Genomic DNA, 288,358 nt, shown 5'->3' on the forward strand with positions numbered 1-288,358 from the left:
TAAAAATGTTGAGGAGGTCCCAAATACCTGTTTTTTCTTTTGTTGCTTGTGCTTTGGGAGTAAGTTTTAAGAAACTATCACCTACCACAAGATCTTAAAGATGTTTTCCTACATTTTTTTTTCCTAGGAATTTTATGGTTGTTTTAATAATTAAGTAATTGATCCATTTTGACTTAATTTTTGTATAAGGTGTGAGATATAGGAGTCCTCTTTCTTTCTTTTGGGTGTGGCTACTCAGTTCTCCAGAACCATTTGTTGAATAGACTGTTCTGGCCCAGCTTGGTGGGCTTAGCAGCCTTGTCAAAAATCTCTTGACACTAGATGTGAGGGTCAATTTCTGAGTTCTTGATTTGGTTCCATTGATCAATCTGTCTGTCCTTATGTTGTTTTTACCACTGAAACTAAGTAATGGTTAATATCAGGAAGTGAGAGTCCTCCAAATTTGTTCTTTTTTAAAGACAATTTTTGCTATTCGGGGTCCCTTACTCTTCCAAATAATTTTGATTATTGGCTTTTTATTTCTGCAAAAAAGGCTGTTTGGATTTTCATTAGGATTGCACTGAATCTGAAAATCAGTTTTGGCAGAATTGGCATCGTAATGATATTTAGTTTTCAATCCATGAACATGGAATGTCCTTCTATTTATTTAATTCTTTTTTTTTTTTTTTAAGAAAGTAAGCTTTTTTTTTAAACAGGTTTAGATTTCTCCAAGTTTTAGAAAGGTGGTGGAGAGACTTCGGATGTAGAAACATGCCATTCCGGTGAAGCTGGTCTCATAAGTCAGAGAGGTGCCTGCCGCACTGCTGAATCTACCCTGTCTGTGGCTTTGCTCAGTTGCCTCATTTCCTTCTGTCCCAGGGGCCCCAGGGCTCCTTGTGACTGTCATCAGCTTCTGGAGGCGTCTGGGCCATTCTCAGGCTGTCCTTGGGTGGGAGGCCCAGCAGTTTCAGGAAAGTCAGTCAGCTTTTGGCAGCGTGCTCTCTGCAGAATGTGTTGGTGTTCCCATGTCAGCCGGGGTTCTGGGTGCGGAGGATGCAACCACCTCCCACCAGGGCCACTCCATGCTTGTGACACACCACCTCTGATATGGATGCCGGCCACTGGGCTGAGCTGCTAGCCATGGCTGCACTGTGGAGCGACACCTTGTGTTTCCTTTCTCAGCTTGCCTAAAGCGGGGTGATGTCCCCCACCATTGAGGGCAGAGGACCAAATGAGTTATTTGAAAACATCTTCTTCAGTTTCTTTTAGCAATGTTCTATAGTTTTCTAAATACCGGTCCTTTATGTCCTTGCTTAGTTTATTTCTAAATATTTGATAATGGTTATTGCTATTATAAATGGAAAATTTTCCCCCTGATTACTTGCACAGATTGCACATCAGTAGTGTATAGAAACGCTATTGATTTTTGCGAATTAGCCTTGTATCCCACCACTTTGCTGAACTCTTTTACTAATTCTAGTGGCTTTGTTGTGGGTTTTTTAGGATTTTCTAGATATCGGACCATGTCATCATTGAATAGTGGAAGTTTGACTTTTTTCTTTCCTATTTGTAAAGGAAATATTCCTTTTATTTCTTTGTCTAGCCTAATTGCTCGAGCTAGAACTTCTAGCACAATATTGAATAATAATTGTGACAGTAGGGATCTTATCTTGTTCCTGATCTCAGTGGGTAAACTTTCAGTCTTTCACCGTTGATTAAAATACTGGCTGTAAACTTTTCATATATGCATTTTATCATATTGAGAAAGCACTCCTTCTATTCTTATCTTTTGGAGTGTTTTTTATCATGAAAGGATGCTGTGTTTTGTAAAATGCCTTTTCTGAATCAAGGATCATGTGATTTTTCTTCTTCAATTTATTCTCCTGGATTATTATGGTAATTGCTTTTCTAGTGTTGAACCACCCTTGCATACCTGGGATAAAATCCATTTGATCATGGTGTGTAATTCTTTTAATGTGCTTTTGGATTCTGTTTGCAAGTATTTTGTTGAGGATTTTTGCATCTATATTCATTAGAAATATTGGCCTGTAGTTTTTTTTGGTAGTATTTTTATCTGGTTTTGGTATAGGGTATAGCAGTTTGGCATTGTTTATGAATTCCAAAAATAGTTACTGGATTATGTTTTTAATCTCATCTGTCAGAGGTATCACCTTTAATTGATTAAATTATAATTAGGACTTTGATTGGGCCATCTCAGTAGGGCATTGAATCCCAAACCTTTGGCAAACGACAGAGTTGGGAGTTTTGATGCTGGAGCCTGGGAAGTAAGCCCACAGAGGAGCAGAGAGAAGGCTCAATTGGGCACAGCAGAGGCACTACGAAGAGAGACAAGCTGTTTTCCTGATAGTCTATAGCTGCACTTGTGGAGCAAGCAGAGGAACTGAGCCAAGAGAGAAATGAGCACTGGGAAGAGAGGAACCCAAGATGCATGAACCATTGGCAGACGTTAGCAGCAATCTTGCTCCAACATGTGGCAACAGACTTTGATGAGGGAAGTAACTTAAGTTTTATGGCCTGGTAACTGTAAGCTTCTCCCCCAAATAAATACCTTTTATAAAAAGCAACAGATTTCTGGTATTTTGCCTCAGCACCCATGTGGCTGACTAACAAAGAATTTGGTACCAAGGACTGGGGAAATGCTTTGGCAATTACCAACATGCTGGAACAGTTTTATACATGTTTAAGGCATATTTTTTGAAGTAATTGTGAGATGTTTGATAGAAAAGGCCGAGATTGCTTTGCAGAGACGTTTGGTAGAGATATGGCCACTAAAGAGACTTTATGTGATACCTTAGAAATAAAAAATGAAACTATTATTGGAAACTGGAGGAAAGGCAAAGCATGTTTTAAAGTCAGAGAGAACTTAGCAAGATTAACTTCTGTTGTTTATGGGAGGCAGAATTTGAAAATGTTGAGCCTGGGCATTTAGATGAAGACCTTTCCAAAGTAAACCCAGAAAATGCAGTTTGGCTTCTCCTTGCAGCTTATAGCAAAATGCTCAAAGAGTGAGATATGCTGAGGACTGAATTGTTGGGCACAAAGAAACTTGAAACTGATTCTGTAAAATCCAAGATTCTGTAAATCAAGCTCCTATACAGTAGTGCCCAATTTGAGGATTTGCCTAAACTTGGAACTTGGAAATCAGGATTGGAAATGCAGGTATCTATGAAAGACTTGCAGAAAGTCTTACTGTCTGATGGCTTGGGTCCCTGTTTCCTGCATGCTAAACCAACAAACCTTTTAGAGAGCTGTATGACCAAAAAACCTGTCAGTTTGGACAAAAAAAAAAAAAGGATGTTGATGGGAGAGATGAAAGAGGAAGCAGCTTTAAGAGAAAAACCATGGAAGCTGGAATTAAGATATTGCTTTGGGGCAAAAATAGGAACCACATTCCCGTGAACAGAGAGGGTGAGTTTGCCCCAGAATTTGAAGAGGATGGATGTTCCCACCTGATGTTCAGGGAGAGTTTTTCCATTTCAGAGTACAGAGAGGGTGGAGCACATTCCCCAAGGACTATGGAGGTTAAGGTCACCACCCCCTAGGTCTGAATCGGATATACCTGACCCCATGGATTAGGGTTATCCAGGTGGTCAACTCATTTCTCTGAGAAGGTTGACCCTGTATGCCAAAAGATAGGGAGGATGTTGTCTTCACCTCACTGTACTAGGGGGGTTAAAACTCTAAGCCAAAGTTTGGGTAAAGTGTAGCAAATACCCCTACACTCTTGAAGGGTGAAATCTGCAGATTGGTCACCACCCAAATGCTTGAAGAGGGTGTAACCAAGAAAACAGCCATTGAGCAAGCCAGTGTAGAAGGTGGGTTCTCATAAGCCCCAGGAAGAAAAACCATCATCTTAAGAGTGACTCTCAGACTTTGACATCTCATGAAGTGTGTCTTGCAGGTTTACTTAGCTGTAGAGGGCCATGACTCATGTTTCCCTCCCAGGTTATCTTTACGGTAATGAAAATGTCTATCCCTTGTCCATTTGTGTATTGGAAGGAGATAAACTGTTTTGCAAGTTTCAGAGGTCTACAGCAGATGGAAATTTGCCCCAGGACGATAGTTCTTTAAACTGATTATAATATGATTTTGTACTTAGTATTTTTACTGATTAAAGGTTTTCTGAATATTGTAACATCTTTGGAATTCAGAGGTGGAGTGGCAGTTTGACACTGTTTATGAATTCCAAAAATAGTTATTGGATCATGCTTTTAAACTCATCTGTCAGAGGTATCACTTTTCATTGATTAAATTATGATTAAGACTATGATTGGGGCATGTCAGTAGGCACTGAATCCCTGCCCCGTAGTGGATGGAGTTTCACAGAGAAAAGACTTAGACTTGTGAGCAAGAGGAGGCAATGAGCCCAGAGAGAAATGAGCCTCAGGAAACCTGAACCCTTGGCAGACATTGACAGCCATCTTGCTCCAACATATGGCAACAGACATTGGTGAGGGAAGTAACTTATGCCTTATGGCCTGATAACTGTAAGCTTCTACCCCAAATAAATACTCTTTATAAAAACCAACAGATTTCTGGTATTTTGCATCAGCACCCCATTGGCTGACTAATACATAGAGTAATGTTGGCTTCATAGAATGAGTTTGGTAGCGTTCTTTCCTGTTCAATTTTGAGAGAGCTTTTGCAAGATTGGTATTAGTTCCTTTTTGATTGATTGGTAGAATTCACCTGTGAAGCCATCTGGTCGCAAGCTTTTCATCTTTGGGAGATTTTTGATGAGTATATGATCTCTTCACTTGTGATTGGATTGTTGAGGCCTGCTATTTCTTCTATTTTGTGTAGTTGGTTCATGTGTTTCCAGGAATTTGTCCATCTCATCTACATTTCTAGTTTTTTTGGTGTACAGTTGTTCATACTATCCTCTTATAATCTCTTATTTCTGAAGGGTCAGTGGTAACATCTCCTCTCTCATTTCTGATTTTATTTATTTGTGTCTTTTTTCTTTGTCAGTTTAACTAAAAGTTTGCCAATTTTGTTGAAGAATTCAACAAAAGAAATTTGCTGACAAAAAGCCCCTAGTTTCCCCTTCCTTTTCCCCTGTAACAACTGGCAGGGAAGAAAATACCTGGTCTCCTCTCAATCAGCTTCTGTGCACCTTGGGTTTGACCACTGCTGAATATCTCAGGGGTGGGAGAGGAAGGACTTCCTGGTAGCTGGGAGGTTCAGCAGCTCATGATTTGCTGCTATACCTTTTTTGTCTCTCTGTCCCTCAAACTCCTGGGAGCTGTGTAGCATTGTTCTGGTCTTCTGATCCCCAAAGAAGGTCCCTCTGGCAGCTTCACACTTCTACTCTGCTGTTTTTGTAACACTGCTGAGCCTTATCTGCTCACTGATGCCATGTTCCCACAAACCGCTTACATATCCGTTTTTAATATGACACATAGTACAGCATAACATTCTCAAACTTTTACTTTATTACCTTGTCAGACTGTAGCATGCCATCATGAAGAAAAGAAGCTTCATCAGGAAAGGGGAAGGAAAGAAGAACAAAACCATCTAGACGTAGTGCTACCTCAACTGCTGAAGAAATGCAATATTTTTGGTCAAATATTGAGCAGGTAAAATTCTGAAATTTTCATGGGATGGTAAAAATCATAGACTGTCTCCAAACTGGGAAAACTGACTTTTGAACATTATCCTGGGTAAATTTTCTTTTTGACAGAGCACATGCATGCTGTATTCTTTAGAAATGTGAAAGGATCTCCTCAGATTGAGCCTCTTTTGTCCCCTTTCTGGACTGATGGCTCATTGGAAGTGTTAAGTCTGGAAGGAAGCTGAGTAAAGGAGGTACTTCAGAAATCAGACCTGGAGTCAGAGTTCATATAAATAAAGCCTTTAGTGAGCTATAGTGGGTGGGCTCTTTAGACAGCAGCAGCAAAGGGAGGGGGGAATGAGTTTTTCTAACTTGTTCTGGAGCTAGACTACAAAGGGGCTATGGTTGTGATGATTTATGCTAGCTTTGAAGTTTTACAGTAAGGGTATGTAACTCATATCAACACTATGGTCCCATTCATATTCCTCAGGTGCCAGTTGCTAATTCCCTAACCATGGGAATGTTTAGGGAGGGAACTGAGCAAAGGCTGGAGCTCTGGGTTTCTACAAATTAGTAAGAGGGAAGAGGGGGATGGAATGGGGAATGAAAAGAGGAGCAGGATCAGAGCCCTGATCCTAACATCCCAGACTCTTTCTTTTGCCAGGGAAAGAGATGATGATCTGTCTTCTATAGCTATTTCCTAGGGGCTGGGGCTTAGAACTGTCCCTAACAGTCATCTTGTGCCAGGGTTTGGCAGTGGTGAGTTTGCTGTATGAAAAACATGTCACTGATGGCTCAATTGGTCATAGCATGAACAGTTCTGTGGATGAAACTTATTAAGAGCTGTATATTGTATATGAATTACTGTGATCTAAAACTTTTGTGAAGATAAGCTTAATAATTAGGAAAAAAAAGAAAAAGATACAACGTAGAAACTGAGGAAAAGACGAAAGTAGTAGCCTTGCCAATTTGCATACAGTGATGGAAGGCAAAACATCAAAAACAAAGCTTTTGCATTTTTAAATTTTTTGATACTACAATTAATTTTTACCTTCGTTTTTCTAAATTAATATGGATTCTATATCTAGCCATTAAACTCATCGCTAAATTCCATGTTACTATTAATGGAACTTGGCAATATATTGGGCTTCCCTTTTGAAGAAGTTTTGGATTACAGAGAGGTTCAACAATGGCAGGGGAGGAATACTGGTTTGGGATGTTATTGACAGGGGACACATGGTTGGCAGGGAGTTCTCCAGGGCATATATCCAGGGTACATAAAAATGGTTGGATATTTTCAAAGTAGTTACAATTAAAAACAACTGAGGGAGTGCTGAGTTCCTAGCCAGGGGAGCTCTGTCACAGTCCCTAGTGGAACAGCAATAATCCCCCAAGTGCAATGGCAAGGACCAAAAAAGAAGGAAGGTCCAACAATGAGCCCTTGATACTAATAACTATGCTTGTAAGCCAGTGCACCTGAAATAAGAACAAGGCCTAGAGCTGCAGGGTGCCTAAGAGTTACCTCCTGAGAGCCTCCATGTTGCTCAAATGTGGCCAGTCTCAAAGCCAAACTCAGCATGTAAATGTGTTGCCTTCCCCCCCAGTGTGGGACATGACTCCTGGGGATGAGCCTTCCTGGCATCGAGGGATTACTACCAAGTACCAGCTGATAATGTAACAAGAAAATGACCTTGAATAAAAGGGTCAACTCAGACCAGCAGAATATCTCAGTCTACATATAATACCAGGAGTTAAAAATGTTTTTTGACCTGAATAAAAGGGGGAAATGGAAAGGACAAATGAGTTTATATGGCTAAGAGTCTCCAAAAAGAGCCAGGTGGTTATCAGAGAGGTCGCCCTTATGCACACCTGAGCACAGTCCCAGAGACAGATAAAGTAGATACAACCCCAGATATTGGTTCTTCTGAAGGCTACAGAGACCCACAGTTTCTATGGTCATGGCAGATGGAGTTCAGTGCCATGTCAGTTGGCCCTACTTTGGTGTTTGTGTTTCTGTGTGATGGAACTGGACTCAGATGTGATCTTTGTCCACAAGTCTCTCCTGTTACTTTTACTGGAACTGTAGTTGGTGCTGGGGTTTTGTGTATACTCACGGGACCAGAATCTCTGGACTGACCATGTGATAGTCAGGCCCTCAGCCTCAACAGACTTGCAAGTCCTACACTCTGGTTTATTGGACTTACCCCGCTCAGCTAACATGGAGGTGGAGAAGGTCAACCACCACACCAGGGAGCCAAGAGTGCCTAAAACTGAAAGTAGGAGAATTGCATCCAGCATTCATGTGGAATCTAAGCCCCCTCTTGATATAGATGTGGACACGGCCATTCTAGAGTCCACAGGATGGAGGAATAGAGTATGGATTAGAGTGGACTTACTGATATTCTCTTCATGAAGTATTGTGATTAGTAATTGAAGAAAATGTGGCATTGGTGTGGAGAAAGTGGCCATGGTGGCTGCTGGGGGTAGGGAATGGGAGGAGGAGATATGATGTAGGGGCATTTTCGGGACTTGGAGTTGTCCTGGGTGGTGCTGCAGGGACAGTTACTGTACATTGAATGTCCTCCCATGGCCCACTGGGTGGACTGTGGGAGAGTGTGGGCTATGGTGTGGACCATTGACCATGAGGTGCAGCGGTGCTCAGATGTATTCACCAAATGCAATGAATGTCTTATGATGATGGAGGACATTGTTATGGGGGTAGGAGTGGGGTGAGGGGGTGGTATATGGGGACCTCATATTTTTTTAATGTAACATTAAAAACATAAATAAAGACAAAAGAGAAAAAGAACTGTGTGCAAGGCAGGGTCCTGAGGAAAAGGAATAAGAAGATTAATATGAGAATGGTTAGGAGAGATATGAGGAGTGCTTTTAAGTCAGGAGGTGTTGAGTGCATTTTTTCCTGGCTCGTTTGGTGATCTTCTGTTTATGGGGGGATCACGTGGGTTTTCAGAATAGTAAATTAAGGGTTTGGACACTTAACTTTTTTTTTTTTTTTGAAGTAGACTAATTGTTTTCTTGGTGCTAATTTTTCCCCTGATGAGGAAGAGTGGGCTTTGCCAGCCTTTTTGCCTGTAGATTAGGGAAAGGGCGTTTTTCTATATTCTCTACAGAGGGTAAGGGGAAGGGAGCATTTCATATTCTTAATTTCTACACAGGTGTCTCTTTGGCCTTACATTTTATGTGTAGATGTTTTGAGATATCACCTGAGTATAGGACATTGAAATATTGCATGTAGATTATGCAACAATAATATAAAAGACAGAATATAAGGGGTAATATATGCAGAACACTGAAAATTATTGCTTGACAGTGAAATTGCTTAATTTAGTGGCTATTTCTTATTACAGATTTCTTTTTGTTGTTTTATACAGACAGGCAGATTATGTTGGTTCAACAGTATACAAGCAATAGTTTCATTAGTAGATATCATTTTAGGCACAAGAAGTGTTTACATAAATATACATAGCGTTTCAGTGGGAATAGGAGACTTCAGATTATTAACTGTGGTTTCATAAAAATATTTTGGGTGATTTTTTTTTCATGGACTTAAGATTCCCAACCCCAGAGGCTGCATAGTGCCATTAACATTATCCCCCCCCCCCCTCCCGCGTTTGTATAGTTTGACTCAAAGGCAACAACAATTTTTTTTTTTTTCATTTTGGGCTATAGGGTAGCCAGCATTTTAAATTACAACTTCAGTGCTTGCATTGGTTTTGCTGTTAGCATATTAACTGGAACACTGATTTTAAATTTAGTTTATTGTTGTAAAGATTATTTATTGCATTTTAGCTCTTTCTTTAAAAGGTGATTCATTTTTCTAATGAAAGTCCAATTAATATTTTGGTTTACAGTTGAAAACTGCATGAGGTGCCTGGTAGTTTCTTGGTCACTGTTAAATTCAGCTGGCATTCCATTTAGGGCACTTACACATTTTAGGCAGCAAATAGTAGCTGGCTGGTTACAAGATTCCTTTTGCAGTGCTTGCAGTAGTGAAAGCATACTTTGCCTCTTCCAAGAGCAGGAAGGGACTGAGGTACATTCATTGGAGTAAGCATGATGCATACTCATGGATAGGAAGTAAAGGAAGATTTCTCAGTATGGCAAAGTGCATGTATGAAAAATCTACAGGTAGCATTGTACTGAAGGGTAAAAGATGCAAAGCTTTCCTGCTGAGATCAGAAACAATGCCCATTGTCATGATTGCTATTCAGCATTGTACTAGAGGTTCTAGTTAAAGCATTTAGGCTAGATAAATAAAATGCACCACAATAGGAAAGGAAGAAGTAAAATTTTCACTACTCACTAATTATATGACCCTTTATCTAGAATCTCCTGAAAAATCCACAACAAAGCTAATAGACGAGTCTAGCAAAGTGGTGAGATACAAGATTAATATGCAAAAATCAGTTGTGATCCTCTACACTACTGATGTGCAAACTGAGGAAGAATTAAGTAAACAAATTCCATTTATAATAGCAGCTAAAACAATCAAATATTTAGGAATTGACTAAACCAAAGACATTAAGACACTGTGTTCAGAGATCTACAAAATATTGCTAAAAGAAACCAAAGAAGAAGAATTAAATAAATGGAAGGACACTTTGTGTTCATGGATTGGAAGACTAAATATTGTTATGATGCCAATTCTACCCAAACTGATTTATAGATTTAATGCAATCCCAATAAAAATCCCAACAGCCTTTTTTGCAGAAGTGGAAGAACCAATTATCAAATTTATTTGCAAGGAAAAGGGGCCCACATAGCCAAAAGATCTTAAAAAAAAAAAAAGAATGACATTGGAGGACCCTACTTTTGGACATTAAAGCATATTACTTAGCTACAGTGGTTAAAACAACATGGTACTGGCATAAAGACAGACACATTGACCAATGAAACTGAATTGAGAACCCAGAAATAGAACCTCGCATCTACAGTCAAGTGATTTTTGACGAGGCAGTCAAGCCCTTGCAACTAGGCCAGAAAGTCTATTAAAAAAATTATGTTGGGAGAAATGGATATCCAAATCCAAAAGAAAGAAAGAAGAACCATATCTCACACCTTATTCAAATATTAAATCAAAATGTATCAAGGACATAAATATAAAAATCACTACAAGGACTTCTTCCTGGAAGAAAATTTAGGAAAACATTTTCAAGATCTTGTGGTATGCAGTACTTTTTTAAACCTTGCTGGTCACACATCTGGTGGAGACATACTCTGAGAGTGGGTGGGTTCTGGTGAAGGGTGGAGAGGAGTGCTATGAGTGCAGTTTCAATTGTCTGGACCTTCTTTTTTTGAGCTTTGAGGAGCATACCAGCTGGCTTCAGGAGAAACCAAGAAGCCCGAGAGGCAAATGTGCTGAGGCAGCCTGATTTACCTAAACTCCCTGGGATTGGGAAAATCAGTCTGGGACAAAGTGGAATCAAGCAATTAACTAGTCCTGTGCAGCACAAATAAGGGAGGGGGGGACATTAAGAAGTGCTTAATAAGCTTTCAAGAGCATATTTAGGGTTCCTGGAAAGGTGTGGATACTCTCTCTGAAAGAGGCTGAGAGTCATTGTTTTCTGTAGTGAGTTAATATACCAGGGTCTCATTTGAATTCCAAATGGGAACCCAAACACAGGCTTCCTGTTGGCCTGGGAGAGAAAGCAGTTAGGAAAAAAGGGGTGAGGGGAGGACATATTCCTAATTAGCAGTTTATCCAATTGCAAAGAGTTGATCCTGTGTGGAGAAAGGAACTCTCTTTGAAGAGCAAATCAACTCAGAAGGAAAGTTTAGCTCATAGTTGGAGTTTTAGTTTTGAATGTGTAAGATCTCTAGTTTGATTCCCAGCTCATCTTGGAGTAGTGCCCCAGCGGGATAGTACACATTTAGCAGATACTTTAGGACATGGAAAACATAGACATTATCCCTGTATTAACTTCCCTTGGGTTTTTTATTCTTCCTGAAAAAAAAAAGTTAACTTTTGTTTAGTTTACTCACTAAAACCCACTTCAAAATCTGTAGCAAGAAACACCAGTAGCTTGATAAAAACCAGTAGCAGATACTGAAAAAATAATTTGATAAATCAAAAATATATATACTAAAATAGATTAAAAAATACTCCTGGAAAATTAGAAAGAGAAAGGAGCATTCCTAAATCTGGCACAGTTATCTTCAAAATATCTTCAGCAAACTCACTACTTAACCATGAAATAGTGAAAGCTTTTGACCTGAAGGTGGGCAAAAGAAAATTCTACCTCTGTTATCACTTCTGTACATTCTTGCCCTAGAGATCCTGGCCAATGCAATAAGAAAAGATAAAGAACAAGTAAAGCATTAGTAAGGAAAAAGTAAAACTCTCATTACTTGCAGATAATTTAATTATATAAGAAAATCCCAAAGCATTTAGCAATTTACTGTACAGAAAGTTAAAGAATCAATTGTAGGGCAGCAGACTTGACCCAGTGGTTAGGGCATCCGTCTACCACATGGGAGGTCCTTGGTTCAAACCCTGGGCCTCCTTGACCCATGTGCAGCTGGCCCATGCGCAGTGCTGTTGTGCACAAGGAGTGCCGTGCCACACAGGGGTATCCCCCATGTAGGGGAGCCCCACCCGCAAGGAGTGTGTCCCATAAGGAGAGCCGCCCAGCGCGAAGGAAAGTGCAGTCTGCCCAGGAATGGCGCCGCACACACAGAGAGCTGACACAACAAGATGACACAACAAAAAAAGAAAACACAGATTCCTGTGTCACTGACAACAACAGAAGCAGACAAAGAAGACACAGCAAATATACACAGAGAACAGACAACTGGGGTGGGGGGGAGAGGGGAGAGAAATAAATAAATAAATCTTAAAAAAAAAGAATCATTCATATATCTATATACCAGTAATAATCAGAAAAACAATTTTTAAATGATATTTACAGTAATGTTAAAAATCCAGTAATCAAGATAAAGATCCGATCAAAGATGTTCATAATCTTTCACAAAAATCAACACAGTATTATTCAGAAAAAGAGTCCTGAAATATAGATACACTCTGTACATGGATTTGATGCCTCATATTTAAAGTTATTTCTTTCCAACGTCATTTATCATATCAGTGTAATCTGAATCACAACCTCAGCAGATTTTGTGTGTACATGGATATGGAGAAACTATGGCTAAAATTTGTATTTGAATGCAAAGCACCAACAATAGACAATACAATATAGAGGAAGAATAAAGTAGGCGCACTATCACTATTGGATATCAAGTCTTCCTTTAAAGCTATAGCGAATAGTGTAATGGGGGACTTAAAATAAAATGGGCCAATGGGACTGAGAGTGTGAAAACAATCTCACACATACAGGCACTGGATTCAAGAAAAATTAAGAATGTCTGCTTCACACCAACATTTTTAATACAAAAAGGTCAGGAATCTCTGGGGTGGCACAAGTGTAGGAAAGAGGCTAGCAGTTCTGCTCCGAGGCACACACTGGAGTAAATATCTATGTATATTTACCAAAAGATGTGAGCATACATGTACATAGCAGCCCCGAACTGGAGACAACCAAGATGCTCATTAATAACAGAATGGAGAAATTGTGGTATATTATAACAGAAGACACGACATAAAGGCAAGGAGATGAATAAGGTACAGTTTCATGCCCATCCTGGACAACCGCATTTTACAGACCTCAAGGATAAGCAAAGCTGCTTGATGGTGATCGTTGCAGGGTCAGGACAGGCTGAGGGAAGGTGTTCCAGTTCTCATTTTGTTGTGAGTTCTGGCTCCATAGATGTGTTCACAAAATTTAGCTGTGCACATGTGATATTCATACATCAAAAAAGTTTGCTTTAAAACACAGTGCTGTTATGAGAACAGTTCCACTTAAAATCACTACTGCCACCTAATTAGCCATTTTAAAACCAACTGTTATTTAAAAGTCAGTGTACATTTATAGAAATGTAAAGGGAAATCTGTCAATCAACCACATTGTTTGCTGAGCTTTGAATCAATATTTTCTCTCAGCTTGGAAAACTCCACACATGGTCCAAAGGAATGGGAGTTTAATGAGACTGCATTTAGCAAGGCATTCATGCACACCCCTGACCATGCTTGCTTAGCCCCACACCCATGCCTTGGGGTAGGAGAGAAGTTGAGAGAGATGGCAGAACAGTCTCCCCACCTGCACAGGTGCCCACCTGCACAGCCAGAGCAGCCTTGGGGACTTTGGATAATGTCACTGTCTTTTCCTACAGAAAGCCAAATCACCCAGAGATCCTCAGAAAACAGGTGTCAGTGGTATTAATTTCCAAGCTATCCTCTCCTTTCTCCAAATAGGGGCTTCTACCCAAACTCAGCTTTGATAGATTTGTGATTGGGGCCAGTTGAAGACTGAGTAATGACTCAGGTCACTGCAGTGCTGGGGCAGAATGGGTGAGGGTGCAAATTATACAAGTAGAGCATCCCCTGGTTTTCTGTCCTCCAAGTGTGACTAGACATGCAAGGCTGAGAACACAATGAAACTGTGCATGTTTGTGAGTGCAGGGTCCATTAGCCCCTGACAGGAGGCACTGAGAGCATCCTTTTAGCCTCCCCGGTGGGCAGACAAAGAGCATAGCTTGGGTTTAAGGCATATGCCTGTGAAATGATGAAGCATGTAACAAACAGGAAGAACATCCACTTGCTTGCTTCTTTGAGTTAGAAAGTACAAAAGTACATCTCCAGAAGTCTTCCTGAGGTTGGGTCAGGAGCTAAAATCAGTGGATGCATTTGAGTCAGAGAATTGTGTGATGTCCCTGTTGATGGTTGAATCAGCTCCCCCACAAAATGCAGCTCCTTGGTCCTGTGGTTGGAACCCCTCTGAAAATAGGACCTTGGAAGATGCTATTAGGTAATGTGCCCAAACCAAATGATATTGGCCTCACCAGTGTGCCTGAAGTCCTTCCTTACCAGCAGAGGAAATTGAGCAGAAAAGCCACAGGGAGCAGCCAGAAGCCAAAGGACAGCAGAGCTGGAAAAATTCCACCAGATGTGTTGCTGCATGATGGAAAATCCATGGACCAAGGATCATGTGCAGCCAGCTCCACAGTCTGGGGAAAATGCTTCACCTTGCTGACACCTTGATGTTCCAATTTTGACCTCAAAATCTTGAGCCAGTAATCCCTGATATTTGAGCCAATCATTGTGTGGAACTTTTCAGAGCAGACAGGAAACCAGAACAACTCATTCTACCATACTGTAGAGGGAGTGAGTGGAGCAACCCCCAAGCTTCTGTGGGTCCTCACAGGCCTTAGATCTGACCCTTGGATTTAAAGCATCAGGAGTTTGATTTTGTCACATCCTTCTGGGTGACACACCCAGACTCTGTGTTTCTCAGACTTAAGTCACATGTGCTTTCTTTGCCATATTCTATTAGTTATATTTTTAAAAATTACTTTGCTTTGATGCAGGCTTCTGATCTGGCCTTATGCTAAACACTGGTATCTGTAAAGTCATGGATTTGATTACCTTGATTTTTGGTAATTTTTAAAGCAAATACATCATATAAAAACAGAGCACAAATCTGTGCACTATGTAGAAGCATCTTGTGAATAAGTGGCAAGTGTGTCCCACTTCAGGAAAGACACATTCTTGCCTGATCTAGAAGCTGGAATTCCTTTCATTGATGGGCAAAAGGGAAAATGCTGTGGATGGGGGAAACAGATGTGGCTCAACCAGTTGGGCTCCCATCTACCATACAGGAGGTCCAGGGTTCGATACACAGGGCCTCCTGGTGAATGAAACTGGCCTGTGTGGTGAGCTGGCCCATGCAGAGTGCTGGCCTGTGTGGAGTGCTGCCCCATGCAGGTGTGCTTCCCTGCTGCAGTAGTACCACCCCAAGCAGGAGTGCTGTCCCACCTGGAATGCTGGTGCAGAAAGATGACACCAAAAAAAGAGACACAGGGGAGATAATAAGAGACATGGCAGGTCAGAGAGCTGAGGTGGTGCAAGAGAATGATTGCCTCCCAGGATTGGTTCCCAGAGCTGCCTAATGAGAATGCAAGCAGACACATAAGACACACAGCAAATGGACAGAGAGCAGACAATGGAGGGAAGGGGGAAAAAATAACTAAATAAATCTTTTAAAAAATGCTTTGGATGGGTGAACCCTTGGGTTGGCAGTGGAGGGGAGCCCATACCCCACCTGAGCCAGTGAAGTTGGTGCCTCACACAGAGGTGGGTGTGGCACAAATGTGATGAGTTGAGGGTCTTGAGATTGAGGAGATTCTGGAATATCCCCCCAGTGTGTCCAGGCAGAAAGCAGCCCTGTTGACACAGGATCTCAGCCCAGGGTGAGCCATGCTGCATTCCTCACCTGATAAGGCTTGGAGTTTGTGAAAATTTCTTACTGCAGCTGTGGAATCAACTGCTGGTTTCACATGGATTTTAGTCTGACAGCAAGATTCTTGAGCCACCTTCATAAAGAGGGAGTGCTAACCTGTGGTTAAAAGGGGACATCTGGGTGTGTGGGGAATGTTCCAACAAACTGTTAGGGGTCACTTGATGGCCACCACTTTGGGGCATTTTGTCACTGCAGGTCCACATTTTAAGTACCATGGCCCCTGACTCTGCAGGTCTTTAGTACCTCATTGGACATGGATTCTCAAAGCAGTGGTGGAAGGACACATAGAGGCTGACACAGCCTGTTTGCAAAGCCCAAAGCAGGTCAGGGGGCCTGCCATGTGGATGGGCTCAGAGCAGAGCACAGGGCCAGTGGGTGCGCTGTAGAGGAGGGAGGACCAGTGTGGGAATGAGGACTGGTGCAGGGTCGCTGCCATCACCACTGAAGTAACCTTTCTTGGCAAGATGCTGGGTCTCCTCTAGGTCTCTGAGTCTGTGACTGGAGGGCTCCTGCCTCCACCCAGGGGAGTGGGCCTCAGGTGGTGACCTTCCTGAGAGCAACAGCTGTGGGCACTATCATGATGCAATAGCAGTTGACACTGGCTCTGCACAGGACGACAGCCTGAAGAGTGGCACTCTGAAGCATCCATTGATATAGAAAATACAGAGTTGTCCTGACTTGAAAAACACCCTGCAACCCAGAACCCAGGTGGGGGGTGTGACTGGGTGGTTGCAGCTTGCAAGGACCAATGTTGGGGCACAGACGATGGCTCCATGTCCATAAGGAAGTGGGGACTCCAGCACTCAGAGATGTTTTCTTAGGGTTTCCTATTTTCTACAGAGAGGGAATGCTGATGTCCATTTGTCCACCCTGTTCCAGGTGGATGGTGATGAGGGAACCCTCTGCCATGAAGGATTCCACCATGGCAACAGGCATCCCTCCAAGGTGGACACAGGCCAGCATGTGGCCCAGCAAAGCTGTCTTACCCCCATGGAGCCTCTCCACAACCTGCAGCCCCTGAAGCATCTCTCACCAAAGAATCACTCTGAGTGAGCTCAGAGGTGGCCAGACCTGAGCAGCCCCAGATCACTGAGCCACTCATTCCCGGTGATGACCTGATTAGGGCCATGATTCAGGCTGCAAGCTTGTTGGCAAAGCCAGCACTGGGATGCATTTTAGCACTAACCTTGGGCTGGATTGGCATTTCACCCTGAAGAGCCTCGAGAGCCCAGCCATGCTGGGAGGGCTCCAGCACCAGTCACCTGGCCCTAAGAGGGGATGATGCCTGCAACCGTAGGGTGTGTGGCCATGGTGACCAGCAGCCCCATGGACTTCCTCCACGGCCATCACTGCCAACCATGTGGTGTCTTCTGCCCACCTCTAGGAGACTGAGCTCCTGTTCAGGGGTGACCCTGCACATCCCTGAAGGGTTTTAGGTCAGTTTTAGATCTTAGTTTGAGCACATGCCCTTGGGTGGGGACACCAAGACAGGCAGAGACAGCTACCAATTACTGACAAGGTGCTGCCAACAGGGGATCCAGCCAAGCAATTCCCAGCTTCCTGATGAGAAGAACATGAAATAACAGGTGTTGTTTTAAGGTTCAGATTTTGTGGGAATTTCACAGACACACAGAAGCATATATTGTAGACAATTATCTTAAACATGTCCTTCAAATATATGTTTCCTCTGCCACTTGCATTTGAATAAATTTCCTCACATCATGCATCTTCTTGGTACACAGAGCTCACTCACCCTCAAATACTTATTCCACTCAGCCTTATTTGGAGAGGAGTTAAAGAGATTTCATATTGGACAAGGTGGCCCAAGGCATCATGGGAACCCCCTGAGAGATGCAACCTCTAAGATATGAACTAGTACCTACAGGATGACCAACAGGTGGTGCCTGGGCTCACTGTTCCCTCAACGATGAGCAGGAGGAGGCATAAGGCTGCCACCTCCATGGAGCAGAAGTGATGACTTCCTCTATGTTCAGCCACCCACTTAAGGATTCCAGGGATGGAGATGGAGATTCTGAGTTGGCCCCAAGCTTGAATACAGTACCAGGTTGAGGGAATACTTTGGGTGCTGTGGAGGGGCTTCTAACTTCACAACCCACAGCCCCTTCTTGTCCCCATCAGGCTCTCACCAGCAGCACACTCAGCAGAGATCTCTTGTCTGCCCTGGGAAGTTCTCACAGTTGGAGCAGATACCCATTTTAGAGCAGGGCATGAGGCTTTACTGTCTAGGATGGAAGTCCAGAAGTAGCCTGAGAACCTGGACCAGAAGTTGCAGGAGAACAGTGAGGAGAACTGGAGGGAGAAAGGATAGCTTGTCTGTGTGATGTGCAGCGTGGTAGGTGCACATCTTTTGTTAGTGTGGTACCTTTGTTAAAATTGTTGAACACATACATAGTGAAGCATTGCTACTAATTGTGGACTATAGTTTACACTCTGCTCTGCACAACTTTATAGGTTTTGACAAAATGTATAATAGTCTGTATCGCTCATTGCAATGTCATACAATTTCAAAATCCAGAAAATGCCCTGATGTTACACCTATTCTTCCCTCTCCCTTCCCTTAGAAACTCTGGTGGCTCTTGCCTTTATTTTTTTCTTTATTTATTTTTTTAAAGTTACACTCAAAAAACATGAGGTCTCCATATATCCTCCACCCCCCTCACCCCACTTATCCCCCCATAACAACAACCTCCTCCATCATCATGAGACGTTCATTGCATTTGGTGAATACATCTCTGAGCATCGCTGCACCTCATGGCCAGTGGTCCACACCATAGCCCACACTCTCCCACAGTCCACCCAGTGGGCCATTGGAGGACATACAATGTCCAGTAATTGTCCCCGCAGCACCACCCAGAGAAACTCGAAGTCCCAAAAATGCCCCCACACCTCATCTCTTCCTCCCACTCCCTACCCCCAGCAGCCACCATGGCCACTTTCTCCACACCAATGCCACATTTTCTTCAATTACTAATCACAATACTTCATGAAGAGAATATCAGTAAGTCCACTCTAATCCATACTCTATTCCTCCATCCTGTGGACTCTAGAATGGCCGTGTCCACATCTATATCAAGAGGGGGCTTAGATTCCACATGGATGCTGGATGCAATTCTCCTACTTTCAGTTGTAGGCACTCTTGGCTCCCTGGTGTGGTGGTTGACCTTCTCCACCTCCATGTTAGCTGAGTGGGGTAAGTCCAATAAACCAGAGTGTAGGACTTGCAAGTCTGTTGAGGCTGAGGGCCTGACTATCACATGGTCAGTCCAGAGATTCAGGTCCCCTGGGTATATACTAAATCCCAGCACCAACTACAGATTTGGTGAAAGTAACAGGAGAGGCTTGTGGACAAAGATCACATCTGAGTCCAGCTCCATCACACAGAAACACAAACGCCAAATTAGGGCCAACTGACATGGCACTGAATTCCATCTGCCATAACCATAGAAACTGTGGGTCTCTGTAGCCCTCAGAAGAACCAATAGTGAGTTGTATCTACTTGATCTGTCTCTGAGACTCTGCTCAGGTGTGCATAAGGGCGAACTCTGTCCCGGCTCTTTTTGGAGACTCCTAAACATATAAACTCATTTGTCCTTTCCATTTCCCCCTTTTATTCAGGTCAAAAAGCATTTTTAACTCCTGGTATTATATGTAGACTGAGATATTCTACTGAACTGAGCTGACCCTTTTATTCGAGGTCATTTTCTAATTACATCATCACCTGGTACTTGGTAGTAATCCCTTGGCACCAGGGAAGCTCATCCCCGGGAATCATGTCCCACACTGGGGGGAAGGCAACACACTTACATGCTGAGTTTGGCTTTGAGACTGGCCACATTTGAGCAACATGAAGGCTCTCAGGAGGTAACTCTTAGGCACCCTGCAGCTCTAGGCCTTGTTCTTATTTCAGGTGCACTGGCTTACAAGCATAGTCATTAGTATCAAGGGCTCATTGTTGGACCTTCCTTCTTTTTTGGTCTTTGCCGTTGCACTTGGGGGAATGTTGCTGTTCCACTAGGGACTGTGATAGAACTCCCCTGGCTAGGAACTCAGCACTCCCTCAGTTGTTTTTCATTGTAACCACTATGAAAATATCCAACCATTGTTATGTACCCTGGATATATGCCCTGGAGAACTCCCTGCCAACCATGTGTCCCCTGTCAATACCATCCCATACCAGTATTCCTCCCCTGCCATTGTTGAGCCTCTCTGTGATCCAATACTTTTTCAAAAATGAAGCCCAATATATTGCCAGGTTCCATTACTAGTAAAATGGAATACAGTGATGAGTTTAAAGGTTAGATATAGAATACATATTAATTTAGAAAAATTAAAGTAAAAATAAATTGGACCACTGCCTTTATATCAATATTAAAAGTTCCCCCATTGCTAGAAAAATAATGTCTATAATAGAATAGTAATGTCTATTTTAGTTCATTGTTCATTCTGAATCTTGAGGTTTTTTAGGCGGTGATGCCCACTCACTTTTTAATTGAGAAGGGGCTTAGATCCCATGCAGCAGATGGATGGAACTATCTTGCTTGCAGTTGCAGACTGTTCCATGGGATAGGCATTGTTCATCATTACCTCCTTGTTAGTTTGTCCTGGATGAGTCCAATGAACTGGAGAGTTTGTGTTGCAACTCTGCTGAGATTCAGGGCTCAAATATCCCATTAACAGACCAAAGATTTAAGACTCTGGGACATATATTTAACAAGTATAGTGTTAATTTTAGGTTCAAATAAAAGGGGCAGAAGAACGATGTGTAGGGAAACTATAAATGAGTCTAACTCTGTTAAGCTGGGGAGCATAAATTCCAAAGTTAGGCCCACTGTCAGGATATCAAATTCCTGAACTTATCTGCCCTACTTATAGTGTCTAGATGTCTGAATACTGTGGTTGTGCAATAAGCTTTAAGATGAGAAAGTGTGAATCTTCCAAGTTCATTCTTCTTTTTCAAGAGGACTATAGCTATTCAGAGCCTGTTACACTTCCAAATAAAGTTGATGTTAAACTTTTCTATTATTACACCATTTAGGCTGTGGGAATTTTGATTAGAATGGTTTGAATCTCTAAATTGCTTTGGCAGGTCTATTTTATCAATATTTAGTCATACAGTCCATGTACATAGAATGTCTTTCGATTTATTTAGTTCTTCTTTGATTACTGTTGGAAATGTTTTTTAGTTTTCTCTTTTTTTAGATTTATTTATTAATTTAATCCCCCCCCCCCCCCCCCGCCACAGACACACTGTCTGCTCTCTGTGTCCATCCACTGTGTGTTCTTCTGTCTGCTTACATTCTTGTCAGGTGGCACTGGGAATCTGTGTCTCTTTTTTGTTGTGTCATCTTGCTGCACCAGCTCTCCCATGTGTCTGGTGCCACTCCTGGGCAGGCTATACTTTTTTTGCATGGGGCAGCTCTCCTTGTGGGGTATACTCCTTGCATGTGGGGCACCCCTACATGGAGGGCACCCCAGCATGGCACAGCACTCCTTGCATGCAGCAGCACTGCATGAGGGTCACCTCACTACATTGGACAGGAGGCCCTGGGTATCAAACTCTGGACCTCCTATATGGTAGGTGGATGCTCTATCAGTTGAGCAACATCTGCTTCCCTAGTTTTCTATGTATAATTCCTTTAAATACTTAGCTAGATAAGTATATAGTATATAAGTTGATTCTTATATACTTTATTCTTGTTGCTTGTATGAATGGAATGCTTTTTTTTTTTTATTTGATCTTCTGATTGTTCATTGCTTGCGGGTAATCACTACTATTGTTGAGTGTTGAGCCTATATCCTGCCACTATGATGAATTACTAACTCTAGGAACTTTGTTGTTGATTTTTCAGGATTTTCCGTATATAGGATCATGTCTTCTGAAAATAGTGATAGGTTTACTTCTCTGTTTTCAATTTGGATTTTTAAAATTTCTTTTACTTGACTGATTGCTCTGGCAAGAACTTACAGAAAAATGTTGAATTACAGTAAAAATGGTCATTTTCTTTTTCCTTATCTTAGAAGGAAAGCTTTCAGTCTTTCACCGTTAAGTAGGATATTAGCTGTGGGCTTTTATTATGTAATTTTTGTCATATTGTGGAAATTTCCTTCAATTCCTAGTGTTCTAATTTTCTTTTTTTAATTAAGTAGGAGTGCTGGTTTTGTCAAATGCCTTTTCTTTATCAATTGCAATGCTCATGTGGTTTTTCTCACTGTGTTTTAACACTCTTACCGGAGTCCTTTATGAATGAATTGGCATAGTGCAGAGACAGAGAAAAACTCCCAGAAGTTTGAGACAGAAGGCCTTTGAAGCCATAAGCTGAAATAATCTTAAAATAGAATGTGAGGTGGAACCAGTAATGCCAGAGTTTGACAGCAATGGAGCCCAGAGAAGAAGACAGGGACTGGCAGACATTACCTTGTGCATGATCACCCATAGCTGCAGCTAAAAGAGAAAATAGCTTCTGATGATGGCTTAATCTGAACTATTTTACAGCCTCAGAACTGTTTGCTTATGAGTTAATACATCCCCATTGTAGAAGTCAACACATTTCACATCTATAACATTGGCAGTCTTTAGCAAACTAAAACAGGAATTGGTAAAAAGAGTGGTGTACTGCTATGCAAATACCCACAATGTTAAAAGGGCATGACAGTGGTGCACTGATACTATTGGGTTAGGTAATGCAGGTATGTCATGGGATAATGTGTGGAGGAGTTTTGGACTGTCCATGGAACTGGAGGTAGGGTTGGGAAAGAGCAGGTGAACACTGGGGATTGGTGGATATGTGGATGAAACTACAATGTTGGGAATGCTCTTTTGGCAATAGGGCAAGGTAGGGTTACTGGTTTATGGTGTTGGATGTGGGAGGCATTTGCGATAGGGTGCACCTGGGGCAGGCTTCTAGGGAGTATGTGAGTATTCATCTTGACATAGTGTGTTATATCAGTGGGTGGAGACCAATATATTGAGTGGGAAGTTGTTGGACTCCCATCCTGGGAGAAGTGCTATATTCTCAAATAGAGGAGTGGGAGTCCCTCATGAACATGGGCCATGCCCAATAGGAGAGGGCAGACCAGTGTTTCAAGCCCTCAGTATTGTTGCAAGTAACTATGAATCTGGTCCTGCAAAGAGAGAAGTGTGGTGGTTGCCATGGGCCCCAAGTGGAGGGGAAGGGAGGAATAGAATAGTTGGAATAGGTGGCATTTTGAGAGCAATGGAAGTGTTTTACATGATCTTGCAATGAAAGATTCAGGCCATGTTAAGTTTCATCAAAATTTATTAACTGTATGGTCCAAAATGTAAACTATTGACCATGTTTGGTAACTATGTTTCAATATTTGTATGTCAGTTGCAACAAATGTACCATCCACATATAAAATGTTATTAATAGGGGAAGGGGGAAAAGGGGGAGAATTTTGGATATATAGGATTCCCATACATTCTGTACATGACTTTGCTGTGACCAAAAACTTCTTTGAAGACAAAATATAAAAAGTAAGACACTGGGGTAATAAGTGGAAGAAAATGTTACTGTACATACAGGACAATAGATCTTAGAGTGATGAAAGGTAAAATGTCAAAAAAAATTATGTTTTTTCATTATTTTTATTATCCCAATTCTTTTATTTTATAATTTTAAAAATTATTTTGTATTTTATTTCTTATTTTTAAAACTACCATTAATTCATTTTCTTGTTACTTGTATTTGGCTATTTTATTGGCTTCATTTTTGAAGAAGTTTGGATCACAGAAGGGTTACAAAAGTGGCAGGGGAGAGCCATTTGTGTGGGTTGTCAGTGATGGGGGATACAAGGGAGGAGGTTCACCTAGACATACATATAAAGCATATAAATGTGTTCATATATTCATGGTGTATTGTCTTGGTGGGTGGATATTCATACAATTACTGAAAGAATATTGACTTCCCATCCTTGGGAGCTCTGCCACATCCTCTAATGGAACAGTAATGGATGCTGTTCAATATCTCTTACTTTGTGGTGAAAGTAATGGATGCTAGTCCATTGATGGGTTTTTGATATTTATGACTGTGCTTATGAACCTTTACTTTTAAAATTGAAACTTAGCCTAATATTATAGGATGCCTAAGTATTACCTCCTGAGAGCCTTCTTATTGCTCAAATGTGGACTCTCTCTAAGCTGAACTCAGCATATAAATGCAATAACTTCCCCCTCTGTGGGCCCTGACTCCCAGGGACGAGCCTCCCAGGCACTGACAGGCTACTATCAAGCATCAACCAGCAATGCAAGTGGAAAAAGACCTTGATCAAAAGACAAAGACAATTTAATTTATATGGCTAAGAAACTTTAAAGTTTGTCCAGACTTTATGCTTATGCACATCTCAGCAAAATCTCACTGACTGCCAAAGTAGACACTACACCAAACAATGGGGCTCCTAGGACTCTGGAGTCACCCAGGCACTATGGTCAGGGCAGATAGCTCATGAGTTTGGTGCCTGGTGAGGAGGCCAAACTTTGGTGTTTGTGCTCCCCAGTGTGACAGAATTGAACTCAGTCGTGGTTTCCCTACACATGACTCTTCTGTTCCTTCTATTTGAACCTGTAGTTGGTGCTGGAGTTGATAGGTATACATCCAAAATCTTGAATCTTTTGGCAGACCACATGCCAGCTGGCTCCCTGAGCCTCAACAGAGTTGCAACATCTACTCTCCACTTATTGGACTTACCCAACAACTAATAAGGAGGTGAAGGTGGACAACCACCATATCAGGGAAATGAGAGAGTCTACAACTGCAGGCAAGAGAATCCCATCCATTGACTGGATTTAAGTCCTCTCTCATTAGAGGTGGACTGGGCATCACCATCCCAGAATCCTCAGGATTGGGGAATGAACTATGGGCTAAAGTGGACTTACTGGTATTCTACTATATACTTACCGTGATTCTAGTAATGGAAGGATTTGTATTACTGAGGTTGAGGCAGTGGCTATTGGAGATTCTAAGGTCAGAGAGAGGGAAAACAGATATAATATGAGGGCATTTTGGGGACTTGTGACTTGTCCTGAATGACATTGCAATGACAAAATACAGGCCATTATATACCTTGCCATAACCTATAGAATTGTGTGGGAGAAAGTGTAAGCTACAGTGTAAACTATAATCCATGCTTAGTGGCAATGCTTTAGAATGTGTTCATCAATGGCAATGAATGTAGTACACTAATGAAGGTGGTTGTTAATGTGGTTAAATGTGGGTAGTGTTGGAAGCAGGACATATGGGAAGACCCTATATTTTTTATGTAACATTTATGTAATCTAAATATATATATTTTTTAAAATGCATGCTCATGAAAATTTCTAATAGAGAGCAGAAACCTATTTTTAGTGCTCCTCCTGCAATAATGTGATTTTAGCTCAATAAACTTCCTCTGCACTCCTTTTTAAAAAGATATATAGAATAAAACACGTGAACATTTTCTCTGTGGGAAACAAAGGCATGTTGTTTCCATGGAAGCAAGTTACTTTCTGACCACTGGGTCATGCTGTCCCTAGAGATATACGTGCAGGTGGCTAATCTCTCTGGGAAACATAACATTCCAGCAGAACCCAGACTTGATATTTCAACTAACCTGGGCAACAAGATTAATGAGTATATTTGTTTCAATAATATAATAGAACATTATGAGTTTTGGTAACTATCTTATCCACTTTGCACTGTGTTATTTAGAATGAGGTAATGGGAATAGTTAGCTAGAATAGTTGCTGGTTCTCACCATTGCTTGGGGTATATAAAGAAGCCCCTGAGATTAATAAACTTGTCTGATGAGCTTGAGAAATCAATGCTCTCAGAACCCCTTATCCCAATCTCTCTTTGTCTTTCATTCCCGATACCCTTTGGGTCCGTGACTCTGACATTTCTCCTTCAAACCCATCCCAATTCCACATTATTTTCAGAAGTAACCACTATTAATAGTTAGATGTATATCCTTCCATACTTTATTTTGGTGCATTATTGGGCATGCTAAAGATAAATTTAATCATTTGGGAACTTGCCTTTTTCAATTAACAATATATCTTAGAGATTTTTCTGTTTAAAATAAAATAAAATGGGTAAGAGGAACATTCTGTATGAATTGTACAATGCTTGATAGAAAAGGCTAAAATTGCTGTGAAGAGTTCATTGGTACAAATATGAGCAGTAAATATACAGTGAGGTCTTAGTAATGGTGTATGTGTCATTGCAAACTGGAAGAAAACCAATCCCTGTTTTAAAGTGACAGAGAACTTGACAAAATTATCTCAATATTGGATGGCATTATTTGAAAGTGAAAATCTTATAAGTTTAGCTGTGGAGATTTCCTAATTAATTGTGGAAAGTACATCCTGGCTTCTCCTTGCAGCTGATACAAAAACGTGAAAGGAAAATGATATGCTAAGAATTCAACTTCTGGACACAGATGACCCAGTAATTGATGGTTTGGAAAATTATGAGCTTCCACAAAGTAACTCCCCAGGGAATAGTACCCTGTTTTATTGCCCCAAGGGAGGTCTTAAATGAACATGGAACTAATCACCCATTTCTCCATCATGTCAGGATTGGGAAAGCAGCTATCTGGATAGGATTTCTGGAAAGCCCTATTACCTAATGGTTGGGACCCTGTGAACTGCATGCAAAACTGACAAGTTTTTGGGAAGATCTGTATGAATGGACCATTGCCAGCATGGAATAAAAGGGACAGAAAAGGGACATACTGAAGGAAAAATGAGTCAGAAGTAGTACCATGGAATTTGAGGTCTGGACTTAAGACTTCTCAGTCCAGGAGAGTGAGCCTACCCATGTGCTTGTAGAGGGTTATCGTGCCATGGCAACTGAAGCAGGCAGGCCTTCCACCCTGGTTTTCAGAGAGATCTTACCAGGCTTCAGAGAGGGTGAAGCACAATTGGGGTGATATTGGTCACTATCCATTGTTCTGTCGGGGTTTGCCCTGTGCCCCAGACATTGGTGGGGTCTGGACAGCACCCCAATGTTCTCACAGGGTTGGGCCTACAATTCATCTGTTACCCAGATGCTGATGAGGGTGAAGCTGAAAACATGTCCTCCGGGTAAGCCTTTTTAAAGGGTGGGGCTGCTGCTCCTACAGGACCCAGGGACTAGAAGCCATGGTTCTATAGGTAGAGGACACTCAGTCTCAGAAATCTAAGGGAGTATGCCCTGCAGGTTTTTGGAATTGTTTGGGACCTGTGAAACTGTTTTCCTTCTAATTTCTCTGTATAGAAAATGGAATGTTTATTCAGCAATTGTCCCTCCTTTGTACATAGAAAGGAGATAACTAGTTCTAAGTTCCACAGATTCACAACCAGAGGGAAAATTTGTCCCAGGATAGACTGACTAGGCTACATGCTTCTTACTGATTATGATGAGATTTTGAAACTGATTTTGTTTTTGAAGTTATTTAAGTCTCCTTCTGAATATTGTGATGTAATGGATATCTTTTATGTATAGTTAGAACATGTATTTTGATATCTATAATGTGGAGTGTTTTAGTTTGAGTCTTTTATGGACCCCAGAAACTTATGTTCCTAAATGAGCTATTTCTGTGGGAGTGATCCTATATTGTAATTGGAACCCTTAGAATATATGAGATTCAGTTAAGAGCAGTTTGATTAGATTACTTCAATACGGTGTATTCTAGGATGGTTCTCAATCCTCCTACTGGTGTCTTTTGTACATGAATCAACAGAGAAGAGAGACACAGAAGAAGGCCATGGGAGTGAGGACCTGAAATCAACAGGTCACAAAAGCTGAGATGAAGCCACTGAAACTAGCGCCGGAAAGCAATGGAACCCAGAGGAGAAGCTAGAGACCAGCAAATGCTGGCATGTGCCTGAACATGCACAGCTGTAACTCAGGGAGAAAGCATCTCTAGATTAATTGATCTGCACCTTTCACAGCCTCAGAATTATATGCTTGTAAATTAATACATCCCCATGGTAAAAGTAAACCCATTTTTCAAATAACGGGATCCTCTCTTTTTTCTTGAGTTAATTTATGTAGTTTGTTTATTTCTAAGAATTTGTCCATTTCATAGAGGTTATCTAATTTAATTTTGTGCAGGTATTCTAATTGCTAGTCTTTTTATTTCAGTGAGGTCAGTATTAATGCCCTCTTTTCATTTCTTATGTTGGTTATTTGTATCATCTCTTTTCTTTACCATTCTTGCTAAATATTTGTCACTATCATTGAATTTTTCAAAGATTCAAGTTTTGTTTTGGTTGATTCTATTTTTTCTGGTTCTTTACTTCATTTCCATCCATTTTAATCTTTGTTTTTCCTTCCATCTGCTTGTTTTAGGTACAGTTTGTTCTTTATTACTTCAATTCTGAGGTCAGGTCTTTCTTTTTATGTCTTTCTTTTATAATATAAGCATTTAGTGCTACAAATTTCCCTCTAAGCACTTCCTTCCATAATTATTGGTATGTTGTATTTTCATTTTCATTCACCTCTAGTATTTTCCTTATTTCCCTTGGAATTTCCTCTTTAACCCATTGGTCTTTTAAGAGGATATTTTTAAATTTCCGCATTTTGGTTTATTTTCCATTTCTACCACTCTTATTTCTAGTTTTATTCATTTGGGATTCAAGAATATGGATAGTGTATGAGTTCAATATTTTTAAATTTATTTATAATTTTTTGTGATCTAACATATGATCTGTCCTGAAAAATGATCCCTATGCACTCATGAAGAACATATATTCTACTTTTGTTGGGTGAAATGTTCAATATTTTTCTGTTAGGCCTAGTTGGTTTAGGGCACCATTCCTGTCCTGTTCTTCCTTACTGATCTTCTGACTAGATGTTCTATCCATTATTGAATGTGATGTATTAGTGTCTCCTGCTGTTAATGTCTTACAATCAATTGCTCCCTTCAAATCGGTCAGTATTTGCTTTATATATTTTGTGGCTCTGCTATTAGGACATATATATTTATAATTTTTACATCTTCCTGTTGTATAAACATCTGTCCCTTGCAATTGTTTTTGATTTAATGTTTATTTAATCTGATATTAATGTAACAAAACCCAGATTTCTTGTGGTTACTACTTTATGGTATTTATTTTCATTCTTTCATTTTCAACCTTCTTGTGTCTTTGAATTTAAGGTGAGTCTCTTCCAGGCAGCATACTGTTGTGTCATGATTCTTTATTGATTCTTCCAATCTCTGCTTTTTGACTGGAGAGTTCGATCCAACGATCCAATTTTTTTTTTTTATTTCCCCCCTTGCAGCTTGCTTGTTGTCTGCTCTCTGTGTCCATTTGCTGCGTGCTCTTCTGTGTTTTTCCTTGTCTCCCTTTTTGTTGTGTCACCTTGCTGAGTCACCTCTCCATGTGCTTGTGGACCAGCAGCTCTCCTCAGAGTGTGAGCAAGCCTGCCTTCACAAAGAGGCCCTGGGACATTAACCCAGGGCCTCCTGTATGGTAGACGGGAGCCCAACTGATTGAGCCACAGCTGCTTCCCTTGATCCAATTTTTATCTTTTTTTTTAAAGATACATAGGTCACAAAAAATGTTACATTAAAAAATATAAGAGGTTCCCATATACCCCCACTCCCCATTCCACCCCCTCCTCCCACATCAAGAACCTTTTTCATCAGTGTGGCACATTCATTGCATTTGATGAATACATTTTGGAGCACTGCTATACAGTATGGATTACAGTTTGCATTAAGTCTACTGATAATATGAGGCTTTCTTATGCAGTTTTGCTATTATCTTTTGTATGTCTTATAACTTTTATCTCTCAATTCTCCCATTAATGCCCACTTTTATATTTATTTGATTCTTTTGCCATATTCTTATACCATATTGAGTGCCTTCTCTTTTCTATCTGGAAGGATATATATTTTTTAAAGATTTATTTTTAAATATTCCCCCCACACACACACCCTGTTGTTTGTGCTCAGTGTCTGCTCTCTGTGTCTGTTCATTGTGTGCTCATCTTCTTTTTAGGTTGCACTGGTAACTGAACCTGGGACCTCCCATGTGGGGGTGAGGCACCCAGTGGCTTGAGCCACCTCTACCCCATTTTTGTGTTTCTCATTGTGTTTCTTTGTTATGTCTCTTCGTTTCATCATCTCACTGCATCATCCTGTTGCCCTACCTTGTTGCACCTGCTCACCATGCCAGCCTATCATGTCAGACTGCTCTCTTGCTCATCTTATTAGGAGGCACCAGGAACTGAGCTGGGACCTCCCATGTTATAGGCTGGCCACAACTTCTTGAGGCACATCTGCTTCCTGGATATATTTTTCATCTATTTTGCTTCTGCTTACCAATAGGAAAAACTAAACATCCTATACATATAACAATTGTATTTGCTTTGATAACAATTTAACTTCATTAGCATACACATTTACTTTTCTTGTACACCTCTGTCCAACCACTTTTTAAACTTTTTACCATATATTTAAGCCATAGAATAATCATGAAATTTTATGCATTTGCATTTAGAAACTACTTGAAGTAGGAAGTAGATTTACATACCAAACAATGTACTTCAATACTGGCATTTATAATTATTCAAATGGTTACCTTTACTGTATGTCTGTATTTCTTTTTCCACAGTCTAGTATTGTTTCTTTTCATTATGCTGTATCCCCCTTGTCAATGCTTGTAGAGTATGCCTCAATCTGAGGAAGTCCCTCAGCTTTTGTTTATCTGAGACTATCTTATACACTTTCTCACTTGTGAGAGAAAATCTCATAGGATACAAAATTATTGATTGACAGCTGTTTTCTTTCATCATTTTAAATATTCCAAAGCATTCTCTTCTTGTATCCATGTTTTTTGATGAGAAATTGGCATGGAGTCTTATGGGGACACCCTGCTATGTAACATATTGCTTTCTCTTGTTGCTTTTAGAAATCTCTCCTTGTACTTTGCAATTGATAATTTGATCAGTATTTCACAGGGTGAATTTGTATTCATGTTTATCATGTACATAAGTGGAATTCCCATACAGCAAGCCTTTGCCAATACCACACCATTGTGGAACATTTGAATACTATGATTTTCTAAATTGTATTATTACTTTGAGAATAAATATATAATTTATTATCTAATCTGTACTGTGGTTTGTTTTTTTTTTATTATTTTCAATGAGAAATAGCACACTGGACTACCAGTAGGCAACACATTTAAAGCAGATCTGTCCATGCTGCTTTGGCATAATTCTTTACTATGACACATGTTGATAAATTTGCATCTTTCAGAGTAAGAAGTTCAATAAAAATGATCATTTATGTGTAATTTCTAAATTTCACATAAAGGTTAAATTCCACTGAGTCTTTATGTTCTCACTTTTTTTGGCAAATTATAAAAAAAATAGACTGAATTCCTCTGTGTGTAGGACAAGTCTGAACTCCAGACTGTAAAGACCAAGCAGGACCTGGTTCAGTGAAAAGTGGTGATGGAATAAGAGTGGATGACCAGGGAGGGATGCTGCATGCACTGGTTATAACCAGTCTCCTTCTCCCCGTACAGTTTTCTGTATTTTTGTCCTTTGTTTTCATGAGGATTACAAGTATAAGAACATGTTGTGTAAGAGGCCAGCAAAGAGGAAACCATTTTTCTATTTCGTTCTAGATGTCTGAGTCTTCTTTCTCTCAGCAAAAGCTATCCTGGTGAAATCCATGGATTTCATTAGAGTTGGGAGAATTTACAAACATGATATTGCAATGAGTGTAGTTTTCCTATGTCATGAACCCCACCTGAGAGTTGAACTTACTATGAAGCAAGCTTCTTACATTTCTCAGATCTGTGTTGTGTTGGGACATGGTACATTACCTTCTTGGTGACATTTGCATCATTTAGGTACTATTGGAATTAACATAATTCCAATAATTGATATTTGGCTTGAAAATCTGCCATTGATTTATAAATGCTACTCAATTTTCTAATGAAAAATATGAAGAATATAAAACCATAAGTAAATTAATACTGAATAATAGAGAAAAATGCAAGATGCTGTGTCAAAAGAGATGCAATAATGTGGAACCTGGATTGGTAGTAGCTAATGTTTACTTCATCTGCCACAACAGTAGGTAATAAGTTTGTCTCTGGACATGGTATCCTCCAGTGAAGTCCTTTTAACTTATTTTCCCAGTCATAGTTTGTGTGAAGTTTCTGTTCTTAAGGTACCTCCTGGGGAATGCTTTTTTAATGGGTTTAGATTATTTGGATTCTGGGGAGCACACAATGTTACACTTTGAAACTTCAGCATAGGAGGGTTCCTAAATTAGCAGAAAGACACAACTGGAAATTTCAGCGATGGGAATTAGATTCATCTATCTTTACCAGTATAGCAGTTTGATATGGTTATGAATTCCAAAAATAGATTTTGGATTATGATTGTAATCTGATCTGTACTTGGGCCTGATTGAGTTATGATTAGGGCTTTAATTGGGTCACATAATTAGGGCATTGTGTCCCCGCCCCTTGGTGGGTGGGATTTCACAGATAAAAGGCATGGCAAAGGACAGAGTTGTGAGTTTTCTGATGTGGGAGTTTTCTGTTGTTGTTGTTGTTCTTACTTTTTTTCTGTCTTTAATTTTTTAATATTACATTAAAAAAATATAAGGTCCCCACATACCCCCCACCCCCCTCATCCCACTCCTCCCTCATAACAACAATCTCCTCCATCATCATGAGGCATTCATTGCGTTTGGTAAATACATCTCTGAGCACCACTGCACTTCATGGTCAATAGTCCACATCATAGCCCACACTGTCCCACATTCCACCCAGTGGGCCATGGGAGGACATACAATGTCCGGTAACTGTCCCTGCAGCATCACCCAGGACAACTCCAAGTCCCAAAAATGCCCCCATGATGTGAGAGTTTTGATGTTGCAATTTGATGCTGAAGTCCCGGGGAAAGAGACAGAGACATTCGCCTGATAGTCTACAACTGACCTTGTGGAGAGAGGCAAAGCCTAGAGAGCCTTATAATCTAGAGCTGACCTTGTGGAGGAAACAGAGGAGCTGAGCCCAGAGGAACCCAGAAAGCCTCCCTGTCACAGACATCAGCAACCATCTTGCTCCAACATGTGGAAATAGACTTTGGTGAGGGAAGTAACTTATTTATGCTTTCTGACCTGGTAACCATAAGGTCCTACCCCAAATAAATACCCTTTATAATGCCCAGCAAATTTCTGGTATTTTGCATCAGCACTCCTTTGACTGACTAATACAGAATTTGGTACCAAGGAGTGGGAAAGTGCTTTCATAATTACCAAAATGCTGGAACACTTTTATAAATGGGTAAGAGGTCTTTTTTTTGAGAGATTGTGAGATACTTGATGGAAAAGGCCTAGATCACTTTGAAGAGACTGTTGATAGCAATATGAATGCTAAAGAGACTTGTTATGATGTCTTAAAAGTAAATGATGAAACTATTATTGGAAACTGGAGGAAAGGTGATATGTGTTTAAAGTTGCAGATAACTTAGCAGGATTAACTTCTGGTGTTTTATGGAAGGCAGAATTTGAAAATTGGCAAGCCTGGGCATTTAGCTGAAGTAAACCCAAAGTAAACACAGAGAATGCAGCTTGGCTTCTGCTTGCAGCTTGTAGCAAAATGCTGGATGAGAAAGAGATTCTGAGGATGGAACTGTCGGCCACAAAGAAAACAGAAACTGATTCTGGAAATTCCAAGCCTCTGGAGATCAAGCTCCCAAATGAAAGTGCCCCATTGGAGGACTTAACTAAACTTGGAACTTCTAAATCAGGATTGAAGATGCAGTTTGGTAGGGAAGACTTGCAGAAAGTCTTACTGTCTGATGGCTTAGATCCCTGCTTCCTGCATGTTAAACCAATAAACTTTTTGAGAGAGATGTATGAACAAAACCACTGTCAGCCTGGAATAAAAGGGACATGGAAAGGAGAGATTGAAGAGAAAGAGCTTTAAGAGGAAAACCATGGAAGCTGAGATCTGGAATTAGGACATTACGTTGGGTCAAGAGGGGAGCCCCACCCATGTGTACAGAGAGGGTGAGTTTGCCCCAGCAGTTGAAGAGGGTGGATGTTCCCACCTGATGTTCTGGGAGAGTTTTGCTGCCCCAGGGTACAGAGAGGGTGGAGCACATTTCCCAAGGTTTAGGGCAGTTAAGGTCGACACCCCACACGTCTGAGAGGGGTGAACCTGTCCCCCAAAGGTTAGGGAAGGCCAGATGGTCAACTCATTACTCTGAGAGGGTTGAGCCAAAGGTTAGGGGGAATGTTGTCTTCACATCATTGTGCTGGGGGAGTTAAGACTCTAACCCAAAGATTAGGTAAGGTGTGGCAATAACCCCAACACTCTTGGAGGGAGAGGTCTGGAGCTTGGTGGACACCCAAATGCTTGATAAGGGTGGAACTAAGAAAATGGCCATTGGGCAAGATGTATTAAGGGTGGGTCCCCATACGACCCCAAGGAGAAGAAACCATTTTTAAGAATGACTCTCAGACTTTGAAATTGAACAGAGAATTTCTTGCAGGTCTAATGAACTGTAGAGAAATCATGACTCATGTTTCCCTCCCAATTTCTCCTTATTGTAAGGAGAATGTTCATCCTTTGTCTGCCCATTTGTGTATTGGAAGCAGATGAATTGTTTTGTAAGTTTCAGAGGTCTATAGAAGAAAGGACTTTGCCCCAAGACAACCTGTATTTCCTTAAATTGATTGTGATATATTAGTACTTGCATTGTTACTGATTTAGGTTTTTTCAAATATTGTAACCTCTTTTTGAAATTCAGAGGGTGGAGAATAGGAGTTTGATATGGTTATGAATTCCCAAAATAGATTTTGGATTATGTTTGTAATCTGATCTGTACTTGGGCCTGACTGAGTTATGATTAGGACTTTAATTGGGCCACATCATTAGGGCATTGTGTCTCCGACCCTTGGTGGGTGGGGTTTCACAGATAAAAGGCATGGCAAGGACAGAGTTGTAAGTTTTCTGATGTGGGAGTTTTGATGTTGCGTTTGATGTTGAAGTCTTAAGCTGGAGTCCCAGGGGAAGAGAAAGAGCCATTTGCCTGATAGTCCACAGCTGACCTTGTGGAGGAAACAGAGGAGCTGAGCCCAGAGGAACCCAGAAAGCTTGAACACCCACAGACATCAGCAGCCATCGTGCTCCAACATGCAGAAATAGACTTTGGTGAGGGAAGTAACTTATGCTTTATGGCCTGGTAACTGCAAGGTCCTACCCCAAATAAATATCGTTTATAAAGCCCAGCAGATTTCTGATATTTTGCATTAGTACCCCTTTGGCTGACTAATACAGCCAGTGTGAAATGTTGCTAAGTGATTATTTCCACCAGAGAGTCAGCTAGTAATTCAACTGTTACTTTGCCCCTGGCTGCTCTGTTCATTCATAGTGAAGGGAAGTGATTACCTGGAAAGCAAATTGACATTTTACCAGGCCAAGGCAGAGACAAGACTGAACTGATTGCCAGTGAGCATGTGTGGCTTCTTCTAAGGTTTCTGACATTGATCTCTTTCCAATGGGTAATTGGCCTGGCCATACATACATGTTTCCCAAGTCCCAGTGGCAAAAATGCAACCCAAGTTTAAGTGTTTTCCAGATCATGTAATCCTATAATTATTGTGCATCATAGCACATATTATTATCTGTGATTACAGTGCTTCAACCTGGAAGAATTTTGGTCTGTATTAGGATACACCTTCTTTTCCTTGGCAGTAAGAACCACCTGTATTATATACAGATACACTTCATTAACATATGTATTCAACAACTCTGCCTTTATGCATATGGAACATATAAGTCTAAATCAAGTCTGATGCATATTTGAACTTGCTTCAGATAATTTTAATTAAATGCTAATAAGGGATCACGTTGGAGAGGATGTCCTGGAAGAATGTGAACAACATGTTTGTGCCTCTTAATCAGTGTTATAGCAGTGCGTGCCAAAAAATAACTAAAGATGCTGGGGAGTTCTTTCAATAAGGGGGATTGCAGTACAAACTGCACAGACTCCCCAGCTGAGAATATCTGCAGGCCTATTGAAAATACATATTATCCTGCACAGTCCAGGACTGGAGACACCTTTAGATGTGTTTCAGATTTTGATATGCAAGAATGAGGAAGGGCACTGCTATAGATGCAAGTATTCTGCCTGAACCATGCAGGGAAATCTTTGGAAAAATGTTCTAAATACTGATGGTACTTATAAATGTGAAAGGCAATCAATTTGGACACTGAAGTAGAATTCATAGAATTTAACATTTTCAGATATGTGTGACAGCAGATGCTATTTGTAGAAGGCTGCAGTGTGTCAATATCACATAATGTTCCCAGTTACCGTAAAATGTTGCAATGCATCTCTTGGTGGTTTGAAGCTGTATGTTGGATGAAAAATAATGTTCTTATATTTAATCCATTCCTGTGGGTTTGCACACTTTTTCAGTAGAATCTTTGATGAGGTTACTTCAGTTAATGTATGTCCCACCTCAGTCAGGATAGGTCTTTATTCTATTAATGGATTCAGTTATAAGATAATGAAATTCACACAGAGAATGAGAAAAGCCACAAGAAGCAAGTGGGTGGATATCAACAGAAACCACAAATAGAGACAGAGCCCAGGAAATGCTGCCCTGTGTCTTGCCATATGACAGAGAGTCATGAATTTATGGCAGCCAGCCCCAGAAAACACATATCTTGGAAAGGAAAGCAACACTTTTATTTGAAAATTTCCCAGCCTCAAACATGAGTGAATAAATTCTCAATGTTTATATTGAACTATTGCATTTGTGTTTGCTTGAGCAACCCAAGAAATTAAAACATCATGAGTATTTCATCTCCAAGATCTGGTGGTTTTGGTTGGATGAACTCCATTCAACATGGATGGCTCATGTTAGGTAGGTGAGAAGCAGTACCCATGTCCATCCTTCTATGAACAAGCTCTTTGCAGTGTAACAATTTCTCTGAAAAAAATAGAGTAATAGGGGAACTTGAAACAATTGAAGAGACCATCATTGCCATGAAAGTTGTTTAAGCCTAAATTTTGGTGGAAGTATAAAGGCATATAAAGGAATTATGAAGTATAATGGGCACTTGAGTAGTAACACAGAGCCAAGAATGAGTAACATATTTGAGAGTGGTTGTTCATTACATTTAGTCCTTGATATTTGCATAATTCTTTGGGATGGCCACAAATGTACGATTTATCAAAACTATCAAAATCACAAAAGTGGAAGAAATTCCAGGGGAAGATAAGAATGAAAATAAAAAGGAATAGAAAAAAGTCAACCTCCCAATTCCTGTGTCAAAAATAGGAAATACCTAAGAGTATCAGAAAAAAACAAAACAAAACAAAAAAACAGTCAAAAACACAGTAAAATAATTTTTTAGAAGTGAATGTAAGAAATACATGAATCCTACCACACTACATGAGTGGAGCTGGGAGTCATTGCCTGTTCTAAAACTAGTTCCCTTTGAAAGAACCATGACTTTCACTTTGAAATAAAAGTGTAAAAATCTCATGTTCCTGTGCTCTACGTATTTTCATAAGATTAAAATGAACTTGTGCTTCTGAAAGGTAGAGATGGCTTAAACCAGCATCTGGGGCATTACCTGAGATTGCTGGGCCCAGAACAAATGGGAGTGACCAGAGACTCCTTTTGGTACATATTCATGGTATCTCTACAAGACAGGATTCTTGAGCATGGAGGTTTTCTTTATTCTAAAAATAACCTTTGCTTCTCTAAATGCATGGTGGGCTCAGGGTAACAGAGGGCTAGTTACAATCCATACTGCCTACCTCCTGAATGGTTTTGGACTTTGCTGTGAAAGTGATGAGGATCCAAATCACCCACCCAGGACATAGCTGTGCTGACTCTGGGTCTACATTCCCCAGGGCAGAGTAGAAGAGCTCAGGGCTACAAGGTAGAATGATGCATTCAGTGACATTCTGTAAGACAATTAGCCTCACCGTGGCTCTGGAAACAGTGCTAGCTGTAGGAATGTTAGTTCCTCCCATCTTGCCTCTGTGTGTCATGAACTGAGTCATTGATGTAAGCTAAGTAAGTCATGATAAATATTAGAAACTGGTCATGTAAAAGGATAGGACTTGGGGTGTGAAAAATCAGAGCTTCTCACTTTCAAAGTAAAATTCATTGATTGTTTATCATGGCAACACAATGTCTTAAAGAAATTAAAAGATGAAAGTTCCCAAGAATAACCTAAGAAATTACATAAAGGTATTATCCATAGAAAAGTCACTTTTAGAAAGTTTTTATGTTTACTACCAGTTTTTCTCTAAATGCACACATAAATATTACATGCCTCTCTTTATATTGCTATAAACATCCCTTGCCTGCAAACACATCTTGATACAATATCTTTGAACCTTCTTCCAGATGAACAGTTTATTCTATATTCTAGATATTTTTGGGCATTTCTGTGTCTCTCTCAGTATAATCCATTATTATATAAGTGAGTATAAAAGAAAAAAATTAATGTGAATTCAGAAGAATTAATATGTTCACTACCACATCCTTGAAATTTTGTTTGTATTAATTATATTTCCATCTATGAAGGAAGGAAGGAATAAAGGAGGGAGGAAGGGAGAATAATAGGAAGAATAAGATAGATAATTTCAACAGAGAGATGGAAATATAAAAATACTCAAATGGAATGTAAGAAGGTTTGCAAGGGAACAAGTGAACACAGCAGGTTGTTGGGTATGTGGTTCAAATAATAATGTTGAGAAAACTCTTTAGAAAATATAATAAGGAAGGGTTACTGGTGTAAGGTATTTGACAGGGGGCATATGGCACAGGGCATGCCTAGGGCAAGCTTCTAGGGAGTGTGAGTGCTCATCATGTCATAGTGTGTTATACCAGAGGGTGGAGGCCCATACAATGAATGGGAAGGTGTTATGCCCCCATCCTGTGGAGGCTTCTTGTTCTCAGAGGAGTGAGTGTCTTCAAGAGCATGGGTGGTTCCCAATGTTGGAGGACAAACTAGTTTGTCAAGTCCTCAGCATTGTTGCAAGTATCTATGAATCTTGTCCTTCATAAAGTGAGGCTTGGTTGTCACTGGGGGCCCTGAGGGGAGAGGGAGAGAGAAATAGAAAAGATGGAAGAGGAGTAAATGGGGGGCAATAGAAGTGTTCTGCTTGACCCTGAAATGATAGATACATGCCATGTTAAAGATCAACAATTTATAAAAGTGAACAGTCTAAAATGTAAACCATAATGTAAACCATAATGGAACCCCAGATAGTAGCTATGTTTCAATATCTTTACATAAGTTGCAGGAAATGTAACATCCACATGCAAAAAGAATCACTGCTGCGGAAGGGGGAAAAGGGTTTGATGTTGGGTATATGGGAGTTTCCTATATTCTATAGTGACTTTACTGTGACCTAAAACTATTTTGAAAACATACAGATAAAAGGCATAGCAAAGAACAGAGTTGAGGTTTTCTGATGCTGGAGTTTGATGCTGAAGACTTAATCTGGAGCCCTGGGAAGTAAGCTCACAGAGGAAAGAGAAGCCAGCCCCAGGAAGAAAGGAACCTTGAACATAGAGAAAAGCAAGCCCCAGGAACGTAGGAACTCAGGAAGCCTGAACCCTTGCAGAAGTCGGCAATCATCTTGCTCCAAATAAACTGGTGAGGGAAGTAACTTAAACTTTATGGCCTGGTATCTGTAAGCTCCTACCCCGAATAAATACACTTTATAAAAACCAACCAATTTTTGTTATTTTGCATCAGCACCCCTTTGGCTGACTAATACACAAAGTATATGAAAAAGTTTGAGGAAATAAGAAAAACAAAATATGGATACCAAAACAATGGTAAAAAAAAAATTTGCTTGAAGAGGGGATAAACTAGGAGTACAGAAATGCATGAAATAAATACCTTATAAAAATTAATATAAAAATTAAATTTTAATATGTTGTGAATAAAGCAATATTAAAGAATAATCAAAGCAAAGATCTCAACACATAGAGCAGAATTCTGTAAAGGGAAGTTGGAGATATGAAAGAGAATGCACCTACATATTTCAAATAAAATTGAAAATTTGAGTGAAAACTTCAGAAGATGAGATAATTTCAGACAATAAAGAGCAAAAAAATGATAGTCTTAAAAAGAAAGGAAAGAATTAGAATAATATTCCTTCATATGACTGTTCCACATGTTTTTTATACATGCTGATCATTGATCCTGACAGAGGTTAGTGCCTGTCAGTAACAGACCAATGCAACTCCCTCTCCCAGGTACTGGGGATCATGGGTTAAACCTGCACCTAGAGCCTTGGACATTTGGTAACCGGTTGCAGAAGAAAGTCCATTAATTTCTGATAAAGCAGTGCCCAGCAATATCCAAAGATGGGACTACTTGAGCTTAGATGGTTTAATAAGACCCACCTACTTCTATTTTGAAAGTCTTGATGTTTGTGCATGTGTGTATGTATCTCTAGGAATCAATTTTCTTATGCTATCTAGAATTAATCTCTCTTATTTGGATTCAAATCCATTTCTTTAGATAGAGATTTGCATTTGAGAGAGATATGAGTAGCAGACATTCAGGGGAATTTTTGAGATAGTGAGCAGGTCAAGGTAGAACAGCACATAATGCACATCCTTGATTCATTCCAGGAAGGCACATTAATATTTGAGGTTAGTGCTTCAGAACAGGTTTTAGAGGTACTTAATCCTTTGGTATCACCTGAGATAACAAGATGGTTGCCTACATTCAATATTTAAAGTGCAAGGGGAGAAGTTATTTATAGAGAGTTCACCTAGGATCATGCTTTCCTTTCTCTGGTGGCATATTCAGACAATACAAGTGAGGCCTGTGTTACCTTTTACTACAAGATCATATGTGCTTCTGCACCCTATGATGACTTTTAAAGTATTCAGTCTTATAGACCTCTTTGATCAGCGCAACTTACTCTCCTCAAAGTCCCTGTACACATGACTTGTATTCAACACTCTGAGTCCTGTGACCTTCATTGGTGAGTGGGATTCTCATTAGAAGATTCTCCCATGTAGGACAAGGGAGAGCAGATGACCAGCCACTCCTGGCCCTGTCCTTTGCTGACCTGACCTGCTTCCATTGGGTTTTTGCTTCTCTCACCTCTTGGTGACAAGAGGGAGCTGTGCTCCAGGTGGTTCCTCAGGGTAACTTGGGATCATCTCCACAGATATCTTCAGTCATCTGCTCTTGCTGACACTGTTCCTCAAACTCCATAACTCAAAGGCATGGAGGTGTATGTGCAGGGATGCTGTGTATATAGGTGGTGTACTTTATATCAATTTGTACATAGACAATTCAACTTCTTTCCTTTGTAATCCAAACAATTCACTTGTCTTTCTATTAGTATCAAAGAAGGTGAATTCCCTAAACATACTTGTTTGGAGGACCCTGTACTAGGTATGGAACAGTGGTGGTGGTAGCTGGTTGGGGAGCTCATTTGGATGAGGGTGATTCTCCAGAGAAAGGGGCAGCTCTGAACCTTCAGCATCTAAACCTCTCAACAGTGGGTGATGGGGGCACCAACCAAGAAAAACACCTGTAGTTTATCAGGTTCAAAGGTAAAGCGCTAACATATGATGATAAAATCTAAAATGTTATATAAATATATATATAATATATATAAATATATATAAATATAATCTAAAATTTTATATAAATATATGTGTATGTGTTTGTATTAATAGTTTACATTAACATATATGTGGACAACAAAATGCACATATTCACATACACATATTCACATTTACATACATATCTGCATGACCATATATGTATCTTTACTTACACATGTGAACACAGACACACACACATTCCATGAATTCCTCAAATTAGTAACCCAGGAAGGAAATTAGAAATTTTTTTTTTCTATTTCAGAATAATATGGGACAAGAAGGCAGGAAGGGGTAGAGAGTCCCAAGGGGAAACCACTGGCTCATAGAGAAGAAAAACAAGATCAGAGAGGGAAATTTTTACAAAAAGGAAAGCTCTCAACAAATTTCAAAGAAAAAAATTATTTTCCTTTCTTCAAAAACTCTTTTCTTCTCCCTGGAAAAGCCCCCATCTTAGCATGACCTGTCAACGTCCTGAGTGCCCCCTGCTGCCCAGCCCCCTCCTGCACTCTCTGGAGGAGAGTGAGCAGTGCTCACCGTGACTTCCTCTCATTGTGTCATTTGCACAGTAATACATTGCCATGTCCTCAGCAGTCACAGATCTCAGCTACAGAAAGAACAGGTTCTTGGTTGTGTCTCTAGTGATGGAGCTGCAGCTCCTGAGGAATGGCCTGTAGTTCGTGCTCCCATCATAACATATCACCCCCATCCACTGCAATCCTTTCCCTGGGGGTTGGTGGATCCAATCCCAGCAGCAACCAGTGGTTGTGATGGAAAATCCAGACATAGAGAAGGCGAGAGTCAGGATCTGCAAAGGCTTCACCAGTTTTGGGTCTGACTCCTTTAGCTGCACCTGGGAGAGGACACCTGAGACAAGGAAACCATGGTGAGCCAAAACCAGTCACCACAGCCCATGGCCCCATTTCTGAAATCCTGGAAATCTCAAGAAGCAAAGCAAGAGACACAGCAGTTTCATTGTTTTCACCTTTAGGGTCTTGTCTTCCTAAGAACTCAATCCTTAGTGAGAAGTCACACTGAGTAACCCTAGTTAAGGCTCCTCCTTTCCTACATGTCTGCAAGAGAGATTTGCATGTGGGTGACCCTGTAGCTAACAGAGGGAAGCAGGTCAGGCAGGACTCCCAGTGCACAGGATGTCTCAATGAAGTTCTCCCCATTTCTATGACCCTGGTAGAGAGTAAATTGAATTCAGTAATAAAAGAGAATTTTCAGGACTAGCATAGATTTAATTAATTTGGAATAGGGAGAGTGATTATTTAGATGCAGGAATTGAGTAGATGATTTAGATGTGTAAAGTTTACCAGGTTTACTGTGCCTTTTTGTATATATTCAGAAAAATCCAAAGTTTCCTAAACTCACCAGGAAAGAACTGGGTAAAGAATTATAAACATTATAGCATGCAGGCTACCAAGATACGGTTGTTGGATTTGAGGCACAAATGATTCTTTGATTGTCTAAATCTTCTGAAATTAAGATTAATTTAAATTCAAGGAAAATCCCCTGGGAGCAGCACTCCTGAGGCTTGTGTCACTCAATCTGGGATCATGCTGAGATCCTAGAAGCCAGTAGAATTCTAAGAGCCCAGCACAGCTCAATCCCCTCTTGACCTATGGTCTTTAGTATGTGACCTCTCCCTTATGGGACTCAGTCTGAAAAGGTGCAAATTGGGGATCACAGCATAAATGTTATTTGTGATTTTAGAGAAGGAATGCAGAGCTATTTACTGTTACTAACATTGTTCTTAGTGTTATCACCCCAGGAACCAGAATACAGGAACCGATGTGAGCCTCACCTATGACTACCACAAATGCACAAAGGACACCTGCTCTGGTCCTACACTTGACATGTCACACCTGTGTGACTGGGGCAGGTGAACCCCCTCAGCCTCAGTGTCCCCACTAGTACATTGATGTAGTTCCAATTTTTTTCTGAGAATCTTTTTTTTTTTTACTTTATCATTTCAGGAACATTGTTTTAAAAGCAGCCTACTGCAACCTGGCTCTTCCATATTAGTCAAGTGAATTTCATAACAAATAACCTCAATGCTTGAATGTGGGTAATAGGAAAGTTAACAGAAGTAGGATGAGCCAAATTAACAGGGCATATTGGAACCTTACATTTAAGAGCTGAAATATTGGCTGATCTAATGTGAGAAAGGGGAGGGGAAGAGATAGCAGACAACATCCAGAACCATGCATGCCCACTACTCACCGGGTGTTCCCAGAAGTTTGCACTGAAGCAGAATTGAGTATTCTGACTTTTGGAGCTGTTGTTGGAGGGAGACTGGTATAAATTCTTGCTCATGGAGAAGAAATTTGAAAAGTCATGCATACGATTCTGTAGGTATGGATGCATTGTTAAGTTCTGCTCACCCCATGAAAGGGAAAAACATAAAAGGACAAATAACTTATGGCATTTAAAGAGATTATTAAATAAAACCACGACTGGACTTCAACACTAGATTTTTTAAATGCTATCATGAAAAACCAACTGAAATGACTTATTGGAAATAGAAAGCAAAAAAAAAACGATAAGTACTGAGGTGAGATACCATCAGAGGTTCCCAGTGATGAAGATGCTGGAATAAGTAAGTCTCGTGACCAGAGTGAGAAGGACAAAAAGTTGGTGGGGCTCATGTTGAGGAAAAAATGAAGGTCCATTTGATAATGGATTTTTATTTTCACTATAAAATGTAGAGAGTATGAATTAAGAATGGCATATGAACTTAAAGTTGAGTACAGATAATTGAGGATAATGGAGAATCATTACTAAAGTCAGTGTGGAAAATGAAGAATAAACTGTAAAGAGAAACACAGAAATTATAAGATTAGTGTGTTTCTGAAAATTCTGTGCCTGCTGAATTAATAAATCTACCCTTTCCTTTAGGTCCTCACTATGCAAATGAAAGACCTAGAAATGCCCCTTTAAAATGTGCTTCCCATTGCCTTAACAAGTTAGACAAAGGCTCCCAAAGAAGTAGAATATTATTAGACACATCAATATTTCTAGTTAAATTCTTATTTTCGATTGTGTTTTGAAAAGAAAATTCCAGATCCTGGGAGGAGAGGAAGAAACCACTCACATTTATCCCCTGCCCCTGCCCTGGGGCTTGGCCCTGTGCTAGGTCTGTTATCTCAGGGAATTTTCCTCACAGCAATTCTGCCCTGTGTTTCTTGGTTCTGCACTTGATATTAGAAAATATTTAGAGATATGAAGCACTGTAGATACCATCTCTTGATGTATTGAATTGTTACCATGTGTCTCACCTGTAAGATATGGTCATGTTCTCATCAGTCTCCAACTTGAGCTTCTGATTAGCAGAAACCTATGACATGAAATTTCAACAGCAGGAATTAGAATCATCTGTCTTTACTGGTGCTAAACATTGCTGAGTGATCATTTCCACCAGAGATTCATCTAGTAGGTCAACAGTCACTTTGCCCCTGGCAGCTCTGTTCATAGGAAAGGAAGTGATCATGTGACAAGCAAATTGATATTTTACCAGGACGAGGCAGAGAGAAATGTTTGACTCAGTGAGCATGTGTGGCTTCTACTAAGATGTCTGATATGGACCTCTGTCCCACAGGTAATTAGCCTGGTCATAGGTACATGTTTCCAAAATCCCTGTTATTGTAATTATGCAATCCTATAATTATTGTCCATCATGGCACATAGTATTATCTGTGGTTACAGTGCTTCAACTTGGAAGAATTTTTCGTCTATATTATGATACATCTTCTTGTACTTGCCAGGGAAGAACCACCTGTATTACGTACAGATACACTTCATTGACAGATACATTCAGCAAATCTGCCTTTATGCATGGGGACATATTAGTCCAAATCAACCAAACTTGCTTTAAAGAAAGTTAATAAAATGGTAACATGGAATCATTTTGGACATGGTATACTGGAAGAATTTTTTTCTCTTTATTTTTTTTTTTGATGTTACATTAAAAAAATATGAGGTCCCCATATAACCCCCACCCCCCTCACCCTACTCCTCCCACATCAACAACCTCTTTCATCATCGTGTGACATTCACTGCATTTGGTGAATTCATTTTGGAGCACTGCTGCACCACATGGATAATGGTTTACATTGTAGTTTACACTCTCTCCCAGTCTACCCAGTGGGCCATGGCAGGACATAGAATGTCCAGCATCTGTCCCTGAAGTACCACCCAGGACAACTCCAAGTACTGAAAATGCCCCCACATATCTCTTCTTCACTCTCCCTACCCTAAGCAGCTACCAAGGCTACTCTCTTACTGGAAGAATTTGAGCAATGTGATTGTATCTTTTTAATTTAGACTATAGAGGTTCAGGCCACACAAATAGCTATCTAATGATACCTGGGAGATCTTTCAATAGTGGAGATTGCTGTACAAACTGCACAGCATCCTTGCTGGGAATATCTGCACACCTATTGTAAAGATATATTAACTTACAGAGTCCTAGACTGGAGACATATTTAGGTGTCCTGTGTTATTTATATGCAAGATTTTGAGGATGAGTTCTGCTATTAAGAGAATTGGACTGCTTGCGTTATGTACTGTAGGGAAAGCTTTGGAAAAATGTTTTAAATTCTTATAGTACTTGTTATAAATATGAAAGGCAATCAATTTGGACATTGAAGTAGAATTCACAGAAAATAGTATTTTCTAAAGATATGTGACAGTTGATGTTATTTGTAGAAGACTGCAGAGTGTCAATACCACATAATGTTCCTGGTTGCAGGAAAACGTTGCAGTCTATCTGTTGGTGGTTTGAAGCTTTATGTTGGACAGAAACCATGTCCTAAAATTAATTCATATTTGTGGGTGTGAAACCATTTCAAGTAGGACCTATTATGAGGTTACTGCAGTTATGTACCTCTCATCTCTATCAAGATGGGTCTTAATCCTATTAATGGATTCAGTTACAAGAGAATGAAATTCAGACAGAGAAAGAAAACCAACAGGAAGCAAATGGGTGAATATCAACAGAAACCATAAGAGACATGAGAGGCCAGGAGATGCTGCCTTGAGTCTTAACATATGCCAGAGGAACCAAGGATCTCCAGCAGCCAATGCTAAAAAATACATAGTCTTGGAGAGGAAAGAAACACCTTGATTTGAAATTTTTCTCTGCCTCAAATGGTGAATGAGTAAATGTCCATTGTTTAAGCTGAATGTTTGCATTTGTGTTTCCTTGAGCAACCCAGGAAAATAAAGCATCATAAGTATTTCATCTCAGAGGTCTGGTGGTTTTGACTGGATGATCCCCATTCAACTGGGATGTCTGATGTTAGACAGGTGAGAAATGGTACCCATGTCCTCCTGTGAAAAAACCCTTTACAGTATAATGGTTTCCCTGAAAAATAGACCATTAGGGGAACTTGCATCAGTTGAAGAGATGGTCATTGCCATGTAGTTTGTGACCCTCAACTATGCTTAAGCCCAACGTTTGGTGGAAGTATAAAAGCATAAAAAGGAATTATAAAGTATAAAGGAGAATCCAATAGTGGAACAAAGCCAAGAATGAATAGTATATTTGAGAGTGGTGATTCATTACATTTAGGCCTTGATATTTGAATAACTCATTTGGATGACCACAAAATATATAATTTATAACAACTACCAAAACTAAAAAAATGCAAGAAATTCCAGTAGAAGATAAGATGATTGAAAATAAAAAGAAATTTTAAAAAGTCAACCTCCCAGTTCCTATGTGAAAAATAGTCAAAACCTAGGAGTATCTGAAAAAGTAAAAAAATAAAACAGTAAAAGAGATGGCAAATACAAATTTAGACACAAACATAAAAAATACAGGAATCCTATCACACCACATGAGTGGAGCTGGGAATCATTGACTATTCTAAAATCAGTTTCCTTTGAAAGAATCATGACCCTCACTCTGAAATAAAATTGTAAAAATCTCATGTCCCTGTGATTTTTACATTTTTATAAACTAAACTAAACTTCTCCTTCTGAATGTCAGAGAAGGCCTGAGCCAGCATCTGGGTCATGACCTGAGCTTACTGGGCCCAGAATTAATGGGAGTTGGCCAGAGACTCCTTTTGGGGAATATTTGTGATATTTCTGCAAAACAGGCTACTTGAGCATGGAGGTTTTCCTTATCCTAAAGGTAACCTCTGCTTCTTTAAAGGCATGGTAGGCTCAGGGCAACTGAAGGCTACTCATAATCCACACGGCCTATACCCTTCATGGTCTGGGTTTTGCAGTGAAAGTGCTGGGGGTACAACTCCCCCAATCAGGAAATGGCTGTGCTGCCTGTGGGTATACATTCCCTAGAGGAGAGTTGGAGAGTCCAGGGCCACAAGGTAGAATGTTACATTCAGGGATATTCTGTGAGCAAATTAACTTCACAGTGGTTCTGGAAACAGTGGGAGCTGCAGGAATGTTAGTTCCTCCCTTCTTGTCCCTGGGTGTCATGAACTGAGGCATTACTATAAATTAAGTCAGTCATGGTCAATAATAGAAACTGGTCATATAAAAGGATAGGACTTGGGATATGGAAAATCAGAGCATCTCACTCTCAAAATAAAATTCATTGATTATTTATCATTGCAACAGGTATCTTAGAGAATTTAAAAGATAAAAGAGTTACTAGAATAATCTAAGAAATTCATGATATTATCCACAGAAAATCACCTTTAGCAAGTTATAGTATTTATTACCAGTTTTTCTTTAAATGCATATATACACATTAATGTCCCTATATGCATTCCTTTAAAAATCTCTTCGATTTTTGCAAATACATCTTGATTACATATCTTTGAACTGTCTTCTCAATGTCCAATTTTTGCTATATTTTAGATTTTTCTTGGGCATTTCTGTGCCTCTCTCAGTATAATCCATCATTATGTAAGTGAATATAAATGTGAAAATTTAGTATGTGTTCAGAAGAATTAAAATGTTCACTACTATACTGTTTGAAATTTTGTTTTTTATTAATTATATTTCCATCTCAGAAGGAAGGAAGGGAGGGAGGGGAGAGAGGGAGGGAGGAGGAGAAAAGGAAGAAAGGATAAGATAGGTAAATTCAGCAGAAAGATGGAAAATATAAGAAAGACTCAAATGGATGCAAGGAAAAAAGCAAATTATAAAATAATTGATCAATATATTCAGTTTTCTCAGTAACTATGTTTTTTTTATCTGTCAAAAAAAGTGTACACCTGAAAACAAGTGTATTAATTTATCCAAATTGGGTATAAAACCATAACATATTATCCAATTTTGTGGACAATATCAAATTGTGTAATAAAGGTATAACTAGAATCTCGAAAGCAGAAGACAGAAGAAAGAATAAAATTTGGAGACATAATCTCAAAAGGAGAAGATAGAAGAAAGAATAAATATTTAAAGACATAATGGCCAATGATTTTCAAACCAATTGAGAGAAAACCACAGATTTAAGAAGCTGAGAGTATGTTAACCAATATAATTTGATACACATATTCATACTCAAGAAAACACACACAAACATACCCACATTTACATACACACACATAAACACTGATTTGGACATGTCACAGAGGGACTTGTCACTAGCTTAAGAACAGAGCTCCTACTAGCCAAAGCAAGAAAAATTTGAGCATCAAACTAAATAATTTATTAGTTTTAACCCAAAGTATAAATTAAAAATCCAAGAAACTAGGCCATTATTTCATATAATTTTTGCAGATTCCCCCAACCAACTGGATGAAGGAGATGAAACTTAACTCCCATCCTCTTGAGTATGCACTGGACTTATTGGCTCAACTTCCAAGAATAGAGTGTAGAAAGGGACAATAGTAACTTTACAGTTCAGGTGAAAGCCACCACCCTAAGCAAGAGAGGGAATTCAATGTCACCAATACAGAGTCATGTTTATACCATATGCCCCCTAGTATGACACAAGAGGAAAGCTCTGAATCTCTGTGACACTCTTACACAAATCCTTATCCCAGTGTGCTCATGAGAAAACCTTGTGAAACAAAGAAGGGGCATTATTAAAAATATACAAAGTCTATAATTTATAAATGCTATTATTATTGGTAACATAGTTTTGGTTACTGTATCATGGTTATATAAAAGGTTAACAGTTGAAGAAAATAGCTGTTTGATATAAGGAAGCCTGTATATTGTCTCAGTTTTTATGTAAATCTAAATCTTTAAATATGTAAAATCTATTTACAAAAATGCATATTTAATTATTTGTCTTTTCCAAGCCTGGGTTTAATATTTAGAAAGAAAAGAATGACATTATTTTATATGGACTGTCTATGAGTTGTGGGTCATTCTTGAGTTACTACTTAAGATTAGCTACGTAAGGTCACACTGGAAACTAAATCAAAGATCTAAGTAAGAGCAGAATGAGGCTGGGGCAGTGACCTCACTTCCCTCTTGATGTGAAACAAATGCAGGCTCTGAATCTCCCTGTCATTGCACTGGGTACTGAAGTGAAGGAGAACCCAGGCAAGAGGAAGACAAATCCTCAGGGAAATAGCCTCAGAGAAGAGAAAGCCCCAGAAACTGTCAGAAACTGTTCCCCACCTGCATCTGCTCCTGGGGTTGAGTCCTGTCCTTGCTGGTCCTGAGTGCCCCCTGCTGCACACCACCTTCCTGCAGGGCAGGTTTTTGTCTGGACTTACATTGCCTTCCCCTCACTGTGTGTTTTGCACAGTAATACATGGCCATGTCCTCAACCCTCGTGGAGCTCAGCTGCAAATAGTACTCATTCTTGGAGATGTCAGCAGTGATGGAGATGTGGCCTGGGAAAACTGGGTTGTAGTATGTGCTCCCACTCCATTATCCCATCCACTCCAGTTGCTTTCCAGGACTCTGGTAGATCCAATGGCAGTAGTAACTACTGATGGATACCCTGGAGACAGAGCAGGTGAGGGAGACGGTGTGTGAGGGCTTCACCAGCCAGGACCTGACTCCTTCATGGTGAGCTCACTCAGTACACCTGGGGGAAAGTAGAGTCATTGTGAGTCTGTCCTACCCCACAATTAAGTCCTTGCGAAATCTGGATCCTCAAGACCCTCACCCAGGGGAGCTGTCAGCAGGCAGAAAAGGAGCCCCAGCATCTGCATGGCCATCTGGAGGATGAAGAGCCAGTACACAGGACCAGCCTGTGATGGGAATTTCTTCTGTGGGATCCCAGGGTGATTTGCATGTGGGATCCCTGTGGCTACAAGAGGCTGAGCTGGTGACTGTCACTGGGTTTCCTAGTGACCTGGCTCTGGGTTGAGGAGAACTTTTTTTTAAATTTTTTTTAATTTTAATTTTAATTTTTATTTTTTTATTGAATTTGTAATAATATTACATTAAAAATATATATGTGAGGTCCCATTCATCCCCACCCCCCCACCCCACCTCTCCCCCCCCCCTCCCAGCAACACTCCCTCCCATCATCATGACACATCCATTGGATTTGGTAAGTACATCTTTGGGCACCTCTGCACCTCATAGTCAATGGTCCACATCATGGACCATACTCTCCCCCATTCCATCCAGTGGGCCCTGTGAGGATATACAATGACCGGTGATTACCTCTGAAGCACCATCCAGGGCAGTGAGGAGAACTTTTGAGCTAGACCCTGCTTCATCTGTGCTCCAGCCCTGGCCCTCCTTATCCTGTGCTGCAGTCCTGACAACCTCTGGGCCCGTGCCTCTAGGGGGTGGTTCTGCAGTCTGAGCACACAGAGCTGCCCCTGCCCCAGTGCAGTGTGAAGGCTGACAGACACAGAGTCTGCAGAGCACAAAGCCTGTGTCTAGCTCAGTCCAGGTCACTAATTAACCTTTCCCTAGGGTCTCCAATTATAGGACAAGTTAATGTTAAGAACCGTATCCCAACCTTGATATAAGAAAATGAATTCTTCTGTATCAAACCTTTTAAAGAATGAAAAACATGAAATAACCAGAAAAGCATGAAATAACCAGTACAACTGTGAAGACCACAATTCAAAGCTTAGGATGGGAGTTAAGGGTAGAGAGCAGGTCAAAGTGACTTTCAGATAGTAGGAGCCCAGGACTGCAGCACCTTCAAGGGGAGTCAAGTTCAGCTCCATTAGTAAGTGTGCACAGAGCAAGGGTTTCTAAAATGGGGAAAACCCTAAGCAGGGGGCATTCCAATCAGAGACCTTACCCTGCTCTGCTTTGCTTTCATAGAGCAAGGGCCTCTCACCTTCACTGGATCCTCGACCCCAGGCTAAATGGCTGGAGGAGCTCTTCCATATGAACTGGAAGACTGGCCACCAGTACTCCTCAGACCCTCCCTACCCTCTCTTTCCAAAGAGGAACTGTGACAATTGGCTCCAGACCAAATCCCTGCTTGTAAATTCATCCTCCAAGACCTGAGTTGATGGCACCATTAGCTGTATTCTCAGATTAGGAGCTGCCCACTGTCCTTACATAAATGGACTGACTCTGCAGCAGAAAGTCCTCTTGTAGGTACTGAATGTCTTGAGCATGGATAATGTCCAAGACTTTGATCTCATGGATTTACGAAAAAGTTTTTTATTTGTACCCAAATCACTCAATATCCTCTATCCCAGGAAAATGGTTAGAGACCCCTTTCTTTACTCCTTGAGTGCAATATAAATTTCCCTTTTACTTGGGTTAGGTGTCATTGCTTTTGTATTCAGGGACATGGGAATTTTTTCTCACTATAGACTCCAACTTGGTGGCAGCAGTTTCATTATGGCCTTGCAGGAAGTGAAAAAGAAATGTATTTTTATTAAAAGTGACCAATATGAGATTTATAAAAAATATGGCACTGGTTAAATATGGGTTCCTTCCAGATCTTTTGATAAGTCACATAACCTTGAAAACGTGTAAAGATTCTATAATGGATTTCTCTGTGACTTTTTGCTAATTATGAAACACTACTTATATTACAAATTTTGAGGAAGTAAGCAAAATAATATACAGGTACCACAAGAAGGATAAACAAACAAATGCTTGGATGGGAAATCAACTTGGAGTACAAGAATGCATGGAATAAAACTTTTATATCAAATTATTGTATCAATTAAAATTCAATAAGTTATGAAAAGAATGATCTAAGCAAAGACATCAATACCACATATAGAACAGAATTCTATAAAAGAAGGTGGATATAGGAAAGAGAATGCACCTCTGTATTTTAAATAAAATTTTAAATTTGAGCAAAAGCTTTAGAAGATGAGATAATTTCAATGTAGAGCAAAATGAGACATTTTCTTAAAAAGGAAGGAAACAATTTGTATAACATTCCATCATATGGTTGTTCCTTTTTTTTTATTTTTTTTTACATTTTCATGCTGAAGGACCCAGTTTTTAGCTTGTATGAATGAGGTTTCTACAGACATTCAGGTGAAGTTTTTTGTGGACATTGATTTTCAATTCAATTGGATAAATGCATAAGAGCACATCTGCTTCTTTGTATGTTAAGACTAGGTATAGCTTTGTAAGAAACTGTCAAACTGAGTTCCACAGTGGCTGTACCCTCCTGGATTACCACCAGAAGTTTTCTGGTTTCTGTTGTGCCGCATCATCACCAGCAGATAGTATTGTCAGTTTCTTTCGACTTTCAGCCATTCACATGCATGTGCAGTAGTATCTTATTGTCTTAATTTGAAATTCCCTGAGGTCAAATGATGTTAAGCATCATTTCATATTCTTTAACTTCCATCTGCATATTTTCTCTTATTTTCTTTTATGCACACACTAATGCCACCATTAGCAATTTTATTTAAAATAAAGCACAATACATAGCAAAAAGAAGAAGAAATGTTTCCATTAATGGTGTTTCTTTCCTTTTTTTTTTAGTCTTGATCTCCTATTGTATGTTTTTTTCTTTTTTTTTTACATTTTTTAAAATTAAACTTAATAGATCACAAAGAATGTTACATTAAAAAACATAAGAAGTTCCCATATAACCCACTCCCCACCTCCCCACTCCATCATTTTTGTAAATTGTATTTTTTGAAGATATATACATCTCGAAAAATGTTACATTAAAACACATAGGAAGTTCCAGGATACCCGCCATTTCCCTATACCACTCTTCCCACACCAACAACCTCCTCCATCATTGTGTCACACTCATCGCACTTAGTGAACCGATTTTGGAGCACTGCTGCACTACATGGAGAATAGTTTACCTTGTCATTCACACTTTCCTCTAGTACATTCAGAGGGTTATGGCAGGATATATAAAGTCCAGCATCTGACCCTGCAATATCATTTAGGATAACTCAAAGTCCCAAAAATGCCCCCTTATCACATCTCTTCCTCCCTCTCCCTGCCCTCAGCAACTACTGTGGCCACTTTCTCCCCCTCAATGCTACAATTTCTTTTATTACTAGTCACAATAGTTTTATAGTAGAATATCAGTAAGTCCACTCTAATCCATATTTTTATTCATCCATTCTGTCGACCCTGGGATGGTGATATCCACTCCATTTCTAGATCAAGAGGGGGCTTAGAATCCACATGGATGATGGATTCTTCTGCTTGCAGTTGTAGGCAGTCTTGATTTCCTGGTGTGGTGGTTGACCATCTTCACCTCCCTGTTAGCTGACCTAGGTAAGTCCAAAGAACCAGAGAGTAGGAAATTGCAACTGTGCTGAGATTCAGGGCCCAGCTGGCACATGGCCAGTCCAGAGATTCAATTCCCCTGAGTATACAAATCCCTAGTGCTGACTACAGGTTCAGTAAAAGTGACAGAAGAGGAATGTGTAGAAAGGTCACATCTTAGTTCAACTCCATCACACCCTGGAGGACAAATTCCAAAACGGGGCCCTCTGACATGGCACAGAACTCCAATGCATATTTTCTTTGATGAGTTGTCTCTTCAGAAATTTTGCCCAATTTTAACTGGCTTGTTCATTTTGTTATATTTGAGTTCTAAGGTTTGATTTCTACATGTTAAGTAAAAGTCCTTTATCAGATTTAGGTTTTCAGGCATTTTCTCTCAGAGTTTGGCTTGACTTTTTGTTTTATTTTCAGTGCTTCTGGTAAGCAGAAGTATTCAATTCCCGTGAAGTCCAGGCTATCATTTTTTTCACAAATTGCATATTTTATGTTGTATCTAAAAACTTATTAACAACATTCAGGACTCCTAGACCTTGTCCTATGTATTTTTGGAGAAATTTTATACTTTTGTGTGTTACATTTAGATCTATGAATAATTTTGAGTTAAGTTCTGTGGAAAGTAGGTACCTAGGCTAATATCTGTTTTTCATTTAATTGCAGCACCATTAGTTAAAAAGACTGTCTTATATCTAGTAAATTGCTTTTGCTGCTTTGTCCAATATCAGTTGACAATATTTATATTGGTCAATTTATGGGCTTTCTATTCTGCTATGTAGATCTCTGTGCCTATTTTATCATAATTATCAAGTTTCCTTCATTTCTATAGCTCTATTTTAAGTACTGAAATTGATGTATGAGCCATCCAGCTTTGACTTACTTCTTAAGTATTTTTTGTAATTCCACATCTATTGTCTTTCTATTTATATATTTATAATAAGTTTGCTTATATCAGCAAAATAGCTTGCTGGGATTTTGATAGCAATTGCAATGAATTTATCGATCCCATTGGGAAGAATTGACATTTTAGCATACCTGAGTCTTCCAATCCATAGACACAAGATATTTCTAATTTATTCAGCTATTTATTCATTTTCTTTTTGCAAAGTTTTTCAGTTTCCTGCATGTAGATATGCACTCATATTCTTAGACTTATGTCTAATATTTCAGTTTTGCTTGTTTAATTGAATTTTTTTAACAAATCAACTTTATTGATAGACATTAATAAAGCATAAATCCATCCAAAATGTACAAGGATATTTGATGTAATCACATAGTGTGCATTCATCACTTCACTCATTCTTAGAGCACTTTCATTATTCAAATAATAATATAAAGCAAACACAACTCTTCACCTCTCAATCTCTTTGTGCTTCCCCTACAGTAAATAACTGCTATTCTTTTTCTCTCTAGTCTATTTGTACATATATATATTGTAAAAACAGTCTTAAATATGCAATACGATGCATATTTGTATTTTACAAAGTTTTATGAACTTATACAGTTCCATGTTACAGCTTTTAGCTTTCCTTCTAGTAATACACATGATCTTAGACTTCCCCTTTCAACCACAATCCATATGCTTATAATACCTCTGCTAGTTGCAAACACTGTGATATACTTTCACCATTTCTATTCATTTCTAAAAATTTACAAGCAACTTTTAAAATAATTCTGCACAGATTAACATTCAGCTTTAAATTCTCCACCACCATTCTATTTTCTAATTTTTAACTCCGTTAGTTTACATAAAATGTTTAGTTCATAATAGCACAATCATACAGCATTTGCCCTTTTGTGACTGGCTTGCTTCACACAATATAATCTCCTCCAGGTTAATCCATGCTGTGATAGGCTTCATGGCTTCATTTATTTTCACCACTGCATAATATTCCATCATGAGTATATACATAATTTGTTTATCCTTTCATTAGTTGATGGACACCTGGATTGTTTCCAGATTTTGGCAATTGTGAATAATGCTGCTATGAACATCAATGTACAGATGTCTGTGTCACTGCTCTCAGTTCTTCTGGGTATACACCTAGTAATGGTATTGTCAGGTCACATGATAAGTCTATATTTGAATTCCTTAGAAACTTCCAACAGTCCTCGACATTGGCTGTATCCATGCCCATCAACAGTGATTAAGCATTCCTATCTCTCCACATCATACACAACACTTACAGATTTCTGACTTTTTAATAGCGGCCAGTCTAATGTGTATGAAATGATAACTTTCTGAGGTTTTCATTTGCATTTCCATAATCTCTACTGATGTTGAACCTTTTTGCATGTGTTTCTTTGCCATTTTGATTTTAAGATTTCATTTCCATATTGGACATTGGGTTGGGCTGAAGTAGAGGTGGAAGGGAGAATCAGGGGATAGTTCTGTGAAAAATTATGTGGTGCCTTGTGCTTTTATTTTATTTTATTTTATTTGTTTTACCCTTTTTACTATGAATGAGCAAATATAGAGTTTAGTGACTCACTATAAGGTGTTCAGTTTGTATGTCCCACAAGGACAGGAAATTGAAATTATTTATGTCCTCCAGGAGCATCCCATCTGCTTTTTTACCATCACATCTCCTTCCTCCTTCAAGCAGCAGCCTCCCTCAAGCAGCAGCCACTCAAGCAGCAGCCACAAGTAGCAGCCCCTACTTAGAGTCAAAACTCTGCAAGTTCCTTTATGGTCATCCTCCAAATGTACATCTGTAGACATTGATGTAGTTTTTATTTTCTCTGTTTTTTATGAATTTTTAATAAGGAGATACTGAGGATTAAACCCAGGGCTTCTTACATGGGAAAGAAGCATTGAAGACACTGAGCTACACCTGCTCCCCATTTCATGGATTTTAACTTCCATCTGTACAGGTTCATTACATTACACTCTGCCAGTTTTCCTGGATACCTAAGTGTCTTACTTAGATATATGTTGCAACCCATCGCCTAAAGGGTGTGGGTCAGGGAGGTGGCAAGTCCAAAGGATGCATTCAGCAAGATGTCAGACATGAGATTTATTTATTGGGACTTACTGATGGGAGAGAGTCTCTGAAGGTGGGAGTTCAAAGAATGAAGTTAACAATCTGCAAAGGGGTGGGAAAATGAGGGGCAATATGTAGGGTATCAGAACAAAGATATTTCATACAGAGTTTCTGCTAGGGTCACATAAAACCCATAAATGAGGTCTAGTGATGTTGCTGTAGGAAAGAATTGTATAGTCTGCAGAAAATTAGAGTCTATGAAAATCATCTGTACATTGTTCTCCTGTGAGGAAGTTTGTTACATTTGTTTACATAATTTTTTATGTTTTCCTTTTTTTTTCTTTTTTTATTGTATTTTTTGAAGATACATATATCACAAAAAAATGTTAAATTTTAAAATATGAGGTTCCCATATACCCCACTCCCCAACATCCCACTCCTCCCACATCAACAACCTCTTTCATCATTGTGGCAAATTCACTGCATTTGGTGAATACATTTTGGAGCACTGCTGCACTGCATGGATTATAGTTTACATTGTAGTTTATACTCTTCCCCCGTGCATTCAGTGGGTTCTGGCAGGATATATATTGTCCAGCATCTGTCCCTGCAATATCATTTAGGACAACTCCAAGTCCTGAAAATGTCCCCATATCACATCTCTTTTTCCCCTCTCCCTGCCCTCAGCAATTACCGTGGCCACTTTCTCCACATCAATGCTACAGTTTCTTCCATTACTAGTCACAATAGTTCTATAGTAGAATACCAGTAAATCCACTGTAATCTGTATTTTATTCCTCCATCCTATGGACTCTGGGATGGTGATGTCCACTCCATCTCTATATCGAGAGGGGGGGCTTAGATTCCACATGGCTGATGGATGCAATTCTCCTGCTTGGAGTTTTGGGCACTCTTAGCTCCCCAGTGTGGTGGTTGACCATCTTCACCTTCCTGTTAACTGACCTAGGTAAGTCCAACAAACAAGAGAGTAGGATTTGCAACAGTGCTGAGACTCAGGGCCCAGCTGGCTCATGGCCAGTTCACAGATTCAAGTATCCTAAGTATACACCAACAACAGTTGCAGCAAAAGTGACATAAGAGGCATGTGTAAAAGGTCACATCTGAGTCCAACTCCATCACACTCAGGAACACAAACTCCAAAGCAGGGCCCAGAGACAAGGCACTGAACTCCAGAGCCATCTGCCATGACCATAGACACTGTGTGTCTCCATAGCCCTCTGGAGCACCAGTACCCAGGGTTGTATCTACTTTGGCTGACTCTGGGATCCTGCTGAGACATACATAAGCATGACCCCTCTGATGAACTCCCAAATCCTTTTTGAAGACTCTTAGCCATATAAACTCATTTGCTTTACCATTTCTGCCTTTTATTCAAGTGCTTTTTCTAGTTGCATCACCAGTTAGTAATTGGTAGTAATCTCTTGGCACCAGGGAGTCTCTTCCCTGGGAGTCATGTCCAATCCTGGGGGTAAAGTAATGCATTTACATGCTGAGATTGGCTTAGAGAGTGGCCACATTTGAGCAACATGGAGGTTCTCAGGAGGTGACTCTTAGGCAACCTGTACCTCTAGGCATAGTACAAATTTCAGGCACACATGCTCATAAGCATAGTCATCAGTATCAAGGGCTCATTCTTGGACCATCCTTCTTTACTTGTCTTTGTGCTAGCACTTGGGAGATTGTTGCTGTTCCACTGTGGAATGTGAGACAGCTCCTCTGGCTAGAAACTCAGCACTCCCTCAGTTGTCATTTGTAACTGTAACTACTATAAAAATACGAACAAATACCTGAACATTTTTATATACCCTATCTAACAGTTATATAACAGGTCAGTGAACAGCCCTGGAGAGCTCCCTCTAAACCTTGTGTCCCCCATCAATAGCAACCCACAACAGCATTCCTCCCCTGCCATACTTAAACTCCTCTTTTGTCCAAAACTTCTTCCAAAATGAAGCCTAACATATTGCCAAATTCAATTGGTTGGAGAATGAAATAGTAATGATAGGTTTGAAGATTAGAAATAGAATACATACTAATTTAGAATAACTAAAATAATGTAAAAATAAATTGGGGTATTAAAAGTGAAAAATATCAGAAAACTTTGTTTTTGACATTTTGCCTTTCATCACTATAATAGGTGTTGCCCTATATGTTCAGTGGCAAGGCAATTTCTTTCATTCCTTCCTCAGTGTCTACATCTTGTTTTTTTTTAATTTTTAATTTTATCTTCAAAAAAGTTTTAGATGACAGTAAAGTCACATATATAATAAAGAGGACTCCCATAAATCCAACATCAAAGCCTGTTCCCCTTTCCCCAGCAATGATCTTTTTACATTTTCATGTTATATTTACTACAGCTCATGTATAGATATGGAAATATAGCTACCAAACATGTTTCCATTTTGGTTTACATTATGGTTTATGTTTTAGACTCTATAATTTTCTAAAATTTTAGTTAAATTAGGGTTTACATTTTAGCCCTCAGACTTTTACACAATTTTGGTGAAATTTAACATGTTCTCTATGTTTGTTATATTTAAACTTGTGTCCTGGGGCATGCAGGTGTCTGCTTACTGTGGGCTGAGTTTCCCTTGCCAGGTCTGGGGACCCCCACAATATAGTAATAGCAATAGATTTTATATAAAACTTCCTTTTATTCAGATACTTTGGTTAGCATGAAATATTCATTATTTAATGCTTAAACTCAGACTATCTTCAATTACTAAGTATTTTGTTTCCACATTTCACAGTTCTGATGAAGCATAGGTTTTGGCTTGAAGGTTTTTGAGATTCTTCTCTCAATTGACTTTCAGCAAGTTTCCTTCAGTCTGACTCAAAAAAATTCTAATTAGGCATGTCAAGTTGAACAACTCTAGCTATTACAATAAACAACCCACAAATATCAAGGGAATTGAGTTATAACAAGAAAGCTATAGAGATTTCTCAATTTTCATTATTTGTTGTTCATGTGGAAAGTCTTGTTAATGAATGGTGTCTGATTCAAGCAAATACTCAGGGACTCAGACACCCATTGATTGGTAGCATTGCTTCCTCAACTGAAAGACCAAGAGGAAGATGAAGAATGAGATAGAATTTTGCATTCTTGGTGGAGTTTATTATAACTGACCAGTCTTCAAGCAGGATAGTTTATATCTATACACATTATATTTGTCATAATCACTCATATGAGCCACCTTATATCAAGGGGCTAAAAATGTATATTAACTGTGATCCCAGGAGGAAAGGAAAGGAAAGGTATTTGTGTGGTGGGCAGGATGTCTACATGCTTAGATGGTGTCAACTCTCTCTCTCTCTCTATTTCACACACATACAAACACACACACTCAAACACTATCTATCTCTTTTGAGAAGTACCATTGAGAGATTTGAAAATACCTTATACAAGATATTGTGAATATGCACAATGGATTTGGGCATTTTCTGGTTCATCTTCCATTCCATTTTGAATGGAGATGAGCATAAGGAATGATTCCCGTGACACTGAAGAAATAAAATGCACTAGTTGTTGCTAATGCAGAGGAGGAGTGTGTAACTGGCTGTAAAATCATCCCAAATCTAACAAGAAAGAGTCAGCCTAGAAATTAAAGCAGGCCACTATTAGGTGAGGCATCAGGTGCAGGTGTCCAGCAAGCAGTTAGATATGTATTTGGGAAGCAGCTAGAGACATGGAGCACATTTAAGAGCAGATCCCAGTACAACAGAAGTGGGACTGTCAGAAGAGCCCACATGGATCTAGGGAAAGGGAGAGATGGCCAAGGGAAGAGGCAAGTGGGTGCTCCCTGGGGCAATGGAGGGGGTTAAAGGCCTGTGGGGGCAGCAGCAAGCAACCAGAGGCAGGGGCTCTTCAAGATCATCATGTGGTGGCGGACTTGGCCCAGTGGTTAGGGCATCTGTCTACCACATGGGAGGTCTGTGGTTCAAACCCTGGGCCTCCTTGACCCGTGTGGAGCTGGCCCATGCACAGCACTGATGCGTACAAGGAATGCTGTGCCAAGCAGGGGTGTCCACTGCATAGGGGAGCCCCATATGCAAGGAGTGTGCCCGCAAGGAGAGCCACCCAGTGTGAAAGAAAGTGCAGCCTGCCCAAGAATGGTGCCACACATATGGAGAGCTGATACAACAAGATGACACAACAAAAAGAAACACAAATTCCTGGTGCCACTGATAAAGATAGAAGCGGTCACAGAAGAACACACAGAGAATGGAGACAGAGAGCAGGCAACTGGGGGTGGGGGGGAGGGGAGAGAAATAAATAAAAAATAAATCTTTGAAAAAAATAAGAAATTAAAAGTTAATAATTGTTAGATAAAATACTTGAAAACAAAAGTTAATTCAGAAAGAAGTTACATTTTAAGATATATACCTGAAAATACCTATAAGGCTAATTGATGTTGAAAATACATGCATTTAAAAGTAATGACTAGATTTTGGCAAAATGATATGGCAGTTGTTCCCTTTCAGAACACGAACTTATTATAGGGATAAAAATCAATTGTCAGATGTAGAATGAAAATGGAAAATGACAGGTGTAGTAAAGGTAGTGAGAACAAAGACCGATATTTAAGAGTGGGAGAAATATGAAACCAGGAAATAACCATAAGTAAGCTGTCCTATTTTTGAGCATTTTACTGAAACAGCAGGCGAGACAGCTCTGTGAGGTTGGGAAAGCTATTCTGAATCATAATATGTCCTACATATTCATGGGAAAAATAATATAGAAAATGACCAGTAGAAAAAATACTCATATCAGTTGACATACAAAGGGTATATAGGGCAAAAAAGGAGTAAGTGCAGAGTAATAGCACTACAAAGAAATGAAAAATCTTGATTCTGATGTACCTTGGTGTACATTTTGAAAAATAAGTTGTAAGGCGTTAAGAAAATGAAGCAAGATATGAAAAGACATCAGATAAATACTCAAAAAGTGAAGGGACAGAAATAAGGGAAGAATATGAATAAAATGGAAAAACCCATTCAAAATGTACTGTAAGCTAAAAGAAACACAGTGAATAATAATGCCTTATAGGAAATATAAGTTGAAAATAGGAAAAAATATTCAAGAGAAATTAACAGAAATTATGAAAGATTTGAGAAAAAAGTGTCAAAAGTTAATGATTGGTACAGAAGAGCCAGTAACCAGAGTACGTGAAAAGATGAAACCAAGCAGAGACCTGAAACAAATGAAATACTTATCATTTTTTCCTAGAAATAGAAGGAATGCTTTGAAGCTGCTTATTAAAAATGCATATTGAGCACCGAGGGAGAATGAATTTAATAGCAATATATATTCTAGTAAAATTAATGGACTTTAAAGAAAAAGAAAAATCCTTTGTGCATTTAGAAAAAAAGCAAGTGGCATAATGGAAAGAAAATTAGATACTAACCAATGCATTATGTCAGAAGAAAATGAAGTCATTAATTTTATACCCAATGAAATGGACTTGCAAGTATAAAAGTCATGGAAGTCCTAGTTATACCATTAGACCCCAGGTAATATTGTCCCCATGTTCCCTCCAGATGAGAGTACAGAGTTCAGTATAGGAAGTGTTTAGAAAGACATTGGCTTGAGGACATAGGCTAGGTATTAAATTTGCAGTTACTTGTTCAATTGTGACTAAATGAGGGTTCTCTGAGCAGGAAGTTCCTTGGTGGAAACCACTAGGGAGACAGACTTAGTACAATTCAGAAAGCTTTACCTCTCTTCAGGGTACTTATTTGTATATATGTGTGTATGTTTGATAAATATTAAGATAAACAATTTGTAGGAGATAAATATTGTTTAATATAATATCTTACATTAAAAGGAAAGCCTGTTTATAAAACTCACTCGGAATCTATCAAACTAAAAACCAAGCTCTCACTAAATTGGCTGATTAGAGAATGGGTATAAGGGGTTGAGTACTGAGGCATCTCCATTTCCTCGGTCTTAGGTCATCTCTTTTTACTTCCCAAATCTTTTCCCTCGAACCTAGTACAGGATAATTTCTGGAACCAGACTTGTTCAGGTACAGTGTTGAAAGCTGGGGAAGGGAGGTCACTTGCTTGTCCAAGTGACCTATAGAACATGTGGTATAATGCATGCATTCTATGTGCAGTGCAGGAAAACACCTGAGTGGCCTGAGGAAAGTTCACAGGGAGGGACATGAATATAGTTTGGGGGACAGGGCTGACCTGTCTCACTGGAGCTGTGTGTTCTGAGAGGAGCAAGCCCTGTGGTCCAGAGACTCTCTGATAGGCCTGGCTTATTTCAGGAGACCAGGTCAGTTGGAATGTGAAAGCCAGTGTGGGAAACAAGCCTGGCAGAAGCCCCTTCACACAAGTCCTCCAGAAACCCTACCAGGCCTTGTTAAATACTGAGTGGTAGCTAGAGAGCAGTCTCTCTCAAATGGGAGCAAATTCTGGTATTATTCCTAATCCTGAAATTTTGTATTTGGTTGCAGAGGGGAGGCTGGAAGTATGTTCACGAATATGCATCCCACTGCCCCTCTCCAGAGCACACACTCACACTTCTCCCCTGCCCCCCACATTCACAACCACACCACAGAAACTTGTACATAGACACTCCTCAGTGCCTGTACTCAGATGCCATGCCACCTTAAGGGAACACTGATGCTTATAAAAACTGTAGTTCTTTACCTGGAAAATCACTTTCTTTAATCATTCCCCAATCCTCATTTCTAAAGGAGATGAAACCAGAATGACTCTCCCAAATGTGCCGACTTTCTTATGCAGATTTTTCCTCAAAAAGTGAGTGTTTCCTGAATATGTACTGTTTTCGCTTGCTCTTGGAGTCATGCCCAAACACAGTAATGAAAACTCTCTGAAAACTGGATCATTCTGTGTAGTGTTTGCTCAGCAGCTTTATTCTCTTGGTACTTTACAAGAACAGATGGTCAAAGGCCCCATAACCAAGTGTAGGGGCATCTGTGGAAGGGCACATGCTTTATGCTTTGCTTCGACATGTGTCTCTCAAGTCCATTTTACTTTGCAATGACAAAATTCTTAATCAGTGGAGGAAAAAACATTACTGAGGTAAAGACCCGTACCATGTAGTTTGTAATCTGCTGCTGCCTTTTGTGGATGCACTTTTAAAAAAAGGGGTCAGTTTGAAGATGACCCCACTGGACACTTTCCTCTCCTAGGAAATTGTATATATCAAGTATAATGTACATAATTAAATATCCTTATCTGAAGTCAGTGAAAAGAGAAAGAAATTAAAATGGTAACATTTATATCTTAGACAAAGAATAATGACCCCACCTCAGCATTAGATGGGGCTACCTCATCTTCTTGGTCACTGGGAAGCTCTGCTATCATTTATTCTTTGGGATCTAGGAAAAAACACAGTATCTCTGAGCACACTGGTGTTTTAGACATGAATTACTCAGGGAGTATTCCGGCCTTGGACAAGAGGGGAGAGTGTTTGGGGTTTGTGGATTAACAAATACAGTATGAGCTCCTTCTGGGCCATCCTTCTTACTATAAGAAGAATTGCAAAGATAGTAGGAGGAAAGAAATATGAATCAGAGTGCTTAGCTTTGTAGTTAATGGCAACCTAAACTAGCTTGTAATAATCAATCTACAAATGGCACTAAAATTCAATTTCAGGGTCCTATGGTACTTCCCATTTGTTTGTATCTCACCTAAATTTCCAAAATTGCCAGGGTTTCTTGACATCTTCCAGATCATTTCAACATCCATGGATCCGCATATACCATATACTGACCCTGCTTATACCATATGTTCTATAGGAATTTCTCTAATGAATAATGACTTTGAATATCTTTTCATGTCCTTATTGGTAATTGGTATATCCTCTGGAGAATTATATATTCAAGTCTTTTGCTCATTTTTAATTGGGTGGTTTTCCTTTTTGTTGTTGAGTTGTAGGTGTTCTTTATACTTACTGGCTATTTAAACCCTTACTTGAAATACGATTTGCAACTATTTCTGTAGGTTCTTTTCATTTTCTTGATAATGTCCTTTGATTCACAAAATGTTTGACTTTTGATGAAGTTCACTTCTATTTTTTGTCATTGCACATGTAATTCTGTACCTCACTTTATCCAACTGAGCAGTAGGATAGTAAATCAACCATGACATATATCTGTGAATGAGTTAATTATCTAAGTGTGTAGTGTAAATGCTCAGGAAGGTTAATTAAAGGTATAATGTCTTCCCTGACATCTCCCAACTTAATAAGACTCAGCTGAATGCACTCCTGGGAGTGAAAGCTCCAAGGTCAGTGCCCTAGCCATGAAACACATCTGCTTTGCCAATAAAGAACCAGTTTATTTTAATCCTTTCTTAAATGTAAGTGTCCCACAGAAATGGCATAGAGGGTTGTGAACCAGTGCCTATATGGGCAAAATTTATAATAAGGTAGAAGGGTGTAGTTGTGCAGTAGATGGGCACGATGGTGCAGTGATGCTATTGAGATGCGTGGTGCTGGTCAGTGAGGAGGATAGGGTGGGGGGTGGGTTGCATTGTCGATGGAACTGGGAGAGGGTTAGGAAGGGAGCATGTGAACTCTAGGGATTAGTTTTGTCATGGATGGGCGTGACAGTGGTGCAGTGATGCTATTGAGTTGGGTTTGCTGGTTTGTAGCGGGTTAGGGAGGGGAGAGTGGGTTGGACTGTCCATGGAACTGGGGGGGGGAAGGTTGGGGGAAGGAGGAGGTGATGTGTAGTTATGTGGTTGGAGTTACAACATTGGTAATGTTTGTTTGGCAAATATGGCAGGGTAGGATTACTGGTTTAGGGTGTTGGATGTGAGGAGCACACAGGACAGGGTGCACCTGAGGCAGGCTTCTATGGAGTGTGTGAGTGTTCATCTTGTCATAGTCCATTGTATCAGTGGGTGCAGACCTATGTAATGAGGGAGAAGATGTTGGACTCCCATCCTGGGGAGTCTTGCTGTGTTCTCAAATAGAGTGGCAAGAGCCTCTCGAAAGCATAGTCAGTGCCTAGTAGGGGAGGAGGGGCCAGTATGTCAAGCCCTCATTGTTATTGTAAGTAATTATGAATCTTGTTCTTCAAGGAGTTAAGCTTGGTTGTTGCCCTCGGTCCTGAGGGGAGGGGAAGGGAGGAATAAAACAGATAGAACATGGGGCATTTTTCGGTGATGAAATTGGTCTACATGATCTTGCAATGATGGATACAGGCCACATTAAATTTCAGCAAAATTTATAAAAGTGTGTGATCCAATTGTAAAGCATAATGTAAATCATTGACCATGGTTAGAAGCAGTGCTTCAATATATGTACATCAATTGTAACAAATGTACCATCTACATGTAAAATGTTTTTAATAGGGGAAACAGGAAAAACGGGAGGTTATTGGGTATATGGGAATACCCTAAATTCTCAACATGACTTTTCTATAACCTAAAGCTTCTCTGAAGATACAATGAAGAAAATAAGGCACTGGGGGTATAAATGGAAAAAAATGTCACTGTACATTCAAGACAACAGATCTCATAGTGATGAAAGACATAATGGGAAATTTTTAAAAATTTTTTATTTTAGTTTTTAAAAAATTTTGTATTTTGTTATTTTTAAAGCTATCATTATTTTACTTAATTATTAATTATATTTGGTTATTTTGCTGGCTTCATTTTTGAAGAAATTTTGGATCCATGAAGGGTTATAACTGTGGCAGTGGAACATCATTGCTTTGGGGTGTCAATGATGGGGGGTTCATGGGAAGAGGTTCACCTTCGCCATATCTATAAGACATATATGCATGTGGTCAGATGTTTATGGAGCATTGTCACAGTGGATGGAGATTCACACCATAACCAAAAGAATATCAAATCCCCGGTTCTCCCACATTCCTTAATAGGACAACAAGAATCCCCTGAGTACAGTGGCAGTGACTATTGAAGGAGGATGGACCATTGATGCACCCTTGGTATTGATGACTGTACTTATGAATCTTTACTTTTGAAAGTGAAACTTATCTTAGCATTATAAGCTGCCTAAGAGTTCATCCTGAGAGCCTCCTTGTTGTTCAAGTGTGGCCTTTCTGAAAGCAAAACTCAGCATATAATTGCACTACATTCCTACAACATAGGCCATGACTCTTGGGGAGGAGGCTCCCTTGCACTGAGTGATTGCTACAAAGCACAGCTAGCAATTCAACTGGAAAAAGACATTGACAAAAAGGAGGAAAGGGTAAAGACAAATGAGTTCATATGGTTAAGAGTCTTCAGAGCGATCTGGGTGGTCATTCTATAGGTTATACTTATGTATGTCTCCACATGATACTCTTGACTGCCACAGTAAATATTGCCTCAAATATCTGGGCTCCTGAGGGCTCTGGAGACATCCAGACTCTATAGGCAGGATAGACATCTCAGGAGTTTGGCATCTGCCAGTGGGTCCTACTTTGGAATTTATGCTCCCTACTGTGACAGAGTTGGACTAGGTTGTGCTTTCCCTACACATGCCTCTTGTGCAATTCTATTTAAACCAGTCAATAGGTTTATGTCTGGGAGACATACTTTTGGGCTTTCCATGTGCCAGTTGGGCTCTGAAATGCAACAGAGTTGCAAAACCTACTCTCCAGTTCATTCTACTTACCATGGACAACTGACAAGGAGATGATAATGGACAACGACCATTCCAAGGACCAGAGAGGGTTTGCAACTGCAAGAAGATAGTCCCATCCATCTGCCCCTTGGGATCTAAGCCCCTTCTCAATTGGATAGAGAGTGGGCATCACCATCCCACAATCCTCATGATTCAGGGATGAATGATGGGCTAGAGTAGACTTACTGTTTTTCTACTATAGATTTATTGTGATTCTACTAATCAAAGAACTTTTACTATTAATATGGAGGCAGTGGCCACCAGAGGTTCTGAGGGGAGGGAGAGGGAAAAATAGGTGTAATATGGGGGCATTTTCAGGACATTGGAATTGTGCCTAATGATGTTGCAGTGTCAGATACAGGCCATTATATATCTTGTCATAACTTACAAAATTGTGTAGGAGAGAATTCAAACTATAATGTAAACTATAACCCACACCTAGTGACAATGTTCCAATATGTTTTCATCAATTGTAATAAATGCATCACACTAATGAGGGATGTTGTTAATGTGGGAAAGAGTGGGAAGGGGAGTAAGTGTGGTATATGGGAATTGGGAAAGGGAAAGATTTTCCTGAGCCATTTAACCTTCACACCCCCAGGGCCTTCTCTTTGCCACGGCTCTGAGGGAGGGGCTAGATGTGGCAGAATAAAACTGTAGTCTATGCTGTGGAATTAAGAATCAGTATGTCCTGTAGTGCCCCAATTTAAACATTTTAACAGCCTTAAACATCGGTGGTTAATAATCCTATTATCAAATTTCAGTAAGTAAAGGAAAACTCCTTGAAAGCTATGTAAAGATCTTTTCTAAATTATAATTAAAGCAAATTAATTGTAATGTATTACAAAACCTAGGATTCAGTATGCTTTTAAGATTATTCACAGTTTAAAAATTTTATTAAAGAAAAGAACTTTTAAGCCTCCTGTCAAGGAAAGAGAAAGAATAAACTATAATTGTTTTGATTTTATTTCGCTTAGGTGCACTCTCCCTACATTTATAGAATTCCAATTAAGTAAATTAATATACTTATTAAATCTTTAAGATGATGAAAGTTCTAAATTCTTGTTTAAAGGAATTAAGTTAAAGGAAGAAAATGTAGATCTACCCTCTCTTCAGTTAATAATGTAAACTTCATTGGTTGCTTAAAAAGATTTTTTAAATTTATTTATTCCCCCCACCTTGTTGTTTTTGCACTTGGATGTGCTTCCTGTGTCTGCTTTTTCTGTTAAAGGGCACCAGAAACCGATCCCAGAACCTCCTGTGTGGGAGAGGCATTCAGTTGCAAGAGCCACATCATCTCCCCAGTCTGCTGCAACTCTCTCTCTCCTCTGCATCTCACTTTGTTGTGTCACCTTGCTGTGCCTGCTGTGTGCAGCATGGGCTGTCATCTCTCTGCTGGGTGGGCCATGAGCACTCCAAGTAACAGGCCATCAGTTCTCCACAGTGCTCAGGCCAGTTTGCCTTCACTAGGAGGCCTTGGGAATCAAAGCTGGGGAATCCTATATGGTAGATGGGAGCCCAATCACTTGAGCCACATATGCTTCCCATAATTTAATTTAATAAGCTTATTTCATGCGACGGTTTGCTTGGTCGGTAGAGGTGGGGTCTGGCTGTGGACGAGGGGTCTGTCCAGCTTGGGATGAGGGGTCGGTCCCACTTGGGACGAGGGGTCGCTCCGGCAGCAGACGAGGGGTCGGTCTCACAGGGGTTGCGCGGTTCGGCTGACGGGGTCGCCTGGCAAAGCCGGCAATGAGGGGGTTGCCCGGAGAAGCATGCGACGAACTGGGGACAAGGGAGGCCAGGCCCTTGTCGGGGGCTCTCAGGACTGGAGGGCACACGGCAGAAGAACTACCACGGAGACAAGGTAAACACGCAAGTCCACTTTATTGAGGGAGAGGCAACAGTTTTATAGGGGCTGGGGAAGGCTGATTGGTCGAAGCCACGCCCTATTCAGATTGGTTGCCGGAGAAAGGTCAGTGGGAGGTACTGGAAGGGGGAGGGGTGGTGGTTAGGGATTGGCTGTTGCTGTTGCTGGGGGAAGTGGCAGGGTTTAGTGATTGGTGGCTGCTGTTGCTGGGGTGGAGGGCAGACTTGAGTTTCCCGCCCACGCCTGGCTGTTGCTGCTGTTGGGGGGAGGGAAAAGGGCAGACTGGATTTTTCCGTCCATGCCTGGCTGTTGCTGCTGTCGGGGGGAGGGAAAAGGGCAGACTGGATTTTTCCGCCCTGCGCCTGCGCAGGGAGAAAGAAGAAGAACGGTGCCGCCACACAGGCATCATGTGGCACCATCCGGGAGGAGGGGCGGCCGCAGAAGCATGGCTGCCAAGAAGGGGAGACCTGAGGGCACTCTGCGCCCATGCCGAGCTTCCTTCAGGGGTGACGGTGGGCCCGACCAACCACCCTATTATGGGGTCAGCGGTTTGGAATAGGCCTACCACGGCCGCCGCCCCTCGCCAGGCCAGCAAACCACACTTCAGCCCGAGGGGTGACCGCATTTCCCCCTTCTTTTCAAATAAGGGCCAGGATGGCAGCAGCAACGAGTAGCCAAGGCCCAAGAGGCAGTAAGCAATGAGGGAAGTGGGGCTGAAGAGGGAGGTGAGTATGCCGGGGATATAAATGTACAATTTGGGGGGTGGTATCTTGCCGTTGCAAGCAAGGGTGGCCAATGTCCAATTCTCATTGATCTCGGTGGCTATAAGATCCATCTGCTGTTAAAAGTCCAGGATGATAGCGCATTACAGGTGGTTGATCTCTTCTTGGTGGTGAAGAGCGGCAGAGGCAGAGTGTGTGATGGTCTGGAAGATCGCAGCTGTGAGGACAAGTCGCATCAGGGCACCAGCGGCGGTGGTGGCGGCAGCGTCGGGAGTGGTGGAGACGTAGGTGAGGACAAGAAGGCCAAGGTCTCCATGGGCACGAGAGAGGCCGATGTTAACGGGGCGGGCCGACATGGGGCAGCCCAATCTGCAACACAATGGGGGCTCAAGCAAAAAGGAGGGGAGCGGGGGACGAGAAAGGACGCTTTGGATGGCTGAGAAGAGGAGTGAGGTCGAGACAGGAGGAAGCTCCGCAAAAGTATGGGGAGGCAAAAGCAGAAATGTTATTAGATTGCTAGAAAGCAGGCCGCGGGCCGGGGAAAGCAGGTTGCGGGCCGTAGTGGGGGTAGAGGGGTAGGAGGGGTATGGACGGGATTAGAGGATTGATTGCTGGAGGTTATGTAGGAGGGAGGCTAGAGGGAGCCGTGTGTGCGGCAGCTTGCCACAGATCGGATGGAGGGGGCTGCCAGGGGGAGGCGGAGCCGGGGGGGGCCGCTGGCGTGGAAGGCACGAGAGGAGCCATTGCCCATGCGGTGTTGCAAAATGGCTGCGGGCCGTCCCCAGTGGTACTACAAAATGGCGGCGGGTTACAAAATGGCCGTGGGCTACAAGATGGCCGCGGACCGCTTTGAGAAGGTGGCGGGGTGGAAGCTCCTGGTGCCCAAACGGTGCCACAAGATGGCCACAGGCTGCCCTGCATGGAGGGGTAAGATGGCGGGGAGGGAGCTTCCGGCCCACCCAGGCAGGAAGTCATCGGGGCGAGGGAGGAGCAAAGGGACCTCCCCTTTTCGAGCGAGGAAGAAGGCGGAAGTTCGCCATCTTCACCGGCGCTCGGCACTGCAAGATTACACTATTTAGGGGGACAATTTTCGAGTGCGTTATTAAGGCACTCGACAAGCGACTCAGAGTCGGAGTCGGAGCCGGTATCAGGGTTCCGATCAGGGTCCCTGTTAAAGTCGCCGTCCTGAGAATCACGGCGGCGGCGCTGGCGCAGCCGGAAGGAGTTGATGGTAGGGGCGCCTTGAAGGCAGGAGCGAATGGTAAAAAGCGCTGGTAATAAGCCAGGAGGGAATCTTTTACCCTCCTGCTCCACAGCAGAAGTGACCCTATCTATAAGGCGAGTATAGGTATCCGGGTCCCAGAGCTGACACGTGGTAAGCCACGGATTAAAGGGGAGAAGAAAGTCCCAGTATATTTGGAGCTTTTTCAAAGAGATCTTACACCGGTGAGTGTCTAGGAGACCGGCGAGGGCCCGAACTTGCGGGGCTTGCTTAGCAGAAAGGATGTTACCCATTGCTAATGGCCTTTTGGAGCCGATAAGAGAAGGGGCCCTTACCTTGAGAGAGCGGCGATGGGAGCTGACGTGCACGGTGAGATGAGGGGTTGGAGCCGATGGGACTCCGACGGTGGTCGCAGGCCAAAGGAAGGCCTCGACGAGGGGAAGGTGGAACGATGAGCAGTGGAGCAAGGCAAAGGGGAGCAAACGTGGAAGGGAGGAGGCGGAGGTGAAGGCAGGGGTGGAGGTGCTCAGGCACGCGCTCCTGAGTTTTTTATTGGTGCCTCTTAATCATAGCGGGTCGGTATAAGCCCCCAACATGGAAGGAGAAAGCCATCCAGCGATTCTCCCAGACCGCCGTGGATTGTATGAGGTCACCAAGGTTCAGGAGCAGCAATGCAGAGTGAAAAGATAGGGGTGAGAAAAGAGGAGAGCATAGGGCTATGGTAGGGTTACTTCAGACGTGCAAGCGCGCGCTCCTGAGAAATCCAAGGCTCCTTGTAATCAAAGCGGGTCGGTATAAGCCCCCGACATGGAAGGAGAAAGCCATCCAGCGATTCTCCCAGACTGCCGTGGATCATATGAGGTAGCCAAGGCTCAGGTAGCAGCAATGTTGCACGAGAGAAGCCCCACGGTGAGAAGGGAGGAGGGGGGGGGGCCGCCAGGTTATGGAGTGAGGCTGTGGTGGGGTTGCTTTGCCCCACATTGGGCGCCAGCTGAGATGGTTTGCTCGGTCGGTAGAGGTGGGGTCTGGCTGCGGATGAGGGGTCGGTCCAGCTTGGAACGAGGGGTCGGTCCCACTTGGGACGAGGGGTCGGTCCCACTTGGGACGAGGGGTCGCTCCGGCAGCAGATGAGGGGTCGGTCTCACAGGGGTTGCGTGGTTCGGCTGACAGGGTCGCCCGGCAAAGCCGGTGATGAGGGGGTCGCCCGGAGAAGCAGGAGACGAACTGGGGACAAGGGAGGCCAGGCCCTTGTTGGGGGCTCTCAGGACTGGAGGGCGCATGGCAGAAGAACTACCGCGGAGACAAGGTAAACACGCAAGTCCACTTTATTGAGGGAGAGGCAACAGTTTTATAGGGGCTGGGGAAGGCTGATTGGTCGAAGCCATGCCCTGTTCAGATTGGTTGCCGGAGAAAGGTCAGTGGGAGGTACTGGAAGGGGGAGGGGTGGTGGTTAGGGATTGGCTGTTGCTGTTGCTGGAGGAAGTGGCAGGGTTTAGTGATTGGTGGCTGCTGTTGCTGGCGTAGAGGGCAGACTTGAGTTTCCCGCTCACGCCTGGCTGTTGCTGCTGTCAGGGGGAGGGAAAAGGGCAGACTGGATTTTTCCGCCCACGCCTGGCTGTTGCTGCTGTCGGGGGGAGGGAAAAGGGCAGACTGGATTTTTCCGCCCTGCGCTTGCACAGAGAGAAAGAAGAAGAAGGGTGCCGCCCCACAAGGCATCATGTGGCGCCATCTGGGAGGAGGGGCGGCCGCAGAAGCATGTCTGCCGAGAAGGGGAGACCCGAGGGCACTCTGCGCCCATGCCGAGTTTCCTTCAGGGGTGGCGGTGGGCCCAACCAACCACCCTATTATGGGGGCAGCGGTTTGGAATAGGCCTACCGCGGCCGCCGCCCCTCGCCAGGCCAGCAAACCACACTTCAGCCTGATGGGTGACCGCAATTTCAGTGTAAAGTATTCATTCCATGTAGTTATGGTTAAGTATAAGGAGTTTGTAAAAGCATCTTCTAAACTGAAGCATTTAAATGGCTAATTCCAGGAAGCCACTATTAATTAAATATGTAGATTGATATTAATAATGAAAAATAACTTTATATCAGGAAAACTTATCAAAGGCCAACTCTATCTGCATATTAAGTAAGGAAAGGTAATCTTGATTGCATTGGAAACCATCAGTTCTCATAAAATAATAAAGTAGTTTCTCTTGTACTGCTAAAGTAAAATACCTGTTAATTTACATAATCATGACAAAAGTAATATCATTTAATATGTTCTATGTTGCAGTGGAAGTATTTAGAAAGTATGTAAAGATTGATAATGCTGAACTCTATCTCTTTTAAACTCTTATGCATCTAAACCTGGCAGAAGTACCCTGCATGTTGCCTCTTGATTTGAGCTATTGATCGAATTGATCACTAACCTCTACATAGTACAGGTATCTACCATATTCTGGTTATGCTTCTGAAGTGGATGCAGAGTACATTGCAGTTTCATACTCCAGCAGTTAGCAAGGGCTTGATATGGCCACATGTACATTGACTATTGCTTCCAGACTGGCTCTGTCTCATAATGCTGAAGTACTGTCTTTATTTTGCTTGCTATATGCTTGTCTCATTGTTTCATATACTGTCTTTGTGAGTTTATGTCTAGGGCAGTGCCTCTCTTCATACCTCTCCTAGCTGTCCTAAGCTTAAACATTGCCATGGGAGCTGGGGTTGATAGTTTATACCCTAACCCAACAGGTCTACCACAGTCTCTCTATAGAGTTAACCAACAGCATAAAAGAAGTTCAAAATGTATTTGTCAAATGCAATGAATGTGCCACAGTGATGAAAGAGGTTGTTGATGTGGGAGGAGTGGGATGAGGAGGGGTGGGGGGGGTATATGGGAACCTCTTATATTTTTTGAATGTAACATTTTTGTGACCTATGTGTCTTCAAAAAATAAAATTAAAAATTGATGGGTGTGGGGGGTCAAGGAGTGAGGTATATGGGAACCTCATGTTTTTTAATGTGATGTTTTGTATGATCTATTAATTTTAAAAAAGATAATTAAAAAAGAAAAGGAAAAAGAAAAAAGTCAAGGAAGAAGACTGTTTTTCATCAACTTTGGGAGGAAGCAGCCTGTGAAGCCACCATGCTTTGGCTTTTCTCATTCTTATGGTCGAGTATGTCATGACTGGCCCCCTTTTTGGGTCTGTTTACAATCATCTTCTTTATCTTTTTAAGTGGGACTATGGATATTCAAAATTCTAATTAAGTTTATTTCTTACAGAATCAATGCCATATTAGTCATGTGGGGATTTCATCCAGTTCCAACCAAGGTACCAGACGCATCTTACTTAAAACACAATAGAATAGCCAGAGAGTTTCATGCCCTGTCAGGCAGGGACTACTGACCTAACCAGGAGGAAGTAACTACAGAAGAATTTCCTTCACCCCTCAGCACCCCCTTAAGAATAATGGCATAAACTCTCTGATGAGGGTGTTAAGGCAGTTTAGTACAGGGAAATGAGAAGATGAGTCAAAACATGGCCAACACAGTAGGTGGTCATGAGACCTCAATGAACATGACCTTGAGGTTCCAGTTGGGATTCTTTCCTGGGCTGAGAGGAGGCTCTGTATATTCTAGACAATATTCAGCTTTGTACCCTACCATTGGTGGGATAACCAATAATAGCTTGGGCCCCTCCCCTTAGCATTAGTAAGGGGAGGAATAATATTTTCCATCCTCTCCATTTCTCAGTAAGTTCTGTTCTTTCCCCATTTCTCAATAAAAACTTTTTCCTAAAAGATTTTAGAAAGGAATAAAAAAAAAAAATGAGATACCACAAGCAGGCGGTATAGATGGCAGCTGTGAACAGGGTTCAGGGACTTCCACAAACGACAGTCCACTCATTGAGCAGCAGAATGTCCCCAGGGTACAGGAAGTCTGGGTGTACAATTGTGAAATCAGAATGTTACCCCATTAGTAGGAGACCAACATTTTTGTGGCTTCCACCCACACAATTCTTACTAATGTACATGTTTTCAAGATGCTCAGTAAGAGAATTATGGTATAATGTGGCTGGCAGGATTTTTATATGTTCATGAAAATTTTTAAAATATCAGGAAACAAAATTGTATCTTATTGCCAGAGGTTATGTCTAAAAGTGTTGAAATATAGTATAGGCAAAATTAATAATGACCATGTGATATGTGTAAATTACTTTGGCAGATCGTTTATATGCCTGATAAGAGGAAAGCCAATTGGAAAAATTGTAGGTACAGTTAGTAGGACTCTGAACGTATGTGTTTGGGAATCTAAAGCAATAGAATTAAAATTGGTATTCTACTATAAAACTATTGTGACTCTAGCAATGGAAGAAATTGTTTCATTGATGTGGAGATGGTGACCATGGGAGTAGCAGAGGACAGGGAGAGGGAAGAAGAGGTTTTATATGTGGGCATTATCAGGACTTGGAGTTTTCCTAAATGATATTACAGGGACAGATGCAGGACATTATATATTCTCCCATAACCCACTGAATGGACTGGAGGAGAGTGTAAACTACAACTTAAACTATATTCCATGTGGTGTAGCAGTGCTGCAAAATGTATTCATCAAATGCAATAAGAATTAGAGTGGACTTACTGGTATTCTACTATAGTACTACTGTGACTCTAGCAATGGAAGAAGTTGTATCATTGATATGGTGACAGTGGCCATGGGAGAGGGAAGAAGAGGTGTGATATGGGGGCATTTTGGGGACTTGGAGTTGTCCTGAATGATATTACAGGGAGAGCTGTAGGACATTATATATCCTGCCATAACCGACTGAATGGACTGGGGGAGAGTGTAAACTACATTGTAAACTGTAATCTATGCAGTGTAGCAGTGCTCCAAAATGTATTCATTAAATGCAATGAATGTGCCACACTGATGAAAGAGGTTATTTATGTGGGAGGAGGGAGTGGGTAGGGAATGGGGTAGATGGGAACTTCATATATTTTTAATGTAACATTTGGTGTGATCTATGTATCTTTTTTAAAAAGACAATTAAAAAACAACAACACACACTTAAAAATAAATGCCACCACCAGAACCAAATTCTTAAGAACTAAATAACAATAAAATAACTCTGAAATCAGTTGTCACATATCAATGGTAAAAGTCAATGAATATGTGTGTTCCACATAAAGTCAGAGTTTTAGTGTTTTCAATATGGGTGGCCTTATTTAAAAAAATACATTGATAGTCTTATTAGTGAATATTTCTACTTGCTTTTTAAATCTTTATTTTCTGTGGAAGCAACCAAAGCATTGTCTTAAGTCCACATCTTCAATATTACAATAAATAAGGGGCAATAATCAGATCGAGAAACAAACTGGAGAAGGACAGGTGCAATGGAGATAAGGAGTACAAAGACCCATACTTAAGAGTGTATGAAATTCAGAAGCAGGAAATATAGAAGCAAGCTGCCATAGTTTTTAGTATCCTTCTGGCCAATGGGATCTAAGCCCTCTCTCAATTAGAAACAGAATGGGCATCAGCATCCCCAAATCCTCAATATTGGGGAATGAACAATGAACTAAAGTCAACTTATTACTATTCTATTAATATTATAAACTTACTTTTATTCTAGCAATGGAAGAAATTTTTTCAGTGATATAAAATTAGTGGCCCCTGGAGATTCCGAGGGGAGTGAAAGAAAAAACAGGAGTAATAGGGGCCATTTTTGGGACATTGGAATTGTCCTGTGTGACATTGCAATGACAGATACAGGCAATTATACATTTCATTACAACCTATAAAATTATGTGGGGCAGAGTATAAATTAAATGTTAAATGTAGTCCATGTTTAGTAGCAATACTTCAGTGTGTTAAATTGTAACAAATATACCACACTAATGAAAGATATTCCTATGGAAAAGTGTGTGAGGGTTGGGGAATATGGGAATCTCCAATAATTTTATGTAACATTTTTGTAATCTAAAGCTTCTTTTTTTAAAAAAAGGAGACTTACAAGTGTTGGAGAGGATGTGGAAGAATGGGAACACTTATCCACTGCTGGTGGGAATGCAGTCGGATCTAGCCATTCTGGAAGACAGGCTGGTGGTTTCTCAAAAAAAAGCTGTAGATTTGCCATATGACCCCGCAATTCCATTGCTGGGTTTATACCCAGAAGAAACGAAAACAAGGACACAAACCTGTATATGCACACCAATGTTCATAGCAGCATTATTCACTATTGCCAAAAGTTGGAATCAACCCAATTGCCCATCAACAGATGAATGGGTAAATAAAATGTGGTATATACATACAATGGAGTACTACTCAGCTATAAGAAGGAATACAGTACAAACACATGGGATAACATGGATGAATCTTGCAGACCTTATGTTGAGTGAAGCAAGCCAGGCATTGATGGAGAAATACTACTTGACCTCTCTGATATGAAATAAGCAAACCAAGCTATCTCAGCTAGAGATTGGATGATAGGCTTACAGTAATTGGGGGGTAGAGAAAGGCTGTGAGCTGATGCCTAGATTGGGGAATTCTATGATAAAATAAAGGTAAGTATTTGAACAGGGAAGAGATAAGATGAGGGTATAGGGATACCTTTGGGTGGGGCTTTGCAGACTTGAGAGGGGCTAGGGTTGGGAGGATGGGTCAGATGGCACAAGGAATTGGGGGGAGGACTGGGAGGAACTGTTGAACATGGGGGATTGTCGGATATGTGGTTTAAAGTATAATGTTGAGAAAACTGTTTAGAAAATATGAGGAAGGATTACCTGCTTAAGGTGCTTAAGGGGGGCATCTGGCACAGGGGCAGGCTTCTTGGGAGTGTGTGAGTGCTCATCTTGTCATTGTGTGTTGTATCATTGGGTGGAGACCCATATAATGAATGGGAAGGTGTTCCTACATCCTGGGGAGGCCTGATGTTCTCAAACAAAAGGAACTGTGTCTATCTAGAGAATTGGTGGCTCCTATGGGGGAGGACAGTCTAGTATGTCAAGTCCTCAGCATTGTTGCATGTATCTGTGAATCTGGTCCTTCAAGCAGTGAAGATTGATTGCCCCTTTGGGCCTTGAGGAGAGGGGGAGAGACGTATAGAATAGATGGAAGCAGGGTAACTGGGGGACAATGGAAGTGTTCCACAAGATCATGCAATGATGGATATAGGACATGTTAAATTATACCAAAAATGTATAAAGTCTCTAGGCTAAAATATAAACCATAATTAAAACATAAGGTAACTAAAATTTTAGGAAATTGTACAGTCTAAAATATAAACCATAATGTAATCCAAAATGGAACCATGTTTGATAGCTATGTTTTGATATCTGTACATCAGCTGCAGCAAATACGAACATGTAAAAAGATCATTGCTGGGGAAGTGGAAAAGGGTTTGATGTTGGATATATGGGAGTTCCCTATATTGTATATGTGACTTTACTGTGATCTAAATCTTTTTTGACAACAAAATTAAAAATTAGAAGAAAAAAAGGATGTAGGCATTGAGGAAGAAATGAAAATGCCTTGCCCCTGTACATACAGGGAAAACGATGAAAGGCAAAACATCAAAAACAAAGTTTTGAGATTTTTTAATCTTTTAATTCCCCGATTTATTTTTAGGTTGAGTTTTTCTAAATTAGTATATATTCTGTTTCTAATATTTAAACCTAGCATTACTATTTCATTTTACTATTAATTGAATTTGGCTATATATTAGGCTTCATTTTTGAAGAAGTTTTGGACCACAGAGGGATTCAGCTATGGCAGGGAGGAATACTCATGAGGGGTGTTATTGATGGGGGACACATGGTTGGGAGGGAGTTCTCCAGGGCATGTATATAGGGTACATAAAAATACTTGCATATATGTTGGATATTTTAATAGTAATTACAGTTGCAAATGACAGCTGAAAGGGTGCTGAGTTCATAGCCATGGGAGCTCTGTCACATTCCCCAATGGAACAGCAACAGTTCAATTGAAAGGGCAAGACCAGTGAAGAAGAATGCTCCAATGATGAGTACTCAATACTGATGACTATGCTTATGAGCCTGTGTTCCTGAAATTTGAACTAGACCTAGAGCTGTAGGGTGCCAAGAGCTACCTGCTGAGAGCCTCCATCTTGCTCAAATGTGGCCACTCTCTAAGCCAAACTCAGCATATAAATGCATTACCTCTTCCCCATCATGGGACATGACTCCCGGGTATGGGCCTCCATAGCACCAAGGGATTACTGCCAATCACTAACTGGTGATGCAACTAGAAAAAGACCCTGAATAAATGGGGAAAATGGTGAAGACAAATGAGTATATATGGCTAAGCATCTTAAAAAAAATAGGAGTGTGGGAGTCGGTGACCCGAGGGTATCGGGAATGAAAGACAGAGAAAGATTGGGTTCAGGGAATCTGAGAGCATTGATTTCTCAAGCTCATCAGACAACTTTATTGAGTCGAGGGGCTAGTATATATATCCCCGACATATGTGATATTCAGCACAAAATCAAGCTACCTATTACCCTTACCTCATTCTATATTAACTAGTGATTGATGAACACCAACAAACTTTACTGGAACTATTATGATAAAAATCAGTAACTATACTCATAAATCTTGTTACTCAGGTCGTTCTGTTCTACATGTTATTGTTCTGCCTGCAGGTGTGCTTTACCAGCCAAGATTGTGATCCGCACCGATAATCACAAGGGACAGTTTGACTCAGTGGTCAAGGAAGTAACCTGCTTCCATGGAAACAACATGCCTTTGTTTCCCACATAGGAGGTCATCAGAGGGGTCACACTTACACCTCAGCGGGATCCCAGAAACAGTCAAAGTAGGTACAACCCCAGTTACCAGTGCTCCTGAAAGCTAAGGATACAATACAAGTTCTACAGTTATGGCAGTTGGCTCTAGAGTTCAGTGCCTTGTCAAGTAGGCCCTACTGTGGAATTTGTGTTCTTGATTGTGTTGGAGTTAGACTCAGATGTGAACTTTCTACACAATCCTCTTCTGTCACTTTTACTGAACTTGTGGTTGGTGCTGGGTTTGGTGAATACCCAGGAGACTTGAATCTCTGGACTGGCCATGTGCCAGCTGGACTTGAGACTCAGCAGAGTTGCAGCTCCTACTCTGGTTTGTTGGACTTGTACAGGTCAGCTAAATGGGAGGTGAAGATGGCCAACTACCTCACCTGGGAACCAAGAGTGCCGACAGCTCCACTCAGGAGAATCACATCCATCAATCATGTGGGATCTAAGCCCCCTCTTGATATAGATGTAGAGTGGATATCATCAACCCAGGGTCCACAGGATGGAGGAATAAAATATGCATTAGTATCAACCTACTGGTATTTACTATAGAACTACTGTGACTAGTAATGGAAGAAATTCTAGCATTCATCTGGAGAAAGTGGCCATGGTAGTGGCTGAGGGCAGGGAGAGGGAACAAGAGATGTGATGTGGGGGCATTTTTGGGACTTGGAGTTGTCCTAAATGATGTTGCAGGGACAGATGCTGGACATTATATATCCTGCCATAATCCACTGAATGTACTGGGGAAGCATGTAAACTAAAATGTAAACTATAATCCATGCAGTGCAGCAGTGCTTCAAAATACATTCACCAAATGCGATGAATGTGCCACAATGATGAAAGAGGTTATTGATGTGGGAGGAGTTGGGGGGTGAAGGGAGGTATATGTGGGAACCTCTTATATTTTTAATGTAACTTTTTTGTGATTTATGTTCATTAAAATAGAATTTAATTTAAAAATTTAAGACAATAAAGCTTCTTTTAAAAAATTAAAAGCCAAGGTGCCATAGCTTTAGCATTGCAGAGAAATAACAGGAGAGGTAGGGACAGGTTTGTGAGGTTTGCAAAGCTTTCCTGAATCATATTAAGGTTTATAATTTCAAGAAAAAATTCATATATAATGACCAGTAGAAAAAACATTCATGCCTATTGCAATACAAAAGTAACATAGAAGGAAAGTAATGAGTAACAACACTGCAAATAAAAGAAAGCTCTTGATCTTGATTCATTTTATATACTGGAATGTACTTTTTCAAAAATAATGTAAATGAAATTAGGTATTAAAGGCTATAATAAACCAGATAAGAAACCTTCAAATTATGCATGATCTTGCAGTGATGGATACAGGCCATATTAAGTTTTATCAGATTTTATAAAAGCATATGGTCCAAAATGTAAATCATAATGTGAACTATTGACAGTGGCTATGTTTCAATATTTGTGCATCAATTGTAACAAGTGTACCATCCATACCTAAAATGTTATCGATGGGGGAAAGGAGGAAAGGCAGAAAGGGGGAGGATGTTGGGTATATGGGAATCCCCTCTATTCTGTATATGACTCTACAGTGACCTAAAATTTCTTTGAAGAAAAAATGAAAAAAAAAAAGGAAGACACTGGGGGAATAAATGGAAGAAAATTTCACTGTGCATACAGGACAACAGTCTTACAGTGAAGAAAGGCAAAATGCCAAAATTTAAAAATATATATATTTTCATTTTTTAATATCCCAATTTTTTAAAAGTATTTGTTTACTTATTTTTTCCATTACACTTATGTATAAAACTATCATTATTATTTCATTTTCTTATTAATATATGTGGCTATTAGCTCCATTTTTGAAGAGGTTTTAGATCACAGAAGTGTTACAACTGTGGCAGGGGAGGATCACTGAAGTGGGGTGTCAGTGAGAGGAGATACATGGGAGGAAGTTCACCTGGGTATACATATGAGGCATGTAAGTGTGTTCAAATGTACAAATGTCACAGTGCACAGTGATTTACACAGTAACAAAAATAATATCAAATTCCCATCTGGGGACACTATGCTACATTCTCTAGTGGAACAACAACAATGCCCAAGTACAGGGATGGTGACTTGTGAAGGAGGCTATCCAGTCCATTGAAGGACCCTTGATATTGATGACTATTGTTATGAGCCTTTGCTCTTGAAATAGAAACAGCCTAGGGAAGCAGACTTGGCCCAATATCTAGGGTGTCCACCTACCACATGGGAGGTCCAAGATTCAAACCCCAGGCCTCCTTGACCTGTGTGGAGCTGGCCCATGCACAGTGCTGATGCACAAAAGGAGTGCCATGCCACACAGGGTTGACCCCTACGTAGGGGAGCCCCACGCACAAGGACTGTGCCCCATAAGGAGATCTGCCCAGTGTGAAAGAAAATGCAGCCTGCCCAAGAATGGCACCACACACACACACAGCTGACACAACAAGATGATGCAACAGGGAAACGGACTTGGCCCAGTGGTTAGGGCGTCTGTCTACCACATGGGAGGTCCGCGGTTCAAACCCCAGGTCTCCTTGACTTGTGTGGAGCTGGCCCATGTGCAGTGCTGATGCGCGCAAGGAGTGCCACGCCCACATAGAGGTGTCCCCCGCGTACGGGAGCCCCACGTGCAAGGAGTGCACCCATAAGGAGAGCTGGCCAGTGTGAAAGAAAGTGCAGCCTGCCCAGGAATGGCGCCGCCCACACTTCCCGTGCTGCTGATAACAGAAGCGGACAAAGAAACAAGACGCAGCAAATAGACACAGAGAACAGACAACCGGGGGAGGGGAGGAATTAAATAAGTAAATCTTAAAAAAAAAGATAATGCAACAAAAAGAAACACAGATTCCCAGTGCCACTGATAAGGATAGAAATGGTCACAGAAGAACACACAGTGAATTGACACAGAGAGCAGACAACTTGGGGTGGGGGGGAAGGGGATAGAAATAAATAAATTGAAAAAAAAAAGAAACAGCCTAGTGATGTAGGGTGCCTAAGAGTAACCTACTGGCGGTGGACTTGGCCCAGTGGTTAGGGCATCCATCTACCACATGGGAGGTCTGCGGTTCAAACCCTGGGCCTCCTTGACCCATGTGGAGCTGGCCCATGCTCAGTGATGATGTGTGCAAGGAGTGCCATGCCACACAGGGGTGTCCCCCGCATAGGGGAGCCCCATGCGCAAAGAGTGCACCCTGTAAGGAGAGCCACCCAGCACGAAAGAAAGTGCAGCCTCCCCAGGAATGGTGCCGCACACATGGAGAGCTGACACAACAAGATGATGCAACAGAAAGAAACACAAATTCCCATGCTGCTGACAACGAGTAACCTACTGGGAACCTCCTTGTTGTTCAAGTGTGGCCTCTCTCAAAGCTGAACTCTGCATACAAAAGCAATAACTACCCCCCAGCATGGAACATGACACCTGGGGATGAGCCTCCCTGACACCAAGGAATTGCTACCAAGTGTCAACAATCAGTGCACCTGGATAAGAAAAAAAAGACCTCGGGAAAAAGTTGTGGCTCTAGTAATTGGGCTCCCATGTTCCATACAGGAGTTCCAGGGTTTGATACCCAGGGCCTCCTGGTTCATGTGGCAAGCTGGCCCGTGTGGAGTGCTGCCCAGCGCAAGGAGTGCTGCCCCATGCAGGAGTGCCCCTCTGCACAATCAGTGCAACCTGCCCAGGTGTGCTGTCCACATGGAAAGCTCATGCAGCAAGATGACACAACCAAAAGAGACACAAAGAAGAGAAAATAAGAGATGTAGCAAACTAGGGAGTTGAGGTGGCACAAAAGAATGATCATCTCTCTCCCACTCTGCAAGGTCCCAGGATTGGTTCCCAGAGCCACCTAATGAGAATACAAGCAGACACAGAAAAACACACAGCAAATGGACAGAGAGCAGACAACAGGTGGAGGGGGGAGAAATAAATCATTAAAAAAAGACCTTTACTCAATGGGGGAAAAGCTGAAGACAAATTAGTTTGTATGACTTAAAGACTTCAAGGTGAGTTGGGAGGCCATCCCAGAGGGAATGCTTATGCCCAGAATCTCGTTGACAGCCAAAGTAGATCCTACCCCAAATAGCGAAGCTCGTCTGGAATATGGAGATATCCAGATGCTGTAGTTAGGGCAGATAACCCAGGAATTTGGCCCCTTGCCAGTGGGCCCTAATCTGGTATTTTTACTCCCCAGTGTGACAGAGTTAGGCTCAGTGGTGATTTCCCTATGCATGACTCTTCTGTCCTATTTGAACCTACAATCAGTACTAGAGTTGGTAGGTGTCCATCCAATAGACATAAATCTTTGGGCTATCCATGTGCCAGCTGAGCCCTGAATCTCAACAGAGTTGCAATGCCTATTCTCCAGTTCAGTGGATTCATCCAGGACAACTAATAGGGAGCAGATGTTGGACAAACAAAATACCAAGGAACCAAGAGTGACTGTAATTGTAAGCAAGAGAGTCCCATCAATTGGATATATGGGATCAAAGCCCCCCTCAATTAATGGTGGAGTGGGCATTATCATCCCAGAGTCCTCAGGATTGGGAAATGAGCTATGGACTAAAATAAACTTGCTATAATTTTACTATAGATTTATTGTTATTCTAGCAATGGAAGAAATACCATTGTTGTGGAGACAGTGACCATGAATGTTCTGTGGTCAGGGAGAGGGGAAAAGAGGTGTAATGAGGAGCATTTTTGAGACTTGTAGTCCTCACAGTATTGGTGAAAGGAGGGTCCTCTAAACAATAATGGCATATGTTGGCACATCATTCATGATAAATCATCTCTAACATTCCAATCTCTGTCTTCTGATCCGTTCTACACAATATCAGAGCATTTCGAGCATTTTGCCTTAGGCAATTATTTTAATTTCCTTGGCTGCTTAAGCCAATATAATACAATGGAATTGCTTAAGTGAAGGGAATTTTGGGGGTCACAGTTTTGAGGCTAGGAAAATATCCAGATAAAGATGATAGCAAGACAATGTTTTCTTTATAATGACTGGCATTCTGGGGCTGGCTACCAGTGATCATTGGTCTTGGGCTCCTCTGTCACATGGAAATGCATATGATGGTCTGTCCTGACCTCTCCCTCCTTTCTGGGTCTCTTTGTTGTTCAGTGCCTTGCACCCTGGGACTTTCTTTCTCTATCTGAATTCCATTCTGCTTCTAAAGGATTCTGGTCATATGGATGAGACCCACCCTAACTGAGATGTGCCACAGCTTAACTGAATTAACCACATCAAAAGCTCCTAATTACAATGGATTCCCAGCCACAGAAATCAAGTTTAAGAACATGGTTTTGTTGTTTGATTTCTGGTGTAGATAGTGCCAAAACCACCTGAAAAAAGTGTTTGTGTCCTTTGTATCCCATCTAGCTACAATATTGAATTGGCTTAGTGCGTCCATGTCAGTATATTCAGCATGACCCAAATTAATGCTCTGTCCACCATTATCCTATCCTCTTACCTATTCCCACACATACTCCCCTAATTTCTGTCTATATAAATTGGAAAAATCATGCAATTGTTTTGGAGTGTAGCACAGCTCCTCATGAGCCATACTTTGTAACATACTTTTGGGGGCCTGAGGGGCTATCAGTCTATTTATGGAACTGAAATAAAGAGTTGTAGTGGGGGCTGTTAATGAGAGGAATTAGAGTTGTCTTTAAAACCAGTAAGCTCAGTGCACTCCATTGCAGTTTTATCTGGTGAAACAGTATTATTATCTTCAGACAGAAGGTGAAAGCATTATTTCCTCATGACAGGTTTATCAGGTACAGCAGAATAAATCTCTTTAGGTGGAGATTGGGTGGATGCTTCCATGGGGCAGATAGCAAACCAGAATAAGTTTATCAGTCAATGAAGACTCATCAGAATCTAGGGTTTCAGATGTTCCCGGTGCCATAATTATAAAGCAATAGGTCCTCTTTCCATTTTCCTGATGCCGTACCTTTCCAATCAGGGCCTTCTCTTTAACAAGAGATAACCTACAAGGCTGAGAATTCAATTCATTTTGTAATATTCCAACCACAAAATGAGACTCTGTGTCTGGTTTCAGGAATCTCCAATTGGTGGCTACACAAAATAAGAGTTCCGTTCAGGGCACAAACTTGTATGTCCTTTATGTGATACTCAAGATGGGAATTTGAAGCCTTGAACAAATTTCTCTAACAACTGTATCTAGTGTATTTATGAACATCCATGGACATCATTATAATTTTTAACTTCACAAAACTCTGTTAACTTGTGTTATGGTTTTGGGCTGTATGTACCCAAGAAAAATATGTTCATGAACTTAATTAATTTCTGTAGCCATGAACCCATTGGATGTTAAGACTTTCTGAAGAGTTTACTTCAGTTATGATATGGACTGTCATTCATAATGGGTCTTAATCTTATTAAAATAAAATTTTAAAATCAGAATGAAATTCAGACAGGGAGAAACCTTCAGGAAGCAAGAAGCTGAAATTAATCAGAACTCAAAGAGAATGGAGACCACCATTACTAAGTGATGGAGAAGCCATAGACCAAGTATACTTGCCAGCCAGCCCCAGAAGACCAGTCTGTAGGGGAAAAAGCCTAGCCTTGATGACACCTTGATTTAGAATTTTCCCCAGCCTCAAAAAGGAAAGCCATTAAATTCCCATTTCTTTTATATTTTTCAATGTATCACAATGAGTATGAAACATACTTGATGAAATATTTTCAGAGGAGTATATTCAGTTACCATTTACAGTGAACTTAACTGTGACAACAAAGTTTTTGACTTTTTTTTTCGGTTTGAAAGTTCCATTTGGTTCTGTTAGTCTTCATGTATTTTGGTACAGTTCAATATCAGCATTGTTACAACAATAAAAAAGCTGACAAGACTATATTACAGAAAACCACCAAGAACCAATTTTGGTTTCACTTTCTCTATTTTTATATTTTGTACATTGCAAAGGCTGTTTATAAACCTCTTCACCTGAGGGTCACATTAATTTATGTTTTCTTTCCTACCTAAATTTTCCTCCTGCCCCCAAAAGAAAGTAAACAAACAATAAAAATAACTAGTCAGAGCTTTTTTTTCACAGTGGGTAGTACCTCAGTGCCAAGAAACAACCAATTCAATTTATGCTTCTATCAAAAAGATTTAATTAAAAATTTATATATGTTCATGAACATCAATTGCACTGGCTTAGATCACTGCCTCTCCTGCAACTTCCTGCCATGCCAGATAAACTCAGGTTTAAACATACACTCTCTGCTATACTTTATTTTTAATAATGAAAGATTTTGACCACATTCATCTCTTTAAATGTTTTTAATTAAAAAACAAAAACAAAACAACTTCCTGGCTGTATTAAACTTTCCTTCTGTTTTCTTTTCTCTTTGGAAGGATGGAGGGAGGATGTGTAAAGTAACTCTCATTCTGTGGGTCCATTTGGTGTTATAACTGAATAGTGTTCAGCACTAAACCTTACTGTAGAGTATAAAACAAATGAAAGTGAAGTGACAATGGAGGTTAAGAACTAATTGTTATAAATGGGTTGAGATATTCTACTCAGCTACCTACTATTCAGCAGGTAGGAGTAAATGTCCCAAGTGCTATCAATCAAAACATTTGAGCACTGTAATGAACTTCATGCTTTTTAAATGATACTGTTCATCTCCATGGTGGATGGTGTTAGCACACAGACATTGAACTAGCACATTTCACTTCTAATTTTCACCATCACTGGGGTGATGCTGAGAATTATTTTTACAATTCTCAGTGAACATATATGTGGGCAGCTTAGTTATAGAGGAAAGTATTAAGTGTGCAACCCACTCCAGGTTGAAGCAATCACATAACCCTTCTGAGGAACCCTGGTGGGTGGAAGCATGCTCTGCCAGTATGCCCAATTACCTCTGACTATTGCCAATTACACCCACAGGTCAAGGCATGGTGTAACAACCAGCAGTCACTTGGCCTCACAGATGGAAGATGGCATAGCAGCTCAAAAAAAAACAAAACAAAGAAAACATTGGGAGAACAGTGGCAAAAATTACAAGGTAATGAACTCATAGTTAGGGGAGTGGGAAAGGGAAAGAAATTACACTATAACCAAGCATTATCATTTTTAAAAACAAAGATTTCAGAAAAGACCTAGCAGAATTTGACAGGTAAAGCTAGTATGAAATTGTTAATTGGTATCATATAAAGGAACAAAAACATTTTTTTTCTATATGATACAGATACAGAGTAATAGACAAGTTATATAGAGAGTTACAAACAAAATAATGGAAAACAAAAAAAATGGAAAATAACTGTAAACTTTAATATTTAAAAATGTTCATCTCAAACAGAGAAATAAAAGAATTCTTGTTAAAAGGAAAAGTTTGTTAAAAAACATTAAAAATGGAATTTGCACTGTGCATCAGCCTAATTAGAAATATGTACAAAAGTTCAGGATCTATTCTTTCATTAAATTAAAAACAAACTCATTAAAAGAAAAAAGTCCAACCTGAAAAAGAAAAAAAAAGAAATCCATTTTCAGATCTCAGAATGCTCCATCTTTTGCAAAGTCAGTGAGTGACTTAAGAACTGGGAAAAGAAGCCTGGAAGGTGACCAATGGAATCTGCATCCAGAGTCTTCAGAGTTCCCTTTTGAAACTTAAAGAAGGTTTTCACACTTTTGGGGCAAGGGGAGATTGTTTCTGTTGATATTTGGTTGTGAAATTGAACAGCAAATAATCTGTTTGTTACCAAAATCTACATTTTAGCAGCACAAAATTTTCCTTTCAATGTTCAGACCATTTTTAAGATGGGAGAGGTTGTATACTGCATTGTGATGTGTATTACAGGAATACAGTTATTAATATTAAAAAGTGTCTTACACACAATTCCCTTTTTGTTTTCTGTACATTGCTATTTGCTTTGTTGTTGGTTCCACTCTGGATCACTCACTGCTCAAACTGCCTAACACAGGGACAAAACTTTGAAGTAAAAATTTGTGTTTTGGTATAAGGAACTGTCATTAACACTTTCTTCTCTACTGCGGCGGCTTGCTCGGTCGGTAGAGGTGGGGTCTGGCTGCGGACGAGGGGTCGGTCCAGCTCAGGACGAGGGGTCGGTCCCGCTTGGGACGAGGGATCGGTCCCGCTTGGGACGAGGGGTCGGTCCGGCAGCAGACGAGGGGTCGGTCTCACAGGGGTTGCGTGGTTCGGCTGACGGGGTCGCCCGGCGAAGCCGGCGGTGAAGGGGTCGCCCGGAGAAGCAGGCGACGAACTGGGGACAAGGGAGGCCAGGCCCTTGTCGGGGGCTCTCAGGACTGGAGGGCGCATGGCAGAAGAACTACCACGGAGACAAGGTAAACACGCAAGTCCACTTTATTGAGGGAGAGGCAACAGTTTTATAGGGGCTGGGGAAGGCTGATTGGTCGAAGCCACGCCCTGTTCTGATTGGTTGCCGGCGAAAGGTCAGTGGGCGGTACTGGATGGGGGAGGGGTGGTGATTAGGGATTGGCTGTCGCTGTTGCTGGGGGAGGGGGCAGGGTTTAGGGATTGGTGGCTGCTGTTGCTGGGGTAGAGGGCAGACTTGAGTTTCCCGCCCACGCCTGGCTGTTGCTGCTGTCGGGTGGAGGGAAAAGGGCAGACTGGATTTTTCCGCCCACGCCTGGCTGTTGCTGCTGTCGGGGGAGGGGAAAAGGGCAGACTGGAATTTTTCCGCCCTGCACCTGCGCAGGGAGAAAGAAGAAGAAGGGTGCCGCCCCACAGGCTTCGTGTGGCGCCATCTGGGAGGAGGGGCGGCCGCGGAAGCATGGCTGCCGAGAAGGGGAGACCCGAGGGCACTCTGCGCCCATGCCGAGCTCCCTTCAGGGGTGGCGGTGAGTCCGGCCAGCCACCCTATTATGGGGGCAGCGGCTTGGCCTGCTGCGGCTGCTCCCCCGCCAGGCCAGCAAACCGCACTTCAGCCCGAGGGGTGACCGCACTCTACTTGCAGAAGAAGCATGTAACAACCTGGGAATGATTTTGTTTTATTCTTTAAACTAAGTTTGCTTTCCCATACAGCACATACTGTACTGCTCTGAGCTATCAACATGGAGTATTCATTGAAGAGGGGCAAATCTACAAGGGGTTGAAGCTCCAAAGTCATAAGGGAGGCCCTATGGACCTCTGTTTCCCATACCAATAGTACCTTCAAAAGCTACTACTGTAGCAGGGTACAATGTAACAGGGTTAGGTGTTTTGTTTTTTAATATATATTAAAAAGAAAAATAAAAGACAAGAATGTAAAATCATCGGCATAGATAGATATTTCAGAAAACAACCCATGCTTTTTTTTTTCCTTTAGGTTAGTAGCTTTGGAATTGCTGTTAATCTGTTTTGAAATTTGTTGTTATTAATTTTTTAATTTAAATTCATTTGTTTGCATTGTTCATCTTGAAAGCTTACAGTCTGAAGGTGTCCATTCCTACACTGGTCAGACCACTGTCCTTGGGGCAGCCAGGGTCTCTGAGACCCTTCTCCAGGCTTGCACGTCTGTGGGATTTTCAGTTGAAATCCTTGTCAGTTTCTTCCCAGTCGCTGTCTATTGGCATCGAGGGCTGAAACCCTGAGGTACTGCATGAACTTGAGGTAACCACTGAAGATGAGGAAACAGGAAGAAAAGAAGGGATGACCTGAGGCTAAGACTTCCTGGTGGCAAGGGGGAAGCAGAGGAGGAGGGGGCAGTGGCCAATGGGAGAGGGAGCTATCATTTGAGCAGCCAACTGTGAGGTGGATGTGGTGCTGGCATCGGGAAGCAGGCAGTGAGGTCATAAACTAGGGTGCTCTTTGCCATTTCTTGATCTCCTGATTGTTGTGTTTGTGTGAGGCTGACTTGAGATGTTGACTCAGGGCTTCCTCTCCACAGAGCAGACTCTCACAAGCCAGGCAGTTTTACACGTGGCTGCCATTACTGTCACCATTTGCATTGCCAGTGGGCAAGTGAAGCACCATCTCTTGAAGGTACTGGCTGAAGAAGCAGAGGGACTTCAGGTGACTCGTCGCTGCCTTCTTATAGAAGACTGCCTGGCACTTCTGGCAGACCAACCTGTACTATATCTTGGGAACAATGAAGGGGACGTAGAGGGAGTCCACACTTTTGCTGTCTGCTCCTGTCTTGTCAGGGGTTTCAGCAGGAGAGGGTACACCTCATAGGGCGTGTTTTTCTGCTCTTCTATTTGGGAGATTCTTCAGCAGGGTCTTTGGGGAAAAGGCAAAGAGACTGAGGGACTGCCATCCAGCAGCCTGGTATCCGTAAGCTCCTACCCCAAATACATACCCTACCCCAAATACATAACCTTTATTACATCCAGCAGATTCCTGGTGTTTTGCATCAGCACCCTTTGGCTGACTAATATAGTGTGCCTCTCTCATTTTTCCAACTATTTGATATGAAATTCCACTGTAGCCTCTAGAACATTGCTGGCCATAATCCAAGATCAAATGGATAAGTTCAGCAAAAAAAGGAAGCTTGTTAAAAATATAAAAGCCAGAGGTACTTCTATACACTTGCAATGAATACCTTTGAAATTAAATTTAAAAATATAATTTATTTATTATAGCAACATAATGAAAAAAAGGAATATATGTAGCCAAAAATGTTCAGGACTTTTCAATGATTTTTAAGTAAATCTATTAAAAAAGATTGTTGAAAGAAATTAAAGAAGACCTATATAATTACATAATTGCATAATGTTCATGTATTAGAAGACTTAAAATTGTTAAAATGGCATTACCAATCAAATGTTCTACAGATCCAAAAGAAGCCCTACCAAAATACTAGCTACTTGTTTTATTTTTCAGAAATTTACTAACAGATTTTTATATTGTAATTCAAGGCATGAGTGTCCTAGGGATTTCAGACATGAAGAAAATGGAGATGATATATCTGAGCATATGACTGCATTTCTAATTGATGATATATCTGAGCATATGACTCACTGTACTTCTAATTGTTTCAGGTGTTCTTTCTAGGTCCAACTGCAGGAATTGGGCACAGGAATTGGGGAGGCCTTGCATGTCTCTGGATATTTCACCTTATTGGTTCTAGTTAGATCTGAGTCTTCCAGTCTGCAGGGAAAGGGCTACAGTGACTGGGGCATGCTTAGTATAATAGTTCATCATGTAATACAGTAATGTTCCTTATACACTGGGTCACACCTCCATCACTGCTTGACATATCCCTTAAGTAGTTCTCCCTGAGACTTAGCTCATCGACTTACAAGGACATGACAGTGCCACTGCCTTCCTCTCTGTAGTCACAGTTATTACAAAGCATTGGGAGCCCAGACACAAACTCCTGGCAGGGTGTGATTGTGGAATTGGGATGTAAGGGACGTGAAAACCCCATGAAGAACAGGTTCCCAGCTCAGAAGCATGTAGAGTGGAGACTGGGGAGGGATGCCCTCTCATTCAGGGTCCTTCAAGCGAAGTGACTCTTTCGTGATTCAGAATATCAGATAATGTATTCATATAAATAAATGTTGCTTGACTATTCCCATCTGCCCTGGGAGAGGAGACAATATTATTTCTTTTTTTTTCTTCTTTCTTTTACTTTTAACCCAGACACTTTATTTCAGGGACTGTTTCATCCTATGTAGGCTGGCAAACCCAACTTCAACCTGAGCAGTAACTATTGATGGACACTCTGTTTGTAAGTGTAATCACTACATAATTTCATGTTTGTCATATTTAGGAAAACATGCAGTAAATCATAATCTTGTTGAACCTCAGTTCTGAACCAAACTTCAAGGGGCTTGGAGTCTTACCTGACAGTTTCCTCAATTTTGGTTATTTCAAGACTCCTCATTTTGAATAAACTGAGAAATTATGTACATACCAGTAAAGTAGGATATAGATTACCAGAGAGATTGTCCCCCACCAGAGACAATTTAAAAATTCTGGGGGACATTTTTGGTTTTCAGAGCTGGAGTAAGGTACTGTCAGCATCTTCTATGCAGAATCCTGGGAGTCTGCTAAACCTCCTACAATGCCCAGCATCTCTGCACAATTATCTTCTGGTAGGCAATGTCAATAGTGCAGAGCTTGCAATTTCTAATATAAATCCTCAGTTCTGTCCAAAATTCCTAGAAATGTACAGTTAGAGAAAATCATTATTTTTTTCTGTGGGTAATTATTCCTTTAGTAAAACGAACAAAGCAAACCAAAATCTGGTCCTGTGTGTGCCTCATGGGCCCCCCTCACTCATTATGTGGCATGTGCATGGTAGGTGTGGTCCTTCAGGATTTGGAACTGCCCTGGGAATTCAGTAGGAGATCACCTGTGGGCCAGGAGTGTATCCATGTAGCCAAGAGCTGCTTTCTCTATGGGGCAAATGGTACAGAGTGTGATGGTCCTGCCAAGATAGCCTAGGCCCTGTTCCAGATGTCTAGACCCTCAATTTCCTGCATCTTGAATCCAGCAGATGGGAGGAGAAGAAAACACCAACTGCCATCTGTGCAATGTGGTGACATCAACACAGGAGTCTGGATAATGTCACTTCATCTTCTATGGGCCGTGGACCTGGGATACTCTGAAGAGAGGGGAGGGTCATGTTCTGGGATCCCAGGACCATGAGTCATCAGGAGCTTTTCCCAGCACTCTGTCCTCATAGGATGCTAATCCATATTAACTCCCATTAAAGAATACATCCACCACGTATAGTTCCTTTCAAGGAGGTGGGGGAGAAGGCACTGCACTGTTTCTAGGACTGAAATGCTTTTCCATGAGCTCAACATTAGAGGAATGCTCAATGACCGTTTTCATAGGAGCTCTGGAGGCAGAGACAGCAGGACCAGGAGAGAGCCTCAGATGCAGGGAGAGAAATAATACGCCCTATGTGGAGACTGACATTCAATTGGGGCCCCTTCCCTCTGGTCCTGAAAACCAGCCTAGTTCCAGGCCCTTCATCTCTGAAAGGAGCCCCTACCCTAGTGGTTTGACCTCCCCCTTTCTGAGTGCAGAACAAAGGAAGAGGGAGCACCATGAAGTGTGTGCTGAGCTGGTCTTTTCTTTTGTCAGTGTTCCATGGTAATATTATGGAGAAATTGAGATGCTGCTGTGTGTGGGATTGAGTGAGAGCACGTATGTGAGTAAGTGAGGGGCTGTCCCTGAGCATCAAGTTTTACTTTCTTTGATTATAGGTGTCCAATGTGTGGTGCAGCTGGTGGGGCCTGGGGGAGAGTTGGCCCACCCTGGGGGGGACTTAGAGACTCATGTACAGCCTCTGGATTCATCTTCAATAACTCCAGAATGAACTGGATCTATCAGGCCCCTGGGAAGGGACTGGAGTGGCTCTCACACATTAGCACTGGTACTGGTAGTACAAAATACTATGCAGACTTTGTGAAGGGCAGATTCATCACCTCAAAGGAAAACATCAAGAATCAGCTTTATCTGCAAATGGCAAACCTGAGGGTTGAGGACTTGACCATTTTGCTGTACCATAGACACAGTGAAGGGAAGTCAGGGTGAGCCCAGGCAAAAACTTCCCCATGCAGGAAGGAGGCTGGCCTACTGAGTGCACCAAAGATCCACATAGCACAGGGCTCAGCCCCAGGGCCAGGGGCAGGGGCAGGGGCAGGGGCAGGGGGAGGGGGAGGTTACAGCTGGTTTCCTGTCAGCTGGCTTCCTGCCACAGTCAGGGACTTCCTCTACTTGTTAGTTTCCCCAGAAAACCATAGATATAGTATTCTGTGTCCTTTATCAAATTCTCTGAGTTGGAAATGTTTCATTCTCACATGCACACAAAGCGTAGTGTCCATTATGGCGGCAGAAATGTCTCTTCCTGTGTTCAGCAGGATGTGATTTCTGAGGAGTCTCAGGAAATATTAGTGAGTCTTGTAAAATCTAACACAGAAAATGACCTTACTGGGTTTCCCTATTTAGGGCATTCCTGGTTATGACCAAGTGTGGAGCTGAGCCAGGTGCAGTATCCTATTAATCCTAATATATTTTATATATTATTTCCTTCCTCACACAATAGTGAGCATATCAAATTCAGCAATGATCTATCCATATCTTTCCTAACCATTTTTTCCCTCTTGGTTTAGCAAGGCCATCAAAGTGTCCTTGTGCTCAAATTTACCCATTAAAGGGAACCTCTTTCTCCCAGGAAAAGCCCTACCTTAGTACAATTCCCAAGTTCCATTCTTGATGGGGAATAGCTATCAGTCACTTACGTTGGGCATAAACAAGGTAATTTCAGAGAACAGAATTTGGGCCTTTTCCCCCACTATGACCTTTCTTATCCAATAATAAAAGGTATATTCTCAGGACCCGCATACTAAATTCTATTTCTTATACAAGAAAACTTGGTTTTACTTAATTCTCTTTGAATACATAGAGTAGCAAATGTAGTCTTATAGCAAGTTTAATTACCCACCTTCTCTCACTTGTTTAATTACTTGATACTGGACTATGGTTTACTTAGAGATGTTTTTCCCTTAGAAAAAGCTCAGTATGTTGTAGGAACTCATGTTTCCATTTACTGGTTTTCTACCATGGACAGAGATAGTGAGTGGAACAATTAAGTGCACTCACCACACCAGCCCTTGCCTCCCCCAGAAGAGAGATTTCCTCACTGTTGAGTGTGGATAACAGGCAGGATCATCTACCCTTCACATAATAGCCAGCAAGGAGGTTTATAGAGTCATGAGCTTCTGATCAGGAAAAAGTCTTTGCTTCTCTGATTGTAGTAAGTCCTGCTTGGGTTTGATTGTGGTGTTCAAATTGAGGAAGCCCATTAAGCTGACACAGCTAAGTGACATTCAGCAGCACATAATCATAAGGCATAGAAGTTTCTCAGGAACCACCTTTTCTTTGTTGTTTGATACAATTTTGTTAGAGAAAAGTGCTACCATTTGTTTGTCCTACTCTAATCCCAGAATTTGCTGAATTCATCTAGGACATTCCAAAATTGGGAAAAAAAGAATTCTTTATTTTTATATAATGTGTGTTTAGGGGAATTTAATTGTGTTGTCAAACCCCATTTATGCCAATATCTGTATTTTTCAGTCTACTTTTTGGGTGCTGAAATTGGGTAATTTATTTTAACAAGGATGGATTGGTGAGACATTTCTTCTTTCAAATAATAAATCTTTCAATTTTGTTTCCTCTAAAGTTTAATGCATTTCTTAAAGAACAATAGTTAAATAATATGTTGGGAAATTCTGGACTCATGCATGTTTAGCTAAATGTGCCTTGAAGAATTCCTGATTGTTCTGTGCATTGGCCCTGGCCCCTACTCTACAAGGTGATAAAATGCAAGCTATAGGGAAGTGAGGACAGACAGCAGCAGGGTGGGGGTGAGGATGGGTTGCTGCTGAGACCTAATGTTTCCTCACGTAGGAGCACCCCACTTCATCTTTTTTACTGTAAGAGCAATCATATTTGATCCATTGATAGGAGGCCAGGCATGATGCTCTAAGAATCTGCTTCTTAATAAATTAGCACTGTGGTTCCCAAGCACATGCTCATTCCTTTCTGTCCCCACTCTGCATCCCTGAGCTCCCTTCCCCACTAGACTCCATCCCAATGACTGCCTAGCCTCCATATGTGCCCACTCCATCATGGCACTTTCTGCTTTGGCTCCAGGAAGACACAACTATCTTGTTGATATCATATCTCTGCTCTGCATTGTCAGTGCTCCAGATACTTTGAATCCCATTGCTCCATTCCATGCACCACCCCCTTAAGGACTACTCTTGGACATCTCTCCTCTCCCCAGAGTTAGGTCATTTATTCCAACAGGCCCAAAGCCACCACACTGGAACTTCTTTGAAAATTGGATCTCTTTCCATACAGGAATGCAGACTGAGTAAATCTAGAGATATGAGACCCAGGCCAAGGCCTCAGGTCCTATCTCCTGGGAGAATTCTGAAATCACACAACCAACATCAGTGTGAGGTGCTTCAACATTAATCCTGTGTACTGTATGGGACAGTAAAAGCTGATTGCCTCTTCCCAGACTATCACATATACTTCATGACCTGTAACATAACCTGAGATTTGAGCACTCAACATATATAAGGTGGGAGGCAAGGCAGTGTGACACCAGACTAGATCTAACCCTCAGGGAGCTCAGGAGCATGCTTTGGATCACCAAGCACAGGGCCTTCCCAGTGGTAGGGACAGGGCTATGTAGCAGAGAGGCTTTCTGTCAGAGAATGGAGTTTCCTCTCAATACTCTCTTATCTTCAAAGGTATGGCTTCCTTCCTGACTCTGAAATTCATGAGTGAGATTTTTAGAGTGAACATCCATAGGTTAGCAGAGTGTAAAGTACCACCAAGGAAGAGGGAAGCAACCATGAGTTTCCCTCTGGTCATTAATCTGTGTCATGGGACCTCCATTGCATTTCCTCTTCTGAGGCAGAAGAGAGCTGAAGAGTATTATTTTACACTGTATTGTTATGGAATTCAGGATAGAAGAGATTAAACGCACATGCTAAGTACAAACACACAAATGCACACAACCAGCTAAAGATCAATTGTTAACTTATGAAGGAACATGGAAATAAATGTGAAATACACAACAATAAATTCAAGAAAATAGAAATCTCTGTGTCAGTGGGCTTGTTGATTTATTAGATGCAACATCAAAATCACAGCCTGTAGAGATGATGATTTTTGTTACTATTATTATTGGAATAATGAAGTTGCTCTAAGAATGATTAAAGTGATGAATGCACAAATATGTTATTACACTGAATACCACTGATTGTACACTTTGGAAGGATTTATGCTTTACTAATAAGTACCAATAAAATTGATTTGTTAATAATCACAACCTATGAAAATATATTAAAGTTGTACATTTTAAAAATTGAAAATTTTTTTCCCTCCAAAGATAATGTTTAGAAAATGAGAAAAGATAGACTTGGATAAAAATATATTGCAAATCATATACCTAATAAAAGATTGCAAAAAGTATACATAAAACATTTCATATAATATGAAGGTGGTGCTCAGATCCTCTGATAATCAGGGATCACAGGGCCCAGCCCCAGGGACCAGTGCTGAGAGGGGCAGGGGCATGATGAATTTCTTTTTGGGGTCTGTAGTTTCCTTTCCTAAGAGTAATTCCATGCCTAGGGCACCTATTTCCTTATCTGCCTCTCAACAACCTGCCTCTGAGTTCTCATGTAATCACTGTCTCTGAGAAATCACATCTATCACTCCTCTGCAATTATCATTTCATTATTTTAAGATACTTGGTTATACAGATGCAGAGTGGGTGTTTGTATTTTCACTTCTCCATTTAAAAGTGTTCTTTTTGGAATATGTAAGGATCTCTGTCGTATGTTCTGGGCTGGCTTAAAGGAAGCTTTTGTATAATGCCTTAGACATAATTATTCAACCTCCGTCATCCATCTAGTATCTCTCAGGCTGCTTATGCTGAGGAGGTAGTCACAAAATTCAAACCTGCTTTCATTATGGGGAAGAGAAACTTGGGGAGGACTCTCCCTTTTGGGGGTTATATTTTCTCAAAATTTTATCATCAAAATATTTAATTACCTGAAATTAATATTATGAAGTGTTGGGAACTGAGAATATATTAAAACTCTTTGAATTTGGGAAGATGATTTACATAATGTTAACATTTTTAATGAATGCTATCATGATGTCTAAAACACTACATATACACACATTCACATTTTGTGACTATTCCAGTTTATTCAAGGTCAGTATCATTTGGGCTTATACTTTTAGGACTATGAGTATTAGGCTACAATTTCTTATTTGTCATTAATATTAGATATCAATTCTTACCAGAGTATCCACCTCTTGACTAGGAGACTATTTGAATATCCTTGTTTTCACTAAGCTACTGATTCTGTTACCAGATTTTGACTAGGTTCTTGACTATGCTGCACAAATGAATTTCAAAAGCATGTCGGGTGAGTTAGGCCAGTAATGTATTAAGGTAGGGAGGGAAGAGAAATGGGAGAAAAGAGCAGATCAGGGGTCCAAGTTAGTGAGGAACAGGTTGAAAAGTGATAAAGAGGGCTGGTTTACAGGCTACAATTTCCCATTATAGATTATAAATCGCCAGGTTTACTTGCATGGCCATGTGGCAGAGGATAAATGGTGAGAGTGGTGCATAGAGGGCAGGATCAGTTCATGGGCAAGAGAGTGTATGAGAGACAGCTTAGACCCTGGGCCTACTTTTTTGAACTGTTGACAATCCCACCCCATTGCTAATATCAGGGGAGGAATTCCAGCTGTTCACCAATTTAATTGCTCATTTCTCCCATCAATCTCCCAGGAGGTCCCATTGTTAAAGTCCTTGGTGAATATCTGGGGCTTCTCCTGGCTTCCAGAGGAGTTTTCTTCTGAGTGGCAGAATGTTTAGGAGGGTCTTCCTGCAGTCATCTTGGGGTTGTTGCTCCACGTGGACTTCTTGCCAGGTTCCAGATCCATCTGTTGATTCCCTATCTTACTAGCCTGCTCCACTTGTATCTCTGATGTATCAGTTTAAACTAGTATAATTATTTCCTCTAATCATTTTTCTTACCTCTGCATTTTCCATGCACAATTTGTTTTTTAAAGATTTATTTATTTATTTATTTATTCTCTCCCTCCCCCCCCCACCCCGGTTGTCTGTTCTCTGTGTCTATTTGCTGCGTCTTCTTTGTCCACTTCTGCTGTTGTCAGTGGCACAGGAATCTGTGTTTCTTTTCGTTGCATCATCTTGTTGTGTCAGCTCTTCGTGTGTGCGGCACCATTCCTCAGCAGGCTGCACTTTCTTTCTCGCTGGGCGGCTGTCCTTATGGGGTGCACTCCTTGCACATGGGGCTCCCCTACGTGGGGGACACCCCTGCGTGGCATGGTACTCCTTGCTCGCATCAGCACTATATATGGGCCAGCTCCCCATGGGTCAAGGAGGCCCGGGGTTTGAACCGCGGACCTCCCTTGTGGTAGACGGACGCCCTACCTGCTGGGCCAAGTCTGCTTCCCTCCATGCACAATTTATAACCTCATTCCTCAGGTAATTCCACACTATGAGAATATTGAGATATTGATTCATGTTTATGAATGGAAAAAGAAATGTAAATTTGTAAAGAAGTAAATGTGGGTTTATGGATGAGCATTAGAAAGAGGATGCCTGTGGGGCCACTGATGTTTTTTTGACTATCTTCTGCTGTAACAAATGCAATGAAAGTTTGGTCACAATGTTGGACAGAAATTCATGTAAGAACAAAAATGGAGCAATGTAACATCATCCTCAAGTGGTGATGAGATCCATACTACAGGAGATAGTACAGGAAAAGAATGGAGGCACTGGGGTGGGTTCAGCATGGAAGGAGCTAGATTTAGGACCTACAAGAATGAGAAAAGGCTTTGTCAGAGCCAAGGAAGGGCATAGAGGAGAAGGCATTTGAGGAAATGTAGTTTTAGTGTTAAAAGGCAGGGTCTTCCTTTGACCTGTTTCCCATGCCCCAAAGACCAATTATTCTCCCATTCACAACTTGGAACTCCTGAGAGTTCAAAAGAAGAAATACTCCATAATGCCCTGGAAAGAACAAGGAGAGCCTGAATCCTGTCCTTCTTCCTACATATAAACTGGACTGCCCACATGCAAATAATCCTTAAGCACTTGAGCAAACGTCCTCTGTTGGGCTGTGGAAGATAAGAGCTCTCTCTTTGAATAGAGCTGGGGGCATCTGAAGAAGGTAGAATGGTGATCTAGAAGAAAAGATTATATGCCTTCTCATTTACCTAGTGACAGGGTCACCTGGTGATTGTCTCAGGCTTCAAACTTGGGTCTATGGGAATACTTGTCACTGAAAATGATTCTCCTTGTACCCATATGACTTGTCCCAGGTGCAGCTGCAGCAGTCCCATGGCTGGTGAAGCCCTCACAGACCCTGTCCCTCCTCTCACTTCTGGGCACTCCATCATCATTATTACAACTGGAGTTGAATGCTCCAGTCTTGGGGAGGGGACTGGATTAGATGGAGAGATTTCATTATAATGACATCAACTACTACACTCCTTCCCTCAAGAGTCAAGTCACTGTCTTAAGAGTGGAGTTTAGGAATAAATCCTTGCTGTAACTAGGCTCCATGACTTCAGAGGACACAGTACGTATTAATATGTGACAGCTACAATTCAGAGAGCCGAGGAGCCCAGGCATAAACATCCCCTGCAGGAGGGGTCTGGGCTATGGGAGGTGCTCAGGACCATCAGATAACAGGACCCAGTCACTGGAGCAGCTGTTGGTGGGGCCAGGGAAGAAGTCTTTTGTCATCACCTTAGATTTTCTCCGTTTGCTTAATATTTGATTACTTTTATTTCTTTTATTTTTATCTTTTATTTCTCATAGCAATACTTTATAGTTTCTAATTTTAAAGAAATTTCTTCATTAGAGATTTGTGGGTTTACAGAACAATCATGCATAAAATGGAGGATTCCCAAACACCACACCATCACCAACACCATGCATTGGTGTGGAATATTTTTTTACAATTGATGATAGTACATTTTTGTAATTGTACTATTTTTTAAATAGTTGCTAGCTTCATTACAGTTAAGGAAAGATTATTAAAATAGTACATCTTGGGAAATGGATGTGGCTCAACTGATAGAGCATCCGCCCATCATAGTGAGGGTTCAGGGTTTGATATCCAGGGCCTCCTGACCTGTGTGGTGAGCTGGCCCATGCACTGTGCTGCCACATGCAAGGAGTGCTGTTCCACACAGTGGCACCCCTGTGTAGTGGGGCCCCATGTGTAAGGAGTGCACCCTGCAAGTAGAGCTGGCCCATGTGAAAAAAAGCACAGCCCACCCAGGAGTGGCACTGCATACACAGAAAGGTGACATAGCAAGATGACACAATAACAGACGCAGTTTCCCAGTGCTGCCTGACAATGCAAGTGACCACAGAACACACGGCAAATGGACACAGAGAGCAGACAACAGGGGGGAAGGGGATAGAAATAAATAAAAATAAATCTTTGTCAATATATATATTACATCTCCCCCAATAAATCAGAGTTAGACAAATTTATAGACCTGGTCTTCAGCCCCTATTATTTTTGAGACATTGTCATAGTTTTGCATGATATTTCAATGGCATATACACACCGTTATACATTTTGTCAAAATCTATAAAATTGTGTGATGCAAAATGTAAAACATAATGTAAACTGTAGATCACACTTAGTAGCAGTGTTTCAATATGTGTTCATCAATTTTAACAACTTGTACCACACTAGTGAAGAATGTTAAGTGTGACAGGGACAGTTTTGGGGTATATGGGAATTCCCCATATTTTTGAATTAACATTTATGTAATCTAAAACTCCTTTAAAAATAAAGAAAAAAATAGTACTGTTAACTATTGTCAATATTCTTATGCTTTTACCAATGACTACAGTTCATCATCTACAATTAGGTTCATTGTGTTATACTGTCCTATGTCTTACATTTCATTTTTAGTCTAGCAGCATAGATAACCTGATGTGTCCCTTTTAAGCAACATTCACCTATAAAATTCAGTGCTTTTAATTACACACAAAAGAAGGTGCTACCATCACCACCATGCACTTTCAAACAACCTACAGAGAATTTTCTTTTTTTTTTTTTTTTTTTAAAGATTTATTTATTTATTTAATTTCCCCCCCTCCCCTGGTTGTCTGTTCTTGGTGTCTATTTGCTGCTTCTTGTTTCTTTGTCCGCTTCTGTTGTCGTCAGCAGCACGGGAAGTGTGGGAGGCGCCATTCCTGGGCAGGCTGCTCTTTCTTTTCACGCTGGGTGGCTTTCCTCACAGGCGCACTCCTTGCGCGTGGGGCTCCCCCACGCGGGGGACACCCCTGCGTGGCACGGCACTCCTTGCGCGCATCAGCACTGCGCATGGCCAGCTCCACACGGGTCAAGGAGGCTCGGGGCCTGAACCGCGGACCTCCCATATGGTAGACGGACGCCCTAACCACTGGGCCAGAGAATTTTCTATACAAACTAAGCATCTACTCCTTCATTTTATCATATGGTGTGATAGTGTGGTCATCTTTCATTCTTTTGCATATGAATGGCCAGTTCTCCCAGCACAATTTTGAAGAGATTGTTCTTCTCTAATTGAGTAGACTTGGCAACCATTTAAAAAATAAATTGTCCTGTAGATATGAGGGTCTTTGTCTGAACATTCAATAGTATTCCATTGCATAATGTATCTATTGTTGTGAGAGCTTTATGCTGTTTTGACCACTTTAACTTTGTAATAAGCTATAAAGTTAGGATATTGGAGTCATACAACTTAATTCCTCTTGTTCAAGATAGTTTTGACAATTTGGGCACCCTTGTCTTTCCAAAAATTTTTAATAATTTGTATTTTCTATGCATGCAAAATAGGCTGTTGAAATTTTGATTTTGATTGCAATGTATGTGCATATAATTTGGGTGGAATTTAAAGCTTAACAATATATAGATCTCCAATTCATAAATATGAAATGTCCTATTTATTTAGGTCTTCTTTGATTTCCTTTTGCCAGGTGTTATAGTTTCCTGTGTACAAATACTTTGCATTTGTCATTAAATTTATTCCTAGATATTTCATTGTCTTACTTCCTCTTGAAAATGGATTTTTTTTCTTGCTTTCCTCCTCAGATTGCTGATTATTAGTGAATAGAAACACTACTGAATTTTGAATGTTGATATTGTATCCCACTACTTTGCTGAATTCATTTAATTGTTTGGTTAATTTTGTTGTAGATATCCCAGGACTTTCTCTTTATAGGATCTTGTCATCTGCATCTAGTAATATTTTTTTTTCTTCCTTTCCTATGTAGATGTATTTTCTTTCTTTCTTTATTTTTTTCCTTGCCTAACTGCTCTGCTTAGAACTTCCAGTACAATACTGAATGGCAGTCATGACAGTGGGCATCCTTGTATTTTTCTGTCTTAGAGGAAAAACTTCCAGTCTTTCATCATCAGTGTGATGTTAACTGTGGCTTTTCTTGCATGCCCTCTATCATGTTGAGGAAGTTTCTTTTATTCCTCCCATTCTAGGTATTTTTTGTCAAATGTCAAATGTTCGACTTTGTCAAATGTCTTTCTCTGTCAATTGAAAAAATCGTGTGTTTTCCCTTCATTTTGTAAATGTAGTATATTTCATTAATTGATTTTCTTTCATTGAACCATTTGTGCATTTCTGGGATAAAACCCACTTGATATTGGTTTATAATTTGTTAATGTTTAGTTGGATTTGATATGCAAATATTTTGCTGAGGACTTTTCCATCTCTACTCATAGAGAAATTGACCTTATAATAAAGTAGTACCTCAGGTGTCATGCTTTGTCTTTAATGTGCACACTGGAGCTGGGTTCAACTATACTAGACAACTGCACTTCATGACAAGAGTTTTTTTTTTCATGATAGGCAATTAGCAGTAATTAGGACAATTCACCTCAAGAAGATGTTAACATGAGATTGTTTTAAAAAGTTGAATGTCAGTGACTTAAAAGGAAAGTTCTTCTGACACATAGATATGGCATGTAAAACATGAAATGTCAACTTATCTTTTCTGCTTATTATTCATGCATATTATTTTATCCTTCAGATATTACACTCAGAGTATAAAAGGTGTTAAAATAATGCTGCTAGAATAAAAAAATAAAAGGATTAATCTACCATTGGCCAATTAGCCAAGAGCACTTATTGGTCTCTAAATCTAAATGGTCTGACATCTAACTACTAGCAAAAGCATTACTAGAAAGTCCTCTATTTTACCTTCATTTGCTTGACATTTTGGGAAACTAGTGTAGGTTTTTTATAACTGCATTTGTCAGAAAAATAGTTTATAAGTGAGTGATATGATAACCTTGGGTTTTTCATAAGAAATTTTCTTACATAAATAATCCCATCTCTGCCTAAGAGCTCTGTACTTTTGTTTGGTTGGTTTTTCATTTTTATTTCTTTTATTGAATATCTCAAATATCATGAGGAATATTCATGTTTTAAATATAATGCTCATTATTGAACTTGGAGTCATTAATATGAACTATTTACCTTTTAATTAACTAGTTGTATGGAAAATGCTTAAGATAATCACCTAGATAGTAATGTAATTGTCTTTGTAAATCATATAATGTTTTAATTGTTTTTAGTCTTATACATGGATAATATACAGAATTCTGTTTCTTTCAGTTTTTTTGCCTTTTTTTAAAAAGTTACATTAAAAAATATGAGATCCCGATATACCCCTCACTCCCCTTACCCCACTCAGCCAATATCAACAACCTCTTTTATCATCATGGGACATTCATTGCATTTGTTGAATACATTTTTGAGCACTGCTGCACCACATGAATAATGGTTTACATTATAATTTACTCTTTCCCTCAGTCCGTCCAATGGGCCATGGCAGGACATACAATGTCTAGCAACTGTCCCTGCAGTACCACCCAGGACAACTCCAAATCCTGAAAATGCCCCCACATCACATCTCTTCTTCCCACTCCCCACCCTCAGCACCTACCATGGCCACTTTCACCATCTCAATGCTACATTTACTTCCATGACTAATCACATTAGTTCCAGAATAAAGTATCAATAAGTCCACTCTAATACATACTCATTTCCTTCATCCTGTGGACCCTAGGATGGTTATGTCGACTCCACCTCTATATCGAGGGGGGCCTTAGATTCCACATGGATGATGGATGCAGTTCTCCTGCTTGTGGTTGTAGGCGTTCTTGGCTCCCTGGTGTGGTGGTTGACCTTCTTCACCTCTCTGTTAGCTGGCTTGGGTAAGTCCAATAAACCAGAGGGTAGGATTTGCAAGTCTGTTGAGGCTCATGGCCTGGCTATCACATGGACAGTCAAGAGATTCAGGTCTCCAGAGTATACACCAAAGCCCAGTGCCAACTACAGGTCTGGTAAAAGTAACAGGAGAGGCTTGTGAAAAAATATCACATCTGAGTCCAACTCCATCACACTCAGGAACACAAACTCCAAAGTAGGGCCAACTGACATGGCACTGAACTCCATCTGCCATGACCATAGAACCTGTGGGTCTCTGTAGCCCTCAGAAGTGCCAATACCTGGGCATGTATCTACTTTGGCTGTCTCTGGGAGCCTGCTGAGGTGTGCATAAGGGTGACCTCTCTGATGACCTACTGACACTTTTTTGGAGACTCATACCCATATAAACTCATTTGTCCTTTCCATTTCTGCCCTTTTTTCAAGGTCGAAAAGTATTTTTAACTCCTGATATTACATGTGAGCTGAGATATTCTGCTGGTCTGAGTTGACCCTTTTATTCAAGGTCGTTTTCTAGTTACATCATCAGCTGTTACTTGGTAGTAATCCCTCAGTGCCAGGGAGGCTCAACCACAGGAATCCCCCATGCTGGAGGACATTTACATGCTGAGTTTGGCTTAGAGGGTGGCCACATTTGAGCAACATGGAGGCTCTCAGGAGGTAACTCTTAGGGACCCTGCAGCTCTAGGCCTAGTTCTTATTTCAGGTGCACAGTCTCACAAACCATTTTTGTCAAGGGCTCATTGTTGGATCTTCCTTCTTTATTAGTCTTAGCCATTGCACTTGGGGGATTGTTGCTCTTCCACTGGGGAATGTGATAGAGCTCCCCTGGCTAGGAACAGCACTCCCTCAGTTGTCATTTTTAACTGTAACCACTATGAAAATATCCAAACATTTTTATGTACCCTGTATACATGCCCTGGAGAACTCCCTTCCAACCACGTGCCGTCTATCAATAACACCCCACAGCAGTATTCCGCCCCTGCCATAGCTGAACCTCTGTGGTCCAAAACTTCTTTGAAAATGAAGCCTAATATATTGCCAGGCTCCATTAATACTAAAATGGAATATAGTGATATGTTTAAGGGTTAGATATAGAATACATACTAATTTAGAAAAAATAAAAATAAATTGTGGTATCAAAAAATTAAAAAATGGAAAAGTTTTGTTTTTGATGTTTTACCTTTTATCACTTCAATAAGTGTTGCCCTGTATGTACAGTGGCAAGGCAATTTCTTCCATTTCTTCCTCAGTGTCTATATCCTTTCTTTTTCTTTTTTTCTAATTGTTAAGTTTGTCTTCACAAAAATTTTAGATCACAGTAATTTATATATACAATATTCGGTTCTCCCACATATCCAACATCAAACAGTTTGTTCCTTCCCCACCAATTCTCTTTAACTAAAGTATTCTATTCACAAGAGGGAAATGTGTTATTAAGATCATGGTGACATTCCAGGGAACTCTTGCCTATTGAATTACTGTTCAACTTGAATTTTTTCTGCAATCTCTCTTACTTTAATTCTGGTAACTCTGTTAGAAATTTTGGTGAAGTAATGAAAGCATGCCACCTCCACTTAATGATTTCTTTTCCTTACTTTGGTTTTGAGCCTTTGGGTTTCAAGAACAGGAAGAAAAATTAGAGACTACACTCATAGATTGTTGGAAACTGAGGCACAGTGGTCTCACAAGGAGAGATGTGCTGTTTCCATGGCTATGCTTGTAACCTAAGGAATGTGGTAATTAAGAGTTCAGGCAAACAGGATGAAGCTGTGCAAGGCTAAAAGAAAAGATGAGTAGATAACATTTGTGTAGTAAATAGAACACTTAAACTTTGTACCTTGAGATAAGATTTTTTGAATTTCTTAGACTATAAGTAATGTTGGTGTTAACTGCATGTTGCTGCTTCTACTCATGTGGACTGGGGTATATATAGAGCCCCTTGTGAACAATAAAGTTGTCTGATGAGTCTCTACTCATAGACCCCCTGATCCCAGCTCTCTCGTTATTTCTTTCTTTCACTTTCTTTCACTCTTCTTTTTCTCTTTCTTTCATTCCCCATACTCTTTGGGTCCAAATCTCCAACAATAGGTGGACACTATCTCTCAGTTTTTCCTCTGATTACTGAATGATTTTTCCAACACGCAACATCTAACCTTTGTCTCATCACAGACTGAGAATTCTGCCAACCAACTGTTTCTTCCATGGACATTCTAGAAACCCTGCTCCTGTAACCCTCACATCCAACTTCATATTTGACTGTTTCTTTTTTTTTTTAAGAATTTCCATTTGTCTCTACTTTCCAGTTCCCACTATCCCAATTAAAAATAGTTTCAAAAAAAAAATAGTTTCCAAAATTTTTACATGACTCATTACTTTAAGTTTCTAGTCCAGTGATGAAAAACATATGAGAAGGAAGGAACCATGTTTTGTATTTGTAAGGTAGTTTTTTTTTTCTGTCTATATTTACTTTTTTAATGTTACATTAAGAAAATATGAGGTCCCCATATATCTCCCACCTCCTTCACCCCACTTCTCCCCCCATAACAACAACCTCCTCCATCATCATGAGACATTCATTGCATTTGGTGAATACATCTCCGTACACTGCTGCACCTCATGGTCAAAGGTCCACACCATAGCCCACACTCTCCCACAGTCCACCTGGTGGGCCATGGGAGGACATACAATGTCCAGTAACTGTCCCTGCAGCACCACCCAGGACAACTCCAAGTCCCGAAAATGCCCCCACATCACATCTCTTCCTCCCACTCCCTACCCCCAGCAGCCACCATGGCCACTTTCTCCACACCAATGCCACATTTTCTTTGATTACTAATCACGATAGTTGATGAATAGAATATCAGTAAGTCCACTCTAATCCTTACTCTATTCCTCCATCCTGTGGACTTTGGAATGGCTGTGTCCACTCCACATCTATATCAAGAGGGGGCTTAGATTCCACATGGATGCTAGATGCAATTCTCCTGCTTTCAATTGTAGGCACTCTTGGCTCCCTGGTGTGGTGGTTGACCTCCACCTCCATGTTAGCGGAGTGTGGTAAGTCCAATAAACCAGAGTGTAGGAGTTGCAAGTCTGTTGAGGCTGAGGGCCTGGCTATCACATGGTCAGTCCAGAAATTCAGGTCCCCTGGGTATACACTAAACCCCAGCACCAACTACAGATCTGATAAAAGTAACAGAAGAGGCTTGTGAACAAAGGTCATATCTGAGTCCAGCTCCATCACACAGAAACACAAACTCCAAAGTAGGGCCAACTGACATGGCACTGAACTCCATCTGCCATGATGTAAGATAGTTCTTATCTGGGAAAAATGTTAGGGAAGAATTTAGTCTCTTAATGGATCTGAAAAGCTATATCCCCATCCTATTCTATTCCCTTGGAGCACTGCTCATATAGTAGTTGAATACTCAAAAACATGTTTTAATGTGCTACACCTAGCATCGTGTGCATTGAATAAACAGATAAATATTTTATTCTTTGGAGACTAAAGAATCGATATAGAGAGTATCATACAATATACTGGATTTTTTGGATTGTGCATATATTTTAGGGAAATGTTTTTTTCAGATTTTCCTTCTAAATGCTTTACTCCTCTTCATTTGGCTTGTAGGGTATTTTCTGTATACCCTGATTTATTTTTTTTTTTATTTTTTAAAAAACTACTCAGAGCTGGTCATGGAGAGGAGCTTATTTAAAATTTCTTTAAATTTTCATTTATTTCTCTCCCCTTCCCCACTCCCCAGTTGTCTGCTCTCTGTGTCCATTCACTGTGTGTTTTTCTGTGTCTGCTTTTATTCTTGTCAACAACACCCAGAATCTGTTTCTCTTTTTGTTGTATCATCTTGCTGTGTCAGCTTTCCATGTGGGTGCTGCCATTCCTGGGCAGGCTGCACTTTTTTCATGCTGGGTGGCTCTCCTTATGGGTCACACTCATTGTGCTTGGGGCTCCCTTACATGGGGGACACCCATGCGTGGCAGGATACTCCTTGCATGCATCAGCACTGCGCTTGGGCCAGCTCATTACATGGGTCAGGAGACCCTGGATTTGAACCTTGGACCTCCCGTGTGGTAGACAGATGCCCTATCCATTGGGCCAAATTCACTTACTCTTCATTTATTTTTACGATAATTCATTATTGAATATTAGAAGTTTATTGAAGCTTTCTGCTAGAGGAGAAATGATCGCTCTGCTTAGAACTGCCCTCAGTTCACTTGCCAGTGTTCTGGCCATTCTCTATAGTAGAAATTGGAAAGCAACATGGTGTGTAGATCTAAGCTATGGCATTTAATGTTGTACCTAGCTTCTAGAGTACATTTGCCAAAACAATTAGGAAATACATGGAAAGAAACTGGATGTAGCCAGCATTTACTAGATAGGATTTAAACTGAGGCAATACCAATTCCCTTAGCTCCCATTCTGTTTCTTCATAGAACTTCTTGCAACTTATCACTATATATTTTCAGATTATAAATTGGTAGCTTCCTAAAGGCAAGGATCATAATTCTTTTGTGATCATAAGTACACAGTGCTAATAAAGTACATAGCACGTAGTATGCGAAAAAGAATGAATAATAGATATTGAGTTAGCTCAATATCTGAAGCTTCTGATCAGAGGCTTTGTGTTTGCTGACTAAACTACAAAATGCAAATCTAGTTGGGGCAATTTATATTTCTAGCATAGAAATTGAAACAAGTTTTAAGTAATCCTAGAAATCAAATTAATATAAATTTTTTGGATAAATGTAACAAAATTAAATCAGGGTGAGAATATCTTATACACATTCTAGGGTAAGGGATACTTGCTTATGATGGAGCAAAGTGACAGTAAGGGAACAAGAAATAGTTTCAAGCAAGGGACATTTTATTTTTGTTTTTTGTTTTTTGTCTTACATTTGGGATTGTATAAATTTTCTATGCTATGTAAGAAATTACCACAAATTTAGGTGCTAAGAAACAACATGCACATTCATTGCCTCACAGTTTGCATGGGCTAGGGGTCTAGCATGGCTTAGAGGGGTCCTCTACTTAGGGTACCCCAAGATTGCTATCATGGTATCAGTCATGCTGCCTTCTTTTTGGAGCTTAGGATCCTCCTCCAAACTCGTGTGTTTGTTGAAAGAATTCAGTGTCTGAATTATTATTCTTGCTTACAGCCAGCAATTAGGGGCCCCCTCCACTAGGCCCTGTCACAACATGGCAGGTTACTTCTTCAAGACTGGCAGGAGACTGTCTCTGACCTCAAGGATGGCCTCTGATAAAGACCGACCACCCAGGACAGCCTTCTTTTTGATGAATTCTGTATCACCTGATTAGGAATCTATCAACAATAGCCCTTTTGCCATATAACATATTGTAATCAGGGGAGTAATATTTCATCATATCCAGTTTTCCACCCATAGATGAGGAAGTATACAGGGCATGGGTTTTGGGGGATCATCTTTGGATACTGTCTACCACAGCCCTCATCACTGACGAATACATTCTCCAGTATAAACTTCTCTTATGTCATTTTTTACAGTTGCTTAGAGTAGTATTCTTTCCTCTTCAGAGATTTACACTCTTTCTATGTCAAATTTAAATGAATAATTAATAGCTAGTGTCTAGTTTTAAACTTTTATTGTGTTAAGTTCTTTTTTAAAACTTTCAGTTAGAATAATTGACTACACATAAGTCAATACCTATCTCATACTTACTCATATTGAAGTCAATGTTCAAATTGAAAAAGGCTTTTAGAAGATAGTGGAGGGATTACACTACTGGGGATATGAAGAGTAAAGAAACAATTCTGCCTTCAATGAATTTATAGCTGAGTAGGGATCATAAACTGAGACTGAACAAATACTTGACAAAAAAATAATACGATGTAAAATTTGTAACATGGGAGAAAGTATGGTAGTATTGTATACATATATTAAATGAAGAAGCTTTTTATTAATCTAGAACCTCAGCCTGGAATTACGTTTCTCAGACTCTATATGACTGTGTTTACCAGAAGTTAATAATGTTAACAGTAATGTTGCACATTTAAAATTTACCAAGCACTCTCATAATATTTATAAAGAAATTCGTGTGCTTAAAATAACTATGGTTAGGTAGGCAAACATTGTCTCCATCTTTCAGTGAGGATGCATACAAAGACTGTATGCATCCTCAGCATCCTTCAGCTAGTAAGCAGGAGACCCAGAGCAAGAATCCAGAAATTGACTTTCCTCCATGTGATTTTTATTGTTTCATAGTATAAAATGGCTTAAATATTTTTAAGTCTTTTTTTGGGACTGGAAAGGAAATAAGTCAGAAATAGAAATCATGCTACTGATAAAAAAACAGTAACACCTTTAAGATTAATCTTAATTTATTGGTAGTTTTCCAGCACAATGGCATGGCTCTGGATCTTCATGAGGGCATCTGCCTAACAGTCCCAAGTGGGGTGTTAGAGGAACAGGCAGGGGTATGACAGTTAGTTACCTGCTGCTGCTGGCAGGCATTTCAGATATTTTTCCACAGATCTATTCTCCAGAGGGTGGCTTGTGACAGTTCATTGTTCTTGTTTCTAGTATCTACAGTTCACCTCTGGATAAAGATGGTAGTTTTCAGAATGACCAGACACTAGTGGGTTAAGGTTTCACTTGCCACAGGGCATGGTATGCTATACACAGTAGTTGTTCTTGTTGTTGTTGTTTTTTGATTAAGGGGCTTTACTGTAATTTGGCCCCTTTCCAATCGTGATTACAACCCAAAGGGTATTTGTTTAGAAGGTTGGCTATACCACAAACTTTACTTAAATCTAATGTTGATGCTGGCTACATTTAATTTTCAGCGTAAGTTAGAAGCCCACCCCCCTTTACTGGTAGAGCCTATGTTATTGTTTTAAAAACAGCTTGCTTGGGTGGTGGGGGTGGACTTTTATTTCTATGCACACCTTTTTTTTTTTTTATTGAGGTATACAGTGATTTTAACATTTGAGCTAAATAAAGGATGAAGGATTTTCAGGACCCCAACAGCTTCAGAAAGCCATAAATTATTTTGGAGTTTGTGGTGTGAGAAAACATACTTTAACAACACTTAAGAGTTCTTTTTTTCCTTCTCTATATTCTTTTAAATGATACATTCAAAAAATATGAGGTCCCCATATACCCCCCACCCTACCCACCACAACCCTCCCACATAAACAACCTCTTCCATCATTGCAGCACATCCATTGCACCTGGCAAATACATTCTGGAGTACCACATGGACACTGGTACACATTGTAGTCCACACTCTCCCCCAGTCCACCCAGTGGGCCATGAAACACTTAAGAGTTTGACAGAGCAGCAGGGACCTTGCAGTTTGTTTCAGTTCTTTGCTCAGCTCAGGCTCTTGAGATAAACTACTATTGTCTCTGATACTTCTCTTAATTCTGAAAAAGAAATTACTGGTTAACATAGTACCATCAATATAACAAAATAGGGTTACAGCCACAGGTTTTTTTTTCATGCAGCCTAATTTTTTTGCCACCAGACCAGAACAGATGGTTGGGCTGTGCACACAGCATTGGGGAGGCACTTCAAAATCCACTGTTGGTTTCTTTACATGAAGCTGAGTGCCAGCTGTCTTGACTTGCATAAGGAGATACTAAAGAAAGCCTTAGCAAGTTTTAAAACAAAGTGATAGTGACATCATGATATTAATTTCTTGCAACAAACTAGCAGTATTTGGGACTGCTGCATACAGCAGTGGTGTTACTTAAAATTATCTATTGTTATGCACCACCCCTGGCAGCCTTCAGTGGACTCTTCCTTACTGCAGCCCTGGAGCTGCTTCTTCAGCCAGGGTGAGGTAAATCTGATAAACACAAGTTAAAGCATCCACCTCTTGATTTCTAGGCAGAGAGGATGCTTCTGTGACATTAAATAATTAAAATCATGATTAACAACATTATACTTTTATGTAATATGTTGAAACATTGTTAAATTTTTAGGAATTTTTATACACTCTAAGTAGTCATATGAACGGGTTAATCATACAACTTTGATTTACAGAGGGTTAAAGAATTCTCCTTATTTTTATAACACTTTTTATTGTTTTTTTAAAAAAGATACATAGATCACATAAAATGATACATTAAAAATATAAGAGGTTCCCATATAGCCCCCTCCCCAGGACCCTGCCCCCACTGCTCCCACATCAACAACTTCTTTCATCACTATGGCATATTTTTATAACAGTTTTATGCACTTTTCATTCAACTTATATCATATTAAATGAACCCAACTATTTTAATACTTCTCTTTTTTCAAGGTGAAAGAACAAATCTTTTGCAATGATTTGAAAAAAAGATATTTTTCAGGATTTGACTTTGAGGAAGCAGGTTTGAACATTATTGTTTTTTTTTTTTAAGTGTTTTTTTTTTTAACAGCTAAGGAAATGATAAGGTTAAAGTACAGAAAGCTATTTTGATAAAACAGACTCTTTTCTTTTTATACTGATTATTTAGGAGAAAATATCTTTAAACTTTTGCTAAAACAGATCAATGATTTAAGAGATTTTGTTATTTTAATAGAGAAAGAAAATTTTAACTTCCCATCAGTATTTTATTTGAAATTACAGCTTTTAAAACTTTTTAGATAGACCTAATAAATCATTTTTTATATATTTTTATTTTTAAAAGATACATAGATCACACAAAATGTTACATTAAAAAATATAGGAGGTTCCTATATAATGAAATTGCAGGGACAGATGCAGGACATTATATATCCTGCTATATACCCACTGAATGGACTGGGGGAGAGTGTAAACTACAATTTAAACTAAAATCCATGCACTGTAGCAGTGCTCCAAAATGTATTCATCAAATGCCATGAATGTGCCACACTAATGAAAGAGGTTGTTGATGTGTGACTAGGGTGGGGAGTGGGTATATGGGAACCTCTTATATTTTTTAATGTAACATTTAGTGTGATCTATGTATCTTTAAAAAAAAGACAATTTAAAATACCACACACCTATAAATAAATGCCACCACTAAAATCAAATTCTTAAAAACTAAATAAAAATAAAATAACTCTGAAATCAAATGCCTCATATAAATGATAAAAGTCAATGAAAATGTAGCAATAAAATACAATAAGAAACTACATTTTAATCATAAGAAAATATAAATATAAGCTTAAATTCAGAAATAAAATGCATTTGAAGACGTAGTTGAAAACATCTTTAAAGATAATTGATTCTGAAAATACATACACATTTAAAGGTAATATCTAGAAAAGATGGTAGTTGTTCCCTTCCAAAATAAGAGTTTAAATAAGGGACAATAATCAGATGAAGAAACAAACTGGAGAAGGACAGGTCCAGTGGAGATAAGTAGTAGGAAGACCCATACTTAAGAGTGGATGAAATTCAGAAGCACGAAATATGGCAGTAAGTGCCATAGTTGTTGTTGTTTTTTTGTCTTTATTCATTTTTTAAAATATTACATTAAAAAAAATATTAGGTCCCCATATACCCCCCACCCCCCTCTCTCCACTCCTCCCCCCATAGCAACATTCTCCTCCATCATCATGAGACATTCATTGCATTTGGTGAATACATCTCTGAGCATCGCTGCACCTCATGGTCAATGGTCCACATCAGAACCCACACTCTCCCACGTTCCATCCAGTGGGCCATGGGAGGACCTACAATGTCCAGTAATTGTCCCTGCAGCACCACCCAGGACAACTCCAAGTCCCGAAAACACCTCCACATCTCATCTCTTCCTCCCATTCCCCACACCCAGCAGCCACCATGGCCACTTTCTCCACACCAATGCCCCATTTTCTTAGATTACTAATCACAATAGTTCATGAATAGAATATCAGTAAGTCCACTCTAGTCCATATTCTATTTCTCCATCCTGTGGACCTTGGAATGGTTGTGTCCACTCCACGTCTATGTCAAGAGGGGGCTTAGATTCCACATGGATGCTGGATGCAATCCTTCTGCTTTCAGTTGTAGGCACTCTTGGCTCCCTGGTGTGGTGGTTGACATTCTTCAACTCCATGTTAGCTGAGTGGGGTAAGTCCAATAAACCAGAGTGTAGGAGGTGAAGTCTGTTGAGGCTTAGGGCCTGGCTATCATATGGTCAGTCCAGAGATTCAGATCCCCTGGGTATATATTAAACCCCAGCACCAACTACAATTCTGGTAAAGTAACAGGAAAGACTTGTGAAAAGAGATCACATCTGAGTCCAGCTTTATCACATAGAAACACTAACTCCAAAGAAGGGCCAACTGACAAGTGCCATAGTTTTTAGCATCCATCTGCACAATGGAATCTAAGCCCCCTCTCAATTAGAAACAGAATGGGCATCAGCATCCCCAAATCCTCAATATTTGGGAATGAACAATGGACTAAAGTCAACATTACTATTCTAGTAATATTATAAACTTACTTTTATTCTAGCAATGGAAGAACTCTTTTTTTGTCTTTATTTTTAAAATATTATATTCAGAATATATGACGTCGCCATATACCCCCCACCCCCATCACCGCACTCCTCCCCCCATAACAACAACCTCCTCCATCATCATGAGACATTCATTATATTTGGTGAATACATCTCTGAGCACCGCTGCACCTCATGGTCAATGGTCCACATCATAGGCCACAATCTCCCACGGTCCACCCAGTGGGCCATGGGAGGACATACAATGTCTGGTAAATGTCCCTGCAGCACCACCCAGGATAATTCCAAGTCCCGAAAATGCCCCCACATCACATCTCTTTCTCCCACTCCCTACCCCCAGCAGCCACCATGGCCACTTTCTCCACACCAATGCCACATTTTCTTCAATCACTAATCACAATAGTTCATGAATAGAATATCAGTAAGTCCACTCTAATCCATACTTTATTCCTCCATCCTGTGGACTCTGGAATGGTTGTGTCCACTCCACATCTATATCAAGAGGGGTCTTAGATTCCACATGGATGCTGGATGCAATTCTCCTGCTTTTAGTTGTAGACACTCTTGGCTCCTGTGGCTATGGTGTGGTGGTTGACCTTCTCCACCTCCATGTTAGCGGAGTGTGGTAAGTCCAATAAACCAGAGTGTAGGAGTTGCAAGTCTGTTGAGGCTGAGGGCCTGGCTATCACATGGTCAGTCCAGAGATTCAGGTCCCCTGGGTATACACTAAACCCCAGCACCGACTACAGATCTGGTAAAAGTAACAGGAGAGGTGTTTGGCTCTTTGATTTTTGAGAATTCTTGCTGTATTAGGATGGTTGTGAGAATCCTTGATTTATTAGGCATGGGTAACCTTTTCTCTGTTATATGCTATAATTATGTATGCATATATTTAAATTTTATTGTGGTTACATATATATATATATGTGTGTGTGTGTATATATATATATATAATGTAAAGCAAGATCTGCATCATTTGGGTTAGCTCAGGGATATTTACTTTAGCCAATCCTTGAAATCATGGGTTTAATGGAATCTTTGTAACTTTTTCTAAAAGAGATTTGAATTAGAAACATGACCACTGCAAATTTTAAAAGAAAGTTGTTTCTCTGTTGGTAGAACAATGGCAAGTAGCGGTCCATCAGGGTACCTGTACCATGCATTTAGGAAATGCTGTTTTAGTTGGACAGTTTTATTCATTGTGATTGGTTGTGACTATAAGCTCACTGAGGTCAGGAAGCATTTCTTTTTTAAATCGAGGTATAATATACACATAGTAAAGTTCACACTTTCAAGTGTATAGTTCAGTGAATTTTTGACAAACACATTTAGTCCTCTAATGACCTTCACAATTCAAGATATAAAACATTTCCACAGCCCCCCAAAGTTTTGTTCCTCTTTCTAGTCAGCTCTTTCTCATCCTCAGCCCTCATCAAGATCAGATCCATTTTCTACCCCATTGTTTTGCTGGTTCCAGAAGTTCTTAGTGATGGCATACTGCATTTGAGAATGATCCTGCAGGGCTGGCGTTTTGGTGTTTCTTCCTGGAAATGCTGAGGAGCATTCTGCTGTTCAGCTGTAGCACAGTTTGTTGATCCATTCATCAGTTGATGATCAGTATTTATTTACTGATAGTTTTCAGTAGTTAGTTTTTTAAAAATATTTTTGACATAATAATGATTTCCCCATAAAGTTAAATCCTGCTTTTTCCACTTAACACATCTACACATTTTTTTTATTTTTATTACATTTCTCCATCTACAACTTGGGCACTGGATGTTTCTGATTATAATTTTTGCTCTCACATTGTTAACCTGCAGTGAGCATTTTAATGCACTGAGGTATTTTATTTTTAATATGTAAGTTAATTTCCTTAGGACACATGTCCAGAAGTAGAATTACTAGGTCAAAGGCTATGGCATCAAATGAGTTTCCTACTACTTTCCTCCTGCTTTCTCTAGTCATTTACACTAAGCATTGTGGGGGCCAGGGCCCCTTTGAAATCTTTGCTGCATCTTCCCAAATTCCTTTTTGTCTAATTCAATATCTTGTCTAAGTGGATCTGGAGAAATACTTAATTTCAATTTGTATTGTTTTTATTAGTTGTAAGATTGGACATACTCCTCTACATTGGCTAAGTAGATATTTTTTCTTTTGTGAACTGGCTCTTCTTGGCCTGTAAACATTTTTCTATTGGGATTTTAGTGTTGTTTATCTCAAGATTTGTATGAGCACTTGTACTGGTATTAGCTAGGCTTTTGTCATTAATTACTTCAAATATTCTTTCCAAGATATTTGAGTTTTAATTTTGATTATTTACTTTTGAATTTTAAGCATTTAAAAATCATATGTTGTTAAATGAATCAATCTTTTCGGGATATGCCTTCTTTACTTTTAAGTGTAGGAAACTGAATTCCTTCAGAGATTTAGTGATTATTCATTTCTGTGTTCTTAAAGTTTTTTTGATTTGTTTAATATTTGATACAACATATGGAATGTTAGCTTATAAAATGGGTTAATTCTTTTTTTTTAATTAGAGCAGTTGTATGTTTACATAAAAATCACACAGAAAAGTAGAGTTCTCATATCCCCCCCCCACTCAGTTTTCCCTATTATTAACATTTTGCTTTAGTGTGAACATTTGTCACAATTGATGTAACCGCTTTTTAATTATACATTTAACTCTAGGCTATAGTTTACATTAGGGTTCACTCTTTGTTTTGTATAGTTCTATGTTTCCCCCACTCCCCCCAGTAACTTATATACAACCTATAATTTCTAATGTTATCTAGTTTCAAATATACAGTCTGGTGTGGTGTTAATTATAATCATAAAGTTGTTTTTCCATCACCATCATCTATTGCCAAAACTTTTCCATCACTCCAAATGAAAACTCTGTACCACTTAGCATTAACTCCCTATTTTCTATCCCTTCTCAGTCCCTGCTACTGTAATTTTTGATTTTATGAATTAGCAATTTGCATACTTTCTTTAGTTCATATAATTGAGAGCATACAATGTTTGTCCTTTTGTGCCTGGCTTATTTCACTTAGCATGTTATCTTCAAGGCTTATCCATGTTTTAAGTGTATTTCAGAACTTCATTGCATTTTATGGCTGATTAGTATTTTGTTGTATGTAGCACAATGTGGTCATCCATTTGTCTGTTGATGGACACCTGGGTTTCTTCCACTTTTTGGCAATTGTGAAAAATTAAATCATTTTGATATATGATTTTTGGTGGGAAATTTAAACTGAATTGTCTGTGTGTCAATCAGTTGTCATAATGTGTATGTGTGTGTATATTTATATATATGTATGTGTATGTGTGTGTGTATATATATATGCATATACATACATATATTTATCTTCCTGGTGATTGCTTTCTCCTGGATTTACAAATTATTATATGTGAGAGTTTCTTTCTGGGCCCCTTCTTCCCTCTTTTTGATTCTCTTTTTCATTCTGGGAATGGAGTCTAAAGAAATCCTTATAAATATACTCTGGATTTATTTACTTATTTTATTCTTGTGCCTTTTACACACTAGTCTCTCTTCATACTGCTTGTTTGAAAAGGACAGGAGCAAACTCTCTAAAGTCATACATGTGGCTAACATCCCCTTCTCTTGTGCCCACAGAGCTCTTGGCTCTCCTGCAGATCACCAGCTCGGCCAGGCTCTCTGATTGGCAGGTTTTGAACGTAAGGCACTTCCTTGTGGTCTTCATTTTTTTTCCATCCAGGTGTGTTTGGTGCAGCTTGTCTGTTATTACCTGACCCCAACTTCAGGGATTGTCACTCCTCTGAGAATATCCTCCTAGTTAAAATATGTTTGGTAGAACATGCCTGTGCATCCATAAGCTCTGTAGCTTTAGTTTTAATTTACAGACACATGCATACTTCATATGGTGACCTGGAACAGTAAAGCTATGTAAGCTTCATTACTGCTTCAGGTGGCTTTTTTCATCTCCTATCCATTTTCTCATGGAGATAAGGAGTATTTCCCTTCAGATAAAGTGAGGCTCCTGCTTGTCTTGGGGTGTGGTATGCAAGTTGGGGAGAAGAGAGGAGGCTGTTTGATCATGGTTCAGCCAGGCTCAGTGGAGCCAGGCAGAAGTAACCCAAAGTTGGCTGGAAGGTAGGGGTATCTCTTAGTGATGAGAGCCCATGTCACATAGGCTTAAGCAGCGGGACTGTGTTGACAAAGGCCAGGGTGTGTTGGCTTCAGACATGGTGATTCAGTGCTAACTTCTGCCATCAAGATTCAGTTTTTCTCCATCTGTTTCTCTTAAATAATTGAAGGGCAGGGTCACATTGGCTAGCATTCTTTTGTGGTAAAGGCAGCTGGGTGGGAGCAGCACCCTTTTTGTGGGACAGTGAGCCCACCTCTCCTGTCTGAAGCCTGACACCAAGCTCGATGGCTGTTGCAGTTTGTCCTTGCATTTGCACAGTTTTCTTGGGGGACAAATGTTTCTGTGCCATGACCCTGTCCATGGGAGGAAATGGAAAGACAGAGAGGACTGCCACTGTCATCCCATTCCCTGGTGCAAGTGTTGTGCTTTCAGTTCTCTTCCTGTCCCCTGCAGATACCTGAGGATGTGACCCTGGTCTGACCTAGGAGAAGATCATAGGCCTTCTCCCTTTCACTCTCTTCCAGCCCAGTCCTCTCTTCTTCTCCTGTGCTGAAAGCCACCCTCCCAGTGGAGCCTCTGCTTTCCCACTCCTTCCTGGAGTCAGGGTACACAGAGTGTTGTTTGGTCTATGAACTCCATGGGGACTGTGATGCCATCTCCCAGAGAGTTTGCAGAGCCCCCAAGACAAGACTCGCCCCAGGGTTAAGAGCCCTGGTCCAGGCGGTTACCCACCTCTATTTATAATTTTTGTGTGGAAATTGTTCCCTTTTTGTGTGCTATCATAGAGCTCTGAGGTCTTAGGCAATTCTTACATTTAATTTCCTATGTTTTACCCTAGCTCACTGTTATTGATCTGAATTCCCAGGGAGTGTGTTTTGCAGTGAATACAACCTACACGTTGATAAGAACTTGCTGGCTAATGAGGGATTCAGGTGTTTCATTTTAGTGATGTAGTAATTGTGCCATACAACCCATGCCAGCCTGCATTCATTCAGTGGTAGTCCCTGCTGAAGGCTTCCTGGGTGACCGGCACTGCACCAGTGCCCAGCAAGCAGTTCCCACTGCAGGGAGCAGACAGTGGGCTGGGGGACAGACAGGCAGGCTGAGCAGCTACCCCACAGAGTGAGAAATGCTAAGGTGGATACTGCAGGAACTTAGGACCCAGACAGTGACCTCTGACTCTAGGAGAAATGGGTTGGTTCAGAGCATCAGATCTGATTGCTAATGTTCAATTTCTTGCTCTTCTACTTAACTTGCAGCTTTGTTTTGAGCAATTTAAGAATTTTATTATGCCTCTGAGGGGAATAGTTCCACCAAGGGTTGAGCAGGCAGTGTGACATCCCATGCCAAGGGCTTGGCAGAGAGGCTGTCCCTGCCAGTAATGTTAATGGCATGTGGCAGTGCCTGTGGGGGCCACCCACCTGCTCCTACAGGCCATGACCTGTGCATGGGGTACAGTGAAAGGTTAAGGCCCATTCCTCACCTGTCCTGGACAGAGGCTCAGTAGGCATCTCAGTTCACTCACTTGACATGAATTGATAGCACCATGGTTTTGAATCTTACACCAGTGGAAATACACTTTCCAAGTATCTTTTCAGTGCTGTTGGATAGTAATCTTAGTAAATGGTAATCAGACAATTATATTTGCCTTTAAATACCTTGACTTTAATTTTGATTTTTATAGCATAACATTAAGTTGGATAAAAAGGGGGGCTGTATTGTACCATGACTGCAGTTCTTAGAATGTCCAGCATCAGCTGCAGTGGTACAGGTCCTTAACCTGCCACAAATACAAGTGGCTGCTGAAGTCCCATTCAAATCTGCCCCAGTCCTTCACCACACTCTTCACTCCATCCTTGAGCCTGTTGGCACCCCAGTCTCCTGGGTACCAGCTACAGCAGCCAATGAACAGGAGCCACATGGTGTGGCTCAATGAGAGCATCACCCTTAAGAACATTGGCCCAGTGGTCGGAGGAAATGAGCAGGTCACACTGGCCCCTTTGCCACTCCCAAATTCAGTCACTGAGTAGGCCCCTGGGGTTTGAGAGAGCCTCCAGTGAGCTCCTCCTCAGGGTGGGCAGGTTGGTGGCTGTAGCAGTTTGATATGGCGATGAATTCCAAAAACAGATATTGGATTATGTTTGTAATCTGGTTTATACCTGGGCATGACTGAGTTACGATTAGGGCTTTGATTGGGCCACATCATTAGGGCATTGAGTCCCCACCCCTTGGTGGGTGGGGACTTACAGATAAAAGGCATGGCAAAGGACAGAGTTGAGAGTTCTTAATGTTGGAATTTTGATTTTGGAGTTTGATATTGAAGTCTTAAGCTGGAGCCCTGGGGAAAGAGACACCACCATTTGCCTGATAGTCTACAGCTGACCATGTGGAGGAACTGAGCTCAGAGGAACCGGTATAAATACCCTTTATAAAAACCAACCAATTTCTGGTATTTTGTATCAGGACCCCTTGGACTAACTAACAGAGTGGCTTTGGGTTTGACCACCCCATCCTGGCCCATAAGCCCTTCTGGAACCAAAATGCCCCTGGCCTCTCCATTCTCTCTCAATTCTGTAGCAAGTCTGGCAGTGAAGAGGGCACCCAAGAAGTTAGAGGAGATTCCTCTGGTGACTCAAGAAATGGCTGCAATGAGGAAGCAGTGCTTAGAGTACCACTACAAAGAAATGGGAGTGTGAAAGGAAATCTTTAAAGAATCTTTGATTGAACTGTTTTTCTTGTGGAATCCTCAGGGGAATATGATGGATTTCTTAGCTTTCAAGAAGAAGTATTATGCCTCATTACAAACATATCTTAGGCAGAATGATTTGTATCTGGAGGAAGAGAAGAAAGGGGAGGAACAAAAATCTGAGGTTATCGATGAGGTAAGAAGTTCAGTAGTTACCTAATCTACAGGGCTTGTGTTAAGCAAACATGAGCCTATGCAACAGTAAATGCGAACATAACTTACGTAAGCCTGGCTATCTTGGTGTCATCAGCATTTGATGTGTTAGTACATTTTGGAGTGTATTTTGCTTAAACTTCATGGAAAGGAAGAGTTGTTTTTGGTGCAGCAGTGTTTTGGGAGGAAGGTAAATAACAGGGCTGTTGTTAATGGTTGTGAAAAACTCAGACATTTTCATTTGGAAGCAAGAATTCACCTTGGTTGAGACAGCTAATCTGGTGTGATCCAGTTCTTTCACTTGAGTCTAGGTCATTGTTATTGCCTGAAAGGGTTTCACAGCTGTTGCAAGCACTACTACCTTTGGCCTGTGCAAGGGGGTGTTGAGCAGAGATTTTTTTCTAGCTTTAATGCCTTTTGGCTGGTTTTTCCAGGTTTCATATTTCACTTCTGTGGGTCCACCATAAAAATATTGTTAAGGGATTTAAATCACTAACTTTTGTAGCATACCAGCTATAATTACAAATTACTAAACATATTAATATATTATCTTAAAGATTAAAAGGCAGTTATTATATAACTTCAATGTGGTAAAAAAAATTATGTTTGAGAGTTTTTTCAATTTTTAGATAAGGCCTTCGGTCTTAAGTCACATTTTAAGTTCATACTTTTGCAAATACTTATGGAGTGCTATTAAAGATCCTTTTTGGGTGTCTGGGACAGGGGCTTAACAATTCCCCTGAGAATTTTCAATACTATAGTGGGTCCTAAGATCCTTGTATCTGTACTTCCTGAAAAGCCCCAGCTTCCTGCAGCAGGTTGGGGGTGGGTTGCACTCTGACATGCTTCAGGGTCCTTGCTGGGTGCTGTGCTGGGGAGCTGGGGGCTTTGTAGTTCAGTGAGATAATTAAAAGGGGTTGCATCCCTGTCAGCCCTTATCCTGCAAAGAAATCAGCCTTTGGGGAACAGAAGCTCATCTCTTTGCTTAAGATGTCCACATTGATACTTCTGGATGTGTCTGTGTGGCTTAGCCACTTTGCCATTCTGTGGTCTCCTTAACACCCTTTTTAGGAGGGACTGTTTTATTTTCCAAAGTTTTAAATGATTTTGAGGACTTCACTTATAAAAGCTTGTACTCCTATGTTGTGTGTAAACTCAATCCCTTTTACCTGTGCATATAATGAAAAAGAAAGTCCCTTTTTGTAATTTCCTCCTGACACACACCTTTGCCATGCTGACCCTACAGAGAGTACATGGGAGAGAGACTCCCCTGTGAATCGCTTGTGAGCTCTTAGGGCCTGTGTTTGGGGAAGCTGACACAAAGTCCACAAGAAACTACTGTTCTTGTTTGTAAAATGTGAAGGTACATAATTTAAGGATCTTTTTCTTGTGACCTGAATTGGCACTGCTGCAAGGTCTGCTGTTGAATTCAGTTGTCATGCCTGCCAGTTCTGTGTCCTTTTACAGGATTTGATGCAAAAACCTTTTAGTCATAAACACTGGTCACGAGTGAGCTGTCAGCAGTAAAATTCTAACAAAATTTTGAGCAGTCTTAAAAATTATGTTACCTTTTATCTTCAAAAACTTTCCTCCCAGGCAAAGGTTGTGGCAGGAAACAATGGGCAGACTGGTACTCCCATTGCTATAGCAACCCAGCTTCCTCCAAATGTTCTGCTTTTTCATCCCAGCAGCAGTCACTTCAGCTACTTTTCAATGTTTCTGAAAATGTAGTCTAATTCCAAATTTCCCTTCATCCAGATGTTTTTACCTTCAATTTACTATTTGCTCTTCAACATTTTTTCCAGAGCTCATTCCTTATTTTTAAAAAAGAAAAAAACTTCCTCCATATAAACAATCAAATTAACTTGCATAAGTAAATGTAAACACAGACTGCAATACATTATTATTTTTTCCTTGATGACCTATATTGCAGTAGTAACAACTAGCATGCATGTCCTTTAATACTAAGTCCCATATAGTGTTTGCTCAGGTTTCCTTGTGGGCTATGTTTTTAAATGCTGTTTCTTTCTTGTGTCTTTTTTTCCGTATTTTTGAGAACAGTTCAAAACAGAACAAGAAAAAAAGATCTAAAAGGATAACAACTGGTATTTTCTGTAGATAGAAGAAATAATGAAGTGAAATCCCCCTAAAAGTCTCAGGACCATAGGCTTCTAAGTCGATGTTAATTGAAGTAAATTGATGATTTTAATTTTTGGAAAACCATCAGTTATTACATAGTAATGTCAAGAACTTGGGAGTGAAGGTCGAATTATAATAATTTTGGCATAGATTGTTCTAGGTTTAGATTCTGAAAGCAGTTTGATTTTTGTGTTGATATGTTTTATGCTATTTTTAATTTTGATATAATAATGTCAGACTTTCACAAAAATTGCAAGAATAGTAGTAATGCAAAGAACTCCTCTTATTCCCTTTATCCAAATTGCCAATTTTTGTTTTTTTTAATCCCCTTTGCCTTATTCTCCTTCTCCCTCCCCCTTGCCACTCATAGACATCTCCTTGTCTGTGTTCCCCTGGCCTCAACCATTTGCAAGGAAGTCTGAACTAGGTAAGGATACTCTTCCCTAACCACAGTACAATGATCAAAATAAGGATAACTCACAGTAATGCAAGACTGTTGTCTATGACACAGTTCACATTCAAACTCTGTCAGCTGTCCCATGATGTTCTTTGAAGCTCTGCTCCCCATCCAGGGCCACACATTGTGTTTAGCTGTCTTGCCTCTTTGGCCTTACATCAGTCATTCATGACATTTTTAAAGAGTAGAGAGCAGTTATTTTGTAGCACCTCCTTCAGTATAGGTTCTCTCATATTTATTGGTTAGATTTGGGTCATGTATTAAAAAAATATTTATTATTATTTTTTAATTTACTCCCCCCTCCTTGTAGCTTGTTTACTCTCTGCTCTCTGTTTCCATTCACTGTGTGTTCTTCTTCTTGTCTGCTTGTATCCCTTTGTTGCATCATCTTGCTGTGCCAGCTCTCTGTGTGAATGGGCCTTCAGCTCTTCATGGGCATGGGCCAGCTTGCCTTCACAAGGAGGCCCTGGGACATGAACCCAGGGCCTCCCATGTGGTACACAGGAGTCCAGTCAATTGAGTCACAGCCACTTACCTGGCCCATGCATTTTTGAGAATACCTCAGAAATGATGATGTGTCCATAGCAGTGGAGGCCATAATGCCCATTTGTCCCCCGCCTGCTGTTATTAAATTTGATCCCTTGGCTAAGATGGTGCTCATTAATCCTTTCCACTGCAAAGTCATTAGTTTTCCTTCTGTAAAGAAGTAATTTGGGGAGACACTTTGAGACTGTGTGTCTATCCTGTACCTCATTAAACTTTCTCCCACTACCTTTGGCATCTTTTGAGTCTTTCCTGAGTCAATTGTTAAATGTTGCAAAATGGATTTTCTAACCCATCATTCCTTCTCCCTTTAGTAGAAGGCATCTACTCTAATGAAGAACTGTCCCTTTGCCTCCATTTATGTCTTCATTCATATATGAGTTATTTTAATCTGTGGGTTATATGGCATATCACTGTTGGTATTTGTTTTTGTTTCTTTAAATTTATTGAATTTACATTCAGTACAATTCACTCTTTTTGGTGTGTGGTTCTATGAGTTTTGACAAATGCATTGAGTTGTGTAATCATCACCACAGTCTGGGAAAAGATCAGTTTCTTCAACCCCCAGAAAATTTCCTCATGCTTCCTCTTTGTAATCAAACCATCCCACACCTTCAGTTTTGTTTTTCATATGACTTTGCTTTTTTTCCAGAATGTCATTTAAATGGAATCATAACCTATGTAGCCTTAGCTGTTTGGCTTCTTGCACATAGAGAAATGCCTCTGAGATTCATTTGTGTTGCATGTACCAATAGTTTATTTCTTTTTATTCCTGAGTAGTATTCCAAGATATGGATGGACCACAGTTTATTTAACCATTCACACTTTGAAGGACATTTGGGCTTATTTAATTTCCCAGGGTGCTTAAAGCAGATAACATAAAATGCATTGACTTAAACAGTGGAAATTTATTAGCTTAAAGTTTGCCCTCATGAGAATGTCCAAACCAAGTCCTCATCAAGACAATGCTTTCTTTCCAAAGACCAACTGTCAGCGATCCCAAGCTGCTCCTGCCATGGCAGGGCACATGACAGCACCTGCTGGTCTCTCTCTCCTCTTCCAGGTTTTCCTGATTTCAGCTTCTTGCTTCTGTGGCTTTTCTCTCTCTCTGTCTGAATAGTATTCCTTTCATAAAGGACTCCAGGTATAGGGTTAAGTCCCATTCTGACTGAAGTGATCAAACCTTAAATGAAGTAGCCTGACCAAAAAGTCCTACTAACAATGAGTTCCCATCCACAAGAATGGATTACCTTTAAGAACATAATTTCTTTGGTACATTCTGCTTCATATCACCACAGAGTCATTCCAGTTTTTGTCCATTATGAATAAGGCTGCTATAAGTGTTCACATACAGTTTTTAGCATGAACATAGGTATTCATTTAATTTGTTCAAATGCTTAAGGGTCAGATTGGGTTGCATTGTATGTTTAACTTTGTAAGAAACTGCCAAATTTTTCTAAAGTGACTATATGAGAATTCCAGTTGCTCTGCAGTACTCCCTGGTATTTGGTATTGTCATTTATAAAAAGTCATGCTAGTAGGTATGTAGTGGTTTTAATTTGTGTATCCTTAAAGACTAATGATATTGAATATCTTTTTATGCACTTATTTCCCATTTGTACATCTTCATAGGTGAAGTATCTGCTCATGTCTTTTACCCACTTTTTCCTGGGTTGTTTATTATCTTATTATTGCATTTTGAGAGTTATTTATATAATCTGGATACAAGTCCTTTGTGTGATGTGATTTGCAAATGTTTTCTCCAATATGTGGCTTGTCTTTTTATTTTCTTAACACATGGCAGGGCACATGGCAGTACCTGCTGGTCTCTCTCTTCTCTTCCAGGTTTTCCTGCTTTCAACTTCTTGCTTTTATCTCTCTGTGTCTGAATGTCATTCCTTTTATAAAGGACTCCAGTAATAGGGTTAAGTCCCATTCTGGCTGAAGTGGATCACACCTTAAATTAAGTAGCCTGATCAAAAAGTCCTACTTAAAATAGGTTCCCAGCCACAGGAATGGATTACCTTTAAGAACATAATTTCTGTGATACACACTGCTTCATATCACCACAGGGTTGTTCCAATTTTTTTTCCTAAATACGGAAATTGTTTTATTTTTAACATGTATACTCTATCAGTAAAACCCTATTTTAGTGAAATTTAATATGGCTTATGTCCATCATTGCATGATCTTGTGGAACATTTCCATTGTCCCCAGTTACCCTATCTTCCATCTATTCTATTTCTCTCTTCCCCTTTCCGTGTGTCCCATAGATACAGCCAAGGCTCAGTGCTTGAAGAATCAGATTCAAGGAAACTTTCAGCAATGCTGAGGGCTTGACACAGTAGTCTGTCCTCCCCAATTGGGAGCCACTCATGCTTTTGAGAGACACCCTCTGCTCTGTCTGACAACATCAGGCCTCCCCAGGATGGGGATACAATGTGTTCCCAATCATTGTATGAGTCTCCGCCCAATGATATAACACACTATGAGAACATGGAGTACTCACACACTCCATATAAGCCTGCCCCAGGTACACACTGGTTCAAATACCCTCTGTCAAACACCTTAAACAAGTAACCTTTCCATATTATATTTTCTAAAGAGTTTTCTCAACATTATAGTTTCAACCACATACCTGACAATCTCCCATGTTCACCTGCTCCCCTCAAAACTTCCCCCCAATTCCAATGACCATCTGACCCATCCTCCCAACCCTAGCCCCCTTCAAGCCTGCAAAGTTGCACCCAATAGTATCCTTATGCCCCTGTCTTATTCCTTCACTGCACAACTACTTACCTCCAACTTATCATAGATTTTGCCCATGTAGGCTTTAGCTCACAAGCTTCCTCTCCCCTTCCACAATTTCCTGTAAGCCTATCTTCCAGTCTCTAGTTCTCTGAGACAGCTTGATTTGCTTAATTCATATCAGAGAGTTCATGTAGTATCTGTCCTTCAATGCCTGGCTCACTTCATTCAACATAAGGTCCTCAAGATTCATCAATGTTATCCCATGTGTTAGTACTGTATTCCTTCTTACAGCTGAGTAGTATTCCATTTTATGTATATGCATCTAAAAAAAGAGACAAAAGAAATTTTGCTTAAAAAAAACAAACTATTTTATTTTTGTTATTAGTGTTTTCATTCTCTTATTTTTGATAAATCTAGGTAGGAATATATTAAGTTGGTTTTCTTTTCAGATAAACATTTTTGTGTTAGTCACAGTTTCCCTTTGTTGCACTACTTTTATAGCATTGTTTTTTATAGCAATTTTTTTATAATTGTCTTTTTTAAAAGATCCATAAATCACAAAAAATGTTACATTAAAAAATATAAGAGGTTCCCATATACCCCACACCCTACCAACCCGCCACTTCTCCTACTTCAACAACTTCTTTCATCATGTGGCACTTTCATTGCATTTGTTGAATACATTTTGGAGCACTGCTACACACATGGATTATAGTTTACATTGTAGATTATGCTCTCCTCCAGTCAATTCAGTGGGTTATGGCAGGATTTTGTCAGTTATGAATAAGGCTACTATAAGTATTCACACACAGTTTTTAGCATGAACATAGGTATTCATTTAATTTGTTCAAATACTTAGGGGTCCAATTGCTGGGTTGCATTGCTTGTTTAACTTTGTAAGAAACTACCAAATTTTTCTAAACTTGGCTATATGAGAATTCCAGTTGCTCTGCATACTCCTTGGCATTTGGTATTTTCATTTTTTAAAAGCCATACTAGTGGGTGTATAGTGGTTTTATTTTGTGTATCTCTAAAGACTAATGATGTTGAATATCTTTTTATGCACTTATTTCCAATTTGCACATCTTCTTAGGTGAAGTATCTGCTCATGTCTTTTTTTAATTATCTTTTTTTAGAGATACGTAATTCACACAAAATGTTACATTAAAAAATATAACAGGTTCCCATATACCCCACACCCCACACCCCCTATTCCTCCCACACTGACAACTTCTTTCTTTAGTGTGGTACATTCATTTCATTTGATGAATACATTTTGGTCAGCTCATGTCTTTTGGCCACTTTTTTCCTGTGTTATTTATTTTCTTATTGTTGCATTTTGAGGGTCATTTAAATACTCTGGGTGGAAGTCCTTTGTGTGATGTGATTTGCAAATATTTTCTCCAATATGTTTTTGTCTTTTTATTTTCTTAACTATCTTTTTTAGAGCAAAAGTTTTAAATACTGATGAAGTCCACTTTATCAGTTTTTTTCTTTTATGGATTGTGCTTTTGATTTCATATCTTAACTCAAGGTCACTAAGATTTTCTGTTTTCTTCTGGAAGTTTTATAGTTTCTTGTTCATAATTAGAGCTATGATCCATTTTGAGTAAATTTTTATGTAATGGGGAGAAATAGGTAGAAGTTCTTTATATATGTGTTTGTGTGTATGTATGTAGCCACATGTTCCAGCACAGTTTTTTGAAAAGATTGTTCCTTCTTTATTGAATTGACACTGCATCTTTGTCAAAAATCCTTTGATCCTGGTTGTTTGGATCTGCTTCTGGGCTATCTATTCTTTTCCATTGATCTATATATCTTTTTTTTTTTTTTTACCATTTCCTCATTGTCTTGATTACAGTAGCTTAAAAATAAGCCTTGAAATCAGGTGGTATGATTTCTCCAAATTTTTCAAAATTATTTTGGTCATTCAAGTTCCTTTCCCTTTTCATATAAATTTTAGAATCAACTTGTTGACATCTACAAAACATCCTACTGGGAATTTTATTGGTATGGTATTGAATCTGTTGACCAGTTGGGAGAATTAATATTCTGACAATATTGAGTCTTTCAGTTCATGAATATAGTACATATCTCCATTTATTTAGATTATCTTTGATTTATTTCATCAGTGTTAGTAATTTTCAGCATACCAATCCTATACATATTTTATTAGATTTTTACTTAAGTATTCATTATTTGTGAGATATTGTAAATGGTATTTTTAATTTAAAAGTTTTGACTACAAGTATATAGAACTATAATTATTTGGACTTGTATTCTGCAGCATTGCTAAACTCATTTATTATTTTAGTAGCTTTTATATTCCCATGAGATTTTCTACATAGATATCATGTTGTCTGCAAACAGAACAAAAACAGTTTTTTTTTTTCCCTGATCTTTATGCCTTTTATTTCCTTTTCTTGCCTTACTGCACTTGCAAGGACTTCTGCTGTGATCTTGAGTAGGAACAGTGAGAGCAGATATCCTTGCCTTGTTCCTGGTCTTGGTGGGACACCATTCAGTCTTTTACAGTTAAGTATGATGTTAACTGTAGGTTTCATAGATGTCCCTTATCAGGTTAAGGAAGTTCCTTTCTATTCCTATGTTTTTGAGAGTATTTATCATGAATGAATGTTGAATTTTGTCAAATGCTATTTCTGTATTTTTTTAGGCAATTGTGATTTTTTTCTTCTTAATTTGTTAATTGGTCAATAAGTGTGACAACTGAATTTTAACAAATAACCCCCATTGCTTATAAGTGATATGTTTCCATCACCCCCAAAATTTTCCTTTGTCCCTTTCAAATTAGGTGCTGTGTTCACCCCCCACCCAGTCTATCTTTGTTTGTTTTGATGCTCAAATTATCTGTGCATTGACCAGTAGGGGGCCCTTGGTATACTCATAACATAACCCTATCACTTTCTGAGCCCTTCCTTCCTTTCTCCTGCCTCTCTCCCTCCCTCCCTCCCTTCCTTTTTATATAAAAAAAATTGTGGTAATAAATAACGTGAAATTTGCTATTTTAACTATTTTAACACTTCTGTACTTTCTGGAACAAAATGTTCCTCTTATATATTTCTTGATCCAGCCCTGGACTCAGCCATTTCTCCACAGATTCAGGTGCCATTTAGGGAAGAATAATAATTTGAAACCAATATTTAAGTGCTTGTAATAATTTTGATACAATTTGAAGATAAATCTTAAATTGAAGATTGTCTGAAAATTTATTAGTGGGACATCTTTCCTGTTAATGCTTGCAGGAGTGTTATATGATAGTGTATTTATAGGTCACATTGATCAATATTTGCATTGAGAACAGAGAGCTTTTTGGTATCAGTAGGATAAAAGAAGGCAAGGAGTACTCATAAACATATGAAAAACATGCTCATCTCATGGTGCAGATGAAACCACTCTAAGTTATTATTACACTCACCAGATTGTCAGAAATTAAACTGATATATCTGTTAACAGACCAAAGGGCATTCTCTTCTGCTTTGGATGGGAATGTGACTTGATGTAGCCATTTGGAAACCATTTGCTTTATCTAGAATAGGGTCATATGTGCATACCCTATGACCCGGAAATATATTCTAGAGATGCTCTGGTATTCGTGTGCCAAAACACATGTGATAATGCTTCTGGAAGCCTTGTTTATAATCATTCCAAACGAGAAAGAACTGAAATGTCCAGTGGTTGTAGAGTTTATAAGTGGATTATGTGAATCTGTACAGAAGAATACTAATTAGTGAGAATGGACCAACCATTTCCACCCCATGCATCAACATGGATGAATTGCTGTAACATAATGTTGAATGAAGGAGTCAGAGAATAATGCAAAGAGAATTCCCTTTACATAAAGTTCAGTAGTAAGCAAAACCTAACAAAATGTTGTTTAGAGGAAAATCTGTAGGTGAAAACACTATAAAGAAAAGCAAGGAAATATTTAACACAGAATTCAGAGTCCAGTTCCCTAGGTGGGTATCTTGCTACCTAGGGCTGCTTGTAACCAGGGCTGCTGTGATAAAGTACCTCCAGCTGAATGGCTTAAGGAACAGTTGTTGATGCTCTGACAGTGGTGGAGACAGTAAGCCTAAATCAGGGCATTGGCAGGGCCACGTTCCTTATGTTAGAAAGAAAGTTGCACCTGTAAGAGAATAAAAGCTCACCCGATTATGGAGGAGAAAATTTTAACTATCTTGCAAGAAAGGGCCCATGACCTGGATAAAATGGCTGGCGCACCAAACAACAAGAAACACTAGCATTTATACCCTCAACCTAATTCACTGGTCCCTCCCCTGTTCCCCATTGATTGGGTACTTCAGGGGCTACAGCTTATCCTATGGTGTACCTAAGTTACTCGTTCCCGTTCCTGCTCCCTCATTCCCTACATTCCTGTGGACAGGGTGGGCTCAGCACCACTTTCACTCCTGGCACAGTGTTTCAAGTTTGGCGTCACTTTCACTGTTGGCCCCTCCCTCACTTCTCACCATTGGCCACACTTGCTTTTGCCCCACCCTCACTTTGGTGCCACTTTTCAAATTCTTGGGGCCAAAGCCGCCAGAAACCCTTTCCCTCTTTCCTCCTACTGCAAAGCTGGCTTTGGCCCCACCTTTTTGTGAAAATTAAATTTAACCCTTTCCTTACACTTCTGGAAACTTCAGGTTCTGGCATTGACTTCTGGCAGTCCATGGGGCAGCTCCATTTTTGTCTCTGACTTGTGGCCACCCTCTCTGTCTCCTGCTGACTGTCCAAGTCTCCTCTCCTTTATAGGTATACCAATCTACTGAGGGATTCCAGTCTACTGGGTTAGGCCCTGCTCTGATCATTTTGGCCTCATCTTAGCTAATCACTTCTTCACAGTTCCTCTTTCCAAGTAGAGTCTCATGCACAGAACCAGTGGACTTGATCATGTCTTTTATAACAGTGGGGAAGGCGGATGCATGGATGACATTTTCTTTCCCAAGCTATGAGATAAGTGCATGGGTAATTGATTGCTTGTCCATAATAGCATACATATAGATTTTTCCATGTTTCTTTTCATCAAATTTTTTACAAACAGAAAAGTTGAATACATTATTCATGTAAATCCATATACCCACTACTTAGATTCTGCAATGAATTTTACTATACTTTTAAAAAACCCACATATATATGTTTTATAATCCATTTTGTAGATATATTTCATAATTATTTAAAGGAATAAAAGTTGTAGATCTTTGAGGCAAAAACCAAATTTTCATTCAATGAATATCAAAGGAAATGGAAAAACTGAAAGTCTGTCAGAAAAGTGTTGAAATGAAAAAAATATCCTTTCTTTTGGACAAAAACATCTCAGTGTTAGTTTTATTATTTACATTCAAATGTAGAATTTTTTAGAACAACTAATCTATTACTAATGAAACTCTAGAAATAAATTCAGAATTCTCTTATTATATATTTACTAATTTCTATTTACTTCCAAAAGCTTAATCAATTAAATTTTACGAGTGCATTTGTAGATTTACAGAAAAATCATGCAGAAAATACAGAGTTCTCATTAACCCCCTTCTCCCCAAATTTTCCAAAAGAATTAAGTTATATTAATGAGTCCAGTGGTGTCATATATAAAAGAATCCTGGTGTACACACATTTATGTATGTGTGTATTTATATAAAGAATCCAACTAAGTAGAGAGGTATTTCAGTGATTTTTCTTTTAGAGAAATGAATAATTGTCTATCAATCTATTATCCCAAACACAGCTATTTTTCATATTATGTTACATGTATGCCAGTTGTAAAATGTATATTTATACTTTTTTGTTTTGTTATTTCATTTAACAAATACTCATTTTATTATATGTGTATGTGTGTGTGTGTATTTAGAAGGTACAGGGGATCAGACCCAGGATCTTATACTTTGGAATCAGGTGCTCAACCACTGAGCTACTTCCACCCCCCTTATTTACTTTCTTAAAAAATATTTATTTATTTATTTATTTCCTACCCCCCCCCCCCACCCACCCCGTGTGCTTTCTTTTGTCTGCTTGTTCTGTGTTCTTCTGTGTCTGCTTGAATTCTTGTCAGGCGGCACAGGGAATTCTGTGTCTCTTTTTTGTTCCATCATCTTGCTGCATCAGCTCTCCATGTGTGTGGTGCTACTCCTGGGCAGGCTGTGCTTTTCACATAGCGTAGCTTTCCTTGTATGTGGAGCACCTATATGCAGGGGGCATCTCTGTGTGGCATGACACTCCTTGCATGCAGCATCACTGCATGTGGGCCAGCTCATCTCATGGGCCAAGAGACCCTGAGTTCAAACCCTGGACCTCCTATATGGTAAGTAGACATACTATCACTTGAGCCACATCTGCTTCCCTTTGTTTACTTTTTATACTTATTATTTTAACAGCTGCTAATTCATCATTGTTTTGAGGAACATTTTTCTCAATTCATTAAATTGTTTTTCTAATGATGGGCTTTCATGTTCTATCTCTTCTGTTTAGAAAAAAAGTCTTAGGAATGGCATTAGTGAATCAAGAGAGTACATTATCTTTATCCTGCTTGGTATATATTTGTTTATTTTCTTTTAGCTTAAAGCACTGGTAGAAATAGAAAGTGGTCCCAGTTTTATCATAGACTTGACAGTTCCATTAAGCATTCCAGAAAGGGCTTAAGACATTCTCAGGATAAATGTTGCTATTTGCAACCAAGTATATCACTATTATAATAAACTAATCTTCTGCTAATTAAACTCTAGAAATAATTCCAGTGTTCTCAGACAAAAGATTTTGAAGTGTTATTATTTAGTTATTGTATGCATAATAGTACTGATAATATTATAGTTCTTTAGATCTTATCAAGCCATTCTAATTGGAGATTATTTTTCAGTGATTCTGATGTTAGAGAATGTGAATATTTATAATTTTCTAACCCTAGCCCAGCTATTACTGATTTTATACTAACTTGTATATATGATCATATTTTTAGGTATATAGTTAAAATTATAGGAATGAAGTGATATCTCAACTTTTAAAAATACACGTGTCTTTAAAAGGAAAGAATGAAAGGTTTTTCCCTGTGTGTTTTTAGGTTTCTTTTCAGTTTTCCCTACCCATGGGGAGATTTTTTTAGAATCTTGAATTAAAAGCAGACTTAGGCCATCTAGTACAAAGTTCTGTTCACTTAAATCAAGTCCTTGTAAGGTCCTTAAAAAGGCAGCCATCTCACTCCTTCTTTACCCTTTCTGTCCGTTCAGCTATGGTGCACCCAGTCTTAAAAAATAACATTTTCATTTTCAACAGTGCCAATTATTTTAAAATTTATTTGCCTGTTTATTTAAACTGGGCAGAAGATTTGCCTCCAACTACTACTAGTCTTAATTCTTTCCCCCAGAATAGCATATAAAAGACTTTCATGTAGAAAAAATCCTCAGTCATCTTTTTTTTTGTGAGCTGTATATTCCTGTCTTTCAATTCTTCCTTTTCTTGGTGTAGTTTCTAGACTTCTAGTAAATTACATTGTCTTATATGGATAAAATTGATTTTGTCTGTCTCTCTCTTAAAATGGGCCCCCAGATTTAGATTCCCATCAAAGAGTTATCTGTTTTCTTTGTGAGAATTTTTCTTTTTTTTCCCTCGAGTTCTAATAATGATAATTAAAGTCAAGCCTGCCTTTTTAAAAGGTTTATTTACTTTATTACATCCATCCACCTCCAGATGGTTCTCTTGTCTTGTGCTCATTGTTTTCTCACCTTCTTCAAGAGGCCCCAAGACCTGAACCTGAGACTTCTCACATGGGAGCAGAGTGCCCAATCGCTTGAGCCATATCTTCTCCCTGTGGGCTGAAGCATCTGCTGGCTTGTGGGAATCTGCTCCCTGTGGTGGGTGCAGCATCTAGCTTGTTGTAGTGCAGGTGGCATCTAGCTTGCTGCAGTGGGGTGGCTTCTGCTCATCTTTTAGGAGGCACCAGAACCTGAACCAGTACCTCCCCACATGTGGTAGGCAGATGCCCAACTGATTGAGCCTCATCCACTTCCCAAGTTTTTATTTTAAAGACAATAGTATCTTTCTCTGTAAAATACTTATGAAGACAATATAATAAAACTTAAAAACCATTCTGTAAATGAGGTATGTGTCAACTATTGATAAGGTACTTGGAGGGTTCCATGTACTCTACAGGTCAGATGGAGCTGGATCAGGATATGTAATTATAATTGTGATCTGTGTGTTCTGTGTCCTATGCAAAACAACACAAGTGTCATCCACAGCCAGGAAGTCAGTAAAAAGAGTTTTGACTTCTCTGTCAGTGTCCTTTGATATGTAGAAGTTTATTTTAATGAATTTCAGTTTATCAGGGTTTTTTTGGTATGGTATCTACTTTTCCAGAGCCACTTGTTGTAAAGGCTTGTCATTCTCAATTGAAACTTTTGTTGAAAATCAAATGGTGATATAAATGTGGACCTCTTTCCGGGCTCTCTGCTTAGTTCCCATGAGCTACTTCTTATTCCTTAAATTGGCACCACGCTGTCCTGATGACTGTCACTTCAGTGGTGTGCCTTGAAGTCAAGTTCACTAACTTTACTTTTTCAAGAATGTGATTTCAAGTTAAGGCTATCCAAAGAATTTTTTATTTCAGAAATTGTATTTTTCAGTTCTAGAATCTCTATTTGGTTCTTTCTCTGATGATTTCTATTTTTCTGTTGAGATTTCCTTTTTTACTTCATTACAGACATATTTTTCTTTATGTTCTTGGGCATAGCTATTACAGCTCCTTTAAAGTCTTTGCTAAATCCAATACATCTGGGTGATCCCAGGGTCAGTGTCCATTGATGACTTTTTTTTTTTTAAGTTAATAGATCTCAAGGAATGTTACATTAAAAAAAAAAAAAAAGAAACATAAGAGGTTCCCATATAACCCCCTCCCCACCCACACCACATCATTTTTGTAAGTAGTATTTTTTGAAGATATATACATCATAAAAAAATGTTATACTAAAAACTGTAAGAGGTTCCTGTATACCCCCACCCCCCCACCCAACTCCTCCCACACCAACAACCTCCCGCATCATTGTGGCACAATTTTCACACTCGGTGAATACATTTTGGGGCACTGCTGCCTTACACAGATAATAGTTTACCCTGTAGTTTGCACTCTCCCCCAGTACCTTCAGTGGGTTATGGCAGAATTTATAAGGTCCAGCATCTGATGCTGCAGTATCATTAAGAACAACTCAAATTCCCAAAAATGCTCCTACATCACATCTCTTCTACCCTCTCCCTGCCCTCAGCAACTACTGTGGCCACTTTTGCCATCTTGATGCTAAAATTTCTTCTACTACTCGTCACAGTAGTTTTATAGTAGAATACCAGTAAGTCCACTCTAGTCCATATTTTGAGTGTGGGTAATGAATTTTTTCTTTGTCATTTTGAATTGGATTTTGTGAATTCTGTTATAATCCTCTGAGGAGTATTGATTATTTTGATTTACTCAATTCAACTTAAATTGCAAGCTCTATCTCCCCAGTGGTAGGTGGCAACTGCAATCTTAGCTTAGAGTCTGTCCCATGCCTGCATAGTTTAGGAGATAGCCAGAGATTGTAGAGAGAATTTGGGGGCATCCTCTCTCTTTCTCTGTGTATTTTTGGCAATTTCCCCTCTACTCTCCAGTTGCTGCAGTCACCTGCCTTATGTCCAACTGTTCTTCAGCCTGTAAGAGAGCATTTTTCTGTGTTTTTGTTGTGCCATACTGCACAGAATGGACCCTGCCATTATTCCACTTGCCATAGAGAATGGGAACCCCACCTAGTTTCTTCCCTTTTTGCAACTATCAATTCCCTTCCTAGATCTGCCTGTCTTTTAATATTTTTAATATTTCACCTAGAGTTGTGGTTATCAGTGGAGTATTTGAAATGATAGGAAGTCCTTGGATATTCCTGGAAACAGACCCCTTTTTAACTTACTACATAAGTAATACATGTTCATTAGAGAATATTGGGAAAATTCAGAAAAGCACACACTCACAAAAAGAGAGTTATGTTTCCTGTAATCCTGCCCCAAGCGACAAGTACTGCTCACACATGGGTGTCTGCTCTTTCAATCATTTTTCCCATTTTTTGTTCATCCTCCTCCCTATTTTCCTTCCTTTCTCCCCCCATATTTTTCAAATGTAAATAGGGGTTCTGTCAACAGATGACTGGATAAATAAAATGTGGTATATACATACAGTCGAATAGTACTCAGCTATAAAAAGGAATACAGTACCAACACATTGATAACATGGGTGAATCTTTAGGACCTTATATTAAGTGAAGCAAGCCAGGAATTGAAGGACAAATACTGCATTACCTCTCTGATATGAAATAAGCAAACTAAGGTGTCTCAGAGAGCTAGAGACTGGATGATAGGCTTACAGGAAACTGGGGGGAGAGGAAAGTTGTGAGCTGATGCCTACATGGGTGAAATCTAAGATAAACTGAAGGTAAATATTTGTACAGGGAAGGGATAAGATGGGGGCATAGGGAAACCTTTGGGTGGGGTTTTGCAGGCTTGAGGGGGCCTAGAGTAGGGAGGATAGGTCAGATGACCCAAGGAATTGGGGGGAGGGCTGAAGGAACAGTTGAACATGGGAGATTGTCAGGTATGTGATTAAAACCATAATGTTGAGAAAATTCTTGAGAAAATATTATAAGGAAGGCTTACCTATTTACGGTGCTTAAGTTGGGGCATTTGTCATAGGGGCAGGCATCCAGGGAGTGTGCGAGTGCTCTTCTTGCCATAGTATGTTATATCATTGTGTGGAGAACCATCCAATGAGTGGGAGGGTGTACCCACATTCTGGGAAGGCTTGATATTCTCAGACAGAGGGAGTTGTGTCTCTCAAGAGAATTGGTGGCTCTGAATGGGGGAGGGTAGTCTAGTATGTCATGCCCTCAGCATTGTCACGAGTATCTCTGAATCTGGTCCTTCAAGCAGTGAAGGTTGATTTTCACTGTGGGCCCTGAGGGGAAGGGGAGAGAGTCATAGAATAGATGGAATCAGGGTAATTGTGGGCAATTGAAGTGTTCCACTAGATCCTGCAATAATGAATACAGGACATGTTAAATTATACCAAAAATGTATAAAAGTCTATCGGCTAAAATATAAACCATAATGTAAAATGTAAGGTAATTAAAAATGTAGAAAACTGTACAATCTAAAATATAAACCATAAAGTAAACAAAAATGGAACCATATTTGAGAGCTATGTTTCAATATCTGTACATAGGCTGTAGCAAATATAACATGAACACGTAAAAAGATCATTGCTGGGGAAGGGGGAAAAGGGTTTGATGTTGGATATGTTGGAGTCCCCTATTTTGAATAGGTGATTTTACTGTGATCTAAAACTTTTTTGAAGACAAAATTAAAAATTAGAGAAAAAAAGAAAAGATGTAGACACTGAGGAAGCAATGAAAGAAATTGCCTTGCCACTGTACATACAGGGCAACACCTATTACAGTGATGAAAGGCAAAATGTAAAAAACAAACTTTTATGATATTTTTCATTTTTTAATATCTCCATTCAGTTTTTACTTTATTTTAGCTTTTCTAAATTAGTAGGTATTCTATTTCTAATCATTAAACCTATCATTACTATTTCATTTTCCTACTAATTGAATTTGGCAATATATTATGCCTCATTTTTGTAGACGCTTAGGACCCAGGGGGGTTCAACTATGACAAGGGAGGAACATTGGTGTGAGGTGTTATTGATGGAGGCCACATCGGTTGGGAGGGTGTTTTCCAGGGCAAGTATATAGGGTATATAAAAATGTTCGGATGTTCATTGGGTATTTTCATAGTAGTTACAGTTACAAATGACAACTGAGGGAGTTCTGTGTTCCCAGGTAAGGGAGCACTGTCACATTCCCCAGTGGAACAGCTACAATCTCTCAAGTACAAGGGCAAAGACCAATGAAGAAAGATGATCCAGTTATGAGCCCTTGATACCGATGAGTATGCTTATGAAGCTGTGTGCCTGAAATTTGAACTAGGTCTAAAGATGCAGGGTATCTAAGAGTTACCTCCTGAGAGACTCCATGTTGCTCAAATGTGTACATTCTCTAAGCCAAACTCAGCATGTAAATAAATGCATTACCTTTTCCCCAGCATGGGCCATGACTCCAGGGGATGTGCCACCCTGGCACTGAGGGACAACTAACAATCACTATCTGGTGAGGCACCTAGAAAAAAACCTGAATCAAAGGGGGAAATGGTAAAGGCAAATGAGTTTATATGGCTAAGGGTCTTCAAAAAAGAGTCAGAAGGTCATCAGAGAGGTCCCAGAGATAGCCCAAGTAGATACAGTCTCAGGTACTGTGCTCCTGAGGGCTACAGAGACACACGGGTTCTATCATCATGGTTGATGTCTCTGGAGTTCAGTGCCTTGTCAGTGGGTCTTACTTTGTAATTTGTGTTCCTGAGTGTGATGGAGTTGGACTCAGATATGACCTTTCTACACAGGCCACTTCTGTCACTTTTACTGGACCTCTGTTTGGTGCTGGGGTTGGTGTATAATCAGGAGACTTGAATCTCTGGACTGTCCATGTGCCAGCTGGGCCCTGTGCCTCAGCAGAGTTGCAACTCCTACTCTTTGGTTCATTGGTCTTACCCATGTCAGCTAACAGGGAGGTGAACATGGTCAACCATCACACCAGGGAACTGAGAGTGCCTACAACTGCAAGCAGGAGAATTGCATCCATCATCCATGTGGGATCTAAGCCCCTTCTTGATTTAGAGGTGGAGTGGACATCACCATCCCAGGTCCACAGGATGCAGGAATAAAATATGGATTAGAGTGGATTTACTGGTGTTCCACTGTAGAACTATTATGACTAGTAATGGAAGAAATTGTAGCATTGATGTGGAGAAAGTGGCCACAGTAGTTGTTGAGGGGAGGGAGAGGGAAGAAGAGATGTCTGTCATGTGGGGGCATTTTTGGGACTTGGAGTTGTCTGAAATGATATTGCAGAACAGATGCTGGATAGAATCTATCCTTCCATAACCCACCAAATGTACTGGAGGAGAGGGTAATATACAATGTAAACAATTATCCATTCGGTGCAGCAGTGCTCCAAAATGTATTCGCTAAGTGCAATGAATGTGCCACAATGGTGAAAGAGGTTGATGTGGGAAGAGTGGGGTGGGGTGGGTGTGGGATATATGGGAAACATATTTTTTAGTAACATTTATTGTGTCTATTTATCTTCAAAAAATACAATTAAAAATAAATAAACCACATGGCATTCCGATTTGTTGACTTGGATTTTACGGGGTACTCTCTAAGAAATAAAAGGCTACAGGTGTGACAGTTATAAAAAATCAAGATTAAAAAAGCAGAATTTTTCTCCCTTCTAGGGATCTGTGCTGCAGTTCACATATATGGGGGATGGAAAAGTGTCCACATGAATCTGTAGTTGCCACTGACACTTGTACTCTCTTATGTAATGCTGGAAACTATGGCCTAAGTGGCATAGCACCTTGCATGGTCATCTGTGCTTTTGGCAGAGCTATCCTTTGTTTGGTTTCCCACTTGAAAGTAGCAGAATTTTGGAGAACTCAACAAAATGTCAGAGGTACGAATTTAAATGTGGACTATGATGTCTCCCAAATCCAAAGAGGTCTCTTTTGCTTTCTGCTTCTATTTTGGTTGTAGGACCAGCCAAATGCTTCAGCTGAGTTTTTATATTAGAAATATTATCTTTCTAAGATTCATTTCACTGGATATCTAGAAATCTCAAAGTTGGAAGGGTCCCGAAATTTGATATACTCATTTCCCACCCTTTATTTCACAAAATACCTCACCAATTAGTCTAAAGTTGTTTCTTTTTTTGCTTCCTAGGTCCAATTAGCATAATGCAGTAGATATGTTAGATCTCAGGACTGTCTTCTGGAAGGGATAGGTGATCAAGTTCCTTGTGAACTAAATTATGACATAGAGACGGGGAGTGGATAAACCAATGTGGTGGAATGTGAAGAAGTATTGCTGGCCTTGTCAGCTGAAAGCAAACTCTTTCTGATTGTCTTTGCTAGCAGGTATTGAAGAAAATAGCAGTAGTTGCATATCTGGTATGAGGGGATGTCTTCATTTGCTCAGGCAATTATACCACATCTGGAACAGCAGCTACAATTTTTATCAACACCTGGCTAAGATTACTAACATCCACTGTCATCCTGAAAGTGACATTTGTTTACTGAACAGGTCAAATAAGTGAAATGAATGGAGATTTGATGGGAATCACCATCTCTTCAAGCCCTTGATATCAGGAATCGGTAATCTGTTTACTTTTAAGACAACTGATTGTTTGTGCTACTGATATATAAAAAATACCTTCATAGCAATATCTTGGCCATTGTTTGGCCAAACAAATGGCACTATAATCCAGCCAATCTGACATGTAAATTAACGTTCTCTATATGTTTAATTATATTATAGTATATATAAAATTTAATCTGATTTTAGATCATGTCTTAGGTAGTCTTCTTCTACCTAAGAGTTGCTGTTTCAATTGTTGCACATTTACCCATCCCAGTTACTCAGAACCAATTTAAATCCCCAGTTATATCACATCTTTTTTCAAAATATATCCCAGATTGACAGTATAGTATTTTCACACGCATTTTTATCATGTTGCAAGACACCACTGTCCTTCATTTGTATCACTGTGATGTATGCTTCAAAAAATGTTTAAGTTCTGTCCTTGCATCAATTTATATAATTTCCAACAGAGCAAACAGAACAATTCATCTCATATATATATACGTTTTTCACACCTGTGCTGACAGCCCTAAAGAGTTTTTCACTCTCATCTTCAAAGCCATGTAGTGCTGTGGCCTCTGAGTCCTGTGTTTTGTCCATGTTAACTTTTGGACTTTGTCTCCACAGTCCTACCACACACCCTCTGCTCTGGCCTTTGGGCACTGCTTTGGCATCCTGCCATCATGCTGTTTGCACCTGTTCTCCTGATGTCAGGAAATTTCTTACACTTGCATGGCTAGCTTCCTCATTTCTATCAGGTTTCCCTTAAATATTTGAATTTCAATTGAGGAAATCATTGCCCATCCAAATAGAAATATCCCTTCCCACTCTGAAAATATAAAATTATTTGCATCACAAGATACCACCCCCTTAGGGATATTATCATATTTTGTATGATGCATGTTGGATATTTTCTCATTTTTATGGATGTTACTGAGATATCAAGTGTTGGTTGAGAAGTAATGGAGTTGTGAAGTGATGAAAGAGAGGAAGAAATGAGAGATGGGCTAGAGAATTGTTCGAGGGAGATGATGGAAAGTGATTTAAAGAAGGTTGAGAAGTGCCTGAGAGCGAATAAAAAGAGATTGCTTACTTTGAAATAAGTCTTTGAAAGGCAATAGATGATGCTGAAAATGAATTGAGAAAAGATTGTGGAAAGATAGAGATATGAGTTCCAGGGATGTGTGACATGTATACAAAAGACATAGTCAGCTGGAGGTGTCAGCCTATGGAGGAGATTCAACTTAAAGTGATATAGGTAAAAGTGCTGAGTCAGAAATGAGAGGCCTGAGAGGATGGTTAAGGATTTGATAGATCTGACACTGACCCAAGAACTAGTCTGAAATAGCTGATAAAATATACGACATTGATATAGAGTACACAGATGTTATTGGGAATGTAGAGAAGTTGCTAACTGAGAGATGATGGGAATTTTGTTATCAAGGTATACTGCATGATTTTAAAATATGATAGTGATAGATGGGGAAAGAAGATATTGAGAAAATTAGGAGATATGAGTGATACTGAGATTGGGAAAAGAAAATAAATTGATAATAGAGCAACAATCAAAATGGAGATGAGAGAGGTAATAGAATAACCAGAAGGGTTTGGAGAAGATGGATGATTGAGAATTTATTGATTATAGAAAGATGACTTTTATTAATAGAATGGGGCAGTGATAGTGAGATTGCAAAAACTTTGAACATAAGCTAACATATTCAAGAAAGAATAGAGATTATTGAGAGATAACAGAATGAGGATAGAGATTCATTGGGAGTATTAAATGGATTGGCAGATTTGAGAATGTTTTGTGGAATCATAGAGAGAGAAGAAAGGAAACAGAGTAAGGAAAGAGTCAGCCCTGGAAAGGATTCGGTGAAAAGGAAACCCGGGCATGAGCCTCCCTGGTGCCGAGGGATTACTACCAAGTACCAGCTGATGATGTAACTAGAAAATGACCTTGAATAAAAGGATCAACTCGTACCAGCAGAATATTTCAATCTACATATAATACCAGGAGTTAAAAATGCTTTTTGACCTGAATACAAGGGGGAAATGGAAAGGACAAATGAGTTTATAAGGCTATGAGTCTCCAAAAAGACCCGGGAGTTATCAGAGGGGTTGCCCTTATGCACACCTGAGCAGAGTCCCAGAAACAGATAAAATAGATACAACCCTGGGTACTAGTTCTTCTGAGGGCTACAGAGACCCACAGGTTCTACGGTCATGGCAGATGGAGTTCAGTGCCGTGTCAGCTGGCCCTACTCTGGAGTTTGTGTTTCTATGTGATGGAGCTGGACTCAGATGTGATCTTTGTTCACAAGCCTCTCCTGTTACTTTTACCAGACCTGTAGTTGGTGCTGGGGTTTAATGTATGCCCAGGGGACCTGAATCTCTGGACTGATCATGTGATAGCCAGGCCTCAACAGATTTGCAGCTCCTACACTCTGGTTTATTGGACTTACCCCACTCAGCTAACATGGAATTGAAGAAGGTCAACCACCACACCAGAGAGCCAAGAGTACCTACAGCTGAAAGCAGGAGGATTGCATCCAGCATCCATGTGGAATCTAAGCCCCCTCTTGATAGAGATGTGGAGTGGACACAACAATTCCAGGGTCCACAGGATGGAGGAATAGAGTATGGATTAGAGTGGATTTACTGATAATCTATTCATGAACTATTGTGATTAGTAATCGAAGAAAATGTGGCATTGGTGTGGAGAAAGTGGCCATGGTGGCTGCTGGGGGTAGGGATTGGGAGGAAGAGATGTGATGTGGGGCATTTTTGGGACTTGGGGTTGTCCTGGGTGGTGCTGCAAGGACATTTACTGGACACTGTATGTCCTCCCATGGCCCACTGGGTGGACTGTGGTAGAGTGTGGTCTGTGGTGTGGACCATTGACCATGAGGTACAGCGGTGCTCAGAGATGTATTCACCAAGTGCAATGAATGTCTGATGATGATGGAGGAGGTTGTTGTTATGGGGGGAGGAGTGGGGGGAGGGGGGTGGAGGGTATATGGGGACCTCATATATTTTGAATGTAACATTAAAAAAATAAAGACAAAAAAAAGGAAGAGAAGTGAAGAGCAGTGATAGAAAGCGAATTAAGAGGGATTTTCAAAGGTGGTGTCAGAGACTTATCTTTAGGGAATGTAACTAATTCAGTTGGTTGAGAGATAATTTAGTGTTGACTTAGAGACGAATGATCAGTCATGTTAAAGGCACTGTGATATCAATGAGATTGTAAATGCTATGTTGAAATCAATGATAATGGATGATTTAAGAGAAGACTAAGAGCCAAATGCCTAAATTAAGAGAAATTATTTATAGATAATTTGGATATGGCTAAAAGATAACTGATATCATATATGACATGAGAATAGCTATCAAAAAGTTAGGAAACACAAGCAAAATATTTGTTTCACTTCTGTTTTTTATTCTGAAAGTGGTTTTTATATTCATATTTATGTTCATATTCATATTTATTTATATGTGCTATTGCAGGTATTTATACTTGCTTCTAAATTTTTACAGTGTATAATATAATGATATGCCTGTCTAAAGTCTGATGATCCGAAGGATCAGGAGGGGTGTCAGTGGCTCCTTGGTTCCTGCGGCACATCATTTGAGATTCAGCAGTGCAGCTATGGCAGAACCACAGCCCATGGCTGCTGGCCTTATGGACAAGCCTGCCCTCAGTTGCTGCTCTGATGTGGACCCCAAGACCAAGGATTTCCTATTATAGCAGATTCTGCTATGAGTTAAAAATCCTAAGAAGTCATTGGATATTTATGTTAGAATTCTTGGAATGACAATAACTGAAAAATTAGATTTTCTCACGAAATTTCCACCCTATTTCTTGGCTTATGAGGATAAAAATGACATCCCCAAAAGTAAAAATGGAAGAGTACCATGGGCGTTCTCCAAAAAAACCACCTTTGAGCTGACACACATTTGGGCACAGAAGAAGATGCAACTCTGAGTTACCAAACTGTGAATTCAGACCCTTGGGGAGTTGGTCATATTAGAATTGCTCTTCCTGATGTGCTTGTAAAAGATTTGAAGAACTGGGAGTCAAATTTGTGAAGAAACCAGATGATGGTAACATGAAAGACCTGGCATTTATTCAAGACGCTGATATTGAATTGGATTGAAATTGAATCCTAACAAAATGGTAACTATTACTTAGTTCTGTGAGAAGATTTCTTTATGATTTCTATGAAGACATAGTAGTAAAAGAAAGGAAACAGTGTGATTCAAGATATTCATGTAACAGAAGCATTTAGCACTGATGGATCATTTTCCCAATTCAAATTATTCTGAAGTCCATTTCCTTTTCCTATATCACCTAAATATTCAATCATTCTCATTTTAAAGTAGTGCTTTATCTTATGCCCTTGAATGTGATTCTGTAACTTTAACTTTTAAAGTAACAACTAGAATAATTCCCTCAAGGCTCCATTGGCCTTCATCTGTCTGCTAAATATGACATCTCCTCAAGACTTCATTTAAATCATCATTTTCAAAAAACATCGAATGTGTTTTTGTTGTGGATATATTCTGGGATTTCATACCTCAGAAGTAACTTTTCCCAATGGAAAGCAAGGAACACTGAACAAAAATGAAACCTCATGTGTACTTCAAACAGTATAAAGTATTAATTTTACAGAAGAAAAGGTACTCTTGGAGCAATTCAGAATCATGCTGACAAGGGTGCTGATAGAAAAAAACAATTTCTTTTCATTTATAAAGTACTTCCAAAGTTCAAGGACTAACTTCATTTGTTTTAGGATGGGGAGGAGGAGGAAGAGAACATTTTTTTACTGGATACACAGACACTGGACTAGGCACATATTTCATCTAATTTATCCTTACAACTATCCCATAAGAAAGACTAGTATATATAACTTTAGTAAATTGAAGGCAATATAAATAGGCTCAAGATCTTATTGGCATGTATACCTTCTTCTCTAATCTGTAAAAACTCTAGGCAAGCATAAGCATCATCTTCTCAGCTCTTAGGCCTGATTATGATGAGAAGGAATAAGCAATGGAGGCACTCTATAGCACATGACTCTCCTGGGGAGAACCAGGTTATTCCTGCACAAGTGGTCTTATGTTACTCCTGAAGAGGCTCTAACTCAAAGTCTAAATTATGCCATTAAGCATTTATTATAAATTATGTTCATTGATAACATATCAGAAATCAGCTAAGTCATCTTCCCTGCTGTGACTGATTTTTTATTAGTTTTAAAAATCAAAGTGATTTTGAAAATCTCTTGTGGTCCTAAGAATAAAAGCATCCAGTTCATGATTTAACTACATTTGAATTTTTTTTTTTTGACAGTGGTGGAAGATCTTTGGATAGGTATGCCAACTTTATTTGTACTGCTAGAAGAATATTATATTTCCTTTTTAAGATGGAATGGATTTATGTGAACAATTCAAACAAATACCAGTACTTTTAAAGTTAAATATGATAAAATTTAAAAGAAGTCTATGTTTAACTTGTGAAATAAAAAGTCTGGTGATCATTTCCAAATATACAAAATGAAACAGCCATAGGCTAAAGAAAACTATTATATTTTTCTTAGACCCATCAGTGAACTGAGTTCAATGAGCAAACCACTAATATGATGTAGACACAGCTGAGATCTGTTTACCTGGCACAGAAGCCAGCAAAGCCATAAACTGATAAGAATGAGTTGCAATTTTGTTGCAGGGATGGAAGAGGAGTATAGGCAAGCTTGAGAGCAAGTGCAAGAAACTCCTCGGTGCCATTATCTTAAGGAGGTCTCAAAATTTTGTAAGATTTCTTTACAGAAATTCACCAGGTTATCAAGGTGCAGAACCAAAAGGTACTCTTCTAGTTCTCAAAAGGGTTGCAGAAAATCAGTCACTGTGAAATACTCAAATCCTTCTTATAAATAAAGCCACTCCCAGGGGTAAGGGTTTGTCCAAACATGTATTCCAGATTGGGGATGAAAACCTTCCCAGCTCTAGACCTCCCTTTGGCTTCCTTTGTCTACTAAAAATAATAAAAAGGGGTAAATTCATCAAGGAAATAGATAGGGAACTCTGCAATCTGAAAAGGGTGTAAGGTATAAGGGGGATATATGCAACTGGGAAACATTTGTGAAGTTCACAGACACTCTGAAACATTGAGGTTTTTTTTGTTTTGTTTTGTTTTGTTTTATGTTAAGGTTTTATTTACAAAGCTTCTTTTGTTGTGCAGAAAGTAAAAATGCTGTTAAAACCTCAGTGTAGCTGGTAGCCACGTGTTGTTAGGAATCACCATCACAGCTAGCCATGCTACAGCAAGTCTTACGTGACAACATAACAGTGCTTACAATTTTGTTGGGGTGAGGTCCCCAAGCTTGGTGGTAGATTTCCCAGAGAGACTAAATGCAGGAAGGCGGAATGTCACAGGAACTATTCTCTGGCTTTTTGGGTGGGTTTCCTGGGGCTTATATCACAGCTACTGTTTGTTGTTGTTGTTTTTTTTTAAAGAACAGCTACCGAATTCAAAGGAGCAGTCCAACCAGTACTGAAGAAGCTCTCGCCATAGTCATTCAGGTTGGTGACCTCATAGTTAAACAGGTCCAGGCTCTTCAGGCAATCCAACTTTTTCAAAGGTTTCAAGGTGCTGATATCTTTCAGTTTATTTCCATTTAAGTTTAGTTGTGTGAGATTCAGAAGATTTTTCTGCTAACATGTCCAGACCTCCAAAGATTCTATTGTCACTGAGCTGAAGCTCTTTCAATTTAGGTAGTTTGGGGAGCTTTGAAACTGAAATCAAGCCTACATTTATTAAGCCGAGGAACTCTAAATTCACAAATTCAGCTGTTAAACCCTCAATTTTCCCATCATTTGATTTGCAATTGTGCAGGACAAGTTCTGGGACCGCTGCCAGGGTCCGGTTCCTCACCTCCAGGTGGAGCTTCCTCTTCATGTCCATGGCTCCCTCTTCCCCTATCTTCAAACTGAACTTTCCGCGGCAGGGGCGGAGTGGGTAGAGGCAACCCAGCCTGTGCTGCTGCAGCGGAGCCCTCAGGGAGTGCTCTTGGCAGCAGTGCCTTGGGGCCAAGCAGGGCGGCCTGGGGCGGGGGGATGGGCAGCACCTACAGCCAAATTATTCTTGGAAGCCAAGAGCAACTCTGGAGGGAAAAGGCACTGGAGCACGGGAGACTCTCTCTACCGCTGCCCCTGGCCCCTGCCCGCACTGCGCTTAAGCTGGCGACACAGCGCGGCGGCTGCTCGGCTCAAAGCATTGAAATTTAATCATAAGACTGTATGAAACATGCTTTCTCCTCCAACCTCACAAAAGCACCTACAGTGGACTATGCTAATCACAGTTTATGAAGAAATTTGGACAAAAGCTGAAAAAATGGCAAGGTACAAGCTTTCAGATGAGGAGGGGATTTTAATGTGGCCCATAGTCAAAAGGAGTGACAGAACAAGGCCAATAAAATAACTAAGTCTCCGGTACTTATTACTATAACTTACACCAGTTTTAACCAAGTTCCTGTCTATTTAACAAATTCGGAGGACAAAGCCTTTTAACCTCAGTTCCTATTAGCAAATTCATCATGTTAAGCTTTCAAAACATATGTGACATACTAAAAGGAAAGGAAAATCAGTTTTTATAGAAAAATCAAATATTAGATCTACACAAAGAAATGATTCACCTTTTGGAATTGTCAAACAGGGATTTAGAAAAAAATCATGTTTTGTATGGTAAGGGCTCTAATGAAACTAATAGACAATGTGAAAGAGTAGATGGGTAGTATAAGCAGGAAAAAAAATTGAAAAACTGAAACAAAAAATAAAAATGCTCTAATATAAATGATGAGTATATGTGGTGAGCTCATCGATAGTATGGAAATGGATGAGGAAAGAGCTACCGAGTCTAAGTATAGGTCAACAGAAATTTCCCGAAATGAAATGAAAAGCGAGAAATGAATGAAAAATGTCCAGTCACTGAGAACATTGGGCAATTTCAAATTATGTAACAAGTGACGATAGATACTTACAATATACATGGATCATTCCCCCAGGATAGACCACAAGGTAGGTCAAAGAACAAGTCTGAATAAAGTTACAAAGATTGAAATTATACAAAGTAATTTATCTGACTACAATGGAATGAAACTGGAAAATAATAAAGGGCAAAGAACTTGAGTATGTGCAAAGATATGGAACTTAAACAATACTCTCAAACAATCAGTGATTCAAGAAGGAAATTGCAAAAGACATATGTAAATATCTTGTAATGAATGGAAATTAGAACAAAACATTTCAAACCTATGGGATGCAGTAAAAGGAGTGCTGAGAGTGAAATTTATAGCAATAAATGATTTTATTAAGAAAGAATAAAAGAGCTAAAATCAAAGACCTAACTGCACACTTGGAGAAACTAGAAGCCGAATTCGGCATGTAAATACATTACCTTAACACCAGCATGGGATGTTACTCCCAGGGATGAGCCTCCCTGGAACTAAGGGATTACTACTAATCACTAATTGGTGATGAAGCTAGAGAGAGACCTTGAGTAAAAGGATCAACTCAGACCAGGAAAATATCTCAGCCTACATGTAGGATCATATGTGAAAAATTCCTTATTGACTTTGAATGAAAGGAGGAAATGGCAAAGACAAATAAGTTTATATGGCTAAGAGTCTTCAAAAAAGAGTCAGGGGGTCCTCAGAGAGGTCATGCTTATGCACACCTAAGGAAGACCCCAGGGACAGCCAAAGTAGGTACAACCCCAGGTACTGGTTCTTCTGAGGGCTATGGAGGTCCATTGGTTCTGTGGCCATGTCAGATGGCTTTGGAGTTTTGTGTCATATCAGTGGACCCTACTTTGGAATTTGTGTTCCTGAGTGTGATGCAGTTGGACTCAGATGTGACCTTTCTACACATGCTGCTCCTGTCACTTTTACTGAACCTGTGATTGGTGCTGAGGTTGGTATATACTCAGGAGACTTGAATCTCTGGACTGGCTGCGTGCCATCTAGGCTCTGAGCCTCAGCACAGTTGCAACTCCTACTCTCTGGTTCATTAGACTTACCCTTGGTGCCTGTCAGCTAACAGGGAGGTGAAGATGGTCAACCACTACATCTGGGAACTGAGATTGCCTATAACTGCAAGCAGGAAAATTGCATTCAACAACGATGTGGGCTCTAAGGCCCCTGTTGATATAGAGGTGGAGTGAACATCACCATCCCAGGGTCCACAGGATGGAGGAATAAAATATGGATTACAGTGGACTTACTGGTGTTCCACTATAGAACTATTGTGGCTAGTAATGGAAGAATTTAAAGGATTGATGTGGAGAAAGTGTCCATGCTTTCTTCTGAGGGCAGTGAAAGGGAAGAAGAGATGTTATATTGGGACATTTTTGGGACTTGGACTTGTCCTAAATGATATTGCAGGGACAGATGCAGGACATGATATATCCTGCCATAACTCACAAAATATACTGGGGGATAGTGTAAAGTACAATGTAAACTATTATCCATGTGATGCAGCAGTGCTCCAAAATGTATTCCACAAATGCTATGAATGTACCTCAATCAATGATGAAAAAGGTTGTTGATGTGGGAGGAGTGAGGGGAGTGGGGGGTGGGGTATATGGGAACGTCTTATATTTTTATTGTAACAGTTTTGTGATCTACATAGCTTCAAAAAAGTATAATTAAAAATAAAAATTTTAAAAAAATACAAAGTAATTGCTAACCAAGCAAAAATAAGGAAATAACAAAGATTAAAGCAAAACAAAATGTAATTGAAAATAAATAGCCCCAGGAATATAAAAAGGCTGCTTGTTAGGTAAGACTAATAAAATTGATGCCCCCTTAGCCAGACTAACATAGAAAATGGAGGAAATGTAATTAAATAAAATTTAAAAAAGAAACGAGTGGTGATATCACCCCTGAGTGCACAGAAATAGAGTATCATAAGATGACTCTTTGAGGCAGCAGACTTGACCCAGTGGTTAGGGCATATGTCTACCACATGGGAGTTCTGTGGTTCAAACCCCAGGCCTCCTTGACCTGTGTGGAGCTGGCCCACGCACAGTGCTGATGCACACAAGTACTATGCCATGCAGGAGTTCCATGCCATGAAGGTGTGTCCCCCTCATAGGGGTGTCCCCTGCATAGGGAAGCCCCATGTGCAAGGAGTGTGCCCCATAAAGAGAGCTGCTCAGTGAGAAAGAAAGTGCAGCCTGCCCAGGAATGGTGCCGCACACATGGACAGCTGACACAACAAGATGATGCAACAGTAAAGAAACACAATTTCACATGCCACTGACAACAACAGAAGCGGACAAAGAAGAAGACACAGCAAAGAGACACAGAGAACAGACCACTGGGTTGCTGGTGGAGGGGGGAAGGGGTGAGACAAAATAATAAATCTTAAAAAAAAAAAATTCTGTGGAAAATTGTAAGCCAAGAAGATAGATAACAGCTGAAATGGGAAAACTTACAGAATCACACAAATAACCTACACTGAGGGAAAAAACTGATGATCTCAGACCAATCACAATTAAGAGATCAAATTAATCATTAGAAACCTCCAAACCAAGGAAAGTCTAGGACCAGATGGCTTCATGGGTAAATTCCACCAATCATTCCAGAAAAAAAAACTAACATTAAACCTGCTTAAATGCCTCAAAGAAATAGAAGTGGAGGGAACATTACATAAATCATTGTAAGATGCCAAAATCACCCTAATACCAAAGTCACATAAAGATGCCACGAGGAAACTACAAACCTGTCTCTCTAATGAATCTGGATGCTAAAATCCTCAGCAAAATACATGCCAATCATATTCAACAACATGTCAAATGAATTATACACCATGATCAAGTAGGTTTAACATCAGAAAGTCAATGTAATACACCACTTTAAAAAATTGAAAAAAAACCACATTATCATCTTTGTTGATGCAGAAAAAGCATTTGATGAAATATGGCATCCTTTCTTGATAAAAAACACTTCAAAAGATAGAAATAGAAGTAAATTTCCTCAACATGACAAAGGGTATATATGGAAAAGCCACAAGTAACATCATACTCAATAATGGTGGAATGCTAAGGAATTTCCCTCTTAAGATCCATAACAAGAAGAGGATGCCCAATGAGACTACTCTAATTTAACATCGTTGAAGAAGTACTAACTAGAACACTTAGGCAAGAAAAAGAATAAAGTCATCCAAATTGGAAAGGAAGAAGTGAAAATTTCAGTATTTGCAGATGACATGATCTGATACATAGAAAGTCCTGAGAAATCTACAAGAAAGTTTTTAGAGTTTATAAATGAGTTAAGTCACAGGTTTTTTTTGTTTTGTTTTTTTGTTTTTGTTTTTTTATTTAATTCCCCTCCCCCCCCCGGTTGTCTGTCTTCTGTGTCTTTTTGCTGCATCATGTTTCTTTGTCCGCTTCTGTTGTCCTCAGCAGCACGGGAAGTGTGGGCGGCGCCATTCCTCGGCAGGCTGCTCCCTCCTTCGCGCTGGGCGGCTCTCCTTACGGGTGCACTCCTTGCGCGTGGGGCTCCCCTACGCCGGGGACACCCCTGTGTGGCAGGGCTCTCCTTGCGCGCATCAGCACTGCGCATGGGCCAGCTCCACACGGGTCAAGGAGGCCCGGGGCTTGAACCGCGGGCCTCCCATGTGGTAGACGGACGCCCTAACCACTGGGCCAAAGTTCGTTTCCCAAGTCACAGGTTTTAAGACCAATGCAGAAAAATCAGTAGCATTTCTGTGCACCAATAATGAACAATCTGAGGAAGGAATCAAGAAAAATATTCCCTTTACAATAGCAACAAAAAGATTAAAATATCTAGTAGGAATAAACTTAACTAAGGATATAAAGGACTTGTACACAGAAAAATACACATGTGTTAAAGGAATTAAGGATGACCTAAATAAATGGAATAGTGTTCCATGATCATGCATTGTAACACTAAATATCATTAAAATGTCTACAGTATCCAAATTGATTTACAGATTCAATGCAATCTCCATAAAAATTATAACTGCATTTTTTACTGAATTGGTAAGTGTATTAAGAAATTATTTGGAAGGTCAGAACGCACTGAATAATCAAAAATACTTTGAAAAATATAATTTAAACTGGATAAATCACACTGCCTGACTTTAGATCACACTACAAATCTTCATTGGTTAAAGACTCAAAGTATGAGCTAATAAAGTCCTTTTGTTAAGCAAAGCAGAGTGCAGCATTTGTCATAGTAGTCTGAAATCAGTGGCAGCTTTTAGTACCAGAAAGTGGGGTGCTACTATTAGATAAACCTAAAAATATGGAAATGAGTTGGAAATGGTTAATGAATATTGGAGGGAAAATTTGGACTTTGTTGGTAGGAAATGCTTGGATTGCTTTGAAGGAAATGCTGGGAAAGGTATGGATATTAAAGACATTTCTGTAGCAGTTCAGAAACAGGTGAAAGAAGAAGAGAAAGTTGCTACCGTTATATAGAATATGTAACTTATTATGGCCAGAAAGTTGGTAAATATAAGGATGCTGAAGCCAGTTCCAGTGAGGCCCAAGAATGAAATGATGAATATAATATTGGAAACTGAAAGAAAAGAGGTCATTGGTATGAAGAGACAGTGAGCTCAGTAGAAGTATATGCTAGTGTCCGAAAGAAGGCAGTACCTGAAAATTCTCAACTTACCCAGATAGACTATTCTGAGACTCAAGCCAGAGATGGTTCTCAATAGCCTGCAGTATGCTTCCACAAGATGACTTCAAAGAGAACAGGGCTCCACTTTTGGGCTTACCTGAAACTTGCTTTTCTATGGAGAGTAGGCATAGAACTTACGTATGCAGTCACCAATTCCAGAGGAAGCTAGAATTGAAAATAGATTTTTTTTTTCTTTTTCTGATGACATGGCCCCTTCAAACTACCTGGTAAAGCAACAGTATTTTTGAGAATTTTGCAAGAGCTGTCAGCCTGGGTGAAAATAGAGATGAAATGGACAGAATCATGGGAGCAGAAATAAGAACTGAAGATTTCTAATTGGGACAAGACAAAAGGGTGCTTGGATGAGACATTGCAGTATGAATACAACACCCCTGTGTTTGGAGAGAGTTGGGGTTATGCACCAGCATTCAGGGAGAGCATGGCATCTGCACAAGGCTGTGGAAATGTTGGCTGCAAGTCCAGCAGGACTGGAAGAAATCTAGTCTATCTGAAGTTGACTTTCAGACATTAAAATTTAGTAGATTTCAAAGTGGGTCAAGAGGCCATCCCAGCTGTAGCACTTAAGCACATCTCACCAGCTTCACATTGACAGTCAAAATAGATACTACTTCACATAGCAAAGCTCCTCAAGGATGTGTAGACATCTAGACACTATAATCAGGGCAAATATCTCATGAATTTGGCCTCTTGCCAGTGGACCCTAATCTGGTATTTATGCTCCCTGTTTGAGAGTTAGACTCAGCAGTGGTGTCCCTATGCGTGCCTCTTCTGTCCTTCTATTGAACATATAATTAGTACTAGAGTTGGGAGGTGTGTGTCCAAGAGGCTTGAATCTTTGGGCTGTCCATATGCCAGCTGAGTCCTGAATCTCAATGGAGTTGCAACACCGAATCTCCAGTTCAATGGACTCACCTAGGACAAATAACAGGGAGGAGATGATGGACACACAACATACCACAGAATTGAGAGTGCCTATCACTGCAAGCAGGAAAGTCCCATCTATTGGATGTATATGATCAATGTTCCCCTGAATTAGTGGTGGAATGGGCATCACCATCCCAGGGTCTTCAGGATGGAGAAACGAACTATGAACTGAAGTAAATTTGCTAGTGTTCTATTATAGACTTATTGTGATTTTTGCAATGAAAGATATACCATTGATGTGGAGGAAGTACCCAATGGATGTTCTGAGGTTAGGGAGAGGGAAAAACAGGTGTAATAGACGACATATTTTGGACTTGGGGATCATCCTGAATGACATTACAATGACAGATGCAGGTGATTATATATCCAGCCATAACCTACAGGGTCAAATAGGAGAGAGTGTAAACTACAATATAAGCTGTAATCCATGCTCAGTGGCAATGCACCAAAATGTTTATCAATTGCAAGGAATGTACCACATTGATGAAAGATGTTGCTAGTATGGAAAAATGTGGGAGGTGTGGGGAGTGGGGCATATGGGAATCCTCTATATAGTCTCTGTAACATTTATGTGATTGAAGTAACTTTAAAAAAATGAAAAGGTGAAAAAAATCTAATGGAGATTTCCCTGATGAATTTCAGATATGCCCGGAAACTGGAATCTCAGTTTATGTTCCAGTTTCTCCCTACTAGAGTGGCAATGTTGACACTACACCTGTCCCACCATTATATTTTGAAAATGAATAAGTGGTTGTCCGGCTTTCATAATTTGACAGATGGACAGGAATTTTCCTTAGGATGAACACACTCATGACTGGTATTTCTATGACTGAGTGGTTACTGAAAGACGTAAGGTTTTAGGCCATTGCTGTGTGGTAAATGCATTTCACAAGTGTGAAGAACATATCTATGAGGTCCAGAAGGCTGACTTTGGCAGTTTCAAAGAAAGACATATCTTTATATTAATGGTTGTTCATCGTGGTATGAAACCTTTGTAAATGACATGTTTGATGATGTATTATCACTTTAGGAGTGAACCTATATTTTTGAAATGGATCTTCTATTATTCTATTTATTATGTGGCAAACTCAATGAGGTTAGTCAATTTCTATGAAAGCCTTTGTAAGAAAAGAAAATTGGACTTCAATGTGAGGGGGTGAGATTTTGGAAATCAGTGGAAATTGGAGAGAATGTAATGTAACAATGGACAGGTATACAAGTTAATATACCCTAAGTTTGGGGTACGTCTACCACATAATGCTAGAGATTTTGGGAGATAGTGTGGTCTTGCTTGTGACTCAGTTTTGGATTTCTAGCTTCCGTAATATGTATGATAATGTATTCCTCTTGCCAAGCCAACCAATAAGTGGTATTTTTTATAACTATGTCAATCTAAAAGAGTGCCCCATATATTCTTATGAGAATTTCCAAATATGAAGGGAAGGAAAAACAGATACACCTCACCTTAATTTAGAAACTTTGTCTTACATAAATTCCCAATGATCTAGCCTCTATTTCCCAGAAATATTCCATAATGCTATGGATGGTCTGACCAGTGACTAATAAATTTCATTATATACTTTTTTTGCCATTGCAAATTGACTTAACACAGTGATACCCATGGATAGAGGATTTTAGTGCCCAGTGATTCTCCATTTAACAGCCTTATCTGACATGCTCTTAAATTAGAAAAGATTAATACCCCCTAATGGTGGATTATTAGAGCCATAGTGCTATGATTCTACACATTATGATATCCATATGCAAACTTATTTGTAATTACTGATTCCAATCACAGCACATTCAAAAACATTTTACCAATATAGATTTTGGTAATTCATTATATTTATCAGCATTTCAGTGACCCTTCTGTTGCAACCTAATAAACTTATTGAATAGAAGATCATGAATGAGCAAATATAAAATACAAAATGTTCATGAATTAGTTGAAAAATATTTGTATATATGCTATCAGGATAAAAGTTTTAGAAACATAGATCTTTACAACACAGTGAATCCTAAACAATAGAGTTAAAAGTACAATTATAATACTAATGTTTCATAAGTTGCAACAAAATAATACATGAATTCATGGTATTAATAGGTAAAATTGTAGAGGAATATATGGGAACTTCGTACTTTCTGCATGCTTTATCTATATATGATTAAAAATATATATATATTTATTTTTATCATTACCCATGTTCAAACATGCTTAGAAATTAGGGATTATATTACATCTGAAAATTGTATATTAAATATTGTGATGATATTCAGAGGAATTTCAATATATACTTTACTGAAACTGCTTATGGTTTATTTTCCCATGATAAACTGATAGGCCCACATTTATTTGTGTTATTCATCAATTTAGTCATGGCAGTGCTCTTTTTCTGTTCATGTGAGTGTTGCTCTAACAGGGTCCACAAGGTGGATGATTCTGCCTCTGTCTCCTCCATTTGTAAGAAGGACTGATTCATGGAACAGCACTTTCTCTCCTGAAACCCCTACATGGGAGACAATCACGGTGACTTCTGAATCTTTTCCTTTCATGCATATTCTTCAAGATCATATCAGGCAAAACACCATGTCATGGACGACCATGATCCACCTACCCTTGACAACTCAATCAGCAATGAGAGCTGAGCTCTGTTTTCTCCCCCAGAGCAGGACACCTGCACAATCTGACAAACTGTCCACTCCACTTGCTAAAAGCCCCCTCTATGCTACTCACCTCAATACCCCACAGCATTCTACACAGTGATGGCTTTTCTTTATGATTGCTTAATAAGACCAAGAAAGGAAATAACTTGATGGTACTCTTTATATACGACAAGAAATTTTCACATTGCAAATTTTTGAAAGACAAAGTTTGTGAATAAACCTACACAACAAAATGAAACCTGAAGGAACACTAGTTAAATATGATGCTGAATGGGCCCTCTCCTGTCCTGGCTAAGGGATGATAATGATCATTTTCCCATTACCCTCAACCAATAACTACTGAAGACATCACATCTGCATCCCCATAGAAGAAAGCAGCTAATCCAGTAATTCCTACATGAAATGAGCACACACTTATCTCCAAGTAAATGCAGCAGTTAGGCAAGAATGAAAATCTCTCAAGGAGGCAACTCAGTTTCAAATTTTCTTCTAGAATTCCTATGATCAAACATTCTCACTTAGGAAAGTATATTTTGTAAAGCATGGTTTTTCTTTTTACCTGAAGCATTGTGGAAGACATGAAAATTGCCTCTTCTTCACTGTTCTGTGCATGAGGAAAAGTTGTGTTATTTTTACATTAGAGAATGGAGGAAAATAAATGAGTGAGAATGTCATAGAAAGGTTAGGGAAGGAAACCCACAGTTCTTAGATGGCCACCTGGAAGTGACCACTGTCACTTCAAGTAGCTCTCATTCTGCTTCCTGAGTTGTGTGGTCATCGTGTGAAAAACTAGGACTCAGCTCACAAAGAGAGACCTGGTCTTGTCCTCCAGAACTCACAGCACAGTAGGACCCATCAGCAGCTCTTCCCAAAGCCACAGAAAATGGAGGTGACAGCATGACAGTTTAAGCAGCACAAGATTTCAACTTGATATTTAAACCCCATTTTGACCAAACAACCATTATCCACATGGAGAGAAAGGGCGATTTGTATTTCCCACATGATGCCACACACACAGGACAGAGGAGAGTCTCAGGCAATGGTGTATTATGAAGTCCCTCACCCTTTCACAGGGATATGTAGGAGCCAGAGAAGCTCTAGGTAATATGCCTGAGCCTTGGGATTTGGACTACATGAAATACATAATTCATTGATAGAGAATATAAGGAACAAAGGGAAATGTGAGAACAAAAAAGATTCAGGGAAAATAAATTGGATCATCAGACAAATAGATAATCAGGTCAATGCTGAGACTGATGTCCAAACTTTTGCATGAGTAGGAGTACAATTTGAAATCTAGTACAACTTGGACACTGGAACAGCCTCTCTCTTGGTTCTCATGTGAAGCACAATTGCTCTGAATGAGGTATATCACTGAATCATATGCCTTCCATCCCTGTGAATGATTGACCAGGTTGCCATGAACCACTCAGAAATTTGAACCAGGCAAACATTGGCGCAGCCATTCTGCTTTCAAAAGGGAGAGTTTGCTGATTTTGTATGAGTTTATGCTCCTATGGAATAAAACTATTCTAAATTATTGCATCAGTGATAGGCACAGGATGATTAATTTAGAGTTGCTTCCTGGGGAAACAGCTGAAGAGGAACTCTAGATCCTGACAGGAAACCAGTCATTAACCACCTCACTGCACCAAATCTAGCAACTGCTCCTTGGACTCAGTGGGTCCTGAGCATCCCCTTGTGGCCACCGCACAGAAGAGGTTTTTGTCTGGATCACCATTGCCTTTCCCTCACTGTGTCTTTAGCACAGTAATAGAGGGCGGTGTCCTCAGGTTTCAGGCTGTTCATTTGCAGATTTAGCTGGTTCTTGTTGTTGTCCCTGGAGATGGTGAATCGGCCCTTCACAGAGTCTGCATAGTATGTGCTACCACCAGTACTACTAATTGCTGAGACCCACTCCAGTCCCTTCCCTGGAGCTTGACGGATCCAGCTCATGCCATAATTACTGAAGGTGAATCCTGAGGCTGAACAGGAAAGACGCAGAGATCCCCCTGGTGGTCTCAAGTCACCCCCAGACTCCACCAACTGAATTTCACACATGACACCTGTGAACAGATGTTAGAAGTTGAGTCATGCATAGGCTCACACAGACACACACAAATACAAATTCACACACACACATATTCACACTGCAGCAAAAGGAATTTCTAGTTAATATTACCTTGGAAAATTGAGAAAAGCAAAGTCGAGACCAGCACACTCTTCATGGTGCCTCTTTTTCCTTAGTCCTGAACACAGATTAGGGAGAGCTCACACTCAGGGTAGGGGGCTCCTCTCTCAGAGCTACAAGGTCTGGGCCTGGGCTGGATTTCAGGACCAGAGGGAGGGCTCTATTTGCATGTTCTCTCCCTAGAGGGCACATCAGCTCCCTCCCTACACCTGAGGCTCTCAATTGCCCTGCAGTCTCTGCAACCAGAGCTGTCTGTGACAATAAGTGAGGATTCCTCTGATGTTGAGAGCATGGAAAAGCATTTCAGTACTAGAAACACTGCAGTGCTTTCTCATTCCAACTTCTCCTGAAGAACTGTCCATACTGTCCATGTTTCTCCCCTTGTAATACCTACATGGCTCACATGACAGCAAGCATATTCTATCCTCCATCAGCTCATTTCAGGGATTTGGACACAGACTCTCTGAACAAATGTGTGTCAGAGCTTATGACAGCTGCCCCATAAATGGGGAATCACAGCATGTTTCCTTTGTTTTCACAGAGAAATAAACCAGAGCCTAAGCTGAAAGAACTGCTATGTCAGACTCTGAGTTTCCACCTGACAACCAGATCACATCCATTTCTTGGATGATATTCCATTTAAGGGAGCTGAGTAGTTTATCAGGAAGGTGCTGCCTGGAAGTCTTGGAGGTCGGCAGCAACCAGCTCCCTCCCAACCATGCTGCACATCACACAGACAATGAATGTTTCCTTCCAATCCTCCTCCCTGCTCTCCAGCAACTCCTGGTTCAGGGTCTCAGGCTATGTGTGGACTTCCACCCTAGACAGTATAAACTGATGCTCTACTCTGAATAGGGGCAACTGCTACAACACTGAGAACTTTCCAGAGCAGACCAGAGATCTCTGCTGAGTGTGCTGGTGAAGGCCTGATAGGGACAAGAAGGGGCTCACTGTGGTGAAGTTAGAAGCCTCTTCACAGCATCCCAAATCCCCCCTCAACCTGGTGCTGTAATGAAGCTTCTGGCCACCCTCCAGTTCTTTTGTCTCCATCCCCAGTGTCCTGTAGTGGGTGGACCTGGCCATGGTGCAAGCCATCACTGATGCCCCATGGAGGAACCAGATTTATGCCTCCTCCTGCTCATCTTCAAGGGAACAATGAGTGAAGTGGATATGGTTCAACAGATAGAGATTCTGCCTACCATGTAGGAGGTTCAGGTTTCGATAACCAGGGTCTTCTAGTCTGTGTGGCACACTGGTCCATGTGGAGTGCTGCCACACACAAGGAGTGTCAACCCACACAAGGATGTCCCCAGTGCTAGGAGTGGCCCCTATGCTAGGAGTGCAGCCCTGCACAGGAAAGCAGACTACCCAGTAGTGGTGCCACACACAGGGAGAGCTGATGCAGCAAGGTGATGCAACAAAAAAGAGACACAGAGAAGAGACAAACAGAGATGGAGCAATAGAATGATCACCCCTCTCCCACTCCAGAAGGTCCCAGGATGGGTTCCTGGAGCTGCCTAATGAGAATACAACAGATACAGAAAAAACATAGTGAATTGACACAGATGTGTGTTGGGGGGGGGGGAGGTAGGAAATAAGGGGAAAAAAAGGAACAGTGAGCCCAGGCAGAACCTGGTGATCATTCGGCAGTTACTGGTTTATAACCTTGAGGTTGCATCCCTCATGTGGTTACTCATGATGCCTTAGGCCACTTTGTCCAAAATGAAATTACTTTAACTCCTTTCCCAATAAGGCTGAGGAGAATAAGAATTGAAGGGTTGAATGATTTGTGTGTACTGTAGAGATGCATGATGCAAGGAAATTTGTTCAAATGGGAGCCACAGTAGAGGGAAGATAATTGTGAAGCACATGTATAATGTGATTATTTCCACAAAATATACCTTTGTGTGTGTCCGTAAATTCCAACAAAATTAGAACCTTACAACAACATTAATTTATTATCTCATTTTCTGTTCCTGAGGAGTTTGGGGATTGTTTAGCTTGATCCTCTGCTCAATTTTCAAAGTTTCATCAAGTTGTTATCCAGCATCCCAGGATCAGACTATTGGCAGAATTCATGCTCTTGAGGCTGTAGGATTAATGGCTGCTTGTTTCTTCCAAGCCTGGAATGAAGGGAGATACAGAGTGATACTGCTAGCAGGATGGGGTATTATGTAAAATAACGTTATCAAGGAAGTAACCTACCTTCACTGTTGCCATATTCTACTAATTAGGAGTGATTCACAAGTCCTGCCCATAATCATTTGAGTTTGTGCAGGTGTGGGGTTTTGGGGGGAGGAGGATGAGAGTATGAGTACCTGGCTGCCAGGATGACCAGTTCACTTAGAGCCCCTTCACCTCTGTGTCCCTCTCCAGCAGTTGCACATATGAGGATCAACTACCAAGATGTGCTCTACCTCATGACTAGCTTGTTGCTAGTTGAGCATCTTGATCATGTCACCATCCTTTTCCCTGTGTTACTCACCTTGAACTGTCTGGGATATTTTGTGATGTAAAGTGAATACAGAGTGAATTTTCAGAGACTACCAAGTAGATATAATAAAATACATAGACATATCATGTGAAATGGAGAAAAACTTTGACAAAACAAGCAATAAAAGGAAAAAGATAACTTTTTATAGAATAAATAGAATAAGAAATTCATGCACATACCATCAAGTGTCATGCAGGCAAAGAGAGAACGAATTGAAATATATAAAATGTTGAAAGTAATTAAAAGCAAAACACCAAAAATTTTATATTGAAAATATTCAAAAGGTAAGAGAAATAAAGGCTACTGCAGACAAAGAAAAAGGCAGACTCAATAGGTATCAGAGCTGCCCATAAAGAAATGCTAAAAGAAATTCTTCAGGGAGAAAGAAAATTGCATAAATGGGGATTTTCATTTCCATAAAGAAGGAAAAACATGATAGTAAATAAAAAATGAGGGTAAACCAAATGTTAGTTTTTTCTTATTTTAACTGAGCTAAAATATAATTGTTTAAACAGTGATGGTGTGGTATCCCATGATACTAACATATGGATAATCAATGACCATGATGTTATAAGGGATGTGAGGTAGGAATTAAGAATACTTTCTTTTCAGTTACCTGTATCATATAGTGTTATTTTGACTGAGTAACTTGAATGTGGATTCAGAATAGTTAAAATGCATATTGTAAATTGTATGAAGTTGCTAAAAACATTTTAAAGATTCAATTATTTTATATGCTCAGAAGTGAAATGAAACAAATGACCCAGGAATTCTATGCAGCCCCTACCTCAATTTGAGACCTGACAAAGCCCCTGTTTCAGGTAGACTTCTTAGTCTGCACCACAAAATTGAATAGCAAATATATCACTTGCCTGGAAAAGTCAAATAAATGAGGGCATCTCAGTGTCTGGAAGAAAACTGACTACCCTTGGGAACCATGTCTTAGACAAGGAGAGGAAGCTGCCGACCATGGCAGGAGGCCCCTCCCCAGCCTCCATTTGCACCTGCCCCTGTGGGGACCCTGAGCCCAGAGGATCCTGAGCTTTCCCTGCAGCCCCCTTCTGCCCTCCTTCCAGGGCTGACCCTGCTCCTATTCACTTGATATGCATGGAGTGCATATGGCCACATCCTGTCTTTGAGCATGTTCAGGGAAAAGGTCCCTTGGTTCTGCCACAGAGTAGAATTATAGAACTGTCTGGGAGTTACAAAATAGATCTCAAACTACTTCTTGATATATTTTTTTTTCCTATAGGAATTAGACAACAGAGAACGACATGGAATAACAATAAAAGGTGAATTTTTTCCAGTATTGCTTAGAAACTTTTAAATCCTTCATTCAACAAAATATTTGGGCTGTACTTTGGGTGGGGTTGGAGAGGAGATGGGATGGAGAGTTGGTGGGTCACTCTTGAGCAAGTGTTGCAGTTTCTTTTGCTTTTTTTTGGTATTATCCTTTTTTTGTGAATTGGCACAAATGCACAAATAATTATACAACTTAGTGAATCACAATAAATTGTTCAAACTTATGTCTCCTACGAGGTCAAGAAATAGAACCTGACCTTCTCTCCCCAGTCGCCCATGTGCTTTGTCCACAATCAAGGCACCTCCCTCAAGAAGCAGCTACTTGCTTGGTGCTTAGAGCAGATCTCCACACTTTCCTTTACACTTCATTTCCTGAATTTGCATCTGTAGACACTAAAATCTGTAGATATTATTTTCTCTGTCTTTAAGGGATATTTACTTTCCACGTGCGCACGCCTACATTTTTAATATAACCTTCCAGTTTTCACAAATGTCTGGTTGCCTTTTCCAGACATATTTAAAAGCAACTGATTTATGTAAAATTTCTTCTGGAACACAATGTGGTAAGCATGAAATAATGATTAAAACTTATACACAGAATTATCCTAAAGAGATGGCAAATTTACCAATTCCTAAGTATCTTCTTTTTAAATCTGCCAGTAAGACAAAGTGCAGGTATTGGTGTAAAGGTTTATGGAACTTAAAAAAAAAAAAAAAAGGATTATGGAGTTGCTCCTCCTGGTTGGCTTTCAGCTTGTTTCCTAAATCTTGAACCTGACTCTGTGGAGATCTAATTGTCCACCTCAATATGTCCAGGTCTCCTTTCAGAGTGCTCAAACTCTTTTAACAATCACACCAAAATATCAGTGGAAAAAAGTCTAAAAAGAAGGTCAATGGCTTATTCACATTTAATTATAAAGTGATAAGGTTGGATGTCTTGCTAAGGAGTGGAATCTGATTCAAGAAATTGCTCAAGCACTGTGCCTAAGAGTTCCCTCCTGACAGCCTCCATGTTACTGAAATGTGGCCAGGCTTGAAGCCAAACTCAGCATGTAAATGCAATGCCTTCCCCCCAGCATGGGACATGACACCCGGGGAAGAGCCTCCCTGGCACCCAAGGATCACTACCAAGTACCAGCTGATGACGTAACTAGAAAATGACCTTGAATTAAAGGTTCAACGCAGACCAGCAGAATATCCTTGTCTACATATAATAACAGGAGTTAAAAATGCTGTTTGACCTAAGGTAAGGGGGAAATGGAAAGGACAAATGAGTTTATATGGCTATGAGTCTCTAAAAAAGAGTCTGGAGGTTGTCAGAAGGATTGCCCTTATGCACACCTGAGCATAGTCTCAGAGACAGATAAAGCAGATACAACCCCAGGTATTGGTTCTTTTGAGGGCTAAAGAGACCCACAGGTTCTGTGGTCATGGTAGATGGAGTTCACTGCCATGTCAGTTGGCCCTTCTTTGGAGCTGGAGTTTCTGCGTGATGGAACTGGACTCAGATGTGATCTCTTTTCACAAGCCTTTCATGCTACTTTACTGAAATTGTAGTTGGTGCTGGGGTTTAAGATATATCTAGGGGATTTGAATCTCTGGACTGACAATATGATAGCCAAGCTCTGAGCCTCAACAGACTTCAGCTTCTACACTCTGATTTATTGGACTTACCCCACTCAGCTAACATGGAGTTGAAGAATGTCAACCACCACACCATGAAGCCTAGAGTGCCTACAACTGAAAGCAGGAGGATTGCATCCAGTATCCATGTGGTATCTAAGCCCCCTCTTGACATTGTTGTGGAAAGGACACATCCAAGCCAAGGTCCACAGGAAGGAGAAATACAGTAAGGATTAGAGTGGACTTAATGATATTCTATACATGAACTATTGTGGTTAATAATCGAGATAATGTGGCATTGGTGTGGAAAAAGTGGCCATGGTGGCTGCTGGGTGCGGGGAATGGGAGGAAACGATGAGATGTGGAGGCATTTTCGGGACTTGGAGTTGTCCTGGCTGGTGCTGCAGGGACAATTGCCAGACATTGTATGTCCTTCCATGTCCCACTGGATAGAACGTGGGAGAGTGTGAGCTATGATGTGGACCACTGACCATGGGGTGCTGCGATTCCCAGAGATGTACTCACTAGATGCAATGGATGTGTCATGATGATGGGGGAGAGTGTTACTGTGGGGAGAGTGGTGGGGTGGGGGCAGTGGGTATGAATGGGGACCTCATATTTTTTTAATGTAATATTTTTTAAAAAATGAATAAATAAAATTAAAAAAAAAAAAGAAATTGGTCAAGAACCTACACATGCACCTACTTGTAACATGTATCCTCAACTCATGGATAGAAAGTTAAGTGTGGAAAGGGAGAGAATTTGGGATTTCAGGTGTGGTGTGTTCTACTTGTCCAATCTGCAAGCTGCATAGATTATAGTGTTACACTTTCCATTTTCCATAATTAATCATATAACCATCCCTGATATGAAGGGGCTGGAAATGTATGAAAATTATGATCCCAGGGAAAGGGAACTGACAGTTGTGTGGGTGGACAGGATGTCTCTACATGCACTTTTTTCTCTCTCTTACACACAAATACACACATAGACACTGTCTTATTTTGCAAACTACCAACCAGGGGATTTGAAAAAATAGAATATATGTATTGTGAGCATAGGCAAGGCGTTTGGTCGATGTTGAATTCACAGGTAAGTGCAGGGGTGATTTTCCCTGCATTTTTTTTTCAGCTAACCTTAATTTAATAAACTAAATGTCATTAAAATTAAAAGAACATTTAAATCATTGTTACAAATCTAAAACCCAACTATTTTTTTGTTGATTTAGTAAATATTCTATCATCTAAAACCTCAAAGGTAAACATAATGCATAAATTCAAAATTTTTGCTATTTATTAATTATATATGTAAATAAATGTATGCATCTTCCAAATTTAACTGTAGGTGAGCAAAGTTAGAGAACGGATCTTTATTACATCCAACATAATGACTCCAAAATAATTTTCCTGCTTTCAGCACACATACATATTTCTTTTCTATCTGTATAAGATAAATTTGCACATTTCAACCTATATTTTCCCAGTGCTAATTATTTGCTATAGTAAATTGTTACACAGGGACACTGGAATAATGGGATTCAAAAATTCATGTTTTGGAGAAGAAAAAGAGAATTGAATGATTTCAACACAGTAAACTGAATTGTTACATAGCATGACCTAAATCTAATGTATGGCAGCTCACTAATCATAAGATATTCATGGATTCAATGGATATAAATGTAATTCAAAATCATAATCTCCACCATTATCTTTGAAAATTTGCTTTCACTTCTAGTAGATACTCTATATACACTCATTTTGGACATTCCATTGAATTTATTGTAATGCTTTTTTTAAAAAAGATACATTATAAACAATATGGAATGAATAAAAAGTGAATTCTAACTTCAAGGAGCTACCTATCTAGTAGCATCAGAAAAATGATATGTTTTTAGTCGTTGCATGAAATACACATAATACTTAAAGTATTTTTCAATGATTCTTCAAAGGCTTTCTTGTTGGAAATTACATATGAAACACACAAAGATATCGCCAAGAATACCCAACAGCTCCTTTTGAAATTGCATAAATAAAAGATGAATACTGCAGTTATACAACTGGGGTTCAAGAATCATTGAATGATAGGATTGAAAAGACTTACTATTCATTCCATTATCTAAAATTTGTAAAATTCATTCTCATTCTCAATGGAAAAAAAAAATCATTTTAAACTAAGCATAGTCTCTAATGCTGTCTTCCAGTTTGTCAACTTGCTTGTTTTCCTGTCTGGGTGCTTGCTAGAAATTAGCAGGAACAGCTTTTCCCCCATTATCACCTGGCAAGTTAGTTAAACTGCTAACCTTTATGCCAGCTATGCTGCCCTCTTTTGGTCAATATAAGAAATACAGCCAGGAGATGTACAATAAGTCCTGGTATGACCCAGTGAGTGGACTGGGGGAGAGTGTAAGCTACAATGTAAAATATTATCTATGTGGTGCAGCAGTGTTCCAAAATGTATTCACCAAATGCAGTGAATGTCCCACGATCATGAAACAGGTTGTTGATGTGGCAGAAGTAGGGGGAGGGGGGAGAGGGTATATGGGGACCTTATATATTTTGAATGTAACATTTTTTAAAAATAGAGAAAAAAATATTACCAGATACTTAAAAAATACAACTGTGTGTGTGTGTATATATATACATGTGTGTGTGTGTATATATATATATACACACACACACACACCAGAGAGAGAGAGAGAGAGAAAGGTATACCCCACACTCCTGACAAGCTGAACTTCCCTGAATAAGACAAAATTAACATTTAGTAGGTGAACTTCTACAGTGAAAAAAACATCAGATTCATGCTAATTCTACAAATAATCAATTTCGGTCATTTTGAGGACCAGATAATGAAGCTTTATACAGTCTCTTTTTCAGTGTCTTGGAGGTAAATTTGGATTATGGAGAGCGGAAATGGAAGATACTCTATCTTTTACAATTTGTATATTAATGCAAGTTATATTTTTATGAGTTCAATCTATGGATGCATTCTTATATGTAAACATAAATCATAGTAGATACATGCTGAGTAGATCATATCCTTAAATCTCTTGCTGCAAACATCAAAATGTATCAGAGCTGCAATTTTTGTATGTGCAGATTAATTTTAAGGTGCAGGTTGTTTTCCTCATTGGTTCATCCCCCATGCCTGAAATTTGCAGTAATTTAGGAACAGCTTACTGTCACTGCCAAAATGCTAATAGAGCACTCTAACTTCCAGGTCTGGAGAAAGGGCACCTGATTCACATAAACATCTGAGTCCACAAGTTTAAGGACCCTTTAAAGAGTTTCATGAGTCTTGGATGCTTCAGGTTCATTCTGTAGCCATCTTCTTTGTTTTCTGATGGGGATGTCTCCAACGGCCTTTAGCAAAATGTCAGTGTTTCCCTTGGTTTCACTGGCAGGTTCCTCTCTCTCTGGAGACCGCAGCAGAAGCAGCTCCACAGTAGCTGTTTCTGGAGAGTCCTCCAAAGTCCTTCACCTCCAGCAGCAGCTGAGGCAGGAACTGCAGCACAGACTCAGACTCTTCTGCCACCCTGTTCTGTGGGAGCCAAGGGCTGTCCTTCCATTTTCTGAATCATCCTCAAATGCATTTTGAGTGGAGAACACCTGAAGGTAATGTGTCTTTTGACATTAAGCTATTAAAATGCACTCTAATTTTGGACTATGTTTTGAAAGGTTTGCCTAAAAGTGGCAGGTAACAAACCCATTTAAAACCTGACAGGAATGAGGGAGGCTGGAGGTTAGGGCAGGTCAGAATTGCTGTGAGGCATCAGGTGCAGATGTCCAGCAAGCAGGGGGAGATGGAGTCAGAAGATCAGCTAAAGATGTGGAGACTATTTTTAAAGGAGATTCCAGTATAATGGCAATGGGGCTGTTGGAATAGCCTGCCTGACTCTGGGGAAGGGGGTAGATGAGCAAGGATAGAACATAAGGTGTTTTTTGGGACAGTGTAGGGGATGAAATGCCTGTGGAGGGGGAGAAGCAGGTGACCAGAGACAGGGGCTCCAGAAGATCATCAGGTTTCCAGGAGCCAAAGCAGAAGTTGCCATGATAGGGAGAGGAGAGAAGAAGCACAGTGGGGAGAGGAGCACAGGGTTTGCAGACTCAGGATAAAGAGGAAAGGACAGGGGATTGCCTCTCCGGAGGTCGTTATGAAGGGGCAGCCTAAGAAGCTAGAACTTACAACCTCGTGTCTCAGTTCAATCAATACATTAAAGATAAACTGAGAGGTTTTTTCCCCAAACCAACAGTATCCTAGAAAGAGAAAAGAAACATGGGCTGCCCCAAGGAGAGGAAGGCCTGTATCCTGACAGTAACCCCTCCTTACCTGGCCCTGCTTTTCCCTTCCCTCCCTCCTCTGTAGCTTGTAGTTTCTTGTCCTCACCCAATGGGAGCTGGGCTCAGTGCACAGAATACTCAGGAGTTTCTCCCATAATATGTAATTAAACTGTTCATTAATCCAGCATTTTAAAATAGTTTATCTATCTTCTTCTCATGAATTTATTCACAGTGCTTCAAGGGATACAAACAAAATTGAAGGCACTAAAATTCTTTTTAAAAAATCATTCTCATGTATCTGCCAGTGTTGGAATGACTTTTCCTCATTCCTCATGAAAGAGGGTAACCAAGATGATTACTGATTTTTCTGACATAAATAGGATTCTAGACAATCATTGACATTTGCAAATTCACACATTACAGTATATTGAAAAATCAGTGTTTTGTTGTTTACTGTAAAAATTCAACAGCTTCTTAGGATAGAGGAGACCAAATAAATGTTAGTACTTCTTTCTAATCAAACTCACAACACACAAGAAAGAGAAAGAGGTGTTATAAAAATGGAGATTACATTACAACATCTATTTCCTAGGAGTATGAGTAGCAGAAAGAGCTAAGATGTGTCAGACTTAAGAGTTTCTGAATTTGGAACCCTTATTACATAGACATAAGCAGCACTCAAAACCAGGGACACCTAAAGGTCTTCCAACAGCAGGAATTCCCTGAACCTATCTATCCACAGCTGGTGTTCTCTGCAGACATTGAGGATTGCAGGACCCATGTCTCCTCCACAGTGAGCTGTTAGGTAAATCTCTGCTATTCTGATGGGAAAGTAGGGGACTGTGTGTGGAAAGCGATTGTCTTTCTCTATTTCATGAACGTTTTATGGAGAAAAATCCAGGAAATTGGGACCACATGTCAATACTTTACATTTAATAATTCCTAATGAGAAAGACATGTAAGCAACAGCATATAGCACAACTTCCAGGAAGAATGCAATTAAGTTGAAAATGATTAATCACACAGCACCCAGAATAATGCAGTTGGGTTGAATGTGACCAGTGAAAGTTTTTGCAGTCACAGGTGTGAGCCTATATCATCAAAATGAGTAAAATTTTAAAATATTTTCCAGTATTAATAGCAGTTCATAATGTCCGGCTATGAAAATATCCCGCCCATTCCTCCACATAGAGGGAAAAAAGGAGTGAGGGCCCAGCTGCTCTTACTGGAGTTCATCACCATGGTCGTGTGAGAGACAGGAGACCTGAGGGCCACTCTGAGCCAAGGACTAAGCTTGGAAGCCATACTAAGGCAAAACTGGTACTGGGAGTCAAAAGGTTCATTTGATGTGCAATTTTGGTTTGAGTATATCCAAATAGCCTTGCTATAATAGGGAAAATTAAAATGGATTATGGTAAAAAAAGAGACAACTAGACCAGTGCTGAGACTGACATACACAATTCTGTGTGTGGAGGAGCATTACATGAGAAATCCATTATGGTTTAAAGATACTGACCCTGGCATACCATTTCTCTTGGTTCTGACCTGAATTATAAAAATTGTCCTGCTTGGACAATCCCACTGATGTCTCTTCCTGAGTCTGATGGGAAAAGTCTCACCAGGTTTCCCTGAGCTGCATAAGATATCTGATCCTAGAGACCACTGTTGGCAGAGCCATTTCTCTTTCCGTAAGTAGAGTCTCTGTGTAAGAATGTTTCCTCCAAATACAATGAAACTTTCCAATTGGGAAAAAGAGGTTCGCCTGTTCTATTGTAGATGTTGCCTTATTGTAGATGTTGCACTTGTTCCCTATTATTGTAGATGATGGTGCAGTTCTGATAACAAACAGCTGGTTGGTAGTTTCCAAAAATATAATGTGGAAACTAGGGTCGAGGCTCTCATTTCCAGAAGCTGTGAGTCATCTGGTCCCATTTTTATCTTCTCTCTTGTGTCTCTCTCTGTCCTTTTATTTCATAAATTCTATGTTGTCTTCCCTTTGAGCCAACCTATCTCTGAGCTAATCTTAGCACTTTCCTACTTCGGACAATCTAGTGGAAAATGACACAATTTGGAGAGGTTCCCATGAGGAAAATTTATACTTAGTGGAAGCCCCAGACCTAACAGGAAACCACATGTTGAAACTCACTTCCCTCTTCCTGTTAGTGGGACCTGTGCTCAGTGGGTGCTGACTGCCCCTGCAAGCTATCTATCTCCCAACCCCTGCAAGGTAGGGTTTAGACTGGGATCTCCTTGCCTTCCCTCACAGTGTCTCCCTCAGCAATACTTGGATGTTTCCTCAGCTCTATCTGCAGACAGAGTGTTCATGCCAAACCATCTGGGGATGGTGAATTGACCCTTCAGAGTTCTGTACTGTGTGTGGAAATGTCAGAATAACTAATGTCTGAGACTCACTGGAGCCCATTCCTAGAGCCTGCAAGATCGAGTTTATGTTGCAGCAATTGGAGGTGCATCTGGAAGCTTCTAAAGAGAGTGTCAGAGACATCCTGTGCTGTATGAATTCTCACCCTGACTCCACCAACAGAACACCTGAAAGCACAAATATCCTGTCAGAAAACTGGCCTGGCCGTACCTCTCCCTTGTTTCTCTCACTCATATCAACTCATACTCAATGTCTCTTGTTCCCCATAAATTAATCTTTTAAAATAGTGATGAGAAAACACAGCTCAGAACTAATGCCATATGGATTCATTTGTCCTCAAGCCTGATCAATAAATTGGAACATCTATGTATCCCTGGGCTGAGGCTTCTCTCCCAGAGCTGTAGGATCAGGGGTGGGCTGGTTTATAGCAGCAACTGGAGGGAAACTATCTGCAAGTCCACATAATATACTGTTAGATCTGTGGTGGACCTTGGTAAAAGGAATTGCCCAGAGCAGGTATGAGTGTTCTTGGTGAGGTGAGTGGCAATGACAGCATTTGGGACAATATTGTTTGATACTGCTGGAATAAACACTTTGAATGTTTGATCTTACTTCATTTATACAGAAGTATATGCAGAAGTAAATTTTCAAACAAAAAGTTTGATTGGTTGGTCAATATCCAAGGTCTATGTCTACTGATAGTGAGCCCCAGTGTCTGGCCTGTGTTCTACACCACTAGACCCCATGGCTCCCTTGAACCTAGTAGAGGACAGAGTGGGCCATACCTAGATAGATGTGTAGATCCCTCTTTGTGTAATGAGAAAATTGTGTGATATTGCTGCATACTTAGACTCTACCTAAAAAGTGTAGAGAGAATGCAGATGTATTTAAAGTATTGTCTGGCATTTCACAGATCATGATTTCCCTATCTCTTCATCCTACTCATTTATCCATTGATTTATTTGCATCAACATTATTGAAGCATGATTGGCCTTTGATAATCATTACATATTTAAGTGTATCAATTGTTAAGTCTTACATGTATGTACACATGTGTAGCCATCACCACCACACTAGTACTGAAGTCCCAAAAGTTTTCCTTCATTACTTTAATTTCTATCTCCCACCCATTCCGTTCTCTCCAAGGAACAACTTACCTTCTTTTTTATAAGAAGGTTTTTATTAAGATATAAGCCATATACCATAAAGTTCATCTATCTAAAGCATATAATTGAATAGTTATTATTTCATACATAAATATATGTTACCAACACCAGAGTCTGTATTAGAATATTTTTATTAACTCACAAAGAAAAAATACATTCTAAATAATATCCTCCTATTTAGCCACAATAAATGATAAATCTACTTTTTATCTCTATAGTTATTCTTATTCTGGACATTGATATTAAAGGAAACATAGTATATTATAATTCATTACCAGCTTCTTTCAGTTATAATATTGTTTCCAAGGTTCATACATGTGATAGCAAGTATCAATACTTCATTTCTATTTTATAACAAAATAATTATTTGTGTGACATTTGTACAACATAAAATCCTAACTTCAACCACTTGTGTGTGTATAAGTGAGTGCTATTCATTGAATTCACAATTGTATGTCAGAGTCACCAACAAACATCACCAAATTTTTCATCATATCAGAGTATCTGCACCTATTAAGAAATCACTCTCAATTTGATCCTTAATGTGGTAACCACTAATCTACTTCTTATAAATATGTATTATTATTTCCTAGGAATTACATGTAAGTGAAATTGTACATTTTCCCTCTTTTCTGACCTATTTACTTCAAGTGCACATTTCAGTGTTCATATTATATCATGTGTCTCCTCTTTGTGCAAGCGAATGATATTCTATTGTGTGTAGCCACTTATTTATCTATTCATCTGTTGATAAAAGTTTGGATTGCCTAAAACTTAGCTTTTGTAAATTGTGCTGCGATGAACTTTGCTGTACAGATATATATTGGAATCTGTTTTCATATGTTGGGTTATATATCTAGAAATGGAATTTTAGGTTCACATGATAGTTTTTTCCTTTAATAATTTGAGGGTTTTCATGTCTGTATTTAAAAGCATCTTGATTATTTAACATTCCCCCTAGCACTGTAATTGTGTGGCTATTTCTTCATATAATTTTGAATACTTGTTGCTCTCCTAATTTTTTATTTACCCATCCTTGTGGGTGTAGAATAGTATTTTACTGTAGATTTGATTTATATTCCCATGATGCCAAATCAAGCAACATTATTTCCATTTACTTATTACCCATTTTGACATCTTTGATTTTTTTGTTGTTGAGATGTAACTAACATATTCTAGATACAAGGCCATTAATAGATATAAGATGTATAAATGTTTTCTCTCAGTCTCTCTGTCTTAACTTTATTCTCTTAATGTTGATTCCCGTAAATAATAAGTTATGATTTTGATAAAGTCACATTTAACTATTTGCAAATTTGCTAAAGCGAGTCTCTGGGAGAATAGATTGCTACTGTATTGCCTTCTTTTCTTGCAGAATTAGGGAGACCACCCCAAAAAAACAGCACAAAATATGCAAAACAAACAAACGAAACTCCTCTCCCCAAGAGGGAGAGCATCTATTGTAGAATACACCCATCGCAACCTCCCTAGCTCCACAACAGAACAAAGAATTAATCTGCATGTGGAAAGCACACAAAACCAGTATTCTGTTGGAAAACTGCAAATTATCCTCATCAGGGCCAAAAATTGATGTCACACAGCTAAGAAAAAATCTTAAGTTACCAAAGCAGGGAGATGCTAAAAAGTGAAGTGGTACCCATGCTATGGACCCACAATCACCTCCTTAGTTCCACTAAAAAACAAAACAATTTTTCTGCATGGGAAATGCAAATGAAACCAAAGTCCAATGGGTACTGGTGGGATCCAATAGAAAGTGGCAAGAGAGTTCTTCGTGGAATGAATGTCCAGCACTACCCCCAACTTCACTAAGGAATAAAACCCTTAAGCTACAGATGAAGTTCTCTGGAATAGGCAGCTAAAGACAATGCAGCTTAGTCTTCAATATGTGGGAAAATATATACTATACTCCAGGAAGGGGCAGAAATACATGACAGGACAAGCATTGCCTCAGTTGGTGGGACAGGGGCACTTTGGGTGATATTTCCATCACTGTCCATTCTGCTCATATCCCAGCCTCTGCCCTGAGATCTTTTTTTTTTTTTTTTAAATTTATTTTTAAAGGATACATAGATCACACAAAATATTACATTAAAAAATATAGGATGTTCCCACGTACCCCACTCCCCACACTCCCCACATCAACAACTTCTTTCATTAGTGTGGTTCATTCATTGCATTTGATGAATACATTTTGGAGTACTGCTACATAGCATGGATTATAGTTTACACTGTAGTTTAACACTCTCTCCTAGTCCATTCAGTGGGTTATGGTACCATCTGTCCCTGCAATATCATTAAGGACAACTCCAAGTCCCGAAAATGCCCCAGTATCACACCTCTTTTTCCCTCTCCCTGACTTTGGCAACTCCTGTGGCCACTGTCTCCACATCAGTAATATAATTTCTTCCATTCCTGGAGTCACAATAATTCTATACTAGAATACTATGCAAGTCCACACTAATTCATACTTTATTCCTCCATTCTGAGGGCCCTGGGATGGTGATGCCCACTCCACCTCTCAACTGAGAGGGGGCTTCAATCCCATATGGCTTGTGGATGGGATTCTCGTGCCTGCAGATGTACACTCTCTCAGTTCCTCGGTGTGGCAGTTGTTAATCCTCATCTCCCTGTCAGCTGACCTGGGTAAGTCCAATGAACTGGACAGTAGGTGCTGCAACACCACTGAGGCTCAGGGCCCAGCTGGCACATGAACAGCACAGAGATTCAAGTCTCCTGGGCACACACCAACCCCAGCGCCAAACATATGTTCAGTAAAAGGGACAGAAGAGGCATGTGCAAAGAAGTCACATCTTAGTCCAATTCCATCACACTCAGGAGCACAAATTCCAACGTAGGGCCCATTGGCAAGGCACCAAACTCTAGAGTCATCTGCCATGACCATAGGGTCTGGGTGTCTCTGTAGACCTCAGGAGCACCCCTACCTGGGATTGTATCTACTTTGGCTCTCTCTGAGATCCTGCTGAGATGTGCGTGGGACCCCTATGATGACCTCCCAACTCATTTTGAAGTCTCTTAGCCACATAAACTCATTTGTCTGTACCATTTCCCCCTTTTATTCAAGGTCTTTTTCTAGTTGCATCACCAGCCGGTGCTTGGTAGTAATCCCTCGGTGCCAGGGACTCTCATCCCCGGGAGTCATGTCCATGCTTGCCCTGAGATCTTGTATTCAGATAGTTCAACAGACAAGTAGCTAGGTGTGGTCCAGGAGATTGTCATGTTCAGAAAGCATGACCCTGTTACTGCACTGGGTCCTATAGGCATACTTGGATTTGAGCAACTGGGAACAGGAACTCTCTTTCCTTGACACGTCATACTGATGAGAAAGCTGTTTCCCACATGGAGACCCAGAGGCACTTGGAGGTATACTCTGCCTCCCAGAATGTGTTGGAACTTGTGGTCAACATTCATCTGAGGTCAGTCCTCCCCATCAGGACCCTCTTTGGATGACTGTGGATGTGTGGGAAGGATTAGAGTGTCACGCGTTCTTTCTGATGACCTGACCTGCTTCACAGAAAACTGTTAGAGGGAACTTAGTATTATATTTATAGAAAACACTTGATAAATTTAGGGGAAAAGAATATGTGACAAATGGGTGATTGGTATAGGCATGAAAAATTTTAAAAAAGGCTTTAATTAAATATAAATGTACCAGGAATGCTATTTGGATTTTTTTAAATGCTGTACTGTGAACTTGGTTTTTTTTTATTTTTTATATTTACTATATATTGGAAAACTGTGAAAGATACAATGATGGCACTTTATGTAACAGACCTAATATGGTAGCAGAGAACTGGCCTTTGGTGCCACATAAGAAGGAAAGAACAAAGAAAGGCAATTGGATGCTTCTCCTAGAGAGGCCTAGGCTTTCCAATTCCTTCTTCCAGTTGAGGACATGGGACTGTTCATGATGTAGGATGGGGGCTAATTTGCTGGGAATTTTCAGAATTTTGAGTTACATTGAGGGAAATAACTTCACAGGGATGGCAAATGTAAGTTTTATTCACATTTTCATATATATTCACAAGATAGGAACAATTTCCACAATTTACATAAAGTTTTACATGATTTTATATGTATGAACGTATTTAAACATATAGTAGTAACATTAAAAGAACTGTTCTGAGTTAGAATTGTGGGTACATCATAGCACAGCTTGGAAAAGATGCCATGGCTGTTCTCTGGGGATTACATGTTGAGAAGCAAGAGAGAGAGCCTAAGATAAGAATAGGAAACCCCTTCCTACCCCTTCTGAACCAGCTCCTGGTGTTGGAACCTCATCACCCCATGGTGTTCAAGAGCTTACACTGAATTCAAGCCCCCTCCTTTGCCCTGCATGGGAGGTTTTTGTCTGGGTTCACAATGATTTCCTTTCACTGTGTTTCTCACACGATATTAGTTGGTCATGTCCTTGTTGCTCACACTGGTATATTTTAAATAAACTTCATTTTTTGATGTGTCCATGGTGATGCCAAGATGAGACTGAAGATTGGCGTTATAATATGTATTTACAGCATTATATATCTCACTGGCCCACTCTAGCCCCTTTCCTGGAGATTGGTGGATCAAAAGCATAATATAGCCAGTTAAAGAGAATCATCCAGAGACTTTCAGTGAGTTATAGAGTCTTTGAGGGTTTCACCAAGTCAGGTGAACCTGGAACAGGATATCTGAGGACAAGGAGAACAACAGCGAGTTATGTGCTCAGAGGCAGCATCCTTACTACCTTAATGTCTGAATCCTGAGACACTCATATCTGGGAGCTGCCATCAGAAAGAGGAAGATCACAAGGCTTTCTTGTTCTTTGGATGAGATCCATGATACCCAGGAAATATTTTCCTGACCGAGGAGAAATTGGAATTTAAATAAATATTGGCTCTGTTTTCATCTGTTCACCCATGTGGTAATTTGCATTTGGGAGGCAACTTTGTATATAAAATGATAGAGGATGCAGGGTGGTCCTCGTCATAGGGGAACCCTTGTCGGAGTCACAGATCCTAAGGGTATCAGGAATGAAAGACAAAGAGAGATTGGAATCAGGGGTCTGAGAGCACTGAAGCCTCAAGCTCATCAGACAAGTTTATTAATCTCAGGGGCTTCTTTATATACCCCAGGCAATCATGAGAACCAGCAACTATTCTAGCTAACTATTCCCATAGCCTCATTCTAAAAACATAGTGGATAAGAAAATAACCAAATCTCAGATGTTCTATTATGTTATTGAAACAAATATACTCATAAATCTTGTTGCCCAGGTTATTCCGTACTATCAAGTCCTGTTTCTGTCAGAATGTTAAGTCTGGTTTTGCCAGAATATTACATCTCACTAAGAGATTAGCCACCTGCACATATATCTCTAGGGACAGCATGACCTTGTGGTCAGAAAATAACTTGCTACTATGGAAACAACATGCCTTTGTTTCCATCATTTCCCCCTTTTTGTTTTAGTCAAGGTGGCTGTGCCTGTCTTAGGTTGCCCTCCTCTGAGAGTCTTACCCATCATTGCCTACCAGCAAGCACTCTGACCATGGGGAATTATATCAGGTTTTTTTGCAAGTACCAAATTATTAGCTTGTCCCTTCGCATCAACATGGTGCAGTGTTCGGCATACTTCTCATCCCAGGCAAGCAACAACAATGAGCAACAAGATTAACACACAAAGTCCTATTCCTAATGCTGATAAAAAATGTTGAGACTTCCACCAATTTACTGGATTGAACTTATTGAAATGAGAAATCAAATCATTAAAGATATCCTTATCTTCAGCTACATAAATCTGATTATGAGACATTTCTAATATCTTTTTCTGTAATTCTTCTAATTCTAATGACATATTACCTTTATGGCCTATCAAATGATTTTTAATATTTTCCCAGTCAAACATAGAATTATTATAAGTAAATGGAGTAATACAAAAATTACTTTCATTCCAATCACATTTCAATCCTCTAAGTAGATTTAAATTATATACTTAATCTCCAAGATGTAAAACTGCTGATTCTAAATCATTAACTCTACTATTTAATTCTTCATCAATACGTTCTTGACTATGCCATAAGTCACTAGCATTCTTATGCCAATCATGTACATATTGTTGAGTTTGCACAGTCTCATGCAAGGCCATGGTAGCTGTGGCAGCAGTTGCAATGACACCAATCAGTCCTAATATGCCAGCTATTAACAGTCCCACAATGTTGCAGTGCCATCCAGCAGCTCAGCCCCTGAAGAGATAAGGACGAACAGAGCAAGACAACACACAGTAACTGCTCTGGAGACGCAGGTTGGTGGCGCAGGTCTGATTTACTGAGGAAGTGTAGTAGCTTTTATAGACCATGAGGCAACGAGCAAGCAGCTTACTGGCTATGCTAATTCAGTGAGGCTGATTGGTTCATGCGCTCTAGTTGCTGGGGGGAAGGCAGATTTCCGAGGGCCATGCCTGGGCATGCCTGGGCATGTCCGCTGCATGCCTTGGCACCATCTTTTGGGTGGAACCCCAAAGGCCTTATAGTTAGAGAGGTTTTTTCCTATGTCTAACAAGGCATCAGCGGCTTATTCACACCACAAATCACTTCGAGTGCTTCAGGATTTCTTAAGCCATATGGATCAGCAGTTGACTCTCAGGTGATGATTGCCAAATTCAGTCCAGTTGAACTGGGATCCACACTCCCTGCCACCTTTGAGCCATTGTAATGAAATCTCCATTCTGTAAAATGTTCTCAGAAAAACAGGTATGCAAAGCCCCATTTTTATAAAATAGAGCATTCTCAGTTATAGTTAATTTTCTGACCATAAACACATAAGGATCTCTTACACATGATCGAAAATGGTGAGTTTGATCTAAATGCAGATATTGACCATTTTTGTTATTATTCCCAATCCATTCTACAGTAGAAGCTATTCCTAGAAAAACTTTCCACAGATTCTTCTGTTTATGTATAGATGTAATGTTACACCATGGAGAAGGGATCCATTTCCCTTTATATTTCCAAACACTATTATTTTCAGTAAAAATTATTTTTGTTGTCCTTTACTATTTAGACCATACCAAATAAATATGCCATTATATTTAGTGGGACTCCCCATAGGGGCACTTTCCCACACTATTCCACAGGAATCATTAAAAACGACAGATCCTCTTCCTATATGGCACTCTTGCCGTCCTTCTTTATCCCTACTGTCTTTTTGCAGACAATGGTAAGTAGGATTTTCAGTCATCATAAAATTGTAAGAGGGAAATAACGTCACAGTAGACTGAGTATTATTATTTTCAAAGATAATCATGGTCTGATTTTTAACATTCATACAGGAAGGATGGTTACCAATGCATAAGGGTCAATGATCAAATGGTAATATGAGATTATACATTCTTTGTCCTTCTTCATGGGGTTTAACTGGTAATCAATCATCAATTGCTCCAGGAAATATATGGGTTTTATTCAGATAAATAGGAAAGAATGGATCTTTCCAGGTTAACACTCTTAAGTAACAGGGGTTTAGGTATATAAGCCCAATAAGTGTAATTACCTGCAGCTTCCTCATTACTTATGATCACCATCGTCAGAAGTTGTAGGAGACCCCATCTCTTCATTCTGAGGTTTAATCCTCTTCACAGGTAGCCAAATTTGTTCTCCATTTTCTGAAATGACAAGAGAATAGCCTCACCCCCATACTTTGATCCTGCCTTTTTTCCATTCATTGCTTAAAATATCTTTCCAGAATATTGGTTGATCTTCATTTCCTGCATCCACTGTAGATGTTTGACATTTTCTAAAGTGACATTCTGCAGGTGTCAATGAATTATAAACATTAAGATAATTTAAAGTAAATAAAACTTTTGCCAATTGATCTTTTGGTGTTATAATACCACCATCTCCCTCTTTTTGTTTTAAAAGCATAGTTTTTAGGGTATGATGGCTGTGTTCAACTATGGCTTGACCTGTAGGATTGTAAGGAATGCCTGTAACATGCAAGCTTGTACTTGGAAACATTTTTATTAGTTATCAGCAATCAGTTAAGTTAACTTGAGCAGCATAAATGTAGTTAAGCTCTTATTTAGCAGATTAGACAGACCATTAACACACATTTTTGCATTATTACTCTTGTAAGTTTATACTGAGACTTGAAGTTCAGGAGTAAACTATTGATTTAAAACTGAAAAGTCCTTTTTAAACCTTGATAAAAAATTTTGTACTAATTTTATTAATTTGGCTAAATAGGCCCAATCAGAATCAGCATGGAAACAAAACAGAACACCAATGTTGCCATGTTTTTCTCTTTTTTCAGTGGCTTAACTCTATTAACCCCCACTAGCCTACAGCTACTCTGTCATGTAGACAGCAGGGGGTTTGCAGAGTTGTTGCCCGAATAGTTTCCTTATCTTAGTTAACACTTTAACAGAGTTTTCTTACAAGCCTGATTTTACTAACACGGATGTTATTTAGTATTTTTACTGTTTTAAATCTTTCAATAGTTTAAAAGGTATTGGTTCAAGATGGAACTCAACACCTCCCTAAGGATTATTAGCATCTGATTGAATTGGTCATAATATAACCAGAAAAGCTGGTGATAATTTCATGACCTCTGAATCCCCTTGTTGAGATCTGTGCAATGAACAGGGCATTAAAGGTGTTTGAAGAATGGAGTTAGGAACAATTATCTTATTAATATAGGGTAAAGCGTCTGATTGTAAAGGATCCAAGGCACCAGCAATTTGCTGGCACTAAGTCCACACAGATAAAGGAATGGATTCCCCTCTTTGATATACTCTTCATAGCACCTTCATTACCTGTTTCCACTGTTTCAGTTTCAAAAGATTTTTCCCTTGTGGCTGAAACCAATAACAGTGTTTTGTACTAGAGAAAATTTCAAGTAAATCAGCAGTTTTTACTGAGACTCTGACAGTATTTAAAAGAGTTTTTAGTAACTGTGAATATTCTTCCAGACATCCTGGTTGAATACCCATACCCTGATGCTAGCAGAAACAAAATTAATGAAAATACTTACAGCTGCAATGTCAGACCCGGGTCACTTCTTGACGGATGCCTCAACCTTTCAGGAAGGTTTTAAGTTTCCATGTTCCTGATACTGCCATGGAAGAATCTCTGCTGCAGTCACTACTTCAGGCCCCATGTTGGGCACCAGATGTCAGAGTCACAGACCCAAAGGGCATCGGGAATGAAAGACAAAGAGAGATTGGGATCAGGGGTCTGAGAGCATTGAAACCTTGAGCTCATCAGACAAGTTTATTAATCTCAGGGGCTTCTTTATATACCCCAAGCAGTCATGAGAACCAGCAACTATTCTAGTTAACTATTTCCATAGCCTCATTCTAAAAACATAGTGTATAAGGTAGTAACCAAAGCTCAGATGTTCTATTATTATTGAAACAAATATACTCATAAATCTTGTTGCCCAATTTATTCCGTACTATCAAGTCCTGGTTCTGCTGGAATGTTATGTCTGGTTACACCAGAATGTTACATCTCCCTGAGAGATTAGGCACCTGCACGTATATCTCTAGGGACAGCATGACCTAGTGGTCATAACCATACAAGGAAGATGCTGGCTGAAGCCTCAGAGAACATGGTCCTCTCACTGGGGCAGCCCTCGTTGAACCCAGGTTCCTTTAATTTCTGATAGGTCATATACTGAATGGGGAATTAGATGGGGACAAAGTTTCTAGAAATGACTCTGGGAATTTGGGCTCATTGTGCTCCTGCTCCCAGAGATTTTATGTATTTGTGTGTGTGTGTTTATGTACATAATCTATTTCATATATTGAATATATAATATGTACATAATATATAATATGTATATATTCCTTGACAATGTTGATTATAATTGATTCTAATTGATTTTTGAATTACTAGTGAAGGAAAGGGTATTTGGTGCTACTTTCTCCAATTTGTTGGTGTCATTCCTTAGTTGTAACTTCATATGTAAAATTAAAGAAATTTGTTAGAGCTGTTTTACATATTCCCATTACTCATATTGTTAATTCAAACTTATTGAGCACTGAAACAAAGAACCATTTGACTCTTCCTCTGTATAAAAGGAACTAAAAATCTTATTCAGGGCTTGGGTTTTGAACAGAAAAGTCCTTAGCCTGGCTGGTCATAAATAAATTCTCTTTTACTTCCCAAAAATTTACTGTGTCCTGGACTTCCATACACAAATAATTGAACCTCTCTCAACATCTACTACATTTGGGGGCTCTCCTGGGATTTGCAAACGAAGGTCAGAGAAGGTAGCATTTCACTACTCCTTCCAGATCCCCAAGGAAGTCAGGAGGACTCAGGTGAACCCCAAATCTGGATGCCCCTGGAATACATTTAGTCGAGAAAAGATGTGGGCTCCACTGGAATCCTCCTGATGGAAATTGGGGGTCTGGGGAAAAATTCTGGGAATGAAAAAAGACGCCAAATGTGGAAAAAGCTAAGACTCCCCTGGGTGAGCATAGTGTCATGAAAACCCTAGATTTAATTGTTAGGAAGGGAAGTCTGACCAATTTTCAGAGACCAAATTACCTCTAGAAATTGGGGGGAAACCATCTTCTACAGGTCTGAACAAAAAGAAAGAAAAGGGGGGAGGGAAAGCCTAGTGTTTGGGTCTTGTCTCCACTGAGGTAGTGAAGGCTTAATTATAATAAGAAAGAAAGTTTGTAGGTTTGATTCCTAACATTCTGAAAATTGGCATGGATTTAGGAAAACTTAGTTACAGGAAAATGGATCAGCTTTGCAGTGAGGCGTGATCTGAATGGAAAGTTAAACAGTGAAAAGGGTTTAGCCCGAGTGTTTTGTTTTGGTGTTGAATTGCAGATGAATTTGCTTTATAGACAGCAAGCATAAGCAGGAAATCCTGTTAAATTTTAATATTAAAGTTCTCTCTTTCTAATGTTTGTAATCATTGCAGGGGCAGCTGTGTCGAGAAAAGAGAAATTGTAAATCAGATTAATAGGCTTTGTGCTTCTGTCTGTGAATTTTCAGTGCTGGTTGTAAATTATGTAATTATGTAAAGTGGTGAAATTGGTTAAGCTGGAACCCTCCTTTGCCATTAGCAAAGGAGTGAAATGATTATAGTTTATAAAGCAAAACTGTGGAATCTAAATGTTTGTGCATGCTCTGCTGTCTCTGGGTTCATCCCATTTGCCAGGGCTCAGGGATTGTCCATGTGTGCACCATGCACCCAAGTTTATTGAAACTGGCCCTAGTCAGGGTGGCTGATAAAACCAGTAATTTAATCATAGCCCTGCCAGGGTGGGGGTTCTCCTGGGAAAGCACCAAGCCAAAAAATTTCTTTTCAAGCCTTTTTAGTGGCCTTCACCACCATTTCGTCCCCCCCTCCTCTCTTTAGGAGGATATATAGCAAAAGCAGAGAGCTAGGGAAGGGGGGAGTGGCTTGCCCCTTTCCAGTGAGTCCATACCCTCTATTCATAAGCCACATTCCTATCTAATTGCTGATCTACCTGGAAGGGGGTATGTGAACTGGGGGTACCAAGCAGAATCAGGATAAATGTAATAAAATTCCCTCCAAAACATGTCAAGGGCCAAAAATAAATCTGCATAATTGACTTCTGCTCTGGTTCCGCTTTTCTGAGTATCTCTTTGCAAATCTATGTAAGAATGCTTTGAAATGTTTTAATGTAGTAAAACTAGTAAAGTAACTTTATCTGAGGGAAGGAGGCTGTTGCTTGATGCTTGAAACAAAATCTCAAATCACTTGATAGCACTTTTAATGGTTTGGCTGAAAACTATCAGTAGTAAAGGTCATAAACCTAAAAAAAAAAAGAAAAAGAAAAAGAAACCCCTATTCAGCTTGACAATGTCATGACTAAATTTAATCAGCCCATCTCCCAATGCCCGAGAAATGCTAAAGATATGGAATTCTCGTGTTTTGATCTGTGCTTAACTTTGTGTTAAACTTTAAAATATGTGTTTAGTTTTTGTCAGTTTGGTTGTGCCTAAGAAATTGCCATAAAAAGTAATTTAGAAGTGAATCTTTAAATGCCAATGCTGGGAAGCAGACTTGGCCCAATGGAAAGGGTGTCCTCCTGCCACACGTGAGGTCCATGATTCAAACCCCAGGCCTCCTTGACCCATGTGGAGCTGGCTCATGCACAGTGCTGATGCACACAAGGAGTGCCATGCCAGGCAGGGGTGGCCCCCATGTTGGGGAGCCCCACGCACTAGGAGTGTGCTCCTTAAGGAGAGCCGCCCAGTGCGAAGAAGTGCAGCCAATCGAAGAATGGCACAAACACATGGAGAGCTGACACAACAAGATGACACCACAAAAAGAAGCACAGATTCCCTGTGCTGCTGATATGGATGGGAGCGGTCACAGAAGAACACCAAATGGAACAGAGAGCAGACAACTGGGGGGAGGGGGAAGGGGAGAGAAATAAATAAATAAATCTTTATAAAAAAATGCCAATGCTGTCTTGCTGGTAAGTTGAATGCATAGCTCACAGAAAAATTTGTTCGGTTACTAGAAATATGGGGAAGCTTCACAGGATTGTTACTAATAAGGTTCTTGTAACTTAGTAAGAGTATCCAATTCATCTTAAAGTAAAAACATACTAAAAACTGAAACTAAGAATTAAAATCATTGTATCAGTACCTTTATATATATATATATATATATATATATATACATATATATATATATTTATAACTAAACCTATTGCTATGGAGTAAATGTAGCCTGGATTTTGGCTATTGTAAAAGTAATATTGAATTAATTTGCCTCTATTAATGGTTACTTCAGGATTATCTAGTGCTTACTGTGATAGTGGTAGTTATTACTCAAACTTATCCTAATAATTTCACCCCTGGTCTTCATCTATTATAATTGTCATTATAAACTACATTTCCATTTACCTTTACTTACAGTTCCCACAGTTCTGGCCCACCCCTTAACAATTCAACTTGATAATTAAACTTTAAAACTTATATTTAAATTAAAAATAGTGGGTTATGCATATCACTTTTGTGCCATTCTAAATATTTTTGGTCCTCTCATTTCCTCTTTACCCTTTTAAAGGAAAAGCTGTCTTTTCCCCTAACCTTTAAAATAATGTAAATTAATTCTGATTTGCCATTTCCACTAGGAATCAGAAATAACTGTTGCCAGGTTTTCAAAAGTAAGCAATAGTCTTCACAATGTGCTAGGCCTTTCTAAGAAACCCCCATTGTTCAGGCTGTCTCAGAGAAAAAAAAATGAGTAAAAGCTACCCAGTTTCTTTCCAGTAGAAACAGAGGCCCAAATGCTTGCTAGGTTCCCTCCAAATAGCGATATAACCAGGAAAGTTCGTGAGGGAACTATATTTTAAATTAACCAGCAAAGAAAAGGTTTTAAATAACTAAATTGTGTTTCTTTATCAAACTATTCACATCTGCCTATTTTCTCAAATTATTAAAGTTAGGTATGTAGTAATATAAGTAACATATATATTCCTAAAACCCAAATTAAACTAAATGGTATAAAAGGTCATGTAAAAAATCTAAATATAGAACTGTTAAAAAGCTATGAAATCCTTATTAAATTAGAATTAAAATAGGTTAAATAATTGCTTTATATTCCATAGCCTAAAGGTTAGTATGCTTCAGAAATTATTCACAGTTTTAAAATTACCAAAACAAAAGTTTTAAGCCCATGTAAAAAAAGGAAAATATTTTTTTTGTTTAATCAATAACAATTTCAACTTGTTTAGCTTAAGCATTATCTCTTGAGTTTATAGAATAGCAGGCTAATAAGTTAACATTATATGTATTGAATCTTTAAAATAAAAACTGTAAGCATGTGTTTAATGAAATTAAATTAAATATAGAACTGCTCTCTCTTAAATGCATAAGGTAAATGCCATTAATTGCTAATTGTAATCTAAAATAAATTTGCCAGTCTATATTTGTGGTCAATTGTAAAAAGTTTGTAAAAGCATCTTCCAAACTGAAGCATTTACATAGTTCTAGTTCTAAAAAGCCATTATTAACTAAATACCTGGATTAATATTAATAAGAAGAAGTAACTTTACAGTAATGAAACCTGTCTAAAATCACCACATGGTGCATATTTAAGTAATGGTAATAAAAGTTTACCTTAATTGTGTTAGAAATCTTCTGTTTCCATTTTAACAATGAAAAAATCATTTTGTTTTTTTTTCCCCACTACTAAAGTAAAATGCCTCCTAATATCTTCATGGTAAAGTGTAAAAATAAACTAAGTATTTGATATGTGATGTGTTGCATTAAAAATGTTTAAAATTATATTTAAAAAAGGGATAAACTTTAACATTGTCATACTCTCTTGTGCACTCAAGCCAGGCCTTGAATACATTGCAGGTTGCCTCTCCATGTGAGTTATTGGCTAATTTGGTCATAACCTTTAAAACAATAAATAACTACTACCTTTCTGGTCATGCTCCTAAAGTGGATGGAAACTGCTTTGCAGTTTCAAGCTCCTGTAGCAGCCAATAGTGACTAAGGACAGTCAAATGTACAGTGACTATCATCTTCACACTCGCACTGTTTTATAGTGCCAGAAAGCGCTATGCACTAGGCTGGTAAAATCTACTCCCTAGTTTCTCTCTAGGATCAATGGTACTGTAGCTTCTATGAAGAACAAAAAAAGTAGAGCAATAAATACCAGAATACTGTAAGTAGAACTTAAACACAATTGGCATTATGGCCTGCTCCCATGGAGAGTTAACATGGAAAATATTACAAACCTGAAACTTGAAACTATTAATTGCAACTCAGAATCCTTATGCAGTAAGTAATACATTAATTAATGTTAAGTGCAGTACCTTTCTCCTGTTGTAAATATATGCCTAAAATTATGACGTTATCTTTTCTGTTCTAAATCAGGTACAAAAGTACATTACACATGTTAAATTCCTGATACACTTCATTTTCTAAATAGTTAATGAACATGTCTATAAAATAAAATAGCCATCTTAGCTAAAAACAATGGGGCCACCAGTGGCTTACAGGTAACCAGTTAGTTAATGGCAGGCTCAGCCACCCTACTACTCTGCTGTACTCTACTGTGCAGGAAAATGAAACTTGTTACTAGCACTGGGTCACCTATTAAACAGTCAAAATTACTAGAAATTATTCAATTAAAACCAAAATGTAGGGAAAAAAAAAGTTTATTTTGTAGTTCTGATCACTCCCACAGCTATAAGAATTTCCAACTTGGTTCACTAATCCTGAAAAAAACCAACTGTCCAAAAAGGTGACAGTTCACCAGGAGCATTTGCCAAAGCACACAAATACCAATCATTAAACAATGCATCTTCAAAACAAAATTAAGTACTTAATACTGTTATCTATAAGCATAGTGGGACCAGCACAACTGGGAACAAGTACTCTTTAACAAAAGTCACACTGATGAGAAAGCTGATTCCCACAGGGAGATGCAGAGCAGTGGGGAGGCATTTGGCGTTATGCTCTGCTTCCTAGAATGTACTGGAATATGAGGTCAAGTGCATGTCTGATTAGGTCAGTCCTCTCAGGACACTCAGGTCAGCTCTGCCTTTGGATAACTGTGCATGTGTGGGGAAGATTTGAGTGTCAGCAGTTCTTTCTGATGATGTGACCTGCTTCAAAGAAATTTATTAGAGGGAAGTAAATACTAGATATATGTAAAATATGTGTTGATGTTAGGGCAAAGAATAGATGACAAATGAGTGTTTGGTACAGGTATGAAAAAAATTAAAATACTCTTAAATATAAATGAATCAGTAATGTTATTTGGATTAAAAATGATTCATTATATACCTGCTGTTTTATTTCTTCTTTATTTTCTTTTAAATGTTACATTTTTAAAAATGAGTTTCCGTATACTCCCCACCCCCCTCAAAACACTCCTTCCACATCAACAACCTCTTCCATCATCGTGGCACATTTACTGTACCTGGTGAATACATTTTGAAGCACTGCTGGACCACATGTAGACCACAATGGTCTACATTGTAGTCTACACTCTCCCCCCATCCACCGTGTGTATACCTGTTCTTTTTATCTTATATATCTATTATAAGGGAAAGCTGTGTGAATGATAAAAGGATGGCATTTTTTTGTAGTGGAATCAAAATTTCTAAGGGACTTATGAGTGCAGGGAACTGATCTTTGATGCTACATGAAATGGAAAAAAAATAAAGTATGGCACTTGGATGCTTCTCCTAGAGATGGCCAGGCTTTCCAATTCCTTCTCCTTCCATCTGAGGACAATGGGACTCTACATAATGTAGAATAGGGGGTTAATTTTACTAAGATTTCTCAGAATTTGAGTTAAATTGAGGGAAGTAAGTTCACAGAGATTATAAATGTAAGTTTTCTTCACATTTTCTAGGATATTCACAAGACAGAACAAATTCCCACAATTTACATGAAATTATATGTTATATATGTAAGAAAGTATTCACACATGTACTTAGTAACAGTAAAAGAAACTGCTCTGAGTTTGAATCTTGGGTACATCATAGCACTGCTTAGAAAGGATGCAATGGCTGTTCTCTGGGGGTTTCCTGTGGAGAAGCAAAAAGAAGGAACCTAAGGCAAGGGTAGGAACCGCCTCCCCAGTGCCCCTGGGGTTGGACCCTGATCGCCCTCTGCTGGCCAAGATATTCCCCTGCAGTAAGCCACCTCCAGTGCCCTGCAGGGGAAGTTTTTGTCTGGACTTTTAATGATTTCCCCTCACTGTCTCCAGCACAATAATACCTGGCAGTGTTCTCAGTTCTCAGGCTGTTCAGTTTTAAGTAGACTTCATTCTTGGATGTGTCCCTGCTGGTGCTGAGTCGAGACTGAAGTATTGCATTATAGTTTGTGCTTCCACTGCTAGTTATCTTGCCGACCCATTCCAGCCCCTTTCATGGAGACTGGCAGATCCAGTACATATCATAGCCAGTTAAAGAGAATCCAGAGGCTTTGCAGGTGAGTGAGGGGGTCTGCAAGGGCTTCACCAAGTCAGGTCCTGACTCCTTCAGGTGCCCCTGAGACACCTGAAGAAGGAAAATCACAGTGAGTCATGTGTTCAGATGCATCATCCCCATTACCTTTACATCTGAATCCTGAGACACTCACATATGGGAACTGCCACCAGAAAGAGGAAGAAAAACAATTCTTTCATGTTCTCATGAATGAGGTCCATGAGTCCCAGGAAATATTTTCCAGACTGAGGAGGAACCTGAATTTAAGTAAATGTTTGCTCTGGTTTCCTTTGTTCTTCTCTGTGATGATTTGCATTTGGGAGGTGTCTTTGTATGTAAAATGAGAGGAATTGAGTGGAGGTCCTTGTCTTAGGGGCACAATGGGAGGGGATACTGGCTGAGCCCTCAGAGGACATGGTCCTCTCCACAGGGTGCCCCTTACGAAACCCAGTTTCCTTTACTTCCAAATAGAGAATATTTTGAATGTTGGTCAGATTTGGCCAAGGCCAAGGACCAAGATTGACTCTGGGAATATGGTCATTGGATCATAATTTAAGAATACATACATTCATAATATACACGTACATGTACACATACATATATGTATGTATGTATTTATTTGTATATGTTTACATGCATATCTATTCCATATATATAGATATATGTATGTCATATATAATATATATATATATTCCCTTTCAATGTTGATTATAATGGATTTTGATTGATATTTTTGCCATATTAAACAAAATGTATTTATCTGTGACTTTAGTGTCCTTGCAAATTCCTTTTTAAATGACAGTGCTGCCTCATGATCTTGGAACTTGGCTAGAAAGAAAGTTCTTACAAAACTTATTTAAACTTTAATATACAATGTTGAATATCCAGGCTGCATTATGCTTCTTTTAAGTTCTGTCTGTCAAATAATAAGCTAGAAAGACATATTCATTGAAGAAAGGAGCAAAACCAATCAATGTTTAAATGAGGGTCCTGAGGGTAAGTGGGTTTGACCTGCCATAGTAGCACTACTGTGACATCTCGGGGGCCGGTACCAGGGCAAGTGGGGGTTGGGGTGGCATGGTGGTCAGAGGGGAGAGCACACCCAAGTCCTTTCTGGCTCCTAGAGGGGATTATACCACTAGTAAGTGTAAAGAACTTATGTAGCAGCTCTGAAAACCTACCAAAAATTCACACATGATGTTACAACTGAGGAATGATATCTACAAATTGGAGAACTTGGTGCCAAACACACTTTCCTCCATGGATACTTAAAAAGATAAGAAAAATAAAATCCCAAAGTATTCCCCATTCATTCCTGCAACATTGAATACAATCACATCTTCAACAACATCAAGACATATGCCAGGGTTTGCACTCTTTAATGTAAATTTGATTGATCTCATTTCCATTTAGTAGCTTTCATTTAATTGATGTTCTTATTGAACTTTGAGATTACTATGATTTCCAATGTAGCAATTTACAAATGAACTTTTCAGTAGCACTAGGTAAATAAATCAAAGTCTTTGACAGTTGTATTAGTCAGCCAAGCAGATACTGATGCAAAATACCTGAAATTGGTTAGTTTTTATAAAGGGTATTTATTTGGGGTAGTAGCTTACAGATACCAGGCCGTAAAGCATACATTACTTCCCTCATCAAAGTCTATTTTCATGTATTAGAGCAAGATGGCTACTGACATCTGTGAGGGCTCAGGTTTCCTGGGTTCCTCCCTTTCTGGGTCTTGCATCTCTTTCCTCTGTGAGCTTACTTCCCAGGGCTCCAGTTTAAGGCCTCAGTATCAAACTCCAACATCAAATCTCCAACATCAAAAACCTTCAACTCTGTCCTTTTCCATGCCTTTTATCTGTGAGTCCCACCCACCAATGTGTTGGGACTCAATGCCCTACTGGCACAAGAGGTTTATCTGATTACCTAATCAAGTAAACCTTTGAATCCAATATAATCTAATATGCCCAGAGGAAAAGATCAGTTTACAAACATAATCCAATATTTCTTTTTGGAATTCATCAATAATATTAAACTGCTGCAACAGTGTTAGCAGTTCTCCCTTACAAGTTTTGCAATGATTAATGACTCATTAGTCTCTGGCTCCATTCTGACTAATTGAGCAAGCTAGAGCCTACCTGTGGGAAGGCAAATCATCTCTCCCCAAGAATGAACAAATGAGCCATATCACAGTGGGAATGGAGCAGATAAGGACCTTCATCCCCTCTGGGACCAGACGCCATATAACCCTCCCACATTTGAAGAGTAACCTACCTTCTAGCCCACTATCCCCTAGCCATCCATGGGAAGAAGTCACTTTTACTGTCCCTTATTGGCCCCAAGCTGTACTCAAACACTAACCACCTCCCCATGGATTACTCCCTGTATATTGATGTATTGTATAAAGTCAAATCCATCAACTTCTTTGAGCAGGCTTGAGTCTCTCTTCAGAACCCTACCATGTCAGTGGGGGGCTGAAGTCAATCCATCAGGAACTCCATTGGGATAGATTCTCAATAAACTTTCTGCCTCCAATCATCAGTCTCCATGTCCCAGTGAGTGTCATTTCTCTAATATATGGTGCTGAAAGCTCAGGTATGGTGTTGAGTCTGATTCGTTGGTGAGGAATCTCTCCCTACTATGGTTGAATGCCCATTTATCACGAGATGTTGAGTCTCAACTTTGCAAGTTGAGGATTTCTCCACTGGAGGATGCTCTTCTCTATCTCTCGTCTTTATTTTATTTTATTTTTTACTAGGACAACCTGCCAAATATCCTAGTGCCAAGTCAGTGATCCTCACTGTCTCTGAGGGTCATGGAGGGCAGAAAGCCTGCATCCTTGTGAGAAGAAATCCCTTGGCTCCAGAGGTATCTGGCTCCAAGCATGGTTTCATGATTCCTTGGGTGGTTTCTGAGTGATTCAAGGGTGCCTATCTCACTCAGAATCTCCTCTGTCATAAAAACACTTTGGACTCACCCAAGTCACTTAAAATGGGGAATTCAAATCACCCCTCCCCCAAAAAACACATTCTAGCCTATCTCCACAACCTTAAAACACTGTACCCAAAAAGAGACATCAGACCCAAAAGACTCATTTTCTCTTTGACCCAGTATGGCCATAATATGAATTGGACAATGAAAATAAATGCCCAGAAATTGCACTTGTGATATCCAAGTTCTCCAAGACTTAAAAAAAAAAACTACCCAACACAGTAGCAAGGGGCCCAAAGTTCCTTATATTCAGGTCTTCTGTAACCTTTGTAACAACCCCTCCTCCCTCTGTCAATCCTGTTGTTCTTACCAAATTCTTATTTTAAACCAAAAACCTCCTCAAAAGATTTTTTCTTCCACCCTTCCACCCCCAAAGCCCATGAAAAGCACAACTTCGATTCAGGTGAAAAGGTTCCCCATATACCTCCTCTATATATACTTCAGGCATCACTTCCACCCCACCCTCCTCATCCTCTGATTCCCCTTCCTTCCCCTCCTTGTCATCACTGCCTTCCACCCCAACTTTATCCCCTTCTCATCGAGGTGCCAAGGCTGGTGCTCACATCTCCTCCCTGCCCCTCTCCCTACTGCAAACAGAAACCCTTCTTCTGACTCTGATCTCTCCAGTCACATCCCTCCTCCTCTGCTGTAAGCCTCATTGGTGCCTCCTGAATTCCACCTCCCCCACACCTCCTTTTGAAATCACTCTGTTTATTCCCACTGTTGGACAAAAATGGCTCTTACTGGGACATAGAGACTGATATAACCACAGGCAGAGAAAGAATTTATCGGGAAACATTTCCAACAGAGCGGGTCTCAAGAACAGAGTTTAGCCATCCCACCAGTATGGTGGGGGTCTGAAGAGAGACTTCAGCCCACTCATGGAAGGAGAGGATTTGATTTATATAGAACTTTCCTAGGCAGGGAAATGATTGTGGGAGGGTGGCAAGGGTCTGAGTGAGGTTCACAGACCAATAGGAAGACCTAGAGGTGAAAATTTTCCCTGATAGTGACTAGAAGATAGTGGGTTAGGGAGTTATGATTTTTTGGAATGCTGCAGGAGCACATGTTTCTTTGATCTGTAGGGATTAAAAGGTTTTTAAAATCTCCTTCTAATATTCAGGTAAGGAAGGTTTCCATTTTCTTTTACTCCCATCTCTACGTAGTTTCTTTTTTTAACTTGTGGGCAAGTGCTGTGCCCTTAAACATGTAGGCTTATGGGGGATGGAGTTAACCTTTGCCCAATGCATATCAGGGGAAATTGAGATTGTTAATTATTGCCAGCCTCTAACACCCACCCACGTCCACTCTCAAGCCCAAATCTCCACTCTCAAGCCTCCATCCCCAGCTCCTGACCTTCCTCTCTAGGAAGTGCCCAAGGCATAAAAATTATGCATGTTCACATCTCCTTTTACCTGTCTGAGCTCTCTCAAATCTATCACCATCTGAATCCTATTCCTCTGTTTCCTCTCATTTTATCAATACCCAGCTCTCCCTAATCAACATACATTGCTTCCCTCTCACAAGCTGACTCCTAAGTTGAAGTGCATGCCTAAAAAGCAATAATCCAAAACATATGTGATAAATACCTGTCTATCTAAACTGCTAGATTAAAGCTTAACTGCATTTATAATGCTCAAATATATCTAACTCATTGCTGATTACTATTAGAAGTGTTTCCAAACAACAAGCTTGTATATTACAAGCAACACTAATTCCCGGGGAAAAAAATCTTAAATTACCATATAACAGGAGAAAGGATTATCAGTCAAATCAGTGAGATTTATGTTTCTTTCAGTGTTTCATTACTCTTTTTTGTGTTTGTGAGTTTGTTCAGAGACAGGGTATATTTTAATACCTCCCTATGGTAATATTAAACTGATAAGTGAAAATCCTAAAAAAGCTCTATTCAAATGGCAAAAAGATAAATAGCTGCTTATATTAATAATTATGAATGCTAAGAAGATAAATTTGCATTATTTATATTAAATCTTTAAAGTGATGGAAATTGTAAGTCTTGACTAATGAAATTACTACACATCTCCTCATAAAAGATAGTTCTTGCCTAATTTGAAATGAATAGTTTATTTTCCTTCATGAAGTGTAATGAAGGATGTGAACTTAAATGATATTCAAAAAATTAAAATCGTTGTGGGAGCACTGACTGAAATTTGATGTTTGTTCAAAGAAATGTGTTTTGTCCTAAGATAAGATGGCTGGCTTTCATAAAATTAGAATGAAAGTAAGACAAAACTTAAATGCATATGGAAAGTTGTATAAGGAGTTGGGGTAGAATTAAGTAAGGGAATGTGTTCTGTGAAGGCACTATTTGTCTTGAAATTAAGTAAATGTATTCCATGTGGTTATGAATAGTTATCAGAAGTTTGTAGAAACATTGCTTAAACTGCAAAGAGCTAATTATAGACAGTCATTATTAAAGAGAAACTGAATTAATGCATAACAGGAAAATCTGTCAGCAGCCACCTAAATTAGAATATTAAAGCAGTGATAGGCAGAAGATAATTTTGATTCCATTGGGAACCTTAGGTTTTCATAAAATAATGGAGAAAGGTTTTCCTGCACTGCTAAAATAAAATGCCTCTTAAGTAATGTAATCATGGTAATTGTATGCTGCAAGATATTTGCTTTGAGACATTCCCAAACTCATTTTTTTTTCTTTTTTCTTTTATTGACTTTGTAATAATATTACATTAAAAAAATATATATATGTGAGGTCCCATTCAACCCCACCCCCCCACCCCCCCTCTCCCCCCCCAACAACACTCGTTCCCATCATCATGACACATCCATTGGATTTGGTAAGTACGTCTTTGGGCACCTCTGCACCTCATAGACAATGGTCCACATCATGGCCCATACTCTCCTCCATTCCATCCAGTGGGCCCTGTGAGGATTTACAATGTCCGGTGATTACCTCTGAGGCACCATCCAGGGCAGCTCCATGTCCCAAAGATGCCTCCACCTCTCATCTCTTCCTGCCTTTCCCCATACCCATCGTCCACCATGTCCACTTTTCCCAACCCAATGCCACCTCTTCTATGTGGACATTGGATTGGTTGTGTCCATTGCACCTCTATGTCAAGAGGAGGCTCAGATTCCACATGGATGCTGGATGCAATCCTCCCATTTTCAGTTGTAATCACTCTAGGCTCCATGGTGTGGTGATTGTCCTTCTTCAACTCCATCTTAGCTGCCAAACTCATTTTAATACCTTATGCATGTAGGGTGTATAAAAAGCAGTTTTACTATTAAAGAAAGAGATGGCAATTTTGTCAAAAAATAAAAGGTCTGGTTATGAAGAAAAGTTACTTATAAAACAAAACCTGAAATAAATACAGAATTTTTTGTAGTTAAAGTTGAGTAAAATTTGTGTCTATCTATAAAGTTTTAAAAGCTCTAATATTAAATAGCATAGCAATGCAAAGTTAAAATTTTGTTCTTTATCTGTTAAAGGAACAAAACTCCCCAAATTCAAAGGTCTGTTTCAGCAAAAGTTTGCAAAAAGTTTTTCTCCTGACTAATCCGTACACAAAGGAAAAAATCTCTTTTATCAAAATAGCTTCTTATACTTTAAACTTATCATTTTTTTGATTCTTTTAAAAGAACATACTTTCAAACCTGTTTTCTCAAAGTCAAGTTCTGAAAAATATATTTCACCTTGAGAAAAAATGAAGTGTGTCACAGAAACAATGTATACCTAGAAATCAAGAGGCCAATGCATTAGCTCATGTTCTGATTTGTCCCACCGCCACTAAAGAAGTGGCTGTATGGCAGCAGAAAGAGTGCCCAGTAAGGACTGCCAGGGTGGTGCATAACAGTAGATAATCATGAATTTTAGTAACACTACTGCTGTCTACAACAGTCCCTAATATTGCAAATGTGTTGCAAAAATTAATATCCAGTTATGGCACTATCACCTTGTTTTAAAACTTGCTAAGGCTTTCTTTTGTATCTCCTTTGGTAAATCAAGCCAGCCTGCGTTCATCTTCATGTGAGAAGGGCAACAGTAGGTTTTGCAGTACTTCCACAAGGGTTTGTGCATAGCCCAACCATTTGTCCTGGCCTGGTGGCAAAGATTCTGGTTGTGTGGGAAAAAAAGCCTGTGTGTGTGATGTGGGCTATGGGTGGAAGGCTCTTTGTCTCTTCAGAGATAACCTAAGCTGTTTGACTTGTGGGTGTGGAATGGTAAGAGGCTGCAGTCCTGCCCTTAGTGACAATGGCAACGACTCCAGTCCCAGGAAACAGTTTAGCAAAGCAAGGGCTATAAACTTTAAGTATTTAGGGGAAATGCAAACCAAATATGCTAAAAGCTTATCTAGAATGTCTGGAGTCCATTCTAAAAGCTTACCTAAGATGTGGAAGATATATATGCTAATTCAAGCCTCTTGAGAACTGAAACAAAGGGACCATTTGGCCTTTCCTCTCTGTATAAAAGACATTTGAAAATCTTGTTCAGGGCTCGGGATTCAAACAGAAAGCTCCCAAGTCCAGCCGACTGTCAATAAACCATTTTTCCTTCTCAAAATCATTCCTGAGTCCTGGCCTCTCTATACACAAATAATTAAACCTCTCTCAAATTCTACAACATGTGTAACCCTATTGATATTATGTTAATAAGTAAGCATTTTTTTTTCAGAATTAAAAGAAGCATCAGATACCATGTTATCTTAAGTGCCTAGGATAGATAAACAATTAGGACAAGCTACAAAGTCCTGGTTATCTATCAGATTCTTAAATTGTGCTCATTTGAGTAAAATTTTAAAAACTGCTGTAATTGATAAAGTACAGTTTTTCTCATGTTAATAAGGTTCATTGTATTGGGATACTGAAAATCCTTCATCCCTACTTTAGCTTAGATATTAAAACCATTATATGTGTTAATCAGAAAAGGTTGTGCATGGAAATGGGAAAATACCCCCAGCAGGCTGCTTTTTAGAGGACAATTACACAGTTTAAGCAGTAACCTGGGTGGTGAACCTTAACTTACCCTGTAAATTGGATGTAGCCAGTATTGGCTTTGGATGGCATTTGTGGCAGAAGCAACGTTCTAAACAAATACCCTTTGGGTTTTGATCACAATTGTGAGTAAAGTCCAAAAATGAAAAAAAAAAAAAAACTTAATAGTGTTCAGTCACTCTGAAGATTATTATCCCTATCCAGGGGTGGACTGCAGGTACAAAAAACAAGCCAGTAACAAGTTCATCAAGGAAATAGATAGGGAACTATGCAATCTGACAAGGGTGTAAGGTACAAGTTGGATATATACAACTGGCAAGCATTTGTGAAGTTCACAGGCACACTGAACCCTTGATTTTTTTTTTTTAATGTTAAGATTTTATTTACAGGGAAGCGGATTTGGCCCAGTGGTTCGAGTGTCCGTCTACCACAAGGGAGGTCCTCAGATCAAACCCAGGGCCTCCTTGACATGTGTGTGAAGCTGGCCAATGCTCAGTGCTGATGTGCACAAGGAGTGCCCTGCCATGCAGGCATATTTACCACATAGGGGAGCCCCACAAGCAAGGAGTACACCCCATTAGGAGAGCTGCCCAGTGCAAAAGAAAATTCACCCTGCCCAGAAATTAACCACACACACGGAGAGCTGACACAACAAGATGACGCAACAAGAAGAAACACAGATTCCCGTGCCCCTGACAACAACAGAAGTGGACAAAGAAGAACACCCAGCAGATAGGCACAGAGAACAGACAACTGGGTGGGTGGGGAGGAGGAAAAGGGGAGAGAAAAAAAGAAACAAATCTTCTTAAAAAATATTTTTTTACAAAGCTTCTTTTGTTGTACAGAAAGTAAAAATGCTGTTACAACCTCAGTGTTGCTGGTAGCCATGTGTTGTTAGGAATCACCAACGCAGTTAGCCATGCTAGAGCAAGTCTTACATGAAAACATAACAGTGTTTACAGTTTTGTTGGGGTGAGGTCCCCAAGATTGGTAGAAGATTTCCCAGAGGGACTAAATGGAGGAAGGCGGAATGTCACAAGAACTATTCTCTGGCTTTTTCGGTGGGTTTCCTGGGGCTTATAACACAGCTACTGTTTTGTTTTTTTTAAAAACAGCTACCAAATCCAAAGGAGCAGTCCAACCAATACTGAACAGTTCTTTTTTGCAGGTTATTCGGAGTCTTGATTATCTTCTCCTTCATTTTCTGTTTCTCTCTTGCTCTTTTCGCCTTTCCTGCTTTCTTTCTCCTCTTCATCCTCATCCTCATCCTCATCCTGGTCATCTTCATCTTCATCTTCACCATGGTGTGCAAATTCTTCTTCCTCCACACTGACTTCATCTTCCTCCCCTTCCACATCTTCGTCTTCATTTTCATCCTCTTCATCCTCAAATTCTTCATCTTCACCATCCTCATCCTCCTCATCTTCTCCTTCGTCCTCCTCCTCATCCACACCATCCACTTTGGCATTTGGAGGGGGAGGGGCTCCCGGTCCTCTTGGTCATCGCCATCCAGGTAGGTCAGCTGTGGCAGGACCCTGAAGATGCTCTTGCCATAGTCATTCATGTTGGTGACCTCATAGTTAAACAGATCCAGGCTCTTCAGGCAATCCAACATTTTCAAAAGTTCCAAGGTGCTGATATCTTTCAGTTTACTTCCATTTAAGTTTAGATGTGTAAGAGAAGTTTTTTCTGCTAACATGTCCAGACCTCCAAAGATTCTGTTGTCATTGAGCTCAAGTTTTTCAACATAGGTAGTTTGGGGAGCTTTGAAACTGAAATCAAGCTTACATTTATTAAGATGAGAAACTCTAAGTTCACAAATTCAGCTGTTAAGCCCTCAATTTTCCCATCATTTGATTTGCACTTGTGAAGGACAAGTTCCTCAGATCCAGGTGGAGCCTTCTTTTCATGTCCATGGTTTCCACTTTCCAATCTTCAAACTTAAATTTCCTTGGCAGGGGCGGAGTGGATAGAGGGAACACAGCCTCCTCAGCGGAGCCCTTGGGGAGTGCTCTTGGTGGAGGCGTGGGGCAGAGCAGGACAGCAGGTGGGGGGTAGGGCAAAAGGAGCACTTAGAATGAAAATTATAGCAATAAATGATTTTATTTTAAAAAAAAAAGAGCTAAAATCAAAGACCTAACTGCATACTTGGAGAAACTAGAAGCCAAATTCAGCATGTAAATACATTACCTTACCACCAGCATGGGACGTGACTCCCAGGAATGAGCCTCCCTGGCAACAAGGGATTACTACCAATCACTAATTGGTGGTGAAGCTAGAGAGAGACCTTGAGTAAAAGGGTCAACTCAGACCAGGAGAATATCTCAGCCTACATGTAGGATCATATGTGAAAAATTCCTTTTTGACTTTGAATGAAAGGAGGAAATGGCAAAGACAAATGAGTTTATATGGCTAAAAGTCTTCAAAAAAGAGTCAGGGGGTCCTCAGAGAGGTCATGTTTATGCACAACTAAGCAAGACCCCAGAGACAGCCAAAGTTGATACAACCCCAGGTACTGGTTCTTCTGAGGGCTATGGAGATCCATAGGTTCTGTGGTCATGGCAGATGGCTTTGGAGTTTTGTGTCATGTCAGTGGGCCCTACTTTGGAACTTATGTTCCTGAGTGTGATGCAGCTGGACTCAGATGTGACCTTTCTACACATGCCGCTCCTGTCACTTTTACTGAACCTGTGGTTGGTGCTGAGGTTGGCGTATACTCAGAAGACTTGAATCTCTGGACTGGCCATGTGCCAGCTGGGCCCTGAGCCTCAGTGCAGTTGCCACTCCTACTCTCTGGTTCTTTGGACTTACCCATGTCAGCTAACAGGGAGGTGAAGGTGGTCAACCACTACATCTGGGAACTGAGTTTGCCTATAACTGCAAGTAGGAAAATTGTGTTCAACAACCATGTGAGATCTAAGACCCCTGTGGATATAGAGGTGGAGTGAACATCGCCATCCCAGAGTCCACAGGATGGAGGAATAAAATGTGGATTACAGTGGACTTACTGGCATTCTACTATAGAACTATTGTGACTAGTAATGCCAGAATTTATAGGATTGATGTGGAGAAAGTGGCCATGCTTTCTGCTGAGGGCAGGGAGAGGCAGGAAGAGATGTGATGTTGGGACATTTTTGGAACTTGGACTTATTCTAAATGATATTGCAGGGACAGTTGCTGGACAAGATATATCCTGCCATAACCCACCAAATATACTGAGGGAGAGTGTAACCTACAATGTAAACTATTATCCATGCGATGCAGCAATGCTCCAAAATGTATTCCCCAAATGCTATGAATGAACCTCAATCAATGATGAAAAAGGTTGTTGATGTGGGAGGAGTGAGGGGAGTGGGGGGTGGGTTATATGGGAACCTCTTATATTTTTTATTGTAACAGTTTTCTGATCTACATAGCATCAGAAAAGTATAATTAAAAATAAAAATTAAAAAAATACAAACGAATTGCTAAGCAAGCAAATCTAAGGAAATAACAAAGATTAGAGCAAAACAAAATGTAATTGAAAATAAAATAGCCCTAGAAATATAAAAAGACTGCTTGTTAGTTAAGACTAATATAATTGATGCCCCCTTAGCCAGACTAACATAGAAAATGGAGGAAATGTAAATAAATAAAATTTATAAAAGAAACAAGAGTGGTGATATCACCCCTGAGCGCACAGAAATAGAGTATCATAAGATGATTCCTTGAGGCAGCAGACTTGGCCCAGTGGTTAGGGCATCCATCTACCACATGGGAGGTCCACGGTTCAAACTCTGGGCCTCCTTGACCCATGTGGAGCTGGCCCACATGCAGTGCTGATGTGCACAAGGGGTGCCATGCCACGCAGGAGTGCCATGCCATGCAGGTGTGTCCCCCGTGTAGGGGTGTCCCCTGCATAGGGGAGCCCTACGCGCAATGAGTGCACCCCATTAAAGAGCCACCCAGTGCAAAAGAAAGTGCAGCCTGCCCAGGAATGGCACTGCACACACGGAGAGCTGACACATCAAGATGATGCAACAAAAAGGAAACACAGATTCCCGTGCCACTGACAACAACAGAAGCAGACAAAGAAGAAGATGCAGCAAAGAGACACAGAGAATAGACAACTGGGGTGGGGGTAGGGAAGGGAAGAGAAATAAATAATAAATAAATCTTAAAAAAAAAAAAAAAGATTCTTAGAGAAATTGTATGCCAAGAAGATAGATAACAGCTGAAATGGGAAAACTTATAGAATCACACAAATAACCTACACTGAGAAAAGAAATTGATGATCTCAGACCAATCACAACTAAGAGATTAAATTAGTCATTAGAAACCTCAAACCAAGGAACATCTAGGACCAGATGGCTTCATGGGTAAATACCACCAATCATTCCAGAAAAAAACACCCACATTAAACCTGCTTAAATGCTTCAAAGAAATAGAAGTGGAGGGAATATTGCATAAACATTGTACGATGCCAAAATCGCCCTAATACCAAAGTCACATAAAGATGCCACAAGAATACTATAGGCTTGCCTCTCTAATGAATCTGGATGCTAAAGTCCTCAACAAAATACATGCTAATCATATTCAACAATATATCAAATGAATTATACACCATGATCAAGTGGGTTAAACATCAGAAAGTCAATGTAATACACCACTTTAAAAAAATTGAAAAAACACATTATCATATTTATTGATGCAGAAAAAGCATTTGATGAAATACAGCATCCTTTCTTGATAAAAACATTTCAAAATATAGAAGGAGAAGGAAACTTCCTCAACATGACAAAGGGTATATATGGAAAAGCCACAAGTAACATCATACTCAATGGTGGAATGCTAAAGAATTTCCTTCTTAAGATCCATCACAAGAAAAGGATGACCAATGTCACTACTCTAATTTAACGTCATTTTAGAAGCACTAACTAGAACACTTAGGCAAGAAAAAGAATAAAGGCAACCAAATTGGAAAGGAAGAAGTAAAAATTTCAGTGTTTGCAGATGACATGAGCCGATACATAGAAAGTCCTGAGAAATCTACAAGAAAGCTTTTAGAGCTTTTAAATGAGTTAAGTCACAAGTTTTAAGATCAGTGCAGAAAACTCAATAGCATTTCTGTGCACCAATAATGAACAAACTGAGGAAGGAATCAAGAAAAATATTCCCTTTACAAAAGCAACAAAAAGATTAAAATATCTAGTAGGAATAAACTTAACTAAGGATGTAAAGGACTTGTACAGAGAAAAATACACATTGTTAAAGGAATTAAGGATGGCCTAAATAAATGGAATAATGTTCCATGATCATGATTTGTAACACTAAATATCATTAAAATGTCTACCCTATCCAAATTGATTTACAGATTAAATGCAATCTCCATAAATATTACAACTGCATTTTTTACTGAATTGGATAAGTCTATTATGAAATTATTTGGAAGGTCAGAGGGCACTGAATAATCAAAAATATATGGAAAAATAAAATTTAAACTGGATAAATCATACTGCCTGACCTTAAATCATGCTACAAATCTTCATTGATTAAAGACTCAAACTATGAGCTAATAAAGTCCTTTTGTTAAGCAAAGCAGAGTGCAGGATTTGTCATAGTAGTCTGAAATCAGTGACAGCTTTTAGTACCAAAAAGGGGGGTGCTACTATATTACATAAACCTCAAAAAATATGGAAATGACTTGGAAATGGTTATTGAATATTGGCTGGAAAAATTTGGCCTTTCTTCATAGGAAATGCTTGGATTGCTTTGAAGGAAATGCTGGGAAAGTTATGAATATTAAAGACATTTCTGTAGCAGTTCAGAAACAGGTGAAAGAAGAAGAGAAAGTTGCTACCATTATATAGAATATGTAACTTCTTATGGCCAGAATGTTGGTAAAAAATAAGGATGCTGATGCCAGTTCTGGTGAGGCCTGAGAATGAAATGATGAATATAATATTGGAAACTGAAAGAAAAGAGATCCTTGGTATGAAGAGACATTGAGCTCAGTAAAAGTCTGCGCTAGTGTCCAAAAGAAGGCTGTACCTGAACATTTTCAACTCACCCATATAGACTAATCTGAGACTCAAGCCAGAGATGGTTCCTAACAGCCTGCAGTATTTTTCCCCAAGATGACTTCAAAGAGAACAGGGCTCCAGTTTTGGGTTTACCTGAAACTTGCTTTTCTATGGAAAGTAGGCATAGAAGTTATTTATCCAGTCACCAATTCCAGAGGAAGCTAGAATTGGAAAGAGATTTTTTTTTTTTCTGATGATATGGACCCCTTCAAACTACCTGGTAAAGCAACAGTGTTTTTGAGAATTTTGCAAGAGCTGAAGTATTGTCAGCCAGGATGAAAATAGAGATGGAATGGTCAGAACCATGGGAGCAGAAGTAAGAACTGAAGATTTCTAACTGGGTCAAGACAAAAGGGTGCTTGAATGAGACATTGCAGTATGAAAACAACACCCCAGTGTTTGGAGAGAGTTGGGGCTATGCACCAGTATTCAGGGAGAGCATGGCCCCTGTACAAGGCTGTGGAAATTTTGGTTGCAATTCCAGCAGGACTGGAAGAAATGTATTCTATCTGATGTTGACTTTCAGACTTTAAAATTTAGTAGATTTCAAAGTGATTTGGGAGGCCATCCCTGCTGTAGTACTTATGCACATCACACCAGCATCACATTGACAGCCAAAATAGATACTACTTCGAGTAGCAAAGCTCCTCAAGATATGGAGACATCTAGACACTATAATCAGGGCAAATATCTCAGGAATTTGGCCTCTTGCCATTGGACCCACTCTGGTATTTATGCTCCCTGTTTGACAGAGTTAGACTCAGCAGTGGTCTCCCTGTGCATGCTTCTTCTGTCCTTCTATTGAACATATAATTAGTACTAGAGTTGGTAGGTGTATGTCCAAGAGACTTGAATCTTTGAACTGTCCATATTCCAGCTGAGTCCTGAAACTCAATGGAGTTGCAACACCTAATCTCCAGTTCCATGGACTTACCCAGGACAACTAACAGGGAGATGATGGACAAACAAACCACAGAATTGAGAGGGCTTACAACTGCAAGCAGGAGAGTCCCTTCTATGATCAATGTTACCTAAATTAGTGGGGAAATGGGCATCACCATCCCAGAGTCTTCAGGATGGAGAAACAAACTATGGACTAAAGTAAATTTACTAGTGTTCTTTTTTTTTTTTAATATTTATTTATTATTATTATTTTTTAATTACATTAAAAAATATATATGAGGTCCCATTCAACCCCACCGTCCCCGCCCCCCACTCCCCCCACAGCAACACTCTCTCCCATCATCGTGATACATCCATTGCACCTGGTAAGTTCATCTCTGAGCATCACTGCACCCCATAGTCAATGGTCCACATCATAGCCCAGACTCTCTCACGTTCCATCCAGTGGGCCCTGGGGGGATCTACAGTGTCCCGTAATTGTCCGTGAAGCACTATCCAGGACAACTCCACGTCCCGAAAACGCCTCCACATCTCATCTCTTCCTCCCGTTCCCCACACCCAGCAGCCCCCATGGCTACCGTTCCCACACCCATTTCACATTTCCTCTGTGGACATTGGATTGGTTGTGTCCATTGCACACCTATGTCAAGTGAGGGCTTAGATTCCATATGGGTACTGGATGCACTCTTCCCACTTCTAGTTGTAGACACTCTAGGCTCCATGTTGTGGTGGTTGACCTTCTTCAACTCCATGTTAGCTGAGTGGAGTAAGTCCAATAAGTCAAAGTGTAGGAGCTGAAGTCTGTTGAGGCTCTGGACAAGGCCTAGAGTAGCATTGTGCCTGGGGTTTTCCTCCTGACAGCCTTCATGTTACTCAAATGTGGCCACTCTCACAGCCAAACTCAGCGTGTAGATGTGATGCATTCCCCCCAGTGTGGGACACGACACCTGGGGATGAGCCTCCCTGGCACCGAGGGATCACTACCACATACCAGCTGAAGAGGCAACTAGAAAATGACCTTGAATTAAAGATTCAATGCGGAACAGCAGAATATACCTGTCTACATATAATAACATGACTTCGGGAAGCGGTTTGACCTAATGTAAGGGGGAAATGGAAAGGAGAAATGAGATTATAAGGCTGTGAGTCTCTAAAAAAGAGTCTGGAGGTTGTCAGAAGGAATACCCCTATGTACAACTGAACAGAGTCTAAGAGACAGATAAGGTAGATACAACCCCAGGTATTGGTTCTTTTGAGGGATAAAGAGACCCACGGGTTCTATGGTCATGGCAGAAGGGGTTCACTGCCATGACAGATGGCCCTTCTTTGGAGCTGGTGTTTCTGCATGATGAAAATGGACTCAGAGGGGATCTCTTTTCACAAGACTTGCATGCTACTTTATTGGAATTGTAGTTGGTGCTGAGTTTAAGATATATGTAGGGGATTTGAATCTCTGGACTAGTGTTCTATTATAGACTTATTGTGATTTTAGCAATGGAAAATGTACCATTGTTGTGGAGGAAGTACCCCATGGATGTTCTGAGATTAGGGAGAGGGAAAAACAGGTGTAATAGAGGACATATTTTGGACTTGGGAATCATCGTGAATGACATTACAATGACAGATACACGTGATTATATATCCGGCCATTAACCTACAGAGTCAAATAGGAGAGAGTGTAAACTACAGTGTAAGCTATAATCCATGCTCAGTGGCAATGCTCCAAAATGTTTATCAATTGCAAGGAATGTACCACATTGATGAAAGATGTTGCTAATATGGAAAAATGTGGGAGGTGTGGGGAGTGGGGCATATGGGAATCCCCTATATAGTCTCTGTAACGTTTATGTAATTGAAGTAACTTAAAAAAAAATAAAAAGGTGAAAAAATCTAATGGGGATTTCCCTGATGAATTTCAGATATGCCTGGAAACTGGAAACTCAGTTTATGTTCTACTTTCTCCCTACTTGAGTGGCAATGTTGACACTACACCTGCCCCATCATCATATTTTGGAAATGAATAAGTGGTTGTCCAGCTTTCACAATTTGACAGATGGACAGGAATTTTCCTTAGGATGAACACACTCATGGCTGATCTTTCTATGACTGAGTAGTTACTGAAAGACTTAAGGGTTTTAGGCTATTGCTATGTGGTAAACGCATTTTGCAAGTGGGAAGAACATATCTATGAGGTCCAGAAGGCTGACTTTGGCAGTACCAAAGAAAGACATATCTTTATACTAATTGTTGTTCATCGTGGTATCAACCCTTTGTAAATGACCGCTTTGATGATGTATTATCACTTTAGAAGTGAACTTATATTTTTAAAATGGATCTTCTAGTATTCTGTTTATTATGTGGCAAACTCAATGAGGTTAGTCAATTTCTACGAAAGCATTTGTAAGAGAAGAAAATTGGACTCAATGAGAGGGGTGAGAATTTGGAAATCAGTGGAAATTGGAGAGAATGAAATATAACAATGGGCAGATATACAAGTTAATGAACCCTAAGTTTGGGGTACGTCTACCACATAATGCTAGAGATTTGGGGAGATAGCGTGGTCGTGCTTGTGCCTCAGTTTAAGATTTCTAGCTTCTGTAATACGTGTGATAACATATTCCTCTTGCCAAGCCAACCAATAAGTGTTATTTTTTATAACAGTATGTCAATCTAAGAGAGTGCCCCATATATTCTTATGAGAATTTCCAAATATGAAGGGAAGGAAAAACTGATATGCTTTACCTTAATTTGGAAACTCTGTCTTATATAATTCCCAATGGTCTAGCCCATATTTTCAAGACATATTCCATAATGCTATGGATGCTCTGACCAATGACTAATAAATTATCATTATATACTTTATGCCATTGCAAATTGACTTAACACAATGATACCCGTGGATAGAAACCATCTATATAAGACTTATGAAAAGGATTTTAATGCCCGGTGATTCTCCATTTAACAGCCTTATCTGACATGCTATTAAATTAGAAAAGATTAATACCCCCTAATGGTGGATTATTAGAGCCGTAGTGCTATGATTCTACACATTATGATACCCATATGCAAACGTATTTGTAATTAGTGATTCCAATCACAGCACAACCAAAAAAATTTTGCCAGTATAGATTTCAGTAATTCATTTTATTTATCAGAATTTCAGTGACCCTTCTGTTGCAACCTTATAAACTTATTGAATAGAAGACCCTGTATGAGCAAATATGAAATACAAAAAGTTCATGAATTAGTTGAAAAATATTTGTATATATGCTATCAGAATAAAAGTTTTAGAAACATAAATCTTCACAACACAGTGAACCCTAAACAATAGAGTTAAAAGTACAATACTATTGTTTCATAAGTTGCAACAAAATAACACATGAATTCATACTGCTAATAGGTAAAATTGTGCAGGAATATATGGGAACTTCGTACCTTCTGCATGCTTTATCTATATATGATTAAAATATATTTATATTTATCATTATCCATGTTCAAACATGCTTAGAAATTAGGGATTATATTGCATCTTAAAATTTTATATAAGATATTGTGATGATATTCAGAGGAATTTCAATGTATACTTTACTGAAACTCTTTATGGTTTTTTTCCTATGATAAACTGATAGGCCCATGTTTATTTGTGTTACTCAGCAACTTATTCATGGCAGTGCTCTTTTTCTGTTCATGTGAGTGTTGCTCTAACAGGGTCCACAAAGTGGATGATTCTACCTCCATCTCCTCCATTTGTAAGACGGACCGATTCATGGAAAACTTTCTCTCCTGAAACTCCCACATGGGAGACAATCAGGGTGATTTCTGAAACTTTCCTTTCATGAAAATTCTCCAAGATCATATCAGGCAAAACAATATTTCATGGATGAACCTGATCCACCTACCCTTGACAATTCAATCAGCAATGAGAGCTGAGCCCTCTTTTCTCCCCCAGAGCAGGACACCTGCACAATCTGACAAACTGTCCACTCCACTTGCTAAAAGCCCCCTCTATGTTACTCACCTCAGTACCACACAGCATCCTGCACAGTCATGGCTTTTCTTTATGATTGCTTAATAAGACCAAGAAAGGAAATAACTTGATGGTGGTCTTTATATATGACAAGAAATTTTACATTGCAAAATTTTTTAAAGACAAACTTTGTGAATAAACTAACAAAACAAAATGAAACCTGAAGGAACACTAGTTAAATATGATGCTGAATGGGCCCTCTCCTGTCCTGGCTAAGGGATGATAATGATCATTTTCCCATTACCCTCAGCCAATCACTACTGAAGACATCACATCTGCATCCCATAGAAGAAAGCAGCTAATCCAGTAATTCTTACATGAAACGAGCACACACTTATGGCCAAGTAAATGCAGCAGTTAGGCAAGAATGGAAATCTCTCAAGGAGGCAACTCAGTTTCCAAATTTTCTACCGGAATTCCCATGACCAAACATTCTCATTTAGGAAAGTATGTTTTGTAAAGCATGGTTTTTCTTTTTACCTGAAGCATTGTGGAAGACATGAAAATTGCCTCTTCTTCACTGTTCTGTGCATGAGGAAAAATTGTGTTATTTTTCCATTAGAGAGTGGAGGAAAATAAATGAATGAGAATGTCATAGAAAGGTTAGGGAAGGAAACCCACAGTTCTTAGATGGCCACCTGGAAGTGACCACTGTCACTTGATGTAGCTCTCATCTCATCTGCTTCCTGAGTTGTGTGGTCATCGTGTGGATAAACAAGGACTCAGCTCACAAAGAGAGACCTGGTCTTGTCCTCCAGAACTCACAGCACAGTAGGACCCATCAGCAGCTCTTCCCAAAGCCACAGAAAATGGAGGTGACAGCATGACAGTTTAAGCAGCACAAGATTTCAACTTGATATTTAAGCCCCATTTTGACCAAAAAAACATTATCCACATGGAGAGAAAGGGCGATTTGTATTTCCCACATGATGCCACACACACAGGACAAAGGAGAATCTCAGGCAATGGTGTATTATGAAGTTCCCTCACCCTTTCACAGGGATACGTAGGAGCCACAGAAGCTCTAGGTAATATGCCTGAGCCTTGGGATTTGGACTACATGAAACATATAATTCATTGATTCAGAATACAAGGAACAAAGGGAAATGTGAGAACAAAAAAAGATTCAGGGAAAATAAAATGGATCATCAGACAAATAGATAATCAGGTCAATGCTGAGTCTGATGTCAACACTTTGGCATGAGTAGGAGTACAATTTGAAATCTAGTACAATCTAGACACTGGAGCAACCTCTCTCTTGGTTCTCATGTGAAGGATAGTTGTTCCTATACGACTGAATCATGTGCCTTTCATCATGTGAATGATTAACCAGGTTACCATGAACCACTCAGAATTCTGAACCAGGCAAACATTGGCAGAGCCTTTTTTGCTTTCATAAGGAGAGTTTGCTGATTTTGCATAAGATTGTGCTTCCTCCTATGGAATAAAACTATTCTAAATTATTGCATCAGTGATAGGCACAGGATAATAAACATAGAGGAGCTTCCTGGGGAAACAGCTGAAGAGGAACTCTAGATCCTGACAGGAAACCAGTCATTAACCACCTCACTGCACCAAATCTAGCAACTGCTCCTTGGACTCAGTGGGTCCTGAGCATCCCCTTGTGGCCACCGCACAGAAGAGGTTTTTGTCTGGATCACCATTGCCTTTCCCTCACTGTGTCTTTAGCACAGTAATAGAGGGCGGTGTCCTCAGGTTTCAGGCTGTTCATTTGCAGATTTAGCTGGTTCTTGTTGTTGTCCCTGGAGATGGTGAATCGGCCCTTCACAGAGTCTGCATAGTATGTGCTACCACCATTATAACTAATGGTTGAGACCCACTCCAGCCCCTTCCCTGGAGCCTGGCGGATCCAGCTCATGCCATAGCTACTAAAGGTGAATCCTGAGGCTGAACAGGAAAGACGCAGAGATCCCCCTGGTGGTCTCAAGTCACCCCCAGACTCCACCAACTGAACTTCACACAGGACACCTGTGAACAGATATTAGAAGTTGAGTCATGCATAGTCTCACACAGACACACACAAATACAAACTCACACACACATATTCACACTGCAGGAAAATGAATTTCTAGTTAATATTACCTTGGAAATTTGAGAAAAGCAAAGTCCAGACCAGCACACACTTCATGGTGCCTCCTCTTCCTCAGTCCTGGGCACAGAGTAGAGAGAGCTCACACACAGGGTAGGGGGCTCCTCTCTCAGAGCTACAGGGTCTGGGCCTGGGCTGGATTTCAGGACCAGAGGGAGGGCTCTATTTGCATGTCCTCTCCCCAGAGAGCACATCAGCTCCCTCCCTACACCTGAGGCTCTCACTTGCCCTGCAGTGTCTGCATCCAGATCTGTCTGTGACAATAAGTGAGGATTTCTCTGATGTGAGAGCATGGAAAAGCATTTCGGTACCAAAAACACTGCAGTGCTTTCTCCTCCCACCTTCTCCTGAAGAACTGTCCCTATTGTCCATGTTTATCCCCTTGTAACACCCACATGTCTCACATAACAGCAAGCATATTCTTTCCCCCATCCGCTCATTTCAGTGAGCTGGAGACAGGGTCTCGGAACAACTATGTGTCAGAGCTTATGAGAGCTGCCCCACGAATGGGAATCACAGCATGTTTCCTTTGCTTCCACAGAGAAATAAACCAGAGGCTAAGCTGAATGACCCTGTGAGTGTCCACCTGACACCCAGGTCACATCCATTTCATGGATGATATTCTATTCAAGGGAGTTGAGTGGTTTATCAGGAAGGTGCTGCCTGGAAGTCTTGGAGGTGGGTCAGCAACCAGCTTCCTCCCAACCATGCTGCACATCACACAGACAATGAATGTTTCTCTCCCTCCAATCCTCCTTCTGTCTCTCCTGCAACTTTTGGTTCAGGGTCTCAGGCTATGTGTGGACTTCCACCCTAGACAGTGTAAGTTGATGTTCTACTCTGAATAGGGGTAACTGCTACAACTCTGAGAACTTTCCAGAGCAGACCAGAGATCTCTGCTGAGTGTGCTGGTGAAGGCCTGATAGGGACAAGAAGGGGCTCACTGTGGTGAAGTTAGAAGCCTCTTCACAGCATCCCAAATCCCCCCTCAACCTGGTGCTGTAATGAAGCTTCTGGCCACCCTCCAGTTCTTTTGTCTCCATCCCCAGTGTCCTGTAGTGGGTGGACCTGGCCATGGTGCAAGCCATCACTGATGCCCCATGGAGGAACCAGATTTATGCCTCCTCCTGCTCATCTTCAAGGGAACAATGAGTGAAGTGGATATGGTTCAACAGATAGAGATTCTGCCCACCATGTAGGAGGTTCAGGTTTCGATATCCAGGGTCTTCTAGTCTGTGTGGCACACTGGTCCATGTGGAGTGCTGCCACACACAAGGAGTGTCAACCCACACAAGGATGTCCCCAGTGCTAGGAGTGGCCCCTATGCTAGGAGTGCAGCCCTGCACAGGAAAGCAGACTACCCAGTAGTGGTGCCACACACAGGGAGAGCTGATGCAGCAAGGTGATACAACAAAAAAGAGACACAGAGAAGAGACAAACAGAGATGGAGCAATAGAATGATCACCCCTCTCCCACTCCAGAAGGTCCCAGGATGGGTTCCTGGAGCTGCCTAATGAGAATACAACAGATACAGAAAAAACATAGTGAGGGAGGTGGATATGGTTCAACAGTTAGAGATTCTGCCTACCATATAGGAGGTTCCAGGTTTGATAAGCAGTGTCTTCTGGCCTGTGTAGCAGACACATCCATGTGGAGTGCTGCCACACACAAGGAGTGTCAACCCACACAAGAATGCCCCCAGTGCTAGGAGTGGCCCCCATACTAGGAGTGCAGCCCTTCTTGGGAAAGCAGACTACCCAGGAGTGGTGCCACACACAGGTAGAACTGATGCAGCAAGATGATGCAACAAAAAAGAGACTCAGAGAAGAGACAATATGAGATGCAATGAATTAGGGATCAGAGATGGAGCAATAGAATGATCACCCCTCTCCTACTACAGAAGGTCCCAGGATGGGTTCCTGGAGGTGCCTAATGAGAATACAACAGATGCAGAAGAACACATAGTGAATTGAAACAGATGTAGGGGGAGAGAAATATGGAATGAAAAAAGGAACAACGAACCCAGGCAGAACCAGGTGATCATCCTGCAGCTACTGGTTTATAACCTTGAGGTTGCATCCCTCATGTGGTTACTTATGATGCCTTAGGCCACTTTGTCCAAAATAAAATTACTTTAACTCCTTTCCCAAAAGGCTGAGGAGAATAAGAATTGAAGCATTGAATGATTTGTGTATAGTGTGGAGATGCCTGATACAGGGAAATTTGTTCAAATGGGAGCCACACTAGAGGGAAGATAATTGTGAAGCACATGTATATTGTGATTATTATTTCAACAATATATACCTTTGTGTGTGTCTGTGAAATTCCCACAAAATTAGAACCTTAAAACAACATTAATTTATTATCTCATTTTCCGTTCCTGAGGAGTTTGGGGATTGTTTAGCTTGATCCTCTCCTCAATTTTCACAAAGTTTCATCAAGTTGCTATCCAGCATCCAGGATCAGACTCTTGGCAGAATTCATGCTCTTGAGGCTGTAGGATTAATGGCTGCTTGTTTCTTCCAAGCCTGGAATGAAGGCAGATATAGAGTGATACTGCTAGCAGGATGGGGTCTTACGTAAAATAACATTATCAAGGAAGTGACCTACCTTCACTGTTGCCATATTCTACTAATTAGGAGTGATTCACAAGTCCTGCCCATAATCACATGAGTTTGTGCAGGTGTGGGGTTTTTTGGGAGGGGGGGGGCGGATGAGAGTATGAGTACCTGGCTGCCAGGATGACCAGTTCACTTACAGCCCCTTCACCTCTGTGTCCCTCTCCAGCAGTTGCACAAATGAGGGTCAACTACCCAGATGTGCTCTGTCTCATGACTAGATTGTTGCTAGTTGAGCATCTTGATCATGTCACCAATCTCTTCACTGTGTTACTCAACTTGAAGTGTCCATTATATTTTGTGATGCAAAGTGAATACAGAGTGATTTTTCAGAGACTACCAAGTAGGTACAACAAAATACGTAGACATATCATGTGAAACTGGAGAAAAACCTTGATAAAACAAGCAATAAAAGGAAAAAGATAACTTTTTATAGCACAAATAGAATAAGAAATTCATGCACATACTATCAAGTGTCATGTGGGCAAAAAGAGAGTGAATTGAAATATATAAAATATTGAAAGTAATTTAAAACACCAAAAATTCTATATTGCAAATATCGTTCAAACGGAAAGAGAAATAATGGCTACTGCAGACAAAGAAAAAGGCAGACTCAATAGCTATCAGAGCTGCCCATAAAGAAATGCTAAAGGAAATTCTTCAGGGAGAAAGGAAATTGCATAAACGGGAATTTTCATTTCCGCAAAGAAGGAAAAACATGATAATAAATAAAAAATGAGGGTAAATCAAATATTAGTTTTTCTTATTTTAATTGAGCTAAAATATAATTGTTTAAACAATGATGGTGTGGTATCCCATGATACTAACATATGGGTAATCAATGACCATGATGGTATAAGGGATGTAAGGTAGGAATTAAGAATACGTTCTTTTCAGTTACCTGTATCATAGTGTTATTTTGACTGAGTTACTTGAATGTGGATTCAGAATAGTTAAAATGCATATTGTAAATTGTATGAAGATTGCTAAAAGCATTTCAAAGATTCAATTATTTTATTTACTCAGAATTGAAATGAAACAAATGACCTAGGAATTCTATGCAGCCCCTACCTCACTTTGAGACCTGACAAAGCCCCTGTTCCAGGCAGGCTTCTTAGTCTGCACCACAAAATTGAATAGCAAATATATCACTTGCCTGGAAAAGTCAAATAAATGAGGGCATCCCAGTGTCTGGAAGAAAACTGACTACCCTTGGGAACCATGTCTTAGAAAAGGAGAGGAAGCTGCAGACCCTGACAGGAGGCCCCTCACCAGCCTCCACCTGCACCTGCCACTGGGGGACCCTAACCCCAGAGGGTCCAGAGCTTTCTCTGCAGCCCCCTTCTGCTCCTCCAGGGCTGATCCTGCTCCCACTCACTTGATGTGCACAGAGTGCATATGGCCAGATCCTGGGCTCTGAGTATGTTCAGGGAAAAGGTCCCTGGTTCTGACACAGAGTGGAATTATAAAACTGAGATTTACAAAATAGATCTCAGACTAATTCTTGATGTTTTATTTTCCTGTAGGAATCAGACAATTAATAATGACATGGAATAACAATAAAAGGTGGATTTTTTCCCAGTCTTGCTTAGAAACTTTTAAATCCTTCATTCAACAAAATATCTGGGCTGTAATTTGGGTGGGGTTGGAGAGATGGAAGGGAGAATTTGTGGGTCACTCTAGAACAAGTGTTGCAGTTTCTTTTGCTTTTTTTTGTATTATCCTTTTTCTGTGAATGAGCACAAATGTACAAATAATTATACAGCTTTGTGCATCACAATAAATTGCTCAAACTTATGTCTCCTACAAGGTCAGGAATAGACCCTAGCTTTCTCCCCCACTCACCCATGTGCCTTGTCACAATCACAGCCCCTCCCTCAAGAAGCAGCTACTTGCTTGATGCTTACAGCAGATCGCCACACTTTCCTTTATACTTCATTTCCTGAATTTGCATCTGTAGACACTGAAATGTGTAGATATTATTTTGTGTGTCTTTCAGGGATATTTACATTACAAGTGCACAGGCCTACATTTTTAATATAACCTTCCAGTTTTCACAAATGTCTAGTTGTCTATTCCAGAGATATTTAAAGCAACTGATTTATGTAAAATTTCTTCTGGAACACACAGTGTGGTAAGCATGGAATAATGATTAATTAAAACTTATATACAGAATTATCCTCAAGAGATGGCAAAGTTACGAATTCCTAAGTATCTTCTTTTTACATCTGCCAGTGAGACAAAGTACAGGTGTTGGTGTAAAGGTTTATGGAACTTAAAAAAAAAAAAGATTATGGAGTTGCTCCTCCTGATTGGCTTTCAGTTTGTTTCCTGAAGTTTGAGCCTGACTCTCTGGAGATCAAATTGTCCACCTCAATTTGTCCAGGTCTCCTTTCAGAGTGCTCAAACTCTTTTAGCAATCACATCCAAATATCAGTGGAAAAAAGTCTAACAAGAAAGATCATTAGCTTGCTCATTTTAATTATAAAGTGATAAGGTTGGAAGTCTTGCTAAGGAGTGGAATCTGACTCAAGAAATTGCTCAAGAACCCAGACGTGCATCTACTTGTAACATGCATCCTCAACTCATAGATAGAAAGTTAACTGTGGAGTGGGCGAGAATTTGGGACTTCAGGTGTGGTGTATTCTACTTGTCCAATGTGCAAGCTGCCTAGGTTATAGCGGTATACTTTCCATTTTGATAATTAATCATATAACCATCCCTTATATGAAGGGCCTGGAAATGTATGAAAACTATGATCCCAGGGGAAGGGGAGTGACAGTTGTGTGGGTGGACAGGATGCCTCTACATGCACTTTTTTCTCTCTTACACACAAATACACACACAGACACTATCTATCTTCTTTTGCAAAGTACCAACCAGAGGATTTGAAAAAATTGAATGTATGTATTGTGAGCATAGGCAAGGTGTTTGGTTGATGGTGAATCTAGACATAAGTGCAGGAGTGATTGTCCCTGCATTGTTTTCAGCTAACCTTAATTTAATAAACTAATGTCATTAAAATTAAAAGAACATTAAATCATTGTTACAAATCTAAAACGCAAGTATTTTTGATTGTTGACTTAGTAAATATTCTATCATCTAAATCCTCAAAGGTAAACATAATGCATAAATTCAACATTTTTGCTATTTATTAATTATATATGTAAATAAATATATGCATCTTCTAAAGTTAACTGTAGGTAGGCAAAGATAGAGAAAGGATCTTTACTACATCCAACTTATTGGACTCCAAAATAATTTTCCTGCTTTCAGCACATGTACAAATTTCTTATCTAGCTGTATAACATAAATTTGCACATTTCAAACTATATTTTCCCTGTGCTAAATATTGGCTGTATTAAATTGTTACACAGGGTCACTGGTATAATGGATTCAAAAATTCATGTTTTGCAGCAGAAAGGAGAACTGAATGATTTCAACACAGTAAATTGAATTGTTACACAGCATGACCTAAATCTAATGTATGGCAGCTCACTAATCATAAGATATTCATGGATTTAAGGGATACAAATGTAATTCAAAATCATATTCTCCACCATTATCTTTGAAAATATGCTTTAGCTTCTAGTAGATACTCTATATACACTCATTTTGGACATTCCATTGAGTTTATTGTAATGCTTTTTTAAAAAAAGACACATTATAAACACAATATGGAATGAATAAAAAGTGAATTCTAACTTCAAGGAGCTACCTATCCAGTAGCGTCAGAAAAATGATATGTTTTTAGTCATTGCCTGAAATACACATAATACTTAAAGTATTTTTCAGTGATTCTTCAAAGGCTTTCTTGTTGGAAATTGCATATGAAACACACAAAGATATAGCCAGGAATACCAACAGCTGCTTTTGAAATTGCATAAATAAAGATAAATACTGCAGTTACACAACTGGGGTTCAGGAATCATTGAATGATAGGATTCATTTCATCAACTAAAATTTTAAAATTCCTTCTCATTCCCAAAGGAAAAAAAATCATTTTAAAATGCATAGTATCTAATGCTATCTTCCAGTTTGCCTACTTGCTTGCTTTCCTGGCTGGGTGCTTGCTAGAAATGAGCAGGAACAGCTTTTCCCTCACTATCACCTGGCAAAGAAGTAAAACCAAACTGCTAACCTTTCTGTCAGCTATGCTGCCCTCTTTCGGTCAATATAAGGAATACAGCCAGCGGATGAATTACAATACGTCCTGCCATGGCCCAGGAGTGGATTGGGGAAGAGTGTAAACTACATTGTAAAGTATTATCCATGTGGTGCAGCAGTGCTCCAAAATGTATTCACCAAATGCAATGAATGTCCCACAATGATGAAAGGTTGTTGATGTGGCAGGAGTGGCGTGAGGGGGTGGGAGTATATAGGGACCTTATATTTTTTGAATGTAACATTTTAAAAAGAGAGAGAGAAAAAAAGATAACCATGTACTTAAAAAATACAACTGTATACACACACACACACACACAGAGGCAAACCCCACACTACTGACAAGCTAAACTTCCCTGAATAAGACAAAATTAACATTTAGTAAGTGAACTTCCATAGTGAAAAAACATCAGATTTGTGCTAATTCTACAAATAAACAATTTTGGTCATTTTGCAGACCAGGTAATGAAGATTTATACAGTCTCTTTTTCAGTGTCTTGGAGGTAAATCTGGATTATGGAGAGCAGAAATGGAAGATACTCTATGTTTTATAATTTGTGTATTAATGCAAGTTATATTTTTATGAGTTCAATCTATGAATTCTTTCTTATATGTAAACATAAATCATAGCAGATACATACTGAGAAGATCATATCCTTAAATCTCTTGCTACAAGCATCAAAATGTATCAGAGCTGCAATTTTTGTGTGTGCAGATTAATTTTGAGGTGCAGTTTGTTTTCTTCAGTGGTTTATCCCCATGTCTAAAATTTGCAGTAATTTAGGAAGAGCTTACCATCACTGCCAAAATGCTAATAGAGCATTCTAACTTTCAGGTCTGGAGAAAGGGCACCTGATTCATATAAACATACACCTCTTCTGAGTCCACAAGTTTAAGGAAATTTTTTAAGAGTTTGATGAGTCTTGGATGCTTCAGTTTCGTTCTGTAGCCATCTTCTTTGTTTCATGATGGGGGTGTCTCCAAAGGCCTTTAGCAAAATGTCAGTGTTTCCCTTGGTTTCACTGGCAGGTTCCTCTCTCTTTGGGGAGACTGCAGCCAAAGAAGCTCCAGAGTAGCTGTTTCTGGAGAGTCCCCCAAAGTCCTTCACCTCCAGCAGCAGCTGAGGCAGGAACTGCAGCACAGACTCAGACTCTTCTGTCATCCTGTTCTGTGGGAGCCAAGGACTGTCCTTCCATTTTCTGAATCATCCTCAAATGCATTTTGAGTGGAGAACACCTTAAGGTAATGTGTCTTTTGACATTAAGCTATCAAAATGCACTCTAATTTTGGACTATGTTTTGAAAAGTTTGCATAAAAGTGGCAGGTCACAAACCCGTTTAAAATCTGACACGAATGAGGGAGGCTGGAGGTTAGGGCAGGTCAGAATTACTGTGAGGCATCAGGTGCAGATGTCCAGCAAGCAGGTGGAGATGGAGTCAGAAGATCAGCTAAAGATGTGGTGACTATTTTTAAAGGAGATTCCAGTATGATGGCAATGAGGCTGTTGGAATAGCCTGCCTGACTCTGGGGAAGGGGGCAGATGAGCAAGGATAGAACAAGGGGTGCTTCTTGGGACAGTGGAGGGGATGAAATGCCTGTGGATGGGGAAGAAGCAGGTGACCAGAGGCAGGGGCTCCAGAAGACCATCAGGTTTCCAGGAGCCAAAGCAGAAGTTGCCATGATGGGGAGGGGAGGGGACAAGCACAATGGAGAACGAGGCACAGGGTTTGCAGACTCAGGATAGAGAAGAAAGGACAGAGGATTGGCTCTCCAGAGGTCGTTATGAAGGGGCAGCCTAAGAAGCTAGGTCTTACAACCTCGTGTCTCAGTTCAATCAATACATTACAGATAAATTGAGAGGTTTTTCCCCAAATCAACAGTATCCTAGAAAGAGAAAAGAAACATCGACTGCCTCAAGGAGAGGAAGGTCTGTATCCTGACAGTAACCCTTCCTTACCTGGCCCTGCTCTTCCCTTCCCTCCCTCCCCTGTAGCTTGTAGTTTCTTGTCCTCACCTAATGGGAGCTGGGCTCAATACACAGAACACTCAGGAGTGTCCCCTAGAATATTTAAACTGTTCATTAATCAGAATTTTAAAATAGTTTATGTATCTACTTCTCATGAATTTATTCACAGTGCTTCAAGGGATGTAAACAAAATTGAAGGCACTAAAATTCTTTTCAAAGAAATCATTCTCACGTATCTGCCATTGTTGGAATGACTTTGCCACATTCCTCATGAAAGAAGGTAACCAAGATGATTACTGTATTTTTGACATAAATAGGATTCTAGACAACCATTGACATTTGCAAATTCACACATATTGCAGTATATTGAAAAATTAATGTTTTGTTGTTTACTATAAAAATTCAGCAGCTTTCTAGGATAGAGGAGGCCAAAAAAATGTTTGCTCTTCTTTCTAATCAAACTCACAACACACAAGAAAGAGAAACAGGTTTTATGAAGATAGAGATTACATTGCAACATCTATTTCCTAGGAGTATTAGTAGTAGAAAGAGCTAAGATGTGTCAGACTTAAGAGTTTCTGGATTTGGAACCCTTCATTACATTGACATAAGCAGCACTCAAAGCCAGGGGCACCTCAAGGTCTTCCAACACCAGGAATGCCCTGAACCTATCTATCCACAGCTGGTGTTCTCTGCAGACATTGAGGATTGCAGGACCCATGTCTCCTCCACAGTGAGTTGTTTGGTAAATCTCTGCTATTCTGTTGGGAAAGTAGGGGACAGAGTGTGGAAAGGGGTTATCTTACTCTATTTCATGAACTTTTTATGGAGAAAAATCAAGGATATTGGGACCTCATGTCAATACTTTACATTTAATAATTCCTAATAAGAAAGACATGTAAGCAACATCATTTAGCACAACTTCCAGGAATAATGCAGTTAAGTCCAGGAATAATGAAGTTGGATTGAATGTGACCAATGAAAGTTTTTGCAGTCACAGGTGTGAGCCTATATCGTCAAAATGAGTAAAATTTAAAAATATTTTCCAGTATTAATAGCAGTACATAATGTCCTGGCTATGAAAATGGCCCTCCCATTCCTCCACATAGAGGGAAAAAAGGAGTGAGGGCCCAGCTGCTCTTACTGGAGTTCATCACCATGGTCGTGTGAAAGACAGGAGACCTGAGGGCCACTCTGAGCCAAGGACTAAGCTTGGAAGCCATACTAAGGCAAAACAGGTATTGGGAGTCAAACGATTCATTTGATGTGCAATTTTGGTTTGGGTACATCCAAATAGCCTTGCTATAATAGGGAAAATTTAAATGGATTATAGTAAAAAAGAGACAACCAGACCAGTGCTGAGACTGACACACACAATTCTGTGTGTGGAGGAGCATTACAAGACAAATCCATTATGGTTTAAAGTTACTGATGATGGCATACCATTTCTCTTGGTTCTGACCTGAATTACAAAGATTGTCCTGCTTGCAGAATCCCACTGATGTCTCTTCCTGAGTCTGATGGGTAAAGACTCACCAGGTTTTCCTGAGCTGCATAAGATATCTGATCCTAGAGACCACTGTTGGCAGAGCCATTTCTCTTTCCGTAAGTAGAGTCTCTGTGTAAGAATGTTTCCTCCAAATGCAGTAAACTTTCCTGTTGGAAAAAAGAGTTTTACCTGTTCTATTGTAGATGTTCCCTATTATTGTCGATGATGTTGCAGTTCTGATAACAAACAGCTGCTTGGTGGTTTCCAAAAATATAATGTGGAAACCAGGGTCAAGGATCTCAGTTCCAGAAGCTGTGAGTCCCCTGGTCCCATCTTCATCTTCTCTCTTGTGTCTATCTCTCTATCCTTTTATTTCATAAATTCTGTGTTGCCTTCCTTTTGAGCCAACCTATCACTGAGCTGATCTTAGCACTTTCCTACTTCAGACAATTCAGTGGAAAACCACACAATATGGAGAGGTTCCCATGAGGAAAATTTATATTTAGTGGAAGCCCCAGCCAGACCTAAGAGGAAACCATCTGTTAACCCCCTCTTCCCTCTTTCTGTTGGTGGGACCTGTGCTCAGTGGGTGCTGACTACTCCTGCATCCTAACTACCTCCCAGTCCCTACAAGGTAGGGTTTAGACTGGGATCTCCTTGCCTTCCCTCATGTGTCTCCCTCAGCAATACTTGGCTATGTCCTCATCTTTCTCTCTCTTCAGACACAGAGTGTTCATGCTAAACCATCTGGGGATGGTGAATTGACCCATTAGAGTTCTGTATTGTGTGTGTAAATGTCAGAATAACTAATGTCTGAGACTCACTGGAACCCATTCCTACAGCCAGCAGGCTCGAGTTTTTGTTGCAGCTAATGGAGGTGCATCTGGAAGCTTCCAAAGAGAGTGTCAGAGACATCCTATGCTGTATGAATTCTCACCCTGAATCCACCAACAGAACACCTGAAAGCACAAACATCCTGTCAGGAAACTGGCCATACCTATCCCTTGTTTCTCACTCATATCAACTCACATACTCAATGTCTCTTGTTCCCCATAAATTAGTCTTTTAAAATAGTGATGAGAAAACCCAGTTCAGATCTAATGCCATACTGATTCATTTGTGCTCATTCCTGATCAATAAATTGGAACATCTGGGAATACTTGGGCTGAGGCTCCTCTCCCAGTGCTGCAAGATCAGGGGTGGGCTGGTTTATAGCAGCAACTGGAGGGAAACTATCTGCAAGTCCTCCTAATATACTGCTAGCTCTGTGGTGGAGTTTTGGAAAAAGGAAGTGCCCAGAGCAGGTGTGAGTGTCCTTGGTGAGTTGAGTGGCAATGACAGCATTTGAGACAATACTCTTTGAAAGTGTTGGAATAACCACTTTGAATGCTTGATCTTTCTTCATTTATACATGTATGCAGAAGTAAATTTTCAAACAAAATTTTGATTGGTTGTCAATACCCGAAGTCTATGTCTACTGATAGTGAGCCCCAGCGTCTGGCCTGTGTTCCTCAGCACTAGACACCATGGCTCCCTTGAACCTAGTAGAGGACAAAGTGGGCCATGCCTAGATAGATGTGTAGATCCCTCTTTGTGTAATGAGAAAATTGTGTGATATTGCTGCATATTTAGACTCTACCTAAAAAGTGTAGAGAGAATGCAGATGTATTTAAAGTACTGTCTGGCATTTCACAGATCATGATTTCTCTATCTCTTTATCCTACTTATTTATCCATTGATTTATGTGCATCAACATTATTGAAGCATGATTGGCCTTTGATAATCATCACATATTTAAGTGTATCAATTGTTAAATCTTTACATGTATGTACACATGTGTAAACATTACCACCACACTGATACTAAAGTCCCAAAAGTTTTCCTTCATTACTTTAATTTCTATCTCCCACCCATTCCCTTCTCTCCAAGGAACAACTTACCTTCTTTTTTATAAAAAACTTTTATTAAGATGTAAGCCATACACCATAAAGTTCATCTATCTAAAGCATATAATTGAATATTTATTATTTTATACATAGATATGTGTTACCAACACCTGAGTCTGTATTAGGATATTTTTATTAACTCACAAAGAAAAAATACATTCTAAATAATATCCTCCTATTTAGCTACAATAAATGATAAATCTAATTTTTATCTCTATAGTTATTCTTGACATTGATATTAAAGGAAACATATTAAATTATAATTCATGACCAGCTTCTTTCAATTTTAATATTGTTTTCAAGGTTCATCCTTGTGATAGCAAGTATCAATATTTCATTTCCATTTTATAACAAAAAAATTTGTGTGACATTTGTACGACACAAAATCTTAACTTTAACCCTTATGTGTATAAGTGAGTGCTATTCATTGAATTCACAATTCTATGCAAGAGTCAGCAACAAACATCACCAAATTTTTCATCATATCAAACAGAGTATCTGTGCCTATTAAGAAATCACTCTCAATTTTATCCTTAATGTGGTAACCACTAATCTACTTCTTGTAAATATGTATTATCATTTTCTAGGCATTACATGTAAGTGAAATTGTACATTTTCCCTCTTTTTTGACCTATTTAATTCAAGTGCACATTTCAATGTTCATATTATACCATGTGTCTTCTCTTTGTGCAAGTGACCGATATTCTATTGTGTGTAGCCACTTGTTTATCCATTCATCTGTTGATAAAAATTTGGATTGCCTAAAACTTAGCTTTTATAAATTGTGCTGCTATGAATTTTGCTGTACAAATATATATTGGAATCTGTTTTTCATATTTTGGGTTGTATATCTAGAAGTGGAATTGTAGGTTCACATGATAGGTTTTTCCTTTAATAATTTGAGGAATTTCATGTCTGTATTTCAAAGCATCTTGATTATGTATTATTATTTAACATTCCCACCAGCATTGTAATAGGGTGGCTCCACATCCTCTTGAATACTTGATGCTCTTTTAATTTTTTATTTACCCTTTCTTGTTGGTGTAAAATAGTATTTTACTGTAGATTTGATTTATATTCCCATGATGTCAAATAAGGCAACACTATTTCCAGTTACTTATTAACCATTTTTACATCTTTGTGTGATTTTTTTTTGTTGAGATATAAGTAATTAACATATTCTAGATACAAGGCCATTAATATAGAATGTATAAGTATTTTCTCTCATTCTCTCTGTCCTAACTTTATTCTCTTTATGTTGATTCCCTTAAATTATTAGTTATGATTTTGATAAAGTCAAATTTAACTATTTACAAATTTGCTAAAGCGAGTCTCTTAGAGAACAGATTGCTACGGTATTGCCTTCTTTCCTGCAGAATTAGCACAATATATGCAAAACAAACAAACAATATTTTCCCCCAAATTAGCACAAAATATGCAAAACAAACAAACAAAACTTTCCCCAAGAGCGAGAGCCTCCATTGTAGAAACACACCCATCGCAACCTCTCTAGCTACATCACAGAACAAAGAATTTATCTGAATGTGAAAAGTGAACAAAACCAGTATTCTGTTGGAAAACTGTAATTATCAAAATGTCCTCCATATGTCCAAAAATTGATGTCAGAACTGAGAAAAATCTTCAACTATCAAGGCAGGGAGATGCTAAAAAGTGAAGTAGAAACCATGCTATGCACTCACAATCACCTCCTTAGTTCCACCAGAAAACAAAAAAAATTTGCTGCATGGGAAATACAAATGAAATCAATGTCCAAAGGGTACTGGTGGGATCCAATAGAAAGTGGAAATAGAGAGTTCTTCATGGAATGAATGTCCAGAACCACCCTTAAATTCACTAAGGAATAAAACCCTTAAGCTACAAATGAAGTTCTCTGGAATAGGCAGCTAAAGACAATGCAGCTTAGTCTTCAATATGTGGGAAAATATATACTCTACTCCAGGAAGTGGCAGAAATACATGACAGGACAAGTATTGCCTCAGGTGGAGGGACAGGGCACTTTGGATGATATTTCCAAAACTGTCCATTTTGCTCATATCCCAGCCTCTGCCCTGAGATCTCATATTCAGATAGTTCAACAGACAAGTAGCTAGGTGTGGTCCAGGAGATTGTCATGTTCTGAAAGCATGACCTGTCACTGCACTGGGTCCTATAGGCATACTTGGATCTGAGCAACTGGGAACAGGAACTCTCTTTCCTTGACACAAGTCATAATGATGAGAAAGCTGTTTCCCACATGGAGACCCAGAGCAGGAAGGAGGCATTTGGAGGTATGCTCTGCCTCCCAGAATGTGCTGGAACTTGCAGTTAAGCATTCATCTGAGTAGGTCAGTCCTCCCCATCAGGACCCTCTTTGGATGACTGTGGATGTGTGGGGAGGATTAGAGTGTCACAAGTTCTTTCTGATGACCTGACCTGTTTCACAGAAAACTATTAGAAGGTAATTAATATTATATTTATAGAAAACATTTGATGAATTTAGGGGAAAAGAATATTTGAGAAATGTGTAATTGGTAAAGGCATGAAAAATTAAAAGAAAGGCTTTAATTAAATATAAATGTACCAGGAATGTTATTTGGATTTTTTAAAATGCTGTACTGTGAACCTGGTATTTTTATTTTTTATATTTACTATATATTGGAAAACTGTGAAGGATACAATGATGGCATTTTATGTAACAGACTTAATATGGGAGCAGAGAACTGGCCTTTGATGCCACATAAGAAGGAAAGAACAAAGGAAGGCAATTGGATGCTTCTCCTAGAGAGGCCTAGGTTTTCCAATTCCTTCTTCCAGTTGAGGACATGGAACTCTACTTGGTGTAGGATGTGGGCTAATTTGCTGGGAATTTTGAGAATTTTGAGTTACATTGAGGGAAATAACTTCACAGGGATGGCAAATGTAAGTTTTGTTCACATTTTCAAGCATATTCACAAGATAGGAACATTTTCCACAATTTACATAAAGTTTTACATGATTATGTATGAATGTATTTAAACTTACATGTAGTAACATTAAAAGAAACTGTTCTGAGTTAGATTTGTGGGTACATCATAGCACTGCTTAGAAAAGATGCCATGGCTGTTCTCTGGGGATTACATGTTGAGAAGCAAGAAGAGGGAACCTAAGGTAAGAGTAGGAAAGTCCTTCCTGCCCCTTCTGAACCAGCTCCTGGTTGTTGGAACTTCATCACCCCCTGGTGTTCAAGAGCTTACCCTGAAGTCAAGGCCCCTCTGCCCAGCATGGGAGATTTTTGTCTGGGTTCACAATAATGTCCCCTCACTTTGTTTCTCACTCAATAATACTTGGTGGTGTCCTTGTTGCTCACACTGGTATATTATAAATAAACTTCATTTTTTGGTGTGTCCATGGTGATGCCAAGATAAGACTGAAGCTTTGGGTTATAGTATGTATATACACCTCTATATATATCACTGGCGCACTCTAGTCCCTTTCCTGGAGATTGGTAGATCCAATGCATAATATAGCCAGTTAAAGAGGATCATCCAGAGGTTTTGTAGGTGAGTCATAGAGTCTGTGAGGGCTTCACCAAGTCAGGTCCTGACTCCTTCAGCTGCATCTGGGACAGGACATCTGAGGACAAGGAGAACCACAGTGAGTTATGTGCTCAGAGGCAGCATCCCTTTTACCTTAATGTCTGAATCCTCAGACACTCATGTCTGGGAGCTGCCATCAGAAAGAGGAAGAATCATAAGGGTTTCATGTTCTTTGGATTAGGTCCATGATGCCCAGGAAATATTTTCCTGACCAAGGAGGAATCAGAATTTAAATAAATGTTTGCTCTGTTTTCATCTGTTCATCCATGTGGTGATGTGCATTTGGGAGGCAACTTTGTATGTAAAATAATAGAGGATGAGGGGAGGTCCTTGTAATAGGGGAACCCTGTGAGGAAGATGCTGGCTTAACCCTCAGAGAACACGGTCCTCTCCCTGGGGTGCCCCTCATTGAATCCATGTTCCTTTAATTCCAGACAGGTCATATACTGCATGGGGAATCTGATGGGGACAAAGTTTCTAGAATGGCTCTGGGAATGTGGGCTCATTGTGCCCCAACTCCCAGTGATTTTATGTATTTGTGTGTGTGTGTGTTTATGTACATATCTATTTCATACATTGAATATATAATACGTATATAATATATAATATGTATATATTCCCTGACAATGTTGATTATAATTGATTCTATTTGATTTTTTAATTACCAGTGAAGGAAAGGGCATTTGGTGCAACTTTCTCCAATTTGTTGATGCTATCCCTTAGTTGTAACTTCATATGTAAAATTAACGATATTTGTTGGAGCAGTTACATATTTTCATTATTGATATTGTTAATTCAAGCTCATTGAGCACTGAAACAAAGAACCATTTGAATCTTCCTCTGTATAAAAGGAACTACAAATTCTTATTCAGGGCTTGGGTTTTGAACAGAAAAGTCCTTATCCTGGCTGGTCATAAATAAATTCTCTTTTCCTTCCAAAAATTATTACTGTGCCCTGGCCTTTCCATACACAAATAATTGAACCTCTCTCAATGTCTACTATATTTGGGGGCTCTCCTGGGATTTGCAAATGAAGGTCAGAGAAGGTAGCATTTCACTACCCATTCTAGATCCCCAAGGAAGCCAGGAGGACTCAGGTAAATCCCAAATCTGGGTGCCCCTGGAATATGTTTAGTCCAGAAAAGATGTGGACCCTGCCGGAATCCTAATAATAAAAATTGGGGGCAATGGAAGTTCTGGAGAAAAATTCTGGGAATGAAAAAAGACTCCAAATGTGGAAAAAGGTTAAGACTCCCCTGGGTGAGCATAGTGTCATGAAAACCCTAGCTTTAATTGTTAGGAAGGGAAGTTTGATCAATTTCCAGGAGACCCAATTATCTCCAGAAATTGGGGGAAAAACATCTGAACAAAAAGAAAAAAAGGGTGAAAGCCTAGTGTTTCGGTCTTTTCTCCACTGAGGTAGTGAAGGTTTAATTATAAATAAGAAAGGATGTTTATACGTTTGAGTCCTAACATCCTGAAAATTGGTCTGGATTTAGAAAATCTTAGTTGCAGGAAAATGGATCACCTTTGAAGTGAGGCTTGATCTGAATGGAAAGTTAAACAGAGAAAAGGGTTTAACCCAAGTGTTTTGTTTTGGTGTTGAATTGCAAATTCATTTGCTTTATAGAAAGCAAGCATAAGCAGGAAATCCTGTTAAATTTTAGTATTAAAAGTTCTCTCATTCTAAGGTTTGTAATTGTTGCACGGGCAGCTGTGTCCTGAAACAAGAAATTGTAAATCAGATTAATAGGCTTTGTGCTTCTGTCTGTGTCTGTCCAGTGCTGGTTGTAAATTATGTAATTATGTAAAGTGGTGAACTTGGTTAAGCTGGAACCCTTCCTTGCCATTAGCAAAGGAGTGAAATGATTGTAGTTTATAAAGCCAAACTGTGAAATCTAAATATTTGGGCATGCTCTGCTGTCTCTGGGTTCATCCCATTTGCCAGGGCTCAGGGATTGTCCATGTCTGTGTCAAGCACCCAAGTTTATTGAAACTGGCCCTAGTCAGGGTGGTGGATAAAACCAGTAATTAAATCATAGCCCTGCCAGGGTGAGAGTTCCCCTGGGAAAGCACCAAGCATAAACGTTTCTTTTCAAGCCATTTTAGTGGCCTTCACAACCATTTCTCCCCACCCCTGCCCACCTCCTCTCTTTAGGAGGATACATAGCAAAAGCAGAGATCCAGGGAAGGGGGGAGTGGCTTGCCCCTTCCAGTGGGTCCATACCTTCTATTCATAAGCCACATTCCTATCTAATTGCTGATCTACCTGGAAGGAGGAATGTGAACAGGGGGTACACAGCAGAATCAGAATAAATGTAACAAAATGCCCTTGCGAAGGTGTCAAGGACCAAAAATAAATCTGCATAATAGACTTCTGCTCTTGTTCCACATTTCTGAATCTCTCTTTGCAAATCTATGTAAGAATGCTTTGGAATGTTTTAATGCTGTAAAACTGGTAAAGAACCTTTATCTGAGGGAAGGAGGCTATTGCTTGATGCTTGAAACAAAAGAATCTCAAATCACTTGATCACTTGATAGCCCTTTTTTAATGGTTGGCTGAGAACTATCAATGGTAAAGGTCATAACACTAAAAAAAAGAAAACAAAACAAAAAGAAGCCCCTATTTGGGTTGACAATGTGGTCATGACTAAATTTAATCAGCCCATCTCCCAATGCTAAAGATATGGAATTCTTCTGTTTTGATCTGTGCTTAACATCCGGTTCAACTTTAAAATTGGTGTTTAGCTTTTTTCAGTTTGCTTGTGCCTAAGAAATTGCTGTAAAATATAATTTAGAAATGAATCTTTAAATGCCAATGCTGGGAAGCAGACTTGGCCCAAAGGATAGGGCATCCGCCTACCACACTGGGAGGTCTGCAGTTCAAACACTGGGCCTCCTTGACCCATGTGGAGCTGGCCCATGCACAGTGCTGATGCACGCAAGGAGTGCCATGCCACGCAGGGGTGTACCCCGTGTAAGGAAGCCTCACGCACAAGGAGTGAGCACCTTAAGGAGAGCCGCCCAGTGCAAAAAAGTGCAGCCTGCCCAAAAATGCCACACACATGAAGAGCTGACACAACAAGATGATGCAACAAAAAGAAACACAGATTCCCTGTGCCTCTGATATGGATGTGAGCATTCACAGAAGACACACAGCGAATAACACAGAGAGCAGACAACTGGAGGGGAGGGGGACAGGGAGAGTAATAAATAAATAAATCTTTTTAAAAAATGTCAATGCTTTCTTGCTGGTAAGTTGAATGCAGAGCTCACAGATAAATTTGTTTGGTTACTAGAAATACAGGGAAGTTTCACAGGATTGTTATTAATAAGGTTCTTGTAACTTAGTAAGGGTATCCAATTCATCTTAAAGTAAAAACATTCTGAAAACTGTAACTAAGAATTAAAATCATGGTATAAGTATCTTTATATTTATATATATAAATTTATAACTAAAGCTATTACAATGGAGTAAATGTGGCCTGCATTTTGGCTATTGTAAAAGTAATATTGAATTAATTTGCCTCTACTAATAGCTACTTCAGGTTTATCTAGTGCTTACTGTGATAGTGGTAGTTATTACTCAAACTTATCTTATTAATTTCGCCCCTGGTCATAAATTATTATCATTGTAATTATAATGCATTTGCATTTACCTTTACTTACAGTTCCCACAGTTCTGGCCCACCCCTTAACAATTCGACTTGATAATTAAACTTTAAAACTTACAATTAAATTAAAAATGGGAGGGGTATGCATATCACTTTTGTGCCATTCTAAATATTTTTGGTCCTCTCATTTCCTCTTTATCCTTTTAAAGGAAAAGCTGTCTTTTTCCTTAACCTTTAAAATAATGTAAATTAATTCTGATTTGCCATTTCCACTTGGAATCAGAAATAACTATTGCCAGGTTTTCAAAAGTAAGCATACTCTTCTCAATGTACCAGGCCTTACTAAGCAACCCCTACTGTTCAGGCTGTCTCAGAGAAAAAAAAAATGAATAAAAGCTACCCAGTTTCTTTCCAGTCTAAACAGAAGCCCAAACACTTGCTAGGTTCCCTCCAAACAGCAATATAACCAGGAAAGCTAGTGAGGGAACTATATTTTTAATTAACGAGCAAAGAAAAAGTTTTAAATAACTAAATTTTGTTTCTGTATCAAACTATTCATGTCTGCCTATTTGCTCAAATTATTAAAGTTAAAAATACAGTAATACAAGTAATATATATATTCCTAAAACCCAAATTAAACTAAATGGTATAAAAGGTCATGTAAAAAATCTAAATATAGAACTGTTAAAAAACTATGAAATCCTTATTAAATTATAATTAAAACAGGTTAAATAATTGCATTATATTCTATAGCCTAAAGATTAGTATGCTTTTGAAATTATTCAATGTTTTAAAATTATCAAAAACAAAAGTTTTAAGCCCCTGTAAAAAAAGGAAAACAACACGTTTTCATTTAATGAACAACAATTTCAACTTGTTTAGCTTAAGTATTATCTCTTGAGTTTATACAATAGCAGGCTAATAAGTTAACATTATATGTGTTGAATCTTTAAAATAAAAACTGTAACCATGTGTTAATGAAATTAAATTAAATATAGAACTGCTTTCTCTTAAATGCATAAGGTAAATTCCATTAGTCACTAATTGTAATCTAAAATAAATTTGCCAGTCTATATTTGTGGTCACTTGTAAAAAGTTTGTAAAAGCATCTTCCAAAATGAAGCATTTAAATAGTTCTAGTTCTAAAAATCCATTATCAACTAAATACCTGGATTAATATTAATAACCAGAACTTCATAGTAATGAAACCTGTCTAAAATCACCACAAGGTGCATATTTAAGTAATGGTTATAAAAGGTTACCTTAATTCTGTTAGATATCTTCCATTTTTATTTTAACAATGAAAAATAGTTTTTTCTTCTACTTCTAAAGTAAAATGCCTGCTAATATCTTCATGGTAAAGTGTAAAAATAAACCAAGTCATTTGATATGTGATGTGCTGCATTAAAAATGTTTAAAATTATATAAATTAAAGGGATAAACTTTAACATTGTCAAACTCTCTTGTGCATTCAAGCAGGTCACCCCTCCATATGAGTTATTGGCTAATTTGGTCATAACCTTTAAAACAATAAATAACTACTACCGTTCTGGTTGTGCTCCTAAAGTGGATGGAAACTACTTTGCAGTTTCAAGCTCCTGCAGCAGCCAATAGTGACTAAGGACAGTTAAACGTACAATGAATATCATCTTCACACTGGCACTGTTTCATAGTGACAGAGAGCGCTATGTACCAGGCTGGTAAAATCTACTCCCTAGTTTCTCTCTAGGATCAATGAATGGTACTGTAGCTTCTATGAAGAACATACAAAGTGGAGCAATAAATACCAGCATACTTTAAGTAGAACTTAAACACAATTGGCATTATGGCCTGCTCCCATGGAGAGTTAACATGTAAAATATTACAAACCTGAAACTTGAAACTATTAATTGCAACTCAGAATCCTTATGCAGTAAGTAATACATTAATTATTATTAAGTACAGTACCTGTATCCTGTTGTAAATATATGCCTAATAATTATAATGTTATCTTTTCTATTCTAAATCAGGTACACAAGTACCTTAGACATGTTAAATTCCTGATAAACTTCATTTTCTAAATAGTTAATGAACATGACTATAAAATAAAATAGCCATCTTACCTAAAAATAATGGGGCCACAAGTGGTTTGCAGGTAACCAGTTAGTTAATGACAGACTCAGCCACCCTACTACTCTACTGTACTCTACTGTGCAACAAAATGAAGCTTGTTACTAGCAGTGGGTCACCTATTAAGCAGTCAAAATTACTAGAAATTATTCAATTAAAAGCAAAATGTAGGAAAAAAGTTTATTCTGTAGTTCTGATCACTCCCACATCTATAAGAATTTCCAACTTGGTTCACTAATTCTGAATAAAACCAACTGTCCAAAAAGGTGCCAGTTCACCAGGAGCACCTGCCAAAGCACATGAATACCAATCATTAAACAATCTTCAAAACAAAGCTAAGTAATTAATACTGTTATCTATAAGCATAGTGGGACTAGCACAACTGGGAACAAGTACTCTCTTTAACACAAGTCACATTGATGAGAAAGTTGACTCCCACAGGGAGATGCAGAGCAGGGAGGAGGCATTTGGAGTTATGCTCTGCTTCCCAGAATGTACTGGAATATGAGGTTAAGCACATGTCTGATTAGGTCAGTCTTCCCTCTTAGGACACTCAGGTCAGCTCCGCTTTTGGATAACTGTGCATGTGTGGGGAAGATTAGAGTGTCAGTAATTCTTTCTGATGATGTGACCTACTTCAAAGAAATTTATTAGAGGGAAGTAAATACTAGATATATTTAAAATATGTGTTGATGTTAGGGGCAAAGAAGGGATGACAAATGAATGATTGGTACAGGTATGAAAAAAATTAAAATAGTCTTTAAATATAAATGAATCAGTAATGTCATTTGGATTAAAAACGATTCATTATGTACCTGCTGTTTTATATCTTTATTTTCTTTTAAATGTTCCATTAAAAAAATATGAGGTCCCATATACTCCCCACCCCCCTCACCCAACTCCTTCCACATCAACAACCTCTTCTATCATTGTGGCACATTTACTGTACCTGGTGCATACATTTTGGAGCACTGCTGCACCACATGGCCAATGGTCTACATTGTAGTCTACACTCTCCCCCCACGCACCATGTGTATACCTGCTCTTTTTATCTTATATATCTATTATATGGGAAAGCTGTGTGAATGATAAAATGATGGCATTTTTTTTTTGTGATAGAATCATAATTTCTAAGGGACTTATGAGTGCAGGGAACTGATCTTTGATGCTACATGAAATGGAAAAAATAAAGTAAGGCACTTGGATGCCTCTCCTAGAGAGGTCCAGGCTTTCCAATTCCTTCTCCTTCCATCTGAGGACAATGGGACTCTACATAATGTAGAATGGGGGGTTAATTTTACTGAGAATTCTCAAAAATTTAATTTAAATTGAGGGAAGTAACTTCACAGAGATTGTAAATGTAAGTTTTCTTCACATTTTCTAGGATATTCACAAGACACAACAAATTCCCACAATTTACATAAAATTATGTTATATATGTAAGAACGTATTCACACATGTACTTAGTAACAGTAAAAGAAACTGCTCTGAGTTTGAATCTTGAGTATATCATAGCACTGCTTAGAAAGGATGCAATGGTTTTTCTCTGGGGGTTTCCTGTTCAGCAGCAAAACGAGGGAACCTAAGGCAAGGGTAGGAAACTCCTCCCCCTCCCCCTCCCAGTGCCCCTGGGGTTGAACACTGATTGCCCTCTGGTGGTCAAGATCTTACCCTGCAGTAAGCCACCTCCAGTGCCCTGTGGGGAAAGTTTTTTTCTGGGCTCTTAATGATTTCTGTGGGAAACAAAGGCATGTTGTTTCCATGGAAGCAAGTTACTTTCTTTCATTCCAAATTTACCTATGGGCTTAGAAAATACAGGAATTTCATTTTTGTCTCCTTCTTCGGACTGTAAAGGATCTAAGGCAGCAGCAATTTGCTGGCACAAAGCCCACACAGATAAAGGAATGGATTACCCTCTTCATATACTCTTCGTAAAGCTTTCATTACATGTTTCCACTGTTTCAAATTTAAAACATTATGCCCCTGAGGCTGAAACCAGTAACAATATTTCTGAACTAAGGCAAAAAGCTCAAGTAAATCTGCTGTTTTTACTGTGACGCCAACCATATATAAGAACGTTTTTAAAACTTGTGAATATTCTTCCAAGCGTCCTGGCTGATTACCCATACCCTGATGCTAGTGGAAACAATATTAAAATATATTCACACACGGCAATGCCAAACCCGGGTTACTGCTGATTGACGCTCTTACATTAAAGAAGGCTTTTCTGTTTCTGCATTCCCGATACTGTCGTGGAAGAATCTCTGCTGAAGTTATTGCCTTGGGCCCCATGTTGGGCGCCACTTGTCAGAGTCTACGGACCTGAGGGTATCAGGAAGGAAAGACAAAAAGAGATTGGGATCAGGGGTTCTGAGAGCACTGAAGCCTCAAGCTCATCAGACAAGTTTATTAATCTCAGGGGCTTCTTTACATACCCCAAGCAGTTGTGAGAACCAACAACTATTCTAGCTAACTATTCCCATTACCTCATTCTAAATAACACAGTGCACAGTGGATAAGATAGTTACAAAAGCTCATAATGTTCTATTATATTATTGAAACAAATATACTCATTAATCTTGTTGCCCAGGTTACCTGAGATATCAAGTCTGGGTTCTGCTGGAATGTTATGTTTCCCAGAGAGATTAGCCACCTGCACATATATCTCTAGGGACAGCATGACCCAGTGGTCAGAAAGTAACTTGCTTCCATGGAAACAACATGCATTTGCTTCCCACAGATTTCCCCTCACTGTCTCCAGCACAATAATACCTGCCTGTGTCCTCAGTTCTCAGGCTGCTCAGTTTAAGTAAACTTCATTCTTGGATGTGGCCCTGGTGATGCTGAGTCGAGACTGAAGTGTTGGGTTATAGTTTGTACTTCCACTGCTAGTTATCCTGCTGACCCATTCCAGCCCCTTTCATGGAGACTGGCAGATCCAGTACATATCATAGCCAGTTAAAGATAATCCAGAGGCTTTGCAGGTGAGTGAGGGGGTCTGTGAGGGCTTCACCAAGTCAGGTCCTGACTCCTTCAGCTGCCCCTGGGACAGGACACCTGAGGACAAGGAAAATCACAGTGAGTCATGTGTTCAGATGCATCATCCCCAGTACCTTCATGTCTGAATCCTGAGACACTCACATCTGGGAACTGCCACCAGAAAGAGGAAGAAAAACAATTCTTTCATGTTTTCATGAATGAGGTCCATGAGTCCCAGGAAATATTTTCCAGACTGAGGAGGAACAAGAATTTAAGTAAATGTTTGCTCTGGTTTCCTTTGTTCTTCTCTGTGATGATTTGCATTTGGGAGGTGTCTTTGTATGTAAAATGAGAGGAGTTGAGTGGAGGTCCTTGCCTTAGGGGCACAATGGAAGGGGATACTGGCTGAGCCCTCAGAGGACATGGTCCTCTCCACAGGGTGTCCCTTATGAAACACAATTTCCTTTACTTCCAAATAGATAATATGTTGAATGTTGGTCAGAGGTGGCCAAGGCCAAGGACCAAGATTGGCTCAGGGAATATGGTCATTGGATCATAATTCCAGAATACATACATTCATAATATACATATACTTGTACATGTACACATACATATATGTATGTATTTATTTGTATGTTTACATGCATATCAATTCCATATATATGGATATCATATGTATGTAACATAATATCTATATATACCCTTTCAATGTTGATTATAATGGATTTTGATTGATATTTTGCCATATTAAACAAAATGTATTTATTTGTGACTTTAGTGTCCTGGCAAATTCCTTTTTAACTCACAGTGCTGCCTCATCAACTGGGAACTTGGCTAGAAAGAAAGGTCTTACAAAACTTATTTAAACTTTAACATACAATGTTGAATATCCAGGCTGCTTCTTTTAAGTTCTGTCCATCAATTAATAAGCTAGAAAGACATATTCAGGAAAGAGTGGAGCAAAACCAATCAATGTTTAACTGAGGATCCTGAGGGTAAGTGGGGTTGACCTGCCATAGTTGCACTAGTGTGACATCTCAGTGGTGGTACCAGGGCAAGTGGGCTTTGAGGAGGCATGTTGGTCAGAGTGTAGGGCTCACCCAGTTCCTTTCTGGCTCCTAGAGGGGATTATAACACTAATAAGTGTAATGAACATATATAGTAGCTCTGAAAATGTACCAAAAATTCACACATGATGCTACAACTGAGGAATGATATCTACAAATTGGAGAACCTGGTGCCAAACACACTTTCCTCCAAGGATACTTAAAAATTAAAAAAAAAACAAAACCCAAATCATTCTCCCATTCATTCCTGCAATATTGAATACAATCACATCTTCAACGATATCAAGACATCTGCCAGGGGGAGAGGCAGGGCAAGATGGTGTCTGAGTGAGTGTACCTTATAGTCTCTCCTGCAAAGAAGTGGCTGAGCAGTGTTGGAAATTATTCTGGACCAGTCTGTTTTGGGGTTTTGCAGGGCAGGAAGTGTCTGGACATCAATTTGGAGGGATGGTGACAGAGAAGATTCTTGTAAAAGGTAGAATTTAGGATCTCTTTCATGAAGATCATGGCTGCACACAGGACGCTTCCCACTTGGGGCGGGCGGCACAGCAGTGGTGATTCCTGGAGGCTCTGCTGTGCTGAGGAACTCCTAAGCCCTGAGAGGGCTCTTCGGGGGCTTGCAGGGCAGGAGGTGTTTGGAAACCGACTTGGTGAGACAAAGACGGAGGAGAATTTTGCAAGACGTGGAATTTTGGGTTTCTGACATGGAGATCAGAGCTTCCAGCTAGAGTCCTGCCCCCTAGGGCTGGCGACCGATCTGCAGCGGTGTTTGAATTTTTTGCAATACAGAGGCGCCCCCAGCAGGCTGTTTCAGGGGCTTGCAGGGTGGGAGGTGTCCTGAAGTTGACTTGGTGAGACAGTGACAGAAGAGACTCTTGTGAGAGGGGAACTTTTGTTTCTGACACTGATGTTAGAGTGTGCGGCTGTGACCCTTCCCCCATAGGGCTGGCACCCAGCTGCAGGGATCCCTGAAGGCTGTGTTGCACTGCAGTGCTCCCAGGCTCCCTGTTAACTGGATATGTGGTTCCCAAGTCTGTGTCACCTAAACCCTGGTGGCCCACACCCCAGAGACTCACACCTCTTGAACCTGCAATATCACAGACTTCCCATCCCTGAATCCACCACGCCCTGAGGGCCATCTGAGGTCCTTGATTGTCCTAGCCCATGGCGTTTGCATTTTTTTTTCTATGCTTTCTTTTTCTCTTTTTTCTTTTTTTTATTGTCTTGGTTGCTATTGCATTATCTCCTAATCTTTTCTCCAATTGTATCCCACAAGGTCCTTTTTCATTTACTTAGGTTTTTTTTTTCTTTATTCTTTTCTTTTTTTTGCCTGTTTCACTCCCTTTTCTTTGCCCACCCCCCTTTTTTTCATCTATTTTTTCTTTTCTCTCTTTTTCTTCTTATATTATTTTATCTTAATTATAAAATAGGTGCTGCAGGGAATGCCTCACATTTGCTGGCTTTTCTCACCCTCTGTTTTCTTGTTTCTGTGTGAACAGATTTTGGCCACCTACACTATCCCCTTTCCACCACATCTTGCTACCCTCCATCATCTACTGTCTCTCCTACATTCCACCACCCTTTCTTTGGTGCCCAAATTGTCTAACTTTTAATTTCTAAAACTTTTGTTTTGTTTTCTGTCTTTTATTACTCTTGATACTATTGTATTTCTTTTTTCTTTCCCTATCTCATGAAAACACGGGCTTTTTAATTCATTCTATATTCCTTCCCATATTCAGTTGACTGTCTCATTATAGGTACTCTACTTATTGTTATAACTCTACACAACTTACATGAATCTAATATCCATTCTCCCAGATCTCATATTGTTGCTCTGTTAACATTTATTACCAGTACTACTTTACACATTTTCCTTTGTTTACACAATTGCCTTTCCCTGGCCCTACTATTTTCCTTCAAAGTGAACTCAGCCAGCAACAAGAAATTAGAATAAGAAGAACAAAGTGACAAAGAGAAGATATAACACTTATGCAAAATCAACAGCTAATTAATCCCCAAGACCACACAAAGAAGCTAAGGAACTGATTAAAACTGTCAAGATAAAATGATGACCAGACAGCAACAAAAAACTACAAACCAAACTAGTACTCAGGAAAACATGGCTGAATTCAATGAACAAACTAAAAACCAGAAAAGGGAGCAGAACTTCGCACAAATAATTAAAGATCTCAGAATATATATTAGAGACCAACTTAATGAAGTAAAGGAAGAGATTAACAACATGAAGAAAACACTAGGAGAGGAAATTGCAGACATATGCAAAAAGATAACAGATATGATGGGAATGAACACCACAGTTCAAGAAATCAAAAATACACTCGCAGCAAATAGCAGCAGATTAGAAGAGGCAGAGGAGAGAACTAGCAATGAGGAAGACAGTATATCTAAAATCAAACAGATAGTAGAATTGATTGATAAAAAGAAAAAATCCAGCTAGGACTTACGGACCTGAATGAGAATGCAAAACACACAAACATATGTATTATCGGCATCCCAGAAGGAGAAGAGAAGGGAAAGGGGTCAGAAGGGGTGTTGCAGGAAATAATGGCTGAAAACTTCCCAAATCTACTGAGAGAGACAGATGTACCTATCCAGGAAACACAGCGCACCCCAAATATCATAAACCCCAACAGGCCCACCCCAGGACATATACTTGTCAAATTATCCAATGCTCAAGACAAAGAGAAAATTCTAAAAGCAGCAAGACAAAAGAAAACCATCACATACAAGGGAGGTTCCATAAGATTAAGTGTTGATTTCTCATCTGAAACCAAGGAGGCAAGAAGGCAGTTGTATGATATAGTCAAGATACTAAAAGAAAAAAATTTCCAACCAAGAATACTCTACCCAGCTAAATTAGCATTAAAAAATGATGTAGAGTTTAAAATATTCACAGATAAACAGAAACTGAAAAAGTATGCCAACAAGAACCCTACCCTTCAAGAAATACTAAAGGAAGTTCTGCAGGAAGAAAGGAAAAAACAGGAGAGGCAAAGTTGGAGGAGAGTGTAAGAGTAACAAAAAAAGACAACAAGAGAAGGAAAAAACACAAACAAAATATGACAAACACAAATCCAATCAAAATATGGCTAACATAAATAATTCCTTGAAAGTAATAACACTGAATGTCAATGGATTAAACTCACCTATCAAAAGATTCAGACTGGGAGACTGGATAAGGAAATATGACCCATCTATATGCTGTCTACAAGAAACACATGTTAGACCTAGAGATTCATGGAGGCTGAAAGTGAATGGTTGGAAAACAATCTTACAAGCAAACAATAACCAAAAAAAAGCAGGGGTAGCTATATTAATATCAGACAAAATAGTTTTTAAATGCAAAAAAATTGTGAGAGATAAAGAAGGATACTACATATTAGTGAAAAGGACAATCTCTCAAGAAGAATGAACAATCATAAATATTTATCCTTCTAACAAGGGCACTTCAAAATATGAGAGGCAAACACTGGAAAAACTAAGTGAAAGAATAGATGCCTCTACAATTATAGTGGGAGATTTTAATACACCTCTATCAACTTTGGACAGAACATCTCAAAAGAGAATCACTAAAGAAACAAAAAGTTTGAACACTATATTAGAGGGGCTGGATCTAATAGACATTTACAGATCATTCCACCCAAATACAGCAAGATATACATTTTTCTCAAGTGCACATGGATCATTCCCCAAGATAGACCATATGCTAGGCCACAAAGAAAGGCTTAATGAATTCAGAAAGATCGGAATCATACAAAATAATATCTGGGAACACAGTGGAGTGAAGCTGGAAATCTGCAAGGGCCAGAGGCCCAGATTTCACACAAAATATGGAAATTAAACAGCACACTCTTAGAAAAAGAGTTGGTCAAAAAGGAAATCTCAAAAGAAATCAATAACTACCTTGAAACAAATGAAAATGATAACACAACATACCAAAATTTATGGGATGCAGCAAAAGCAGTACTGAGAGGGAAATTTATAGCCATAAATTCATACATCAAAAAAGAAGAAAGGGCAAAATTGAAGAACTAACTGCACATTTGGAGAATGAGTAAAAAAACAACAAAGTAATTCCACAGGAAGAAGAAAGAAAGAAATAACAAAGATAAGAGCAGACTTAATGAAATAGAAAATAAGAAAGCTCTTGAAAAGATAGACAAGACCAAGAGCTGGTTTTTTGAGAAGATCAATAAAATTGACAAACCCTTAGCGAGACTAATAAAGAAAAAAGTGAGAAGATGCAAATACACAAAATAAGAAAGGAGAAAGGAGATATCACCACTGACCCCACAGAAATAAAGACTATCATAACAGGATACTTTGAAAAAATATATTCCCAAAACATGACAATTCAGAGGAAATGGAGGAATTCCTAGAAACATATAAGCAACCTATATTGAGGAAAGAAGAAATTGATGATCTCAACAAACCAATTGAAAGTAAAGAGATAGAATCAGTCCTTAAAAACCTCCCAACTAAGAAGAGTCCAAGGCCAGATGGCTTCACAGGTGAATTCTACAAAACATTCCAGAAAGAACTAGCACCAATCCTGCTAAAACTCTTCCAAAAAACCAAAACAGAAGGAACATTGTCTAACTCATTCTATGATGCCAACATTACCCTAGTACCAAAGCCAAATAAAGACACCACAAGAAAGGAAAATTACAGACCAATTTCTCTAATGAACCTAGACGTAAAAATACTTAACAAAATCCTTGCTATTGTATTCAACAACACATTAAATGAATTATACAACTCGACCAAGTGGGATTCATTCCGGGTATGCAAGGATGTTTCAACATAAGAAAATCAATCAATGTAATGCACCATATAAACAGATTGAAGGAAAAAATATCACATGATTATATCTATAGATGCAGAAAAAGCATTTGACAAAATACAGAACCCTTTCTTGATAAAAACACTCCAAAAGATTGGAATACAAGCAAATTTTTGAACACGATAAAGAATATATATGAAAAAGCCACAGCCAACATTGTTTACAATGGAGAAATCCTAAAATCCTTCCCTCTAAGTTCAGGAACAAAACAAGTATGCCCATTCTCTCCCCTTTCATTTAACATTGTTTTAGAAGTATTTGCTCGAGCACTGAGGCAAGAACCAGATATAAAAGGCATTCAGATTGGAAAGGGAGAAGTCAAAATTTCATTATTTGCAGATGACATGATCCTATACATAGAAAACCCTGAGAGGTCTACAACAAAGCTTCTAGAACTCATAAATGAGTTTAGTAAAGTTGCAGGTTATAAGATCAATGCACAAAAATCAGTAGCATTTCTGTAAACCAATAATGAGCAAGATCAGGAGGAAATCAAGAACAAATACCATTTACAAAAGTAAATAAAAAAATCAAATACTTAGGAATAAATTTAACTAAAGAGGTAAAGAAGTTATACACAGAGAACTACACAAGACTGTTCAAGGAAATCAAAGAAGACCTAAATAAATGGAAGAATATTCCCTGTTCATGGATAGGAAGACTAAATATTATTAAGATGTCTATCCTACCAAAACTGATCTACACATTCACTACAATCCCAATAAAAATCAACACAGCATTCTTTAAGGAACTAGAAAAACTAATTATGAAATTTATTTGGAAAGGAAAGAGGCCCTGAATAGCCAAAGACAGATCAAAAAAGAAAAATGAAATAGAAGGAATCACACTACTTGACTTCAAAACATACTACAAAGCTACAGTAGTGAAAAGAGCATGGTATTGGCATAAGGAGAGACACACAGACCAATGGAATTGAATTGAAAGTTCTGATATAGAACCTCATATATACAGCCTTACAATATTTGATAAAGCCACCAAACCCTTCAGCTGGGAGAGAATGTCCTATTCAACAAATGGTGCCTGGAGAACTGGATATCCTTATGTAAAAGAATGAAAGAGGATTACCTTCTCACACCTTATACAAAGATCAACTCAAGATGGATCAAAGACATAAATATAAGAGCCAAGACCATAAAGACTTTGAAAAGCAGTGTAGGGAAACATCTACAAGACCTTGTAATAGGAAATGCTTCATGAACTTCACACCAAAAGCACGAGCAGCAAATGAACAAATAGATAAATGGGACTTACTCAAAATTAAAGCCTTCTGCACCTCACAGGAGTTTGTCAAGAATGTAAAAAGGGAGCCTACACAATGGGAGAAAATATTTGGTAACCATATATCAGATAAGAGACTTATAACTTGCATATATAAAATATATATCTATATCTTGAAAATAAAAAGATAACCCATTTAAAAAATGGGAAAAGTTTTAAATAGACACTTCGCCAAAGAAGAAATACAAATGGCTAAACAGCACAGGAAAAAAAAATGCTCCAAATCTCTAGCTATCAGGGAAATGCAAATCAAAACTACAATGAGATACCATCTTACTCCCATAAGATAGGCAGCTATGAAAAAACAGAAGAATACAAATGCTGGAGAGGATGTGGAGAAATGGGAACACTTATCCATTGCTGGTGGGAATGCAGAAGGATCCAACCACTCTAGAGGACAGTTTGGTGGTTTCTTAAAAAACTAAACATAGATTTGCCATATGACCCAGCAATTCCACTGCTGGGTATATACCCAACAGAACTGAAAACAAGGACACAAACCGATATATGAACACAAATATTCATAGCAGCATTGTTCACTATCACCAAAAGTTGTAATCAACCCAAATGCCCATCAACAGATGAATAGATAAATAAAATGTGGTATATACATACAATGGAATACTACTCGGCTTTAAGAACAAATACACTACAAACACACGTGATAACAGGGATGAATCTTGAGAACCTTATGTTGAGTGAAGCAACCCAGGCATTGAAACACAAATACTACATGACCTTAATAATATGAAATAAGTAAACCAAGCTGCCTCAGAGAACTATAGACTGGATGATAGGCTTTCAGGAAATTGGGGGTTAGAGGAAGGATGTAAGCTGACATCTACATGGGTGAAATCTATGATAACCTGGAGGTAAGTATGTGTACAAGAAAGGGATTAAATGGGGGCAAAGAGTTACCTTTGTATGGGGTTTTGCGGGCTTGAGGGGGCTAGAGATGGGCAGATGGGTAATATTGCCCAAGAAATTGGGGGAGTGTGGGGCTACATATGAACATAGGAGATTAGCAGGTGTTTGTTGAGAGTATAATGCTGAGAAAACCTTTCAAAATATAATAATGAAAGTTTCCTGTTTAAGATACTTAAAGGGGATCTTCTGATGCAGGACAGACTCCCAGGGAATATGTGAATGCTCATTTTGCCAGAGTGGGTTATATCCCTGAGTAGAGACCCATATAATGAGAGTGAAGGTAGACCCACATCCTGGGGAGGACTGATGCCATCAAATAGAGGGAACTGTTTCTCTCAAGAGAAATGGTGTCTCCCAGAGCATTAGGGCAGCTGAGCATGTCAAACCCTCAACACTGTTGCAAGTATCTCTGAACATGGCTCTTCAAGAAATGAAAATTGACTGTCACTGTGGGCCTTAAGGGGAGGGGTAATTAGGTATTGAATAGATGGAACCAACGTAACAGTGAGGGCAATAGAAGTGTTTCACAAGAGTACCCAATGATGGATATAAAACATGTAATATTACACCGAAAATATATAAGGGCCAATAGACTAATAATGTAAATCATAATGTCAAACATAGGATAACTAAAAATTTAGAAAATTGTATAGCCTAAAGTATAAACCACAATGTAAACACAAATGTTACCTTGTTTGAAAACTATTGTCTCAATATCTGTACATCAGTTTCAGTAAATATGGTATGAATATGTTAAAAGATTATTGCTGTGGAAGGGAAAAGGTTTTATATTGGATATGTGGGAGTACTGTATATTGTATATATGAATTACTGTGATCTAAAACTCTTGTGAAGATAAGCTAATAATTAGAAAATAGAAAAGAAAAAGGTAGGATGTAGAATTTCTCGAAATTAATATGTATTCTATATCTAACCTTTAAACTCATTGCTATATTCCATTTCACTAGTAAGGGAACCTGACATTATATTGGGCTTCACTTTTCAGGAAGTTTTGGATCACAGAGTGGTTCAACAATGGCAGCAGAGGAATACTGGTATGGGATGTTATTGACAGGGGACATATGGTTGACAGGGAGTTATACAGGGCATGTGTCCGGGGTGCTTGGAAATGTTTGGATATATTCATAGTGAAAACAATTAAAAACAACAGCTGAGGGGTGCTGGATTCCTGGCCAGGGGTACTCTGTCGCAGTCCCTAGGGGAGCAGTGGCAGTCCCCCAGGTGCAGTGGCAAGACCAGGAAGGAATGAGGGTCCAACAGTGAGCCCCTGATAATAATGACTATGCTTGTGAGCCTATACACCTGAAATAAGAACAAGGCCTAGAGCAGCAGTGTGCCTAAGAGTTCCCTCCTGAGAGCCTCCATGTTGCTCAAATGTGGACAGATTTGAAGCCAAACTCAGCATCTAAATGCACTGCCTTCCCCCCAGTGTGGGACATGACTCTCGGGGATGAGCCTCCCTGGCACTGAGCGATCACTACGAAGTACCAGCTGATGACGTAACTAGAAAATGACCTTGAATTAAAGGTTCAACTCAGACCAGCAGAATTTCCCTGTCTACATATAATAACAGGAGTTAAAAATGCTTTTTGACCTAAATCAAGGGGGAAATGGAAAGGATAAATGAATTTATATGGCTATGAGTCTCTAAAAAAGAGTCTGGAGTTTATCAGAGGGGTTGCCCTTATGCACACCTGAGCAGAGTCCCGGAGACAGATAAAGTAGATACAACCCCAGGTATTGGTTATTCTGAGGGCTACAGAGACCCAACGGTTTTATGGTCATGGCAGATGGAGTTCACTGCTATGTCAGTTGGCCCTTCTTTGGAGTTGGTGTTTCTGCATGATGGAGCTGGACTCAGATGTGATTTCTTTTCACAAGCCTTTCCTGTAACTTTACTAGGTTTGTAGTTGGTGCTGGAGTTTAAGATATATCTAGGGGAGCTCAATCTCTGGACTGACCATATGATAGCCAGGCCCTGAGCCTCAACAGACTTCAGCTCCTACAATTTGGTTTATTGGACTTATCCCATTCAACTAACATAGAGTTGAAGGTTGTCAATCACCATACCATGGAGCCAAGAGTGCCTACAACTGAAAGCAGGAGGATTGCATCCAGCATCCATTTGGAATCTAAGCCCCCTCTCAACATAGATGTATAATGGACACAACCAATCCAAGGTCCACAGGATGGAGGAATAGAATATGGATTAGAGTGGACTTACTGATACTCTATTCATGAACTATTGTGGTTAGTAATTGAAGAAAATGTGGCATTGGTGTGGAAAAAGTGGCCATGGTGGCTGCTGGGTGTGGGGAATGGGAGGAAGAGATGAGATGTGGAGGCATTTCGGGACTTGAATTTGTCCTCGGTGGTGCTGCAGGGACAATTACCGGACATTGTAGATCCTCCCATGGCCCACTGGATGGAACATGGGAGAGTGTAGGCTATGATGTGGACCATTGACCATGAGGTGCAGTGATGCTCAGAGATGTATTCACCAAATGCAATGGATGTGTCATGATGATGGGGGAGAGTTTTGCTCTGGGTGGAGTGGTGGGGTGGGTGGGGGGGTGTGCATGTGGACCTCATATTTTTTTAATGTATTTTTAAAAAATGAATAAAAAAAAAAAGACATTTGCCAGGGCTTGCACTCTGTAATGTAAATTTGATTGATCTCATTTCCATTTAGTACCTTTCATTTATTTGATGTTCTTATTGAACTTTGATATTACTATGATTTCCAAATTAACAATTTACAAATGACCTTTTCAGTACCACTATGTAAATAAATCAAAGTCTTTGACAGTTGTATTAGTCAGCCAAACAGATACTGATGCAAAATACCAGAAATTGGTTAGTTTTTATAAAGGGTATTCATTTGGGGGAGTAGTTTACAGATACCAGGCCATAAAGCATACGTTACTTCCCTCACCAAAGTCTATTTTCATGTGTTAGAGCAAGATGGCTACTGATATCTGTGAGGGCTCAGGCTTCCTGGGTTCCTCCCTTTCTGGGTCTTGCATCTCTTTCCTCTGTGAGCTTACTTCCCAGGGCTCCAGGTTAGGGCCTCAGCATCAAACTCCAACATCAAATCTCCAATATCAAAACCTTCAACTCTGTCCTTTTCCATGCCTTTTATCTGTGAGTCCCACCCACCAATGGGTTGGCACTCAATGCCCTACTGGCACAAGAGTACCTGATTACCTAATCCAGTAAACCATTGAATCCAATATAATCTAATATGCCCAGAAGGAAAGATCAGTTTACAAACATAATCCAATATTTCTTTTTGGAATTCATCAATAATATCAAACTGCTGCAACAGTGTTAGAGGATATCCCTTAGAAGTTTTTGCAATGCATAATGAGTCATAAGTCATAAGTCGCTCCCTTCTGACTAATTGAGCAAGCTACAGCCTACATGTGGGAAGGCAAATCATTTCTCCCCAAGAATGAACAAATGAGCCATATCACAGTGGGAATGGAGCAGATAACCTTCATCCCTTCTGGGACCAGGCATCATCAAACCTCCCACTTTTGAAGAGTGCCCTACCTTCTAGCCCACTATCCCCTAGCCATCCATGGGAAGTAGTCACTTTTACAGCCCCTTATTGGCCCCAAGCTGTACTCAAACACTAACCACCTCCCCATGGATTACTCCTGTCTATTGATGGATTGTATAAAGTCAAATCCATCAACTTCTTTGAGCAGGCTTGAGTCTCTCTTCAGAACCCTACCATGTCAGTGGGGGGCTGAAGTCTATTCTTCAGAGCACTCCATTGGGATAGATTCTCAATAAACTTTCTGCCTGCAATCATCAGGCTCCATGTCCCAGTGAGTGCCATTTCTCTAATATACGGTGCTGAAAGATCAGGTCTGGTGTTGAGACTGATTCATTGGTGAGGAATCTCCCCCTGCTATGGCTGAATGCCCATTTATCTCCAGATGTTGAGTCTCAGCTTTGCAAGTTGAGGATTTCTCCATTGGAGGATGTTCTTCTCTATCACTTCTTTTTTTCTTCTTTTTTTCCAGGACAACCTGCCAAACATCCTAGTGCTAGGTCAGTGATCCTCACTGTCTCTGAGGGCCATGGTGGGCAGAAAGCCTGTATCCTTGTGAGAAGAAATCCCTTGGCCCCAGAGATATCTGGCTCCAGCATGGTTTCCTGGTTCCTTGGGTGATCTCTGACTGATTCAAGGGTGCATATCTCACTCAGAATCTCCCCTGTCATAAAAACCCTTTGGACTCACCCAAGCTACTTAAAATGGGGAATTCAAATCCCCCTCCAAAAAAAAAACTCTAGCCTATCTCCAGAGCCTTAACACACTATACCCCAAAAGCGATATCAGACCTAAGAAACTCATTTTCTCTTCAACCCCTGTGTGGCCATAATGTAAATTGGGCAATGAAAATCAATGCCCAGAAAGTGCACTTTTGATATCCAAGTTCTCCTAGACTTAAAAAAAACTACCCAACACAGTAGCAAGTGGCCCAAAGTTCCTTATATTCAGGTCTTCTGTCATCTTTTTAACCACCCCTCCTCCTCTGTCAATCCTGTTCTTCTTACCAAATTCTTATTTTAAACCAAAAACCTCCTCAAAACCTTTTTTCTTCCTCCCTTCCACCCCCAAAGCCCATGAGAAGCTCAACTTTGATCTGGGTGATCAGATTCCCCATATTCCTCCTCTATATATACTTCAGACATCACCACCACCTCACCCTCCTCATCCTCTGATTCCCTTTCCTTCCCCTCCTTGTCATCACTGCCTTCCACCCCAACTTTATCCCTTCCTTGTAGAGGTGCCAAGGCTGGTGCTCACATCTCTTCCCTGGCCCTCCCCCTTCAGCAAACAGAAACCCTTCTTCTGACTCTTATCTCTCCAGTCACATCCCTCCTCCTCTGCTGTATGCCTCATCAGTGCCTCCTGAATTCCCCCTCTCCCACACCTCCTTTTGAAACCACTCTGTTTTTTCCCACTGTTGGAGATAAACGGCAATTACTGGGACATAGAGACTGATATGACCACAGGCAGTGAAAGAATTTATTGGGAAGATTTCCCAACAGAGTGGGCCTGAAGAACAGAGTCATCCATCCCACCAGCATGGTGGAGGTCTGAAGAGAGACTTCAGCCCACTTGTGGAAGGAGGGGTTTTGATTTATATAAAAATTTCCTTGGCAGGGAAATGATAGTGGGAGGGTGTCAACGGCCTGAGTGAGGTTCAGGGACAAATAGGAAGACCTAGAGGTGAAAATTTTCCCTGATAGTGACTAGAAGATAGTGGGTTAGGCAGTTATGGTTTTTTGGAATGCTGCAGGTACAGATGTTTCTTTGATCTGTAGGGATTAAAAGGTTTTTTAAATCTCCCTCTCATATGCAGGTAGGGAAGGTTTCCATTTTCCTTACTCCCATCTCTATGTAATTTCTTTTTTTAATTTGTGGACAAGTGCTGTGCCCTTAAACATGTAGGCTTATGGGGGATGGAGTTAACCTTTGCCCAATGCATATCAGGGAAAATTGAGATTGTTAATTATTGCCAGCCTCTAACACCGATCCACTTCCCACTCTCAAGCCCAAATCTCCACTCTCAAGCCTCCTTTCCCAGCCCCTGTCCTTCCTTTCTAGGAAGTGCCCAAGGCATAATAATTATGCATGTTCACATCCCCTTCTCCCTCTCTGAGCTCTCTCAAATCTATCACCATCTGAATCCTATTCCTCTATTTCCTCTCAGTTTACCAATACCCAGCTTTCCCTAATTAACTTAAATTGCTTGCCTCTCACAAACATTTAGCTGACTCCTAAGTTGTTGTGAATGCTTAAAAATCAATAATCGAAAACATATGTGTTAAATACCTGTCTATCTAAACTGCTAAATTAAAGCTTAATTGCATTTATTTATTTATTTTAATAAAAAATGCTTCCTTTATTACATAAAGTTAACTGCATTTATAATGCTCACATATTCCTAACTGATTGCTAATTACTATTAGAAGTGTTTCCAAACAACTAGCTTGTATATTGCAAGCAACACTAATTCCAGGAAAAAGAGTCTTAAAAGGCAGGAAAAATACCCATACTACAGGAGAAAGAATTATCAGTCAAATCAATGAGATTCATGTTTCTTTCATTGTGTCATGACTCTTTTATGTGTTTGTCAGTTTGTTCAGAGCCAGTGTATATTTTAATACCTCCAGATGGTAATATTAAACTGATAAGTGAAAATCCTAAAAAAGCTCTATTCAAATGCCCAAAAAATAAATAGCTGCTTATATTAATAATTATGAATGCTAAGAAGGTAAATTTGCATTATTTATATTAAATCTTTAAAGTGATGAAAATTGTAAGTCTTGACTAATGAAATTACTACACATCTCCTCATAAAAGATAGTTCTTGCCTAGTTTGAAATGAATAGTTTATTTTTCTTCATGACGTGAAATGAAGGATGTGAACTTAAATGGATATTCAAAAAAAGTAAAATTTTGTGGGGGTACTGACTGAAATTTGATGTTTGTTCAAAGAAGTGTGTTTTGTCCTAAGATAAGATGGCTGGTTTTCATAAAATTAGGATGAAAGTATGTAGGACAAAAATGCATATGGCAAGTTGTAGAAGGTATTGGGGTAGAATTAAGTAAGGGAATGTGTTCTGTGAAAGCAGTATTTGTCTTGAAATGAAGTAACTGTATTCCATGTGGTTATGAATAGTTTTCAGAAGTTTGTAGAAACATTGCTTAAACTGCAAAGAGCTAATTATAGACAGTCATTATTAAAGAGAAACTGAATTGATGCATAACAGAAAAATCTGTCAGCAGCCACCTAAATTAGCATATTAAAGCAGTGATAGGCAGAAGATAATTGTGATTCCATTGGAAACCTTAGGTTTTCATAAAATAATGGAGAAAGTTTTTCCTGCGCTGCTAAAATAAAATGCCTCTTAAATAATGTAATCATGGTAATTGTATGTTGCAAGATATTTGCTTTGAGACAGTCCCAAAATCATTTTAATAACTTATGTATGTAGGGTGTATAAAATGCAGTTTTACTATTAAAGAAAGAGATGGTAATTTTGTCAAAAAATAAAAGGTCTGGTTATGAAAAAAAGTTAACTTATAAAACAAAACCTGAAATGAATACAGAATTTCTTGTAGTTAAATTTGAGTAAAATTTGTGTCTATCTATAAAGTTTAAAAGCTCTAATATTAAATAGCATAGTAATGCAAAGTTAAAATTTTGTTCTTTATCTGTTAAAGGAACAAAACCCCCCAAATCAAAGGTGTGTTTCAGCAAAAGTTTGCAAAAATTTTTCTCCTGACTAATCCGTACACAAAGGAAAAAATCTCTTTTTATCAAAATAGCTTCTTATACTTTAAACTTATCATTTCCTTGGTTCTTTTAAAAGAACATTAATTTTCAAATCTGTCTTCTCAGAGTCAAGTTCTGAAAAATATCTTTCACCTTGAGAAAAAATGAAGTGTGTCACAGAAACAATGTATACCTAGAAATCAAGAGGCCAATGCTTTAGCTTATGTTCTGATTTGTCCCACCTCCAGTAAAGAAGCAGCAGAAAAAGAGTGCCTATTGAGGACTCCCAGGGTGGTGCATGACAATAGGTAATAATGAATTGTAGTAACACCACTGCTTTCTGCAGCAGTCCCTAATACGGCAAATGTGTTGCAAAAATTTATATCCAGTTATGTCAGTATCACCTTGTTTTAAAACTTGCTAAGGCTTTCTTTAGTATCTCCTTTGGTAAATCAAGTCAGCCTGCATTCACCTTCAGGTGAGAAGGGCAACAGTGCATTTTGCAGTGCTTCTCCAAGGGTGTGTGCATAGCCCAACCATTTGTCCGGGCCTGGTGGCAAAGATTGTCTGTTTGGGAAAGAAAGCCTGTGTCTGTAACCCTATTGGTATTATGTTAATAAGTAATCTTTTTTTTTTTTCAGAATTAAAAGAAGCATCAAAGTAATGTTATTTTAAGAGCCTGGGAGAGACAAACAATTAGGACAAGCTACAAAGTCCTGGTTGTCTATCAAATTCTTAAATTGTGCTCATTTGAGTAAAATTTTAAAAAAACTGCTGTAATTGATAAAGTACAGTTTTTTTCCTTATATTAATAAGGTTCATAGCATTGGGATACTGAAAATCCTTCATCCCTACTTTAGCTTAGATATTAAAACCACTATATGTGTTAATCAGAAAGGTTGTGCATGGAAATGGGAAATACCCCCAGCAGGCTGCTTTTTAGAGGACAATTACACAAGTTTAAGCAGTAACATGGGTGGTAAACCTTAACTTATCTTGTAAATTGGATGTAGCCAGTACCAGTATTGGCTTTGGGTGGCATTTGTGGCAGAGGCAACATTCTAAACAAATAACACTTGGGTTTTAATCACAATTGTGAGAAGAGTACAAAATGCAAAAAAAAAAAAAAGCTTAACTCAACAGTGCTCAGTCACTCTGAAGATTATCACCCCTATCCAAGGGTGGATTGCAGGTACTGAAAATAAGACAGGAACAAGTTCATCAAGGAAACAGATAGGGAACTCTGCAACCTGACAAGGGTGTAAGGTACAGGGGGGGATATATACAACTGGGAAACATTTGTGAAGTTCACAGGCACACTGAAACATTGAGTTTTGTTTTTTTTTTAAATTAAGATTTTATTTCTGGGGAAGCCGACTTGACCCAGTGGTTTGGCTGTCGGTCTACCACATGGGAGGTCCACAGATCAAACCCCTGACCCTTTTGACCTGTGTGAAGTTGGCCCATGCTCAGTGCTGATGTGTACAAGGAGTGCCCTGCCACGCAGGGGTGCTCCCTGTGATGGGGAGTCCCACACACAAGGAGTGCGCCCCATAAGGAGAGCTGCCCAGAGCAAAAGAAATTTCAGTCTGCCCAGAAATTGTCCTGCACACATGGAGAGCTGACAAAACAAGATGACACAAGAAACACCGATTCCCATGCCCTTGACAACAACAGAAGCAGACAAAGAAGAACACGCAGCAGATATATACAGAGAACAGACAACTGGGTGGGGGGGGGGGGAGGCTGGAAGTGGAGAGAAAAAAATAAACAAATAAATCTTAAAAAAAAAAGATTTTATTTACAAAGCTTCTTTTGTTGTGCAGAAAGTAAAAATGCTGTTACAACCTCAGTGTAGCTGGTAGCCACGTGTTGTTAGGAATCACCATCACAGTTAGCCATGCTTCAGCAAGTCTTACATGAAAACATAACAGTGCTTACAATTTTGTTGGGGTGAGGTCCCCAAGCTTGGTGGAAGATTTCTCAGAGGGACTAAATGGAGGAAGGTGGAATGTCACAAGAACTATTCTCTGGCTTTTTGGGTGGGTTTCCTGGGGCTTATAACACAGCTACTGTTTTGTTTTTTTAAAAAAAACAGCTACCGAATTCAAAGGAGCAGTCCAACCAATACTGAACAGTTCTTTTTTGCAGGTTAGTTGGGATCTTAATCATCCTCTCCTTCATTTTTTGTTTCTCTCTTGCTCTTTTTGCCTTTCCTGCTTTCTTTCTCCTCTTCATCCTCATCGTCATCCTCAACATCTTCGTCTTCATCTTCACCATCGTGTCCAAACTCCTCTTCCTCCCTACTGACTTCATCTTCATCTTCCTCCCCTTCCACATCTTCGTCTTCATTTTCATCCTCTTCATCCTCAAATTCTTCATCTTCACCGTCCTCATCTTCTCCTTCGTCCTCCTCCTTGTCCATACTGTCCACTTCGGCATTGGGGGTGGGGGGTCCGGGTCCTCTTGGTCATAGCCATCCAGGTAGGTCAGCTGCGGCAGAACCCTGAAGATGCTCTCGCCATAGTCATTCAGGTTGGTGACCTCACAGTTAAACAGATCCAGGCTCTTCAGACAATCCAACTTTTTCAAAGGTTCCAAGGTGCTGATATCTTTCAGTTTATTTGCATTTAAGTTTAGATGTGTCAGATTCAGAAGTTTTTTACCTCCAAAGATTCTGTTGTCATTGAGCTCAAGCTTTCTCAATTTAGGTAGTTTGGGGAGCTTTGAAACTGAAATCAAGCCTACATTTATTAAGCTGAGGAACTCTAAGTTCACAAATTCAGCTGTTAAGCCCTCAATTTTCCCATCATTTGATTTGCAATTTTCCAGACAAGTTCTGGAACCGCTGCCTGGGTCAGGTTCCTCAGCTCCAGGTGGAGGTGGAGCCTCCTCTTAAGGTCCATGGCTCCCTCTTACCCCCGTCATCAATCTTAACTTTCCTTGGCAGGGGCGGAGTGCGTAGAGGGAATCCAGCCTGCCCAGCGGGGCACTCTGGGAGTGCTCTTGGCGGTGGTAGCGGGGGCGGAGCAAGACTGCAGGTGGGGGGGAGGGCAAGCTCAGCCCCTAGAGCCGAATTACTTATGGAAGCCAAGAGCAACTCTGGAGGGAAAAGGCGCAGGAGCGCAGGAGACTCTCCAACGCTGCCCCTGGCCGCGACCAGCACTGCGCTTAAGCTGGCCACACAGCGAGGTGGCTGCTAGGCTCAAAGCATTGAGATTTAATCATAAGACTGTATAAAACATGCTTTCTCCTCCAACCTCACAAAAGCACCTACAGTGGAGTATACTAGTCACAGTTTATGAAGAAATTTGGACTAAAGCTGAAAAAAGGGCAAGACACAGGCTTTCAGATGAGGAGGGCATTTTAATGTAGCATAGTCAAAAGGAGCGACAGAACAAGGCCAATAAAATAAGTCTCCGGTACTTATTACTATAACTTACACCAGTTTTAACCCAGTTCCTGTCTAATTAACAAATTCGGAGGACAAAGCCTTTTTACCTCAGTTCCTATTAGCAAATTCATCATGCTGAGCTTTCAAAACATATGTGACATACTAAAAGGAAAGGAAGATCAGTTTTTATAGAAAAATCAAACATTAAATCTACACAAAGAAATGGTTCACCTTTTGGAATTGTCAAACAGGGATTTAGAAAAAAATCATGTTTTGTATGGTAAGGGCCCTAATGGAACTAATAGACAATGTGAAAGAGTAGATGGGTAAAATAAGCAGGAAAAAAAATTGAAAAACTGAAACAAAAAATAAAAATGCTCTAATATAAATGATGACTATCATTGGTGAGCTCATCAACAGTATGGAAATGGATGAGGAAAGAGCCACTGAGTCTGTGTATAGGTCAATAGAAATTTCCCAAAATGAAATGAAAAGCAAGAAAAGAATGAAAAATGTTCAGTCACTAAGAACATTGGGCAATTTCAAATTATATGACATGTTTAACTGAATAGTCAGAAGAATAAGAGAGGAGAGAAGAAATATTCGAATCAAGAATGAGAGAATTTTCCAAAATTAATTGGAGACTGTAAACCCCAAGATTCCAGGAAGCTCACAGAACACAATTCAGGAACAATAACAAATACTACAAAACCAGAATTAAGGAAACATCAAAATAGAAAATATATCTAGGTAAATTAGATATTCTGTTAGTCTTGAAAGAAGTCAGGTTAAAAAGTCAACAAAAGTAATTGCTTATAGAAAATTATGAAAAAAAAAGAATTATGAAAAAAATCCTGAGAAATAATGGAATGAAGATAGGTACTTGCAATATACATGGATCATTCCCCAGGATAGACCACATGGTAGGTCACAGAACAAGTCTGAATGAAGTTGGAAAGACTGAAATTATACAAAGTAATTTATCTGACTACAATGGAATGAAACTGGAAATTAATAAAGGGCACAGAATTGGAGTATGCACAAAGATATGGAACTTAAACAACACTCTCAAACAATCAGTGAGTCAAGAAGCAAATTGCAAAAGAAATATGTATGTTTCTTGTAATGAATGGAAATTAGAACAAAACATTTCAAACCTATGGGATGCAGCAAAAGGAGTGCTAAGATTGAAATTTATAGCAATAAATGATTTTATTAAAAAAGAATAAAAGAGCTAAAATCAAAGACCTAACTGCACACTTGGAGAAAATAGAAGCCGAGTTCATCATGTAAATACCTTACCTTACCCCCAGCGTGGGACATGACTCTCCCAGTGATGAGCCTCCCTGAAACCAAGGGATTAATACCAATCACTAACTGGTGATGAAACTAGAAAGAGACCTTGAGCAAAAGGGTGAACTCAGACCAGGAGAATATCTCAGCCTACTTGTAGGATCATATGTTAAAAATTCCTCTTTGATCTTGAATAGAAGGAGGAAATGGCAAAGACAAATGAGTTTATATGGCTAAGAGTCATCAAAAAAGAGTCAGGGGGTCATCAGACTCTTATGCACACCTAAGGAAGACCCCAGAGACAGCCAAAGTAGATACAACCCCAGGTACTGGTTCTCCTGAGGAATGTGGAGACCCACAGGTTCTGTGGTCATGGAAGATGGCTTTGAGTTCTGTGTCATATCAATTGGTCCTACTTTGGAATTCGTGTTCCTGAGTGTGATGCAGTTGGACTCAGATGTGACCTTTCTACACATGCCGTTTCTGTCACTTTTACTGCACCTGTGGTTGGTGCTGAGGTTGGTGTATACTCAGGAGACTTGAATCTCTGGACTGGTCATGTGCCAGCTGGGCCCTGAGCCTCAGCACAGTTGCAACTCCTACTCTCTGGTTCATTGGACTTACCCATGTCAGCTAAAAGGGAGGTGAAGATGGTCAACCACTACATCTGGGAACTGAGATTGCCTATAACTGCAAGCAGGAGAATTGCATTCAACAACCATGTGGGATCTAAGACCTCTATTGATATAAAGGTGGAGTGAGCATTACCATCCCAGTGTCCACGGGATATAGGAATAAAATGTGTATTACAATGGACTTACTGGCATTCTACTATAGAATATTGTGACTAGTAATGGAAGAATTTATAGAATTGATGTGGAGAAAGTGGCCATGCTTTCTGCTGAGGGCAGGGAGAGGAAAGAAGAGATGTGATATTGGGACATTTTTGGGACTTGGACTTATCCTAAATAATATTGCAGGGTCAAATGCTGGACATGATTTATCCTGCCATAATCCACCAAATATTCTGGGGGAGAGTATAAACTACAATGTAAACTATTATCCATGTGATGCAGCAGTGCTCCAAAATGTATTCCCCAAATGCTATGAATGTACCTTAATGATGAAAAAGGTTGTTGATGTGGGAGGAGTGAGAGGAGTGGAGGTGTGGTATATGGGAACCTCTTATATTTTTTATTCTAACAGTTTTGTGATCTACATAGCTTCAAAAAAGTATTATTAAAAATAAAAATTAAAAAAAATACAAATGAAGTTCTAAGCCAGCAAAAATAAGGAAATAACAAAATGAGAGCAAAATAAAATGCAATTGAAAATAAAATAGCCCTAGAAATATAAAAAGGCTCCTTGTTAGGTAAGACTAATATAGTTGATGCACCCTTAGCCAGACTAACATAGAAAATGGAGGAAATGTAAACAAATAATATTTAAAAAAGAAACAAGTGTGGTGATATCACCCCTGAGCACACAGAAATAAAGAGTATCATAAGATAATTCTTTGAAAAATTGTATGCCAAGAAGATAGATAACAGCTGAAATGGGAAAACTTACAGAAACACACAAATAACCTACACTGAGAAAAGAAAATGATGATCTCAGACCAATCACAACTAAGAGATTAAATTAGTCATTAGAAATCTCCAAACCAAGGAATGTCAAGGACCAGATGGCTTCATGGGTAAATACAACCAATCATTCCAGAAAAAAACACTAACATTAAATGTGCTTAAATGCTTCAAAGAAAGTGAAGTGGAGGGAACATTACATAAATCATTGTACGATTCCAAAACCACCCTAATACCAGTCACATAAAGATGCCACAAGGAAACTACAGACCTGTCTCTCTAATGAACCTGGATGCTAAAATCCTCAACAAAATACATGCTAATCATATTCAACAACGTATCAAATGAATTATACACCATGATCAAGAGGGTTTAACATCAGAAAGTCAATGTAATACACCACATTAAAAAACTGAAAAAAAAACCACATTATCATCTTTATTGATGCAGAAAAGGCATTTGATGAAATATGGCATCCTTTCTTGATAAAAACACTTCAAAAGATAGAAATAGAAGTAAATTTCCTCAACATGACAAAGGGTATATATGCAAAAGCCACAAGTAACATAGTCAATTATGGAATGCTAAAGAATTTCCCTCTTAAGATCCATAACAAGAAAAGAATGCCCAATGTCACTACTAGAATTTAACATCATTTTAGAAGTACTATCTAGAACACTTAGGCAAGAAAAAGAATAAAGGCATCCAAATTGAAAAGGAAGAAGTAAAAATTTCAGTATTTGCAGAGGACATGATCCGATACATAGAAAGTCCTGAGAAATCTACAGGAAAGCTTTTAGAGCTTATAAATGACTTAAGTCACAGGTTTTAAGATCAATGCGGAAAAATCAGTAGCATTTCTGTGCACCAATAATGAACAATCTGAGGAGGAAATAAAGAAAAATATTCCCTTTACAAAAGCAACAAAAAGATTAAAATATCCAGTAGGAATAAACTTAACTAAGGACATAAAGGACTTGTACACAGAAAAATATACAACATTGTTAAAGGAATTAAGTATGACCTAAATAAATTGAATAATTTTCCATAATCATGGATTGTAGGACTAAATATCATTAACATGTCTACCCTATCCAAATTGATTTACAGATTCAATGCAATCTCCATAAAAATTACAACTGCATTTTCTACTGAATTGGGTAAGTCTATTATGAAATTATTTGGAAGGTCAGAGGGCACTGAATAATCAAAAATATATTGAAAAATAAAATTTAAATGGATAAATCACACTGCCTGACTTTAGATCATGCTACAAATCTTCATTGGTTAAAGACTCAAACTATGAGTTAATATAGTCCTTTTGTTAAGCAAAGCAGAGTGCGGCATTTGCCATAGTAGTCTGAAATCAGTGGCAGCTTTTAGTACCAGAAGGTGGGATGCTACTATTACAAAAACCTAAAAATATGGAAATGACTTGGAAATGGTTAATGAATATTGGCTGGAAATATTTGGACTTTCTTGGTAGAAAATGCTTGGATTGCTTTGAAGGAAATGTTGGGAAAGGTATGGATATTAAAGACAATTCTGTAGCAGTTCAGAAACAGGTGAAAGAAGAAGAGAAATTTGCTACCATTATATAGAATATGTAACTTCTTAACGGCCAGAATGTTGGTAAAAATAAGGATGCTGAAGCCAGTTCCAGTGAGGCCTGAGAATGAAATGATGAATATAATATTGGAAACTGAAAGAAAAGAGATCCTTGGCATGAAGAGACATTGAGCTCAGTAGAAGTATGTGCCAGTGTCCAAAAGAAGGCAGTATCTGAACATTCTGAACTTACCCAGATAGACTATTCTGAGACTCAAGCGAGATGTTGTTCTCAATAGCCTGCAGTACATTCCCAAGATGACTTCAAAGAGAACAGGCTCCACTTTTGGGCTTAACTGAAACTTGCTTTTCTATGGAAAGTAGGCATAGAACTTATGTATCCAGTCACCAAATCCAGACAAAGCTAGAATTGGAAATAGATTTGTTTTTTTCTTTTTCTGATGACATGGACCCCTTCAAACTATGTGGTAAAGCAACAGTGTTTTTGAGAATTTTGCAAGAGCTGAGGTACTGTCAGCCTGGATGAAAATAGAGATGGAATGGACAGAACCATAGGAGCAGAAGTAAGAACTGAAGATCTCTAACTGGGTCAAGACAAAAGGGTGCTTCAATGAGAGATTGCAGTATGAATACAACACCCCAGTGTTTGGAGACAGTTGTGGTTATGCACCAGCATTCAGGGAGAGCATGGCCTCTGCACAAAGCTCTGGAAATGTTGGCTGCAATTCCAGCAGGACTGGAAGAAATCTAGTCTATCTGAAGTAAACTTTCAGACTTTAAAATTTAGAAGATTTCAAAGTGAGTTGGGAGGCAATCCCAACTCTAGCACTTATGCACATCTCACCAGCATCATGTTGACAGCCAAAATAGGTATTACTTAAAGTAGCAAATCTCCTCAAGGATATGTAGACATCTAGACACTATAATCAGGGCAAATATCTCAGGAATTTGGCCTCTTGCAATTGGACCCACTCTGGTATTTATGCTCCCTGTTTGACAGTTAGACTCAGCAGTGGTGTCCCTATGCATGCCTCTTCTGTCCTTCTATTGAACATATAATTAGTACTAGAGTTGGTAGGTGTATGTCCAAGAGACTTGATTCTTTGGGCTGTCCATATTCCAGCTGAGTCCTGAATCTCAATGGAGTTGCAACACCTACTCTCCAGTTCAAAGGACTCACCCAGGAAAACTAACAGGGAGGAGATGATGAACAAACATACCACAGAATTGAGAGTGCCTATCACTGCAAGCAGGAGAGTCCCATCTATTGGATGTATATGATCATTGTTCCCTAAATTAGTGGGGAAATGGGCATCACCATCCCAGGGTCTTTAGGATTGGGAAACAAACTATGGACTAAAGTAAACTTTCTAGTGTTCTATGATAGACTTATTGTGATTTTAGCAATGGAAGATATACCATTGTTGTGGAGTAAGTACCCCATGGATGTTCTGAGGTTAGGGAGAGGGAAAAACAGGTGTAATAGAGGACATATTTTGGACTTGGGAATCATCGTGAATGACATTACAATGACAGATACACGTGATTATATATCCGGCCATTAACCTACAGAGTCAAATAGGAGAGAGTGTAAACTACAGTGTAAGCTATAATCCATGCTCAGTGGCAATGCTCCAAAATGTTTATCAATTGCAAGGAATGTACCACATTGATGAAAGATGTTGCTAATATGGAAAAATGTGGGAGGTGTGGGGAGTGGGGCATATGGGAATCCTCTATATAGTCACTGTAACATTTATGCAATTGAAGTAACTTAAAAAGAAAATAAATGTGAAAAAATCTAATGGAGATTTCCCTGATGAATTTCAGATATGCCTGGAAACTGGAAACTCAGTTTGTCTTCCAGTTTCTCCCTACTAGAGTGGCAATGTTGACACTACACCTGTCCCACCATCATATTTTGGAAATGAGTAAGTGGTTGTCCAGCTTTCACAATTTGACAGATGGACAGGAATTTTCCTTAGGATGAACACACTCATGGCTGATCTTTCTATGACTGAGTAGTTGCTGAAAGACTTAAGGTTTTTATGCTATTGCTATGTGGTAAATGCATTTTGCAAGTGGGAAGAACATATCTATGAGGTCCAGAAGGCTGAATTTGGCAGTACCAAAGAAAGACATATCTTTATACTAATTGTTGTTCATCGTGGTATCAACCCTTTGTAAATGACATCTTTGAGGATGTATTATCACTTTAGGAGTGAACCTATATATTTGAAATGGACCTTCTTTTACTCTATTTATTATGTGGCAAACTCAATGAGGTTAGTCAATTTCTATGAAATCCTGTGTAAGAGAAGAAAATTGGACTCAATAAGAGGGGTCAGAATTTGGAAATCAGTGGAAATTGGAGAGAATGAAAGAAAACAATGGGCAGATATGCAAGTTAATGAACCCTAAGTTTGGGGTACGTCTAACACATAATCCTAGAGATTTGGGGAGATAGTATGGTCTTGCTTGTGCCTCAGTTTTGGATTTCAAGCTTCTGTAATATGTGTGATAACATATTCTTCTTGCCAAGCCAACCAATAAGTCATATTTTTTATAACAGTATGTCAATCTAAGAGAGTGCCCCATATATTCTCATGAGAATTTCCAAATATGAAGGGAAGGAAAAACAGATATGCCTCACCTTAATTTGGAAACTCTGTCTTACATAATTCTCAATGGTCTAGCCCCTATTTTTCAGAAATATTCCATAATGCTATGGATACTCTGACAAATGACTAATAAATTGTCATTTATACTTTATGCCAATTCAAACTGACTTAACACAATGATACCCATGGATAGAAACCATCTATATAAGACTTAGGAAAAGGATTTTAAGGCCTAGTGATTCTCCATTCAACAGCCTTATCTGACATGCTCTTAAAATAGAAAAGATTAATACCCCTAATGGTGGATTATTACAGCCATAGTGCTGTGATTCTACACATTATGATACCCATATGCAAACTTATTTGTAATTACTGATTCAAATCACAGCACAACCCAAAAATTTTTGCCAATATAGATTTCAGTAATTCACTATATTTATCAGAATTTCAGTGACCCTTCTGTTGCAACCTAATAAACTTATTGAATAGAAGATCCTGTATGAGCAAATATAAAATACAAAATGTTCATGAATTAGTTGAAAAATATTTGTATATATGCTGTCAGGATAAAAGTTTTAGAAACATGAATCTTTACAACACAGTGAATCCTAAACAATAGAGTTAAAAGTACAATTATAATACTATTGTTTCATAAGTTGCAACAAAGTAACACATGAATTCATAGTATTAATAGGTAAAATTGTACAGGAATATATGGGAACTTTGTATTTTCTGCATACTTTATCTATATATGATTAAAATATATTTATATTTATATTTATCATTACCCATGTTCAAACATGCTTAGAAATTAGGGATTATATTACATCTTAAAATTTTATAAAAGATATTGTGATGATATTCAGAGGAATTTCAATGTATACTTTTTACTGAAACTGCTTATGGATTATTTTCCCATGATAAACTGATTGGCCCACATTTATTTGTGTTATTCATCAATTTAGTCATGGCAGTGTCCTTTTTCTGTTCATGTGAGTGTTGCTCTAACAGGATCCACAAAGTGGATGATTCTACCTCCATCTCCTCTATTTGTAAGAAGGACTGACTCATTCATGGAACAACTTTCTCCCTTAAACATCCACATGGGAGACAATCAGGGTGATATCTGAATCTTTTCCTTTCATGCAAATTCTTCAAGATCATATCAGGCAAAACACCATGTTATGGATGACCCTGATCGCCCTACCCTTGAAAATTCAATCAGCAATGAGAGCTAAGCACTGTTTTCTCCCCCAGAGCAGGACACCTGCACAATCTGACAAACTCTCCACTCCACTTGCTAAAAGCCCCATCTAGGCTACTCAACTCAGGACCCCACAACCTCCTGCACAGTGATGACTTTTCTTTATGATTGCTTAACAAGACCAAGAAAGGAAATAACTTGATGGTGCTCTTTATATATGACAAGAAAATTTTACATTGCAAAATTTTTGAAAGGCAAAGTTTGTGAATAAACCTACAAAACAAAATGAAACCTGAAGGAACTCTAGTTAAATATGATGCTGAATGGGCCCTCTCCTGTCCTGGCTAAGGGATGATAATGATCATTTTCCCATTACCCTCAACCAATAACTACTGAAGACATCACATCTGCATCCCCATAGAAGAAAGCAGCTAATCCAGTAATTCCTACATGAAATGAGCACACACTTATGTCCAAGTAAATGCAGCAGTTAGGAAAGAATGGAAATCTCTCAAGGAAGCAACTCAATTTCCAAATTTTCTACCAGAATTCCTATGATTAAACATTCTCATTTAGGAAAGTATATTTTGTAAAGCATAGTTTTTCTTTTTACCTGAAGCATTGTGGAAGACATGAAAATTGCGTCTTCTTCACTGTTCTGTGCATGAGGAAAAATGGTGTTATTTTTCCATTAGAGAATGGAGGAAAATAAATGAGTGAAAAGGCCATAGAAAGGTTAGGGAAGGAAATCCACAGTTCTTAGAAGGCCACCTGGAAGTGACCACTGTCACTTCATGTAGCTGTCATTCTGCTTCCTGAGTTGTGTGGTCATCATGTGGAAAAACTAGGACTCAACTCACAAAGAGAGACCTGGTCTTGTCCTCCAGAACTCACAGCACAGTAGGACCAATCAGCAGCTCTTCCCAATTCCACAGGAAATGGAAGTGACAGCATGACAGTTTAAGCAGTCCACGATTTCAACTTGATATTTAAACCCCATTTTGACCAAACAACCATTATCCACATGGAGAGAAAGGGCTATTTGTATTACCAACATGATGCCACGCACACAGGACAGAGGAGAGTCTCAGGCAATGGTGTACTATGAAGTCCCCTCACCCTTTCACAGGGATATGTAGGAGCCACAGAAGCTTTAGGTAATATGCCTGAGCCTTGGGATTTGGACTACATGAAAGACATAAGAATATAAGGAACAAAGGGAAATGTGAGAAAAAAAAGATTCAGGGAAAATAAAATGGATCAACAGACAAATAGATAATCAGGTCAATGTGAGTCTGATGTCCACACTTTTGCATGAGTAGGAGTACAATTTGAAATCTAGTACAACCTAGACACTGGAACAACCTCTCTCTTGGTTCTCATGTGAAGCACAGTTGCTCCTAGTGAGGTATTTCACTGAATTATGTGCCTTTCATCACTTTGAATGATTCACCAGGTTGCCATGAATCACTCAGAATTCTGAACCAGGCAAATATTGGAAGAGCCTTTTTTGCTTTCATACGGGAGAGTGTGCTGATTTTGCATAACATTATGCTTCCTCTTATGGAATAAAACTATTCTAAATTATTGTATCAGTGACTTGCACAGGATGATAAACATAGAGGTGCTTCCTGGGGAAACAGCTGAAGAGGAACTCAAGATCCTGACAGGAAACCAGTCCTTAACCACCTCATGCACCAACTCCTGCAACTGCTCCTTGTGCTCAGTGGGTCCTGAGCATCCCCTTGTGGCCACCGCACAGAAAAGGTTTTTGTCTGGATCACCATTGCCTTTCCCTCACTGTGTCTTTAGCACAGTAATATAGGGTGGTGTCCTCAGATTTCAGGCTGTTCATTTGCAGATTTATCTGGTTCTTGTTGTTGTCCCTGGATATGGTGAATCGGCCCTTCACGGAGTCTGCATAGTATGTGCTACCACCATAACTAATCCCTGAGACCCACTCCAGCCCCTTCCCTGGAGCCTGGCGGATCCAGCTCATGCCATGGTTACCAAAGGTGAATCCTGAGGCTGAACAGGAAAGATGCAGAGATCCCCCTGGTGGTCTCAAGTCACCCCCAGACTCAACCAACTGAACTTCACACAGGACACCTGTGAACAGATATTAGAAGTTGAGTCATGCATAGTCTCACACAGACACATATAAATACAAACTCACACACACATATTCACACTGCAGCAAAACGAATTTCTAGTTAATATTACCTTGAAAAATTGAGACAAGGAAAGTCCAGACCAGTACACACTTCATGGTGACTCCTCTTCCTCAGTCCTGGGCACAGAGTAGGGAGAGTTCACACACAGGGTAGGGGGCTCCTCTCTCAGAGCTACAAGATCTGGGCCTGGGCTGGATTTCAAGACCAGAGGGAGGGCTCTATTTGCATGTCCTCTCCCAAGAGGGCACATCAGCTCCCTCCCTGCACCTGAGGCTCTCACTTGCCCTGGAGTCTCTGCATCCAGAGCTGTCTGTGACAATAAGTGAGGATTTCTCTGATGTTGAGAGCATGGAAAAACATTACAGTACTAGAAACACTGCAGTGTTTTCTCCTCCCACCTTCTCCTGACGAACTGTCCATATTGTCCATGTTTCTAACCTTGTAACACCCACATGGCTCACATAATAGCAAGCATATTCTCTCCCCCATCAGCTGATTTCAGTGAGCTGGAGACAAGAGTCTCTGAACAACTATATGTCAGAGCTTGTGACAGCTGCCCCAGAAATGGGAATCACAACATGTTTCCTTTGCTTCCACAGAGAAATAAACCAGAGCCTAAGCTGAATGACCTGCTAGGTGTGACCCTGTGAGTGTCCACCTGACACCCAGGTCTGATCCATTTCTTGGATGATATTCCATTCAAGGGAGTTGAGTGGTTTATCAGGAAGGTGCTGCCTGGAAGTCTTGGAGGTGGCGCAGCAACCAGCTTCCTCCCAACCATGCTGCACATCACACAGACAATGAATGTTTCTCTCCCTCCAATCTTCCTTCCGGCTCTCCTGCAACTTTTGGTTCAGGGTCTCAGGCTATGTGTGGACTTCCCCCCTAGACAGTATAAGCTGATGTTCTAATCTTAATAGGGGTAATTGCTACAACTCTGAGAACTTTCCAGATCAGATCAGAGACCTCTGCTGAGTGTACTGGTGAGGGTCTGATAAGGACAAGAAGTGGCTCACTGTGGTGAAGTTAGAAGCCTCTTCACAGCATCCCAAATCCCTCACCCCCCCAACCTGGTGCTGTAACGCAATTTCTGGCCACCCTCCAGTTCCTTTGTCTCCATCCCCAATGTCCTGCAGTGGGTGGACATGGCCATGGTGGAAGCCATCACTGATGCCCCACACAGGAACCAGATGTATGCCTCGTCCTGCTCATCATCAAGCGAACAGTGAGGGAGGTGGATATGGTTCAACAGTTAGAGATTCTGCCTACCATATAGGAGGTCCCAGGTTTGATAACCCTTGTCTTCTGGCCTGTGTAGCAGACAGGCCCATGTGGAGTGCTGCCACACACAAGGAGTGTCAACACACACAAGGATGCCCCCAGTGCTAGGAGTGGCCCCCATGCTAGTAGTGCAGCCCTGCATGGGAAAGCAGACTACCCAGGAGTGGTGCCACACACAGGGAGAGCTGATGCAGCTAGATGATGCAACAAAAAAGACACAGAGAAGAGACAATATGAGTTGCAATGAATTAGGGACCAGAGATGGAGCAATAGAATGATCACCCCTCTCCCACTCCAGAAGTTCCCAGGATGGTTTCCTGGAGGTGCCTAGTGAGAATACAACAGATGCAGAAGAACACATAGTAAATTGAAACAGATGTAGGGGGGCGGGGGGGAGAAATAAGGAATAAGAAAATGAACTGTGAGCCCAGGCAGAACCTGGTGATCATCCTGCAGCTACTGGTTAATAACCTTGAAGTTGCATCCCTCATGTGGTTACTCATGATGCCTTAGGCCACTTTGTCCAAAATGGAATTACTTTAACTCCTTCCCAAAAGACTGAGGAGAATAAGAATTGGAGGGTTAAATGATTTGTGTATAGTGTGGAGATGCATGATACAGGAGAATTTGTTCAAATGGGAGCCACAGTAGAGGGAAGATAATTGTGAAGCACATGTATAATGTGATTATTATTTCCACAATATATACCTTTGTGTGTGTCTGTGAAACTCCCACAAAATTAGAACCTTAAAACAACATTAATTTATTATGACATTTTCTGTTCCTGAGGAGTTTGGGGATTGTTTAGCTTGATCCTCTGCTCAATTTTCACAAAGTTTCATCAAGTTGTTATCCAGCATCCCAGGATCACACTATTGGCATAATTCATGTTCTCGAGGCTGTAGGATTAGTGGCTGCTTGTTTCTTCCAAGCCTGGAATGAAGGCAGATACAGAGTGATACTGCTAGCAGGATGGGGTATTACGTAAAATAACATTATCAAGGAAGTGACCTACCTTCACTGTTGCCATATTCTACTAATTAGGAGTGATTCACAAGTCCTGCCCATAATCACATGAGTTTGTGCAGGTGTGGGGTTTTGGGGGGTGGGGGGAGGATGAGAGTATGAATACCTGGCTGCCAGGATGACCAGTTCACTTAGAGCCCCTTCACCTCGGTGTCCCTCTCTAGCAGTTGCACAAATGAGGATCAACTACCCAGATGTGCTCTGTCTCATGACTAGCTTGTTGCTAGTGGAGCATCTTGATCATGTCACCAATCTCTTCACTGTGTTACTCAACTTGAAGTGTCCATTAAATTTTGTGATGTAAAGTGAATACAGAGTGATTTTTCAGAGACTACCAAGTAGATACAACAAAATATGTAGACATATCATGTGAAACTGGAGAAAAACCTTGATAAAACAAGCAATAAAAGGAAAAATAACTTTTTACAGCATAAATAGAATAAGAAATTCATGCACATACCATCAAGTGTCATGTGAGCAAAAAGAAAATGAATTGAAATATATAAAATATTGAAAGTAATTTAAGACACCAAAAATTCTGTATTGAAAATATCATTCAAAAGGAAAGAGAAATAATGGCTACTGCAGACAACGAAAAAGGCAGACTCAGTAGCTATCAGAGCTGCCCATAAAGAAATGCTAAAAGAAATTCTTCAGGGAGAAAGGAAATTGCTTAAATGGGAATTTTCATTTCCACAAAGAAAGAAAAACCTGAGAATAAATTAAAAATGAGGGTAAATCAAATATTAATTTTTCCTATTTTAATTGAGCTCAAACATAATTGTTTAAGCAGTGATGGTGTGGTATCCCGTGATACTAACATATGGATTCTCAATGACCATGATGTTATAAGGGATGTGAGGTAGGAATTAAGAATATTTTCTTTTCAGTTACCTGTATCATATAGTGTTATTTTGACAGAGTTTCTTGAATGTGGATTCAGAATAGTTAAAATGCATATTGTAAATTGTAAGAAGAACACTAAAAACATTTTAAAGATTCAATTATTTTATATACTCAGAAGTGAAATGAAACAAATGACCTAGGAATTCTATGCAGCCCCTACCTCTATTTGAGACCTGACAAAGTCCCTGCTCCAGGCAGGCTTCTTAGTCTGCACCACAAAATTGAAGAGCAAATATATCACTTGCCTGGAAAAGTCAAAAAATGAGGGCATCTCAGTGTCTGGAAGAAGACTGACTACTCTTGGGAACCATGTCTTAGACAAGGAGAGGAAGCTGCAGACCCTGACAGGAGGCCCCTCCCCAGCCTCCATGTATACCTGCCCATGGGGGACCCTGACCCCAGAGGGTCCAGAGCTTTCCCTGCAGTTCCCTTCTGCCCTCCCTCCAGGGCTGACCCTGCTCCCACTCACGTGATATGCACAGAGTGCATATGGCCAGATCCTGGGCTCTGAGCACGTTCGGGGAAACGGTCCCTGGTTCTGACACAGAATTATAAAACTGTCTGGGAATTATAAAACTGTCTGGGAGTTTCAAAATAGATCTGAAACTAATTCTTGATGTTTTATTTTCCTGTAGATAATTAACAGACAATGACATGTAATAACAATAAAAGGTGGATTTTTTTCCAGTCTTGCTTAGAAACTTTTAAATCCTTCATTCAACAAAATATCTGGGCTGTACTTGGGTAGGGTTGGAGAGGAGATGGGAGGGAAAGTTGGTGGGTCACTCTTGAACAAGTGTTGCAGTTTCTTTTGCTTTTTTTTTTGTATTACCCTTTTTCTGTGAATGAGCACAAATGTACAAATAATTATACAGTTTAGTGCATCACAATAAATTGCTCAAACTTATGTCACCTACAAGGTCAGGAAATAGATCCTGGCCTTCTCTCCCCAGTCACCCATGTGCCTTGTCACCATCATAGCCCCTTCCTCAAGAAGCAGCTACTTGCCTGGTGCTTAGAGCAGATCTCCGCACTTTCCTTTATACTTCATTTCCTGAATTTTCATCTGTAGACACTAAAATGTGTAGATATTATTTTCTGTGTCTTTCAGGGATATTTACTTTCCATGTGCACAAGCCTACATTTTTAATATAACCTTCCAGTTTTCACAAATGTCTAGTTGTCTATTCCAGAGATATTTAAAGAAATTGATTTATGTAAAATTTCTTCTGGAACACACAGTGTGGTAAGCATGAAATAATGATTAATTAAAACTTATACATAGAATTATCCTCAAGAGATGGCAAATTTACCAATTCCTAAGTATCTTCTTTTTACATCTGCTAGTGAAACAAAGTACAGGTGTTGGTTTAAAGGTTTATGGAACTTAATTTAAAAAAAAGGATTATGGAGAGTTGCTCCTCCTGATTGGCTTTCAGCTTGTTTGCTAAAGCTTGAGCCTGACTCTCTGGAGATATAATTGTCCACCTCAATTTGTCCAGGTCTCCTTTCAGAGTGCTCAAACTCTTTTAACAATACACCCAAATATCAGTGGAAAAATGTCTAAAAAAAAGGTCAATAGCTTGCACATATTTAATTATAAAGTGATAAGGTTGGAAGTCTTGCTAAGGAATGGAATCTGATTCAAGAAATTGCTCAAGAACCCAGACATGCATCTACTTGTAACATGTATCCTCAACTCATGGATAGAGAGTTAAGTGTGGAGTGGGAGAGAATTTGGGATTTCAGGTGTGGTGTATTCTACTTGTCCAATCTGCAAGCCGCATAGGTTATAGCGGTATACTTTCCATTTTGCATAATTAATCATATAACCATCCCTGATAGGAAGGGGCTGGAAATGTATGGAAACTATGATCCCAGGGGAAGGGGAGTGACAGTTGTGTGGGTGGACAGGATATCTCTACATGCACTTTATTCTCTCTCTTACACACACATACACACACAGACACTGTCTGTCTTCTTTTGCAAACTACCAACCAGAGGATTGGGAAAAATCTAATATATGTATTGTGAGCATAGGCAAGGTGTTTTGTCAATGGTGAATCCAGAGATAAGTGCAGGGGTGATTGTCCCTTCATTGTTTTTAGCTAACCTTAATTTAATAAACTAATGTCATTAAAATTAAAAGAACATTTAAATCATTGTTACAAATCTAAAACTCAAGTATTTTTGATTGCCGACTTAGTAAATATTCTATCATCAAAAACCTCAAAGGTAAACATAATGCATATATTTAACATTTTTACTATTTATTAATTATGTATATAAATAAATATATGCATCTTCTAAAGTTAACTGTAGGTGGGCAAAGTTAGAGAAAGGATCTTTACTATATCTAAGTATAGGACTCCAAAATATTTTTCCTGCTTTCAGCACATGTACAAATTTCTTATCTAGCTGTATAACATAAATTTGCACATTTCAACCTACATTTTCCCTGTGCTAATTATTGGCTCTATTAAATTGTTACACAGGGTCACTGGTATAATGGGATTCAAAAATTCATGTTTTGGAGCAGAAAAAGAGAATTGAATGATTTCAACATAGTAAACTGAATTGTTACATAGCATGACCTGAAATCCAACGTATGGAAGCTCATTAATCATAAGATATTCATGGATTTAAGGGATATAGATGTAATTCAAAATCATATTCTCCACCATTATCTTTGAAAATATGCTTTCACTTCTAGTAGATACTCTATATATACTCATTTGGATATTCCATTGAATTTATTGTAATGCTTTTTTTAAAAAAGATACATTACAAACACAATATGGAATGAATAAAAAGTGAATTCTAACTTCAAGGAGCTACCTATCCAGTAGCATCAGAAAAATAATATGTTTTTAGTCATTGCCTGAAATACACATAATACTTAAAAGTATTTTTCAATGATTCTTCAAAGGCTTTCTTGTTGGAAATTACATATGAAACACACAAAGATATTGCCAGGAATACCAACAGCTGCTTTTAAAATTGCATAAACAAAAGATAAATACTGCAGTTATACAACTGGGGTTCAGGAATCATTGAATGATAAGATTGAAAAGACCTACTATTCATTCCATCATCTCAAATTTGTAAAATTCCTTCTCGTTCCCTATGGAAAAATAAATCATTTTAAACTATGCATAGTATCTAATGCTGTCTTCCAGTTTTCCAACTGGCTTCCTTTCCTGGCTGGGTGCTTGGTAGAAATTAAGAGGAACAGCTTTTCCCTCACTATCACCTGGCAAAGAAGTTAAACCTAACTACTAAACTTTCTGCCAGCTATGCTACCCTCTTTCAGTCAATATAGGAAATACAGCCAGCAGATGTTTTACAATAAGTCCAGGCATGGCCCAGGAGCGGATTGGGGGAGAGTGTAAACTACACTGTAAAGTATTATCCATGTGGTGCAGCAGTGCTCCGAAATGTATTCACCAAATGCAATGAATGTCCCACAATGATGAAAGGTTGTTGATGTGGCAGGAGTAGGGTGAGGGGGGTAGGGGGTATGTGGGGACCTTATATTTTTTTAATATAACATTTTAAAAAGAGAGAAAGAGAGAAAAAGATAACCAGATACTTTAAAAATACAACTGTATACACACACACACACACACAGAGGTATATCCCACACTCCTGACAAGCTGAACTTCCCTGAATAAGACAAAACTAACATTTAGTAAGTGAACTTCTACAGTGAAAAAACATCAGATTTGTGCTAATTCTACAAATAAACAATTTCGGTCATTTTGAGGACCAGGTAATGAAGCTTTATACAGTCTCTTTTTCAGTGTCTTGGAGGTAAATCTGGATTATGGAGAGCAGAAATGGAAGATACTCTATCTTTTATAATTTGTGTATTAATGCAAGTTATATTTTTATGAGTTCAATCTATGGATACTTTCTTATTTGTAAACATAAATCATAGCAGATACATGCTGAGTAGATCATATCCTTAAATCTCTTGCTGCAAGCATCAAAATGTAACAGAGCTGCAATTATTGTGTGTGCAGATTAATTTTAAGGTGCAGGTTGTTTTCCTCCGTGGTTCATCCCACAGGCCTGAAATTTGCAGTAATTTAGGAAGAGCTTACCATCACTGCCAAAATGCTAATAGAGCATTCTAATTTCCAGGTTTGGAGAAAGGGCACCTGATTCACATAATCATACACCTGTTCTGAGTCCACAAGTTTAAGGAACAGTTTTAAGAATTTAATGAGTCTTGGATGTTTCTGGTTCATTCTATAGCCATCTTCTTTGTTTCATGATGGGGGTGTCTCCAATGGCCTTTAGCAAAATGTCAGTGTTTCCCTTTGTTTCACTGGCAGGTTCCTCTCTCTCTGTGGAGACTGCAGCAGAAGAAGCTCCAGAGTAGCTGTTTTTTGGAGAGTCCCCCAAAGTCCTTCACCTCCGGCAGCAGCTGAGGCAGGGAACTACAGCACAGACTCAGCCTCTTCCACCATCCTGTTCCAAGGGAGCCAAAGGCTGTCCTTCCATTTTCTGAATCATGCTCAAATGCATTTTGAGTGGAGAACACCTCAAGGTAATGTGTCTTTTGATATTAAGCTATTGAAATGCACTCTAATTTTGGACTGTGTTTTGAAAGTTTTGCATAAAAGTGGCAGGTCACAAACACATTTAATATCTGACAGGAATGAGGGAGGGTGGAGTATAGGGCAGGTCAGAATTGCCATGAGGCATCAGGTACAGATCTCCAGCAAGCAGGAGGAGATGGAGTCAGAAGATTAGCTAAAGATGTGGAGACCCTTTTTAAAGAAGATTCCAGTATGATGGCAATGGGACTGTTGGAATAGCCTGCCTGACTCTGCGGAAGGGGGCAGATGAGCAGGGATAGAACAACGGGTAGTTCTTGGGACAGTGAGAGGGGATGAAATGCCTGTGGAGGGGGAGAAGCAGATGACCAGAGGCAGGGGCTCCAGAAGACCATCAGGTTTCCAGGAGCCAAAGTAGAAGTTACCATGATGGGGAGGGGAGGGAGGAGGCACAGTGGGGAAAAGAGCACAGGGTTTGCAGACTCAGGACAGAGAGAAAAGTACAGGGGATTAACTCTCCAGAGGTCATTGTGAAGGGGCAGCCGAAGAAGCTAGGTCTTACAACCTCGTGTCTCAGTTCAATCAATACATTAAAGATTAATTGAGAGGTTTTCCCCCCAAACCAACAGTATCCCAGAAAGAGAAAAGAGACATGGGCTGCCCCAAGGAGAGGAAGGCCTGTATCCTGACAGTAACCCTTCCTTACCTGTCCCTCCTTTTCCCTTCCCTCCCTCCCCTGTAGCTTGTAGTTTATTGTCCTCACCCAATGGGAGCTGGGCTCAGTACACAGAACACTCAGGAGTTTCCCCTAGAATATTTAGTTGAACTGTTCATTAATCCAGCATTTTAAAATAGTTTATCTACTTCTCTTTCTTTTTATCTACTTCTCATGAATTTATTCACAGTGTTTCAAGGGATATAAACAAAATTGAAGGCACTAAAATTCTTTTCAAAAAAAATTATTCTCACGTGTCTGCCAGTGTTGGAATGACTTTTCCTCATTCCTCATGAAAGAAGGTAACCAAGATGATTACTGATTTTTCTGACATAAATAGGATTCTAGACAACCATTGACATTTGCAAATTCACACATTACAGTATATTGAAAAATTAATATTTTCTTGTTTACTATAAAAATTCTGCAGGATAGAGGAGGCCAAATAAATGTTAGCCCTTCTTTCTAATGAAACTCACAACACACAAGAGAGAGGTGCTGTTGGTGGGACCTGTGCTCAGTGGGTGCTGAATACCCCTGCATCCTAACTACCTCCCAGCCCCTGCAAGGTAGGGTTTAGCCTGGGATCTCCCTGCCTTCCCTCACAGTGCCCCCCTCTGCAATACTTGGCTGGGTCCTCAGCTCTGTCTATCTGCAGACACAGAGAGTTCATGCCAAACCATCTGGGGATGGTGAATTGACCCTTCAGAGTTCTGTATTGTGTGTGGATATGTCAGAATAACTACTGTCTGAGACTCACTGGAGCCCATTCCTGGAGCCAGCAGGATCGAGTTCATGTTGCAGCTATTGGAGGTGCATCTGGAAGCTTCCAAAAAGAGTGTCAGAGACATCCTGTGCTGTATGAATTCTCACCCTGATTCCACCAACAGAACACCTGAAAGCACAAACATCCTGTCAGGAAACTGGCCATACCTATCCCTTGTTTCTCTCACTCATATCAACTCACATACTCAATGTCTCTTGTTCCCCATAAATAAATCTTTTAAAATAGTGATGAGAAAACCCAGCTCAGAACTAATGCCATACAGATTTATTTGTGCTCATTCCTCATCAATAAATTGGAACATCTGGGAATACCTGGGCTGAGGCTCCTCTCCCAGAGCTGCAGGATCAGGGTTGGGCGGGTTTACATGAGCAACTGGGGGGAAACTATCTGCAAGTCCTCCTAATATACTGTTAGCTCTGTGGTGGAGCCTTGGATAAAGGAAGTGCCCAGAGCAGGTGTGAGTGTCCTTGGGGAGTTGAGTGGCAATGACAGCATTTGGGACAATATTGTTTGATAGTGCTGGAATAAACACTTTGAATGCTTGATCTTACTTCATTTATACATACATGCTGAAGTAAACTTTCAAACAAAAAGTTTGATTGGTTGGTCAATACCCAAAGTCTATGTCTACTAATAGTGAGCCCCAGTGTCTGGCCTGTGTTCCTCACCACTAGACCCCATGGCTCCCTTGAACCTGCTAGAGGGCAGAGTAGGCCATGCCTAGATAGATGTGTAGATCCCTCTTTGTGTAATGAGAAAATTGTGTGATATTGCTGCATACTTAGACTCTACCTAAAAAGTGTAAAGAGACTGCAGATGTAGTTAAAGTACTGTCTGGCATTTCACAGATCATGATTTCTCTATTTCTTCATCCTACTCATTTATCCATTGATTTATATGCATCAACATTATTGAAGCATGATTGGCCTTTGATAATCATCGCATATTTAAGTGTATCAATTGTTAAGTCTTTACATGTACGTACATATGTGTAGCCATCACCACCACACTGATACTGAAGTCCCAAAAATTTTCCTTCATTACTTTAATTTCTGTCTCCTACCCATTCCCTTCTCCCCAAGGAACACCTTACATTCTTTTTTACAAGAAAGTTTTTATTAAGATATAAGCCATATACCATAAAGTTCATGTATCTAAAGCATATAATTGAATAGTTACTATTTTATACATAAATATGTGTTACCAGCACCAGAGTCTGTATTAGAATATTTTTATTAACTCACAAAGAAAAAATACATTCAAATAATATCCTCCTATTTAGCCACAATAAGTGATAAATCTACTTTTTATCTCTATAGTTACTCTTATTCTTGACATTGATATTAAAGGAAACATATTATATTATAATTCATTACCAGCTTCTTTCAGTTATAATATTGTTTTCAAGGTTCATCCATATGATAGCAAGTATCAATACTTCATTTCTATTTTATAACAAAATAATTATTTGTGTGACATTTGTACAACACAAAATCCTAACTTCAACCACTTATATGTGTATGAGTGAGTGCTGTTCATTGAATTCACAATTGTATGCCAGAGTCACCAACAAACATCACCAAATGTTTCATCATATCAAGCAGAGTATCTGTACCTATTAAGAAATCACTCTCAATTTCATCCTTAATGTGGTAACCACTAATCTACTTCTTGTAAATATGTATTTTCATTTTCTAGGCATTACATGTAAGTGAAATTGTACATTTTCCCTCTTTTGTGACCTATTTAATTCAAGTGCACATTTCAGTGTTCATATTGTTCCATGTGTCTCCTCTTTGTACAAGTGACTGATATTCTATTGTGTGTAGCCACTTGTTCATCCATTCATCTGTTGATTAAAATTTGGATTGCCTAAAACTTAGCTTTTGTAAATTGTGCTGCTGTGAACTTTGCTGTACAAGTATATATTGGAATCTGTTTTTATATATTGGGTTATATATCTAGAAGTGGAATTGTAGGTTCACATGATAGTTTTTTCCTTTAATAATTTGAGGGCTTTTATGTCTGTATTTAAAAGCATATTGATTATTTAACATTCCCACCAGCATTTTAATAGGGTGGCTATTTCTTCATATAATTTTGAATACTTGTTGCTCTCCTAATTTTTTATTTACCCGTCCTTGTGTATGTAAAATAGTATTTTACTGCGGATTTGATTTATATTCCCAAGATGTCAAATCAAGCAACATTATTTCCATTTACTTATTACCCATTTTGACATCTTTGATGTTTTTTTGTTGAGATGTAACTAACATATTCTAGATACAAGGCCATTAATAGATATAGGATGTATAAATGTTTTCTCTCAGTCTCTCTGTCTTAACTTTATTCTCTTAATGTTGATTCCCTTAAATCATTAGTTATGATTTTTGTAAAGTCAAATTTAACTATTTGCAAATTTGCTAAAGCGAGTTTCTGGGAGAATAGATTGCTACTGTATTGCATTCTTTTCCTGCAGATTTAGGGAGAACATCCCCCAAAAACAGAACAAAGTATGCAAAACAAGCAAACAAAACTCTCCCCAAGAGGGAGAGCATCCATTGTAGAATACACCCATAGCAATCACCCTAGCTCCACTACAGAACAAAGACTTAATCTGCATATGGAGAACAAACAAAACCAGTATTCTGTTGGAAAACTGCAAATTATCAAAATGTCCTCAGCATGTCCAAAAACTGATGTCACAGAGCTGAGAAAAATCTTAAATTATCAAGGCAGGGAGATGCTAAAAAGTGAAGTAGGACACATGCTATGCACCCACAATCACATCCTTAGTGCCACTAAAAAACAAAACAATTTTTCTGCATGGGAAATGCAAATGAAACCAAAGTCAATGGGTACTGGTGGGATCCAATAGAAAGTGGTGAGAGAGTTCTTCGTGGAATGAAAGTCCAGAACCACCCCCAAATTCACTAAGGAATAAAACCCTTAAGCTGCAGATGAAGTTCTCTGGAATAGGCAAATAAAGACAATGCAGCTTAGTCTTCAATATGTGGGAAAATATAAACTCTACTCCAGAAAGGGGCAGAAATACATGACAGGACAAACATTGCCTCACATGGGGGGACAGGGGCACTTTGGGTGATATTTCCATCACTGTCCATTCTGCTCATATCCCAGCCTCTGCCCTGAGATCTCGTATTCAGATAGTTCAACGGACAAGTAGCTAGGTATGGTCCAGGACATTGTCGTGTTCGAAAGCATGACCTGTCACTGCACTGGTTCCTATAGACATACTTGGATCTGAACAACTGGGAACAGGAACTCTCTTTCCTTGACACAAGTCATACTGATGAGAAAGCTGTTTCCCACATGAAGACCCAGAGCAGGAAGGAGGCACTTGGAGGTATGCTCTGCCTCCCAGAATGTGTTGGAACTTGTGGTCAAGCATTCATCTGAGTAGGTCAGTCCTCCCCATCAGGACATTCTTTGGATGACTGTGGACGTGTGGGGAGGATTAGAGTGTCACAAGTTCTTTCTGATGACCTGACCTGCTTCACAGAAAACTGTTAGAGGGAACTTAATATTATACTTATAGAAAACACTTGATGAATTTAGGGGCAAAGAATGTGACAAATGAGAGATTGGTATAGGCATGATAAATTAAAAGAAAGGCCTTAATTAAATATAATTGTACCAGGAATGTTATTTGGATTTTTTAAAATGCTGCACTGTGAACCTGTTATTTTTATTTTTTATATTTACTATATCTCGGAAAACTGTGAAGGATGCAATGATGGCATTTTATGTAACAGACTTAATATGGGAGCAGAGAACTGTCCTTTGATGCCACATAAGAAGGAAAGAAAAAAGGAAAGCAATTGGATGCTTCTCCTAGAGAGGCCTAGGCTTTCCAATTCCTTCTTCCAGTTGAGAACATGGGACTCTACATGATATAGCATGGGGGCTAATTTGCTGGGAATTTTGAGAATTTTGAGTTACATTGAGGGAAATAACTTCACAGGGATGGCAAATATAAGTTTTGTTCACATTTTCAAATATATTCACAAGATAGGAACAATTTCCACAATTTAAATAAAGTTTTACATGATTATATATGTATGAATGTATTTAAGCATAAATGTAGTAACATTAAAAGAACTGTTCTGAGTTAGAATTGTGGGTACAACATAGCAAAGGTTGGAAAAGATGCCATGGCTATTCTCTGGGGATTACATGTTGAGAAGCAAGAGAGGGAACCTAAGATAAGAATAGGAAACTCCTTCCTACCCCTTCTGAACCAGCTCCTGGTGTTGGAACCTCATCACCCCCTGGTGTTCAAGAGCTTACCCTGAAGTCAAGCCCTCTTCTCTGCCCTGCATGGGAGGTTTTTGTCTAGGTTCACAATGATTTCCTTTCACTGTGTTTCTAACACAATATTACTTGGTACTGCCCTTTTGCTCACACTGGTATATTTTAAATAAACTACATTTTTTGATGTGTCCATGGTGATGCCAAGATGATACTGAAGCTTTGGTTTATAGTATGTATTTATACCACTATATGTCTCACTGGCCCACTCTAGCCCCTTTCCTGGAGATTGGTGGATCCAATGCATAATATAGCCAGTTAAAGAGAATCATCCAGAGCCTTTAGGTGAGTTATAGAGTGTGTGAGGACTTCACCAAGTGAGGTTCTGACTCCTTCAGGTGCACCTGGGACAGCACATCTGAGGACAAGGAGAACCACAGTGAGTTATGTGCTCAGAGGCAGCATCCCTATTACCTTAACGTCTGAATCCTGAGACACTCACATCTGGGAGCTTCCATCAGAAAGAGGAAGACCACAAGGCTTTCATGTTCTTTGGATGAGCTCCATGATGCCCAGGAAATATTTTCCTGACCAAGGAGAAATTGGAATTTAAATAAATGTTTGCTCTGTTTTCATCTGTTCACCCCTGTGGTAATTTGCATTAGTGAGGCAACTTTTTAGGTAAAATGATAGAGGATGAGGGGCGGTCCTTGTCATAGGGGAATCCTTGTCAGAGTCACAGACCCCAGAGGGTATCGAGAATGAAAGACGAAGAGAGATTGGGATCAGGGGATCTGAGAGCATTGAAGCCTCAAGCTAATCAGACAAGTTTATAAATCTCAGGGGCTTCTTTATATACCCCAAGCAATTTCTAGCTAACTATTCCCATAGTCTCATTCTAAAAACATAGTGTATAAGATAATAACCAAAGCTCAGATGTTCTGTTAAGTTATTGAAACAAATATACTCATAAATCTTGTTGCCCAGGTTATTCCATACTATCAAGTCCTGGTTCTGCTGAAATGTTATGTCTGGTTACGCCAGAATGTTACATCTCCCTAAGAGATTAGCCACCTGCACGTTTATCTCTAGGGGCAGCATGACCTAGTCATCAGAAAGTAACTTGCCACTATGGAAACAACATTCCTTTGTTTCCCACAACCCTGCAAGGAAGATGCTGGCTGAAGCCTCAGAGAACATGGTCCTCTTCCTGGGGTGGCCCTCATTGAACCTAGGTTCCTTGAATTCCAGACAAGTCATATACTGCATGGGGAATCAGATGGGGACAAAGTTTCTAGAATGACTCTGGGAATGTGGGCTCATTGTGCCCGGACTCCCAGAGATTTTATGTATTTGTGTTTGTGTGTTTATGTACATATCTATTTCATACATTGAATATATAATATGTATATAATATGTATATATTCCCTGACAATGTTGATTATAATTGATTCTATTTGATTTTTTAATTACCAGTGAAGGAAAGGGTATTTGGTGCGACTTTCTCCAATTTGTTGATGTCATCCCTTAGTTGAAACTTCATATGTGAAATTAAAGAAATTTGTTAGAGCTTTTACATATTCCCATTACTCATATTGTTAATTCAAACTTATTGAGCACTGAAACAAAAAGCCACTTGACTCTTCCTCTGTATAAAAGGAACTAAAAATCTTTTTCCGGGCTTGGGTTTTGAACAGAAAAGTCCTTAGCCTGGCTGGTCATAAATAAATTCTCTTTTCCTTCCCAAAATTATTACTGTGTCCTGGACTTCCAAACACAAATAACTGAACCTCTCTCAACATCTACTACATTTGGGGGCTCTCCTGGGATTTGCAAATGAAGATCAGAGAAGGTAGCATTTCACTACCATTCCAGATCCCCAAGGAAGCCAGGAGGGCTCAGGTGGACCCCAAATCTGGGTGCCCCTGGAATATGTTTAGTCCAGAAAAGATGTGGGCTCCACTGGAATCCTCCTGATGAAAATTGGGGGCAACAAAAGGTCTGGAGAAAAATTCTGGGAATGAAAAAAGATGCCAAATGCGGAAAAAGGAAGACTCCCCTGGGTGAGCACAGTGTCATGAATACCCTAGCTTTAATTGTTAGGAAGGGAAGTCTGACCAATTTTCAGGAGACCCCATTACCTCCAGAAATTTGGGGGGAAACCATCTTCTACAGGTCTGAACAAAAAGAAAAAAAAGGGGGGGAAAGCCTAGTGTTTGGGTCTTGTCTCCACTGTGGTAGTGAAGGCTTAATTATAATAAGAAAGTATGTTTATAGGTTTGATTCCTAACATCCTGAAAATTGGTCTGGATTTAGAAAATCTTAGTTACAGGAAAATGGATCAACTTTGCAGTGAGGCTTGATCTGAATGGAAAGTTAAACAATGAAAAGGGTTTAGCCCAAGTGTTTTGTTGGTGTTGAATTGCAGATGAATTTGCTTTGTAGACAGCAAGCATAAGCAGGAAATCCTTTAAATTTTAATAATAAAAAGTTCTCTCTTTCTAAGGTTTGTAATCATTGCTGGGGCAGCTGTGTCCAGAAAAGAGAAATTGTAAATCAGATTAATAGACTTTGTGATTCTGTCTGTGTCTGTCCAGTGCTGGTGGTAAATTATGTAATTATGTAAAGTGCTGAACTTGGTTAAGCTGGAACCCTCCCTTGCCATTAGCAAAGGAGTGAAATGATTATAGTTTATGAAGCCAAACTGTGGAATCTAAATGTTTGTGCATGCTCTGCTGTCTCTGGGTTCATCCCATTTGCCAGGGCTCAGGGATTGTCCATGTCTGTGCCAGGCAACCAAGTTTATTGAAACTGGCCCCAGTCAGGGTGACTGACAAAACCAGTAATTTAATTATAGCCTTGCCAGGGTGGGGTTTCCCCTGGGAAAGCACCGAGCCTAAAAATTTCCTTTCAAGCCATTTTAGTGACCTTCACCCCCATTTTCACCCTGCCTCCTCTCTTCAGGAGGATACATAGGAAAAGCAGAGAGCCAGGGAAGGGAGGAGTGGCTTGCCCTTTTACAGTGGGTCCATATCTTCTATTCATAAGTCACAGTCTTATCTAATTGCTGATCTACCTGGAAGGGGGATGTGAACAGGGGGTACCAAGCAGAATCAGGATAAATGTAATAAAATCCCTCCCAAATGTGTCAAGAGCCAAAAATAAATCTGCATAATTGACATCTGCTCTGGTTCCACTTTTTTGAATCTCTCTTTGAGAATCTATGTAAGAATGCTTTGAAATGTTTTAATGCTGTAAAACTGGTAAAGTACCTTTATCTGAGGGAAGGATGCTGTTGCTTGAAGCTTGAAACAAAAAAAATCTCAATTCACTTGATAGCCCTTTTAAAGGTTTGGCTGTAAACTATCAACAGTAAAGGTCATAAAACTAAAAAAAAAAAAAAAAAAAAAAGAACGATAAGAAAAAGAAACCCCTATTCGGCTTGACAATGTCATGACTAAATTTAATCAGCCCATCTCCCAATGCCCGAGAAATGCTAAAGATATGGAATTCTTCTGTTTTGATCTGTGCTTAACTTTGTGTTAGACTTTAAAATCTGTGTTTAGCTTTTGTCAGTTTGCTTGTGCCTAAGAAATTGCCGTAAAAAGGAATTTAGAAATGACTCTTTAAATGCTAATGCTGGGAAGCGGACTTGGACCAAAGGAAAGGGCGTCTGCTTGCCACATGTGAGGTCTGTGATTCAAACCCCAGGCCTCCTTGACCCATGTGGAGCTGGCCCATGCAGAATGCTGATGCACACAAGGAGTGCCATGCCAGGCAGGGGTGGCCCCCATTTTGGGAGCCCCACACACTAGGAGTGTGCTCCTTAAGGAGAGCCGCCCAGTGCGAAGAAGTGCAGCCAGTCGAAGAATGGCACAAACACATCGAGAGCTGACACAACAAGATGACGCCACAAAAAGAAACACAGATTCCCTGTGCTGCTGATATGGATGGGAGCAGTCACAGAAGAACACACAGCGAATGGACACAGAGAGCAGCCAACTGGGGGGAGGGGGAAGGGGAGTGAAATAAATAAATACATCTTTATAAAAAAATGCCAATGCTGTCTTGCTGGTAAGTTGAATGCATAGCTCACAGAAAAATTTGTTCAGTTACTAGAAATACAGGGAAGCTTCACAGGATTGTTACTAAAACAGTTCTTGTAACTTAGTAAGAGTATCCAATTCATCTTAAAGTAAAAACACACTAAAAACTGAAACTAAGAATTAAAATCTTTGTATAAGTACCTTTATATATATATATATATATATAAATTTATAACTAAAGCTATTACAATGGAGTAAGTGTGGCCTGGATTTTGGCTATTGTAAAAGTAATAGTGAATTAATTTGCCTTTACTAATGGCTACTTCAGGTTTATCTAGTGCTTGCTGTGATAGTGGTAGTTATTACTCAAACTTATCCTAATAATTTCACCCCTTGTCTTCAACTATTATTATTGTAATTATAAACTACATTTGCATTTACCTTTCCTTATGGTTCCCACAGATCTGGCCCACTCCTTAACAATTCAACTTGATAATTAAACTTAAAACTTATATTTAAATTAAAAATGGGGGGTTATGCATATCACTTCTGTGCCATTCTAAATATTTTTGGTCCTCTCATTTCCTCTTTACCTATTTAAAGGAAAAGCTGTCTTTTTCCTTAACCTTTAAAATAATGTAAATTAATTCTGATTTGCCATTTCCACTAGGATTCAGAAATAACTGTTGCCAGGTTTTCAAAAGTAACCAATACTCTTCACAATGTGCCAGGCCTTACTAAGCAACCCCCACTGTTCAGGCTGTCTCAGAGAAAAAAAATGCATAAAAGCTACCCAGTTTCTTTCCAGTCTAAACGGAGGCCCAAATGCTTGCAAACAGCGATATAACCAGGAAAGCTGGTGAGGGAACTGTATTTTAAACTAACCAGCAAAGAAAAGCTTTTAAATAACTAAATTGTGTTTCTGTATCAAACTATTCATGCCTGTCTATTTGCTCAAATTATTAAAGTTAAATATGTAGTAATATAAGTAATATATATATTCCTAAAGCCCAAATTAAACTAAATGGTATAAAAGGTCATGTAAAAAATCTAAATATAGAACTGTTGAAAGCTACGAAATCCTTATTAAATTATAATTAAAATAGGTTAAATAATTACTTTATATTCCAGAGCCTAAAGGTTAGTATGCTTTAGAAATTATTCACAGTTTTAGAATTACCAAAAACAAAAGTTTTAAGCCCCTGTAAAAAAAGGAAAACAACATTTTTTTAAATCAATAACAATTTCAACTTGTTAGCTTAAGTATTATCTCTTGAGTTTATAGAACAGCAGGCTAATAAGTTAACACTATATGTGTTGAATCTTTAAAATAAAAACTGTAAGCATGTGTTTAATGAAATTAAATTAAATATAGAACTGCTCTCTATTAAATGCATAAGGTAAATTCCATTAGTCACTAATTGTAATCTAAAATAAATTTGCCAGTCTATATTTGTGTTCAATTATAAAAAGTTTGTAAAAGCATCTTCCAAACTGAAGCATTTAAATGGTTCTAGTTCTAAAAAGCCATTATTATCTAAATACCTGGATTAATATTAATAACAAGAAGTAACTTTATAGTAATGAAACCTGTCTAAAATCAACACAAGGGGCATATCTAAGTAATGGTAATAAAAGTTTACCTTAATTCTGTTAGAAATCTCCTGTTTTTATTTTAACAAAGAAAAATAGTTTTTTCTTCTACTTCTAAGGTAAAATGCCTCCTAATATCTTCATGGTAAAGTGTAAAAATAAACCAAGTCTTTTGATATGTGATGTGTTGCATTAAAAATGTTTAAAATTATATAAAATAAAGGGATAAACTTTAACATTGTCAAACTCTATTGTGCATTCAAGCCAGGCTTTGAATACATTGCCGGTTGCCTCTCCATGTGAGTTTGTGGAGAAGTAGGAGCCTGTGACCACCCCCACCCGAGAGGAAAATTCCACAGCCCCCTAACCGCCTATATCTCTCTTCTGTAACAAGCTTGCTCAACTGTAAAACCTTATCTCAAGGCCGCCTCCTGTAGAAAGTGTCGTCAGCCCCTAGACCAACTTGACTCAGGCCCTTATAAATAACAAAAACTCCCCAACCACTTATCTCCCCTGATAGAATTCCCAGCACTTGATTAACCGCAAACATCTGCTTCTGTCCGTGCTTGCTTGCTGAGCTATTGCCCCCCACCCTAAACCTAAAAGCCTATATAAGCAAACTCCCCCCATGACTCGGGGCTGCTCTCCCCTCTGCGTAGGAGGAGGCAGTCGCCGCTCGGCTAATAAAGCTCTCAATTGGAACTTTATTCAGAGTCTGAGTCTGGTCGATATCGCTGGTCTATAACAAGTTATTGGCTAATTTGGTCACTAACCTTTAAAACAATAAATAACAGCTACCTTTCTGGTCATGCTCCTAAAGTGGATGGAAACTACTTTACAGTTTCAAGCTCCTGCAGCAGCCAATAGTGACTAAGGACAATCAAATATACAATGAATATCATCTTCACACTGGCACTCTTTCATAGTGCCAGAGAGTGCTATGCACCAGGCTGGTAAAATCTACTCCCTAATTTCTCTCTAGGATCAATGGGTACTGTAGCTTCTATGAAAAACGTACAAAGTGGAGCAGTAAATACCAGAATACTGTAAGTAGACCATAAACACAATTTGCATTATGGCCTGCTCCCATGGAGAGATAACATGTAAAATATTACAAACCTGAAACTTAAAACTATTAATTGCAACTCAGAATCTTTATGCAGTAAGTAATACATTAATTAATATTAAGTGTAGTACCTTTATCCTGTTGTAAATATATTCCTAGTAATTATAATGTTATCTTTTCTATTCTAAATCAGGTACACAAGTACATTAGATATGTTAAATTTCTGATAAACTTCATTTTCTAAATAGTTAATGAACATGCCTATAAAATAAAATGGCCATCTTAGCTAAAAACAATGGGGCCACCAGTGGCTTACAGGTAACCAGTTAGTTAATGCCAGGCTCAGCCACCCTACTACTCTGCTGTACTCTACTGTACTATACTGTGCAGCAAAATGAAGCTTGTTACTAGCAGTGAGTCACCTATTAAACAGTCAAAATTACTAGAAATTATTCAATTAAAACAAAAATGTAGAAAAAAAAAAGTTTATTTTGTAGTTCTGATCACTCCCACAGCTATAAGAATTTCCAACTTGGTTCACTAATCCTGAATAAAACCAACTGTCCAAAAAGGTGCCAGTTTATCAGGAGCATCTGCTAAAGCACATGAATACCAATCATGAAACAATGCACCTTCAAAACAAAGTTAAGTACTTAATACTGGTATCTATAAGCATAGTGGGACTAGCAAAACTGGGAACAAGTACTCTTTTTAACACAA

General features: G+C 39.6%; 1 long non-coding RNA gene and 3 pseudogenes across 1 annotated transcript; 2 read left to right on the plus strand and 2 right to left on the minus strand.

Moving 5' to 3' along the window:
- Positions 1 to 5,453: 5,453 nt before the first annotated feature.
- Positions 5,454 to 171,381, plus strand: LOC139437044 (uncharacterized). Its single transcript, XR_011646614.1, has 3 exons — positions 5,454 to 5,579; positions 166,064 to 166,103; positions 171,140 to 171,381. It is a non-coding gene; the product is annotated as an uncharacterized lncRNA (long non-coding RNA).
- Positions 147,457 to 147,999, plus strand: LOC139437029 (lactoylglutathione lyase pseudogene; annotated as a pseudogene).
- Positions 171,382 to 201,671: 30,290 nt separating the features above from the next.
- Positions 201,672 to 202,418, minus strand: LOC131274486 (acidic leucine-rich nuclear phosphoprotein 32 family member B pseudogene; annotated as a pseudogene).
- Positions 202,419 to 255,707: 53,289 nt separating this feature from the next.
- Positions 255,708 to 256,449, minus strand: LOC101415989 (acidic leucine-rich nuclear phosphoprotein 32 family member B pseudogene; annotated as a pseudogene).
- Between the last annotated feature and the right edge of the window lie 31,909 nt (positions 256,450 to 288,358).

The sequence above is a fragment of the Dasypus novemcinctus genome, chromosome 19, assembly GCF_030445035.2.
Source record: "Dasypus novemcinctus isolate mDasNov1 chromosome 19, mDasNov1.1.hap2, whole genome shotgun sequence".
NCBI lineage: Eukaryota > Metazoa > Chordata > Mammalia > Cingulata > Dasypodidae > Dasypus > Dasypus novemcinctus.